Source organism: Euwallacea fornicatus, chromosome 8 (assembly GCF_040115645.1).
Source record: "Euwallacea fornicatus isolate EFF26 chromosome 8, ASM4011564v1, whole genome shotgun sequence".
Classification (NCBI taxonomy): Eukaryota; Metazoa; Arthropoda; class Insecta; order Coleoptera; family Curculionidae; genus Euwallacea; species Euwallacea fornicatus.
Genome location: NC_089548.1, coordinates 1,374,274 through 1,603,509, shown reverse-complemented (window position 1 = coordinate 1,603,509; position 229,236 = coordinate 1,374,274). Strand labels below are relative to the sequence as shown.

The following is a 229,236-nucleotide window of genomic DNA, read 5'->3' as shown; positions in this document are numbered from 1 at the left end:
ATATTACACATTTATTTGCTTATACCGTGTGTCTCACGATAGGTGAATTGTCTCTTGTAAAAGGTGAAAAATTTTCGAAATAAATTTGCATTTTTTGGAGTTTAGCACTGCTTGGTCAAAAACGACATTCTAACATAATTTCATTTTTAGAAAATCAAGTATGACTTGAAAATTTCCAAAAAATCTATTTTTCCCTAAAGTAAAGCGTCTTCTCAATGTCAAATACGACATAACGTTTTTAAGAAAAATTTGTTTAGAATTAGGACCTATGTCCATACAGAAAATTTGAAAGTTCACGATCAACTTTGATTTCTCAAACTTTGCTATATCTCCTAAATAAAAAAAAATGTTTAATTAAAATGATAAACCATTATCTTTAGATAAATTAAAAAATGTATAATGCCATGTTAAACATAACGCTCCACTAAATCTTCTCAATTTACACATTTTCCAATACGGTGTTGGAATTGTTTAAGAGCCACCTGTACGTGTTCTCTAGGAATGAATCCAATTGGTTGTGTTATCCTGTTGTCTAATATTTGTCTATCATTTGGAATGTGTTTTTCATAAATTATTTGTTTCATTCGTGCCCAAACAAAAAAACCATTATCGTAAAATTTCGAGGTCTGGACGGCCAAGGTTTCCGGCTCATTGTCCTAAACCGTCTTTCACCAAATTAATCGTTTAACCAAAAAAAAATAGACAATATATTTTTTAATTTATCTAATGATAATAATTTATCATTTTAATGATACATAAATTGGTAAAAATAAAATTTTTTGGTTTGAGAAATACAACAAAATGTTAGAAATCAAAATTGGGCGAAAACTTTCAAATTTGGCGTGTGGGCTTAGGTCCTAACTCTAAAAAACTTTTCTTAGCAACATTATGTCGTATTTCACTCGGAAGAAAATTTATTCTACAAGAACATAAGTTTTTTAAAAATTTCTAAGACATACTCGGTTTTATAAAAATGCAATTCTTTCAAAAATGAGTTTTTAACCAAGTAGGATTGAACCCCAAAAAATGATATTTAAATCGAAAATTTTTGACCTTTTACAAGAGTCGGTCCACCTATCCGGGGATACACGGTGTAAAGAATTGCAAAAATTTTATGAAAAATTAAACGATATTAACAAAAAAAATCCAACAATAATAAAACAACATTTTTGTATGATTGAATTTCTACAGAATTATAAATTTAATAATTCAGAATGGAAATAAAATGCCTTTCAAATAAGATATCATTCGATTCTCAATGGAAAGGATAAATTTCGAAGGGGTGGTCTCTAGGGTTGAAAGCATCAATATTAAAAAACAAGTTATCCTCTAAAAGACGTGTCCCTTTCAATGTTAGAGATGCGGTGTTTTGACGGTTTCTTAAAAATTTATAAATCGAAAAAATACTCGGGGTGGACTCTTTTCCCTGAAACACTAATGTGCTATATAAACTAGAGTTATTCACAATGGACCGAAAACTTCTAAATCTGAATATGGACCTCGGTCGTCCAGTTCCGAAAGGGACTGGACCCCAGTTGTCCAAGTCAGAAAACGACGCCCGGCAGTCCAGCATGCTGCACGTTAGACTTGCATCTTTGAGCGAATCTTTGGGTGAAAATCGAATTTTTTCTTCCCGAGACAATACTACAACAGAACAAGAAACAGTTTCAAAGTTACGGAATAGTATGATGAGAAATTCAAAAGGAAAGATGAGATTTTCAAAAAACCGTTGATTCACAATCAATTTCACTGTAAGTGCTGATGTATTTGCGCCTCAAGTGCTGATTGAACAATCCCCATTTTTGTTTGCCCGCAGCAATCGAATTACTTGTCCTGGTTTTAAGACAAAACTATGTAGCTTTGTATCAAGAAAGCCAGAAGCGTTTCAATTTTACGACACCCAATAATAAACCTGATTGGTCAATTCTCAGCGACATCCAGCTAAATAAGCTGCTGTTATCGCTGCCGTAGTGATGGTGCAATAGGAAATGAAATATTTATAACGGCACCAGCGATAGAATCGAGTCCACGTTCAATCGGAATTGATTCCCCATTATTGTGCTGCTTATAGCAATGTCGGTTCTGGATACTATCTTCTAATATGTAGGCGATTATATGCAGGAAATGGGATGCTGCTCGAATATGCCAAGAACTATAATTCAGATCGATGTAATAAAGGGCTGTTTGTAGATACTTATTCCAAACGAAAAAAAATAAATAAAAAAAACATTCGAGGACCTAAACACTAGTCATATCATCATAATTGATCAATGTAATGGAAATGATGGGGTGGCACCCCAGAGGATTATAGGGAGCATTTTGTATTGAATCATGCAATCTGATTCCCCCTAAGGGAGTAAACGGAGCGTTACGAGGGAGCGAGAAAAATGAAATGAATTGTTTGTGTCAAGAACCATACGCATTATCTCCCTAAAAAGGAAATAAGAAGTAACCGACATTTATATCACAGAAATCGATACAGAGTTTATTGTTCTTTGTGTGAAATAATCATGGTTTGAAGCTAGAATTTATCACAACAACAATGAGAATTGAACTTAAAAAAATGTATTTAATGACTTTTTCTGCTTCATAGAATTTGTGCCACTGTGACCAAGCAAATGGGCAAAATTAAGAGGGAAGAGGGGGATAATGGTAAAATTGAAAATAGATTAACTGATTGAGAGTAATGGAAGAGTCATGAAGAACAATTTTACGTGGATAGCGAGACAATTTGATCTCGAAATCATCAGTCTGGAACCAAAGTTATCCAAAAAAAATCGAAAAACTAATACGTGTGTATGATATGAAAAGTAAATTTACGTACGCCGATGGTGCGAAAATGTTCTTCGAAGGAGACAAAATAGCGCTGCTTTGTGGTGCCCACACAATTTATGATGGGTGGTAAAATGATCATTTTTCTTAATAAAAAACATCTTTAGCAACAGGAGATGTAACAGTTTTTTGTTTTTAGACTTTGCCTCAAAAAAGACACTTTAGAATAATTGTTTTCAAAAGAAATAATTTTTGCTAGCCAAGGAAAGTTTTTTCATCGGTTAAATCTACAAAGAATAAAAAACCAATTTGAAGTTCACCTCCAAAACTGAAAATGATTCCTTTTCCTTATTTTGTATACTTTTCTTTCAGATTTCTTTACAAATTTGAGACATTCTTTTCCAAGGGTTTAATTTTTCCTTTGCTATCTTTGCAGTAGTTCCGAAGTGAGGTATGTTTTAAGCACGCTCATAACCTAGATTTCCAGGTAGCCCACTTATACACAACATAAAAAATATAACATCTAAGTTTGCAAATAGTGGTTGTTTAAATCCGAACAAAGTCGGGCAATTTAAAGCTAGTTAAATAAACCCCCCGTGGCGGAACTCGTAAAACGGGCACCTTGTATATGTAAAATACATACATTAGGCAATAAGGAATTTCTAGTTTTACCTAGGGGTGTGCAAATATAAATAGGGCAAAACCATAAAATGTTTAGTGTTGCGAGGTATACACTTAATGAATGTATGCGAATGATTTATTTATATTTCCTACGCAATGTGCTATAAGTGTACGCAGTAATAGTGTACAGGAGCCCACATAAGATGACCTTATCCGATATGAAAGTATATCATTTTAATATAGATCGTGGAATAATAGTAATCTCTAGATTTAACCCTGATTTTAAGATCGAGCTAAAATTTGAAATAAATTCATCTTCACAGCCAGGGTGTGCAACGATGTGCCTAACCCATTTTCCACTCTTCCTTTTCTGATGATGATTCTTTGCTATAAACCCAAATTTCACCCAAAAGCGCTAGTTTGAGTATACATTAGGTATTTTGTGGTAATTTATTTTTACACCCTCGTACGAAGATTTTTTTGGGTTGCCCCACTAAAATTATCCTATTGGAAATAGCGGATCTTTGACGTTTAAACTTTAATTTTTTTAATGATTTTTGCGAAGACTTTGTAGTAATTTCAATCAAGTGTATATCTATAGAGAGTGTCCCTGAATATGTGGGCAATCTCTCGGATTCACAGGGTACACATCAAAATCACATGACAAAATCCTATCAAAGTTTTTTCTAGACGCTCTTCCTATGGAGATAGAAACTGTTAAAAGACGTCTCCGGAAATCAGTTTTTCATGAATAAGTTTTAAAGAACTTAGTGTAATTAAATAATTTTTAGTACGATGGATGTTAGATAGAGTTCCTTAAAATTCCATTTAAATACATTAAACTTGTTTAGTTTGTCAGGAGCGGACAAACTTTAACATAAAAATCGTTATTTTTGCAGATATTAAAGTAACTGTTTCAGATACTATCTACCTTAGATTAAAAAAAGTTATTCTTGCTCGTTATCGAAAAAGTATATTGTGTTCTAGAAAAAACATTTTTTATCAAATATGGTTTGTGTGCTAGCGTCGGTTAATATTTCCGGTGCGTTAAAATTTTCAATAATTTAATTCTTCTTGTATTGTTCGTTTACTATAATGGAATTTACGTTCAGCGAATATGCCGACATCCAATAATCTTCAATCCTTAGAGCCAGCGCATGCATAGGCCACATTGAACCAACATACAAAACCATTTAACGAAAACCATATACGGTGAAAATTGCCTCTTCTCGAAAACGGTTCAATTGTGCCATAATACTTTTAATGATGCGGGAAGTAAAAAAATGATGATTTTTGTGATAAAGCTGGCTGTTCGTGGCAAACTGAACAAGTCGAATGTGTTTAAATGGCATAATTTTAAAGAACCATATTTAGCACCCGTTACACTAAAAATTATTTAATTACACTAAGTAGTTTAAAACGCATTCAAGAAAAACTCATTTCCAGAGGTTTCCCTCAGGTGCTTGTATCTCCATGGGGAGGATCTGTAGAAAAAACTTTAATAGAAACTTGCCATATTATTTTGATGCATTCTCTATGAATTCTACAGATTGTTCACATATTCTGAGACGCCCTGTATATTTAAATTAAAAAAAAATCAAATTGAAATATACTGATTACACTTATTGCACGTTCATGCGCTTTAAATAGCCGTTGCCCACGGAATGATTTATAGACAAGAAGTTTTGCACCCTCATCACTTAAAGTGCCCCATATCTGGACACTCCTGATACTTCCGCAACTCTCTGAAGTCCCTAAAAAGTAAAACATTAAACATTAAGAACGAAAAATACTGGATTTCGTGCAATAGCATGGGAATCCCCTCAAAATAATTTATTATTTTTCCGTTTCACTGAGTAAGTACATTTTAGCGAGAACGGCAGACCCATGTGGCTGCTCTACAAGTTTCGATACTCGAGACTTTATAAAGGACAAATAAACCGACTGAGAATTATGATTGCGAATTGAAGAAAAATATAAAAATGTACGGTGCTGCCTCACCTTGAATATTCGATATAAAAGTACAGTAAACATGTCTAATTGTAGTCGACTGCATCCTTTTTACGACTGTTTCCTGCATTTTCGGCGAGTTCCCCATCTATACCATCAAAAGCAAGCTATTACCGCGTCAGTCGTAAAGTGAACATCTTACAACTTGCTTTGGAACTACTTTCCTAAGGACGTCAGAAATATACGGAGGAAACTGAATAAAAACTGTTCTGGATAGTATTATTTTTGAGGTAACATTCGAAAGTATGTCAGGGAAAAGATTACTATCTTTTAGCAGGAACAAGTGTGTACTTGAAGACTGAATCTAAAGTAACCCACGTAGAGGCATGATAAGATTACGAATCATCATCTAATATCACCGAGAGAGCCTGGGCGGACGATCCAATACGACCAGAGGAGACAAAGAATCAAAAATAAGTGTTTATCTGAGCAAATACAAAAGGAAGGCGCAATAAAGGCAGATCGGAACATAAAGTGAACTTTTTTCACTAAAAAAAAAAAAAAAAAAAAAAAAAAATCTTCTTGCTGTGATCCAGAATTAAACTATCTTTGTTGAGCCATCTGCATATCATTACGCTTCGGTACGATGTATCCTTCAAGGCTTCAATAAAAAAAAATCAGCAACGTGAAAGCGAGATAAAAGATTCGATAATCAACGAAAATAAGGAACCAACAAATATTAATTGCTGAATATACAGTATACAGTTAGAAGGATTTATCCGGTGATATTCTATGAATCACGTGTTGCTGATTAAGAATTGAACTCAGGCATCATTGATCTGAAAGATTTTTATTTTTATCCATTTTGAATCAATCAGTCCTAATTCGAAGAAATCTTTGGAAGGAGTCGAAGGTGTAGGTGTCAATAATTCAGTTAAGTGACACAAATACCAATCAGTGGAAATGCAGAAAGAAGGAACTTAGAGATTGTGTATGCACATGGTATATAGAAATTCAAAATACCAATGAGTCTTGTTCACTCATCATCATACCATGAGGATTCATCGTTAAACATCTTTGAGGTTTTTGGGTTAAAAAATTTGCCAGTCGATGGCATTATTTCTTTGTTTGGGGTCAATATTTTTTTCCTGAAATGCTTTTGCGGTGCGTCACTGTTGGCTCAGTTTCTGAACATCTAATTCCTTGTTTAATGTATTCTGCTTTGCCTTTTTTTAACTCTCTAGCTCTTTCTGACCTATTTGCGAATGAAACATGAAAAATATCCAAATTTTAACCGCATTTGCCTTGAATTTGTGAGTATCCAGAAAACTACCGGTAAAACGTGTGGGTTTCAGTCAAATCTATAGGAAGAAATCGTAAATGGATTGCTATTTTCGCTAGTGATTTGAAAACAGTTAGAGATGCGGAAAACAAAGCAGAAGGTAAAAAAAATTAAAATTGAACTAGGAATTTGAATTCCGGGAGCGGAGAAGCCAGTGATGAAGCACAAAAAAATTTGGAGTGGTAAAACAGATTTCATTCCTGTACGTTTGAACAATGATTTTTTTAAAGGTGAGCTCCTCTCGTTCTCCCTCTTTCTTTTTGTAGTTTAATTAAAACAATTCTGTAGTAAAATTTTCGAAAAAATTTAAACTTTAATACCCTGTATCCCAGAAACGAGGCGTTTGTGACTTTTTGCTTAAATGAACAACCGGCTTATGTAGGCCTAAGCACAAATAGAATTTTTATTAGACTTCAATGAAGACCCTAAAAATATTCAATTATTCAGGGCTTTGTTGAGGGCTGCCACGGCATTTTGGGATATCTGATGATTTGATTGGCGCTTCAGTTTTAAAGCTTATTGGAAAACTTTTTTATTTAATATTTTCGATCGTTTCCACATAGATTTTTTATAATAGAGGCCGTGTACGGCCACAGTTTTATCTGTAGCGATTAGCTATTTGCTTTGGATGAAAAACATCGCTCGCTGAATTAGCCCTAAGGGCTGAATGTAACCCGAACCATGAGTTTTCAGTCCCGATTTTTCCTTCTAGTTTCAGTTGCACTCCATTATTTACCACGATTTCAAAGTGCACACTCGCTCGAAATAGTTAACAGACATTATCTGGTGCTGTATTGTAATGGGACAACAAAAACATTCGCATTGCCAGCAATCCATAGCGACTAAAAGCTGAAGTCAGGAAAAGCAAACAGGAACATATTCATACCGTTGACTTCCATTCCCTTGACGTTTCCTCTATCGTGGCTTGTGAAAATAGCGCAGCTGAGAATACTGCAGCCGGTTAATAGACGTCTTACGGAAACCCTAAACTGCCCCTTGAGACAATCATTTAGTTCTTATAGGGCGTTTTATGTAGAACAACCAAATTGGAGAATAATTTCTTACCGCTCCGCTCCTCTGGCGTGTGAACTTGTTATTCTGATAAAGACGTAATCCGGCAAAATTTGCTCAAATGAAAATTTAATGCTTCTGAAGTCACCAGTTTTACCATTAAATTAAATCGTCCCATATGCATGACGTAACTCTCCTCGGCTAAAACTGGGGTTTTGTTATTTTTGCCCGCGTAGATAATTTTAATTCAATTTTAATGGAAAACCAACAGGTAACGGGTCAGACATTTTCAGAGTAAATATAAGTGTAAACGAATAATATATTTGCTAATTTTAATTTAGGATTAAATAAACAGCGTTTCGATTTACACGGTACACGTTTCATAATCTTGTTGCTCTTTAATTTATTGTGCGGATTTGCTGGCCCGTTATTGATCTCTCCCTTCGAGAAGCTCTGAAAACCATATTTCCGATGTGTGATTTAATACGTCAAAACGGGGGAGGAGGCCAGGAAGAAAAACTCGTATCTCCCCATTATATTTAAGCGAAAGAAGTAAAGGCCCATTACCTAAATCCACGAGCCGGTGACAGTCGATTTAAGGTAAATTTGCTTTATGGTATAAGCCTCAAGGTTTCCAGACCGGCCAAAGGGGAGCATTGTCTTTTTTCACATAACTTAATTTTGCGCATGCTTACTTATCGCCAAAAATAGAAAATATAATGTTTTCAATCGTGCTAAGGAAACCTTCCACTATTAAATTACAATAGTATTGAGTAAACCCCTGTTAACTTCACCATCAGATTCATAAATTCCTTGGAAACCGCGCGACGAACCAATCCAATTCCAAAGCTAATAACAACTATGGATGCAATTTCCCTTTGAATTCCCAAAGAATCGAGGCTTAAAATTTGAAACGTGTTTAAAATTGGGTATCTTTTTCCAGTTTGAAAATTTTCAGGAAAAATTCGAATTGTTTGAGCTGATGTTAGATGCATGACTCAACGTCTCAAGAGAGCCCATCATGGAGGTTCTGGAACCTTAAAAACGCAATCTAAATTCTCATAATTTCGAGGTGTTTTCAATAATGAGAAAATCAGAATCACAGTAAGTCAATATCAGGGGAACTAAAAGAGGAAGAGTAATCCGCGCACCGCGAGCTGAGAGAGCTCGACGCAGTTAATTAGATCTGTGTTTTTAATGGAATTGCCTAGCCTGGTTCCCAACTGAATGGACGAAACGGGCTACTTCTCGCCCCTTTGGAAATTTTCAGGAAGAATTGTAGATGAGATGATGTTTATTGCTCTGATCGATGAATACGGGCTCTATGTTCACCTTGAGTCCATCCGTTGAGGCTTTGGAATGTAAAAATGCAATTTGAAGAAACTTAATTTCGAGACACTTTTAAAAGCGACAAAATCAGAATTAAAGTTAGCCAATATCGCGGAAACCGAAAGAGACAGAGCAATTCGCGCAGTGTAAACTGATATAGCCAATCGAAGCAATTAATTGATTTGGGTTTTTAATGAAATTGCTAGTTGAGATCTCAATAGAACCCCGCTTTGGAAAATTTGAAAAGTCGGTAAAATTGGCTACTTTGCTCCCCTTTAGCAATTTTCAGGAAATATCGGACTTTTAAGGCAATATTTGTTGCTTTCATCGGCAGATGAGGATCTCACATTAACCCGTGATATTTGATTTTGAGCGAGTTTCAACATCCCGGCGCAACTAAATGGAACCTGGATAACGTGGTCTTAAGTTTTCATTAGGAAGAAAAGAAAACTCCAAATTAAAGCTGTTCTGAGCATTAACTATGTTGTACATATAAAACTCACTATGGCACAACAAAGAATCAGATACGTCTTCGTACTGAATATCTCCTCCCCCTCCCGCTCAGCAAATGAGTCCAAAATTCCACCGTACTCTCCTGTGTCCCCCATTCTTCTAATATAAACCAATAAAAGCCTGTTGAGGTACTGCCAGTGTTGCTAAAAAGTCGAAATGGCATCTCATCTCAAAAAATTTAATTGAGAACTCAATTAATAATCCGTGTATAGGACGCGGCCGTTAGGTGTGTAAATTTAACCCAGTTACTTTAGCACCTCCCTGTATTTGAACAAATTTTCCAGTAGCAATTTACTCGACTCGTTACTGGAATGCCGGTTAATATGCTGCCAGTTGTGAATTTCGAATTATTTTTTCTACCTCGAGGAAAATCTTCTAAAGGCCCCTGTTGGATGTTCTGGGAAGCGGATGGTGCGAGACTTGCCACGTCGCCCACACACCAAGAATCTCGAATTTTGTTTTTCTGCACCCTGCAACGACCCTGGACTGTTTCTGGCAGATAAAACATCAGTATTAAGGGGTTTGGGGATTCGGCTATGATAATGACTTTTAGACCCGGGGTTATGGTTTTTGTTATATTATTTGATATTCCAATATCCTATCGATGAGGGATGTGGGACTTAGGGTGCCCAGTCATTGTTTTAGTACGCATCAATGCTCTATGCATAACTGACATAGTAAAATGCGATATTTTGAATTATCAACAACTCCACAGTTCCCATAATCTGATCCTGTTTTTCTTATTCTGCGCGTGTATCTCTTGAAGCTGCCATATCCACTGAATTCCTGTGTTAAATGGAATTTTAGGCACCTACGTCCATAGGTCAAGGTTAGAGAGCAATTCTTTGGTTCACTGTTGCTGACCATCGTGTTTTTCACTTTTGGATGGTCGTTCGCCTGTCCTCCTGCCTACTTGCCTCCGTGATATGATGGAGAGCGCTAGGATCGGTGCGCTCCTCCAGGAGGAGATAGATAGGTGTAGTACCAACCAGGTCGAGGGAAAGGTGGAGGGGAGGGGAAGGTATGACTCGTATCAGGGCTTCCATTTAAATGCTCGAGACGAACTACGGGTATTTTTTTAATGTCATTGTGTCTCCCCAAAAGGGCGACCCAGAGAATTGTCGATTAGATTGCCCCCCAGAGCATTTGATGTTTCAAGGAAGTCTAGCCTCGGCGTTATTCTATGAAGCAGGCCTAGTTTTTTTAAGTTAATTAGGCAGCAGTCCATGAACTGTTGCGCAACGTACATGTTTTTTGCGATCTCAACTCCCAAGTATCGAATGGAATTTTCGGGTTTTATCAGGGAATTTCCCACTCAGAAGTACACTTTTCTCTATTTTTTTTTCAGCAGAGATGGCCTCTATATTCTATCTATATTTTCCGCGGCCACCTTCAGCCAGTGGTCTGAAAACTATCTCTAGCTCTTCCGGATGGCGGAGTCTGTTTCTTCCATCAATTCATCTCTGTCGTCGCCACAGCCGATAAAGAGTGACTTTTTTGAAACCTTCCTGCTTCCAGAATCGGGCGGCGCAGGGTGTTTCACAGGAGATCGGCTAGGAGCGATTCCTGCAGAATTCCCATCACCATTTCCGAACTCGGACGCTTTGTCCATTTTTACTGCCCGATTAAAGCAGTACTTTAACGTGAGATTTCTAAAGTGGTTAGATATCCGGCGATTGTCGAGCTCTGCGATCAGACGCCACCGTGGCGGTTGATCGCTCGTTTCTCGCCTTTACCGTGATTAACGCGCATCAACGTTTTTCTTGACGTCCGAGGTCGTCGGTTTTGACAGAAACTCTTCAGTTCATTTACCGGCGCAAATAGCTAATCTCATGCGCACGCGTTTTAGACAAGAGTGCTAAAGAAATCTCATAGGGAATAGTCACAGAGAAAGCTCGTAGGGGAAGCTGAAAGATATTTTTCAACGCCGGTTTTCTAGGCGATAGACAACATTGATTAAAAATTGAAATTAATCGTTCAATGTTCTAACGAGGGTAATTATCCAGTTTTCCGCAAACCAGTGAACGTGATGTTAACCAGCAATATTTGAAAACAATCAAACACAGATTGTTATAACCGAACGTATTTTTCAACATATTGAATGTTGGTCAAGGTACTACATGACGAAATGCAGCTGCGAGAAATTTGGAGGTCGTTTGACGATCCTGCTGATGGCGATTCTTTTGGTAGCAAGACGAAAGGAACGCGCCATATTAAGCTTAAATTGATTAGAAAATATATTATGTGTTTAATTTCTGGCTTTACCAAACCTCTAACTACGAATTATTGCCCTGGGTATTTCATTGGGTTTTAAGGCATAAACTTAAAATTTCCAGAGCCGTTTAGAGCAAAAACCGTGCCTGTAACTACAGCTAGCTACGTAATGAAGCTGTTTACATGCGAGCCGTCAGATTCCGGTGAACCCGATAATTAGACCTTCCACTAAATTGCGGTTCCAGGAAGAATTAGCGATTCTGCAGGCGTGCTGGACGACACTTTTATAGCCTGTACTTCAACTTTCTTATCGTTTACCCTGTTTACTTCAAACCGAGGAAAAGCGACTTTCCCAAAGAACATTGGCAACAAGATCCGTCTTTTAATATTCCATGAAGATCCCTATTTAATTCATCAGATTTTTAGTACACACTGGATTTAACGCGTATTTCCCTTTTGCAAAAATTAATTAATATAAGGGCAATAAAGAAATAAACACTCTTTACGAAACCCATTTGCCATCTTGGTAATTATTATTGTTGCGGCGTGTGCGGAAAGAGTAAAGCCGAACAAAGGAAATTTAATTCCTACTGTTAATTTCGGTTTATGAATACGAAATTGAGGGACCTAAGAAGGATTTTTTTCCAGTTTTCTTTCTCATTCAAAGCACTTTTCGAATTAACAGGCCTTGAAATGGAAACACCGCAAAGCTTTTAGTGATGTCGAGTTAAAACCGTGTAAAAAGACCGAAAAAATTCGTTCTCTCGATTGTCAATGGTAGAATTACCTTTTGCGGTAAAGGCAATTTGATTTACGGTTCTTAAACTCGACTCTTTGATTTCGAAAATTATTTTAGAATAAAAACTGAAGAGCCCGCCAAGGCTGAAAGCCAAAATATGACTTTAGCTTCTGATTCATGTCAAGTTACCATGTTATTTACAGTCAGCGGAAAGGTTTCTTTGTATGATGAAATGTAAATTTCAGACATAAAGCGAATGAGCTGAAATTTCATTGGATTTATTTCATCAACGGGAAAAAGAGAAAAAAAAACTTATTGCTTAGGCGGCTTCGATAAAAACGAATTAAATGTAAACTTCAGGAAATGTAGAAATGCCGATACAAAAAGTTCGGTCCTTTCATGCCGAGTAAACTCTGGGGTATTGGTGCCATGGTCCATATCAATTAGTTTTGGAAAATTTGTGAGTTTAGAGGAGAATTTTTATCGAAGCTTATGGAATTTCATTTATCAATTTTAAAAATGCTGCTAATATATTCATTTAGCTTTTTTATGCTACTAAAGAATTGCGAAAATGTATTACGCAATCTAAAATAGCAAATAAATATTTTTGCTAGTAAATAGCGAAGGGGTAAGCCAGCATATAGAAATACGTGCTGGCTTAAGCTTGAAGCCTTGCTTTATTTAACAATCCGCCATGTAGAAGAGCCACGCAGCTTGGAAATGAATAAAAACATATAAGTTGAATACCAGGGATTGCCAGTTATCAGCAATAGCACATCATGCGTGCATGCGCATACTTTGCGCACTCATACGCGACTGAAAAGTACACTTGCATCCACTTACCAAAGAATAATAAAATTGCCCCTTTTCCCATTAAAAGATCTTTTGAAAGAAATTCCAATATTCTTGCAGGCTTTGCTCAGCTGTTTAAGCTCTTTGCCCCGGTATAGTAAAAGATTTTCATATTTTTATCGGTATTGAATTTTACTCTTGTCAAGTTTTAAATTAAATTGAATTCAATACCAACATTAAAAAACTCAAATTTTCAGCAATATTTATAACCTCTCTATAAAATTTATACCTTCTCGCATTGTTCCTGATCCTCGCTGTTCCAACGATACTGTTTTTGCTACTGTTTCCGTATTTATGGTGTATAATAATGTTCGTTCGGTGTTCGTTATAAGCCTTTTTTAAGCGAAATTAACAGTCGATTGAAATTTTTTTATCTAATTTTTGTTTTTGAAAGAAAGTGAAAAAAACACATTTACGCCCGAAAACGCAAAGTTGCGAAGTAAACACCAGTAAAAAAATCGTTTGTAGTGAAAAAATGTGATTTGGTGCTTAATCATAAGTATGTTTGGATATCAGTAAATCCATAAGCATTCCAGTGGATAGAGTTTTATGAAAGAGCCAATTAACATCTAAACAGTTAGTAAACTTACAGGTAATCGTCCTGTCAGTTCCAATCTCCACTAAGCAACATATCAGCTGATCTATCGATCGATGTGTATGGGCTTGTCGATACGCCTTCTGAGCTGTTATATTCTCAGTTTTCACATTATTGCAGACGCAATTAATAGAAATTACTACCGATATTATACAGTTTTACCATTTGTTTTCGTCGTTAATATTGCATCTAATTACACGAATACATCAGACTACGTAAGAAGTACAACCTGCTCCGTTTATTATAAGAAAAGTATTTAGTATAAAATAAAAACACACATCCTTCCCCCTTTTTCTCCTTTCTCTCTATATGAGCTCATCATCAAGAACACATATTTTACAGTTTCCATAATCCCTACTTTATTTGAAACACTTTGAAACTCTGACGATACAAAACTCACTCAAAAGGTTCACTCCTTAATAACCGTCATCCAATCTATATTAGCACTATTCCCTCACATTTTCTCTACGTAGGGAACATCAGCCGGCACTTTCTGGCCCTCATATTGTCCATCCCGCTCACATTACTTCCGGGACGCTCAAAAATCCCCATATTTCTCATATCACCATATGCATAAAACTAACCACATAAAACCTAAAGTGCATTTCCGAAATTTTGTCGTAGCACTTGAACCGAAGATTGCATGACTCATTACCCTTTCCATAGTGAGGTCATCTTTAAAACGATGCATATTCCGTTCAAACTCACTTACACCAACGCGAATAATCAGTCTGCCTTTTCCCCTGCAGCATCCCAAATTTGCATTATAATCTTAAATTTTTTTTTTTTCGGCAACAAAAGACACCACTTTTCGGTGTATTGAATAACTGTACAGTACGGCGCATTGACATCAATGGCGCAACAGCTGTTTTGGACTTAGATTTATGTGATACATGCTTAATGAAAAGAATTCCGAATCCAGACGATTGCACGAGCAACTTGCTAGCAAATATATGGGTGAAGCAAATTGAGAATAAACCAAAAAAAGTCGTATAATCCGACGAATTTTAAATATCCCTTAGAGTTTATAAACATTTATTAATATTAGGAGATTAGTTTCTAAACACCACCTTTGCGTTCAATGCAGGCATATGGTAACTGCAGGGGCAGGTCGTCGTGAAGCGCTTAACGATAACTTCTTAATACGTTCGTCTAGCCAATGCTCGAAACCTCGGGTTTCTATCCGGTTTTGTAGAATATCGTGGCACTGTTGGAGCCAAATCCCCATTATCCCCTTAAATTCTGAAATATTTCCCGGAAGAGTCATTTCAAAGAGTGGACGCATACGCTGGCCGGCACGCTCACCAGATCTGTCCCCATTAGATTATTATTTACGTCCAGTTGATTCCCAAAGCTGCTTCTTATTCAGCCCTCATCGCTCTGTAAAGATATATGATCTTTCATTTGGAAATTCAAAAAAATCTCGGTGGCATTGTCTTATGATAGTTAACACTGATTCAGCTCTATATTGCTAAACATTTCTAAATTGTTAGGCCCATAATAGGTGTGAATTTAGATAAATGATACACGCCAGCTTATAAAGCGTTTCAAGCATATAATGACGCCTATTCCCTTCACGCCTCCATTGTTTTCTCTATTGTATTTCCCTACTACGTCCCGCTTTCAGTTCAGTCCGTGCCATATACTTCTTTGTTTACCCATGAAGTCAGTAATCAAGCATTTTTCGATTTTCCTTTTAGCGTCTAAGTGCTTCAGAAAGTAGACTGTTCCGTACTCAGTGCATTATTCGAGCAACATACAATGAATCTTTCATTTAATTACGCTCCGAGGTAAAAATTATAAACTTTCCTAATAAACACAGAGGAGTCTTCAAAACAAACTGCAGCGAAATGCGAACTCCCATCCAGGGAAAACTTCGCTGATATTAGTTTTGACTTAACTACCTTATCCAGTACGTGCATCTCTTATAAATGTTGGTTTAAATTTCTCCCAGCAACTTCACGTCAATATGGCATAGGCCTGAATTTATGTTCATTACATGGATCTCTTTCTGTCAAGTTCGTTAGCCAATATTCCGCTAAAATAATGGCGGTTTCCTTTATCCAATTTAAATCCTGCTCTGGGGCATGCAAATGCTCATAACTAGAAATTGCATTTGTGGCAATCGGATTTAAGTACAATTGTAGATGGGAATTCATTTGAGTCGCTCCCATAAGCTGCAACTACCAAAGATATGTGCTTTTGAGTAGAGTGTAGTTGGCATCAAAAATTCAAGGTAAATATTTTGTGACTCCCTACTTCACAGTCATGTCAGTCATTCAGAGTGGAGTATTGAATTTTGAAGCGTGACATGGGCTGGGAAAGGAAATGGGAAATGAGAGGGTGTTTATGCAATATCCGGGATTTTGACGGCACTCAAATCAGGCTGATGCTTGAACCATTATCGGCGACTCTGGATATTCCATATTATTTATATTTGATACATTCCTTGATTGAACAGTAAGCGGAAGCGCAACGCTTTAAATCCAAATAAAATTTAGCTGGGAAAGCGTATAAGCAGATCCTCTAGCATCATTAGCTACATAAGGGATGCTGATGATGTTGAGTTGATTGCAGTTTAATTCGAGCACCTCGCATTGCATTCAGCTCCCGTCCAATTTCCTTCTCTCGTTCCGATTTACTTCCTCCTCTGTGTCTCTCGATTCCAAAACACTTAGTGATCAACAGATCCCAAATTTCAGGCATTGGCCCCTTGATGAGGTGTTATTGATATTACGGCTGATTTCAGGGGTCTGTTTGAATTTCACGTCATTTCGCATCCTCTATCGAAGCACGTAGAGTGTAGGGGAGTACCTTGTCGCAGAGAAAAACATTTTTTATGACTTTCGGTCCGGTTCTTCTTGTTCGAGATTAATTATTCATCAGATGTAAATCTTTGCGGCTGTTTCTACTGAGAGAAAGAGAGAATTTGAGAAACTTTCGTGGGTAGGTGTCCGAGGCGAATCTTGCCTGCGAAAGTACTCGGAGTAACTTTTACATTGTCCGGTCGCTGGGAGATAAGACCGGATATCTGAGGAAGATTTCACCTCGTGAAAAACGAAAAAAGTTAGTTATGGTTACTTCACTGCTTTAGACGGAATTTTCGACGTTTATTTTTAAACCGTGGTAATAGATCTACTACTTAGAAATAAATATCCCACGTAGCTAAGGGCGGTAGCTGTTTGTTAACTTAAGTTATTTCAAGCGCCCCAGAACGGATTCAGCTCTGTTACCTCTCAATAACTGCTCACTCGGACACGGGGGAGGAGACATTCATTATGGCTTAACACGTTGCAGAGGGGTTTCTGACTCCATAACTGAACTAACCTGCAGCAGTTGAATTAGATCTGCATTGTGGTTTAAATTACGTTATCGCCCAGCGCAAATTTAGAAATTGATGGTCCTTTAGGCTGGAAATTATCTGGTGGCAAACCAAGGTCTCGCCGTCATTTCTGATTCATTTCGAAATCGAGGCTTAGGATCTAGAAAAGTACAGAGTGTCCCAAATTAGGTAGCGTAGCTCAGATACTATAGCAGCTACCGATTATGTGAACCGATTTATATCAAATGTTTTACGGTTGAAGTGTTCGGCAGTATCTTTGCACAACAAAATTGTCGACATAGCAAATGTTTCTTTTCCTCCAACGAAGAACTTTATTAAATACGTCCATAGTTTCTTATGAAGCTATTCAAGTCCCTTCTTCTTCGTCACCTTCAACGTCATATCCATCGCATTCTATATACTCGTCATCCTCAGCATCATACTTATCACTGCAGCTTCACTGCTAATCTATACCATCATCGATCTACTTGTTGAGTCTGGCAAGGCAGTTTTCGAGCACGGCTATTATATAAAATCTACTGAATATTCATGGACATTTATTTGATAGATTGCTGAAGCCAATTTTGACACTCATGCGAAGCACGAGAAATCTCCCTTTCAGTCGCAGTTACTACGGAGATGACTGCGGACTATGATTGAAGATGTCTTGTTACTCGGTCTTCTTCGCTATGAGACTGTTCTTTACTTGAAACCATTTGATGGTTAATCTTCGAGCGAGGACTTAAGTGGTTTAATTCTAATTAAAACTGTTATCGGCTGCAACGTTTAAGCCCTCAAAAAATGTTCACTTAACGTTGCTCTAACGTTACAATTGAAATTCCTTAAAACAACGAGACAGACAAGGCTTTAAAACAGATAAAGGCTTTATGGCTGGCTGCATGCAACTTTAGGTGGAAATAGTTACGTTAATTAACAAAGTTCGTGTAGATGCTGTGTTGGATGAAATCTGATAAACTTTCTCATTCCCTTGTTGATCCGAGACTCCTCTGTTTATTAGCATGTTTTATGCCAAATCATTCCGTGCTAGATTAAGTCATTAGGGTTCCCATCGGATTATTATTAGGCCTATGGCGAAGGGCTAATATGCGCAATTTTCGAGAGGACGTATGCAATACGAGTTGCATGTAGGGGGGAAAGATAATACCCATAAATTCCCGAATGCACGTCCGTTTATTTCATTCCATAAATTATAAACATCTTCCTGTTGTATACGTACCCTAACTAGAACGACATGGAAATGCAAAAAATTACGTGCAAAACCCTTTTATGCAGTTCCACTGATTTGCAAGGGCTGTTCAGGCGCGAATGGAAAAATCTGTTTTCGGATTGTGAACGATGATGCATAGGTCGACACGACTAATAATTAGGTTAAAATGTTGCCTTTTGATTACTTTTTCGTCGATTCTCGATTCAGAAATTGAAGTGTGTCAGCTGGAGCGGATGAGCCATTTCGCTTCGGCTTTAAAAAAAGATAAATTTTAATGCAGCGTGTCTACTTCTAAAAGATCTCTCGCAACACCTGAGGAATTTATTGCCTTAATTTTTCTGGAGATTGCATAATTTTAATCCTGTCTCCTTTTCGGTAACAAGTATCTTAGAGCAATCTTCTCTGCCCGAGTTAAACCAATTATTATTTTCTACAATGGAACTATCCTCTATTAAAATGGAAATGCGAGGGGGAAGTTTTGCTAAGCCACAGCAACTTCTCATCTCTTAAGCCTTTGATAATTTTATTTAATGGAATTAACAGGCGACGATAACTGCTGTGGAATATTAGGCATTATATTCTATAAATTACCCGAGGCTTGTACGTATCGGTAAGCTTAACGACTACCTCTACAATGGCGCATCCAAGAATGGATATTAATAGTTTAAACGAGGAGCAAATGAGGAGATTTAACTTAAACTTCTCTCTTATTATGTTCTGCAATTTCTAAGTAACAAGAGCATAAGTCTTGAACAATCTCTCGACGCAATACAGCACCTACAATGGCACTACAGCCATGTAAATTGCCTCTAAATGTGTTTTAAACGTCTGGAGTAAATTTTATGAAAGGGCATTTACAGATGCTCCAGTTTGATGACCGCATTAAGCCCTCTATACATGAAACACTATATTGCCGCAACATAGCTCATAAATACGTTATTTAATAGCTCGGTAGTGTTAATTAGTTTGTGCTGCTATATGGGTAAACTTGCATGAGTAATATGTCTGAACTTACCTTGGTTCAACTCTAATGGAGAATCAACTTAGTGGAATCGTGCTTTGAGTTGATTATTTTCATATTGCTGAACGCATCAGGGAAGCCCGAAGTTCGGTCCATTCTCCAGGTCTATTCTCTTTTCACAGGCTCAAGACAATAATTTTTATTACCTGACAAATTGCAGCAGATTAAGAAAAGAAAAAGCGACGAGTCCCGAAAATCAATTTGAGCAGCCTTGGTTTGCGTGACTGGAATCATTCATCGATTTTCTCGTTAACGTGTTAAATCACAAAAGATATCACCGCACGACACTGGCCTTAATGGTGGATATAACTTCGCTAGCGAATAAATAAATAGATTAATGAGGCCATTAAGGATCCTCTGGGTTATCATTTCCCAAGACGAGCCAGTTGACGTTTTAATATGAGGATAAACAAAGATTATTCTCTTTATTTTTTCGGGAATTATTTCAGACATTTGTCCAGCTCGATGGGCTTACCGTCTTCCGTTTACCTTGGACTTGCTACCTTAATTACATCATAAACTTATAGAAATAAATATAGCACGTAGAGAGATGAAAAAGAAAATCTGGAGATATTTCATAAACTGAGTGTACGAGGAGAGTCCCAGAAGTTCACGATCTGACAGATACATTGCAATTTCTTTGTCTAAATTTTCCAATATCACAAAGACCTAGCTTTAAAAAGGTTATTTCTAAAGTTTGAGGGTAATAAATTTGTTTATGTTTTGATATGAAACCGCTTTTAGTGAATGTATTTAGAGATTTTTTCGAACCTGGGAAAAATGGGTCGTCGATACGTGATTCAATGCTTTCATTTGAAAGGTCCTAATCGGCCATCATTGGAGGGAAGTTAAATTTTATTTTGGGGGAATCTGGTCATTCGTTAATAACTGTAACATAGAGGGTGGCAGAGTTTAAACGCGGTCGTACGAGCTGCCAAGACGATCCCCGGAATGGTCGGCCCGATGATACTCCAGATCTGACCACTCCAGAATTTATAGTGAAAATTCACAAAATTGTACTGGAAGCTCAAGTTCCAAAAAGTATTGTACATCGCATTTCGCCCGAACAATTAGATATGAGAAAGCTGTGTACAAGATGGGTGCCGCTATTACTCACAATTGAACAAAAACAGCGCTGTGAGGATGTTTCAAGGGAGTCTTTGGCAAAGTTTCGCAGCAATAAAGTCGAGTTTTTGCGACGATTTATAACCATCGATGAAACATGGGTCCATCATTTCACAACTGAGACGAAAGAACAGTCAAAACAATACGCTTAAAGGGGAGAATCGGCTCCAAAGGAGGCTAATATCGTTCCATCTGCAGGAATAGTGAGCGCATTCGTTTTTTGGGATGCACGTGGAATTATTTTTATTAGCCATTTGTCTAAAGGAAAAACAATAAACGGAGAATAATATAAAAATTTATTGCAGCGTTTGAGCGAGGAAATTAGGGAAACGCGACGGCATTTGACAACAAAGAAAGTCTCGATTCATCAAGACAACGCACCAGTCCACACTTCCGTCATCACGATGGCCGAAATCAATCAAGTTGCTTTTCAACTTTTTTCTCGCCCACCCTATTCGCCAGATTTAGCCCCCTCGGATTATTTTCTATTTCCAAACTAGAAAAAATGGTCCAGTGGAAAGATATCTGCGACTAAGGAAGAGGTGGGGTCCGAGGTCGATGCCTATTTTGAAACGTCACTAAGAAAAGTGGCCGATTTCAAAGCAGATTATGTTGAAAAATAATATATTGCAAAAATTCGGTTTTTATTCGTAATTTTTGACACCTTGTCAGGTTTAGTTACCTTGTAAAAATTAGTCTTACTATAGGTCATCACAATGCATTTTCATCCACGACAGCATGGCATCCCGTTAGGTATGAGTAACACATGAAAAGTATAATTCACAATTACTGTACTGCAAGGCAGAACGAAGTAAGGTGTACTCACCGGGGATTATGTAGCCCCCTACTCTAACCGTGGCTACCTTGTTTAGATGTATTAGATATTCTTGCCCTAACACCTCACAACAGTTCCAAGCGTTTACGGATCGAAATAAGAATGTTTTCGACAACTAGCTAGTGCCCCCCTAAAATATGTATGGGCTTGCTCGGACTCATACCTGTGGCTAACAGGTGGAATCCCAATGGAAATAATTGGGAATTACCTTTCTGGTCATCCCCAACCTATCCGTGTCACTCAGGCCGCATGTAACATCTCCAAGTTACAAGACGCGACACCCGAAGGAACGGCGTCCGTACCCTGATCAACAGGCAAGTGCAGAGGATTTCAATAATACCATATTATGGCCATCAACACACAGTTATACATCAAGTGTATATTATCAATAGTAAACAATGAGCCTAGGCGAACATCATATCTGCTCCTGTTCTCACACATAGGACTTCTTAGTAGAAGTCAATGAAGAACCCTTCAATAATTCAGGGTTTACACGGTTATCACAGAACAATACAATACTTTCATGTGCTACCACCCGTCTCGCGAGTGCTTTCTTTAGCTCGTGTCGGGAATCATTGCCCCTCATCCCGCACAGGGTTCGCCATCGTGGGTACCACAGTAAAAGAACTATTAGGGAAATTCAGCATATGTTTTGCCTTCCTAAAAGAAAGGTGGTTAAAGTTTAATTGTTTTACAATATTATTTTTCAATTTTTTTTTCTTAAGTGTTAAGTCGGGTCTGTCTGGAACTCTCCTCGTAAATTTTGCAACAATGTATCTAATTGGGAAATGCATGACTTTATGTGACGCGTGGGGTTCTCGGTACCAAGAGTTATGTAAAATAGAATTCCGTTGTATAGATTTCGTTATATAATTAGGTAAGAAATGCAATCTGCTTTCTCAAAAGTTTTCATCAGAAAACTGCGACTTTATTTATGAAAATTTGAAAACTCCAAATTAGTCTAGAAGCCTCTATAGGGTGTCTTGTGACAAAGTCCGAGAAAATGTGAAAACTCCGGGAAAAAACTCAGTTTTGGAACCTAGGTAGTGCTCAAACTTACGAAAAATACTATCACTTTATGAATGAGTAATTTTTGAAGATCGGGAACAGAGTTTTAAGTGCCATATTCCTGCCGTATTCCTTAAATTTATGAAAAATTTATAGGATTTTTAACAGATTTTGGAGTCTAGAAACACAGTTTTGGAAGATCAGTTTCCCAGAATTTATTAGAAACATCTGGAAGTTTCAATTTTCTATGGCCCTAATAACGTGAAATTTGGAACTCAACTATTTTTCAAATTTTTTAGACATTTATTGATTAATTTTCAATGCATCTTGTAGAATCACTGAAAGGCAGTCTGGGAAGCTCGGCTATTTCTTAAAATTTACAAGATAATTTATGAGCATTTCAACAGACTCTTTTGTCCAAAAATGCTTTTTTAAACTGGAATAATTCATTAAGTTGACAACAACTTTGCGGAAAATTTTCAACGGATTTTGCTACACAATTTCGCACATGCAAGGAAAAATGAATTTCTGGACGGGTAATTAACGTTTATTACGCCTAATATTGTTTCTATACATTTACGAGGAATTTTTGGGAATTCTGAATAGCAAATTCTGAAACTTGGACGTTTTCAGAACTAGTGACAAATTTTTCATCTTCTTCAACCGATTTTTAAAGTGCGGGAAAAAGCTTTAGCACTCAGCTAATATGACGTAATGTATTTTAGAAACGCGCAAACAAAGTTTTATGCAAAGAGACGGTTCGGTCAATATCTAGTAAAGGAAGGAATGTAAATTGCATTTTCTTGAGCGCTCGTTGCCAATACTCGTGTGAGGCGAGTCATTCAAGCCCATGCAAGCACGAGAAAATGCATCTGTAGCCGCGCAATGATCTTCCATTACACGCAACGTTTTGTTACTGCAATTTCAATGATTTTTTTGGAACTGGGAATTCAAAAACGGCTCGCATTTTACAATGCTTCCTTCCTTAATTTAGAGTAATTACATTAGCGAAATATGTCCCAACAATAATTTCAAAGGCAGCGTTGTCTCCATCTCCTCTACTTTGAAGTCACCTACTTTAAACTAGAATTGCATCTCATCAAAATCATATTTTACTTTGATGCAATGCAAAGTCTAAAGTTATGTTATTAAGAGGGCTTCTTTTGTTGCCGGCATGAGAGTACCCGACATAAAGTAGCTTCAACTTTGTAAACTGTGCACAATAATGCAGCTCGTATGGTAACATCAGAAGGCATTTCCATTGAAATGAAACTTGGCCGAAAAGAATGCTCATTAGTATTTTCGCAACACTAATTTTTCGTAAAAATAATGGAGCATCACGTTTGAGAGTGCAGGTCCAAAACCAGAAATCATTTATCACAAGTTTAACACTTTAAGCGTGCTCCATGCAAGCGGCAGGGCTGAAAGCAAAAAGTCTATAATACAAGTGAAATTAATAATGCCGACTATATAAAATCATTAATCACTTGTCTGATTACCTTGCGAAATATTGCCCGCGTCATTCCAGGTCCGGTAATTAATCGATTTTGGATATGGTTCCGAGTGCCACTCGAAAATTATCTGCCGGCTCTCCATTAACCTGACCAGTTAGATTTGAATGTATTTTGACGAGGATTGAGATAAATTGTTTTCGTATGTGTTAACTAATGTCAGTTAGGATTTATTTATTGGAAGCGACGGTCATGTTTTCCTAAGATCTACCTGAAATTGTCACTTTTTACAACTAGGCGACAGCGCAAAAGTTTCCTCTATGTTATGCCAGTTTCATCGGTTTTTCTCTTTGAAATCTATTATGGAAAAAAAGGATCAAATTTTAATCATTTTGACGTGGTCAGTCTAGATGGAGCTATACTGTTTCGCAAGAACCAGTAACTTCAATAACATCACAGGAATCATCGCGCTGCAACTCTCTTTAATGACGAGAAGAACCAGTCCAAATGGTCGAAAGCTCCAGATTTTGGAGCTATTTCTAGCTATCTGAATAATAATGTACATCTTCAGAACACGCAGATGTTCTCAAAGCATTCTGAAGTAGCGAAACAATCGGCTGGGTAGTGCGCACTCCAAGAGGTCTCTGAGAGGATTCTCCCAGAGGAGCTCAATCCTTGATGCTATTGAAGAAGCAGCAAATGAGAATGACCATGGTTTGATCTGCTCAAAAAATACAACGCCCCACAATACCCAAACTGATTCAGTGCATTGAATGCAACCCGCATCTTATCACGATGCTCAATTTGAAATGAAACTCTGGTTGAATATGGAACAAACTTCCTCAAGATATTGGCTTGAAAACAGTTTGGGTTCCCGCAGAGGTTGAGGTTCAGTTTGAGAAAAAATTTGCGTTGAAATCCGGGACAAGTTCCTTCGGTATGTTGTGGGACATTTTAGGTTCGACCTGGTGCAAGTTCTGCGCATGCAAATCTGATTTTACTTCCTCCGTTACGATGGTCTGCTTCATAGGAAGGTCGGGTTGACACTGAATACCTAAAACGTGTTTCTCTTCTGAGTTTCTCCAGGATGCTTATGTTAAAATAAAACTTAACTCGCCATGCTCAAGTCAACAGGGAGTTATGAACGAACCTGAGTCACGTTTCCCCAAAAGATTTAACGGCAAATGGGAGCTTGTGCCCAGATTACTCACCTCAAAGTGCTCAGTGTTGCAAAAATCTTGAGCCTGAAACGTGTCCTTCCACGAGGATCCGAGTGAAGTTTATTCGGAAATCATTTTTCTTCTAAGCACAGTTTAAAAGATTGAAAAATGAAGCTGGAACGTGTGTGGAATTAAGGCACGAATGAGAATAGAAACGATCTTTGGTTGAATCTGAAACGCGGTTTTCCACGATGTTCGAGTTGAAAAGAAATCCGAGTTGAAGGAACCTCAACCGAATTCGAAGTAATACATTTACTAAAAAATGAAAAATAGCGCACCTCCATACGTGTTCATTTTCACAATCGGCATTGCGGTTTACATTGTTTTGAGAAAGGTCCAGGTTGGAAGGTGTCGTTTTTACTAGATTTACTGTTATGGCATATTTAACCGCTCCAAATGGAAAACATTGACGGTTTTTTCATTCAACGGAATCGCATGCCGTATATTAAAGCTGTTTACGTTCGAATTCCATCGATTGGTTCGAGATAAATATAGAGACCCTTTCCACATTTTCAAATTTCCTGCTTGGATTTGTTGATTTAGTATCCAGCATTTCCACTCTAGTTTAGTATTTAGTGCTTCAAAGGGGTAATTTTCGATATGCCGCCAATTATCTATCGCCAACTGCAGAATATAAAATATCAGATTTTGGAGGGAAGAAAGGCATAATAAAAATTTGTAAACTTTCCAATCTAAAACTTTGTTAAACCGTTGGCTTATACCTCCATCGCTAACGAAGTGTGTTTTCCCGTCTTCAAAATTAACTATGAAATTGCAATAAGAGTTTACAAAGTACCGAAATCTCATTAAGCATGTGAGCGAGAATTTTAATTATGTGCTTAGTTACTTTAAGCCTCGGCATCGTCAATGTCTAATAAGTTTGCTTATGAAGTTATTACTGAATTATTAGCAGGAACTTCGGGCGAAACGTGCGGAACTGCTCAGAGATCAAACAATATGAAGAAATGGTTACTGAATAGTTAAAAAACCGCAATAAATGCAATTAAGCGTAATTGCATCAAAATTGCACCAGCAAGCCAAATCGGCTTTGTGGCGTCGGGACGCGTCTTTATTAGCGTCTCTTCTCCTAGATGTCAATTTCTCGTTCTCTAACAATAGCCAGATGTCCCATGGGATTGCATCGCTTCGCTGCCTCCTTTATGCCAGTTCTCTGGAGCAGTCGCTGACTTAGCACTTGGTCAGATTTATTGTTGCCAGAATAAATTAAGTATAAACGATTCTCAATCTATCTGGCACTCACCAGTCCTTTTAATCATCGATGTAAGGAATGCGGCAGTTAATTCCAAAGCCGAAACTTTGCCGAAACCCTTAGACTGTAATGAAAACAGTTCGGATATGCCTCGCATGTCAGTTCAATGGAGCTGAAGGCAATATCGCCATGTATATAGCTGAGTGGCTGATGCAAATGAGAAGTCTGTCCCTCTATTCTGTGTTAGAAAGTTTGGTCTTTGAGTGGCTCATGACGCAAAACAGATGAAGGTTTATTGGGTTCGAATTTCGTGGAACGAAGTTAGGAAAGTTTGTAAAACACTGATTGGGGAGTTGCCGTTAACGGAAAAACGGGATTTCTTAAGGTGGCGTTATTGTGAAGCTCAAGAAGGATAAATGGATGGACCCCGAACGCCGAACGCAAAGACCAAGTTGGAAAACTTTGGATGTAATTGTATAATATCGTTTTTGGGGCAAAACCCGAACAATAATTAAGTGGATGCTCCACCGGGGGTTGGGCATGATATATGGGTGTTCGCCATAAAGTTACCAGTGCAAAAAGCCTCTCGCAGGATCCGCCACAGACATCCTCTTACTTCACAAAAATAACTTTAACTGTTTTAGGGAGGTTAAACTAGATTTTCTTCTGGTTTTGGTTTTAAAAATCCTGATCGTTCATTTATAATTCCACTTTCTGAACTGAAACTGCGTCTACGATAATTAACTCTATCTAGGGAGAAACAAAGCCTACGATCCGGCCCTTGATGAGGTAAAACCGCTATTAGGCAAATATTTTAGGAAAATAGAAATTATGATTGATTACAACATAATGATTATTAATTAACTGGTAAACTGTAATGCATGAATTTATTTTGTATGTGTTTTCTACATTTACTGCTTCGGCAACTTGGATGGGTTGAAAATTCGGATCTCGATGTGAAACCAGTGAGTGCTAGGATTGAAAATTAGTTGGCACGATCACTTTATGTGACTACGAAAATGTGGCATTAAGCTGTTTTTTTTTTGCCTCATATGAGAATAGTTCCAGAAGTACCCAACCTAACACTTCGAGAAAAAAAAATGAAAAATATCGCAATATTTCGCAACATAGTCTCTTCTGCGATTGACACACTTTCCCCAGCTATGTTCTATATACCTCATTTCTTCTTATACCTTATTTATAGTAAGAACCTTCAATTGTTTCAAAATAGGCATCATCGAGTGATTTTTTAAGTTTGGAAATAAGAAATAATCTGAGAGGGTTAAATCTGGCCAATAGGGCGGATGAGGAAGAAATTCGAAATCAAGATGATTGATTTTGGCCATCGAGATGACGGAAGTGGGGATCTGTGCGTTGTCTTGATGGAACAGGACTTTCTCTGTCGCCACATGCAACCGCTTTTTCCTAGTCTCTTCGCTCAAACGTTGCAATAATTTTTTATAATATTTTCCGTTTATTGCTTTTCCTTTAAAGCCTAGTCACTAACAATTATTCCAAGAAACTGGCTTCATCACCGCTCCTGCAAACGGAACGGTTTTCGCCATTTTTTTCCAGCTGATTCTCCCCCTTTGAATACATTGTCTTCGCCGCTCTTTAGTCTCAGGTGTGAAATGATAGATCCATGTTTTAGCGATGATTATGAATCGATGCAAAACCCCAGCTTTATTGCTACGAAACTTTGCCAAACACTCCCTTGTAACATCCTCCGGCGCTGTTTTTGTTGATCTTGTGCACAACTTCTTATATCAAACTGTTTGGTTAAAATACGATGTAGTATGCTTAACTACTCTAAAACTAACTAATCACGTATCGATGACTAATTTTCTTAATAGTCCCAAATTCTCTAAAAGCGTTCATTTGAGTCAGCTCCAGAACAAACACAAAACAAAGTATCACCCTCAAACTTTAGATATAAGCCGTTCAGGGTTGGGTTCTTGAAATAGAAACAAATTTTTAGCGAATATAACCACTTCTATGTCAGGCCGAGTACTTCTGGAACTATCCTCGTATTAATAATCGCTAAAGGTCGTCTATAAAGAGAGGTCGGAATGACTTCAGCCAGCTGTGAGAGCCCTGTGTTCCTGAAGTGGCCACCTCGGCATAGGCGAGTCTCTAAAATCTCTCTTGCATATTACCCGCATTTAATCGAAAGTTTAACGAGAGCATTAGTACCAAATGTTCCTTAATTTTCGCAACTCACTTCTCAAATAACCTGCCATATTTTCCATTAGGGTCTCTCCATCTCCATGTATCTTTTATCGTAGACCCCACGAATGTGAAAACATCTCTTTAAATTATGCAAATGTTTCCAAGTTACAGTCAGACAACAATGTCTCTGCTATTTCCTCACGATTGAAATTTATGTTTGCTTTATAATATGAAATGTATCGTATGATTTAATTTGTCTATCCTGGCTGTTTCGGCGTCCCTCATGTTAACAATGCCAGTCTATTTGCATTTAATATGTTTAGCAGTCGGAAGAGGATTAAGGCAGGAAAGTGGAACGTATGAGTAAGATGATTAGAGGATTGGAAAATATCATTGTGGGCGCTTGACGCTTCATGGTTCTCATACTGTATGCGTAGAACTGCCGGTAATTGAATCACGTTATTTGGCGAAAAATAGTTAATCCGCTTTCAGTCAATTTAATTAATCACTTTAAGTACATTAATTTAATTACTCTAATTATTTTAATAAATTAAATTCAATAACTTCAATTAAGGACACGGGCAAAGTAATTATATCTGGTATTTGTTTATAGCTTTGTTCCGGTAATTGTACTGTTGGCACAGTTGTCGAACTTTCGCAGTGTAATTGTATTGCTCTCGCTTTAATTCAATCCGTTTTTAAATGTAATTGAGTTCCCATTGAGGAATTTAGACCACTTACTTTCAGTAGTTTCTTTTGGTCTGTCGTATCTGAACCAAATAACTCAATCTTATTCTTTCGCTGTAACATTAAACGAATTGCTAAGTCAATCCTTAGCCCATTGTTGGTACGCCCTTCATGACGTTTATCGTGCGTTCGCAAGTGTGTCCTTCTTTGCAGTCCCGCAATCCAGTCCATTCTCGTACAGGTTGTTTTCTTCCTTCGCCAAGAGATTGGAAAGAAGCGCAGCAGCCAGGATCAAAGCTAAATTGATTTCGATGGTTCCATATGGTGCTAATTTGCAGCCTTCGGCCTACCTTGCTTCTCACGCTCTTGCACAATATTTCCGGAATTGGAGTGCGTTTATTATCACCTTGCCTGCAGTGAATTCGCGTACATTTGACGATACTCTCGATAACCCGAAAAAAATCTTTTTTAAACTGAGGGGATGAAAACCTTCAAAATACACTCGGCAGTTTTGTGAACTCTGCAAATGGTACGGTCACAACAGCCGGGTAGTGTGAATTTTAAGATAATCCATCCACCCTCTAAAACCATCCCCTCTCTTCTTTCTGACCTTGTAACGGCCTCATGGGCATTACTTCGAGGCTCATTCTCTCATGTTTTTCTCCTATTTCCTTTTCACCTCCTTTCCTCTACAGCCTTCCATAATTTCCTCCACTCCGCTATTCTTTGTGGCTTCTCTCCTTATTAATTCATGTTCCAGTCCTATTGGAGTTGCTGGGGTCTATTACAGTCAATTAACCTGAATTGGCGTGTTCTCAATTCCTGAGACCGTGGTATAAGATGATATTAATAATGACCAGCAGACTCCGAGAGACCAAAATAACTGGGATGTAGGGCTGAGATAGGTGATAAATATGGATAGTTTACAAGTTTTCTGTCTTCACATGCCCGGATCAATCATCTGACGATTTCATCAAAGATACCGCAGTTCCTGGTCGAGATAATTACCGCATTTCAGGGACGGTGTGGAGGTACTTCCTTTTTATAGATTTCTAAAAAAAAATTAATTGGATTTTTTCTGAGGTTTTATCGGAGCTGAATTACTTTTATGAGAAAAATAATATTAGACATTTCACAAATTAATTTTTTTTTATGGTGTGAATCTTAAGTAGGAGTTTTCCTTTCAACTTGACATAGGGATGGAAAAACTGAGCATAACCTTTATGTAACATTTTTTCTAAATCTCAAAAATAATCGAATTAGGCGAGTATGAAGAATATTTTAAAAAATTACGAAATTTTTTCAATAATAAATTTTCTAGCAAGTTGAAAGCTCGCAATGGGCTAATAAGATGGTGAGATCATTAGACCTAAATCCATGTGATTTCTCTATTTGTGTTTATATGAAAAATTTGGTGTTCACAACTGAAACTTAGACAGTGGCAGAGTTGCGTGAACGAAGGAAAACCTTCCAGAAATAATTCGAGGAAAAAGATCTCTTCCAACAGCAGGTACAGAGTCGTGCATAAGGCGTACGATAATTTGTGTAAATTAAACCAATAGCGACAATTTTGAGTACCTCTCGTAGTCAGTCCTGAAGTGAATAATAATTAAAGATTTCGTTGTTTATTCAAACGTTTATACATGCACATTTCACTTGTTTTTGAGATTTCGAAAAAATGTTAAATAATGTTTTTGCTTAGTTTTTTCGAGGTCTATGTCGTGTTACAAGAAAAGCTCCTACGTAAGATTCATCCTGTGTTTCAATTATACATTTAGCTAGTTAAAAATTTATTAAATAACAACCAGTTAATTAACAACCATTTAATTAACAACCAATTAATCAATAGCTAATCAATTACTTATTCATATCTGATAAATTGAAAATTAATAACAAATATAAATTATAATTACTTCGTCTGAGTACTTATTTAATTGGCAATTTTAATTCACAACTTTTTTTCTGGTAGTTGTACCAGCTCGGGGCACTTATTTCTGTGAAAAATGAACTTAATTCGAATTGAATCGATGCACCAAACTGATGACATTTGCCAAAGCAAACTTCAATTCACCGCAGAAATCATTACTTGATTTCATTAAGCAGATTCGCATTTTCGAACGAATACGGGTGACATTTAATCTCAAAAAGGACCTTTAAAGCTTGAATAAGAGAGTCGCTTTTGGTACATTAAGCACGGCCGAAGTCAGCAATTTACTTTCAGCTTAAATGTCAGGCTTCAATTTTGTCACTGTCGATGTTCCTTGGGGAAAATATTGTTTTCCACTGTTGTTCGTAGCTTGGGGAGGTTTCAAAGAACACACGCCAGTTACCAGACCTTTTGCTTAATGACATATATAAATTGAGTGCCGTGTGTTTTTAGGCCCCCGTTTGTTTTTGAGTTACGCACAAGATTTAAATTGTATAAGGCAATCTTTAAGGAAATTTACTGAATAAATTTAGGAAGCAAAATATTTGACCTGCAGTTACGTGAACGTAATAATAGGAGTTGGAAAAACCGACCTCAGAAACTGATTACAAAAAACAGTTATGAATTTGGCTCTAACCCGCAGCAATCGATTATTCACTCACTTGTTGTTTTAACCAACAATCTATGATCTACGAGAGTAGTCGCAAAAGTACTCTACCTGACATATAGATGGCGATTTCGTATTAAAAATTTACCTATATCACAAAGACTTAACCTTAAAACGCGTAAGTCTAAAGTTTGAGAGTGCTACATTGATTTGTGCTTGTTTTTGAGCCAATTTTAGTGACTGCTTTCAGAGATTTTGTGAACATGGAAAAAATTGGTCATCGATACGTGATTGATTATTTCCATTAGAAAGGTCTTAGTCCATCCAACATCAAAGCCGTCTTAGATTCTACTCTGGTGGAATCTGGCTCTTCGTTAATAACTGTAAAATGGAAGGTGGCAAAGTTTAGACGCCCTCGTATTAGGTCCCAAGATGAATTGCGCAGTGGCCGATCCAGTGAAACTCCAGATCTGACTACTCCAGAAATTGTGATGAGAATCCAGAAAACTGTACCAGAAGATAATATTTAAAAAAGTACTGTAAATCGCATTTTGACCCAATAATAGGATATGAGAGTGCTGTGAGCAAAATGAACAAAAACAACATTGTGAGGATATTTTAAGAGAGAGAGTTTGGCAAAGTTTCGCAGCTATAATACTCAGTTTTTGCGTCGCTTCATTTACCATGGATGAAACATGGATCCATCATCTCACACCTGAGACGAAAGATCAGTCAAAATAATAGACTCGAAAGGAAGGATCGGCTGCAAAGAAGGCGAAAACCATTCTAGTTGCAGGAAAGGTGATGGCATCTGTTTTGTTGGAATACACTTGGAAAATTTTTATTGCTAAGTCATGAAGGGAAAAACAATAAACGGAGAATATATCAGAAATTTATTATAGCGTTTAAGCGAAGAAATTAATGAAAGGCGACCGCATTTGGCGAAAACAGAAACTTTTCTTTCATTAAGACAACGTCATCATCCATGCGTCAAGATATCATCCACACTTCCGTCATCCCGATGGCTAAAATTACTTAACTTGGTTTCGAACTTTTTTCTAACCCACCGAACTCGCCAGATTCAGCCCCTTCAGATTATTTTCTACTTCCGAACTTGAACAAATGGCTCAGTGCAAAGATATGTGCCAATAATGAACAAGTGGAGCCCGAGGGTGATGCCTATTTTGAAATATTCGAAGCTTCTTACTATAAATAGGGTATAGAAGCCACATATATGGATAGATGGAACATCGCAAGGGAAAGTGTATCAATCTCAAAGGAGACTATGTTGAGAAATAACGTGTTATTTTTCAAAACTATTTTTCTTTAAATGTTGGATCAGGTACTTCTGGGACAATCCTCGTACACACCTAACCAGTAAAAGATCAGAAAGTGTGTTTATGGACCTTAATAAGGAGTTTGACTGCGTTTGGTACAGCGGTCTATTTTACGAATTACGCAAACTTCCAACCCCTTCAAACAAACAACTAGAAGTATGAATTGAATCTTCCTTTCCCCCTTTCTCTTCCAGAATGGCTCTCTCGGGGATCGCCGTTTTCACCCTTCCTCCTTAATGTACACGTGATCCATGACATATACAACAATGGCTTTAAGGGTAAAACAGATGTCGACAAAACAGCATGCATGTGGGAACATGCTGACGTTCCTGCACTTAGTTTACGCGACAAAGGGCCTGAGAAAACGGTAGAAAGACTTTAGATAACTCCAATTAGAACCAAACATCGATTTCTTTTCTCAAATCGCTATATTGAATCAGAATCCGCAATTTTAATAGCAGAAACCGCTAAAGCAGAAAGGACGCAAAACACTTGGGACACAAAAACTCGGAAAAAACTGAAATTCGTTAATAATATTAGAAAAATGAGTGTAAAAATTACTAAAGGAGAAAAACACTTTAAGTCGTTGATGAATAGAGCCAAAGAGACCACTGCAAAAAATGAAAGAAAAATATACAGGTTCGTCTACAGACTATTCATTGTTAGACTATAGACGCTTGATGAAAGGAAATGCCACGGAAAAACGAACAAATACAGGCAAACTACCAAATAGACCGTCTTAAGACTGACAAGGCACCCAACTAGTTACTACGTGAACGCACACTCATGGTAGAAATGACAAATAAACAAATTGAGGCAAAAAGGAAAGATAATTATCACAACTTACCAGAGAAAGTAGACAATTCTACTACCTTTTTACTTCAAACACTTTATTGGAACGTTTCCAAATTTTCTTTTCATTTTATGAACGATTATTTATGTATAGATTTAAGTGTTTTTGTCGCAAAAGCAGAAAGACCAAATGGTCGGTATTCCCTTTCTCTGGAAATAATATAAATTATCTGGAAATATAAATTTAGGATGCCTCCTCAGGAGTCTGAGCTATAAGAAACGGGGAATTTTCTGGATGACTATTTTCCTACCGTAACACAGCATTGTTGTAAATATTGAACGAGTCAACACAATAATACTCAATGTGAAGCATACTTGTGCCTTGGATGTTTGTTTCAAAATTAATTCTCGGATCGAAGGATTAACGTGGACGGTACACAGCAATTTAGCCACTCCGATTTGTAGGACGGATTACGTTTTAATTATTTTAGTCTTGTTATCTGTTATATATGAATTCATTTTTTTCTGAGGCAACAAATTGAAACAAAAAAAAAGCTTTCGCATATTTGCTTCTTGGACAACTACAATAAAAAAAATTGACATTGGAAATTGCATCCTCTTCGAGAACAACGAGTATCAATTTTTCTAATGCTTTTCTTTAGGATAATGCAATACAAGAAAACAGACAGACAATAACACCTTATGCGACCTAATAACACACGATTAGGTCCCAAGTGACCTCTTCCCATTTTTTTTCTGTTTTTTGTGGATCGATTTGTGACCGAAAAATATAGATAGTAACAGCGCAATATGCAGTATAAAAACAGTCAAGTCCCCAGTGGCCTCTCAGCAATTTTGACTTTTTTTTTAGTTAATATTTTTTTTCGTTAGGCCTTTCCAGAAAGGTAAAAAACGGTATCCAGAAAATATTTTCACGCTGAATTCTATAGCGCCACCCATTTATTTTATTTTGTATTATATGGTTTAACCAGACAAAACACAGCAAACTATCAAAAAACAAATTACATATATTGTTAGGCTGGATTTTGCCAGTGGTAAGCTCTAAACGCTTCAGCAATGTTTAGTCCCAGCACTACAATGAAATTCAGTACAATAAAATTGTTTCAATTTATGGCTGCTGCCTTCAGTTCATAGTTGTCCCCTGCATATTCATAAAGATCCGGGTATTAAATTTTCTCTTAATTTTGACATTGGTTAGTTTTCAATATTTCCACGTTGTTTAGCCAGAAAATTTTCATTTTCCTGGATTCAATTCAACTAAAAATTTTGTTTAAGTTTACCGTTTTATTTTATAGTTTTTTGTGATTATTCGATTATGAGCACTAAATTTCTCAAGATTTTATCATTGATGAATTTCTAGTGCTGTGCCAGAATTTTTTTTGCATTCCAAAATTTAAAGTAACGCAATGGGCTTTTTCTATCCTCAGAATTTCCTGGTTTGTTAACAGCTTACGTGCGATTTTTTCAGAAATCTTCAGCACCTTTTTTGTAGAATTATATTTGATGTTCAGAAAATTACTTCCTGCTACATACAGGATGTTCGAGAGATAATGGTACAAGTGAGTATTAGGTGCTAAAAACTGAAAGGGTGACTGTTTTGAATTTACACAGTGTCAAATACTGGATGTAGCTGAGTTTTTTGGTACGATAAATTCGTATAAAGTATTTACTTCAAGCCCACTGATAAATGGCGTCGATTGCTGATTACAAAAATACAAATAATCTATTTCTATCACTGCCTACAGCATCAATATCTTTACGACTCTTGATACTCCGAACATCCAAATCGGCTTTCTGCAAAAAACTATTATCTCGAAATAATTTCGAGATATTTTCAAGTTTTTCAATGCATTACGAAAAATGTACGAACACCATCAGTTCATGAAGTGTGATATACAATTAGCCACTTGCAAAAATTAAATGCAGCATCCTGTATATTATTCGATTTTTAGAGTCGGCATTTCCTACTGATAATTTTTGCAAGAGACTCAAGAGGGTTTCTTATGGCTACATCTTGCAATAGTAAAGCCTGAGATATCATTTTTTTGTTTTACTTTTGAATTTTTATTCTCTGTGAGCGAATATTGTCTATGCGCCTGATAAATGTGGATTCAGACGAATGGCGGTCTTGGAAACCTGAATAGTTCGGCATCAAGCTAGCCCAAAATTGCTTGCTTTTCCTTTATAGAAATTTAGCGGAATTTGATGCCTTTTTTATTTTCTAAGACGTTAACTGGCTCGTTTGTGAAAGCTTTCTCCGTTGGAATATTATTTATAGAAAATTATAAAACCTAAATTATAAATCTGTACCCGTATAAGAATTATCACAAGTTAACGGACCAAAAAAGAAGAAGGAATGTTTTGGGATCAATGCAAAATTTAAGCAAAACGTGAAAATTTATGCTTGAAAGTAGAGGATGAATCGTTCGAGCAGTTCTTATAAGATTCTTTACTCACTATATTTTTTAAATTACAAAACAGGATTTTTGATATCTTCTCTAGAGTGTGCGACTGACCCGTAACATGTAATGCATCGTCTCAATCAGGAAAACTATGTCAAACTAGAAAATGTCAAAAATCGGATATGGGGCCTATAGGAAAAACATGGTTGATGATGTTTGGTGACAATCGAAATGTCGAATTTAAAAGACGATATCGTCACTTTGTATTAAATTGTTCAATTGGAACCCATCCTTGGTCAAATTAGCTTTTGAAAAAATGTCATCGCCCAGTTGAGGTTTTGTAACGTTAGGAACATTTATAACTCTCTCAGAAATCAGTCTGTTTTATTTATATTTCAGGTCATTTTAAATATTGCGATTTTGAAACGGAATTTGTTATAAAAAATCCGTCCAAGTTTGATCAACATGCGGGCATTTAGTTTTTGATAACAAAGGACCATTGCTGATAGAATTTGAAGTACATAGAGCGAATATTAACGCAAATCTATACAACGAAACTCTGAATAAGCTTCATCAAGCAATAAGACGAAAATGTTCAGGCAAACTCTCCAATTGTGTCATTTTGTCTCACGAGAACGCGCGGCCTCATGCCTTAAATGTAGTGAAGGAAAATTTGCAAAGAAAAAAATGGAGGATTTCAAAACGTCCATCCTACATCCCAGATTTATCGTTTTGCGACTTTCATACCTTTGGCCCACTCAAAAAGGCATTGAAAGGTAGATGCTTTGAATCGGACACTAAAGTACAAAACGCCGTCTAAGAATTCTTCAACCAGCAGCCACGAGAATTTTACGATCAAGATATAAATCGGTCGGCGAACCAGTGGGACGGGTGCCTTAGTTGAACAGGTGATTACTTGTAAACTTATTTGCGAATATATTTTTTATAGACCAAAAATGAGTGTCAATTGAACATACCATGTGGAAGGAGAAAAGTTAGAATGTCGAAGGATTTTGGGTTTGAGGAGGAATTAATGTCAACCAAAAAAGAAAACAACAAAAAATTTTACGAAATTTGCACATTTCTCCGAAGAAATAGCTGCGAGTCCGACCTCGTCGACATTTCGATTATCACTCTGATTCATTCTCACTCATTCATAATACATATCAACAAGGCTACAGTTATCAAGGCTAAAAATTCATGGCGAATGCAAATCTTACATGAATGTGCTTCACGGAAGCCGGAAACCATTTATAGCAGGCCATTAACTAATTAGTTTCGCAGGATCGCCGGATATACCTCTACTCTGCGAAATTGGGCTTTTTAATTTTCCTGCTAGGCCGCAATTCTCTAAAGAATTATCGCGTAAATGAAAAGGTGAATTTAGCGGAATGCATTTGAGTTCAAAATGGAACGTCGAGATGTGAAGGCCCTGATATTTTGCATTTTGCAGCTGAAACAGGAAATGAGTAATTGGAGTTTGTACAGGTGCCAGGTGCAATTGTTTTATCCTGTAGGTCACAGAAATTTAGATTTGTAGTAGCTTTAATTGAATTAACAACCTATTTGTCTTGCACAATTTTATTAGTCAGTGTGCCTTCAGGATTTCACTTTATTCCGCCTAAATTTCTATTAAGTTTAGAGAAATAACTAATCTCTTTGGCGAATCAAATCTAGTTAGCAGCAATTTTCTCAGTTTTTCCACCCTCGAAGAATTATCTAATATTTTTGTCCAGATTTTGTTCCTCTACGTTGTTAAGACTTAGTAACGACATTTTCATTGTTCGTTATTCAGTTTATAGGTTTAAGTCCAAACTCCATTACGTCCATGTGTTTCATCATCCCTTTGGTAATATTCCTCGCATGACTAGATTGCAGTACCATTATGCTTCGATTAAAGGTTTCTTGGGCACTGGAATATCCGGCACTTTTCTTTAGCGAAACTCGTAAGATGGGTGCGTGAACGGTTCGTAGGGTGGGTATGAGTGCAATAAACCACTAAAGGGCCAATCTAACTGGTGACTTAAATGTTATGGTTTAAAGAGGTAGGTGGCAAATTAGTCGACAATGGATTCGACGCAGGCGTACATTTCTGCCTGGAGGCTCTCAGGTTTGGTACTTAAACGTTTCGTTCAACGGGTGCCTTGTTAGATCAGGTTAGTTCGCATAGGTGGGATCTGTGAGGAAAAAAACTAATAAGGTTGCTGGTAACCCTTACTTTTTTTTCCGTTGGGATAATTCCGTACGAATACGTTTACTATGCGTTTTTCATGACATACCGTATGATATAAAATAGTTCATGAAATTATGTCTTTTTACGCCCATCAAAATTAGCAAAGCTCCAATTTTAACACGTTTTTTTTTTAGCTTAGTAGCACGTTTTAGCTCGGAACAAAAACCTTAATGAAGAAAAAACACAATTTTTTTGGAAGTACATATTTATTCGCTGGGATTCACAAAATTTGGATCTGCAATTAAATCATCGTCGGAATCATTAATTTATTTTATGAGTTAAGTGCTAAATTATATTAGACATTTTTGAAGGCTCTTTTATGAGATACCTGCATGTACAAATGAAAAATATTTCTCGCACCATTTGCGAGATATTTTGAAAAAAGCTTCATTAAAATCTGCACACTTCCAATGCTGCCCCGATATTTTTCTCAATAAAACCACCAGCAACCGTCAGCTTATTATCTACTGTTACCTTATGTAAATGAGTTTTGTCGAAACGATTCTATATTAAAGTTTCTTAAAAAATGTCCTCTGCGATCGCAGAGAAAGTAAACATGATTAAATGGTACTACACTGGAAACAGTTGGGATTATTTGAACATCTGCTAACTTAAGAACAAAATTAAAAATGTTTATTTATTGTTTATTGATATATACTATAAAATAATATATTATGCTGTTAAATATTAAACCGCCAGCTACATATATTAAATAATATATGTAGCTGGTGGTTTAATAGAGCCAAATATTAGGTCAGCATTATAAGTTTTCAGATTTTAGAAAAGTCTTTTTTGAAATTTCTTGCAAATGCTGCGAAGGACATTTTTCATATTGAACATGCGAGATTCTCACAAAAGGCCTTGAAAAAAATCCAATTTTGACCAGAAAACAGTATCTCTGAGGCTGCGAGTTCGGGGTGGTCCGAACGTGATTACTACGTCGACGATTATCTTGAGTTCAGGATTGGGTTCAACAAGTTAAATCAATCAAACCACATTTGAGCCTTCATTCTAGACCAAACACACCTACTGTTTTGAAAAGGGAGCTTTATTGCTGCTGATGCATAAATTAAGATTGCAAAAGCTCAACTCTGTTATTTCCTCAAACAACTTTTGAGAATAACGCCAACTGATATTTTTGTTCAGCACAACTTTGTTCTTTTACCCAGTGCTCTGAAAAAGTTTGCTTTTTTCTTCAAAATTGGTATTGCATACTTGAACCACTGTTTGCCTAAATTTTGAATTCAAAATATGGAACAGGACTTAAATTTACCTGTAGTAATGACGATTCCTACACAACACGCATAAGGAAAACATTAACCATAGTAAATATTAGCATATTTAAAAAACCATAATCATTTGACGAAGGACGCGATCGCCACGTGTCTTTTATAAGTCATTTTGTTTGCTCTGACCGGTTACCCTCAAAAGTTGATTAACATCGATAGGATATTCCCTATAGGGTGATTGAAAAAATCCTTCCGTTTTCGTACTGATTTTCGATTTAATGGAGTGATATGTGTTTTATATTAATTCTGGAAGCTTCAATTGAGGTTTCGGAGCCTCAAAATCTCTTTTCATTACTCTTAAACGGGGCTCTAAATAAGATTTTTTGCAATCCATATCTACCAACATGCTATCATATAATATTTAATATTTTAATCCGTGAAAGTGTCTTCATCGTCGATCGCGTACATCTGGGCACTATGCTTCATGCGATTTAAAACCCACTTGCAGTCTACAAGTTTCGCACTCTCTGGCATGATCGCCAATTTCCATATTAACACGATAAGATAATCGAGAAAATCTTGTGGTTTGTTATTTATACAGTCTGTAGACGTCTCATTAAAAGCAAAATTGTTTCCTGTTTGAGAACGCTCCTCCCAATGATCCCCCCCTGAAGCCGTGCTCGCCTAAGTATCTTGGTTCTTGGGGTTGATTACAACTGGGATGTAAGTTTTCATCAAAGAAGGCAATTCGATTGGTTATGGCGACGCCCTTTTTTGATTCAAGTGATTCATATCCCGTTGAACGAGTCACAATGGCCAAAGATGATCGATTACGTGGATTTTCCAGTTTCGTTGATCTTCTGTCCTTCAGAACGTGAAAAATTACCGTAATTCCTAAAATGTCTGATGTTACCGAAGAACTCCGTTGGATGCACATATGAAGGTTCCACACCTCGCAGGCAAAAACCAACCTTTAATTTCTTTATTATTACTTAATATACAGGGGCCTTAATAACATCACAGGAAGACGTGCCTAATGAAGGAAATTCAAGTGCTTAGGTTGGTCGCACTAGGGGCATTCCTTTCCTCCATTAATCCATGTAATATATGGAAAGACATATTTTATATTACTCTCCGCCTTTATTGCTGATCGCAGGTGGTCATTTCCGTAAACACATAATTTAGGGGTTCAATATATTAGAGCTCGGAAGCATTATAAGAGACTTACGAAACTCCGGGTGTAAGACCAGAGATTTAAGTAAAAGAAGTTCGCTACACATCTGTCTCATTCTCCATTCTCAGTCCACAAGACATTTTCAGTCTGTTCCCAGAAAATGATATAATAGAGGGTTTACATCACGTCTCTTATGGTTTTTGGTGTAGAATTTTTAAGTATTATTTTCCTCGGGGTTGTGCATATAAAAGTTTATTTTTAGCTCGTTATGCATAGGTACATATGGTCTCTATTAGATTCCGGCAAACAACAACGTATAGGGCACTCGAAAGGAAATCTTATCGAATCCATAAAATGCCATATGAACCCATATCGAAGTCTGAATGGAGCGTATATATTGTTTTAACTTCAGCTAGGGGCAGATGTATATATATTTTGCATAAGTCACTTTGTATTCTCTTTTGTTTCCAGTTGCCTGACAAATTGAGGAGTGTTTTGAGGTTTCCTATACTTTTATTCCCTGAAATGTACGAGAAACGAGAAAAATTGAGTAATGTTGCAGTTATTGGAAATTTAATGGAACATTTGCATTTAATAATTAGACTCAATTTAACATGTTTTATTTCACTTATGCGTTAATGATATTTACACGTATGGACCTATATTTACATTTAAGAGTTTAATTACAATTTCCGCGTTATAAAAATTAAACATCTATTAAATGAATGTAATTGAATTCTGAAATATTATGAATCATGCAATTAAGGGTAACATTTTAATTAACAAATATGCCTGCGAAGAGGAGCAATTTATGGATAATTTGGGAGTGATAAAAATTAAGCGCAGCTGCTGATGATATTGGGGAAAATGAATTGGATGGAGGAGGCCCGTCCAGTTTTTCCGTATTCGATCCTAAGGTTGACATAACTAAAGTGAAGCTAAACTCAAGCGAAAACTCACCATTTTTATTTTTGCCTGTATTGTCCTTCGTTTCATGACTGAAATCGTTCGGGCCGCCTGCCCCCTTGACCTCCTTTTGTACACCTGAAAGACCACTGCTGAACGTTTGGTATCGGATTAAAAGCTCTCTTACTTTTTGACGTCCCCGCAACGCTGTGTGAGGTCGAGACTCTCGTCGAAGGTTTGAGGGTCGAAGGCGAAGAAACTTCTTCAACAAACCCCTTTGGTTTTATCAGGAAGGGAAATTTTTGCCTCAAAACTTACCGTACAATTTGATGCTCCCATCAGTCTCCCCTAAAGAGTTCTTCGCCACGCATTTATAAATGCCAAAATCCGCTTTACCCACATTCCGAATGGTCAACTTCATGTGCACTCGGTACGTGTTGTCCACGAAGATTGGTTCGTATTTGGTCCCTGAATTAAACGAAATCCTGTCTATTATAACAACCTAACGACCCACGTCATCATGCCTCAGCGAAGGGATTTCAATTTTAAACTTTCCTAGCATGCAAGACATTAAAAAGCAAACTGTTATCGTAATCTCTAAGAAAGTCGATATTATATCGTTTAATGAGATTGCACTAAGCATCCGGAACACTCTGCGCCTGCATTATAGAATCCTAACCGAGGCTGTCGTTAGGTTTTATCTCTTCTATTACCCCTTGAGCATCACTATCGATAAACTGGCTTAAGAAAATACCTTGTGATATAATCCTGCCATCATCTCTAGTCCAGAAGTTAATGGATTTTGGAAACGCTTCAGAATGACATTCCAGGGTAACTTGCTGGTCCTCTTCCGCCCCAACTAGCTGATTTTGGACCCATATCATCGGTGGAACTAGAGAGAAACAGCTCTGATATATGCATGTAGCGAATTTTCATAATAAAGTCATTTGTTAAGGTTTTAATTTATTCCAGGGGAATGAAGCGGTATTACTGATAAAACTGTAGAGAAACCGTATTTGAATCGCAAATTAGAATCCACTTGATAAAATTGAGATTAGTGTTAATGTTCCAGGGAGCAGTGGCCCATTAACGGGACTGGAAAATTCAAATGAATACCATACAGTTCAGCTAATAATTTTTCATTCCAAGACGTGTGAAAATAATTTATTTACATAAGTCTTGCATTTATTTTGAGCGCATATACGCAGGAAAAGTTGTAGATTGCAGAAAATGTGAGGTGGGGAAATCAATAAGGAGGAAAAACAACACAAGTTAATTCAGAATCTTTCTATGAAGTCGCGAAATGCGTCAATAGGGACTGATTTAAAATAGTTGAAAGAAAAAATCCAGAGGAGCACAAAGAATGTCAATTAAAGCTACAAAAAATCATGTAACGACATCTCAAAAGGCTTGTGAGAACTTCAAAGAACTGAACGGACGAAGACGAATAGCTGGGGCGAGCTTTTGGAAGCTGAGTACCTGCCTATGTCCTAAGAGTGACGTCAAAGTGATGTGATTAATACAGGTCACATAGACGTCATTCATTGGCATATACTTGGCCGTGAGGCTCCTTTGTGAGCCTTTTTGTCGACTGCACGTGTAAGACACACTGCAAACATATTCCATAAAAAACGTCTCTATAAGTACGTCGATAGAACATGTAAAGAGCATGCATATGCATTTTTTATGTTATCTAGGATGAATCCTTTCTTATAAAAGAACTTTTTCTCTCTGGTGATAAATTTTTGCACTCCGGTCCGTATTATTTATTCTCCTGCTTATCCCCAAAAACTCCGGAATGATCTTTGGGTCACACTCAGCTGTTGAGTTAACATTGATGTATCGTCTCCGTATCACCATTTTTTAGTTAAACTGTGCAAAATAAAATTAGAGTTTTTCCTGGGCATGTGAATATGAAACAGGTGAACAAAACGTGATACCCGCTAGCCCATGATCCTTAAACAAACCAACAGGCCACTTTATTCGCCTGTAATTCGGACTGGAAACGCGAGCTACATTACGCTCTATATGCGCCGGTGCTACTTAGATCCCGCCATGATCATTAGATTCATCAGATCAACATTACCAAGAAGGAAGAAGTAACTGCACTCAAATCGGACCGGAAGCGTGCGTTGCGTTATGCTCTATTTGCGCCAACGCTGCTCCGATTTAACCTCATGCTCTCCCTAATGCGCAGTAAGAACTTTCTGACCCCCTAATGCACTGTAAAGTGGTGAACGGGGCCTGCTTTCAAGAATTGCTAAACAGAGCTTCGGTAGAAACAGAATTTATTGCGATATTATCCTCCTGTCATCAATACAATTACAAAGGAAGAAATCTAAGGGATTCAAGTCTGGCGACCTTGTCGGCCACTATTAAGAAAGTTTAGTTAAATAAAATTTGGAATAATAAAATAAAAAACGCAGTAAGCGAAAAATCCTTAATGAAAAGAAAAGGTGACTACTCAAAATATGAAATGCGACTCTTAAAGAAGCTATCAAAAGAGAGACCCAGTTAACTATTATTTATTCACTTTGTCTGATTCCTCACAGAGTGAAAGTTGCTAAAATCATAAAGGTAAGCAACATAGTCGCTATTGAGAACGTTAAAATTCATTATGGCTTCCATTTTTACAGCAAAGGAAATGTATTTTAATGCCCCCAAGGCTTCTTGTGGCTGGAGTGGAAAGGGCTCGTAAACTGACGTAAAAGAACGGCCTTAAAGGAGACCCTCCTTGTAATCTCTTTGATTTATTAAGTAGGTTAATAAACATAATGTGGCAACTTACAGTGAACGATCAGCATAATTCTTTTGCTGACTGAGGGCGGTACGCCGTTTGAAGCTATACACAAGTATGGGCCCATTTGAAGCCTGTTCACTTTGCTAATGTTGAATGCTGGCCCTTCGAGGAATGAGGCTGCAAACCGTAAAAGAATTTTCAACGATAACAAAAGTGTGTTAGAAATACTTACCATCAAAGTCTTGTCCAGTGCTCAAAAGCTCTCCACCCTCTCTTCTCCATGTGATGAGTGGCTGTGGAGACCCAGTGGCGGCACACTGTAAGCTCACATTCGAACCTTCACGCACCACCATGTCAGTACTCGTAGGATAATCCAGAATATCGGGAGGAACTGAAATTTCACATGTATTTACAAACTTAATTAAAACGGAAAACTAAAATTTAGCCCACCAACTACATTAAGATACCCCACTTGGCTCTTCATGGGGTCAGTGTTGATTTGACACATATACCAGCCCTTATCAGCACTCATGACATCACGTATATGCAGATACCAGTTACGATGCTCGGTATGAGTAACAGCAATGCGGTGATTCTTCGTGATAACGTGGCTTTGGATGGTCAGTATGGTTTGTGTGTCCACCCGAAGCCAGGCGACCTGAAATGCATAAGGTCCGTATATCGCCGAAATGGAAGGGCCAATTTAGAGGGCCGTTTACTCGCTTTAACGGGAAATATATTCGGTCTTAAATTCTTTTAATGAATGCCCTTGAGGACCGTTCTTAAAGCTGTTTTCTCGGAGTTTACGTACTCTCGCAGGTGAGATATTGCACTTTTATGCTTTAGTCTTATATTATGGAAAGAATGTAGGTCCCTATCGTAAAAACTATTATTGCCGGGTATAAGCACAGGTTATTACTTATGAAATTTGAGTGCGGAGAGCTTAATTTGACTGTAAAACTCTTAACTCGTCAAGGTTTGTATTATCTAGGGCGTTGGAGGTCAACGAAAAATTTTTGTATTTGAACCGGTTCAAAAAGGAGATACGATCAAAATATCCAAATTTATTCAAAAGAGCGTCCGAGGTAGAGAGATAAAAATTTATAAAAATGATTTTTCGACAAGCGACAAAACAGGAAACGAAAATGAAAAAATAAAGAGCAAAAAATTGCTAATCTCTGGAAACCTTCCATTACTGTATTTGGTAAAGCACAACTCTTTTCTCTTTGCTCAAGTAGAGCACTCTAACCGAATATTATATCAGAATATGCAAGATTTGCATGGATTGCTTTTGCAAGTTATAAGTTACCGTATGCAAGGATTTTAGATCCATTTTGCGATTGAAATGTATGCTACGCTACTACTTCCTTTTGTGGTAAATTTACGTTAACTTTGAATAATGTCATGAAAATTTAGGCATTTGATTCCTTTTAAACCCTAAATGTAACAGCAAAGTTTTGAGAAGCATTTAAGGTATTTTACAGAAATTAGTTTAGACAAAGCTCAACATTGCTTTTACAATTTAAAGTATGTTATGCCGCTGCTTTTCCATATGAGGAATAATACATTTAAGTCCCAGTTACATAAAGTAAATTTGGTAATTTGGATGCTGGAGAACCAAACGATGTAGGATAAAAGGTGATAGAATGAAAGGCTGTAAAACCGAAGGCTGTTGAATCGAAAGCTGTAGAGCTAAAGGCTGTGGAACCAAACCAATATATTCTAATCATTTAAGGTATTTTCGAGAAATTACCACACGTTATAGTTATATGTAACGTTTACGTTTAAAACTGAGTTACACTGCTGCATTTTTAAGTAAGTTAAATTACATTTATGTCTCAGCTATGCTATCAAAATTAAATAACCTGAAGGTGTTTAAATCAGGACCACACAAGCTAATCTTTTTCTAATAATTTTAGAAGTTCATCTACACCCATGATTTACATGCGTTTTTCAATCAAAAACCGAATTAAGCTATTGTATTTCTGCTTTGGAGGTCTCAAAGGTTGATGTCTAGTTAATCAAACAAATTTTATCATTTGGAGGGAGAGTGCCATCTGACATTTTTTTGCGGAACTTACGATCGAAAATTAGGAAAAAAAATTGAAAATAATGTAAATTTTCGGTTGAAAAGTATGTTACTCCGTTACTGTTATACTTAAAAGATAGTACGTTTAAGTTTCAGCTATATCAAGAAAATGTGGTAATTTGGAGATTTCAAACCCAGAGATACCAGGTCTGTAAATATGAAACCGGAATTTACCTCCAAATATCCCTAGTGGTGAATATAGGTACTACCTTATCATATTATTAGGATACTATATCTCTTATTTACATCTGAGAATGATTTTCAAATCATAACAATACAGGTTTAATACTGCAGTACAGTTTACAATAGCTTTGAGTATGTCGAATTTTGTGCCTACAAATTACGATTTACGGACAGCATTGATTTTCTGTTACCACTTGAAAAAAACGACTGCAGATTCACATCGCATGCTTGTTGAAGCTTACGGTGAACATGCCCTTGGAAAATCACAGTGCTATGAGCGGTTTAAAAAATTCAAAAGTGGCAATTTTGACGTCAATAACGAAGAGCGTGGAAAACCACCGAAAAAGTTTGAAGACGGCGAGTTGCAAGCTTTGTTAGATGAGAACGATACTCAAACGCAACAACAATTAGCGAACCAATTAAATGTGACACGAGAAGCCATTTCCATTCGTTTGAAAGCTATGGGAAAATTCAGAAGATAGGAAAATGGGTTCCACATGGACTCAATGAAAGACAGCAAGAAAATCGAAAAACCACTTGCCAATTGTTGCTTACCAGGTATAACAGAAAGTCATTTCTTCATCGAATTGTGACTGGTGACGAAAAATGGATCTATTTTGAGAATCTCAAACGTAAAAAATCATGGGTAACTCCAGGCGAACCATCAGCATCGTCAGCAAGACCAAATCGATATGGACGGAAAACAATGCTGTGTGTTTGGTGGGATCAAAAAAGCGTAATTTATTATGAGCTGCTAAAACCTGGAGAAACAGTTAATACTGAACGTTACCGACAACAAATGATGGACTTGCATCGAGCTTTGCGTGAAAGACGACCAGAATATCAAGAACGGCAACACAAGGTGATATTGCTTCACGATAATGCACCATCACACACTGCAAAACTGGTGAAGGAAACGATTGGGACGTTTCATTGGGAAGTACTATCGCATGCGGCTTATTCACCCGACTTAGCACCATCCGATTATCACTTATTTGCATCGATGGGACACGCTCTTGCAGAACAGCACTTCACCTCTTACGGAACAGTTCAAAAATGGCTCGATGAACGGTTTGCCTCAAAAGAGCAACAGTTCTTTTGGCGTGGCATCCACAAATTGCCAGAGAGATGGGAAAAATGTATATGGAACGATGGGAAATATTTCGAATAAAATCTTTTTTATAATTATTGCGTAGCTAAGATATACTTTTTATTAAAAGATTCCGGTTTCATATTTACAGACCTGGTATATCAGTGAAGCTTACCGGAACATTTAGAGAATTATCCGTAAATTATTGTATTCCAAAATTTTACAGGAGTAAAACGTGTAACACCACCGTTTTTTGCACATAGTAGTAATTCAGGTTTAAATTATTTCACGGTGGCAAAATTTTGCCATAAAATAGAGGTGTATCAATTAAGTTCTCTAAACGATGAAATAGATTTTGGTAAATTGCTGTAGCGGAATCTGTGGATAAATCTTAGGGTTTAAAATGTTTTATGCTGCTTTTTAAATGAAATATTCGCTTTATATCTCAGTTAAATCATGAATTTTTATGGATGATATGGATTCCTTGGATATTTTCAGATTGATCGTAGGGAATTTTATAACCGAAATTCTCACTCACCTTGAAAACGGAGAGATTGTCAACTTTGCATTCGAACACGGCCTCTCGCCCTACAGCCACGGTAACATTCGCTAGAGGGGCAGTAAAGTTGGGGTTTTCTGAAAAAAAAAACAAAGTGAGATGATTAAAATTTGCATGATTTAAATTTGAAAGAGACAATGAAGGTTAATAATGAAATTTATTCTCCAGATTGCCTCTGGTAGTTGTCTCATCAAGGCTTCATTCATTATAAATCAAATCTTCCCTTATTCAATAAAGCTGCATAGAATGGTTCTCATTCGTCATAAAAATATTCAATCACATATAATTCCTGATAAAAAAAAACCACATTTTCCGCACTACTTTTTTCACCCAAACAAAGGAATATATTTGATGTTTAATTTAATTTTGAATGCTGAAATCAATTAAATCCCAACTAAAAAGCATTACTCAAACAACCCTCCGCCAACGGCTGTTTTGCCATGTAATAAAAACCGAATGAATTGTAAATCCTCGTTGTTCCCTATATTCTTCCATACACAATTTTTCACATTGTCTGTATTGACAAAACGAACATTGTTTGAAATCGTACTTCTGGTGTACATAAAAACATTAATAAATATATTGTTTCCCACCAGAGATTTATAACTTTTCGTGTTCGTGTTTATCCAATAAATGAATAATAACAATGAAGACCTTAAAATATTAGGAGTCGGTAATATTCATAATTCACTTTATGGTAAAGAAATAAGTGGTTTTCCTGGGCTTGCCCACCTCAAAAGCTTTTTGCATCCGGCCCTTTGTCGAACCTTAATCTGGCCGATTCCCCGGGGATACCTAAAAGCCAGAAGAGAGATGTGACACCTCCCAACTTTAAATCTTTGCACTCTATTGATGTGGCGAGGAGGAAAATCTCGTCAAATTACCGGAGCTCTCGAACCGACCCGTCTAAAAGGAATTGCAAATATGTGGACCCAAGAAAACAAACCACATTTTTCTTTTGATTTAAGAGTGACGAGAATGCCATCACGTTCAAGGGGATTACATTGAGGACATTGGAGGTGCCACGATAAACCTGCATCGATTGTGTCGAATGACAGTGTCCAGGAATAACAATCGTCTTCATTTTTTCGCTTTTTTAAAAATTTTTCCGACCTTGAGAATCCACGAAAAAGAGCGAATGAAACGAAAATAAACGTTGAGCTAAAACGCATCAAAGCCGAATGTTTAAAGTGCCTGAAACAACAAATAATGAACAACCCACGTTAGAGTCATACAATATATTCGCAATCACCTCGGTCATGCACTGAAATAAAAAGCTATAAAATAATTGAAAAATAACCTGACCGAGGCCCACCACTATCTATGACAAAATCTTAATCACTTTCCGAACGGTTTACCAACTCGATGTGTCTCGATGGAAATCGTTTAATCTTCAGAGCTTCAATGGCCCCTAAACGTGCTAATTCTCGCCCTTATTGGCACATGTTGCCCTGCGATACGACAACCCTTTGATAGGCGTGTACTTAATTGATTTGCATAAAGGCATGTAATGAACAATGATAAACAGACAAAGAGAACTCGTCTTTGAAGGCTGATAATGGACTTTTTGGTGCTCCAAGGTAATTTAGAGTGAAGTGGCAATTGAGTTTCGATGAAACACCTGTGAGTGAGAGTTTGAGTGTCATTTATGGACGTGTATAATGTGGAGTGAAAAATCAAGAAGGGCGCTTTAAAGGGATCCTGAGTAATTTCTTAAAATGTGATTAAATTAAAAAATAAAATTATATAAATTGCAATAAAAAACAAAATAAATCATAGACGACATACAGTTTATTGACTAAATAAATCATTTTATTCATTTACAAGAGTGCACTTTTCCCCTGCTAACTGTAAAAAGCACCTTTATCGTGTTGAATGACTGTAAAGTAGTTTTCTCGCCTTTTTTCTAGCAGCCGTTGAACAACAGGTTAATACTGGCACGTATATGGCTCATTATTTACCTAGCGGGCTAATGGGCGGCAATGTCGTCATCATCCCTTGCTGTTTTATTTATGGTGGCCACAGAAATGAAAGTCAAGTGAAACATTACCGTTGATATCATGATCCAAGAATCGTCTTTTGGTGCTCGGATTTAATTTACCTTTAGTTTAGGTAAGTTTATTGCTATTTTTATTTGATTTTTCACTGTCGCTTATTTCGGATTTAAACGTGATAATAATATTCTTCACGACCATGGTACGTAATACGTTGATACGTTATATGGACAGCACCGGGTTATTATATAAGTTATTACTGACACGATGGCATTTAAAAAAATAAATTTGTTTGAAATCGGCACTAATACTATCGCGTGACAACAAAACGTGGTTTAAATATTTAATATAATTTAGATGGGGATTGTCCATTTTATTTACAGCTAATGGCTTGTTTGTTAATTATGCTGATGCACTTTTCATAGTAATAGGAATGTTTTAAAATAATTTCACTGTTTACTATTTTATGATGTAGATGTAATGATTATTGGAGTAAAAGATTCGCCAAAGGAAACTGAGAACTTATTTTAAAAGTTTCGACATAAGAAAGACCCTAAAAATTGTATACGCCATAATTTGCATCATCTCTTTATTACCCCCTGTGTGTCTAGCGTTTCGTGAATTGCAGTGCCGCAAGTATGAACATTAACACCTGCTCTTTTCTCCAGAAATTCCTTTATTGGCCGACAAAATCCTCTGACGACACAATTTATTACCGATCGACAATACTGTTAAAGTTGAAATCTTTTATTAATGAACTTGAGAGTAATAGAGAGAGAGAATAACAATTGTCTACAAATGCTCTCTTTTCACGAAGGTAAGGTTTACATCACTTTTCAAAGATTGCACAAAGGTCCTTTGAGATCCAAAATCGAAGAATCAACGTTAACTTGAAATTGGTACCGCTTTGGGCGGTACTAAGACTTTTTTATATTATTCACATTCTCGCGCCATGTAAAAGGTGCCATTAGTGGATTCGAGATCATTTTAGTTCAGCAACTTCTGATCATCATTTATTAGAAATTATTCGGAATTTTCAGCACTATGATATGAAGGATTCAAAATATTTTGTCTTCGATCCTAGAGATTCGTAAAGAACTGCGAATTTTCTGGGGCCAACATTGATTTTTTAAATTTAATTAATTGATTTATTTTATTAATTTAATTTTGATGTTTATTTTCTGCCACTATCAGTTTAGCAGCTTCTTATCCATGACCAGGAAGATTATTCCATTGCGAGATCACATATTTTTATCCGAATTAAATGAGAACTATTCATTATCGATTAGTACTTCTTTGAAACCTTCTGGCTTTTGACGTAACCCGTAAGCGTTGCCATTTATTATACCCTTGAGCTTTCTGTCTTGCAACGGTTTTTGCCCATTGTCCATCAACTTATGTAACCGTCAAGGAAGGTGTGAAACAGGACCAGAAAACCTGTGTGTATTACGAGAAAATGCAGGCATCGACTCATAAATATATGAATATTTAAAGGAATGTTTCGCTTCTATGAGGAATTTGCAAATCAGGGCTATCATCAAATGAAACAAAGCGAAATAAAAAAATTCGCCATAATTACAAATTCCATCTGCTCTGTTCTATGTTTTGACAGATTCCAGCAGGCGTATGTGGAATATATTTGGAATTTTTTTCAAATTTCTACTTCCACATGTTCGAGATGTGCAGAGTGAAATGTGGTGAAACGTCCACATTCGGGCCATGAAAAGGGAAACTTCAAAGTCATTCAAAAACTCTACCAGTATGGGGGCTACAGGGAGTCTGGCAATAGCTAATTTTCTGAACTATATGTCAGTACGTTGGAATGGAATTTTTTCGAGCCCCTCGTGACCCTCGGCGGGCGAAAACGGGCTTAAAATTGGGTCAATTTTCAAGTCGAAATTTTCAACCCCGATTTGCATTCCTTAAACGGCCACCCTCGGGTAATTGCTAAATACGACGAGCGAGAATCTGTCCGGCCGATGCCCTTTTTGATGCTACCAGACGGGCTTCCTGTATCTCTGAATAAGGGAAATATTTCACCCCGTCGTGAGCTTCGTACTCGTAAAAATCTAAACTTTGACACTATATAATTTTTTTTTTTTTTAACGGAAAAACTAAAAATTTACACTTTGGCACGGCACTGCTCCAGTCTTCTTTTCCCTACTTACCTTATACGAAGCGTACTAGAAAACCCAAACATTTCTTTTCTTCAAGCAATCTTCAGCTCCCAATTGTCTACGAACCCCTTACAACCGCAAAGCACAAAACTACCCAAAGTCACATCATAAAAAGCACATATCACATCATATTGCAGATAAACATTCCTGAAATCACGCAACAGGTATGAGGAATTCCGTGAACAAACATAAAATTAAATAAAAACAAAAATAAATGAAAACACAAACAAGAAGTCCAGTGTATAATAATATATATAAACTGATAAACTTGGAAATTTTCCTTAATATTCCACTACAAAAGAGCCTGGAACTGTGCAAAGAATCATTTGAATCTCATGTGTTCATATGAATCCAGAAATATAGAGGACTCTAGTAGTAGGAAAGGAATAATTGAAAAAAAAAGAAGGAAAGGCAGAGGAAAATAACAAAATCAAAGAAAGTCATAGACATTTATTGTAGTTTTTTTAATACTTACAATCTTTTTCAGCAGTAAGGAACTTAACCAACTTAAAATGCGAAAAGGATCCAATAAATTGTCATTTTCGAAGTTCAGGTAAACTTGTCCAGCAACTACTGGTGGGCTTTCTTCCTCATCACCTACATTGGAAGGGAGTAGAATCTTGAAAAAACTGGAAGGGCAAAAAAGGAAGCCACGAAACTACAACACCTTCCATGAAACGGTTAAATTGAAATTTGACTCTAAATGTGAAATTCCAGTGAAAGTTACATTCCGTGGTGATCTTGGTGAACTTACCAAAGCCTCAATCATAGAAGAGATAGTGCAAAGCCTGAGAATAAACTAATCGTCACTGGCTCATTTTCTTGACTGGGAAAATTTGCTAAAGGTGAACGATGATGATTATGGATGGCAAAGTGAGCAAAGCTCAAAACCATTTCGGGAATATTCAACCCCTTTAGGAACAATTCCTGACCTGAATTCAGTTGTGTCTGGCGAAATCTGCTATAGAAATGCATGTACATGCAAATTTTCGCGAACAAAATTATATTATCAACATAACTACTTCTTTGATCCCTCGTACTCATATTGTTCCATTATTGCGTCGGGGGAGACCTTCAAACTTTCCGCACCAATGAGTGATGCAAATTGTCTTATTTCATCATCGCTCAAGACTTCACCCATGCTAACGTTAACACTTATAACAAAAAGCACGATGTTTTAGCAAATTTACCATGTTACCGTTATTGCCTAGTAGCATAAACGGTAAATCACAGTTTGCCTTTATTGCGGAACTTTTATTCCCCACACACAATCTGCCCAGATCGCTATCGCTATTTACTGCTCTACGCTAAGTTTACGTTAATTACATATACGCCCATGAAGCAATAACAATATTTTCTTAATGTAGGAAAGGGAAATGTGCATTAGTGAATTCTTGCGTGTTTATTTTCTTGTGTAGGCACACGATCGATGAAGTCATTAGGCATGCATTGATAACACCCATTATCATGAAAGTTCGTGCTTATATCAGGGTGGATAATATGCTTGATGCAGAGAGTTTTTATTGTAAGCAAGGTATCGGAGGATTGTTTTAAAAGTTCTCTCCGTTCTTAGTTTAGACTTAGCACCCCTAATTCTATGAAAATTGATGCTATAATCCCAAGGCTTCCAAAGCCGGATATCCATATTGCCCTGATTTGCATATTAACTAACCCAATTTATAGCTCAGCATTTTGCATTTATTGCGGAAACAATACAATTAGCATTGTGAGATTGTTATTAAAATAAATTCGAATGTGCAAATGATGATGGATTGATGCATAATTTTATTATAATATTCTCTGGATATCGATATACCCGAAATCGTCACATTTCGGTCCCGAAACCGCATCCAACTATAGGTATATGCATTACCATACAAAAGGCCTTTACTTGTTTCGCCGCTACCTCAATAAACTTGAACAAAGAGAAATGGAAAATGCCATTCTTGTGTGTCTTATTACAGCTGAACAATCCTTTTTCGTGGAGAGTATGTCAGGCAAGAGTGGTTATATAAAGATATTGATGGGACACATAGCAGCACCTGCATCTGGAACTTATAGCATATATGCGGAGCCTTTCGGATCCAATAGGATCCAAAACTTCTTATTGACTATTGAGTTTTCAGTTTCTTCCACTCGATACCTTAAGTTAGAATACAACATGTCATAAATTCCACTTACTTTAAATTTATGATCTTCACTTGTTGGAATCCCTGGAAAGTTTATTTCCAGTGCTCGAAATTCGTTAATCAAAAGTCTAAAAGGCAGGAAACTCCCTGGCATACCTGAATACATCCATTTGTCAGAGATCATCTCTCGTCTGTTTATCTCCACGAGGAAAGTCGTGCCTATGATGCAAGAATCTTTCCGTAGGATTTTAAATGGATCATTTCTAGTGACTCAGCTGACGAGTAAAAGGATTCAAGGTGAATATAAAAGAGTTCTCTTAAAAGCGATATTTTCCTCCTAAGCAATATTCCAAATGGCTTTCGGACATAGCTATAATTCTTCGGTTTTTTTTTTAATGTTTGATAGGGCAGCTGAAGTACATGTAAATTATTTTGCGATGGGTTTGGGATCGGCTATGCGGGTTTCACAGTACACAGAGCTAATTTGTAATGGGTGAGTTATGGAGACTTCGGAAGTTCAGAAAGAGATAAATTGTGAAGAATTGTTGCAGTTTCGCTACAGACTTCTAGTTATTGTTGAGGAATAGTTAATCTCTGTCACAGATATCTACACCGCACGAATCGAGAAGTAGTTTAAACTGCACATTATTAAACCCTATAATGCATTTTCCATGGCTGACCGTCCCCGTTGACCTTACACCTTTAAGGGAGCACGGTAAATTTTCGCACTGTGGCCAACCCTTTGTAATTGCAGGTATTCGCTGAGATGTCGGTCGACAGCCGTCTGGCCACGTCGACTGTCATCATATACAGCTTAGCTTCTTATAATGACTATGTGGCTATGTTTTCAGATTTAGTTATATAAATGTGCAGTATCTGAAGTGTTGTGTCACACAATGTCAATAAACGTTTTTGCTCCTGGTTAAATGACCCTAGATGTCCAATGACTAAAAGCTTTCCCTGATAAAATAATTAACTAATAAATACATTATGAAGTTTCTCATGATTCGATCCTCATACAGTTAATTCTTAGGACAGTTTCGAGATGAAAATGTCTTACACATACATACATGCTTTTTGAAGAAAATTAAGCCTTTTAGACCTTATGAATTTGTTTGTCATAATGTGCGATAAAAAAATTTAAATGGACACTCGTATGCCACTGGACGCCGCGGAGGTTTGAAAAAAAATTTCGAATTTTTATTTGACGTTTATTTAACGCAAAATCACTTTTAAGTGCATTTTTATTGAAAACCACATCACGCAATTGAAAATTATAAGCCTTACAAAATTTACCTGTAAACTTCTAAATTAATCGCAAATCAATCCCAACGATGCTACGAGAGATTACAACCTGCAACATAGTTAATATACATCAACGGTGCATGATCGGTCTCGGCCCCACAATCAGACGCTCATAACCACCCCAGGGGCGTTTTGAATGGTGCATGTGTTAACATAAAACAGTCATCCGTGATATTAAACATATAACAGAATTGCATGATGTGCCATTAATTTTTTAGTAAATTGATTATAAAATAAAATGTGTTTAACACAAAATTAGTAACTTATCATTTAAAATGACCTCCGGCTACCAGAATTCATTTTCTAGCAATTCCCTCATCCACAATGTCGCTAAGTGAAGAGTTTCGTGGATGCCCTTTACAAGTGTAACAGAAGCAAAGAAATAAAAGATTTGACCATTTATTTATAAGCAATTTTCAACTTGAAATTGATTATGGAACTCACCCTTAGTTTATGTAGTAAATTGAAGTAACCGAGTATCCTGTATAAACAGAGTGTCCCAGATTTTATGATCAGGACTTCACGAATAGCTAGAAAATGGAATTTTAAAGCAGACTAGTCTTACAAACACAGATCCAATTCCTTTTGTTTTTAACTTACAGGATTAAAACAAGGGTCGATGGATTCCAGCAGGGTCTTTAGGAACAGAAAAGAAGAGAAAATAAAGCTGGAAAGGGGGTTTATTCTGACCAAGTCAAGGTGCAATTGAAGGTCTATTTTGACCTATGGGAAGATCTACAATCCAGCGATGCTCAATCAATGTTATATAAGACCTGGTTCGAACACTAAGGGCTAGTCGACCGCAACTACGTACAAACAATAGTAGTTGATGGAGGCAGTGGGGCTGGCAGTAAGAATACTTTCAAAATTACACTAATTTTTTTCTGAATTTTAAAAATCATTGTAAACAATACTTCCATGATAGCTGTGATCTGTATGATATCTGGATTAGTCATGTTTACAGATTAAATGCTATTGCATCATGGGAAAGTTGCATTTGAATATAAAAAACAAAAATCGAGCTTACGGCGAACCGGTGGCAGATGCGAAAAAATATCTAGGGACCCATTGATCTATAATTGAATGATCTGTCTTACGATAATGCTCATTTTATTTTTCATCAATATTATTTTTTAATGTATTAATAGTACTCAAACCTATCTCTCCACCACTGGGGAAACGTCCTTCAATATTTTTAGTTCTTGTGTCAATTTTTTTCATATGATGAGCCGACCCTAATACATGCTTTTTTAGCTATTTCCAATTTCCTGCTTGGAAAGCCTGAGTTACCGCGTGTATTATATTTATTGTTTAATGGAGCATTAATCAATTTTCTTAAATCATTAATCAATCGCAGTATAATCTCTAATTGATTAAAGGGTAGTCTGGAAATGTGCTGCTTTTCCCAATCTCACTTAAAAAAATAAAAAATAAAAAACTTCTCAAAAATCCAACCCGGAAGAATCTCCATTTCTCTGGTAATTCAACTATAATATAGTTTCCAGTCGATGACGACCCAGCATTGGATAAATTCGTTTGTTTATTGTGCATTAATAGCTATCAAAATGGTTCGTTGGAAATTGTTATTAAACAATGGATGGCGGATCTGTTTGTACAATAATTAAATATAATTTATCTCGTGTGCGTTATTAAAATAAATAGTTCATTAGGTTTTGTTCCACTGTCAGGAAAATTCATTTAGTCTTCAGAGGAATGCTACATTACTCAGCACGTGCTTCGTGTTATGCATCCCGGAGTTTTTAATAAACTTGTAATAATAATTATTTAAAATTTCTTCCATGAAATTGATTGCTGGAAAATGGCAAATAACAGGTAAAATTTGACTGGTGCCAGGATACGAAGGATTTATTGCAGGAAGATTTTTCCAACAAGTTCTTTTTAAGTCATCTCGCTTCTTCCATTTTTACCTGCGCCTATTAAGTCAACAGCAGCACGAGTCCTCAATGGCGAAATGTCCGAGAAGCATAGAACCAGATTCACGACAAACAGTCCGCGTGGTCTTAAGGCCATGGTGGTAAGAGACGCGTCGAGACGCCCGCTGCATGTCGACTGGATGCTTTTGGCAGTTTGGAAACTCTGGACCGCCGGCATGTTTGAATTTTGCGGCTGCGTCGTCGAACTGACCTACAGCAATGTGGGGGAGATTTTACAATGCCTGATTTCGAGGCCCGCGTTATACGTAAACGCTATATTTTTAATAAAGAGGATTGTGGAAGATGATTTCCATAAGATCGGCTATAAAATAAGGTGGACATATCTATAAGGGTAATGAATAAGGAAACCTAAAACAGTGTGATTATCCTTGAAGTAAAGACGATTTACAATAAATGTGCAGGTGAGTGGTTAGTGAAGAGATATTTTTGAATAACCCAAGAGAAACCAAATATTTTTTCTCAGTGAAAAAAAAAACAAAATAAATACCCAATTCTTTAGATCCTGACGTAGGAAAAGGGACAATAAAAATTTGGGTTTTGAAGATTTTCGGATAGGTCAGACTAAGGAGGTACGTAGATATACGACTCATCGGTATAACAGAGACGGAAAGGGTTCTGCAGTTATAAGTATATATATTCATCTTCACATTTTCTTGAATCAACCTCACCGGGCCCACCAAAAGTTGAATCAACTTTTACTATTGAATTTCGATTTAAACTGAAAAGTTGAATTAGAACAAATTTCTAATAACTCATGAAAAAATGACAGGAGAACGTGGATGTTCTTGACAGTTTTAAAAACAAATTTCTATAAATTTTCATGGAAAATGAAAGAAGTAAATCCGAAAGTAAAATAACTCAAACGAAGGCTTTTCGGTTATTTAACTGGGTTACTGACCTGAACTATAATTTATTATAAGTGTAGAGATTCGCAGACCCGTAGTCACAAATCCTATGAGTACAACGGTAATACAATTACGTTCTATTGACGCATTTTGACCAATCAAAGCTCTGCAGACTGGATCAAAGCTCTCTTACAGAATGAATTTTCTATGACAAATACATGCTCTGTTGTACTACCGTCTTCCCTCAACATAAAATCTGAAGCAGAAATAAAGAAAGTAAACCCAACATGAACCAGCCGAAATTTACCTAAAATCGGTGGTATTTGGACGACCTTCTTTGTATTTGGAACTTGTTCTGAAGCCTTATTAATTGAAGAAAAATTCAGGAACAGATTCGGTCCGAATAAACTCACGGGAAAAAGAAGTGTTTTCTTAATTTGATCACAAACAGTTCAAATCATCCATAAATATTATTAATGTTTTTTTTCTTTTTTCCTTTGTTTTCTAATAGTTTCAAACTCAACTAAATCATACGACAAACAGAAAACAGAAACAAAACTGTATTATGCCACCGGAGAACTAGGATTTTTTAGAGATTGCTAAAATAATATTTGAACCAATTTCAAAAGAATTAAAGACAGAAAAAGCGCAGACATTGCTTATTTGCCTTTGAAACATCGTCGGCTAGGTATGAAGAGAAAAAACAAAAAATAGCGTTAACTTGAATTTTACAATCAAAAAACGAGAAAATTCATCACGATTCTGGCATAAACACTTCACAAATTTTGAACAAAATGAATAATAAATAGAAAAGAAATATAACACAAATTAATTCTCTAAAAATTTATATTTTTCTCACTCCTGATAAGAAAATGTGACTCGTTTCGAATAGAAACAGTGAAAGTTGGCATCAAGTAGATTAAAAATTCATAAAACAAGGGCGAAGTTCTTCACTTTTTGGTCTCAAAACTTGCTGAAATCTGAAGAAAGTTGAAGGCTAATAACACCCCAATCTCAGGCAAGAAACGCTGCGTCAAAGACCCTGAATCAATTGAAATGAAGAGTAGTATTTTCTCGTCGTCTTACCCCTCGATCGCCACTACGTTTGAAAAGGAAAAATCCAAAGAGACAAATTTCAACTAATGCTCGTGGAAAATAGTGATCTCCACAGGCTTCTGAGATCGAATCTATCACTATCCAAGATAAATGACGCATGAATAGCTAAGTTCACTTAGCCTGAATTGGCCTGAAAGAAAAGCCATCTTTTCTAGACTGATTGAATTTTAAATTCGACTAAATCAGAGAACAAAGGAAATATAAGCTTGAGCTGGCTTTCTGTCCTCTATAATTCCTTGCAATTCTAAGCACTGATTAAATCGTATTTTCACATTAAGTAAAATACAATTTCAGTTGCGAACCTAACAATACCGTACCGTAAAATGTGCACCTCGCGAAAACTCCTGCAGAAACTGCTGATGGATCCTGATACAGCTACGAGTGAGTGAAAACAAGATAATAGCTCCAGTCTCAATGAAAAGAATTTATCATCCCTTTGAAGAGCCATTCAACTGGTATGAAAACAGATTTTTATTAATTTCCTCACAGGCCAAATACCTAATTAATTATTTACAGAAGAATGTCCTTCGACAGTGATTATCAGCTTTAAAATATTTTAATGGCTCCACTCAAGCTACCTTCTAATAGGTTCGGAAACTTAGACTCTCATGCAGAAAACTTCCATAACGAAGGGAAGATTTATTACGCTATTTCCACTAACTCCGCTCTTCGAGTTATTAAAAACCCACCTTGTCAGAAAGAATTTCGCTCTGTAATTGAATTCAGTTGCGGCCCTGCTCGTATTTTACTTAAACGGACTTAAAGCTGAGGCTGTTCGACTTTCATAAGTTTGATAAGGCCTTTTCGTACTTCGCTGCCAAGCAAAGCAAAAACACAAATTTGATTATGTTTTAGAGAATTCCTGTCCGGCATCGCTCTAAATGGAGCCTCGGAGATATCTCAAAATTCGTAATTTGCAGAGGGAAGTTCAATTATAAATTTCAAATTAGGATGCCGCCCTGAAGCACGGACCTGTGCATTAATGACGACCATAAATATTCCCTTATCGTTCGTAGTTACAACGGCAAAACCAATTAAAAACCCTCACTGCGTGCGGCGCAAAAATCAGCGACTAGTTGTAATGATTTTTCAGCGATCAGCTACCACTATTCTCAATTTTAGATTTAATCGCGAAATTAATTGGAACGTAATCAGAACTAACTTTGGCTGGAACTGGTGTGGCGAACAAGGAAAATTCGATATCGACGCTGATGGTTTTTAGGGGTGAGTTAGTGAATCCTGGCATGGTCGTCAAATTAATTTGGAACGTTCCTAAGTATAAATGACACAGAACCAACACGAGGGACCTACCATCCTAGAAGCATTCGATGGAATGACATGTAATTACAATACATTGTCAGGCTGGTACTTATCTCTGATGTAATCATTCATGAACGGGTTTTAAATAAGCATTTAGATGTTAATGTGGTAGATTTACCTCTCGAGGCTTGAATTTCATTCGGCTAAAGCGTGAAACCCGTGAATGTGGTTATAAGCTAAATAAGCCACGCCGTCGGAGTCAATATAAGCTTATAATAGAGGCCCGGAGGAATAGCGTAGACAAAGGGCCTTATCGTGTCGACTCGTAATATCCCTTGGAATGCTGCTCTGACAACCCTCAGCAAAGGAGACAATAGAATCAGCACGAGTGGAGAATCTCGATAACTGTGAAAATATTCTTATCTCCAGGTTATACCTATGGAGTTCAAATGCAAAGCGCCTTTGTAGATAACCAGGGCGGGCCCCGGGGATATTTTTGTTTCCAAATGACCCGAAAGGTGGGTAGGTAATTGAAGAGAGGGATGGGGAAAAATGCCCAACCCCACCCATCTAAATGAAATGAGTACCAGGAAGCTTAAAAAATACACATTTATACATAATATCAATACGTCTTTTTGAAAATTTCTTATCGAGGAATTTTCTCACACTAATCTTGACGTTGAACATAGTCTACCAATACGTGGAAGAGAAATTCTTTAATCACCCGATTTGCTATTTTAGCCATCAGGTATTTTACGGTTGTGGGGCTCACCCTGTGCCCCTTTTTTTTCTTTCTGAGAAGGAAATTTACCAATTAACTAAAGGAATAGATTATGGCTAACCTGAAGTAAACAGAAAAATGTCAAGATTTAAAAAAATTAAAATTCAAGTTTTTTAAGAGTTTTCAATTTTTTAAAGGTGAAACTTACTACAAAAATATCGGTTTTCCACAATTAGACTCTATTAGTGGACACGGCTAAAACATATAAAATTTTCGTAGAATCCTTAAAAGAATAGTGAGAAGAAAGAATACAAAGTGTCTCAGGGAAAAGTGGCCACCAGGAATATTTTTTCTCTGGTTTGTTAAAAAAAAAAAAAGTAAAACACGGCAAATTCGATCGAAAGGGATACATCATTTGGTAAAAAAAAATCGAAACGTCATCCCTCAACTCCTGAGAACAACCCCTTTGAAATTTTCAAATAGGAAGACAGTGTGTGTCAACATCGTTTAAAAGGTAATTTTATTCTCTACATGATCAGGCTTTTATTTCTCATTTTTGTACATCGATCTTGTAGAAGTTAACCAAAAACGAAATAACAGGATTTGCACCATGAATGACATTGTAATGAATGCTGACAGTGTACAGTTAGACTCAAATTATCTCCACGTCCTAAATGTATCAATAACAAAGACATTTTTAACATTCCATTCAAAATTGAGAAATTAAAATTTTTTGAGAGAAACAATTTATTGATGTTTTCCTCTGCATTTAGAGGTTTTAGTTCTTTGTGGCAAGACATCAATACGTCGGTATTATAGAAGTTAAACAAAGACCAAAAATTTTATTTTAACCATTTTTACTGATATTTTATTTATTTTATCGAAAGAAATATTGAAAGTGACCTCCATTGACTTCCAAGCACATGCACAGGTGATCCTCAAAAAGTTGTCGCACATTATCTAATATTTCTGGTGTTATTCACCTGCACTCATCGACAACTCGGGCACGTAACTCCTTGAGGGAATCAGATTGTGTCTTACAGATTTTGGTCTTCCAAGATCCCCATAGAAAAAAATTCAGAGGACAAAGGTCAGGGGAGTTCATGGACCGCTCTATTGGACCTCTTCTGCTCATCATTCTTTCAGGGGAATTTCACCTAGAAATTGTCGGATACTCGGAGTGTACTATGGAGGTGCATCATCTTATTGAAAAATTTATTGTCGTCTTAATAAGCAGGGTTGTTATAGTATTTCAGTCATCCTGGGAAATATAGTTGTAGAAGTTCCATATAAAGTTCTCCATTTAAGTTTCCTGAAATAGAAAGAGGTCCAAAACAATGTGATCATCCGAAATCCCTACCCAAATGTTTAATTTTTGAGGTTGTTGAGCATGGCTCTCTTAGAACACGGATTTTTATTTCCTTTAAAATCTTGCGAACAGACATTTTTTAAACGTCGGATTCCTCAACAATCTTTCGTACAAACATTCAGTTGTCTATTGGAACATACCCCAGAACCGCAATTTGAACTTCATCACTTCTCATTGGGCGGTCAACTTTGTGTTTTTATTTTGGAGAAAATCAGTCTCATTGAATTTTATTATGAATTTAAATACATAAAGCAAACATACCATTTCCTTAGATTAATTTAAGTTGACGACACAAGCTGCCGTTCGTCCAGAACTCAGAAATATTGTTTTTGTAATACAGACTCACAATCTCTATTCTCTCTTGTAACGTGTAAATCATTTTAATTAAATTGAAAATTGAACGAACTGCAGAAGTGATATCTTGTCACGAAGAACTAAAACCATTAAGTATAGAGGCAAATATCAATAAATTATTTTTCTTAGAAAATTAGGGTTTATCAATTTTAAATGAAATGGCAAAAATGTCTTTGTTATTGATACATTTAGGACTTTGAAATAATTTGAGTCTAACTGTACATTGTCGGAATTCATTACAATATCATTTATGGTCCAAATCCTGTTATTTGATTTTTGGTTAACTTCTACAAGATCGACGTACAAAAATTAAAAATAAAAGCTTCAGCATGTAGAGAATAAAATTACTTTTCAAATGAAGTATAACCCAACTCCTCTTCCAATTTAAAACTTTCACAGGGGTGGCTCCCCAGGGGTAACGGAAGTGCATTCTGAAAACAATTTTTTCACCAATTTATATTCCCCTTCTTATCCAAATTTCCATTTTTTAGCGGTTTTTTAACAAACCACAGAAAAGATACTGAGGGTGAGCACTTTTCCCTGGGACACCCTGTATATCGATGTGAATTGAAAAATATAATGAAAATACTTCTCAATGTACAAAAAATGCCACTGGTAATCCAATCAAAAATTAGACATTGGAATCTGATCCGAAAATATCGATAAAGCTTTGGAGAAGATTTTTTTGCCAAACGGAAGCTTTCTGAGGAAAACTACATTAATGTAGATTGAAAAATATGTCGTAAGATGTCCAAGCTGTCGTTCATATCTATTAAATCCAAGCTCGGCTGAATCGCGTCGGTGTCCAGGGGATTCCACTCGGTGAAATAACATAGAAAAAGAAATCTCTTCTGATATATATATGATTTCTCCACTTAAAACCACCGTTGACAGATATTTCTTGCCAAAAAGTGTGCAAAAGAAACCTGAAAAAATATCGAAGGGATACTTGCATCTTAGTGGTCACGGAAAGCGAACCACCCTATACAATGAAGATTTTTAATTGAATCAATTTTACTTGTTTTTGGTACATAATGTTGTAAAAAAGTACTGTAATAAATACGTCTATCTATCATTTAAATCCATTTAATTTTCAATAGGCCCACATCTGCTCAATTCCTACGAACATAGGTAAGAATTTAATTTTCTACAGTACGCTCCACATACGATATTCTATATCAAGAAATGTTTTGAAACTTTATTCCTTCACCTTTGACCCAAACTATGTAGGATTTTCTATCTAAATTAATAGTGTTTGATTATTTGCACGATTCTTAAGAAATCTGAATTTGATTAAAAATTTTCCTGAATCCTCAAGTGATCTATAAAATTCACTTTTAGGACCTTTCTGATTTTTTTTAGCTCTTCATCTTTTTATGAATTTTCTTGGACATAGGAATTCAATTTTTTTCGTTGGAATTTTGAATTGGACATAAACTCAATTGATTTGAATTTCCTCGAATATTTGCCAGAAAACCAAAGAGTAGAGGGAGCGGATAGTGAATATGTTAACAAATTGTGCTGGCACAAGCAGGGGTAGCCTAAAAGGGGGGAAAAACGAAAATAGATTTCATCGATAGCCATCAATTTCAATTCATTAGCAGAAAATACTTCGATTTGTTGGAAATTCTATCTAGGGTCTTTATGGTAGCATTGCCATGGATACCTATGAAAGGAAGTGTTTGAGCAAGTAATTAAGATTACCTGGACAAAATATTGAAAATTTGAATAGTTTATTTTCAAAACATCAATATATTCCTCAGAAATTAAACAACAGATCACCTTACCCTTACCAATTCAGTCACAAAAAATTAATAGAATGCTCAGCAATCCAGGGGTATCCTAAAAGCTTGAAAAGTCCAAAGTAAGATCAGCTCAGTCACAAATATCCAGAGCTACAAAAAAGACGGCATAATCATCCAGATCCACCCCAGAACAATGATTTAGCTGGCCTATAGTTTTGATAAGGATGGAAATCTGAATAAAGAAGGTCTTTGAACCGATTTTCTTTTTGTCCTCATTGATATCTGTTACTGGTGAAGGAATTGGGAGGAAAGATGATAATCTCTTAGGGACTCGTCAATTTCATGTATCATCTAGAGAATATAAGGTACTTATTGAGAAAAGAATAAGTGAGGAGAGCATTGAATTAGTTAAGTTGCTTGACATTATTAAGTAAATGAAGTTGTTCCAGATTACTTTCTTTTATCATCTAGAAAAAGCTATTAGAGTAATTTTAATTTTGCTCAGTTTCTCCAGTAACTCCCTATTCTGTATTTGTTCCAGCGTTTGATCTATTAAGTTCTTGGAAGTTTCCACTTTCTGACATCAAATTATCTTAATCACATTCATTTTACACCAATATTCTGATCTTCGTCGTTTATAATCAATTCTTCACTTTGACGGTCCAAAGATTAATTCATAAACTTGTAAATCGGTAAAGGTGAGTCACAGTAGTGATTAATAGTATCGCCTTGTTTGAGGAAGATTCTTTGCAGGCAAAGAGGCAGCCATCGTGCTAAAGAAGCAATGAATCTGCAGCTGCTATTACAAACTTCAGCCCTTCTTTAATAATAACTTTCCCTTGCTTACACTACCAATTAGGCTCGGACTTTATTTCATAAAAGTTTGGTAGAGACATATTTCTATACTGCTAAAACCTGCGGTTACATTTATCGATCTTCACTTACCTTAATGACAGTAAAAGTACTTTCGCCCAAGAAGGCGAAGTTTCACCCCCCAAATTAACCCCACTTTCGCGACAACACACTTTTATCATTCAACACTTGGCTTGATCGTCCGCAAGAAATCAGCGCATGTATTTCCTCAACGCTTTGAGGTTGCTGAGCGCTGCTTTTGGCATCCACTTCAGTCGACATGCGGCACGTTGCTGGACTGTTGCTGGTTTCATGGCGGTCGCACGCAACTTTCTCGCAGTTTTGTTTACTTTCTCCTCTGTGCTTATCGCTGCGGTCGATTGTGTTGGTAAGTGCTTACCACTTTCTATTTTCTATGCTAATATTTGCCTGGTTTAGTTATTTTGGGCTTGCTTCCATCGAAGTTCGAAGGCGAATCAAGTTTGAAGCTGCCTGGAGGTTTTTGAATTAAAAATAAAACCCCAGTACTATTAGCTTCCAGATTGTAATTTTATAATGAAAGTGGGAATTCAATCCTTGTCAAATTTCACATTTCTGTCCATTGTTGCGTTAAGCCAATTAACGGAGAATTGTAACTAATTTGCACGGATGCAATTATGCATATTTCGAATATTTTTGAGAGCTTTGCGTTCGTGCAAACTACCTAAAAGTTATATATTATTTTCGCTGCAATTATTATAGTCTCCCCGGTAATAAATATCTTCATCCCTAGACAAATGACACAAATGGCGGGCTTTCGCGATGATGCTCAGATTGAAATTCCACACTGAACCAAGAATTGCACATCTCCATAATGGATGTCTACATTGTATAAATTTACTCGGGACGTCACGGCTAATGCATATCATTATTTACCGACCAAATACCGTACATTTCGCCGGATGTATTGAATGTGTCAAGTGTTATGTATTTCCTGTCGGATAAACAGGGCTGGACATGTTAAATGTTGTGTAAACTTTCGATGACGATGCGTCCTGCACATTGAGTTCATTTGGGATTAATTTATTTATTAGCCTTTAGAAATCCAATCATTCTCATGCAGCAGATTTGGCCTGATGTTACATTTTCCGTTGGGGGAAATTAGAATTTCGAAAGCAAGTCAAATTTATACATGATTTTTATTACTAAAAAGGAAGAAAGGAGTTGTTGGGTTAATCAAGATCCAAATCAAATTGAAAACCAGCCCTTATATTTCTGAAGTTGTCATCAAGTATGTTAGCATTCTCATCATTTTGTGGAAATGGTGAAAGTTTTTGTTTAAATCTGCCTCCCGTTAATAGAGATTCAACGACCCAAGAAATTCGATATTTTTCTGACATATTTCATTTGATTTGAAAATTGAACCACTTGAGAGTTAGACACTTGATCTGGTTTTTCCAAAGTTGAATCTAATTTCATTAAATCTGATTTCAATAACATTACCTCGGGTTATTTTGGACTGTTTTGGATTAGCTACTTCTTGTTTCATGGCTAATTTAATTATTTCTCAAATTTTTAAAAATATTCCTTAAAATATTTTTTAACTGACCATAAGGCTACTGTTTATCGAATTTTTTATATGAAAGCTCCCATAAAAAGTTCATTGTGTTTCAATGTTCAAAGGAACTTCCTGAAACTAAAAAATCCATTGACGGTAAAATCTTGTTAAGTCTGGGAGTGTGGGACTGGGGCGCTAAGAGTTGAGTATTAAATAAAACCCACTCGTTTTGTCACCCTGAGATACCCTCCTCCCTCCTTTCTTCGCAAAATATTCTAAATATCGCATAATTTTATAGATTTAAAAAAAAAATCACGAACAATTTTTTTTTCGAATATATCGCGGGAGTGGACAAAGGTACGTGTTGGAAAAACTCCAACATTAAGATCGCTCTCATGCAATGCCCTAACATCTGGGCAATAAATATGGTAAAGAGAGAAAGCAGAACCCAAAACTCGACATACTATTAGGTGCTAAACCATGGGTACCGCGCTAATCATCTTTCATCTGATTTACTTCCACCCTGATTTATGAAGTGCAAATCGTAAAATAGATAAAGGGCCGCAGTAAATTAGAACAGAATGTCGCAACAAACTCGCAAGTAGCCCAAGAACCAGAAGGTGTTAGCGATAAGACAATGGTGTGAAAGCATCAAGGTGGTGATTTTCCCACGAAATCGTGAGAAAGAACCAGACTCCGGGACCTGCGTTTTTCGAAAAGGAGCACCACTCCTCTTGGAACAAAGAACAGAACTGTTTCTCACCCCGTAGCGTTAACAGCAACTTCTCTCCTCTCTCAATTTCATAAGTTAGACCACAGAACTTTACGAACTTCTCACGCTCTCGTCGCAATAGAAATCTATACACGGGCATTATTGTTAATAGTTTAATCACCACTCAGCCCTTTATTTCAACTTGTCTGTGATTACATTTAGTGTGATTCGTGTAACAGAGTTTCTATACCATCTCGAACCTTTGGAACCCCATTATTTCATGACGGAAGCCCGGCTGGTCCTTCGACTCAATTACGAAACCTCGTCAGCATATTTGGATTCCTCTGTGGGTGCCTAATGAGGCAGTCACTACCGTTAGGCAAGAACTCAGGAAGCCCCTGGCCTAAACAGTACCAGAACACTCTTGCATGTCAAGCAAATCTGAAATTGTTCGGGCCAGTTCGAATTCCAAGTTTTTTATAGAATGGAAACTCAGTTGACGAAAATCCTTCTCGGTAAGATGTAGACCAATTCAGGCAAACTAACTAGAATTTTTGAAAAACCTTCCAAAAATCATAAAAACCATCAGCAAAATTACAAATTTTTTGGAAACCTCTTATATCCAGAGATGAGGTGTCGCGTGTCCTTAAATATTTCTTCAGAAAATTTCGTTACTTTTTTTTGCAACAATTGCCGTAAGAAATATGGTAGTGTCAACTAACACTGCTGTGGGTAACTTTTGAAGATCTTACACAAATTTCCAGCATATGGACAGATCGTGAAAGAATCAACAAAATGCTGTAACTGATGGTTGAATTTCCTATTTTTGTGTGTCAGTGCGTATGTTTTTGGTAATATATCACACAATTAGTTGCTCGCCTCCATTAAATAAAAATTAATAAGCCCCTGCGATTTCTAAAGGCATTAATTTATATTTCATCAATCGCTGTTCGAGGTCTTATCATTCCAGGATTTGTTGGGCTTAATCCAACGCCCCTGCACAACTCGAACAATAGAACTCTCGGCATGTTTAATTTCAAACCAGCATTGTCTGTCCGAATTAAAACCTCTTTGAAGGTACTCCGACTCAAAACACCTTTTTATTCCTTTGAAGTTGCTGTCGACAAGTTGAAAATTAACTCTCGGAGTACTCTCTATTCCCACCACCATAACGATGTGACTTTCAGTCCAATGAATGTGTTATTTTAATTTAATTTTCTTCTAATTATTTATCTGCTCGCAGGTGATTTTTTTAATTAATAATAACCCATCATTGTTAATATGGGGCAATGTAGCAACGCGGAGTGCTTGTCAGCTCCTCATCATGTCTATTTAATGTAAATTGGATGTGCATGTTATAACATCCTTGTTCGAACGGGATATTGTGTTTGGTAACGGGATAACTATTTTGGATAGACAAGGTGCTTTGTACAGGAATATTCAGTAGTCCGCTGAGGCGAGATGTGTAACTTCTTGACATTTAATATCTCACAAAAGTGCTGGATATGAAATGACCACCTAATTGGATCGTGTAGTAAACCTTCTTGTTGCCTTAACAGTTAAGGATTCATAACGTTTCCTTCTAGTTTATTTACTATTAGAAAAAGCAAGAAAAAATAAACGATATTTAGCGTCGCACTCAATAGGGTGCTTGTTAAAAAATTCAATTTAAAATGTTCAGAAACGATCAATTTTATTAATATTTTCAACTTTTTGCTTGTTATTCATGTAGTCTAATATTTACTTATTTGCTTGTTAAAAATGTTGACAAAGCTGCCACGAAGAAATTGATTCGCCCAATTTAAGAAAATATTTTATCGCATAAACTTATTAACCTAAAAACTTAATTTAATACTAAAATTTAATTCAAGCATTTACTTTTTACTCTGTGTATTCCAGCCATCTAGTTCTCGAATTTAAATCGAAAAAAAATTAACCTTTTCTCTCTATTAGGCTTTGAAGTAGCAATTGCTGGCTGGAGAAAATTTGAGTCACCCCGTATAAATTTTAATAAACTTTCTGACGTATGGTGCTGAAATTGCTACGATCTAAATTGCGACAATAAGTTGTTCTCACCTATCTGATTTTCTCAAGTCAAATAAACTATAAAACCAGTCTAATAGGAACTTTTCTCTTGTATTACAATTTTAATTTAAATACCGCTGAAACTAGGACACTCTGCTTGATATAAGTTTAATGAATCAATACTTTTATTTAATTAGTAAATTAATGAATATTAATAAATCAAATTAGTATATTATTAAATTAAAAGTACGTATTGGAGACAAGCCAATACCTAGATTTAGGCCGTAAATGTAGCAATTAAAAAAACATGCAAAGTAAATAGCTGGACAATCGGAAAAATTGTATTAAAAAAAAAATGATTCTCAACTAAAGCTGCAATTAAAAATTCACTATAAAAGTATAAAGGTATATGGCAGAGTTTTACACTTCCTCCTCTATTTTCATTATCAAATACATTCGTACTTACCAACAAAACGCACCCTGTTCGAATTTTTTCATTGCCTTTTGTACTTTCTTGTCTATTCTTTACTATTGTGAAAAAGTCAAAACATCACGAAATAATCACTATTATCGATCTTAGGAAAGTCGGATATGATATGATCCAAAAATTATTAGAAAATTAATTAAATGGTTTCTGTGCTATTCACTTTAATGGAAAACGTAACGCCAATATTCGAACTTATTAATGAATAGTTAAACGACTGCAGAGCGTTTTTTTTTAAGAAATGAATAGAGAATCCATAAACACTTTTAATTCCGAAATAAACAATGGTGTATCAATTGTTTCTTAAAAAAACTTTCAATGGGCTCTTGCTGTACGCAAAAAAATTATAATTAAAAAAATATAACAAACTAGCGCTATTTTTCACAGAATAAGCAGTTAAAGTTTGTGTATGAACATTTTAAACAACCTGCATGTCACTCATAGGTCGACAAGATTAGTGGTGGCAAGTGAAAGTTTCAAAAGAAGAACTTGGAGTTTTTGTTTAATTTTTAGACTTTCACGTCAAACAAATTTATGCATATTATTTCTTGAACTGTTTGAATAAAGTTGATGTTTTATTTTTTTTTTTCATATTTACTCATTTTTTTTTGGTTATCATCAATTTAAAATTTGAATACGGGAAAATTCACGCAGAAAATATCTTTAAATACTGAAATTAGAGTTTGAATGAAAAGGTAATAAAATGATACATCCTATTGGAATGCAGAACTCGTAACATTATTCAATTTAACAATGGTATTAATACACTTAACATGTACATATAAATTTGGCGAAAATTCATGCATGAAGGTTTGTATAACGAAATTTATGTAGAATATTATAAATTACCACACATACATTTTTCTAATTTTGTCAAATGAAGCGATAATTTTGGTAATCGTAAAATTCTGCGGTTGTTAGTAAATATTGCTTAGTTCAACGAATAAACGGCACCAAAAACTTAACGGTTGCGATAATTTTACGGATCTAAGGATTTGTAAAAAAGCTCAGGCCAAGCTCAAATAAGTCTCTAATTTTTTCATATTTCTGAAAAATTAGCAAATATCGTCTGTGAAAGACTTAGAACTAATTGCAATATCGTACGACTTACGTTACACATGACCATGCGTTCAGTAATTAGTTACATAAATAGCTATTTCGGCAGTTCAAAAGAAGCTGACTGATGAAGTAGTCGCTAATGAAGCGACTGAGGAAATGAACGCATACGCTTGTTAACAGAATTTCGCGAAAGCTCCTAAATTACGGTAGTAGATAGAGTGATTCACTAGAGGCAATCCGGACCATTGTAAATGCCTCTATGTTACTTTATGCTGTATCTCGAAAAGCCCACCATCATGAAGCTTTACGAATGGCGGCACAAATACGCCCGGACAGATAGCGAAGCTCGTATTCCATGGTAAATGCGATGTTAAAAATTTAGATGCAATATTGCAGCAGCTTTTTATTACCAATTTCGGAAAGTGCAGTAATTTACTAGTTAGTATAGGTAGGCGTATCGATCCCGAGCCTGAATTTCTGGCAGGAAAATCTAGAGCTTCAGCGAGATTTTTGTTTCGCATTCGATAAGCACCATTTATTTTCAGTTCTACTTCGCAATTAATCAAAACTTGAGCAGATGCTAATTTGAACATTAACTCGGTTAGCAAACTTCTTAATTATTATTTCTTAACTGACGAAGCTTTGAATTGAAGCATTACAAATTTCCAACGCTTTTAACTCTTGCGAATTTGTTCAGAACTTTAAACTGATGCCTTTGATTAGGGAACAAAAAAGCCTGGAACTTGCCTCATCTATGAAAATCAATTAAACTTGTATTGCATATTCAGCACTCAGTAATTTCGTATTCAACGGCCGAAGCTGATTTGCCAATAGAACAGTATTAGATAACTTGCTTTTGAAGCTGGCGAGGGCTGATATATTAAATTCTCGCTCCGGGATCCCCTTCAAGTTAACTCAACCGGAGTTTCTATGTAAGTTAGTAATTAAGTAAGTGCGGCGATAAAACTTGGTCTGCGCCCTCGAATAAATTTGATTCGAGTAAACACCAAATACTGCGGTTATTAATTAATTTCTCTTTCCATATGTTAAAGCAATTTTATCGAGTGAATCTGGAACCTGACAAAAAAGCTCCCCACTCACTTGAAGTTAAGCTTTTATTAGCGAAACACAAAAGAAGTGTTTAATTTTTCATGACGACATACTAAGTTCGGGCTTCATTTGATCCCGCTGTTTTTCCTGGATAAAAACAGGCTTTGTTTGAAGACCGTGCAAACTGAGTAATTATTTTAGAAGCTGTCCTTTTATTTCCAGTTTTTAATACGCTACAGAGAAAGCTTTTTAGTTAATTACCAAGATGTTTTGCTGTTTTTTACTTAACAAAAAGTGAATATTTAATTAGAAATTCTGCAGAAGCTATTCAGAAAAAACATGTCAGCATCAATGAAGATTTCATGAAAATGTATATTTCATTATTTCTGGAGTCAGCTCCACTGTGGCTCTTCTTCCTGCCTTTATTCGGCCTTTAGAGGACTTAAATTTCCTCGGTTATTATCAAATTTTCAACTTGCCAATTTCGCAGGCTTTAAAGTCGAGTTAGAAGTGCCCCCTAAAATCGCATCAAATCTCCCCCTTAGATTCACTGAAAACTCTAACGTTTCTGAGAAGTCTCATTAATTTAAAGAAGTTATTAACTATTCTAATGATTCTCCTCAATTTTTTCCGGAATTGCCAAATTAATAACATAAACTCCTGACCAATAATAATATATTTAGGTTTACAGTCAGTTTCCTTATAGTCTCTACATGAAATCATCGCCAATTTCCAATTAATCAAAGCTCTCTACTATCTCAAAAATACCTTCCAAAAGTTCCTTCTTCTACGATTTAAGACGAAACTAATAAACTTTAACCTGAACTTTGATCATTGCTTTGAAATTACTTGATCTCAGAAAAATCCCTGATGACCATCAAGAAGAGGTCTCAATATGTCCTTACATTTTATCGGGAATGTTCAAATTCTTAAACAGGCGCTAGCTATTTCTAACACCAGCTCTAAGCTACTCAGATAGTGGAAACGCATATGCATAATCTAAAAAGTGTTTGGTAATGTCTCCATAACACCAATAAGAAGCTGGGATATTCTAAGGAATTATCAAATTGATGCACATAGAGGTCCAACAATTTTGCATAAATTCGTTGAAAATTGGAGAAAATATTTTTCATGAAAATATTGGAACGCGTCAAATATTGTTTTTAGTTGTGCCTTTTTTGACGCAACAGACATGTATATATACAGGTTTATCTATGTTCAATAGATAAAAGTATTTTTTAATTTTTTTCTTATAAAACCCGATGTATATTACTGAATTCTTTAAGGAATTCTTAACATATTTCATGTAATATGCTTATATAATAATAATAATAATACAATCGATGAATGGATCAAAGGAAAATTAAAGTGCCTGCTGGTTAGTCTTGCCTTATCCCTATAGATTTTTTATGGGGTTATCTAAAACACAGATGGTGTTTAAATAGGTCCAACAATATGGAAGAGATAAACAATAAAATTACTCATGAAGCTCAACAAGTACCCCTTCAAATGATAAGAAAAATTCCTGAAGAATTTGAATTATGGTTTTGTTACCACCACGAAGTCAACGGGGCATAGTTGGAGCTTTTAATACATTAGATTGTAGTAGTTTGTATTGTTATTTTTTAGGCATTTTATTGTTTTTCTAATTTTTTGTTTGTTTTTCGCAAATTGATGAATTTAGACAAGGATATATGGCATGGAATATGTTAAAAATTTCTCTAAGAACACGAAAATATCTTAATATATATAGGGTTCTATAAGAAAAAGATAAAAAAGTACATTTACCTACCTCACGGGCAACGCAGTAAGGACGTTTGTTACACCAAGAAATGCACAACTAATAACAATTTTTGAAGTGTTTTGGCATTTACATGAAGAACACTTCTCTCAATTTCAAGTCAATTTATGTCGGATTTTTGGTCTTCTATATACATACCAGGTTTACCGGTATGAAATAAGCACTATTTTGAGAAAATAAAATACCAATTTTAACAAGAAAAGAAAAAAAAATTCAAAATATTGACCATTCCTTTCTACACATTTTGACCACCTTTCTGGCAATTTATGGATACCACGCCAATAGAAATGTGCCTCTTTGGCATCAAACCAATTAGACACCCAATTTTCTACTTTTTCGTAGGAATCGCAGTGCTGCTCAGCCAATGCGTGTCCCATCGATGAAAACAAATGGTAGTCCGAAGGAGCCAAGTCTGGTGAATACGGCGGATGGGGTAGCAACTCCCAACCAAGTGTTTTGATGGTATCCTGAACCGGTGTTGCTTTGTGTGCAGGTGCGTTGTCATGGAGCAAAATTACCTTCCCGTGTCTTCTGGCCCATTCTGATCGTTTTTCGATCAATGCATTGTTTAAATTAATCAATTGTTGTCGGTAGCGAACAGTATTAACGGTTTCACCAGGTTTTAAAAGCTCGTAGTGCACCACACCTTTCTGATCCTACCAAACACACAACATTGCCTTCTTGCCGAATCGATCAGGTTTTGTAGTCGATGTTGATGGTTGTCCTGAATCAACCCATGATTTTTTCCGTTTAGGATTTTGAAAATAAATCCATTTTTCATCTTCAGTAACAATTCGACGCAAAATTGATTTTTTTTCGTGCCTTTGAAGCAAAATTTCACAGGTGTTTTTTCGGTTCTCCATCTGTCTTTCATTCAATTCATGCGGTACCCATTTTCCACACTTTTGGATTTTTCCCATAGCTTTTAAACGATCAAAAATTGTTTGTTGTGCAACATTTAACATTTCTGCCATTTGCTTTTGACTTAAAGTGTCCTCTTCATCCAATATTGATTGCAGTTCGGCGTCTTCAAACTTTTTTGGTGGTCTGCCACGTTTTTCATTTTGCACATCAAAATTGTTGTCTGAATCGTTGAAACCATCTTTTGCATGTTGCTTTTGATAAAGCATAATCACCATATGCCTCGACAAGCATTCGATGCGACTCTACAGCACTTTTCTTCAAATGAAAGCAAAAAAATTAATGCTTTCCGCAAATCATCATTTTGTGGTACAAAATTCGACATTTTTGGCACAATTAAATAATTTATTGTTATTTGTTCCAGGGCTTGATTTGTAATAAATATGTTTGTCAGTTTGCATACTAACCAAGCAAACAAAAAAAAAAATATTTCTTTACAACAAATGCCCTATATCGAGACATTTATATCCTGACGCTCACTTCATACCGGTATACCTGGTATGTACTATAACATACCAGCTGTCTAAAAAAAAACGATCCAAACCATAATTCAGTTTTAGATTAATGAATTTTGATGAAAAAAAAAACAAATAAAATGATATTGTTCAGACTACTAAATAACATCAAAATTGATTTTTTAACCAAACTTCTGCTTCAGGTATCATCTTCAGAATTTTAAATAAAAATGCGTATTGTTTTACCTTTTCTGTGAGAAAACGTTTTTCTTAATTTGATAACGTATGACAAGTTAATGTTAAAACAATTTTTAACTGAAAAAAAAATACAAAGTTTGAACGATATGAGCATATCATGTAGCCATCTGTGGCGTCATGAAACCATCTGTATTATCCTGTGGCCATCTTCATTTCATGCCATTTTATCCCTTTAAATTATTCTGTGCAAAGATGCCTGGCGCCATGGGCAAGTGGAACCCATTAAGACTTAGCCAGAAGGCAGGAGAGCAAAGACAAAGGACAAATGAGGAAGAAAAATAGAGTAAAAGGAATACGATAAAATGAAAAAATTAATCATTGGAACCACATCCCTCTTCGTTATAATTTTCTGTGAGCAGTTATGTTGCAAGTCTGATTATTGTAAATTAGTACTTTAGTGCAATTGAAATAGTTGTTAGTGTCATTATTAAAATCATTATGAAAATTATCAAGTGACAATTTCAGTTTAAAATGTTTAAAAGTAAACAGCGAATTTTCGGATATGGTTGAACCATATTTCCAAAACAATAAAAATTACGATGGAGCAGTGCCTTTTTATTCTACTTATTTTCCTGATAGAAAATTACCTCATCGTCATGAGTTTAAACGTTCAGAGGAGAATTTATGATGCTATGGAACATTTAAAAAGTTATTTGTAATGTTCAAGACAATCTATTAGTAGTCGAAGAAATTAATTTTTAAACTTCTTTTTAGTTAAAAATAGTTTGAACATTAATTTGTCATATATCAACAAACTCGGCAACTTATTTTGTTTCAAAAAAAGTAAAAACAAAATTCGAATTTCAATTTAAAATTCTCAAATTGACAAGTGAGCAGAAGTTGAGTTTAAAAAATCCATTTTGACATTATTTACTAGTCTGAAAAATACTATTTTATTTGCTTTTTAAATCATGAAAATCCGTTCACGAATACCTGAGTTATAGCTTGGCTCGATTTTTATGACTCAGCATGTATGTGCAGGATATTTGGTAGACCGATGAAACGTGTTCAATGAAAGATATGTAGATAGAGTCGTTTTAAATTTATATAATCATATAAATTCAAAACCATACCATTTTCTTATAAAAAGTCTCGTTATTTTTAAATAGCGCGATTCTTAGATTTTTTTTAGAAATAACTGATTTGATTCAATATTTTTTTGCAAAATATTCTTAATATGTACATCGAGAATGGAAATAATATTTAATTAAAAATTATTATTACAAACAATCCCGTAATCAAATTAATGTGTTAAAATACTTTAGTTCCAATTTATTCATTCGTCCCAAACAAAATTTCTTCCAATGCGGAGCTAGCTCAAAAGTTCAAATACTATTAAAAACTTTCTATTGCTCTACCAAACACCCTGTATACGTAGAAAATCTCACCTAAAAATTTTCAGGAAGCATTAAATTTAGAGAGCTTTGAGGTGAACCCTGATAATTTCTATTGATCTCAAAACGTCCTCCGGGTATTAGCTAAGAAGTCGCTTACTCCCACAAACAGGTGATTAGAAATGTGATTATAACCAACGAAACATCTCCAAAAGAGTTTAATTTCTTTGAAAATTATGAAGCTTTGGAGAGAAATAGAAAATTTTAAAGGCCGCAATGACCAGGTAAACACTAAAATATTTTGACGATTCTCAATGGAAGACATTTTCAAAGGTTTAAGTCGCAGTTCTCAACTAGTTGTCAAAGAATTTCCAAATGTCTTTAGAAAGTTCGTTACAGTCGCCAGGGCATCTTAAATTTATTGGAGAATTGTAACATTTGGAGGAGAAAGTCATACCTAAATTTTAGGGGGAGTGGGATGAAATAGAAGGTGTTTCTAGTTAGTTCAGGTTGGTTCCATGGCTCTGACTATACCACAAAATCCATAAAGAATTCATAAAATTCAAATCTCCGTAGGAAACTCTCTATATATTCACTATATTGGCACAATCCGTTCATTAAACATTTGATACGATCTAAAAATGCTACGAATTTGAAAACTTTAAATTAAGTTAACTTCTACACGAACTATTTTTTAAAAATATTTACAACTTCCTGTCACTTCCGGTTTAACCGGAAATAGCTGTTAATTCGTCTATTTTAAATGGGATCCCCAGCATACTATAATATTTTATTTGTAGATTCTGCGTAATATTTAAGACACATTTCCTGTATAATCTCATATATCCAACTTTTACCATTTTTAAGATATTTAACCTAAAACTAAAAACATGCCCCCGTAATGCCCAATTTAAAAATGACATATCTTCGCAGTTATTAAAGACATAATCTTCATATTTTGTAAAATGTTAATACAGAGTCTTAAGTTTACACGTTAACTATTTATTTGACTTAGTATTGCACAGGGTGTGCAAAATTCAACTCCTAACATTCATATTTTTGAAGTCGCCGTAGTCTACTTTTCAAATGGGACACCCAAAAGTTTCAACAGTGTCAATTAGAGAATATAATTCTTGATCGAACTGTATCAGGGTTACTATACTTAAGCTAAACTATTTTCGAAATAATTAAATATTATTCGAAATTAATATTGCATATTTATTCTCGCATATTTTTATCCTTTGCGTAGTTGATCATGGAAAAATAAATAATGCGTTGACCTAGCATAGATGAAAGTCATTAAAAAACTGAAAAAAATTATATAAACATTTAGCTGAATAAATCTGCACTGCTACACTACTACTAGTTTCACATAATAAAACAACAATTTCGAAAATGGCTTGAAATAGATATGAATAATCCTGATAAAGTTTGATAGAGAATTACATTCTCTTCTTGATGCAGCTTAAACTTTTAGAGCGTTTCATTAAAAAAAAAAAACTTTCGCAACTTCAAAAATATGAATTTTAAGACCTCAATTTTGAACGCCCTGTATAATATTGAAATTTATAAATAGCAAGAGCGTAAATTAACACTCTATATTGACATTCTGCGAAATATAAAAATTGCGTGTTTAATAATTGCGAAAATACGCAATTTTAAAACCGATCATTACGGAGGCACGTTTTTAAATCAAGATCAAATATCTCAAAAATGATAAGGGCTAAATATAGAGCGAAGAAAGTGCGTCTGAAATATTAGGTAGAAGCTAAAAATAGAATAATATACTAAAAGTTCCATTTTAAATAAGCAAGTCGACAGCTATTTGCGATTAAACCGGAAGTGACAAGAAGTTAAAAATATTAAGAAATATATTACATGTCGAAGTTAACTTAACTTTAAATTTTTAAATTGGTGTCACTTTTACATCATAGTAAACTTTTAATGAACGAGTTGCGTAAACAACTCTGTATACATAAATTTATCATAAAAAACCGCATTAAAATATAAATATCGACGGGTAGGAACGATTTTCCAAAAAACACACCGCTGAATTTTAAATTAATTTGGATATTACTTCTGGGACTCACTGTACATTGCAAACAATACTTAAACTCGAAACATTTAATGGAAATTAAATTTTATTACCGGTAGCAAACAAGACGAATGTTCTAAATAAAATAGAAATAAAATAGGTAGGTGGATTTAAAATAATTATCCACAGATTGATAGTCCTCTAGAGACTGTAAATCACTAGTCCCAGATCGAGAATAATTTACTTTTCCCATTGCCTTTTTACTTCATATAGTATTATTTTGGCTCATTTGTTAGGACATTGGAATTATTTTATTATTTTGAATACTGGCATCTGTTGCGCTCTGAGGTCAAGAAAACGGTCAAATTGGTCAAGAAAGCGAGGTCTTTAAGCCGACCACATATCCTTTCCTAACCGTTGTAACCAGGGATGTTAGATTCTAAAGTAATCTCTTTACCTGAACATGCCACTTCGATCCCCTTTCAATCTCCTCCCTTTAATTAAATCTCCCCTTTAAACATGTCGTTTTACCGAAGATCTTGGATGAAAGGGATTTTCGAAACCGAAGCCCCCAGATATGTAATAATTACATTTCATGAGAATCATTACATTTTTATCAGTAAATTCTCCGAAGCGATAACTATTCTGAAATGAGCGTCGAGCTTTGTGAAAACGTAAAGGTAAATTAAATCGAGAAACGATTCCATACCCTTAAAAGGCTTTTATCTAAATTAGTTTTCCGTTAAAAGCGAGCCCGAATAAAATTGATAAACTCGATGTTGAATTAAAAATTAAAGATGTGAAAACTAGTAACCAACAAGGTTAATTGTAGTCAAGCTCTGGATTACAGAGGTTTAATTAGAACAGAAAGCGCCTTTGATCACTCATTTATTGTTTAAGTGATCGATGTGGAACGAATTATCCCATTATTGGAAATTGCGATAGTAAATCTCCATACTTCGCCCTTTGAGGTTTCTTGAAACGAATGCCCTAGCAACTTTGAGGTTAACGGTACCTTACTATATTTCCATTTGGATAAATTGGACTCCGTTTACGGGAGGGTACATATATAAATATACAGCGAGACGGGGAAGATACAGGATGGCTCGTTAGTGTGAAGAAGTCCAATATTTCGGCAAATATGCCATTTAGAAGAAAAATTGTCCTAAAAAAGTTTTTAGTATGTAAAAGGGTCGTATATTAAAATAATTTTCAAATCTACAGGGTCCGCCGTAAAAGTCTGACAAAAAGCAATTCGATTTTTTTAAAGGAAATCTCTCCACTCTTTGCCATTTTAGGATTACTCGTTAAAATTTAAAGTCAGCTTATGTAAGGTACCCGATCTTTAAAATTTACTGTTTCCGAATTATTCGGAAAAATGTGAAAATTTTGACAGCTGCAAAATCTCATTAAAATCGATGCCGTGCCCTAACCGCTACGAATTTCGAAATTGGTCTTCCGGAGCTTCAAGAAGACTTAAAAACTATGTTTTGACGTATTTGAATTTGAGAAGAAAGCTTCCGCAAGCACCGAAATATGTTTCCGAAGTTACATGATTTCAAACGTCAATAACTTGTTTATTTCAAATGGAATACCCCAATCTTCTTAACAGCATCGTCTTCAGAATTCAAACTTTTGTTAACATCACCCTATCCCTAAACTGAGTCTTTTCTGAGTTCCCAAAAATTATTCACGTTTGGTTACTAAACGCTTTGAGAGTCGCATCGGGGACGTCAGCACCAATTAAGTAAATAGCAATTAAATTTCAACAAAGTTATCATCAATCATAATATTTGACAAAATTGACATTAGATTCACATTAATTTGTTTAATGTATAACATAAAAAGGGTTGAGTTTAGGGATAGGACAATGTTAACAAAAGTTGTACATTTTTAAATTTTGAGCACGATGTTGAAAAAATTTGGGGCATTTCATTTGATAGAAGCAATTTATTGACGTCTGTAATCATGCAACTTTGGATGCATATTTCAGTGATTGTGAAAAAGTTTTGCTCAAATTCAACTGAGTTAAAACATAGCTTATTAAGTCCTTTTGGTGCTTCAGAAGACCCATTTCGAAATTCGCAGAGGTTAGGGTACAGCGCCAATTTATGTACCACCTTGCAGCTGTTAAGATTTTCAAATTTTTTCGAATAATTCGAAAACGGTAAGTTTTAAAGATAGGGCATCTCACATAAACTAACATTAAAATTTAAAGAGAAGTTCTAAAATAACAAAAAATTGGAAGGGGGGACACATTTTTATAATGGACCCTGTAGGTTTGAAAATAATTTTAAAATACGTACCTTTTACATACTAAAAACTTTTATACGAAACTTTTTCTTCTAAATCCCATATTCACCGGGATATTGGACTATCTCACACTATGTAGCCATCCTACGTATCTTCAGAGATATCTACGGAGAAATCTGAAGAATACCTTGTTTTTCAGAAGGGCCAATGTTTGTCCAACCAATCGAAAACGTGACTGTCTCGATAGGACGAGATGCCATTTTGAAGTGCGTGGTACAGAACCTAAATACTTACAAGGTACGTACATTTTTTTATTCAAATTTAATTTTTACTTAAAGCTCCTTTCTGATTTGCGACTTAAAAAATTTACATTGCTTCTACTTAGCAGGAGCCCTAATGTATTTGTGTGGGCTTATCCTTGCCTCTAAGGATTTATTCTTCATTAGACCCAATTTTCATGGAGCAGAGGTTATTAAGATAAAGCTTTTTTCTTAATAAGTGCTTTCGTTCTATTTTTACTCAAAACGGTCGTCTTACTGGGCTGTGTTACCATGACACCATGAACGTGTGTTTATGGAAAATAAAAAGTATAAAATGGCAAGCTGTGGGTATGGAGATAACAGCTTCGTGGAAAACTCGTGCCCCAGATTATAGGGAAATGTTATTCTAAATTATTGGATTCACGTAGTTGGAACGAAATTTCCATTAGCACTTAACCCAGGGCGAGTTGCATTTTTATAAAATACGCCACCCTTTGCATACGTAAGTAGGAATATACCAAGTGATTTACTGTATAACTTGATTAATAATATTTATATGTTGGGAGTAACCACAAGGAAGGATGTTAAACTACGATTGTTGGGAAATTTCAAATCTGCAGATTTTCCCTTTAGCCTTGAAGTTGGTGCTGACGTTTCTTCCATTGAGAAAGAGCTCCCGGGCCGAAACCTCGATTTTTCCAAATTTAACCAACACATTTATAAATAATCAACGATCGAGAGGAGATTTTTCATATCAAACGAATCTTCAATATATTTTGAGACCTTCAAATGGTTTTTAATGATTTTAATCAATTTTTAAGGCGCCATGCTATTTATTGTCCCTGTAACGTCCCTTTAGGACAGAGGTTTAGAAAAGGCTTACCTAGAATTCACACTATATGAACGCAAAGCCCTATAAAACTTCCGTATAAAACTGTAATTTAGTTGATTGAATTTTGGGCTAGAACTGATTACTGAAAATATAGAGTAAAAATTAATTTTTAAGTGATTTGTGAACACTGCCTGATAGTCGGGTATCTGGTGAGTTAGGCCTATGCGTTGCAGCACAGCTCTTTAGTCAAAAGTTTTTTTAATCAATTCGATAGCTCTGAGCTTAATGTTTGTCCAATGAAAAGTGGACACTCTGAACAGCATCTAGTCTAACGAGTGAAGTCGCTAAAAGGACAAAATAGCCAAATTTTACCTTATTTCTCCTCATTACCTGCATATGCCAGTTTAAGAGTGGCAGCATTTTGAATTGTAACGTACCGAAAATATATTTTTTTTGCCTTTCGAAGATTAAACTTGCATCTTTACTCCTTTTGAGGAGGTACCAAAATGGATCGTTTACTCCCAAGAGTAGTAAAAAAATGTTTGCTTCTCCTGACGTAATCAATCATTTTTCTAACCAAATAAAGGGTCTATAAAACAAAAACGATTTTGTATATTTTTGAATCATATTTAAAACTATTGCAAAGTCATTTGGTCGAATCACAATCATAATCGCGCGCCACAGAATAAGCATAAAAGATAGAAATATTGAAAACCCAACAATTTTTCTGAAATTCAGCACTGAATCTCGGTCCAAATGGTTCATGCCTAAGCTGCTTCGATTAAAAACAAAAACAGATGCCAGGAACAGACATTTTGCATAATTTTTGTTTATTTTTTTCCTTTCGCAAAATTTCATGACGAAATAATTTTTATTTTTTTCCGTAAAAGTCATGTAGTGGCTCCCTCTGCAGCATCTTAAATAATAAAATTCATAAATTCGAGCTTAACACTACAACGATTTGATCGGTTCAATGATGTCTTTTTTATGTTTCTTATTGATATTCTCAGGAATTTTCTATTAGTTTTAAGGCAACCTACAACACACCTCACAAATATCTCAGAATATCAATACACAAGGCACCATTCAGCACTCAAAATCATTTTAGATGAAAATGCAAGTGCAAAAAAGCGACAATGCCTCTAGACTAAAGTGTCTTTTAATTCCTCAGCGATTTGCTGCCTGCCTGCAGACGGGCGGTAAACTTCACCGCGGGATTAAAAGACTTACTTTAGTCTCTTGATTTATAATGCGCTGTGTAGTAAATGCAGCGAAATCAAGTCTGAACGCGTATTGATGCAAATGGGGCTCACCCCGAGATAAATTTCTATAGCTGGTATATTCTTCATTCGCTAGCCCTCACAAATTAAGCTAAAAGTAGCGACAAACGATAAAAGTAAATAGCAAGATTGAAATCTATTCGAGAGCTATTTCACTGAAACATATTCCGGAATTTTAGTTTAATCCTAACAGACCCTGTCTAGTTCTAGGCGCTTGACATCAAACACAAAAGGATCTATTATACAATTTCATATGTTAACCCATCCAACTTTGCACTGTTTCCCGAATCTCTCACCATCTGTGCCTTTTCCTATCAAAATTGACCCATAATTAAATTCATCCAGAGGGAAGGCTTAATCATATTCGGTCAGTAAATTTCTATTGTACTCAGTTGTTAACGCTCTAATACTCCGTCATTGTTGCGTAGCTGAGTTTCACTATTCGGAAACTGTTATATAAAATAATAATCTGTGTACACCAGTAAAGTTGGGATAGGTATTCAATTAATTCATTGAAGCTCATCAAAGCGCCAATGGCTCGTCAAGGGTCCCTGCTTTAACTGGTTTCACACATATTTAGTAAATCAATATTTTCATCGCATTGTTTGCAAAATTATAATGAACCTCTATTTGATTTGCTGCTCTTTTTCTTCGGCAATTTCAGAGAAGCGAAACAATTTCCTTGCTAATAATGTGAATTTAGTATCTCGTTTTATAGAAAACTAGGTAGACTCTCCCTGAGGCATTTAATTTTCCTTCCGCAAACAGCAGAGAAAAATAAACAATTGCGTTTTCTATTTGAACCAGGTTGGTAAGGAAAGCTAAATGCTTCACCGAACTATTTATTATTAAATATTTCTATTTTATCGAAACTCTCTTTAACATAAACAAAATTGCAGAACTAATCAACTCGCTACTTTCGCCAACATTGTCTGTTCCCTTTAATTACTTTACACCGACATGTTGAGTTCGCCCTTTGCTTATTCGAGCACTTAATCAACGCTTTCACGACTACAAATTAGAATTCGTAAATGAAGACATGAAATCACAGTTGCACGGATAAAAGCGGAAGCTGAAATGAGCCAATTGCACGCCATAGGCTGGAAGGGCTTTCTCGTGGAGCTAATTAGCTTTCTAATTATTGGGAATTATGAAAGGTGCTTAAATAGATAAACGACTCTTGTTTTACATGGTTGATGGACTAGGTTTGCGTTCAAGAGGGTGATTATTCTGTAAATAAATAAATAAATACCACACGCACAACATATAATCAACCTTATTAATATTCACCACGCTAGTTTGATCTTGGGATCGTATCATATCACACTACGCGCGGTAATGAATCAAAGTGATGTTGCTATTTATCGCACGCTTCATAAACTTTGTAATTATTGCGAATTACGAAAGATGAATAGATAAACGACTCTTTTACATAGCTGATGATTAGCTTGATTGGGAACTAGATATCTATTGGGGCTGATAACGTTAAAGTTTTACTTACTTTATTTTGGAAAAACAAATTTATGTGCAATTGGCGGAGTTCTATGTCTTTCTGTCTTTCGCTCCTTCTCTCTATCTTTCTTTCTTTCTTTCTCTCTTTCTCTCTTTTTTCTCTCTCTTCCTCTCTATTCCTCCCCCCCTTCTCTCTTTCGATCATTCGATCTCACTTCACCCTCTCTTTGCACTTATTCTTTATTCTCCTTTTCTGTCTCTCTCACACGAAATAATCAGAAGATATAGGCGATGTGTTTCCATTTTTTTCCTTCGATTATTTCCTAGAGATCCTCTCGCTTGACACGAATAGAAGAGACGCCAACATTGTCAAAAAAACATTAAAATGAGTCGTAAAACGATAATATAAAATGACGTATACAGAGTGTTAAAAAAAGGGTGTAAAATATTTAAAAAGACAATAAAGAAAGAAAAAGTCTTAATAAACATGGATTACTCTGTTTTACCTCCTTTTCCTATTTTACAAAAACTTGCATTTTCTTATAATACTATGAACGTTAAATAATTGCATTGCCACCAAAGCGCAACATGTTTATGTTAAAGCTCATCAAAGTCTTCAATTGCTACACACCGTATGTTTAGAAGAATCCACCTAACGTTGCATGATACCAGTTCCAGGTCAGTCTCTACTCCTAAAGCAGAACAAACTCTAGAATGGATAGAGCATGATCTGGGGACGAGTTGTGTGCAGAGAATATCAGCCGCTGAAAGAATTAGAGCTTTCCCTCTTATCTTTTTGCAGATTACAGTGGGTGATCTTTTGGCCGATATTCCTTTAAACCAAAGGCAACATATGTGGTTCCAGTATTATAGTGTTCCAGCTCATTTTTCGATTGCTGTTAGAGAGCATTTACACCAAATTTTTTCATGTGACGAGCAGGAAGGGCCGGGCCTAAATTATATCCTGCAAGATAGCCCGACTTAAACACTCGAAATTTATTTCGCTGGGATATGTGAAAACATTAAACTACGGTGCCCATGTAAATAGCCTCGATGAACTGTAGCTACGAATTAATAAAAAATGTCGACAAATTCGAAGCAATGAGGAGGTTTTAGACACACTTCGAAAATTCTTCAGTGAAAAATGTTCTGCTTGCTTGGAAATGGAAAGAGGGCACCTTAAACACCTTATGTAACTTTATTTCATGTTTTTGTTAGAAGCTTCTTTTGTTTGTTTATACATAATAAATAAGCAATAAATAATTGCAAATAAATGTTGCCAAAAAAAAATCTTCCATATCTCCGAAAACCGTTATTTTGCGGACCCATGTCTGCTAAGACTTTTTGGTTTATTTTGTTCCATACGGTTATCTCTTTGAATATTTTGCAGAGTTTTTTTAATACCCTGTGTAGATAATAGGATTATGAAACCGCTTAATGTCACGATATTATTTATCGCTTATTATACAATAAATGTGGCAAAGAGGTTATTGCCGCATGCAAGTGAAATTTGCAAACCTAGGCAGGAAAGCGAAGAGAAAGAGGACGATAATGACGTAAATAAATAGCTGTCACACGTATTATAGCCATTACATTATCAGCAACCATATTCACTTCGTGGAAGTCCTGAATAATTCAAATTGATGCGGTCACCGTGCCAGACTCAAAAAGAAAATGTGCGGAAAAATAGCATTACCGCACGCCATGGCCCTTCAAACTTATTAACTTTATTAAGTTGTTAAAAAAAGATTTCGATTTTCCTGCGCAAATTATCATTTAAACCTAAATTTGCTACAAATGATCGACTACAATATGTAATGTGAAGAGCGATACAGTATGATCACAAGTGAATATTGCAGATTCTTTATCAGAAAAAGGTTTTACTGAATCATCCATAATTTCGGTCAGAGGTGCGCAACACAGCAAAAAAGGAATATTTTGGCTGTCTCGTGATGTCCATGTGAAGCCGATCCAATGAGAAGAGCCGGAGGAGTCTGGCGCAAGAAATTCCACACATTTAAACATGCAAAAGTGTCGTTTCAATGGACTATCTCTATAGATCGCATATATCGTTCCATTAATTCATTTCTGTATAGTCGGGCATTGGAATCGTTCGCACAGGGAATTCGTAAGAACCTCACAAAGCCTACGAACGGGTTTGTGAAATTTTTATCTCGCAGAGCGAACTCTCGGTCGCAACATAAAATCTGGATATCTGCAAGTTGGAAAAATCTCGGAAATTTTAGTTTCAGGTCACATCGTGACTTCCTGGTTAGAGCTACCATAATGCATCCAACTCCATGAAAATATTTCGAGTTTTCTCCATCGATTATTTATCTGTCACGTTTACTGTAGAATATCTAGAAATCGCTTTAAATTCAAGTCGGAGAAAAAACTCGTAAATTTTATCATTTATTCGACCCAAAGAAATTCGAGAGAAAATCGAGACATCGGGTGGATCATTTTTATACACCCAAGGGACTCTGCAACTATTCGGGAATTGCCTTAGCAATTGAGAGGGCTATTGTTTGCTTGTCATCAGGTGACAGTTCGATTTTATTCGTGTATTTACTCGACTTAACATGTTGTCAGAGGAAAATGCGATCCGGAAGTGGAAAAAACATGGTAGATGCGGTAAATCGAAAGTTGTACGAGTTCTCTACAGCAATCCGGGGCGTTTGTGTCGTCTTTTGACGAGATAATTCGCATAATAAGTGCCCGGAGTGTCGAAACGAAGCAGAACGTTCGGACTTGATTTTGCAGTGTTTCGCGTGTATTAAACTGACAGAGCTAACTTCCAAGAATGAAAATAAGAGAAACTAAGTCTGAGAAACTGAAACTTCGAGACTTTAAAATCACGGCATGTTTGAGTCTGATTTGAGGCAGAATTCATCTAATCAAAATTCAGAGTGTGCGATCTTTCTTTGTACAACCTTCAAAGCACGCAATTCTACACGTCGAAAAGAAAATATTTTAACGCCCTGTATTTCAAAAACAGCCAACTTTTGAACTAAAGCGAGTTTGATGGGAACTTGGTATACCGACCTGAGGAATCGGCGGAGGAGTTTTGTGCCTTTTAAGAGACACCCGATATACAGCGTCATTCTTAACCTATACTATACATAAACTTGGGAAAATATAGCTGAGGAAAAATAATGATTAGTAGCGGAAAAAAAATGTATTAAATCATTTTCAGTTTCGTTGATTCCAATTTATTTTCAATAAAAATCAATTAACTTGAATTTATTACAACTAAAAATGCATTTAATTTATCATAATAACCGTTCGAAGCTATTTCTGTGATTCCCAAAAGACACTTGAGCTCGGCCAACCCATGAGTTCCCGCACACGCGGCCCCGACCCGGTTGTCGACCAATTGCCGCAGCAGCAGCATGTATGCGACTTCTCAACTCTTGTTCCGTGGTAAATTCGATAACACACAACAAGTTTTTTATATGACCCCAAAAATGAAAATCAAGCGGATTGAGGTCTGGCGATCGAGGAGGCCATCTAAATCTATCGTCGTTCGAGAAAAACGTGATTCAAATGTTATCGAACTTGTCGCACAAAATGTGGAGCGGCACCGTGGCGAAGAAGGCACATGTGCCTTGTAACGTTGAGATCAACTCCTTCAGGGACTTCCGATAAATTATCACGCAAAAATTCTAAATAAGCAGCATCAGTTAAATAATTTTCCAGAATGAACGGTCCAAAAAGCACTCCATTCACAACCATACCAGCTCATACATTTACGGAAAATAGTCGTTGAAAGTGTATTCGCCGAGTAACCTGCGAATTTTCCAATGGCCAATTAAAAAAATTACGCATAGTATTAACATAACTAAAATGTTCGTGGTAAAATCTGGGTTTAAAGCTAATGCAACAACCACTGGCAAAAGTCCACTCGAAGGGGAAAATCCCTTGGAAGTGAAGTTTGTACTCGCCGCCCGTGAACTGGGTAAAATCGGTAGTACCTTAACGTACACCAAACTCTGGATTGTGATATCTCAAAAGGGCGCTGCAATTGCCGTAGTGCTGATGCCAGAATGCTCGTCTGCGACATTTAAAATCTTTTCCTCGAGACTTACACTTTGTTGAGTTCTAATGGTTCCCTCATGTGGCCCGGGCCCGGGCCTCAAAGTACCAGTTTCCCTATCATACTGAACTACACGTAAAAATAATTCACGTCTCGGATGGTATCTTTGGGAGAACCCTCGAACATAAAGATTTGCAGCAACCACTGAATTGGGATGTGATTCGCCGTATGCCAGTACGATGCCCATAAGCTCTTCTTTTGGGAAATTATGAAGAATATGACCATAATTGCAAACGGAGTTCTGCTAAAAATACCAAACATATCCACCAAACTTGTTTACTTCTTAGTTTTTATCAACAAAAAGATCTCACCTGATTAATTTTTTGCTTCAGATCATCTGTGTATCGAAAATCACTGAAATAACTTCGGAAAGTTCCCATGATTAATTAAATGCATTTTTAAGTTCATGAAATTCAGGTTGTTTTATTTTTGTTTGAAATAAATTGATGCTTCCGAAACTAAAACTGCTTTACCACATTTTTTTCCACTAAAAATCATTATTTATCCTCCGCTGTAATTTCCCAAGTCCGTGCATATAGTTTAAGAATGGCCCTGTGAAAACAGGATTACTCATTAATGATCGAGTATTTAATATTAATCTTCTTACATAGGTTTTTGCGTCACTGGCTATTTATTATTTAAATGAATGCACTCAGTTTTACAAGAGTTAATAAACCGAATTAAAAAGTTTTAATAAAGCTGAAAATTCGTATGAAAACGGCTTCTCCCAATGGAGCACTTAATTATGTCGGGGCAGGTATCAGCTAAATAGACTCCTTTCTACATCAATAGCTTTAGTGTAAGGCTAATTTCAATTAAAACTTTTGCCCAGCTGCAAAGTGCAGTTAGAGCAGAACAAAAATATGGAAATATTGACCTGAGCTTAAATTAGTTTCACTACAGTCGAACTTGCTTTGAAGCTCCCCATTTTACTGAAAACTTTATCCCACGTAGGCTGACAAATCGCACTTTCACACGAAGAGTCTCTGCATAAAGAGTGCACCCAAACATAATAAATTCGAATAAGGTTATTGATACAGAATTTTCGAGTGGCAGGCAGCATTATTTGCCCTTCTTGCAGACGCTCCTCCATTTTTCATACACGTCGACTCTCTTGGATATATTCTGGATATATTCAAAGGTTGACACACATGGCGAAGTTCGCAAATCAGCTTTTTCGATAGTAACTGGCAGGGCTCTATCGATCATCTTCCACTTTAGAGGGCTGTCTATTTGGGAGGTACGACGTATGATTTACCGTTTCACATCGGGAACAGGGTAATGGGATCTGATTCAACAGTTTCTCCGACCCAAAGAATATATATGTATCAAAGGAAAGTGTGAAATAAATTGGTACTAGGAAGAAGTATTGATCAGAGGTATTTTTGGTTCGCTGACGTAAACTTAAGAAAAACGTTATTTTTCTCAGTCGACCGGCGAAAAGAGTAATTATTCTCAGACACGAGGTGGAAAACTCAAAGATTAATTGCTTATTGGTGTGGGGTGACGTGGCAAATGGAAAGCACTCAGCCGCAAGATTAAATCTTATTTTAACTTTACACCTTGCCTATCAAAAGGATTACCAGGGAATCATTTATCGCCCTGTTATCAAGCGATTGAGGAACTAATTTACCGGATTGACGCTGAGGTAGCACAGATAAAGCTCATTAACATGGGCAAGGAGTCAATTACCTAGAAGTACCAATAGCGCAACTCGGTTTCGACAACTAATCATATACAAGGTGTTCCATATTCCATTGTCATCATGGGGATCTCGGAAAACGAAGGAGGTACAGAGCCGGTTAAATGGAAGAAAGGTCGCGTCTTTATGAAAGGAGTATTTCGCCTTTTTAATTATTTTTTTTTATTTTTATTACTTCCGGAACTATCCGCAAAACACTGATTATTGCCATTTTCTTAGTATTCAGAAAAATATCCAGAAATTCCAGAAAATGGAGAACGTTTTGTTACGAACCTCTCCCCCCCCCCCCTGCTGCAACATGAAAATAGTTTTTCGAAAATATGACGTTTCTGTTTTTAGTAACGTCATCAATTGTGTTTCAAATAGAGATCTGACGGTTTTTATAAGAATTCGACTAATGATTGATAATTGGAAAACGACCATGTGGTACACTTGCTAATTTGCTGCGCCAAGATCGAAAATAGAAAAATATGATTTGTATTTATTTTCGTTGTGTTGGTGCTCATTTCAGAAACGAATAAAAAATTTTGAAAAATATCTTATCAGTTCTTTTCGTATTTAATCAATAGTATCATTAGCGTTTATCGAATTAATTTGGAAATACTCTTTGAATGTATGAACAACCAGGATGTTTAAAATATATTTTCAAAATCCTGCCAAAGTATATTTTCGAACTAAATGTAGCGAATCGGCAAGTGTAACAGATAGTTGTCTTTCTATTATGAATGACGACCGAATTCGTAAAAAATGATCAGGTCCCTATTTGAAAAAAATTTATGAAGGCATTGAAACACCGAAACGTCGCGTCTCTGCAAAACTAGTTTCATGTTGCAGTGAGAGTAAAATTACTTTAAGGAAGTCGTATTTATTTTCATTTTTCTATGTAATTTATGGCAAAAAAAGGAAATAGAACTTATCGTTTTTTTCCGGATACCTCCGAAAGTAATAGAATTTTTTTTAATTAAAAACGCAAAGCACTGTTCACATAAAGACCCAACTTTGCCTCTATTTAACCGATACTGCATCTCCGACGGTTTCCAAGATCCCCATGTTGAGAGTTGAATATGGGATACGCTGTACTCATTGTTTATGATTAAAACTAGAATACAAAAGGTAAAAACAAGCTTAAAGCTTATGCAATATCATATAGATTTTCTAGACGTTCTGCTCGTTCCCAAATTACATTATTATTATACACGAAGTTTTATCTTCCCCTCGTTTCCTCTAAATTTAATTTTTGCTGTTTTCTAACGGGTGATTGCTAAATATCACCCTTTATATCTCGAATAAAATTTTTCTCTTATACAATAAATCATTCTCACGGAAATTATACAAGTATCATATGTAAATCTTACCTTTTTCTTAACGGGCTTAAATATAATTTGTATTTCAGTTTTGTTCTCTAATAGTTTTATCTCACTCTTACCTACTATATTATTTCTGTTATACTATCATAGGCTTTGGACTGTTCCAGAATCTATCCTGGTTTTCTAATAACTAAAATTGTATGTTATTTTCATAGATGTATTTCCATCACTAATATTCTTTAGGTTCATTCAGACTTCTTACTTAGGTATGAAAAATTACTATTCTAGATGTGCAATTTCGCTCTAAATGGTGCTAGTACCATGTGCCAGATTTTCACTCAGCAATAGTCCTTGAATTTCCTTATTAAATTTTTTGAACAAGATTTTAGTTAAGATCTCCGAAATTATACAAATATTACACTTGAATGTGTTTCCTCTTCCTTCCTTTCTATTTACTTAGACCCCCTGATCAAACACCATTTCTTTCTGTTGTTCAAGTACCCTTACATACTTTATCGAGTAGTATTCTTGTCTGAGCTCTATTAAAGTTTGCAATTGAGCCATCAAACTTATACTATAATATTATTCTATCAAAGACTCCTTATCTTCCCGTTTTTCCAATATATCTGGATAGCATTTCGAGTATCACTCCTGGAGGGGTAATTGCCTCCAAAATTACGTCAGCATCATCCGTTAATTGTTTAATTAAATTTAACATACTATTATCGTACAGACGGGTTTTTCACGTGCTTATATCCTATTTATATAGCTTATCAGGCGATTACAAGGTGTTGCTGCAATTTGCAATTATCTTCGAAACTATACAATGACCATGAATGAAATTTTCTTGTCACACGGCACATATTCTTCATTCAGGCTTCCGGTGCACTCTTTTAAACGCTAATTGTAGATGTGCAATTCGCTCTGCAGCTAGGCTATAATCATACACGATGAATGAATAGTTAATAGTGTATCACCAAGACTCCTAAATTCGAAAATGGGTACTCGATATTTCACCAAAATGTGAGAATAGCCGCAGAAATACTCGATTTTACACTTGAAGGAAAAAAATAATGGAATATATTACATTATTTTTCAACACAGTATCATTTCAAATTGACACACTTTTCTCAACAATGTTCCATGGCTTATAGGCCATGTTTTCATTAAAAAGCTTAGAATGTTTCAAAATAGGTATCGACTTCGGGTTCTACTTGTCCATTATTGACAAATACCTTTGCACTGAGCCAGTTTTTCAAGTTTGGAAGTAGAAAATAATCTGAGGGAACTAAATCTGGCGAATAGGGTGGGTGAGGAAAAGTTTAAAAGCTAGTTGATTGGTTTTGGCCATCGCGATGACGGAAGTGTGGACTGATGCGTTGTTTTGATGAATCAAGACTTTTTTTTCGTTAAATGAGGTGATTTTTTCCTAATTTCTACGCTCAAATGCTACAATTAATTTTTATAATATTTTCCATTTATTGATTTTTCTTCAGACATAGCCACTAGATATTATTTCGCGTTCATCCTAAAAAATTGAACCGTTCCAGCAGATGGAACAGTTTTCGCCTCTTTTTAGAGACGATTCTCCACTTTGAGCCCATTGTTTTGACTGCTCTTTCGTCTCAGGTGTGAAATGATGGATCCATGTTTCAGCCATGGTTATGAATCGACGCAAAAACTCGGCTTTATTGCTGCGAAACTTTGCCAAAGACTCCCTTGAAACATCGTCACAGCGCTGTTTTTGTCCAATTGTAAGTAATAGCGGCACCCATCTTGCGCACAGCTTTATAATATCTAATTGTCCTATCATAACGCGTTGTCCAGTTCTTTTTGAAATTCCTATCCTCCGCTACAGTTTTCTGGTAGTTTCTAGTTCAGTTTTCATCACAATTTGCGAAGTTGTCAGGTCTGGAGTGTCGTTGGTTCATCTTGGCAGCTGATGCGACCGGGTTGAAACTCTGTCACCCAATATTTTACAGTTATTATCGAAGGACCAAATTCCCCCTAAAGTAAAATCTAACATCACTTTGATGTTAGATTGACTAAGACATTTCAAATGAAAATATTGAATTATGAGTTGATGATCAGTTTTTTTAATGTTCACAGAATCTCTAAAAGCGTTTACTAAAAACGGCCCAAAACAAAAAAAAATCAACGTAGCACCCTCAAATATTAGACAAAAACTTTTTAAGATCAAGTCCTTGTAACATAACAAATTTGTAACAAAAAAATCGTCATCTATGTGTCTGGTTAGACAATTCTAGGACTATCTTCGTTTATTAAAAATTAGGATCTACTAGTAGAAGTTTAATGAAAATGAAAATTTTTTACACCTTGTGCCTCCTGAATGATGTGAAATTTCAAAGTTTTTTCTCTAGCAATCGATGTGCTTTAGTCCCCTACCTCAAATTCCCCTGGCTCTATTCTTCCTTGATTCGACTGCTGCGGAGTGAGGCAACTTTAAATTGGGATGTGGGCGTTTATTCGATTCGTGTACGAACTTGAAATTGAAAAAAAAAATTAAATCCATTAAATTTTTATTAATCTTCTGGATTCTAGGAATTTTCTTTGACAATTCATAACTAATATTGAACCGGACCACGAGAAATTTTTGTTTAAATCCTGATACTGCTTACGAGGGACTGTACATTCCTAGCGACGTGAATCAAATTGGAAATTAATTAACAAATATCCCTTTTCAGGTCGCCTGGCTCAGAGTGGATACGCAAACAATCCTGACGATCCACAGTCACGTAATCACGAAAAACCATCGAATCGCTGTCAACCACGTGGAACAAAAAACGTGGTATTTGCATATTCGGGATGTCCAGGAATCGGACAAGGGCTGGTACATGTGTCAAATTAACACCGATCCCATGAAAAGCCAAGTCGGATACATGAACGTTGTGGGTAAGTAGAATGGACACGGCAAACGTCCCAATTATGATTTTTATATTATTTTCAAAAGCCAAGACACTCCACTCAGTATCATCAACTAATCTGAAATTCTTGCCCCATTGAAATCGAAATCATGAAAAAGAAACACTTTAGTCGATTCGCCTTCAAGTTTCAACCTAATTTGAGGTGTGCCATCAAACAATGAAAGCGGGCTTCTGCATTTGCATATCGCATTTATGCTCCTTTGAAGTACGTTAAGCATGCAGTCAGAAACTCAAACTGACGAACAACCTCAAAGGAATTCAGTGTCGAGTTGACAACACCCTAATTCAGTGCATGTTCCCAATGCCAGGTCAAATTGGAAATTTATTAGTGGTTTTGCCAATTCAGGGGTTATCTTTATTGACTGAATTGCGTCTTTGGAGCCCTTCTGTGGAATGTCCTTCTGAATCTGCAATTTGATATTTACTTAAGATTGCTTGAAGAATGTGGAGCACTCTTATTTTGATTTTCTTTGACGTGGAAATATGTAAAGTTAACTAAAATTCAGAGCAACGCTAGTTAGGAATTTCAAAGTTTGCAATTCCAAACGTGCGATATTAAATATCGAATACTTGGTAATTAATACCGAAAGTTTTGATGGCAGGAGCAGCCTGTGTATCTCCTCATGTGGCCGTTCCCTTAAAGGGCTGATATATTTCAGTAATATGAAAAAGGAAAGATTTATGATGGAGGGCTGAAAATAATGGGGCGATGAATAGCGGAGATGACTTCATTTAATTCAAACAATATTTTCGATGATGTATCAGATTTAAGTGAAATGCCAGAAATGGAATAGAGGAGAAGAAAAAGCAAAGGAAACTTTATTCGGTAAAAGGGTAACCGAACGTCAACTGAAATATATCATACTATTGATTTTACCATTAGGTAAAGAAGTCTAATAGAAGAAGTCCCGAAAGGGGGTTTTAATGGAACTTTACAATCAACATCAAAAAATGTACTTCACATACGAATTTACAGAAAAAAGATACACATTCTACATAAATATGCATTTCCCTAATCTATTCTTTTTTATATCCTATATTATTTGAACAACCATAAAAAAAAAGTCCAAAGGTTTTAAGTCTGTAGATCTCGGTGGATACTAAATTTTTCCTCATCTCCGAATCCTCTGGCCCGGATAATAATTGTTCGGAAACTGCTTTACTAGAGCTAGATAGCACAGTGCATCTTGTTGGAAGCTAACACCGTTTGCGTGGTGGTTTTCTGTTATTTCCATAATAAATGGTTCTCTTGTATTTACCAACATGGTCAACTACAATTCGCCCGTTTAATTTCCAGGAATGAAATAAATTCTGCAATATTATCCCCTAATATGCCAGCCCATAGTTTCTAAGGATATTGCGAACGGACCACCTGCTTAAACAAACTTCTAATACCGTGATAATACCGTGTAAATATTCACAACACTGGACAACACCGTGTAAATAGAACGAATATTCATTTGGAAAATAAATATTATTATCTAGCTGATTTCGATTAGTAATTAAGCGTTGGCTAATTTATTCATCAAACTTGATCCTCCTATCAACAGTTTTATCTTAGAAGCATTCATTTTATGAGTTTTAAGAGTGCTTCGGAATTTTCTGAGCAGTTCTTATCATTTCTGAGATTATTCGAGTGCGGAGTTCTCATACGCGAACTTTAAGAATGAACTAATTGCTGTGTAGGCCTCATGCAAATTATTGAGCCAGAAAAGAGACTTCTGTGTTAGCACCTAACATGATAATTTACCTGTGGTGGCTATACGATCTCCAAAATCCGTACATTACCCATTCTCCCTGTGCTGTTTACTACAATTCGTACACACTTCTACGATCAAAAACCGACAATAGCTTCATTGATATTCAGCTGTTCCTGTTTCAGTACCTCCAGACATATTGGATTACCCTACCAGCGCGGACATGGTCATCGACGAGAACTCTGATGTGTCCATGCGTTGTGCTGCTACTGGTTCTCCAGAACCCACGGTGACTTGGAAAAGGGAAGATGGAGTGTTGATTAAATTAGCTAATGGATCAACAGGCAAGTGTATCCAGGTCAATGCATCCTAAAAATTATAAAACTCTCTGTTGTAAAAGTGAATAGAAATTCTTGCTTGCACTGTAAAACCTTCCAACCGTATAATTTATAGGGCCTATAAAATATTTGCGCACTTTAATGGACCATTTCAAAACCGTTTTCACAGCTTTACGAAGTACAAACGGATTCCAAAATTACGTCGAAAAGGTGCTGTTTTCTCATAACGACTGGACCTAGACACTGAGTGAAGCTGTAAAAAGTTGAATATAAATTTTAGTTCTATCGCCGGTACATACTCGAAATGTGTTCAATTTAATTTCTGACGTTATGCACCAACAAACACAACAGTTTATTATTGAAATGGGGCCAAAGTTGGTCCCACAATCGCGCATTTATTCTCTTTTCTTTTAATGGAATTGGACAGTTCATGGAAAGGGTCGCCGGATAAAAACATTTTGCTTTTCAGCTCTTTTTGTTGGTAATTTACTTTATGTTATAGCTCAACCATATTTTTGAGGAGGAAATATTACAATATTAAAAAAAATGGATTTATGTTTAGTGCCAAATATTACGGGGGAGACACTAAATCTCACTAAAGTTGACCGGGAGCACATGGCTATCTACCTCTGTATAGCATCAAACGGAATTCCTCCTTCAGTTAGTAAGAGGATATCACTTCTAGTTCAGTGTAAGTATCGGTAAAATGAGTTTGTGTTGTGCTATAGGTAAAAACAGGCAGAATGCAGAATGTCTAATGTGCTGTGAGCTAGTCACTATTTTTGGATAACTTCAATTGTACTCGACCTTTCAGGATTTGTGATTAAAACTTCTGTGTAAAAATTAGAAAAAAATGTCAAATTTTGCTTTTCATTCAACATTCAAAGTTTCAGCATAAGGTAAAAGGATCTCAACTGGAATAATATTCGGTTTTTAAAAATACAGCGGTAACGAGAGAAAAACCTTGGAATTGTTTGAATGTGTGAAATTGGAAAGCACTTTTTGTTCTGACATTGTCCATGATACTAAAATAATAACGATTTTCGACTAAAATTATTTTCTAGAAACTAAGAAAAAATGACAAGTTTTTAATTTCACAATCACTTAGTCTGTACGCAAAAGTACAAAGGAGAAAACAATATAAAAAAAAGTTATTTGTAAATTTCAAAGTTCTTCAACTACTTGTTAACAATCTCAATCACACTAAAATTTTTTAGATTTATGCCTCAGCGTATTCTCGAGATGTGGAGAAAAATTCGCAAGTTTTAATTTACAATATCACATAATACCTGGGCAATGGCAAGAAGAAGCAAATGTTAAAGATATGTGAATTTTAAGGCTCTCTAGCTACTTGTCAACAACCTCAATCACACTCAAATGTCCAAGCCCTGTCCGTCGGCACTTTCATTATTTAAGTTCCTGGCAAGAAAAACGTGGTTTCAAAGAAAGAAAATTTTATGAGAAATATTTTCATGTTACCATGACCCGTTATTAACTTTCGACAAACTCAAAGGCTCTCAGAAAAATTTTCCGCATTATGATCAACATTTTTATATTGGGCATTGAATGCAAAGAATTCTGCTCTATGGAAACTATCCCAATTAACTTTTTAACGAAGGCCTGTTTTGAACTACTGCTTAGCTTGGGGGTGGGGAGGGGGCGTGGAAAACTCGAGAAAAATTTAAATGAAAAGCCAATTAGTTTCTTTTATTACACTTGTATTATATTTTCCTCAGCGAGGAACCTATAATATTATTCAGTTTTGCTAGCACGAGCGAGGAAACCTTGAAATATATCTTTTCAGGTGAAAAAAACGTAAAAATAAATTAATTGGAATCCTACGTGAAATTGGTTGGAGTAATGAAATAAGGAACCAGTCGATTGCTTTTTTCATTCGATTATAGACTTGTCAGTTATCTCATTAGTTTCCCATTTTTCGTGAAGAACAAAATGCATTTCCAGCTTAAACAAGCTTTTGTATGTTTTAAATGTTTTTAAGAAACCCCCATAATTAACAGTATTTATGTAAATCTCATAGGACAATGAAACAAAATGAAATTTGCTGGAGGCCCAAGTGATACCTAATACTATACAAAACGAATTTTCCAGTTCCTCCTTCAGTTTGGATCCAGTTTCAGCTAATAGGGGCGTATCAAGGGCAAAAAGTAACGTTGGAGTGTCACTGTCAGGCTTTCCCTAAGTCGATTAACTACTGGGCACGAGACAATGGAGAAATTATTCCTCACAGTAAGTAATTGTCAAGAACTAGTTTTCCAGAAGACGAATTGAAAATTTAATTTTGGCTAATTTGTGTGTCATCGCAATAAGGCGACTTATAAATTATTTGATACATAAACCAAAGATCTGGTTTTTAAATTGAGACATTAAGAGCATGTTGTTAACATTTTTTCTCAGTCAGTGATTTCAGCTTATTGAAACCATCCATAATTCCAGGCACAAAATTCGTTCCCGAAATCATCGGAGACAACTACAAAGTCCACATGAAGTTAACTATTAACTACCTCGACGAGCACGACTTCGGAATTTACAAATGCATATCCAAGAACTCTTTAGGAGACATGGAGGGATCAATCAACGTCTACAGTATATTTTACAAGTTTCACAATAGTACGACTAATAATCGCTGTTCTCTTTCCAGAAATCCCCCATCCCAATTTGGCCGTACCAACAATCAAAGACAAGAGTAAGTAGGAAACTTTCTGTGCACTCTAAGCTTAATCTTTGTTAACAGAAATGAAATATGTGAAACCTTAATTTCTTTCAGGTGCTGCTCATGATAAAGTGGACGAGCTGAGTTATCGGTCCGAAAATAATGAAAAAGGTATAGCAGTAGCAAACTGTAATAGCCCAGGACTTCATATAGGGCGTTATTGTTACAGATAAAGTGGGGAAACTTTTAAAGGAGACTCCGTCGAGTAGCGCCAGCAATCACTTCCGAGAGATTGGCTCCTGGAAACTTATTGGCATGGTTTTGTGCCGAACATTCCTGGATCAGTCTAGAATTTTTGTTATTTGAAATTGGGATTTCTCCGTAGGTGGATAATTTCGTTATAACATTAAGGTCATATCAGGTTTGTGATTGTCAAGCTATGGACATTGATTTCGCCTAGCTCATAACTTTTGACAATATGACACGCACTTTTTTAATGATTGAGGAGCACGTTTAATTTTGTCATAGGAGAAGCACCCAGATTGCAATATATCAGAGAAATGAAGTAACATATCTAACTTAAAAGCGTGTTTCCTGTCTGCCAACTTACTTCGTTAATATTTATTTAATAAATGATTAAACACACTAAAGGAAACCAAGATTGTGTCTATGTGGAGACTTTAGCGGAAAAGTAGATGAAGGACGTTTATATTTGAAACCTAAATATAAGGACATTTTCTTGGCTCATTATAGATATTAATTGATTGTCATTTTTAAAAATGTGAAATATAATTTAATGGCAATAAGAACATGACACTTTAACCTAAGTTGGGTAATACTACCTATGAGCAAACGTATGCAATAAAGTGATTCAAAGATATATTATGATCGTTTTCATAATTTCCCCACCTAATGAATCAAACCTTTTTCGTATATTCTTTCTACAAAAATTTCACTGATTAAATATGTCCTACGTGAAGGTTTTTTTAGTAGCAGCAGCAGTACATGTGCAATTCCAATTCAAGAACCTAAGAAACGTAGAATCTAGAGTACTGAAGTAAGGAATGGAATAATATAAAAACATATTCAGATATCAATCTACTATCTCTAGATTATTTGCATAACTACTGAATGATGCATGAAACTGGCAATAACTTGCAATACTTCGCCTGGACAAAACATGTTTATCTGTAAATTGTCCGATTTGGTCGTAAACGGATACCACGTCTTTCCGAAAAGTCCGTGTCAGCGTATAATTTAGTACCTTTTTCATTCCGGATATCTTACTCATATCTCGGGTATCTCTGATAGGTGGTTCACTCTTTATAAACTTTTTGTCTTTCGATCAATTCAAACAACTTAAATCAGATATTTGGCATACAGCTGCATTAAATGAATAACCGAACGATTTTGTAATGTTTTTATTTAAGTGGACGTGACGATGCAAGGATTTAGATTATATGTTCTATATATGTTAAGCTTTCGACTTTACGCCCTTACGCACAAGTGCAATGAGTGAACAATAAAGTTACTAAATAAAAGTTTGCGAGCAAATGTGCATTGCGGCCATACGATTGGTGGCAGTTAATCATTACAGATAGATAAAAAAATAAAATTGAGCATAAATGGTCATAAAATAAATCAAATAATTTAAAAAATATAGTAACAAATGATTGTTAGCTTTTCAATATGAAATAAAGTCAAAGTATCGAATAAATAGATTAAAAACGTACTTATTTGTGCACAGAGTGGTTGTAAAAATACTTTCTACAGGTGTGTAAATACGCCTTCAACAAACCTACTCAAGTATACTTTTCCTTACAGGCAAGCAAACTTACATACTTGCAAAAGCAAATGATTTTACTGTCAATGTGTCTATCAACGAGTAATTTTTTTTATTTATAATTTTTTAATGTTCGTACTGAATATTAATTGGTCTAGTTACCTTTATGTGACGATCGAAGAGTTCTACAAATAATTATCAACCCATAATAGATCGCCTAGGAAGAGACATTGCTATCAATAAAAGAACTGCAAACAACTATAGTTGAGAAGATGATTTTCTCTCTGGTTGTGATGAAATTTTAGGCATATACTTAAGTCATACTATACAGAAAAAGGTCTCAAAACCTCTTCACATCAAGGATCAAGGATCAATGACACCTTAAAAACAAGATTTTCCAAACTATACATATATGTAGATAAACTGCTTGGAATGACTGGTTCGTGAGGATATGAAATCCAAAAAATAAATTCCAGAAGAAAATGAAATCTCACTAATCCTTGCTTGCTTAGCTACATAATGATACTTATATTTTAGCTAACATGTTCAGCCAATCCGACAATTTTTAGCGTAATACATAATAATGATGATAATGCTTGAATAATAGATATTTGTATATTTACAATCACTACTGTCCATATTCAGATTCTAGCCTGTCCTCATGTGTGTTTATGTTATTTCGCTTTATTTACTGGATAATAAATAGCTTTTTTCATGAACGTAATAAATTTATACAAAACTGCGGAAACATTTTCAAATTGACTACAGCCAGCATGAAAAATAAACAACGCTCTTATCAAAGCTTCTCGTCGCTGCATGTGCACTATACTTATTGTCAATGTAATCGTTCTGTAGAACCTTAGTATCCGTGCTTCGTAGCTTGTCGTTTTGAAATTTAATCTAAAATTAATAAAATTTGAAACTGTTCGAAATTCCAATTGTTATGTTCCACCTTTTACACTTATTTTATACGAAGTGGCGGGAATTAACAAAGAAAGGCAAAATTTAGACCAGCTACATTCCGCGTGGACATGCAACTGTGTCTAACTACGTGTTTGAAAGCAAAATACATAATTTGAATTCGCAACGTGACCGAAAGAAAGTCGTCGAACATACTTTGAGAGTTTAGTCGGTGTTCCGGAAACTAACACTAACTCGGTCAACTAAGACCCGAAGAGCGCCATGCGGAATATTTTAAGGGTAAATTGGCACAGTTGTCGATAAACCAGGAATATTATTGGCCAATAAAGGCAAATGTCGTAACGTGCCACAGGGAAAATTAACGTGGTATTGCACACGATGCAGGTGAGTCGAAAAATCAATGGAAAAGTGCATTACTCCAAGGTTCGAGGTAAATGGACTAATTTCATTACCAACAAAACGGTTTCTAGATCGAATGGCCCCCGATAATGTTTCAGGACAGAATGGTGACTGAAAATTTTCGCGTTATTGGGATACTCTTGACCTTCATCGCTCTAATACTTCTTTCTTGGAAAGTTTTTAAGAAAAAACACTAAGTTTTTCTTAATTCTTTATATTTACAAATAATAATAGGAATGTATGTAATCACAACACTGTGTCCAATTGGTCATGATTTTTACAATGAACATGGAAGGTCAGTCATAATGATCTATGTAGAAGGACTATTATGCTATTTCCTTAAAATTATATATATTTACAACAGAACTATCCCTCTACGGCGTAATTTCCTGATAAGCAAGGAATTCAAAATTTTAGTATAAAATATCAACACAACAAACATCTGAACTAATCTGATATTTTTAGTTATGAATCACATATCGCCATAAGGAATGTTAGCAATATTATCATGTAGGTAAATATTGCAAATTCCTGTTTTTAGCATTCGTTTTATTTACATTTTATAATTAATAGTTAAAATATACATCCCTACATTGGCGCCTGCTAACCACATAGCTATACAAATGGCAATTTTTCCTCTAATGAACCCTCGAATTGGTCGAGTTAGTAAATTGCCAATAACATACCACATTATATTTGATCAATATCTTCAATTATTTTACATACAGTTGTGTATACCAGTTTAAAGGATGGCGTCAAACGAGACTGAGAAGATTTGATAGGAATCAATGAAATTTAAGTTATAAATTTCTACGAGATATGGACTTCTAACAACGAGAAAAAATGGTATTTTTAACCAGTAAAGTGGAGAGATATAATCTAAATAATTTAACAATTTAGCTAAATAGCTAACAAGGGAGGGATGGTACTCTCAATCTCACAGCAAATTGAGTTTTTTTGGTAGTTTGCCAGACTCCAGAATACACCTCACATATACTGATACTCAGGAGGAAGAGAGAGGAAAATTCTTTTATTCCCAAGTGGAAAAATTGAGTAGAGTTTGTGCTGAACGAATTACTGAAATTATGATGCACTTACTCGCAAAATTCCAAGGGTATAATTTAAAACATTGGCGTCTCAACTGGGCACTTTATGTAGCAAACCTAGAATTTGGAAATTCATTACTTGGAAAGGTAATGTGCTACCATATTGCAACTTTGCTCATATCAGACTATAAATCAATAGTATATGTAGAAAAGTTCCTGAAGGTGTGCGATCTAAATCAGAGGCTTGCGATTTGGGGAATTTCGGTCGTGAATTGGAATTACGTATCGAAGTTATCTAAAATAATGTTTTGAAAGCAGATAAGGCAAAAAATGGGTGTGATAATAAGTTACGACATAACTCAGATTCGCCGTAAGTTAGGGATGCGTGTAGAAATTCACTGAAGGTGTTAGATTTAAATCAGAAGAAAAAAATTTGGGTATATTTATAGTGAACTGAAATTAAAAACCAAAATGCGACCAAGCAGTAAATTTGAAAATTCATAACTCGAAATTAAGTGAAGAACCATAATATGTTTTTGTTAGTTAAATGGCCGATGAAGAATTAGGTGTCCGCATTCAAGAACTGATTCTTCAGTCTCCATTTGGACACATTGGCGGATGTTGCTTTTAACTATAAGTTACTTCACATGCAGTTTTAGCAAGACATTGAAGAACCGACCCATGAACTAGTTGCGGAATTAGGATTATCAATATTTTTTAGCATATTTGAAAATTTCACCTTCCAGAAAAGAAATAATTCAGGTCAAATTAGGTTTTTTTGTATGATTCTATTTCACAAATAACTTTAGTTGAAATTCGACATTATCAATTGAATTCAGGTTCCTAAATTTTATTTTGGACCACATGTGTTCACTTCAGGTTTAAAGCAAGGAAGGAGAGTATGAACCAAACAGAAGAACTGCATCCATGTAAATCAAGAAATAATATTTCTTAAATAGCTGCGATCAAATACCCGACAACACCTTCCCAGTCCGATAGGTATTTTTTACGAAAGCATAAATTAAAGCTTGCATGAAAAATCTAAATATATGAAGTGACTCAAGATTGGAAAGTCATGGTATAGGTAGTAATAACACCTGTATAAACTACCGAGAGATGATATTAAAGGTTCTAAATCAGCTCCTAGAAGATCGAAGGTTTCCTGAGATCTAAAAAAAGCTCATCATCAAAAACTCCTTAGAAAATCAAAGATTCATTATGCCTAATTGACTGCATAACCAAAATATATGAATATCTGGATGTGACTTGGACACATATAGAAAATATTATATATTTTTTTAATATTCTGTGCACATATTTTTGGACTATCCAACGTCCCAAGAATAATTTTAAGGAATAATCTATAGAAATCTATTTGAAATATTTTTTATTGTACTTTGAATATTATTTAGAATATTCAGCAATATTCATGAATAACACGTATTTATTATTATATGTCAATGCTTTATTTAACTGAACTAGTGATTAAATCGACAGAAAAGAACATTAAACACAATACAGCCAATAGTGAAGAAAGTATAATTCCTGAATATCTAATATAATATTCCAAATATATATTATGAATCTCATAGTAAGCAACAGACAAATATGTTCCAGATGGGACATTCTCTCTCAGTAATTCCGAAATATTTAGCAGTATTTAGGACACAGTTTGGTTTTAAACGCGCGTAATGAAGAAGATATCATAGATAAAATTTCAGGATCAAGGGGAGAGGTGGTGCATATTCAAAACATTGAAAATGCCGCAGACAAGAACGTATACGAATATCTCCATCGTTTGATGCTGTCCCTGAATGGATAACTATTCAGAAAAGGCTGACGCTTTAGGAAGTGATTCAGTTATCTCTCCTGTGTTCGGCCCCAAAATGAAGCGGAACAAGAAAAATTAAATATACTACTTAACATAATGCTAAAAAATGTCTGAAGGAGAGAATTCCTCAGAATGATCTACGAATATAAGACAATGACCCGAGTGACGATACAGGTCATGGAGTGCAGGTCATTGTAGGCGTTTCGTCTATTGACCAGTTTCTGAAAGAAATAAGGTAATTGAGCGAACTTTAACGTGTGGCAGTTACTAAAAACCAACAAATCCGAAAATAAACAAATCAAAAATAAGATATAAAATATAACAGTCTCGAAGGCAAATCCCAACAGACAAAGCGGCTTATCCCACATTTACGTAAATTGATAGACTGCAGTCACAAAACTTCAAATTATTATGTGACCGAAGTTTTCAGCGGCCCTGGAAGTTTCCGAAGATAGACGAGCTATATAGAGGAGATCGGGAAGGCACTGTGGAGAACTGCGTCTTCAATTAACATCGAGGGACACAACCTAAGAACAATGGTCAATATTCCGTCACCACCGAATTTATTGGACCGAATCAGGAGATCTAGAGGACTAAAAGACAGTTCCGAAGGCGATAAAGAAAGGAAACCCCACTACTAACCCGATGTGTTTTAGTTCGTAAGCGCATCGGGAACATCTGGGGGCTCGTAAAAAATAAAATACGAGCACGTGATAAATAAACTGCGGGCGTATAGAAATGAACTACGAACACGTGAAATATAATTTGGCGGCTCGTGAAAAGCAAATTACGCGCACGTGGTAAATAAACTACGAGCACGTAGAAATACACTAAGAGTACGTGAAAAACAATCTACGGACACATGAAAAATAAACTAACAGCACGTGAAAATACGCCGAAGGCACGAAAAAAAAGCAGTACTAGCACGTGGAAATCAATAAATTCGTGGCACATGAAAAAAAAATCTGCATAAATTACGGGTCCGTGAAAAATATTCTGGATGCACATAAAAAATGAATAACCACTACGTAGAATTGAACGTACACGTGAACAAGTGATAGGTAAAACATAATTCAGGGGCACGTAAAAAATGAACAACGTGGTAAATAACTTACGGGGACGCCAAAATAAACCAGCGGCACGTGAAATTTCATGTAGTTTGGAACAAAAAAGGGTCCTGATTTAACGACAGTTCTGGTAAACCCAGCAGAGTGTGATTGCTCCAAAACATTCAAAATTAACTGGATGATTCAATTCAGTTCCGGAAACTTCTGCTGGGTTCGGGTTACTTCAAGTGCATTTGGGCTTCCTCAGAACCTCGTCCAGACTCAGTTTTTTAGAGATCATAAAAGCGATTATATCGAATATGCTTTGAGGTGTTCAACTTCAGGTTGAACTGTTGTAAAAATTAGTTTTACGGATTCACATCTGGGAATTCCGTAGAACTGATGGCGAGATGTTCTATAGGTTTGAGGCGGATTGTTCGATTTTCCTAGTCAATTGTTTGAGAATAATGCCTAAGATGAAGCCGTCCGAGTGGTAGAATTGCTGATCATTTTCAGTTCAAATTTACTTCGAATATTAATTTTTTACTAAGAATCCCTAAAATAAGATATTAGAAAAACTTGATCTAAAAGACTCATAGTTTATTTAATTAAATGGAATTTCTCTCTTCCACGAACACGATTAATTTCCGAACCTTCCCGCTATACGTTCCTCCTTGTAAGACTATCGCATCATCATGCCTCCTCTCCTACACCATCTTCCTCAATGTGGATAATCTCGGAATTTTTTTTTCAAAATCTCCAATATTGGCTTAATATTCATTGTGATGTATTAATGTATTTGAATACAAAAGGAGAGCAAGATGTAGAGCGATGGAAAACAACATACGTGGTATACCCTATCTGACAATTTCTGACACAATTGAAGGATAACTTACGGATTAACATAAACTTATCGTATTGCCATTATCACAAACAATACGACTAAATTTAAATCAAAATGGAAATAAAGCTCAAATTGGACTCAGGAGTTATTTCCCTCGAGTAGTAATGCCAATTAGGTTCACAGGCAGCTTCTGAGAAATTCGTATCTGAATCAGTACAATTCCTGACATTGGTACGGCTGCATGGGACATTTTAATATATATTAAAGTTCGGGCTGTACTGATGATTTGTGAATATCCACACAGCGAACATAATTTCGTCTCGTTTGACCCTCATCTCCTTTTTAACACAACCTGTAGCTACATGATTGTCACGTCTTTTTACAGCACTGCCATTATGGAACCAATATTACGACCTTATATAACTAAAATCCGCAACTACATTAAAGGGAACCGGAAGTCCCCAAAAGCGAGAAATATGGAACGAATCCTGTTTCGCCGCTACAAACGCATAAGCACAGCTGTAACACTGGCTCGCATCCTCTGCGCCAGTTGTTTTGAAATGTTCACAGAACTAAAACACATTCCCTAAATTAACCAGTCCACCATTCAGCAACACTTGTTACAGATCACTAAACCAAAGAGCGAATTTATCGCACCAGGAGGAGCAAACTAAGGCACAGCAAAAAAGAATCCGTCCAAATCGTATTTCTACCAGAATTCATATATTTCGCCTTGTCTTGGAAGAGGGAGCCCGTCTGGTCATGGACATCTGGAAGCAAAATTTTTATTTATGATATTGTTAATAAAAAGGACTGTGCCTGAAAGGTGTGCAATAAATTCTCTGATATTATGCGGGTTATTATTAGGGAACAATTGAGATACCGAGAAACGATTGTATAAATCGCTTGAGGGACCTTTTTTTATTAAGTTTGATTGATGATTTTTTTCCAACCGAATTAAGCTTAAAAAAGGTGATAAACGGTTTTGCATTGCACACTCGATCATAATAATATGATTACATAGAAAAATAATGGTTGACGAACAGAGGCCTGAAAGTATAAATCAAGCTATCTGGTTTACCAACAAAAAGGCTAAAAACGATGTGAAAAATATTTCTCTTTGTTTTAACGCGAAAATTAACTCACCATTGGACAATCCACTTCCAAGCAAAGCCGGCCTGGTTATCCCTGAATAAAAATCTAAGTTACATGCAACTAACTGCAACCAAAACTAACTCACTGTACAACTGAATAGTCCCATCAGTTTCCCCCAGAGCATTTTTGGCTACACATTTGTACTTTCCATAATCGGTTGTGGCGACTTTATTAATAGCCAGCCTCATATGAGTTTTGTAAGCGTGCGTTTTCTGTGAGGCATCATATTTATCACCTGAAATTGAAGCCCTTAAGAGTTTAAAGTACGAATCAATAGTAAGAAGGTTAATATTAATTGGCGTAATTTCAAAGTTAAATAAACTGGCCTTTTCAAATATTAATTAGTAAAAACCTTTCAAAATGAAAAGTAAAGTAAACACTTCTGAAAACTGCTGGCAATACCTGCAAGCTTTAAAAGAAAATTAAATTATCGAAATGGAAACATGTATTTGGGTCAATGCTTTCGTGTGTTGTATGGGAGTGTTTTGACAAAAAATCAAACTAACGAAGGAGTTCGAAAGAGATTGGATACTCACTATTGTGCGGAAGAATATCGCCCTCTTCATTCGTCCAGTAGTTTATGGGTTTCGGGAACGCCTCGGTGTGGCACTCTAGATGGACAGTTTGGCCATCGTAAGCTCCGACTAGTTGGTTTTTTATCCACACCATTGGAGGAACTAGAATTGCAAACAGAAATAACGAATGCTAATAAATCTGGGAAGAAAACAGCGGGGACCACACTGTTCCAGGAGGGGAATTTTTTTTTTTTTTTAAATAATTTTTTGCAATCGACTTGAGACATAGAGAACATATTTAAGACATAAATCGACACGAAATGACACGTTTGGACCATGGAAACCCGAAACAGTAGAAAAAAATGTTGAAAAAACATAGTGAAAGCGGGAACTGGGATGAAGTGATAAGACGTCAATCATTTAATCTAACTAGATGTTGAAGATCTAATTTCACATCTTAGGAGGAATATTATATCCAACGAACAACAGTAGACAAGAAGCAGCAAAAAAGAGGATAAGAAACTCAGATAGTTCTTGTCCTATATATTCCAGATGCCCCAGAAAAACTACCCCCTTGAATCAGCTGAAAATCGTATTTTGTGTCAATTAGGGTTACTTTCCAATTCCCCCCAAAAGTGTACGTGCAGAAGAAGGGGAGAAGTGACTTTAATGTTGCAGTGAAGAACAGTCATAGATCAAAAGACTCTCGAAAAAAGTGATTTTAGTAAACTACGTTTAACAGATCAGTAGCATAAATGAAGAAAGGTTCTTCAAAATTCGCAGACATTCAGTTTTATGGTAAACTGACGAGGACTTGAATCTGAAAAAAGTTGTGCAGATAAAGTTGTCTCGAGATGAACAAGATTGAAATTAAGATTTTCGAAGCCGAGAAACACTAAACATCTAGAACTTCTCTATCATATTCTCATTCAGATGTTAAGACGTTAACTGCAAATGAATTGGTCCCTGGAAAACTGAGGAGTCCTGGCCTGGCTGGGGCATATAGAGACAATAAACCATCTCTTTCCTCGAATAGTATTTGATGCTGAGTTAAAAATCCTAGAATTGCTTTCGCCAAAGCAAAACGGGCACTTACAGTTTGTGATGAGCATAATTCGCTTGCTAACCGAAGGTGGAACTCCGTTGGAGGCGATGCACAAATAGGGTCCCATGTGTTGTCTGCTCACCCGTGTCAAGTTCAGCAATGAGCCCTCAGCAACTGCAACTGAAACAGAAACGGGCAAAATTATAATGAGGTATTACGCACACTAAACTGGACCCAAAGAGATGTTTAGCAATTAAGCCCGTGCCGAACCGTTCCAGGCTTAATTCACAGGAAATGCCCTTTTAAGCTGTGAATTGGACCTTTTAATATTTATTTACCTCGATGGTGTCAGGAGTTTGCCTCAGCGATTTGAACGCTCTTGTATTTAAATTTGTGCATTTGCTTTTTAAACGCCCCGTAGAGCGGGAGGAAATTGCGTTAAAAATAACAGAGTCGTATAAGGAAGTTAAATGTTCTTGCGTAAAAATTGAGAACTCCCGGAGCGATTTGTTTGTTTCCTGCTATTCCCGTCAGTTTTCACGTTCAGCAAGAAATCTAAATTGGAGCCAAGTTATTTATTATTTACTGGAAAAGTGTTTTTCAACTTTTAAGATAAATTAATTATAACATCTGGCTCCCGCAATCCCTGCCAAGGGAGGCAATATAATTAAATCAAGTCGGAAGTGGCACGAACTCTTTTTCACGCGGCAGAAGTTGTCCGGACGGAAAACAGGATTAAACAATTAAAGTAGCCTTTCTGTAGGTAATTCGTAATTTCATTAACTTTATACAGTTTTCTATTGTACTCTTTCCTTGTCTGTTTTGTACCCGGATCTACAGCCAATTATTTGCGAACGAAATTGCGCGAGTTTTGAACTTGACAAGATGTTCAAGTTTCAATTTCGTCCTCTTTAAAATTACTTGTTTATTGCCTTTCTTGAACATACAAAAATTGATGAATGTTGAGAGAGGCTTCGAAGAAAAAAATTTAGTCCTTACCTTCCTTTCCATTGGCTAAAGTGATCAAATCCCCAGTTTCCCTCTTCCAGGCGATGGTAGGCCTGGGGAATCCCTCAGCTTCACATCGTAAATTCACACTGTCTCCCTCTCGTACTTCGATATCGCCACTAGTGGCTCGATCCACGATATCGGGAGGAACTGCAAATGCAACATCATCTTATTTGAATAAATCTCAAGTTAAGGGGTAATATCGGCTAATGCAAGATTCATGCCGGGCCACTTCTTAATTAGAGGTCTTGCAGTTTAGATATCCGCAACCTGCGCGGAAATCCCAATTACGATATTTCAGAATAACCTATTTCCTATTCATTATATTTAGTGCAACTGCGGAAACCCTCGACGGTCAGCAAAACCAATGCTTCTCAAGGGAGTTTCCGTACGTTCGCAAACTGCCATTTCTCTTCCTTAAAACCTCCAGCAATTTCGCTTTTAGCAACGCTTTAGTTCTCATGAAATGCTACTTTATTTAATTTCGCCTCTGACCAGTTTGTGTCACGTTTTGTCTTAATTTTCATAATAATGTGACTAGCATAAACAATAGTTCTTGAGGTAAAATCTGCGCTATTCAGGAACAAAATATGAGTGTGTTGGAAAAATTTCCCATTAATGTTGCACAGACCAACTGTGAGAGGGAGCCAGAGGACAGGGAGCCACTCTTATTAATAACCAATTACAAACACCATAACAAAGGTTTTTCTTATTAGTTCTTTTATCTGATCAATTATTTCTTCTGCAATATCATTTGTATAGGCTCTTGCGATGGCCTCCTCGGTCGCCCGATCTGCCGCCCCTCGATTTTTGATAGGGACTTTCCAAGAACGTGATATTCGCCAACGAAATATATGATGTCGAGCCAAACAATTCCAAGACAAGTCTAGGTATTGTTAGTTATACCGATTCCTACTGTCAACTAGATAATCATCATTTATTTAAAACAATATTGATGAAAATTGTTAATTGATCAATTGTTTAGAAAATGAAATCTGGGTTATTACGATTTTTTATTACGCTGTTTCTCGTTAATCGATACGTTTAATATAAACTGACAAGGTTTCAAATATCCTGTTGTGAAGAACCTATAGTCAGTTCGAGTTATTCAAATTATGGAAAAACCAAGCCTGTTCTTCAGGTTATGCGGCTCAATTGAAAGTGTTGGAAAAAGTCTGGAGAGGTTCCCTTAAAGCAAATTGAAAAAGAGGTAGGAGCTTCCAGAATGTCGACAAGAGGGATTTTACATCGAAATAAATTTAAACGTGCTGCTGTCGAAAACTTCAACATTTACGATTAATTGATTGCCCGAGAAGAATGATACTTTATCGATGTATTCTTGAATGAAGAAGGCAGAACTTTGATATTTACCAAAACGTTTTGTGAACTATAGCAGTAGATTATGCAATAATGGTTGGTTGAACAGGAGCATTCATTATCGCTGGACACAGGAAAATGAACACTTCAATTGCGAAACGGCTTTCCCAGTTCGGGATAAACGATTGCTTGAGCTATTGGATTAAAAAGAAATGGGTCTTTTTTGTCGAACGAATACTTGACGGGCACGTTGTATCTAAGTTTTTTAACAAACGCTTTGCAACATTTGTTAAATGATCTTGTTTTTAATGTGATAAGAAGTTTTACGTATTTTCAACAAGATTAGGTAGATTGCGACCACTCTCACGTGGAGAGCTTTTTATTGCATTTAGGAGAAATTACTGGATTGGCCATAATGGATCCACTAACTGGGCCACCCAGTCGCCTCATTTTAGTCTTATGGACTCCTCGACAAAATAGCGCCCATCGACTAGATTAGCTGATTTTAAAAATTGGAAGCGTATGTAATGATACTACTAAAAACAGTGTTTTTGACCATTTAAAAAACGTTGTAAAAAATTCGCATTTTCAACATTTGAACGAAATACATAATATAAGAAGTATTATTTTTAAAAATATATATACAGTGTGTACGTAAAGTTGGATAAATTCAATTAAAAATCAAGTGTCCGATTTTTGAAAAAACGCTTGGACACATCGATTCTTATTTTTTATTGTTTTTTTTTTATGGTAAACGCATGTATACAGAGTGACCCAAAAACAAATTACAACCATCCACTTCATTTTTTTTTCAAATAAAAATCCTTATTTTTTTATGTCCTTTTTGAATTCTGCATCGACTTCTAAGTATATTTTACGTAGCATACCCTGTAACTAAACTTAACAGTTATCGAGAAATTGACGTCTGAACATATTAGTAACCAAAACGATGATTAGAGCAACCATCGATAGATTTTCATGAAACATAATATATAATAAGTAAGAGCAATAAGTATTTACCAAATTAAATGTTCAAACTGAAATCCTTTTTGTGCCTGGCAGTATTCCAAACGTTGGATAAATTCATGCTGAGCCATATTTATTGTTTCTGGACTAATATTAGTGCATTCTCTTCTGATTTTAGTGTTTAAGTCGTCAATGGTTTCCGGTCTAGTTTTGTGCACAAATTTTTTAGACGGTCCCACAAAAAATAGTCTAAAGGATTTCGATCCGGAGACCTTGGCGGTCATTCAATAGATCCAAGCCTTTCAATCTACATGTTGGGAAATGCTATATCATCGAGATATTGTCTAAACTAAGCGGCATAATGCGGTGGTGCACCATCCTGCTGAAACCATAAATTTTCGTCATACGTTATGGGGTTATTAGGACTGGGAAATGAAGTTCTTAAACTAGGGACTAAATGTTGTTATAACAATACAAGGTATCTTTGATAGTTCAAAGTCTGTTCGAAAATTTGGGGCCCAATGATCTGATTTTTGATAATCCCTGCCCAAATATAAATTTTGTCGAGATATTAGTTATGGTTATTATATGGGTATAGTTTCGTCCATCTGGGATTTTCCTTTGTCCAATAGCGACAGCTGTGTATTAACTTCGCCGGTTAAGGTAAAAGTTGATTCATCTGAAAATATAATATTTCAGCTTGGCAGGGGAAATTATGGCACATATCCATAAGGATTTAGCATAATCGCATTCGCCGGTCTGGATCGTCTTCATTTAAATCGTGTACAAGAAATATTTTATACGGATGCCACTTTTCTGATTTTAAATCCTTATGTACAGATAAAGTAGGAATATCGTAATCGCGACTAACTTGCCGAATGCCACTATATGGATTTTCATGTACAGCTAGTAAAACATTTAGATTTTTATCATCGTTCATCGCAGAACGTGCAGCCTCCAGCTTATCTTCCACCGTACCAGTATCTCGCAACTTTCTTTCAATTTTGCTAACTGTCGATTGGTTTATTGGCCTATCCAGATATTTATTATCAATTAAAATACACACCTTTTGTTGTGTTCGCACTCTACCACCACATCCAATCATCATAAAGATTTCAATTCTTTGTGCTATGGATAAACGCAATGTAATATAATTTATAATTGAAATTAAACCTTGTTGAAGTCAAATCAAAACGGACAAACATGCAAATTTAAATGTTATTAGAATTTTGTGTATTAAATTAATAAAAATACCTCTTCTATAGACATAACTAAACTAACCTACCAAATAAATTACCATCTTTATTACTGGTATGTTGAGGCGTAAATTTCTCGATAACTGTTGAGTTTAAGTATAGAACATACATATTAAGTAAAATATACTTCGAATTTGATGCAGAAGTCAAAAATGAAACAAAAAATTAGTGTTCCTATTTGAAAAAATAAAGTTGATAACTTGTTTTTGGGTCACCCTGTACATATGATTTTTCCATAAAAAAAAGCCGCAACAAAAAATGAGAATCGACGCGTCCCAGGATTTTTCCAAAAAACAAACGCCTGATTTTTAATTGAATTTGTTCCATAACTTATGCACACGCTGTATATTGCGGATAAATTTTCCGCTCATGAAACATCGCGAAACATATACTTGTGCACAGGGTTGGATGGTAAATTAAACGGGCTTTGCTGTAAAGCCAAAAAATCCAGGTGGGGATTTAAAAGAAGTGTGATGGTACCGGTATTTCTGGGGTTAACTGTTATTTTGAAAAAGTGATATGTAGAACGAAAAGGACGTAAAATCTACAGTATCGGACATTCCTTGACTAGCCCTCTAATTTTGCTAACGAATAAAGTTTTATGTGGCATCACTGTGGATGGAAAATCAAGAGCTTCAAATAATGGCAGCTCCTCTCAATTCTCGTCTTTGTAGCTCATACTGTATCAAAGACAGCATAACATTCGAGACGCCCAGTATTCTACCTACTGACTTCATGGGCATTGTATCTCCTCCTGCGTAAACGCTAAAGAGAAATATTTCATATGTTAAATATTTGAGTATCTGGTAGCTTCAAAGAACGTCTAAACTATATTATCAAGTTTAATTTGGATTCCCCGTTAAAATATAACCTGCAGAATTCTACTCCGATGCAGAAGTAGGAATTTCATTTAAAAATTTTCAAAAGAAATTCGAACCTACTTGTGCTTATTCCTGCGAGTATCTACATCACGGCTTCGAAATCCTGATTGAAGACAATAATCCCCCTCAAATAAACAATCTCCTCCGTCTAAATTCTTGCACAACCCCACAACCCCGTTACAATCCAGGTATTAAAGTATTGATTTTCACGCATCATTGTTGTTAGAGATAATTAGTGTCGAACTTAGTATGGTGTTGATAATACAGCCGCCCGATTAGATTTAATTCAAACCGCTTCAAATTGCAACAAACAATCAACGACAATTATCGCACAATACGTTCATTATGCAAAGGAGAGCTTTTCGCATGCACTGACGTTCAATAACCGATTCGTTCAATAGCTTTCCAAACTCAATTGTTCAATTATTCACCCCTGTTTAAGTGCCTTACGTGGTCTTTCGGGTTCCAAGCCGAATCCAAGAAAAAACACAATTTGGTAATAAGCTGTATGAAGATTTAAATGATTCAACTGCGCAAATAAAACATGTTTTGATTGAAATGTCGCATAGTTGTCGAAGTTTATTGACGATCTGGAGCGTGAACATCAAACGTCCCTTAAAGTAGGATTAATCTTAATTACGATCCAGAAACTTAGGAAATATTCCTGATATCTAAACTAGATCTTTGAGATTTGGATAAGTGCCACTGTCAAGACCATCTCAAGATCTTGCGGTCCAAGGAAGTTGCACCTTTCCAACTCATTATTAACTCTACTTCCAACCTATTATTAACTTACTGACAACGTCCAGGAATCCCACTTGGCTCTTCATGGGGTCGGTGTTGATCTGACACATGTACCATCCCTTATCTGCGGCCTTGACTTCCCTTATGTGCAAGAACCACGTTTTATGTTCGCTGTGCGTTATGCCTATTCGGTGGTTTTTCGTAATGACGTGATTCTGTATGGTCAGTATCGTTTGCGTGTCCACTTGTAACCAGGCCACCTAAAAACACACTATTTAATGCATTTGCATTTTTATCAATTAAGCTTGGGCAGGCAGGGTTGGCATGTCGGCATTATAAGTTTCTTAAAAAAGCTTGTGACATTTTTAAAGGTTTTTATTATTATTTATAGTTGCCTATTAGTGGGCCCCTTTACACCCACGCATAAACCGATATTTCCTCATGAGGGCTGGTTTTTGTACTGTGAGGGGCAAAAGCTTGGTTACGGCCCTGCCAAGTTTAATGATACCAACGATTACTATCACCCGCTATTAAGGAAAGCAGCAAAGAATTATTGTAATTAAGGCTTATATATATTTCCTGAAGGTCCACTTGATGTTTGATGTGTTTACAAAATGTGCCGTTGATTTCTAGATATTTATTTTTATAGGGCAAGAGCATGACATGGGGCCTTGAATTACCCTATCAACCCCATTTAGTATTTTCTGATTACCTTAAAGGTCCCCAAATCGTTGACCAGGCAGGTTAGAATTGCTTCTCTACCCACTGCAGCAGTGACGTTTGTTATTGGAGCAGCAAAATTTGGGCTTTCTGGAAGAAAATATATCATTGTTAGGACAAAACTGTCAGCAAAGAAAGGGGAGCAAGTAATGAAATTGAATCATCAATTAAAAAATTGTTGAGTGAATTGAGAGTAGCGAGACTACTATTGAGGAACATAAGTGGGGCCGCCTTCATTAATATACAACAGACTACGCATGGCACACAAAGTACTTCTGAGGTGGTATGTTCTTTCCTATGAACTCTAAGGTGTCACCATTTAGAGGTAAAGTATTCTTAAATTTTGTTTGTTAGCACGGTTTATATCAAACGCAGTCGCTAATCGGCACCAGACACAGATGGCACCATTGGCACTGACTGTCTGATGGGGTAATACATTCGTGTATGACTAGCTTGTTTCGATCGAAACGGAAACTTAAAACGAAATTGTTAACGATGGTTTTCAGAAAATTTAAAGTCGACAAATTTTAATTATTAAGTCGGTTTTTCTATAAAATCTTAGAGATCACGAAAGCGCATTGTCCATTTTCTTAAAGCCTAGACGATTCCAAGGGCGTTTTTTAAAGATGAAAATAAGTTACTTTTTTCCTAGAGTTCCTGGAGGTAAAGACATCTCACAAGTTCATCTTCCCCTAAATTTAGGGAGGCATGGTCGTTCTAGGAGCTACATGGTTTGTTCGTTTGCACGTTCGGTCTTAAAAAATGCCTAAACAGCTGCAGGCGCAAAATAGCACTTTTGAGCCCTGTGACTTCAACGCCACAAAAGACCCTGGTAAATCTATTTTCGAATGATTCGCGGGCATAAAATGTCACTCTCACGCACTGAAGCGTAACGTTGCAAAAAAAGCGGAGAAATTTATTTATTTATTAGAATTTTGTGGCATTTTCACAAGAAATTTGTGGAAAAAATAGGTAGAAAATAATGCGATTTTCTGATACGTTGATAATCACCATTTGCGTTCAAATTTGGGTCACACCCCCTTAGAATATAGCCATTTAAAGACTGGCGAAAGGTATTCCCTCATTGGGCGAATTAATAAAAGGCACACAACAGAGCCAAATCCCACTTTAATGTTCCTGCATGCTCGTCCATAAACAGCCCATGTAAATTTATTTGAAGCTAAGAATTCTCCATATAAGTAAGCAATTCTCAGCTACAATACCAAAGCACATTTGAATATACATATCGTTATTTCTGACATCAAAGAGCATCTCAGAGGCAAAACGAGATTATTCAGATGTTATTCTGTAGCACTTATCAGTTATCCCTTTTTATTGTCGAGCATAAAATTGAAGCTCTTTTTATCGTTGTCGTGTTCCGCCTATTATCAGGCCGGCAACTTCACTCTCTTGATAAGGGGAATGAAAACGATCCTGTGCTATTGTAACTGGAATGATGGTCTAACAATGGAGAATATATTGGAGCATATACAAGAATGGCCACAGTGATAAAACCAGATGTGTTAAGTAATGCGATATGGCTACTGGGTGGTCTATAGAATTTCGTAGGCTCGCTAGCAAAGATTGGGTATATTTAAAAGTAATTTCCAACATCGGTACCACATCTTTATTGTTTAAATCAGGAACGAAACGTAATTATTTCCTTTCGAGGCAGATTTAAATAAATGTGGCTTTTTCAGCCGCAATAACATTTTTGTCAAATAGCCTAAAGGCACTGGAAATTATTAAATTCTGTTTGCTTCCGTACATGCATGATTACATTCGAATTCAAAAATAACAAACATATCACCAATAAGTCATGTTTAACTAAACAAATACCCATACTCTTTGTTATTTCCATTTTCCTATTGAATAGAAAAAGCTTTTATTGTTTCGTATGGCTCAGCCAGGTTCGTTAATTAACTTTTTTAATAAATATTACAATATTGGGATATTTCCTATTATCTGCCTCACAGGCAACTCTGGAAATGAATAAACATGTTCGTTTTAGAATCCCATCAAAACTATCGATGCCGATTTAAGTGTACGTGGAGCAAATGGTGTCGACAAGCACCATCAACTTCTTGCTGATGTTATTATTCACGCTAATGCCAATTATCATGCAAACCGAATTAGAAAAGCAATGGAGAAATTGGAATTTCTGAAACTACTTTGCGTTTCAATCAATATCGCTGATGTTGTCCCATTTTGCTATAATGGAGAACTTTAGCTAGTGATGAATCATGTAGCCTATGGAAATAACTCTTCCATTAATTCTTTCTCCGATGACTTGGATTGACCTAGAGGCTCCTGATTAGCCGACCGAACTGCTTGTCGGGAAATGCAAATTAGAGTTTTCTTAACAGAAACCAGTGCAGGAAGCTAATGGCCCATATTCCAAAGATTTACGCAACCTTGTTCAAGAGTTCTAACTACAACAAAGGCCAGGTGCGATCTGTAATTTTATAGCAGGTATGGCGAGATATAAAATTAGGGATAAAGCTGAGGGCCTTTGCGGTGTTTATTATTCAATTATGTATAAGTTCGGGGTTTAGGGTAACTTTGTTAGTGCCAATACGGACAAGTATGATTAATAAGCGTTGTTAGCTGCTATCCGATTTGCGAATGCAAATTAGACAGGAAACTGAGAAGCAGGCAGTAGTGAGGAAGCCGGTACTTCTAAACTCGATAGTTACACTGCACTAGTATTCGTGATTTTATTATATTTATTCGTGGGTTGGGGTTAGTCGGAGACTCTTTTGACAAAATCTCCCACCGACTTGACACTTTTTACGAAAAATTACGCATTTGCTACCTTTCTTTACTTTGCTACCTGCCTGAAGAACTTAAGATGTAACGGATACAAGATAAGCAGAGGCGATTTTGCGAATGACCAAACAGGTATTTTTCGAAATCGACAATTTTTTAACCGAATTTGATCGTGATACGTAACTAGGAAATCCACTATTTTTTGACCTACTTACCTATCTAAACAGCACACATAGTTATTTTTCAAAATATCAGATTTACAATCCCTATTTACCAAATTTGGAAGCGGTGTACCTCAAATGCGGTTAAACTCCCCACAGACTAGTGGCTTTTCGTCGGCCGACAATCGGTCGCTTAATAGACATTCTATGTCTATTAAGCACGACATGCGTGAGTGCGCTGTTTCGCGGATATTAAATCGGTCGACATACGCATGCGCGTGATGCTATTCCCTGATTCGTGCTGACCGATTGGTCGAGAAAACCAGATATGCTAGGATTTTATTTGACACGAATGATTGATACACATAAGTTCAAAAAATTCTCCGGAAAATATAATTATAGTGCACTGACGGTAAATTCAATACGGACGAATATTAATGTAGAAAGAGGCAAATTTGAAAAAGTAACGGAGCGTTAATGCACAAATGGAGAGTCAGTGGTGGGTAAACACGTGTTTCTACTTCTTGGCTTCATCAGGCATGTATACGTGCAATATAGGTATCATATTGCACATGTCCAAAAACATACAGACGTGCGGGTGTACACTTGAAAATATAAAGGAGAAAAAAGCGGAAATTACAAGAAAGCATTATTACAGCCTATTGTGAATACAGTTATAGTCTCCCTAATTTCAGGGATGAGTGCGGAACGTCCACAGAAGAAATTCTTAGCTATCATTCTAGGATGACCCCGCATTTAAGCAAATGTCGCCATACCACGTTGCTCTACCGATTCCCATCTGATCACCGAAATATGAACACGCACGTGAGTGGACTATCTTCAGATCTGCGCGGCACGAAAAACAAGTACTCAGTGCCACTCAACAAATGTGACCTTTACGGTTTAGCCACAGACTCGTTCAGTATATCATATTTCAAATTTGTGTTTCAACAATTTGTGGAAAATAACGGGAATTTAACGCCTTAAAATTTTCGATGTTTATTTATGTAACCTCGTTGCCATGGATGCCGATACGAAGTCGTGGGAAATAAGTTTATTTCCTTACCGTTATTCGGGTGCGGAATGAAAGTATACGGAAATCGTGGGTTATCCGATATCATTTTTCAGTCGGTAACTGTAGAATTTTAAGCTCAGGAAATTACAGGGGTTCGAAACAACAGTTAAATTTCTTTGAACTTTTCAGAATCCTGAATTCCTTAAATGGTCAGGAGAAATCCATAATTTCCCCCTGACCACAGACCATTATTAATTTCAGAACAAAAACACATAGATATTACTGTTCTTGCAATATATGCACATGTTTTGTTACCTAACAACTATTTTCCATCAGGTAGTAATAATTTTCAACAAAGCAACTGCTAGCCTAACGCATTAATAGTATACATTTTTAAAACCCATCGATTGAGGTCCCAACATTAATATTCTTTAAATAATTACAAAAGGTTAATTAGGCTAATTAAAACATAAAGCTTTAGCTCAAAGGCTGGAAAAGAATAATTTCAATGAGGTATTTTTCTGATTCGATTTTTCACTGCAGAATTACTAAAAATTCCTATCATTTGGAAAATGGACACTCCTTGGTATTTCTTCTCTGTTTGCCTGTGCTGTTATTTTCTATTATCCATTTTTATCAAGAATAAACCAACAAACTTGATCAATCTCTTTAAATTCCAGTATAATGTCTTCCTATGGATTTAATTGAATTACATTTCTTTTTTCCATAAAGCATAGGTAAACACTTTTCGGTTCTGTTTCCACGATTCATCTTCCAAATAATTGCAAAAATAAACTGTCTAAAAATAGAAATTAATTTATCTAAGCAGGTCGAAAGTGGAGGCATTAATTTCGCCTTGATTTGATGACAATAATGCCAAGATACTCTCGTGCAAGACCAGTTTTTTTTTGGAATTTGAGAAAAATAGAATTTACCAATCTTACTTTTACTGAGTATGTGACTGTGAGTAGATGTTCAAATTGGGAACTACTGGTGGTAATTTACCCCGTACAAGCTTCAACTGAATAATGCAGCCAACATTGTAGAAATTTATTACTTATTCACAATCCCTCACAATTCAATCTTGGCGCATTAGATTAAACTAAATGGAGCGATTATTATGGTCCCCAATAGTGCATTATTTATATGCGATTAAATTCCAAGTATATATACTTTTCTGCGGTTTATGAGGGATCTATCAGAACCGCATATTTTAGTCTATAACGCCAAAATATGTGTATAATTAAATTTTAATTAAATGCTCCAATGGAGTAACCAATACCAGTAAATTGGCTGTCAATGATTTATTATCCCTTTATTAACGCGTTTAATCACAGCAAAATTAAATACCTAATTATTGCGTCCGGAATGGGATAGAATTTATACATCTACATGAATCCTATGGTCAGAGTGTTATTTTACAATGTAAACGTATTTTAAAAAAATTATCCTTATACGAAATACGCGATTTATAAATAATTACCAGCTACCAGTATATTGTTTTGTGATCGTGCTTTACGTGTCACTTAATTCCCGTACTTAAGGAAATTTAATATAAACTGAAGAAGAATTTTTTCCTATTTAGTAACCGAATATTGAGAATTCTCGCGGCGCAAGCTCCATTGAAATTTCTTTACTTGCCGGAATTTCAATCAAAAGGTGAATCGGTTGTTGAATTTCCAATCAGTTTTCTTTCCTCTCTTTACCGAACTATGCTGAAAATTAGATCGGTTAAAAAGCAATCTTAATTAATATTGACATTTGAAATAAACATAATGGAAGGAATTTAAATGAATGTAATGAAGACGTCGATTGTGAGCTCAAGGGGGATGTCGAGAAGCAAATTGCTGGTGTTGCTGTGCCTAAAGGAAATGGAGGCAACTAAAAAAAGCAAAACTTAACATAGGGTTTAGGATCAAGGGCCAGAGTATCTAGCCTCCTCTTTCAGGATTACCGTAAAAAACAAAATCAGTGAAAAGCTCAAGGTTAATAAAGGTCTCAAAAGCGTCCTCTTCAAGATTTTTTAAGTTATATAAATTTTATGCTTCGACGAATTCTCTATCTTTTGTTGCTTTTATTTTCCATTAGATTATCTCATTACTTTATTGGCTAAATTTCAAAACACTTTCAAATAAAAAATAATTTAATAGTTTTATGGGATCGTGTGCCAATGGGCTTGACACAAGTTTCTTGTAAACTCGGCTAAATTATCAAATTTGCAATGCAATTTTTGAGAATAAACCGTTTTTGGCGGAAAACTCAGGTCAAGTTTTTGATTTACACAATCTAAATGACAATGTAAATTTTTCGTCAACTACGTTCGAAAATTTAGCTTTCCAGACTCTGGTTTCGCAACGTTTAACGAAAACGTAATTATTATAATAAAATTTCAACTTGTATGGCTCCGACCTCTTATTCTCTTTAACCTGGAATCCTCACTCATTGGTTTTACTGACACTTTGGCAAGTATTTGTGGTTTTCCGGTAAAGAGTTCAAGGAAGGCGTTTGCCAGATTTTGCCTTTTCGTGCATGTCAAGTTGAACTTTATTAAGTTATTTGTATTATTAACTTTCCAAATCTTCTATCCGTTAGCGGCACATCCCATTAACACAATAGTAGGATATTATGACATGGAAACTGAATATGGACGAGAGGCTTAACGTCACTGAAGTAATAACCTTATTAGGTTAGCAGAATGGTGGATTTGATATCGCTTCGATATACATAATAAGTCGAAGAATGTCTTTATAGTTGTACTACTGATTATGCCTGCTAAAGCTTTTTCATTAAGCAACGTATGAAAGCTATAAACGTCTGACGAAATTCAAGCAACCGTGCAATGTTTTATGTTGATTTCAAACTGAAGTTGTGAATTTTGGAATTGGAATTGGAAATTGAAATTTCCAATTCCAAACCAAACTTGCAGTCGGCCGATTGTATGGGTGTTTCTAAATGATCGTATGAAGCATGTTTTAGCTCTTAAAGTTTTTGTGTCATTGATGCCTAAACTTTTTCTGACTTTAACCCCTCAACGGTTTGGTACCGGTAAACACCAGGTAATACCAGTACCGACGAAAATGGAAACTTTGCCACCTTCTAAATGCAACTGTCCCATCCAATGTGGTAAAAGTTATTTACTTAACAAGTATGGAAAGTAATACATTATCACACGCTGATTGCAGCCGGTCGAACGAACACCAAGCTCAGTTGGATCAGTAGTCGAGTAACTTTCAAACTTGTTAAGCACAATATTCTTTCACATGGAAGTATATGTGGTAAGTTTATTATCTTCTCTAAGTGCAATTCAATTGTCAATAAAAAGTTTTACCGCACAAGAAGTTTCGAGGCTGACACATACCCCTTTGATTTAGGTGCGGTAAAACTCAAAGTAAAAGTGCTACTTTCAGCTCGCAAATGCTTGCGGTAAAGGCAATTTACCATGCGCTTGTAGGAAAAGACGCTTTCGCACTTACTTCTGCGTAAACGCTAGAAATTCCAAAATTAAGCTATTTCTCGCTGAAAATAAATCTATTCAACTACATTAATAACACTGCACTAGAACTTCAGCTGGATTATTCAACGAAATGCATCTAAATACAGATTTATCTCATTAATATATTAATGTCGGATTTGATTAAAAGGGTCGATACAGGGTGAAAATTGAGAATATTGAAACTCTAACAGGGATGGATTATGTGTAGAGAACGTTTGTGTGTTTGCGTCTTTGCGCCATAGACTTCATCCGAGCTGAGAGGAAATAAAAAATCATCCCTAGTAAGTAGGTGCAGGAGCAATCCAGAAGTACTTAGAGAATAAGAAACATCAGTATCCAGATCTTCAGACATCTTCAGATCTTTGCTGCTAGTATTTCGGTGTGTTAAGAGAGCATTTCCTTGTTTGATCTAATTTTAATTGTATGATACCGGCTCAACGCATGATCACATTGTTCCTGCAACATTTCTTGCACTTGCAGATTTGAACTTGCAATATATTACAACTACCGTCAAATTCAGTGAGTTTTTGGTGACATTAAGGGTTGTATCGCCCTGTTGCGATTGCTCCATAAACTTTAATATTGCAGTATTGCAATATAGCAATAATACATTGCAGTTGACACAATTGCAAATTATAAAGCGCCATCTAGAACGATGAATCTTAAATTTCGCAATTCTATTTGGAAAATTTGATCGTAGCATTTAATAGCGATGTTACATCGATGAATTCTCTAACAAATTTATAGGAAAAAAGTCATCCAGAACTACAAAGTCAAACCAACGCAATTAGTACAAAAACGAATGTACATTGCAAGTTCCGTGACGTGCCATGCAATTTGCAGTAGGAAGAGTTGAAGCAGCGAATTGCAGCTGAAAAAATTGCAAACTTTGAAGTTTAAAACTTTTCACGTGCAATTTATGGCAGCAACATTTCTTGCAACTGAAAGTTACAATGCTGATTTTACAGTAGGTGGTTATTCTGTCCTTTACTTCGGCAATAAAACATTGTAACCAACGTTTTAAGTAGATTTGAATTTGTAATTTTGGGAGGAAGAAAGAAGACTTTCTTTGAATGTCTGTTTTGAGAAACAATTTTTTGCAGTTAAAATCAGACGACCGATATCAACAAGAACTGACTTAGATAGGTGACAAAATAGAGTAATAGTTTTAGAGAAAATCATACCGGTGATGTCAAAAGTTGCCCGTGTTACAACGCATTGCAAGTCCGATGCTGCAACTTGCAAGTGCAAAATGTGATTATTTCGACTCATTTCTAACCGCATGCGCGCAATTAAAATTCTTGCAATGTCCAGGCAAAAATGGCGTACTGCAAAAGTCTCTAAACTGCAAAGAGACCATCCAGATCTATGAATATTCAAAAATTTCAACAGACTTTTTGCAACGCTAGTCACAGTGCTTTGCTATGCATATTACAGGAAGGAAAGAGAGATCGGTTGCAAATTATCCAAATCCCACGGTACGTTATGTTGATCCAGAAGACGTTACTGGCATCAAATTGGAAGTGAAAAAGCAATCCAAAAGTGCGAAATCGAAATTGCACCGGGCGATTTGCAAAGCGGGCAAATAAAAAGTAAAGAACACTTGCAAAGTATAAATGCAGTGGTGCATTTTCTTGCTGCAGGGTAAACTGTGGTATTGTGGCAATCAATTGTAGGTGGAAAAGTCATTCATTGGAAGAACAACGAAGTCAAAGTTTCACCAGTTTGTTTACTCGGTTGGTTGCGGCGTTTTACGATATTCCAAAAAAAGTATAAAACAACCTGCAGCTATCCGTACTTAGGAGTTCCATATTTCATAAAATTCTTTGCAGCGCTGGTTATCTTTTTCTCAAATATTGCAAAAAAATAAGGAAAAAACAATAATTGCGATTCGCAAAATTAGTTAGAAAATTCTTGCTGTGAGAGAAGTTCTAGCAAAAGAATTCGTGGTGACATAATTGGAAACTATGAGCCACATACACAATAAGGCAACCTGAAGAATGTGCGTATACCTCAAATTTGCATTTACTATCCCTAGAAGATTCTAAGTAACAATTAATTGTGGTTTCTTGACATATAGTGTCCCCTTAACAAATTCGTGCTCCTGTGCGTTTATTTGTAATAAAAAAAAAAATCAATTATGAGGTTGTGCTTGAAGGTATACGTTAAAATTAGTGACAACCCCACCGGGATTCCCAAAAACCCGGGACGTCATAAAGTATCATTTTTTTAAATTGCAGTATATGCATTTTTCTCAAATGGTAGAATCTTCTTTTGACTCCTTGTTAGTTTCTAGAATTTTACCCTGCAGCGCAGTGGCTAGAAGCCATGACGTTTCAGAACATATTTTAAATATCTACAATACCTAATTAAAAAAAATAATATCGCATTTAGCTTAAGTTAGATTTTGATCATTTTTGAATTAATTCTCATGTAAGATCCTCTGGGGAGGCACATATACTCATTTACCCAAAAATATATACAGACTGTTCGCAAAAACAACTTTAATTTTCATCTCTTCAACTTCAATTTTCTTGATTTATTCATATAGGATGGTGTATTTGTTTTTATTTAGAACGAAAGAATTTTTTTTTTAATTTTGGTATAAAATAATGGCATATTTATATTGAACATTAATGGAATTCTTAATTATATATGCAAAACCTGCGTTCATAGTTAAGTGCCTGAATGTTTGCGCATGCGTTGCCATGGTTTCCAAGTTTGTTTTCAGTCTTGACGCCTCGTTCAACTCTTGACGAATTTCTCTTCAGCTGATGCTTGGGTGTTCTACAACTGGTAAAATCATGTGCAGTTCATTTTCTTCTTCCAAAACCCTCTTCTTTTTTTCCTTTCAATTTCATAATTAACAATTTCTGTCCGTTCAAAACGCTGCTTTAAACATTCTATGTTTCTTACATTAGAATGTCCTCTAATAGGAGATCCTGGTCTTCTATTAAAAATCGTTGCGTCGAGATGCTAATGAACAATTTCCATCACATAAAGCAATTCACAAATGATACTAACAAGTTTTTGTTGAGCATACTTCATTTTAATGGCCAGTTTCAAAATAAATAGAGTTCAAAGCAGCAGTAAACCTTAAAGAAGCTGTCAAATCTTGAAAAAAAAAACATATGGAAACCATGGTAACGTATGGTAAACACTCATGCAATTACCCATAAATACACGTTTTTCCGAGATAATCAATAATTCCATTAACTCTACGATAAATATGATATTATTTTACACCAAAATGAAGAAAATTGAATTGTCCTTCATCCTGCGTCATAAGAAATTCACCATCCTATTTGAGAAAATCAAGAAAAATTAAGTTTAAAATGTGAAAATTAAAATTGTTATCGCGAATACTCGATGTATATATACTGCGTGACATAGAAAACTCTCCGTAAAAATAGTTTTATTTAAATAATTGTTGGTTCGCATGTTTTTTAGGCTAAAATAAATACTTAATTAATAAATTCAACAATGTTAATTCTTAAAAACGAAAAAAAAAATTGTCGGTCTTTCGCGGTGTCTTATACATTCCCGTACACGTCTAGGCATGGATCTAATGAGGTGATTGATAGTCTCTTGGGGAATTTCATTCCAAGCTAGCTGGACAGCATGACATAGCGCCGCTAGGGGTGCTGGGAGATGAGGTAAATTATACAACATTCTATCTACAATCTCCCACACATGTTCAATCGATGAGAGATCTGGAGATCGAAGTGGCCAAGGTAGCAAATTAATTGCATTTTGCTGAAAGAAGTCCATAGTCACTCCAGCGACATATGGCCGTGCATTCTCTTGCTGAAAAACGGGATTAACAAGAAGTGCCAGATAAGGCATGAGATGAGGTTCTAGGATTTTTTAGATGTATCGTTGTGCTGTCATAGTGCCTCTAAAGAAAAGTAAAGGTGACCTGCTACCATATGCAATAGTACCCTAAACTATTACCCCAACAGTCTGATGGACACGTCTCTGTATTGTAAAGTGAGGATCCCGTCTTTCACTCCGTTTTCTTCTTACTTTTGCCCGACCGTCTTCCATACCCAAACAGAATTTGGATTCGTCACCAAACGCCATATTATCCCATTTCAAATTCCAATGCATTGCAGCCGGTTTTGACGATGATTTAAGGTAAAGGGTAACACAAGATAGGGATGGTAGTAAATCAGTCCAAAACTTCTTATCCGACGATAAATGGTTTGAATCCCAATAGAATTTCCATACTCAGCAAACCATTGATTTGCTAGTGTCTTCAACGAGACGAACCTGACTCTTAGGGTCATAATTCGAAAGCGGCGAACTTGGCATTCTGTAGGTCTTCAGGATTGGCAGTAATCTCTCCTTCTACCTTTTTGCTTTTCTTGGAACCACGTTTAACAACATCTCACTATATAGGTTAAACTATGGTTTAATCTAGTGACGATTTCCCTAAATGACCGACCCACTTTCCATAGACCCACTATTCAACCTCTCTCAAACTCGTTCAATTGATGACAATTTCGCTGCATTCCGCATCTGGGCATGTTTGATCAATCTAAAAGCACTTTCTAAGCACACTATTTGCAAATAAATGATATTTTGCAGCCACATTGTTAATATTTTATTGCAATTTTTATAGTAAAAAAAAACCTAAAATTCCTGATAATTCATAAATACTTTGATACATCTGACTGAAAATTAATCGTTTTTTGTGTTTCCATATACAAACATACATACCAAAAATTATTTAAATAAAACCATTTGTACGAGGTGTTCTCTTTTCTATGTAAGGCAATATACATGAATATTTGTGACCGCTAAGGTGATCTCACACCATTACATGAGAATCCATAATAAATTATCAAAATCTAACTCGAACCAACTATGATATTAATTTTTGATGAGACACTGCAAATGTCTAAAATTTCTTTTTAAACATCATAGCTTTGAGTCACAGCCCCCCAGTGCAAAAAAAATGTAAGAACTAAGAGAGGCTCAAGAGAGAATTCGATCACGTGAAAAACTGCAGTTTATGACGCTCTGCGTTTTTGGGACGTCATGTAGGGTTGTCATTAATATAAAAAGTTGTCTTCTTTAGCTTCATATACATCATCATAATTGATTTTTTATGAAATCGTAAATGAACTCATAGAAGTGCGAGGGGCTATTAAATGGACACCCAGTATAATCGTCTAAGCCACAAGGCTTCAAGGCAATTAGAGAGTTCCTCGACTTCCTCTCAAAGAGTTTTCGCCTCTTATTGCTTTTATCTCGTTACGTAGTTTGTTGAATGTTCTTTGTGTGTTCTTCGTATATGATTGCTTTAGATTTAGAATAAGTACAATTAAATGTTTTCCCAGGTGTCCGTTTTTGGAGCAGTACCAAGCCATAACAAATACGAAGTCGGTTAAGTTACCGGTTAAGGGCACACATACTCAATGATGGATCGTCCAAAGATATAACCCTCACCTTGTTCAGGCACCTTTTTTATAGGGAATTTAAATGGATTGCAATATTGCACCTCTACTTGTGCGTGAGACCTTATTCCTAAATAGGAAAAATATAAAACAAAGCATATTGTTTCAGGACAATTTTGCACCATCAAAAAATGTTATTTGTTATCTACGCCACTGGCCTGATTCAAACCAGTGTAGTTTTCACGCTCAATTCGAAAATTTCGGCTCGCCGATCATTTTTAGCTCGGCTCAGAGATGTTTGATACGTCACATCCCCTTTGAAGTCGTATAAACATGCAATTGTTTTCAACCATCATGGCATCCCAAAGCCACCTTTGGCAAAAATGCCACAAATCACATAACTTTTTATGCACGTCACAGGCTTCATATTAGCAGCGATGCCACATCTTTTCAGAATTAATATGTTGAAGGAATTTTTCAAGTATTCTTGCAATACTCCCTAGCAGTATTTAACAGTAATGTTAGCTTCTGAGCAAATAATTATCATGTCAAAAACCAAAAAAGTGAAAATAACAAAAATTGATGATCAAAGTTGATGAACAAAGAACACAGTGTTTTAAAACGCCAAACTAACCAGAAACAACAACAATTTAAGCGGCAATCGCGCAAAAAATACGATTATATTTAGACATTCAAATATATCTTTATTTTTCTTTGGCATATTAAATTTATATGACTCTTTATTTTACTTAAAGCGACTTTCAATCTTTATATTTTGTGACGTGAATAAAAAGTTACGTCATTTGACCCAATTGTCGGTTAAGATATAGAAAGGTGATACATAGTTTTAAAGGAAGTTTAATTGCCCCTCAATTCACGTGTTAATTTACAGGGGTTCGAATTTAGATAACGCACTGTAAGTGGATTCAATGTATATCCAAAAAAAAATAAAACATTTTTGACCCCATGTTAGAGGGTGGATCCATTAATTGTTCATGGAATAAACTGGTGGATCTTCCTTAAATAATTTTCAAAACTTCCGTTTTCTATTTATTCAAATCCAGTTGCGTCAAAGGTTTTATCTAGACCTCAGCTCGTCAAAAAAAATTATTTTCTAAATATTTTGAAAACCGCTAAAAGTAGAAATTATTAAGTAAAAATGAGCAAAAAGAAATAGCGAACCTAAAAATTAAATAATGTAGTGTGTCCTATTCATTATATTTGAAATACTATTACATTTTTCTACAGGGTGTTTCCGAAACAATGGTATAAGTGATTATTGAGTGTTAGAAAATAAAAATTGAAGCGATTCAGCTAATCTTGCCTTATAGAGAAGTTATTTGTTCTTACTCTATAGGGTGAGATTCTACAAAGTTATAGAATTCTTTTTATTTTAATAGTGTATTCTTGAACTCCAAATTGCGGCGCAACTTTGTCCCAATTTAATCGAACTTGTATTTTCTATGGTTGCAGAGATCCAGAAACAGATAACCTATATAGGCATAGTTCTACTGTTATTAGTTTCTCCATTAATTTCCCCATTTGCCTCAAACTCTCCTTTAAAATCGACCTTTAGCTTGTCCATTTACAGTTGAGATTCTTCATATTATTTCATAATAACTTGAGTGGGATTGTTCAGATCATATCATTTTCTCATCTTTTGATCTGAATATGTCCATAACAATAGTCTTCATTTCATATTAAAAATGTTATAATTGTCTTTGATCTACCTATAGATTGTCTATGTCTACCACAATTTCCTGAACTTTAAATTATCCCAAAATTACCTCATTTATTCGAATTTCTCACTCAAAACCGAACTTTATTAATAGGAACATTTCATAATAATTTAACAAGGTTTGTTCAGGTTATATTTCTCACCTCTTCGACTTGAATATGTATATACGCATGATGCCTTCCTTGATACTTATGCATATGTACAAGGCAAAATGTTCACAGTTCTCAAATTTGCCCTTCAAAATCCACCTTTGCTTGACTGAAAATGTGAAGATTTCATGGTAATTTTGTTAAGTTTATTCAGGTTATATGACTTTATATAGTATATATCCGTTATACAAGGCGGTGCAAATTAGTAGGCCAATTCGCTAACCACAGATTACTTGAGCAAAAATAATTACACTTCCTTTATGCAACTTTTTCCTTTGACGCTTATACTCTCTATATTGACTGTTGAATTTATAAAAAAATGTGTTAATAACTTCGATGTTTTTTTACATGTTTTAATAAAATTCTACTCTGATGTACTTTTCCTATAATTTAGCTTTAAAAAAATTGAAATCAGAGTGGGGAAAAAGGGGGGTCAAGGATGCGTTTCACCCTGCCCAACTTTTCCTTGCGCACACCAGTGATGGACATATTTAATTTTGTTAACTGGATTTTTCTTTATTTTAAGCTTTTTATGCTTACTTTAGAAAATATTGTAGCATATTTCCTCTCAATACATTATACAAGGCCTCGGGCATGCATTCGAAAAGGGGCCAATTATATTGATCATTTAATTTAGATTTATTCAGTCCATTTAGTTGTAAGGTTATTATTTATCGTTAACTTTCCAAAATAGTTGTACGAATGCTGGATTGACTCAGTTTGCATAAAATTGAATAAAATCTAGAAAAAATATCTAGGAAAAAAATTGTTTTACTCGTAACATGATCTTTAAGCTAATCATGTGAACATACATCGTGTTTTTGAAGGTACGGTCCCAATATAAAAGAAAAATGGGTATCAAGCAAACGCTTAGTTTCAGAAATTAAACACGTCCACTCTTGGTCTGCACAAAAAAAAGTCACCATAGGGGGAGGGTGGTGCGACCATCATCCCACATTTTTCCCCGCTGGTTTCAAATTTCTTGACGCGAGTAAAAAAAAAATTGCGTCTCATCGGAATGTACTTCACTGCAAAATTTCCTTAAAATATGTCAACCGACCCTGAGGTTCGTAACAAAATATATTTTTTAACAATTTCAATACGCTGTATGCAGAGTATAAACCACCAAAGGACAAAGTTGCATAAGAAAAGTCGAATTATTTGTCACTCAAGGGATCTGTGGCTCACCTATTGGCCTACTAATTTGCATCACCCTGTGTATCCCTTGATTCGACTCCAGAGACAGAGGTTCTGTGTCGGTACAGGCTCTAATGTCATCAATCTCAGGTTAGTTCTGTGTTATGAAAGAAAATGACTTTATAAAAAATGAAAGATAAGCAGTAAACAGAACTTTTTTATCCTAGTCACATCCCATGGGGCTGCAGCCTAATTAAATACACGTAATGTCTGATATTATTCGATTTAAAATTATTACAGTAGGCACATGAAATAAATCATGTCCGGACCCTGTCCCTGCCATTTTTTCAGTGGCACAATTTTTCCAGGCATCCAGACGGGACTAAAATGAAATACGATAAATTATGAGACAGGTAACGCAAATGTTCGCGGATCGCATGCCACGGCGATTTTAATGTAGTTTCGATAAGGAAAAAATCAAATAAACCGACAGCCATTTTCGCTACTAAACGCTTGATTGACAAGACATTTTGCCGAATCAGCGAAGTTAATTCTGAACGGGTGAAAAGGGAATTTCCAAATAGGTGTTGAAGGATGAATGATGGCCGATTGATTTTTCTTTTTAAGTAAAATATGCCTTGATTCATAAGGGCTTTGTCCGTCAGATGACCAACAGCCGAAAATTCGCATCGCGCCCAAAACTTCAAAAACTAGTTTTAGTTTTTATTGGATAATGATTCCGAGCTTACCACGAGGATTAGTTCTTCTGCAACATAAAAGCAGGGTGTCTGCTAGCAAACATGTCAGGATCGGCTGTAAAACTTATCTTTACACCTTCCACGTATCAGTTTTATGACGTCTGTTTCCTGTTTTATTTCCTTTTACCTCATTTTGTTTCGCGAAATGCGCCATAAGACCTATTGGTTCGCTAGTGCTCAGCTACAGCAAGAAAATTTAATTAGGCATCATCGAATTTTCGTTTCAGTAGCTCTTGTCGTCGTTCCTTTCGATTGGGTCTCTTTTTCAACTCATAAATAATTCCCTTTTGGTGGCTGTTTTATTGTTCTAGACAATTTTGTTAAGATGTGTTTCGAAAATAGAAACTTAGTAGCTGCAACTTCCGCTTCTTACTTTCATACCTATATACAGAGCATTTATTCCTTACTTATGGCAAGTTTCATAACTGTAATTCTGATCAGACAAGACCTGAAATAAGTAACCCTTAGGGCTTTTCCCTGGAGCAGCACACCCGTGTCAGACATAGCCACCGTTAGATTCACGCTTTCCAAACGAATATGATAACAGTAATTGTGTCGTCGCACTTTTCCTGAAGATTCATCCTAGATTCAGGAGCTACTATGGTGGTCAGATCATCAGCATACGCAATCCGATTCACTCCTTCTTCTGTCTCTCGCTTTCTAACCTTAATGAGCCTATATGCCCCCCTTCTGAGACTCTCATAATGAACACCTTCATTTAATATTCAAAATTCTTCCATTTTCTTTTTCAAAATCTGTCTCCATTCGGTTGCAAATATTAAAATCTCTTACTAATTTAAGTGGATCTGTTTGTTTGTTGAGGGCAGGTATCTCCCCTCATTCGACCTAAATACGTCCATAACGTTTCATTTTAAATTACTATATAAAATTAAAAATTAAAATTTTCTTAATTTCTTGATTCAAAAACGACCATTCAACGACTGAAAATTTTATAATTTCTCCTGTGGGCTTTGGCAGGTAATACTTCATTTTCTCTCTCTTATCTTGAATACCTGCTCGTATACCTATGACTCGTTTCCCATATTCGATTTCTCCGATTTCCATTCGGATGAAAATTTGAGGGTAACTCGAGAGAGTTACGGTTGTGGTTTCTTCTCTTTTTGGTCATAATATACGGGATGTTATTTGCCCAATATTTTACAAAATGATTTTCAAGTAGTTTTAAAATGGGAAGTTTTTATAATCATGTGTTCTAGCTCATTTAGTTTTCGCGACAAGGGGTATCAAAGTAAAAAAAATAAACCACATATTCTTTGATAACTTTCGATCTCTTCCAGCCAATTTTACGAAATTGTGTACCCAAGGGTAATTTAATTTTTTCTTATTTTTTTATGACTTTAAACTTAAATTATGACAACGACGTTGCTCTTTAAGAAAATTATTCTTCTGATTTGTCTTCAAGAAATGGCAAATTTTAGTCATTCAGAATTCGCCCACATGCATTTTACGTATTGGCTTGATAATGGGAATACATGTGAAGCGAAACGATTAAGTGAAGAAGGATATCCAAATCGAACAAACCTCACCTCAAAAACATTTTCAAGGATCCACATTTATGTAAGTGAAACAGGGTGTTTTTGTAAATCCCTCCATTTTTCCAGAGAGCATCGAATAATACGAACATTGGAGATTGAGGAAGAAGTTCTAAATCAAGTTGAGGAACATCCGGAAACAAGCACCAGAAAAGTGGTGTCAACGCGGAATATTTCCCACTTTTTGGTATGGAAAATTCTCGCTGACAATATATTATACCCATTCCCTATTGAAAATGTGCAAACTCTTCTTCCTCACAACCAAATTTATTCAAAATGCTTTATTTGGCATTAAAATCTTATTTACCAATGAAGCACATTTTTCACGCACCGCGATACATACTTCCATAACAATTATTTATGGTCAGAAAAAAATCCAAATGCACTCGAAGAACCATGTTTTCAAAAACAATTCTCCATAAACGTGTGAACGAGAATCTTTGGAAATTGTTAGGTCCATTCTAACTTTCTACACGACTCAATGGTGAAAATTGTAGTCGGTTTCACTTGATCACGGATCACGTCATCACGGAGATCTGTCGGTTTCACTTGAAGATGTGCTGATTTTGGTTAGAAAGAAAATATGATTCTTACATGATGGTGCACCGGCACATTTTAGCGTTCATGCACTAAAATTTTTAAATCACAATATCAACAACCGATAAATCAACAGGAAGAACTCTAAGCACGGCCGCCTAAATCACCAGATCTTAACATTTCGGATTTGGTTGTTGAAGACATCTAAACACTTTAGTGTAGCAATTGCCTATTTAAAGGAACAAGATCTCTGAAATAGGATAATAGAATCATGTCAAATTACACGGAATACTCCTAGAATTTTTCAGAGAATTCGCAATTCTATGAGAAGGAAATTGAATGTATGTATAGCGCAGGGAGGAGGATATTTCCAACATGTATTGCAATTTTTATAATTTATCTAATCTTATTTCGTAATATTAAAAAAAAATAATTATTGTAATTGCAAAAAATTTCATATTATTTAGATTGAAAAATAATAATATTTAATTTCTGAACTATTTTTTCCTTGTTTCTTTCGATAAAATGTAAGATAGAAACTTATTTAAGCACTTTTAGATAATTAGCATGCATCATCAGCTTTAAATCCTTTTTCTATTAGAAAACGTTGCTTTTTTAAACATAAAAAAAATTAGAGAAAAAGATTCTTCTACTGGAATGTGACATACAGTGTAGCACAATAAGTTACAGCTGTTTAAAACTATCCTAATGGTCACTTATCGCACCCTCTAGAATATACAAATAAATCGTTGACTAATTTGAATTTCTTATCCTAAGAAACTCCCGAATACGATACTTCATAAAATTAACTGGACGAGGTCGAAAGATATCAAAGAATATGTGATTTATTTATTCAACTTTGATACGCCGTATATTGAAAACTAAATGAGCTAGAACACGTGTTTATAATAACTTTCCTTTTTAGAACTACATAAAAAATCACCCCCTGAAATATCGGACAATATTCAATAACACCCTGTATATGTGCAGTATTACCCATAATGTTCGCATCATATGGGAAATATTATTTATGAATTTTAGTAAATTTTGGCTTTATTTTCGGATTGTACTACCCAAATGATAAGAAATGACATGCAAATCGAAAAACGAAAGACTGTCTATAACTGTCAAATTACATATTTTTACATTCAAAATCTACCAATATTGTCGAAATTTTGAAAAATCACAAAGGAAAAAGTTTCATAGTTTTTTATTTTCTATCCATATGCCAATTTTCAACTTTCTCAGACCATTTTAATTTAATTTTTTTTATTTATGCTTTTGCGAGGTATTCGAATCGGCCAGCAACCTTTTAAGAATAATTATTGATTTATATATATAGTTCTGTATAAATCACTTTCATAAAAATATCCCATGAAGGCAATCTGAATATGTTTTTATAAACTAAATCTACTTTGCATCAAAGCCTACATAGCGTCTTTAATGAATTTTACTCTTTATTTAAAAAGCTGTAATGATTACAACTTTAACTAATGAACACTCATTCAGACAATTACTTTGATACACCATAATTGTTCTGAAAAGATTGTTGACGCATTTGAATAGCTCGGAAATGCACAAATACAGAAGATATTTACAAAAAAAAAGGAAATTTATTTCAGAAAGTTGAAAATTAGTATATGGGTAGAGAATAAAAAAGTGAGAAACTTCTTCCTTTGCGATTTTTTTTAATTTAGAAAAATAATGGTAGATTTTGAAAAAAAAATGCAATTTAACAGTTGTTGAGACTCGTTTGTTTTTCGATTTGTATGGGAATTTTTAATCATTTGTAATGTATGACCCGAAGGCAAAGTCAAAATTTACTCGATGTCATAAATAAAAACATTTCCCATATATAGACTTCATGGTTGACACTTAACATATCATGACTCCCTTTATACATTCAATATATAACGTTCACAGTTTCTTTAATCTTTAATCCATAATCCGTCTTGGTTTGGGTGAAAATGTAGAGATTTCATATTCATTTTCGTAGTTTTGTTCGGATTATATTACCCTTCCCATTTCCATTGTGAACATCAGGAATGTTCACGATTAATACTCAATTTACGATTAATATTAAATATTCAAAACTTTTTTCTCCATTGCCTCAATCTCTTGTTCAAAATCGCCCTTTATTCTATTTATTTACAATTGATTTTTTTATTTCCATGGTAATTTGAGGGTTTGTTCAGGTCATTGAATGCTAAAAAATTTTATTATTTGCTTTAATTTAATTGACGACTGATTATATTCCTGATAATGTCCTTAATGTAATATTCAAAATTGCCCCAGTTTCTCAAATCTCCTATTCAGAAGCGACCTTCTTTTGGCTGAAACTACATGGTTCTTTCAGTGGATTTGTGCATCTTATGCTTCCCCCTCTCTTTCAATTCGATATGCTCGTAATTAAATTCCTTCGAAGCTCAACTAACTTGTATGATTTAAAATCTTCTACTTTTTGAAATCTGCGTGAACTCAGCGCAAACATGCCTCTGAAAGTATCTGCTGGGGCAAACTAGAGAGCTACATTACTGATAAGTATCTCTTAACAATAATTGGCAATTAACTAACTTCGTTACAGGCGACCTGAACACTAGGGCTGAAAGTTCTTTCAGGCAATATCAACGCAACTATTTATTTGATAAAGAACAATTTATGCGCGATTGTAATGGAAATTCGATGCAGTCGCCACTTGAAAAACAAATTACCTACTATTTTAACCTTTAAGGGGATAGACCAATCTAACGTCTAAGTTATAAGAATCTTTTTAACCGTACTAAGCCTGCAAACTGTGGATATTTATAGACATAATTATTGTCCTAAAAGGTACACTATAAATTGAATTATAATATTCTAGAGGATAAACTAGGGAAATAAAAAATTCCCAACGATTTTTCCCTCGGGAAGATATCCCTTTAAAATATACATCCGAGTGGTAACAATGAAGTCGGTTACACACGCGATATTATAATATTGCTGTATGGGAAATGGTCAGGTTAGTTGAATTTAATCGGGCTTATGTTTCTAAGAGTAGCAGTGGATTATTAATACGAAATAAATAACATGGGAACCGATAAACTGGGCTAATTGACATGAAAAATGGGAAAGTACTCGTATCTGCATTCCAGTAAAGGTAATTTTCCTTCCTTTCAATAGGGATTAATTCCACAGGTCCCAAATTTATATCTGTACGATTGTCGGCTTTTTTTGTAATATTATTTTGTAGGAAGCAATATATTGTTCACAATTTATTATTATTGGTGCAGCTCTAGCGCATTATTTTCACGTAGTGCGAAAATGGTTAGATGACCGGTTTCCCGAAAAATACAGCGGTAGAACGAAACCGATAGAATGGCCTGCTAGTTAATCAGACTTAATGGCGGTAGATTATTATCTAAGAGGGCATATAAAATCAAAGCAACATATTATATATTAGCTGTATATTATAAATATTTTAGAAGTGGAAAATGGTATACCTACTTAGTATTTCCTCTAGACGAGTTTGTCGCACAGACATTACTGCAATCAACAGGATTTGATCAGATGTCACAAAACAGGAATTTCTCTCCGAAATACGCAAAGAAACCTGAAGGCAAAACCTCTTTTCTTCAACAAAGTTTGTAATTTTTATCCAGAGATTTCTAATAAGAAATTTCTTTCACCTAAACTAGAATTAATTTGGAAAATGATCGATCCGCAATGGTTTTCTACAAAAATTCTTCGATTCAGAAGATTTCTAATCATATTAAGTACGTTTCTTCAGTCTGTATCTAAAATGTACGCGCGACTCACATTGCAATTAGAAATTGTAACATTAAAAATTCTTGCGCATCTTCCCAACTCTCCGTAAATAAAAATAATTTCAGTAATTTGCTGAATTGTGCATACAATTTTTAAAATTACCCACAATAACGTATGAACTTTCATAATCAATTTTAATTGATTTGAATACCTAGTAGCATCGACAAATACCACAGATAAATAAATAACATTTTCCATGCAAGATAATATCAAAATTTATCGAAACGGCATTCCAGTGCAAACTACAATAAGCAATAAAAAATTCATATTTTACATAGATTTTTTATTTCGAAGACAAAGGAAATTTATTAGATTGACAAACAGTTACTTCAGTGATTAATACATGTTTTTTGCGGTCGTCTCTACAAACAATAAGTGAATAGGTCAGTAAATAGATTGATTACAACAATTTCCTAACCGTAAGGCATATTTGAATAAGAAGTTTTACTTTCAACGCTATCAAAACACGAATAGGAAAAGTGAATTTGGAATAATTATGGCCTAATCTGATGACGTAACAAAGAAATGTAATAAATGAGGTACCAAAATGTAGAGAATGAAAAGCCCTTTAAATTGATGTATCACTTATCCCCCTTCCCCATTTAAAGTATTTAAGAGAGTAGCTCTAAAGAGTAGAAGGTTGGAAGAGGCGCAGTGAATTCTACAAAGACATTGTTCCCTCTCAATAAAAAAAATCGACGTGTTTCAACGATTCATTAAAAAGCTACTTCGTTTTGAGATAGTAGGGGTGGAAATTTCAAATTTTCAAATTGACGCCATGTATATCTACAACGTTCTAAATATCATAAAACTCCCTCGAAAGCGTTTCTGAAGGCCTTTCAAGCAGTTTTTTTTAATGAAAGGAATTGCGTTGTCCGAGTTTTAATAAGACACCCTGTATTGAGCACCAAATTCAAATTACTTTCTAGCACTTGGCCCTCTCTGACACCATCTGCGTTTCTCTATTTTGACTAAAAGTAAATTTACATGCACCTACAACTACTCTCCCTGGTGACCTACTTTACAAGGTTTTTCAGATATTTTAACTTTTCATAAATTTATAGTGCAGGCGATAAATTCGCAGCGTTACTATAAGGGATAAATCAACATCGTTGTATATTTCACTTATGGATAAAACCATCGGGGGATACTGGAATTTTGTAAACAATGGATGAATGTTGATTAGACCCGCGATAAGAGGAAGGGAAAAATGTGTGTCATGATGCACGAGATTATGGCTTTAACAGCGGTATTAGTCAGATTATAAAGGCTCTTAGTAGGGAGTAAATGTATCGGCTATAAGAAAAGGCGGAGTTGTTAGTAAATTGTTTCTATCCCCTAGAGAAATATAGTATAAAGGAGCGTAACGGTGATAAGGCGGCATAAAAATGGAAACTGATACCTTAATTTATCAGATTGAACAGGGAGCTATGTTACTTTTGAAGACGTGATAAATATGTAACATTTTAATACTGCTTAAGGAATAAATTACCAGTTAAAAAAGTAGGAAATCTCCACTGACTGAGGCGTTACCTCTAAGCACCTAAATTATACACTAGACATCGTTAGAGGTTTCCTCGAAGAAACGAACAAGATAAAAAGATAATTTGTTTTATGAGGATCGTGGCGAGCTTAATCAATTATTTTTATTCTCCAGGGATATATTTGGAGAAATCGTGATGTTGATAAAACGCTATAATAACGCGAACCGCTACTTTTATTAAGCAGATAGTCCATGCGGGAAATTTATGTGGATCATGAAGCGCCGTTATTTTCCTCAATGGCATTACTATATTTACGTCATAAGGGTTTAGAAGGTCCGTATTAATCATAAGGAAATCTGAAGACGTTCAGCTAACATTAATTGAATCCAAAATGAAAGAGCTTTCCCCGCTAATACCCGGTAGGATTGCCTAAAACGAAGTTATTGCAGCCGAATGTATTAATTTGGCCAGCTAATTAAGATGAATGCTGAGCAAGCTTTAATAACTCCACTAGCTGGATAAAGCGTTCTCGTTTCAACTAATATTGAAGTTAGTGAAGATTGAAATGCCAGCTAGTTTTCTGCCTACCCTTTTGGTTGCAAAAGAGTCTTATAAGTACTGTAATGTTTCGCTTAAGTTAGGAAAATTCTCACGTTTGCAAAATACTCTTACCTGAGACAAAAACTAATATTAAGACACCTTTATGGCCGTACGTGGAAGAGAGTAAATCCCACGCTTTATAGATCCGTTCCCTACCACTTATCCATACGGGATAACCTTCCATACTGTCTCCCTCTGATGCGATAGTTCTTGTGATGTACTAAAGCAACCTAGTTCAGTAGAAACACAGTTTAACGAGTATATCCGCAAAGAAACCGAGCTTTATTAATGCCTGAAGAATTTTAATGAACATCCTCCATTGGCAGAAAATGTGCCAGGAACGCCGAATTTCTGGATATACAGTTTTAATATTTTAATAGTTGTATAATTTAATCTTAATGAAGTGTAAAATCTGAATCCATAAAATTTAAAAATGTATGTTGACTTATTATTCAGGTGGATTATCAAATAAGCGGTCGGTAGAGTTTTCTCTTAGAACGTAATTTGGAAGTCCCTCCTTAGTACAGTGCTTCCTAACGTCGAGAATTTGGCTCCAAGAAGGTAATCAAAATTCTGTTCTTTCACGAATTTTTCTTCTAGAGATTCTCACTCCATCTTGAGCGAGGACACACATTAAATTTTGTCTTGTGCTGATTACTTGAACTTGGGCAAGTCTTCATTTAGTGACATGGATTGCGATTGTCAATGGTGGTAATATTTTGCCCTATTGATGGACGCCGTTATCATAGAACTACATAATTCGTTTCGGTGTTCAAAATATATAAAATAGACACTAGACTCACTTGACCACAATGTACCTACAACATTCACTTGAAATTAATTAAATCTCTCCGTCCAACACATCCATTTTGGGAATATTTAGTTCCCTTCAGTTCCAAAATTTCACCTTTGGGAATTTAAACCAGCATGAGTTTTTAAAGACCAGTTCTTCATTCACTTGAGGTTTGACGTTAGGCAGCTTAAGTGGTAACTCTCCTAAAATTCATAACTAAAAAAAAATCCTGATTAAAGCGCTTTTCATGCATATCCCGCTTTCTCATTACAACGGCCTTTTCATTTAACAGCCACGAAGACATTATTTGGGAAAAATAGCTGAACAAGGCTATAGAATATTGACCTACCATCGCAAATAATGAAACGTAAGAGGCTGATCTCATCCCTATTCAATGTAAATTCGTCCTTAATTTTAAGAATGTCTTTTTTATTCCCGGGTATCCTGGGAAAAAACGGCCAATCATCTGAAGCATCTACGACCGGAAAAGAACACGCCGATGTGACCCTGTTCCTATTCCCTAATAAATTCAAAAGGTCCCTGAGGGTCTAGTTAAATTTTATCACTTTATGGCTCTTTTAGAGGCTTTACATACGATCCCAAATTACTGGAATATTGTCTGCAGATGCCTCACATCAATTCTACTTATCCTTATTTGGGTGTTGTTAAAATAGTCATTTCGGAAAAGAAATATATTTTTTAGAGTCAGACATAAAGGTCGTAAACTACGTCGGGGTTTCAGACCTTTTATGGAGTTTAAAGGGTGCATTAGGTGAATGGGAAAGAGGTTTCCATATATTTATTCTCTATAAATTTCTATTTCATAGGAATGGCTCTCCCGGCCTCATGCAGGAACCTGTCCTTTTATAGATTTGTGTTATTGGCCCGGAATAACTGATGAACCGTGCTAAAATGTCGGAAAACAATTTTTGAACTGAATACAGTCAAACAGGACATAAACGATGCTGACATCGTTCCGGTTGATGCATAAAATATACACTGATATTTTGACACCGATAAAAATCCAGATTGAAGGTTTCCAGAGAACTGAGACTTGGATGTGACAGAGTGAAAATAATCACGTGAAAATTCCGCCAAGGAATCAAGTTACGAAAGATGCAGAATAAGGTAAAATCCGGAAAACCGCAGCTAAATTATGCGACGGACCATTAAGGCTAAAAGACACGCGATTAAGATTTACACGGCTCGTTAGTAGTTTGCGAGTCTGCCAAGGCGTTAACCTAATTCCTTTTTCTCATTATTAACATTTTTTACGACAGGACGAGGAGATAATTAACTGAGAATTGTTTTTCTATTAGGGTGTTTATTGTTTATATCCTCTTTGTCTCCACAATACACCGTTTATCCCCGCCGGCTTCATGCTGAGTTAGAAACGCTGCCCATACAGACGATGAAATTATTGAAAATTTGCATAGGTTATACCGGGAAATCGAGTGTTTTTTAGATAATCATAGAATCGTTAGTTTTTTATGTAAAATTTGTTTTTATTACAATAACATGATCAAAGATATAGCGTTTTATAATCAAGAACCGAAAATTACATCTGACATGTACTGACCATTCTCGTTTACGTACTGTTGAAGATGGTTCAGCAGCTCTCCGTTGATTTCGGTGATTTGATGCCGGATTGCTTTTTTTCATTTTTCTAATGTACGAGGTTAAGCGTCGTGGACACATGCTTTTAGAAAACCCCATAAAAAGAAATCACATAAGGAGAAATCATGCGACCGAAGGGGCCATAAAATGTCACCAAATCTGAACTGCAGCCACGGACTCACCACTCCTAACAAAACAATCATAAACGAACATTCGACGTTCGAACGTCCACGACGGCTCCATGGGGACAACTCCAAGATAATAATAAAATGCTGTGAACAAAAAAACGAAATTCCTGTTAAAGCACGGCCTTTCAATTGTAAACAGTCGAGTACTACTCGTTTAGAAACACGCTTGGTTCTCACGCCGTACCCTGTACCGACAGCCCATATTACGAAATACTGAGGAATTAGAAATCAATATGCAACAGCCAGCAAACGCTCATTTGTGGCATTCTTATCTACCAATCTCAGATCAGGACTTAATAAAATTAGAAAAAAAAAAAAACATCGATGAACCAATCCTTTTTTGATGTCGCCCTGTTCGTGGTAGAATGGGTTCTTCGCAGATTTAGTCCGCAATTCAGTTCCGAGCTGGACCTAACCGATCAATAACAGAATTCCAGAGTATGGGAATCCCACAATCCGGGATGAGCCAAATTGCGAAGAAAACGTCTGAAGTGTCTGAAACGTCTGGAAATATGTGCAAGAGCGAGAAATAAGCTGAGCTTTGAGCTAGTGCGTGTAAAAGTCACAGCGTTGCACCATGCAACGAATAGATCTATGGAATACTGCTTATATCGAATATTTCACGCCCTGAAGATTTATGGCATAAACGGTTCACTTCCGCAAACATTCATTAGACCACATCTTTACCAAACGAGGCTTTGATGCGACAACAGTTTCTACCAGAGGTGCCTTGCTGTTGGTCCCAGGACTTGGAAGAAAAACGGCATTATAAAAAAGTTACATATTCCTCGATAGGTACCAAATTAATAAGAAAAAGCGATTTTCCTGCCATAACAAGACAAAACGTAGTGGGGCCTCCCGATCTCGCCTGGATGGGGGAGTTTGCCGGTCACGCCTGACCGGCGGGGGGTTCTCCATTTCTGGTTTAATTCTCTTATTTTCTGTCTTCGTTTGCGTAATATTAGTTGGAGTAGCAGTTCCAATAACTTATTTGATGTTTTGTGCTCGCGCAATGTAGCACTCCTTGGGAACATCCGCTATGTTCTTGCAATCATGAAACTAAATCTGAACGATTCATAACTCTTAAGCCCTATAAGGCGTACAGTGGCCGGTATTTGCTAAGGAAAAATAACAAAATGCTACAGTTTTCCTATTGCGACACCGTATTGTATATGATTTTCGACAACATTTTTTATGTCGCGATAATCAATTCCATGTATTCTTCTCTCATAATTTTCATTTATTCACGATACAGGGCCACTGTTCAAACTTAAGTAGCTCATGTTGTACGCAACTGAATCTTTTTTAGCGGCCGCTCCACTTTGTGTCTTTATACACATATTATGGAAGCATTCGAAACGCCAAAGAACGCAACTTGTGCAGTCTATTAAATGCAGTCTCCGGAACTTGAAATTCGCTTTGTTTCACTAATGCTGAAATATGCATCCACTTGCTTTATAATTTGCATAATTTATCAGTCCAAATGGGATTTCAGTCAACTGCAATTACACGGCGAATGCCTAAATTCAAAAAACGAATAAGCAGGTAATAAGATTTCAAATCTAACTGAATAAAGAGCCAGTAATTTTTGATGAGGAAGATTCAAGGGATTGTGTGAAAAGTGTCAGGTAAATGCATTTTTCTGCAACCGGGATTAAAACAGACTTGGGAACTTCTATAGAAGAGCTCAAAATAATTATTTTACGAAGCAGTATGCGTATTAGCTCTTAGATAAGATTTTTTCGCTTTTTTATAATTTATTGCTCCTTCAGGATACCGTGATCCACATTTAAGATTTTCCTTTGTTTGCTTCAAATTCAGTCAATCCCATATTATTCCGAAACTGACAATGATACCTACATAAATTAAGTAGATCCGGACCTGTCAATGGTCTCAGCGCCCTCCAAACTTCTTATTACTTGTTCGGTACCAAATGGTTGAACATCAACGTAACACACCGGAGGCGAAGAAAAAACTATGCAAACGGACGAAAAACACGATGAACGATGAGCGACGCAAGAATTAAAAAATAAAGCGACATAGAAACGAAGCTAAGGATCAGGTATCCAAGATGCAACAAGAGAACAAGTCATATTTCAACAAGAAGAGGTGAGTGGCAGCTAATTAAGTTGGAGTAGAGTTGGTCGTAATAAAGCGGACACAATTAAGAGCGAGCCTGAAATTAAAAGACAAATACTGGAGACCATACAAAATTACACATGACAAAGATGCAAACGTTGGACATCCCATTGTCCATTGAAGTAATAGGAAGACCTGTGCCACAGGCGGTAAGTGCCCGAAATCCGGGCAAAGTGGTTCGGACAACAATTTAATAATTTGAATCACTCTGTACACTGCACAGGGGCACATACTAAATGTATGGATAAATATAATGCTAAAAAAGATGATAGCGACGAATTGGAAGTCAATCAAATTAAAGGTAAGCGAGTGATGGGTTGTGCGCCGGTCCAGCAATGATTGCCTGACCAACCATGGGAGCCTGATCAGCCCCGAACATGACGATTGACAAACAAAGTAAAAAATCTAAAATAATAAGCGAAATATATTTGTTGCTTTAAAAGTTATTTAACGCGGACTTATGTACGAGGAAACGACATAAATCTGCATCCTCCATTTGTAAATTCTTTTATTTTAGTTACGGAATATGGAATCCTACATTAATTGTACGATTCGTTTTCGGTATTTTTCGAGAAAAAAAAAACGATTTTTCCAATGAAGATAAAGCCAAGAAGGCACAGAGATTGGGATTGTGGGTAGAAAAGTCTAAATTGTGTATGTAAAAGTCGGTCGTTGGACGATTCATGGGAGCTTATATAAAAATGGATATTTCTAGTTCAGGTAAAGCCAAGAAGGCACTGAGACCGGGATTTTACCCACAAAAGTTCAGATAGTGCATGCAAGAACTTTTCGTTGAATGGTTCATAGGACCGGCGGCTAACATGCGGGCAACGAGTTAGCCATGTTCCCTAAGGTAATGAGAGCTTCTAATACAATAAGTTTTTTGTATAGTTACCTAAATTAACGATTCTTCGTCTAACATAACATTTACTTGTATGATTCTAGGAAAAATAATGTGTAAAATTCAAGAACATATACGTAGAGGACCAAAAGTCCCCTATAAATTCTTTGAAAAATGAAGGAAATATTTTTTATGAACATACTGGAACACGTCACACATTGTTTTTAGCTGTGCATTTTTTAATGTAACAGACATGTATACAGTGTTATCCATGTGATAGATAAATGTACATTTTCATTTCTTTTAATGAAATCCCATTGATATTATGACGCTTTTTGAGTTTTTGAGAAATTTTCAACATACTTCTTGTAACATACCCATGTCTAAACTCAACGGTCATTGAAACATTTTGCAATTAGCCTGTCCTGCTAGATCGCCTGACCTCGCCCCTATGGACTTTTCTGTATATGGTTACCTGAAACATAGGGAATTTAAATAAGCCCAACAATATAGGTGAGTTAAAAAATAAAATTACTCAAGGAGCTCAACAAATACTTCTAAAATTGATAAGAAAAGTTCCTAAGGAATTTCAATTGCGACAAATTCTTTTCGAAAACTGTTGAATTTAGTTGTGGGTATGTTGCATGAAATATGTTCAGAATGTCTCGAAGAACTCAAAAACGTCATAACATGCACTCATAGACATGAAGGGAATTAAAAAAAGGAAAGGTGAGAACATAAAGGGAAACATAAAGTTTTACAATTACATACCAAGATATCGTATAATCTCTTTAGGTTCTTCCACAGAGTGTTTAGAAATATAGATTAAAAAGCACCTCTTGGTTTCACCCTATATAATGACAAAAAATTACAACTTTTAGTGAAATTAATATCCATTAATGATGCAAATGAACACAATTAGAGTTCGTCAAAAAGATCGAAATCGATGTAAAACTAAAAACAGCTATGTAAGAATAATACCTATGTTGTCTGGTTTTCTTGTCCATGGATCTAGATGGAGTCGCATAAGAAAAAAATGGGAAAGTGCACTTAGCTACTACATGGGTACCCCTATATACATATCTGTTAGATCAAAAAATGCACAATTAAAAACAATATTTGACGTGTTCCAGCATTTTCATGAAAAATATTTCCTTCAATTTTTAATGAATTTATGCGGGACATTTGGTCCTCTATGTATATACATAATTCATGTGACCAGTCTACCGTACACCTTTTCGCATATAATGCACAGGTAGCTATTCTATCGCATTCGAAATAACAATTAATACGGCTAATGGTCAATTTGAGAAGAAAGTCTGCGAGGTTCATTAGAGAGAAAGATTAGAGAGATAGATGAGAGAGAGAAAAAAGCAAAATCCTTCATTTTTTCCTAACATGCTCAGTATTTACCTTACCAAACAGAGCATTAAGACTTGGTCCAGTTTGAAAGACTAAATATTGAAGACAAGGCATGTTTAATTAGATCTTGAGGGACCCTAAAACAGCACGCAAACAAGTTTATATTTAAATACAATTTAACTTTCATAATTGGCGAATAAACAAACACGACTTTTGGTTGTTCTCAGAACTGACGGAAAACTTTTCCTAACCATGTTTACATGGAAAAGTCTCATTAGTAATTTGTCTAGGGAATTAGGTGCAAGTCACCAAATTTTATTGGTGGCGGGCTTACAAAGAGACTTGAGTTAACATAGTAATATAGTCCTCAGCATCAAACATTTGAGATCCTTTGCCGCAACTGTCCGGATTTGCATTGATTTAAGTCCAGGTTGCGGTAAATCAGATTACGAAGCAATGGAGGTTTACAAGCAAAAGTTTTCCTGTTTCACCGAAACTTTAAGCCGAAAAATATGATATTATTGTATCCGAATCAGAGACGTGGAGCAGCGGTAATTGGATATTCTCTATGTTTGCGAATTATACTTTTTTGCCACTCAACGTCCATGTTACTTATAATAGCACTAATTACGAGGTACGAGTCCGGTGAAATTCAGCCGCCAATTTGGGAATAAAAAAGCTAAAAAATCATGCTGAAAAGAACACTCCCTCTCGGAAATGGTAATGCAGATCTTTCGTTCTCCACTACTACATTGTAATTCGGGGCAAATATTATTATTTCGAAACAAAAGCAAGATTTGGATGCCATAAAGTCCCTAATTGGCTGAATATTATTGTGTATACTTTCATACTCAAATTACTGCTTGTTTAACGAGAAAAGTAAATACTCACTTAATTCATTATTCCTCTAATTAGGACTTAAATACTTCTGCGGCTTATTATTTGATCAAACCAACTTCAACGTAAAATAAATGTTTCGCTAGAAAACTTTTCAAAGAGTTACTTAGAACTTGCAGTCGGAGATTATACAGCGGGTTGGTTTGATTTGGCAATAATCGTCCCTGATTGTCATGCTAATTACCTCCAGAATTTTCTACTTATGTTACAGTCAACTTCCTCCTCTATATGCCTAAAACTTTTTCCCATGGAAAACCTGTTTATTTTCGCCCATAATTCTAAAGCACAACTTTTAACAAATCTCCTATATGTAGAGTTGAAATGTTCCGATAGCTGAAAGCCATTTTAGGAAGTTTGCTAGTTTGTGTTTAGCGTATATGTGACGTATATAATTAAGCTTTAGTCATTCTTCACTTTTCCTGAAAGTTTTAATTGTTGCGTGTAAACTGTTTTATAATCTGAGCTGCATTACAACCTGTTAGGCTATTTGTTTATTACCAGCAGGTTAATGGCTGTAATTAAAAGTCGTGTGTGTTTAATACCACTCAAGGTATGTGTTTTCTGCTTAATGTACTTAAATATTCAGCAGCTCCATATGCATGTCTGCCACTGTAAGTTATACCATCAAGTGGATGATTAATTTGTAAGGTGAAAGCTACGTCGGTCTGGATATTGTAAGAAGTTGAAAATGTAAGAAAAATCAAGATAAAATATATGCAAAATACTTCCTTTCGTAGTTCCTTAACCGCTTAAGGCATATAAGGGAAATTTTGCGAGCGCTGATAGACGCAGGAGACGCACACTTTTCAAGAAAAAATTAATTCAGATCGATCAGTGACGCGAGCCTCAGCACTTCATTAATAACAATAAATAAATAATAATACGAAGTCATACAGAGTGAAGATGCTATCTTCGACCTTAACCTCCCTATACTTCATCATATGTCCGAGCCCCATTATTTCAATGACATAGTTTATTAATACAATTCACAGACCTACATCTACAGTGGCGGACAAAAGTTTAGGAACTTTTTCATTTTTAATTTTTTCTCGAAATATGCTTTTTAAGAAATCCCTCGTATGCATAAAATTCTTATTCACTAATCGTAACTGTTGGGAAAAAACCCAACATAAATCAGCGTTATCGCTGGGCACCAATTAGGCCCTAAAGATGTTGGAACAATCCCTAATACATCTGCTGCATTGCACCCCGCGATGCAGCACTTACCCTCACGTGTTTAAACCCGGCCACCGTGATGGCACTGGTTCCTTGAATTATCGCTGTCCCGATTTATGGGGGGCACCAGATAAATCTGTCAAGGGAACCTGAGAGCCACATATGGGCTTTGACCGTTGAGATTCTTAGGAAAAAACTTTCCACAGAACTAGGGGGCGGTGTCAGTTGGGATTGGTCAAGATCTTTTCGTGGTAATCTCCCTCCAGCCCCACCACCCCTGGGACGCAAATAATCTAGCACTCCCAAAAAAGATTCTCTCAAAGACAGTACTCGCGAAAGCTCTTCTTCCCGTTTCTTGGACACATCTCGATCCCTGAAGCGGAACACCATCAAACCTCTCTCAAAACGCTACCTCAATCTCTACTCTGTAACTCTTTTACAAGTCACCCTTCAACCTTTATACGTATCATTCTCAAATCTCGGGCAACCCAATACCGACTCTGTAAAATATATGTATAAAAAGTGTATATAAAGTTGTATATCGTAGTGTAACTTAGAGTGATATCTGTAGTGTAAAGTAAATTACTTAATTCGTGCTACGGAGTTTGTCTTCCCCGAACCCTTGACCGACCCCCGTTTACAATCAATTGACGCATCAGCGTCTGGTCCTTCGAATCAATAACTCACACCAGCAAAATAGGAGATACCTCTTCGGGTGCCTTGTGAGGCAGTGACTAAAAGCCCCTGGCCTAAACAGTAACTTTCTTGAATAAATTTGTCCATTATATCGCATTTGCACATGCTTAACATCGAAGCAACGCATAAAAACTTTGCCAGCATTAATGTTATAAGTCGTAAGAAAAGTTAAGAATATTTCAAAATATTTAAAACAAAAGATCATCGAATGGCACGAAAGTGGTCGAAAACAAATTTTTATTACTAAAAATCTGAAAATTAATAGAAGTTAATAAAAGAAATTAATAGAAGTGCCATATTGACAATTATAGTTGCTTCTCTTAGTGGTGGCAGAGGTCTTATACGGTCCAAAAGTACAGGGCGTCCACAGAAAACTACCTCCGCGATTAATAAAAAGAATTTCACAAAAAGGTCCTCGCAAGACAGCTCGGGAAATTCATCAAGAAATTTCTATTATCAAAAAAGGGCAATTTGCAGCAATTTGTTCAGGACCGCTTGGACTGGACCTCAGAAAAATTGCTTACAGCTCTTTAGAGTAACGAAAGTCAATTCAAAATATTGAGATCGAATGGTAGATACTATGTAAAACAACCAACAGGTGAAAGATATAACGTCAACTACCAAGAACCAACGGTTAAACATGGAAATGACAGTATTACGATCTGGGTCTGCTTCAGTCGGTCAAGTACTGGCGCCATTCTCGAAGTACAAAGAAGAATCGACAAATTTTAATACCGGAATATATTAGAAAATAATATGTCGTCATATGCGGAGTACGAAATGCCTTTTCGTTAAAAATTCTAACAAAACAATAATCCAAAACATACTTCCAAGTTAATAATAAAATTGGTTTTCTTCTAAAAGGGTGGATGTAATATGGCCGTTACAATCCCCCGATTTGAACCCAATTGAATATTTATGTACGGATATCCTTTTGGGCATCCGTTTGAGAAACATTCATAACAAGACTGAACTTTTAGAAATAATATTTGACGAGTGGCAGACAATTCCCGAGGGAATGTATGTGAATCTGGTTGATTCAATACCTAGAAGATGTCGGAAAGTGATTAACCTGAAATGATATGGTACCAAATATTAAGTTGTTTTTTTATTGCAATATTAATTCTTTTGTAAATAAAAGTTTCTAAACTTTCGTCCGACTCAAAAATATATTTTATTTGTAACTAATTTTTTTCAATAATAATTTAGTTAACTATACGTTTTAATAATGAATCTGATGAAAGACTACAATTACATAACAACAGTACCTAGAGCATTTGTATTTAATTTTAACTGCCTTAAAAATAAAAAAGTTTCTAAGCTTTTGTCCGCCACTGTATCTCTACCATATTACTCTAGAATATTTACTTGTATTCGGGCCAAATTATTGATGTGCTATCAACTTTAACTGCAGGCTAATTTCCATAGAGACGAGGAAATGGATCCTATACATAATTAAGTATGTAGACAAACTTCAAGGGGTGAATCTTTGGCGAATTTTAAGATAAAAACTCATATTAGTATGCGTCTGAAACGGCTAAATTCTCGAAATTCAGGGTATTCAAATTAAAGTCGAAGGCGTCTGATACTGAGATTACCTTTAAGATACCCGAACTTAGTACGTACAACTTTTCTGCAGCTCACTGTATCTTATTTTGAATAACAAACTCGTTCCCCCCTCATATTTCACCCTGCAGTATTTCTCCTGCAAAGCAGCCGTTTTGGAAAAAATACGGGTTCGAGGTATGAACTTTTAGCAAAAAAATAATTAAACACAATTAATTTATCGATAAAACGCTAAAGCACGGGAATGCACACGCTCCCATGGCAGCAAAATTAGAAAATTTATTGATGGTGAATTTGAAAAACCCAGGAATGACTATCAAAAACTGAATTTTACGCGTTTTCTTTTGAATTTTTTCCACGGAAGTTTTTGAGTAATAAATCGTGAATTGTGTTTAAAATGGCCCAATTTGCCAGCGCAGAAATGACAGATATGAATTTTGTCTACAGACATCGAATGCCTCCAAACGTACAAACTTTTATTAATATTAACGCAAAACTTCCTGAACCTGGCAGTTTCAAAAGTTTGAGATTGGAGAAGCTGTGATAAATAAAATCGAGGGAGACTCTCAAATCAAAACATTGCCAGTGAATTGAATATTATACATACAACGATGTAACAAAAACTTTAAAAGCTCAAAAACTTTGTAGTCATCATATGACAAGTATGCTGCTCTATTACCCAAAAACTTTCTTCTCAAGATAGATTTCTGCGCTTCAACAATTCTATATTTTTAAGTAATATTGTTTTTAACACGTGATGCTTTGATTCCTTGTAACGCACAATTTTCGCTCAACAATCACATTTCTGCTCCAAAAAACCGGCACGTTTTAGTTGTTGTTGAATTTGATGGTTACTGGCTGATAAAGTGGATCATCCACGATCGTGCACCACTACGCTTTAGTTTGGTTACACGCTAATTTCTGGGCGACACGTACCCTAACTATGTGATAGGAAGAGCATGGCCTCCCGGATCACCCGAAATTAATCCGATGGATTAATTTTAAGTGGTCACATCAAGTCGTTGAAAATGGAGATTGGAATCAAAGTCGTTTCAATAACGGAAAAATTACTTTAAAGGATACTGTTGTTTTGGTATTATGTACTTTTAGCTGGTAGTGACGTTCAGTGTTGAGTTCCTCAAGAAAGCATCTCCTCCTTCGTGTCTAAACTCAAGCAGAATATGTTCACATAGTCCAATTTGGCGACAGCCTTCGTGGTTTTTTTTTTTATCTCATTCGTACCTTATTATGATCAACGATTGTCTTATTGTACTTTATATTAAGTGGAAACTGATCTTGATGGAATAGATTAAACGGATTCTGCTTCACTATACTGCTCTTTGTTTACATTAGCCAACAAATTGTTGCTGTTTGACTTGGTGTGAAGGAGAGTTGAATTTTTTTACTATCTATATTGAACATTGCATTGTTCACCCCCCCCCCCTTATCCACCGTTGCAACGCTCTGCAATCATATATACCTCCCCCAGAACTTTCAACTCAAAAAAAATGTTGAAAAGTGATTTTTTAGTGCATCATCGATCTTCCCTAAGTCACAAAAACTATTCAAAGCTTTACGCCGAAATTGTCACCAGAGGAGCATGCTTTTCTTATAATGTATTCTCGTCACTTGCTGCACTTGTTGCAGCATGTTAATCTTGACTTTTACAATATCCGGATAGATTTTCTGCCTTGCGATTTCAAATTAATCCACTCTCACGTTATCTGAGAATTTCCTCCAAGTTAAGTCTGAATTTAATATGGCGCTTTTGTGATTTTTCTGCCTCGCAATTTCCTAACAATCTTTGGAAGTAGAGTCGATTCTCGAACAGAATTTTCGTGGATTCTCGAGTTAGAAAGTTTGTTGCAGACTTGTATCACCTTGTGCGAGAACTTCCGCTGATATAAGTGAAGGCAGATAAATTAAAAAAGGTTAGTTCAGGTTAGAAAATTACTTTTGTGGGTTTCTTTGAGGTTTGAAACCACGTCGAAAAGAAAATTGTGAGAGGTGTCGACTACAGTGCAGTGCGAGGTAATTCATATATCACCAACCCCATCAAGTTAAAATTCAAGGGCCTTTAGAAAAATCGATGGGAGAAAATTGGCAATTGTTCAGGTTAGTTAAGCATTCGAGTACTGCTGATTCTGGGGTAGTTCAGGCTAGTACACTTTACGTTAAGTCGAAATGTAGTGATTAGCCTACGTTAATCAAGTTTGTAACTTGCATAGAAATTGACCTCCAGATTAATAATTTGATCCTAAACGCCCACAAGCGGCGCACATATGCTATTTCTCTCATAGAATCAAACAGAAGTATAAGATTTCTTCAACATTGTATACGTCAGCCAAAGAGAAAACTAATAATGGAAAACTATAAGAAAGTACCGGAACGCTCAGTTAAGATTTTTCTTTGCAGAGCTCAAAAATTGAGGTATTCTTAGAATTTTAATCCCTTTTATTAATGGATAAAAATTAATTTAATGAACCTGGCAATTTTCTGAGCATAAAAAGATAATTTTTAATGGAGAGCTAACCATGTTCTTAATTGGTTCCAGAGAGATTTCCACTGCGATCTCAAAGAGTGCGTTCGCAGGAAACGGTACCTACGCGTTTTTTTCCCGTCGGAAAAGCCCTACAAAGCTGCTTGTTTACGAATGTAAAAATACGAATGTTGTTATAGAAACCCAAAGACATCAATTATTTTTAAATCAAATATGTATCGGGGAAAGCTTACTAATTTTAACGCCGTGACCACGAAGTTTCCGATTTCTCAAATATCAGGTTTCCGCATTGTTCCCTCGATTTCAAAGCGTTTTATACCACCCGTGTTTACCCTGTTTATAATAATAATAACCTTTTCTAGTAATTACTAAATAATATTTGTTTTGAACTTTGTCCAGTTTTCGTTTAATTGGAAAAGTTTGCACATTAGAAATTTGTGGCGACTCAGAGGCACAAACTTTCCCTTTCTAATGATTCCTATTTTAGGGGGACCACATTGTTCGTATCGATTGAAATAGGTGAATTCACCCTTAAAGACGTTATTTATTGGAGCATTCGTTACTAATTTTTCCAAACTCGCAAATGGTAGGTTTCGTGCGACTAGAACATGATTGTTGTTCTCCGTGGACATTTCCACTTCAGTTTTTCGACCCATCGGAGTTGTAAAAAGCGCAATATTACTACCTCCACGTTCTAGATCCAACACGGATGAACAACTGGACGTTCTAAACGGCGAATGAAGTTGCTGCGGCGCGCCCTCATTTGTCCTGATGACGACTTAAAACGTCGAAACCGAAACGTCGGCGGAAAAAACCGACGTAGTGCCCGTTGATACGTCCGATGTCAGTCTCGCAGGACGTTGACGTACCCATTATTTATTACATTTTAAATGTTTTTCGTAGGGTAGCTTAATCTAATTTGTCACTGTAGCTGATCTCGGCTAATTAGCCGCTTGTGCGTAGGACGTCTTCGTAATTAAAGTAAATTCCTTAGAAGCCCTTGCGCTGCAGAGTAGACGAAACGTTTCGACTTCTGCTTTGATATCTGATAACACTATTTTCCTAATTAGGGACGCTTAAGATCCTTTAAACGATGTAATTCACCTGTTTATACTTCATTTCAAGTCTGAACGGAAATGTCGGAGGTGAATTTTCAAGCAGTCATCGGCTGCGAATATGTCGAGAAGAATGCCGTATACGTTTTACTTTATTGAAAGTTTTCCTATTTCCCCATATTTCACAATTTATTTCCCCACATATCATGACTACATGCAGGTAACACAGAGAAAACCACATAGCGAATTATGTTTTATGGCACTCCGCAAACTTGGTATTAGGTTCCTAAATTAGAAAGAAAATGCCCGGTTTTATTTAGGTTCTTATTTCAGTCGGTCACGCCAAATTTTAATTTCAAGAGTATTACTTTAGCTGTTCGTGGTTTTACCTCGGTCGGAAACTTTTCCGATTACTTTTGAGTGATTTTTATGAAAGGAAGCGTTATACTGAGCGATCAAACCAGGCACTATAAACGTAGATATTATTAGTGTCATGAATAATTCAAATGCAGTGTATATCTAGACATTATTACTAAGAAAACGAATTGTCTAGAGTCCCAAAAGTGACAATCGAGACTGAGAAACCGGTACGAGAACATCATTAACTAAATTGTTTCCCCACTCAAACGAACCGGTCTCGGGTAAAATGAATCAACTTATTATGCCATGCACGTCGATATTCGGTTTGGAGGTAAAAAATAATGAATTAATTGACGCCAAGTTAAAAAATTAGATTCCTGCAAAAGGTTCATTTGAATGATTGGTTTTGAGTTGATGGTGCTTGCGTCTATTGGGTCTATTAAACTCCGGTAAGTTATTGTAGTGGTTTCATCGCAGGCGTAAATGGTTCTCCGGAGGATCAAGTTATCATAATCATAACTCTTTAATGACACAAAAACTCGATCGTCCTTATTTACCCATTGACCAGCTGCAGAAAATTTCAATTCCGAATGCAGAGCGGATGTAACGACAACTAAACGAGACCTCGTAAAAAATAATCTGAAAGATTCGCATCGGGTCATCTGGGAGGCCATGCGAGTAATTCTGTTCCTACAAACCAGAATCCCAGACGTACCTTTGATATTCAATTTGTTTCGAATGGACATGCTTTGTTAAGCAACATCATTAGACTTTGTTGCTTCAGGTTGGGTATAATCCGTCGCCATCGGTACGCTTTATCAGCCGAACATCCCCCATTGCCGTTTGGCTATGGATCTAAACTGCGCTGATGATATGTATTCCGGAAGTACTATACCCCTGAAAATTATCCCGAAATGTTCGTAACACTGGTTTGTATCAGCGTGTAAAATTTGTAATTTTTATAGCAAAAGAGCAGCAATGCGTACCGCTCTTTCTGTCGCCACTCGGCATACAGATTTCTTGAGAAACTTGGAGAAAGTTGAATCTTCTTTATCTTCGTAATAGGCCGTAACTTGTAATCATCAGCCAGAACGAGCAAGATTCTTCAACCAAAACTTACTTTGAAATAGGCCTTAATTCAGGTTAACTCAGTGGGATATAGAATGATGGATCCACAACTTTTCTTATAAATGCATGCAAATTTACGGCTGAGAGAAGCCTTAAAGACTTAATTACTTTCTTCACAAGAAGATGTAACTTGTAATCAAAAATAATTTTTATTTCTCCGCAAAATGTCTTTTCCTTCACGAAAAGCGACTGATCTTAACTCAACAATGAAGAGTAATTAAGTTTGTTCAACATTACTTTAAGTTAAGCTAAATGGATATTTGGTCGAACAAATATAAATGAAGAATATAATAATTTTTCTGTAACCCGGAAAGCAAATGTTCACAACCATTTTTAAAATTTAAGCTAACCTGAATTAAAAGATGTCTCTTAAATCCAAAGAAATCTTTGGATAAAGAAACCTACAGGCACCGAACCTATGTAATCATAGAAAGCTTGCTCAGCTGCGGTACTTTCACTTAGTCAAGCAATGCGCAAGGGTGACAACCTAAACAATCAGATATGTGTGTAAGGGAGGCGGGTAAATTTTTATATTTATTGAAGCAATTTTTGGTTATTAAAAATTAACAGAGCGCTATCGATTTCTTTTTAACGGCACAAGTCCAGTGGAGCAATCCGTAATTTCCTGCCATTTTTCACACACACTCATCATTTCAACAACTAAATAGTTGTTGAATTAGTTACATAAATACAATTCTTATATTATTAAGACCCTTTTTTCAGTAAATTGGGGCGATGAGAAAATTTTCATAATTCACCCTAAAATTTTATTTTTTCAAACATAATTTCTGATTGATTTAGGAATCACCGGAAAGAGGATATTTTTTCCTTTAAAATGAAGGGTGACAAGATGGAATTAACATGAATCGAAAATACTCTCGTTCTCACTCCTTCTCTTGTTTAAGATTACAGCTTGTTTTATGCGAATAGTTAAAAATAAGATAATGAACGGGATATAGGCTTTCGCGGACACGTAAAAAAGCTTTTTATATAAATTTTATGACTACATAACGGATGGATTTTATTATTATGCTCACTTTTACACTCAACTTCGAGTTTTAGCTCGGTTTTATTACCTCATTATACTCCAGTTCAGCAAATCTTTACGCTCATCAGATTAAATTTTTACTGCAATCGCCGTTAAAATTTGAAAGTATTATCATTATTTTAAAAGCTTGCTCGTCCTTCGATATGCATCATTTGAAATAATAACGGTAGCAGAGCAAAAGCAATTTCATTTCTATAGCTATCATCTACGTCAAGAATTAGATAGACATCGATTCCATTTATATGTGAAATGTATATATGTGGCGTATACTTCCATGGCTTTTTTGTATAAGTAGAAAAAGCTGATTTGTTTGGTTTACAAATGTAGAAAATATAATCAATATTCCATATTCAAAATTATATTTACCCCCCATTTTGTTGCGCTGATGTGGACAAACATAAAAAAAGTGTATCAGTTGAGATGCGTAACTTGGCAGGCGGAAAATTCAATAAAGCATACGAGCTAAAGGCAAGTCAACGCAAAAGTTATAAATTTCATCCCCCCTCAAACTTTATGAATTTTTTTAAAACTAATCTTAAAAACCAATTACGGACTCAACGAGAATGTAATTTAAAAATAATGTCATAAAATATTGGAAGATTCCATGTAATGGGCAACAATAAATCCGTTTTGTCCACCCGGAATTCGAGTTTTATTATTTTCAATTTCATACGGCAGATGCTTGGAAGTTTATAGTAGTTAGTTATAACCTCGTAATGTATGATACATACGATATTGTAAATTTCATTATCACGTAAATACAATTTTTCGTTTCCCCCATTTTATCCATGAGCCCCAACTTAGTAACATTCACGTCTGATATCTCTATTTAAATGAAGCGTTAGGTGTGAAAAGTTCTTGCACACTGGAGAACTTGTCTACCTATTTCATAAGAATTTGAATAGGTTGACGCCATTGAATTGGAATTAAGCACATGTTAAAAAGTTTGAGAGTTCGAAAGGTGTTCGGTACGTGTTTGAAAATTAAAGCTTCAAACCCAATTTAAGTTTAATTAAACGTTTTCGTAGTGTACGATTTTAAAGTTAAAAGGGAAGGCAAATAATAGTTTAAACGTAACGACGAAGTTTTGGTAGTTTAAAAATTTGTAGCTTTTCTCAGGGTAAAAGGAATTTGCCAAGGGATCTAGAAAAGTGGTTCATGATGAGATGATAACACAGCTTTCGGTGGTCTAAGGCGAAAACAAATAATAATGTTTTGTGTGAGCTTTACGGAAAATGAAATTTTCGTGAGGTTTAATTTTCAGGAATAATGGATATTTTGGCTAAACGACTTCCACGAGTTTCCTTCGACTTCAGCACAACTGGACGTCAAACTAATTCAGAATTCACGACTTAAGTTTTCAAACTTTTCGAATTGATTTTATATCAAGATTCTCTAAAAATCGGACTTTAAATAAAAAAGTAGTGGAACTCATTTCCCAAATTTATCAATAGTTTTCGAAATATTGTGAACATTTGAGTACCAACTATCTTCCCTTAATATCTCTTTTTTAATATCTAGTGCGGTCTAAAATATTGAACCTATTTTCGAAGTAATAGTATATTTCATTACGAGCCTGGAACATATTATATGACCGTGCACGCCTAATAATAATTCCCGGTATGAGGTGAAGCCGACCATTGGAAATCATGTAAGCACGTGAAAGGGTATTTTAGACCTGAAATGAACGAAAGTTTTCTTTATCAGACTGAAAACGATAACCAACATCTCCAATTGAATTGCGTGCTTCTGAAGTTGATTTTTTTATTTGTGAACTACTTTCTAAGACAATCCTGCTGCCTTATTTTATGTTTCTGTTTATGCCTATTTATCGTAGATATTAGCAAATTTAAAACGTATTTTCGGTACAATTACGACTGGGAAATGCTCGTTTTCGATCTCATGTAATGAAAATGTAATCATAGTGGTTGGAATAATATTTTGGCAAATATTGCTTTATTGCTGATTTATTGCACATGGCCCCAACAAACTATTTTAAAGCCGCAAAAAGCTAAATTTAGACTTCTTTACTTGAGCTACACGATTGAGAACGTACACACATTTACGATTAAATTATTTACCTCACAAGTATTTAAGGTGATTACTTTACGAAAGGCTAATTTTAGTTAACTTAACGAGGCAAGTTCGATTAGCAGTAGAGTACGCTAAAGCTCTTTTGGCCAGTTCTAAGCACCTACGGTAGTTTTTTTCGCAAGCGGACTTAAAGCGTAACATCATTTACCGTTACCGTACCGTACCGTACCGCACATATGTGGAACACGCACATAATTTCTGCTTTTACCCCTAGGAGGGAAAGCAGTTTCATGAATTTCTAGATACGCTAATACGATTATTTTCAATTTATAGCAATATGTAAACGTTTGTTTCTCGATGTCAAACCCGAATTTCCAAGGATTCAAAAATTGTCCCTAATTTCTATTTTTAAATCCAGATAATTTCGAACATCCTGCCAGTTTTTTATTTAACATGACACTGTTGCATTTTTCATTAATTTGAGAGTATAAATTGGTTCAAAGTTACTTTTGTGAATTTCGAAATTCAAAAACGAACACTTGGAGCTATGATCTTAGTTGAGGTTCTCGTCATTTCTGTTTTGAGAGGGGGGGGGGGGTAAAATAACGTTTTTCTCTCACTTTATAATAAATTATGATGCTACATACTATATGTATAGCGTTACTCCCGCTCCACTCAAGCAAAGTTGACAATTTAATACTTCAAAGATAATCGTGATGATCACATAAAGAGAATGTCATGCGAGCGCTGCCCCTACAAGAGGCCTGCGTTCAGCGACTATGAACCTCGTTTGACCCATAGTATGGAACGGGCTCCATGATATTTAATTTGAAGATATGCGAGGATGAGTAGCTACCATTTACCATTTTGCCACTACCAAGAGAGATTCAAGTTGAGTCTAGCATGGCTGTTATGTAGGGCCTAATTCGATGTATGTGGGAAGCAGGTTGGACTTTTGCGTATATTGCCAATAATGAAAGAAGGGATATTTAATGAATCGGAAGGAGAAGTTAATGAGAATCGAGTGGAATTACATGTAAGCCCTTTTTACTATTAACTGTGATTTCTCCCGCGTACATACCTCAAACCGCACTGATTAAATAATACTTTATGCATTAAGCAAACACTGTAAATTATTTACAACCCGACGGTGCTATGAACTGGTACTGAGACATACAAGAAACAGTGAAGAGGTAATGCAGTATCATCAATCAAGCAAAGAAATCAGCCAGACTAGATACAAATATTCGACGAGCCCTTCTGAATGTTACTCGAGTTACTTATCCGAGTTAACTGTAAGAGTGTTAGTAACTTCCGTTCTGCTGTATACATTTGAAAGTTAGAGCAAATGAACGTTCCAGAGTGCCCATGATGATTGGGTTACAGAGATTGTAATTTATCTGAGAACACCCTGTGGAAGTTTGAAAATGTAATGATATTTTCTTACTCAGAGTAAATAGGCTTTGCTGCGCTTCACCCTGTTGCATGCCTTAGCTTCGCTTCGCCCTTCAATCACTGGACTTAACTCGAGACACTCACTTTTACTCCTAGTGACATAATCTACTGTTCTCTGCTAGAGCGTGTGTGAAATAATAACGTTTTTGTCTTCTGCAAATGTAATTGATAATTAGCGTGCGCTGAAACCTTTACACGCACACGTGCGGTAAATAGTTTTAGAGCGCCCTCGTGAATAGCCACGACTTCACATTACTCGCAGACTCGGCACCTGCCAGTTTGGTTCGCTTACCGCACACGTGCGGTACAGCGTGACTTTCACCTCGCAAAGACATGCAGGGGGGCCACTTTATGGAACTCTCTCGGGAAAACGATGGGACAGAGTTTGAGAAAAAAATTGCGAGAATAATTGAGTATGATGAATCGATAAATTTGCTATAAAAACTTGACAAAAACGGAATATCATGCAATGAAATCAAGGTCGGCGTGTTTGGAGTTTCATAAAAAGTTTAATGGAAAACCGGTTGGGATTTTGTTTATCTCGTTACACCACTCGAAAAAAAAATACAAGATAAATTCCGTCTTTTTTCAACATATCTCAAAAATCTTAAAAAGCGTCTGTTGGAATGTTCGAACCATGAAACTACACCCACGAAAGCGCAACTTTTCTTAGATCTAATGTCTGTGTCGACTGCTACTAACGAGACCCCTATACTGGCCCTCATTATATTTGACACAGTGTACACCTTAAATGGTATTTAAAGAGCGTTGGAGCCCTGCTAACTAATGGATCATTTTTTCTTATGCACGGGAGCGAGTGAAACTCGCTAAAATAAATTCTTTTAATTATCAACCGTTAATTAGTTAATGGGAAGAATCATGCCAGAAAATCAAATTGAACTTTACAATGGAAAAGTTTTTCCGCTAGCGCTGAAAAGCATCACAATCGTCCGGAAAACTACCAAGACTTTAAAACTTTATTGTCTTATCAGCTAAAGAAGCAGAGAGTTTTCAAAATGGCAAAAAATCGCTTAACAACATTTTGTTTTTGTTTAATTTGATTTGAATTTTGGGAATTAGTTGTCAGTAATAACTGCGAAAAGCTTACCTAGAATGAGGGTGGACCCTTGCTGGAAAATCAAGAATAGGAAAACGAAAATGCCGACCACAAATTGACGTAAAAATCGCGCTTTTCGCGCCATGGGCTTCGCGGACTTCCACCCTTAGGATAGACGGCTTACTAACTGGAACAATTTCGCGCCAGAACCGTGTTCTTTCCAGCGCTTGCGTTCCAAATGGGCCCAATTATATTACGAAATCTGGAGAGATTTTTTCTTTTACTTAAAATTGTCGTTAATTTCTTCTGCCGAGGGCGTTTGGCACGTATCGAAATAGTATTCTTTAGAATTGGGTTGGGGGTATTATTGGTCCTGTTAAGGAGTGATTGAAACTTGAAACTCTCCCTCTTCGTTTTCCTTTCTCGCAAGCACGGAATAAAGATGACAGTTATAAAGGAGAAGAATGGTCGGAACCGTAATTGGGCCGCTTTTTATGTGTCTTATATTAAAATTTTTAATTGATTTTTTCTATCAAAATCCCCGTGCTTCAGCAAAAAAAACCCATAATACTTATTAATGCTCTTGTCAAATTACTTATAATTAGCATAAATTCCAATCCCCAAATCAAACATTGTCTTCCCCATGTAATGATGATTGGAAATACCTACATATGCCCTTCCATTAACTAGCACTCAAAGTAAATTTATTCCTCGTAATCCACTCTCCGGTCCTTAATGTTATATTAATGACGTATTATGATTGGTTCGCTTGTGTTATTGGACGGAATTAAATCGCAACTTGTTGGCTTCGAACAAACCCCCTTATGAGCTTGTAAGGGACGACTGAATTGCCTTAGCCCAAATAAGAATTACGATAAATTGGCTTCAAACGGGATGAGTAACTTAGCCGGGTAAAGCCCGATTTAACTAAATTAGGAAAATGTGGTAGTCTCATGACGGAAGGTGTGAGAAGGGACCAGAACGAAGACAATTGTGCAGTGAGATAGAGAATACGTAGGTGTGATCTATCACTCATAGAGCAGGACTGCATGCACGGCCTTCCAGGCCACCCGATTTGAATACTCTAGATTTTTTTATGATATAACTTGTAGTCAAAAATGGAGGAAATCTAAAAAACGGGATGTTTGAGTCGTGTGCCATTATTCAACATACGTTAGGTTTATTTCAGGCGAAGTGACGGTGCTCAAATTTACTAGTTACTGTGAATGTTTGCAGTTCATTTTTGACAATTATATTGTGTTTTGCTATTTTAAAATAGAAAAAGGCTAAAAAATTCCACATTTCCAATCTTCGGGCAGTAAAAATTACACGCCGACAAAATAAATCTCTCTAGCAACTGTTACCCCGTATTTATGGAAACATAATTTTTTCCTCGTGTAAGTGTAACATAAAAATTTGAAGGGCCCAGACGCAGCGGCCTGTCCTGCGGCTATATAAATGAGGTAATAAAAAATACCTTCTGGACATATGTGACCAATTTTATTCGAATAAATCGCTTGGGCCAGGATTTGGGACCCACCAATTTATGGAAAGCTCGCCGACTAATCATTTATTAAGTATACACCTCATTGCGACATGTCATATGTATTGACAATTCAACTTTGAGCCTCCGTAAATAAGAAAAATTCCAGGTTTCCTAATTTAGAGCGTTGTGCGGTATTGGGCTAGAGGCCCGTGTAGTCACGGCATGTTTCATCCACGAATTTCGCCGTCATATCAATTAAATGGTTATTTCTAAGCTTTTTTTAATGGGAGTTTACGCTCCTAACTTTCGGGGCGAAACGCTAAAGAAAACTTGGGAATATACATGTTCAGGGGACATTAACGTCGACATTCTCCGTAAAGGCATCATTAAGACGAATGGCGTGTAACCAGAAATCACGAACGTAAGGTATTTGGCTCGAGTTTCCTAAAATACCGCATTCTTGGAGTGTTTCCTGCAGTCTTTGAGTTCAAAATTGTCAATAATGATCAAGAGCACGTCGCGATTTAACAGATAATTCTCCAAAAGGAATTCACAATTTTATTTCCTACAAAGGAAAGTTTTCCAATAGCAGAAATTAGACTTGAGGTAAATCACAGAAAAAATTCCAGTGCACAGCTCAGTTATGTGAAAATATGGCCTGCATAGAAATTCCCATGACCTATAACGAACTCCTTTCTACTATAACGTTCTCTTGTATAAGTTTTTATATTTGGTCTTTATACGTTTCCGTACAGCCCCATCACTAGCGAACCCTTTCATATACAATCAGAAGATGATTCTGTTGGGGAATATAAGCATCATCGTTAAGGTTGTATAGCACCACATACGAAATGGCAAATATGTTATCTATTGCATATTATTCTCATAATACGCAACGTTAAGGGCGGCATTCTCTGAATATATGAATATGCTCCAAGAGGATTTGAGCATAAGACAAAATTGAATTCAATTCTGAAAAGGATGGTTACCTTCAAATACTCATTGGGTTAAAAATCAATGGTTGCAAGCTAAATCGCGTAACTTTAACTAATGAGTAGAATATTGCATATTACTTATAGTACTTAATACAATAATTTAATGGCCTAAATACCATTCGAGAATCTAATACCACCAACTATATAGAAATCAATCTTTTTCTAAATCATGATTGCCCAAGCACTCGATTCTGCATGTTTAGAAAAACTTCTTTTGGTACTTTATCCAAACAATATACCCTCAAATTTCATCCTGATGATGGGATGAGGACACATCCTACAATCTTACGTAAAACCGACTTCTATCTTGTAAAATTCAGAGAAGGTTCAAACTGCGAATTAAGATTATATGAAGAGTAAATTGACATTTTTAGCGCTAACAGGCGCACATTGTAAAACTTTTTAGAACTACATATAGGGTGGCCAAAATTAATTAAGACCACAAGGATAATTTTTTCAAATAGAATTCCTTTATTCTCGCATTCGTTTTAATTGCTGCTAACGATTGAAGTAATTCTTATGTAGCATAATCTAAACTTATTTTCAATTATTTTCTAAAAATGTTCGAAAAAAGGACGCCTAAATGTGTATATTATTTATATTTTAACGATCCGCACTTTTTAAATAATTTTCGAGAGAGCAACATGGTTTGCGCTGTTTGTACTTTGATTTTGACAGACCTATCAAATGACACTAATTTTTCAATTTTCAAAAACTATGAAAATTTCATAAACATTGGAAATTCCAAATTAATGTCGTTTGATAGATTTAAATCGTCTGACTCTATCTCAAACAGTTCAAACTTATGGCGTCAAAACATAAATAATTTTAAAATTTAGAAGCTATTTTCTCGAAAGTAACTAACGTTAACTCTAAGATGTGCCACTTACGAAATTCTTAAAATATTAAGCGACATTTAAAACTGCTGGGAAAATAAAGGGTTTCCATTTGAAAATATTGACCTAGTGATCTTTCTTTGCCTACCCTGTAAAATTTCAAAAGTGCCCCCGTTAGTCTTAATATGTGTGTTAAATTTTATCAACCAGCTATAAATTACTTAAGAGTAATTGCCTTGTAACACACACAGCTAAAAGAGTCACCCTTTATAATATGTATTTCGTGTTTCAAATTTGACCCCCGTTATTAAGATCTCGGAAACAACAAAAGGTACAGGGCCAAATGAAGAGTAAATTTCAAATGTACTGCGTATTTTTTAGAAAATATTGAAGATATGTTAAAATTTAGGAAAACTGTTTACATTTTTAAGAGTTTATTTGGAAAGATACGCATTCACACATGGATTTCATTTCGCTTCAATCCTCTAAAAATCTCGCTTATTAATGATTATCATTAAGTGACAAGAGAAATACTCAGCATAGGCAGGCTAGAAGTAAAATGGTCAAGAATCATGAAACAATATCTATGACTAAATGTAGCAATCAGTAAAAAGAGCAGATAATACAAATATGTATAAAAAAAAACACTAATTGAAAAAATTCGGCAATAAGCGTTGTCTGGCACCAGATAATAACTTAATTCTCACTGAAGTCGATACCTGCATCTCGATCACAATTCACAAAGACGCATGGTGGGTGTGTGACTAATGTCACAGTGTCATTATCAAATTAAACGCCAAATAAAGTTAACTACCAAAAAATTATACCAGGTGTCTCAAAATAAATCTGTCAATATGCTTACTGTGGGTTCCTATGATCGAAATAAGAAAAAAAGTTCGTACAAACATGGGCCCTTTTTCGCTTCTTTTCTAAAAAAGAGTGATAAAAAATTATTGTTTTTTAGCTTTTTCTTAACAGGTCCGTTGCGGCATTAAATATTTTTATGAACTTCAGGAGCGTCAGTTGGATGCAGACCATATCTTTTAAAGAAAATAAAATGTTTTTAATGTTGCGTCCCCATTAATGTGACCCTGAACATTTTAAATGAAAAATATTATATGGCAATGGTTTAAAAAAGTAAAAATAATTTTCTGAATGCATCATATTTCTGCAAAAAAGAAGTTTTTTGAATATTTTTCAGAACATTAACCGTTTTCACGGAAACAAAAAATATTATTTGTTAACTAATGTTAAAACTACAAGACAAGAATACATGACGTTATTTATAAATTAACAATTAAACAAGATATTAAAAATGCCACCCACCGGCACGAATGCACGCCTGAGTGTTTCTTCACATATTATCGCGCACTATTTGAAAAATTGCTAGTGTATTTTTTATTGGACTAAACGAATGAATTACGCGACTTCTCAATTGCAAATTATTGCGTTTTATTTTCTTCCATAAAAACAGTTAATGTTATAAAAAATATTCAAAAGATCTTTCCTTTATAGAAACATGAAGAATGCAGAAATTTATTTTTACTTTTTTTAATCAGTGGCGTATCATATTTCTCATTTAAAACTTTCAGGGTCACATCGATAGGAATGAATAGAAATGCCACTGGTGAAATTAAAAACACCGTTTTCTCTGAAAAGATGCGTCTCTACACCTACTTTACGCTTCCCAATTTTTATAAAAATATTTAATGCCGAAACGGACTTATTAAGAAAAAACTTGTTTTCAATATTTGTTATCATCCTGTAGTTCAGACAGGAATCGAAAACGGATCCACATTTATATACACTTATTTTTAATTTCGGTCAAGAGAATCTACAGCAAGCAGTTGACAGATTTATTCTGAAATACCCTGTATAATTTTGACTGTCAATAAATTCAATATTTTTGGTTTGATAGGTTTTGTCAAGACGCCGGGTTTTTTTGTTGCAAATCCTTCTCATTATACTGGGTGTTTCATCGTACAGGGTGTCTTGTTATACAGGAATCACAAAATATTTTGAACTACTCAGCAATAATTCAAGAAAACAAAGAATCTAAAAATCCTCTTAATTGTTGGCGAAACTGGCGGGCCTCCACCACGGAACATCTCTGAGATGTTTCTGACACGGAAATGTCATTTTATGATTTTCGCCTTAACTATCTTAAATTTGATCTTTTTTACTAAAACAGTAGAAAAACAGCATCCAAAAGGCAACAAAATATAATTTCCCTATATGTTCATACGAAGTTTTTATCTCATTAAAACCAAAAGGAATGACCCCTAAGTTGGTGCTGTGTGTTTAGAAAGCACCTTGATTTAATAAAGAAAATGAGTACCACTGCTTTGTAAAACAAAAAGGCAAAGGTACAAGATGACATAAAACTATATTTCTGTTTATTCATACGAGAAAATATTTCATGAAATTCACTGCTTTATGTGAGCAGTCAATGTTTGCTAAAAGTAAAACCAACAGTATAAATCAACGAAGCAAGACTTTCTGGTAAAATTGTTTATTAAAATTAAAAAAAAAACTAATTTCTTTGAACCAAATACCTCACTTTGAGATATTGATTATCTAATAATGAAAGGTATAGTTCATTATACATCTAAAATGCATTTTCCCGTGTTTAGATTGCTTTCAAGAAATTGTCACGAACGACAAAATACTATTTTCTGGAAACATCTCAAAAATGATATTTCAAGATCACATTCCCAAAATGTTGGTCAAAAATTTTAAACGTATCACTAGGCGAAATTCTCATTCTGTATAATATGAATAAATTTCAAAAAATATTTGATACATGGAAGAATGGTTATGTTCTTTAGATGGAAAGCCAAACTGAGTTATAGATACTCGTGATCAAATTTAAAAAATACGAACTTGGATTTTTTCGTGGTAATCTATATTCCATATAAAAATCCAAGAAAAGCGATAGTTAATGTAAAAGAAACTAAATAATGGGGAAAACTTTAATACAACTTTTTTCGAAAGTGCCCCAACGAAAATAGGACCCTTCCCTTTAATATTAGTATCCTCAATATTATTTTTTTCTTATTTCTCGTTCTTACACTATAAATTTATAAAATTGTGCAACTATTTACCTGCAATAAGGTAAAGCACACATTCAGCAATTAAAATTTAAAAAATTAGATTCACTCATAGCGTGCCTATCGACAGGTTAAACATTTTTTAATATAATCAAAAATTATTTTCTTATTTTTGCTAATCTCTCAAAAATGTTATTTGGGCTTAATGGATTTGTCCCAGAAAGGTTGCACATAAAACAGCGTCTACGTTCTCGGCGAATCTTTTATTTGAGATAATAAATAAAATCGTGCATTAAATGCTAACAAAAATGTTGTAATACGTTTTGGAAATATTTAAGGATTAATTCAACAAAATCAATATTTTTTTTTGTAAATTATCGAATTTTGCAAATAACTTTTAATCCAAATAAACCATTAAACTTGCCGCAGCAAATATTATACTTATCTAAATTCCACAATCGTTTCGTGGGGTACAGTTAACTGAATTAGAAGATTCCGTAAATAATAAGATCGGTGTTCAATTTTTGTCATTGGTTCTGCCCTATGATGCTGTACCCATCAAACTCAAATCTACTTAAAAACTATCTCCGAGATGGACTCCGTAACCAAATGTGTGTTTCAAGGCCTCCCAATAGTAACGCTCCCAATTGGTCTTGGTCACTTCAATTTCACTACTGGGAACTGCGGACTGGGTTAATAATACGTCGGTATGGTCACTCTGAAAAAGAAGAAAAATCTTATGGGTCCATAGAGATCTTGAAGACTGTAAGAGGTATAGTTTTCTTCTTTTGCCTCCTTTTATCATCTATTGAAAGACATGTTAGACATGTCACAGGGAAAATCCTACAAGTAACAAGACGTACTTAATAGATACATAGCAAAAAATTTTAATTAATTATTTATAAAATATGCAAAACAATATTAATGTTCTTGTAATTTTTGGCATAAATGGTGAATCAGACCTGAATTTATGTAAACTTACTTTTTGATCTATATCAATGGTGACTAAAGAATAATGGCCCTCAGGCCACTGTTTGTACCTCCAATGCTGCACGATCTTCTTATTAGGCACCAACTCCTCGAAGCTTCCAGTAATATTACCCCCAAACAACTCAAATTTACCCCCTTTAACAGCATCCAACTTCACATGTCCTCTCGTAAAAGCAGTCACCATTTCTATTCGAGTCAATGCACTATAAAATTCCTCAGCAGTGCACTGGAACTTGTTGTTTTGTTTAATAGTGGAAGTATCCACTTTGATGCCTGCAGTTTGAATTTGGGACATCACTGGGGTCATAGTAACCTTTTTGCCAAAACTAGTTGTCAGTGATTTCACATGGTCAGACTTAACTTCATCCTTTTTTGGAAGAATCATGCCCTTTGAGAATTCTTCTTTTAAGCTGGTGACATATTTGCCTAACAACTCTCGCACTACATTCCTGCCTTCTTGGAACATAATTTCTTTAAGCTTTTCAGCCTCTTTGTTAAAGTCCTTTACGCTAATTTGAATCTAGAAACGTCTACTTGCTACAAAGTATTTTTTAATACCAAATAATATGTACTTACATCTAGATCTGACATATCATTTTCCTCAGATAAATTTGGTACTTTAATGCTACCACTATATGTGCTACCAGTGCCACCATTTAATGTTCCTTCCCAATTTAAAGTAATGTCCCACTCATAGAAAAAAATCAACTTTCCTTTCCTGTTGTTCGCGCATGCTTCACCCTCACATTTCTCAACTCCCTTAATTTTTACATCAGCCAGGTCAGATTTTACTGGAAACATTAAAAATTAGAATTCTCTGATTACCCTCGAATACAGGATGACAATGAAAAAGAGTACACATTATAACTGTTATACCTGCAACTTTGTACTTAGTGGGTGCAGTTGTGCACAACTTAACCATTTTCTATTATCATCCCGTATAAAGTTAGTGATTGAATTATTCAACTACAGTTTATTTCTTCTGATATCAACACACTCTATTTTCTAGTTTCTCTTATGGCTACCTGTGATGTTGTTAAATAGTTCCTTTATTCGCTCCTGAGACCATGGACTTGCATTTTTTTCTGTCCAGTGCCAGTTGTTAACGTTTGTTGCATCTGGTCGCTCCTCTACAATCCATCTTGGGTCCCCTTCACCCCACTTTGCCATAGTGATAACTTATGTAATAGATGTATTTGAGAAAGGTATGTACGATATGCTAAAATTGTTATCATAATAGGTACACAAAGTAATATTTTCCACATGAGGAAATACAATGCAATTGCCTAAATGATATGAAATGGAGCTAGGGAAAGCAATCAAGTGTAGGTAGGCTACTTTTGCATGAGTTACGAACAATAAATTTTTCCTATTATTGTGAATTATTTCCTTATTTTTTATAAAAACTTTAAACTAAATAAAAAAAATTGCTTTTCTTTCCAAGTAAAAATTGACATTGCAAATGCTCTGAGTAGTTTACTCATCTAAGCTCAAATAAGGAAGACAATAAAGTTTTATTATTGTAAGAAATAAAAATAAAAGGAAAACTCACAAAAGATTCAGTACAAGTTTTAAAAAAATGTATGGAGGAAAAAGGAAATTACTTCCTGCACTTAGAGTAGGATAATACCAGTTAATATATAATAATGAAACAAAAAAGGTCCAAAAGAAGAGCAGAGATCAACACCTATTTCTTCTACTGAAAGAATTGCCACAGAACTCATAACATTCAAAATTGTTTGCCTTTCACAGTTACTTAGTCAAAGTAGTGAAGATATCAGAAAAATTCTCCACAAATTAGTAATACCATGTAATTGTACCATGTATATTATGTACCAGTATGTTACTCTTTGCACTTTGATAGTCAGATCAAATCAGTCATAATTTCTATTTTACTAGAACTTATGATGACAATACCAGATGTGGGGTGACTGTATTTAAAAAATTTCATTTTTGCATCACAAAAATGATATTGTTACCTTGTAGGAATATAGCTCAAGGTTTTGAACCATTGTAGAACCATGCGAGTAGCTTGTCAAAGGTAGGAGTGGTAATAATGATATATTTCAAATATATCTCAACATAAAGCTCTAATTTTGGACCCAAAATTATTTTTATCAAACACTAAAAGTAGCCATAACAATGAAGTAAAAGACATATTTAGCCAAACAGGAGATATGTAACAACTGCTAAATATTCTAGTACTGTGGAAATTTCACAACAAGGAATGAAAATAAGGTTTTTGTCATAACTTGGAGAAATAAATGTTTATAATAGATATGGTGACCTAAAAAAGAACCACTAATTCTATTTTGCTGTTATGCAAAAAAGTTTTATCCATTAGCAAGTATTAGTGTTTTCAAAAAAGAACAAATATGTGCCAGGGCCTATTTGATATTTTCCAGCCAAATAGCATAAACAAACCTATTGATTTCATAACTATGCTGATGTGGAAAACTGTGAGGTAGAAATTGTACGGTATTTTTAATGCTATATCAAATGAATAAGAAATATCCAATTTTAATATAGCTTGTATTATCATTAGATTTTAGGTTAGACAGTGTGGTAGAAAAAAAAAATTATGCCACTGACATAGGTGTAAAACACAAATGTAACCTATATAAGTCAAAACGTTAGATATTACTTAATGACCGCTTTGGACTGAGATACACCATAACTTCTGTAAAAAAGTCAGAACCCTATACATATAAAGGATTCATATTGTATATGGACCTCACCTGAAACAAATTGTGCACTTTTCAAGCACTCAGTGAAAAACTAATGAGCGTTTACGGTTTCAAAAGCAAATTCAGTCCGCGCTATCGGTTATGAACGAACACAAATTTCAGTATTATTCTAGAACCTCTAAAGGGAAAAATCTAGAATAATGACCATCCTCAGAAACTCCGATAAAATAATATGGAAAACCAGTCGGCATTTTTGTCAGTTTAGTGTCAAATCTGACATTTATCAGCTGTTCACTATAATATCATCTCACTTCATTACTATGCAGCAAATAAAGATCAATATATAATCTCGGTCGAGCTTTTGATTGGTCTGCGAGGGAGACACGGATGTCAATTCCGCGGCAGTGCGAATTTAGTCGGTTTTTTCTGATAACAAACTTGTCCCCTTTTTGTTCTTTATTTTCTATTTCTTATATTCTTTTCATCATAAATATCCTTTTATGCAATTAAATGCTGTTGTACTTTGATTTAGCTCACTGCCATTGTATATCGAATACTTTCTCAACCAACCTTAACTCACCTGAAGAAGTTACGAATTAAAAAGTCTGAACTTTTAGCAATAACAAATAAAATGTTCAACGAACTTTGAACTTAAAAAAAGAAATTGAGGTACGTGATGTAGGTGCAATGATCCGGAACTATACTATATACAAAAGTCTTAAATATTAGAAAAACAGAGGTAACAAATAAATATAAAATTCTGGACTTTATGGTGATCGCATATGGCTCACGCACAAATAAATGTGAGATTTGGTCAATGGTCCGCAAAAATGACCAAAGTATATTTAGATATAAAACATGCTTCATGTTCTAAGGAAGTATAGCTAGATAAATAGACACTAAACAATAACAATTAAATATTACGTATAGTATATACATAGTATAAAAATAATTACAAAACGGAGCTCACATGAAATACAACACACAAGTTATGTCAGAACCACCGCGGCATGTAAAGATTTTTTGTCTCTTCAGTGGAAAATCCTGAAGGACGTAATCGTGAGGGAAAAGCGCAATCCGGAATGCTGTGAAATTTTTCAAGTTAGCGAACGAACTGTGAAGTTCCTAAAGAGATCCCAAAGGAAAGATATTCCATCCCTTTTATCAAAGAATATGATTCAAAGTCCTTGGGCAATTTAACTAATTTATCGTTTCCTTTCGAAGTGCGAAGATATATATATATTTTTTTATTTAATACCGAACCGTCTGGAGCCCATAAATAACTACACTAGAAATCTATACATATGTTCTAATAGCTCGGAATAAATCAATAGCGAACCCCTTTAAAAAACAAACATTATTTACTCTTTGGTGACCGCAATTTTGACAAGTACAAGTAAGACAAAGTTAGTTCAGTAGTCCTAAAAACTTCCCAAAATATGGTTAGTTAAACATATCCCAGATGACAGTAAAATACACCATATGGGTGTTAAACAAAATAGAAGTCATTAAGATACTGGGAAAACGATTTTTTCAGACGCATGGTAAATTAATCAGCATTTCAAAATGGAAAAAAGACAACGAATAGTCTCTCAAGATAGATTAATGAAAAAATTGACGACGAGCTTTTAGTATTCGAATTCAGACTTCCCAAAAATATTCTGTCTTTCAAAAAGTCAAAACCAGAGGTTTTTTCGTAAGTGGGCAGTGGTTATTGGTTTCCATCTAACAAATCGAGAGGAATCTTTAAAAAAATCGATATTATTATCTCCAGGTGTAGCATTCGTACATGTTCAACCGATAGGTCATTTCAATAGGTTTTTTTGAAAAGCGCATCAAAGACTAGACATTTCTATACATACATACATGTATTCTAAAAATTCATAGCAAATCAATTTATACCAATTGAAAACAAACGTGAAATTCTGCACTTTATGGCGATCGCGAATAATTACGTAGAGGTAAATGCAAAATTAGATAATAATCCCCTAAAAAATCCAAAGCGCATCAAATGCGCACCGCGTTGCCACATAAATATTGATCACGTGACTTCGCGTTTGCCATATTGTGTAGTGTGTACGACAATTTTGACACAGACAGAATTTAGTTCATTTTAATGTCATTTTGTAGTTATAATACAATGAAATGTAATAAATGTCAAAGCTTCCGCAGAACAGAGTCTGGAAAGTCCATAAAAGTATCTAGTTTTTTTGAAATATGAATTAAAATGATAAATAAAAATCTAAGTAAGAAGAACTAAAGTACATTTTAAACTGTAATTCGCATCTAATAGATCTTTTCGTGTGTGAAAACGCATCTAAACATGACTGCTGCAGATGAAAGAGGCATCTTTGCCAAGCTGGAGGCCATTAAAGAAATCAGGTACCCAGATATCCCACACCACCTTCCCTTATGATTTAATAAATAATAATGTTCACTATCTAATAATCGCTAAGTTTTCTATTTCATTTAGAGCAAAAACAATCCAACTTGAAAAGCTCAAAGCTCGGCTTATATGTGAAGTTGAATCTCAAGACCAGGAGGAAAAATCACTCTCAGAATTCAAGCAGGAAATGGATCTCTTATTGCAAGAAAAAATGTCTCATGTTGAGGAATTAAGGCAGATTCATGCTGATATTAATGCGGTAAACAAGCATTTTTAAATAAACATATAGATGAATAAGTAACACTTTAACTTTGCACTTTGCAAACATTGCATGATGATTGCCATTGATTGGGTTTATACAGTGTGTAAGACATAATATAATGCATTAGAATTATAAAAAAAAATTACAAAGATGCAAACTCTTTGGCATGTATATCTTATATGTAATATAAGTAACAACAGGTATAAATGTAAAGCCAATATTCTATCTTCGGCATTATGTGCTTTATAAACTCAGTTTTAGTTAATGTATTCTTCCTACAAGCATATAAGTTACCTTTACTATCTTTTATAAGTTAAGTTAAATGTTAGAATGTAGTAAAAGCATATAAGCCTTTATCTCATTACTTATGCAACATGCTATTTGTGGTACAAAACCATGCATTTCTTAATTTTATGTTTTTGAATTTAAGGCTAAGTTCAATTAATGTGTACATCCCTTAGTCCTTTTGAATTATGTACAACAATGGTAGTATTTAAACATTTGAATATAAGGCACCAAAGAGTCGTGATATTGGGAAATAATTAGGTGATGCAGTAGTACAATTTTTCTCTAATTTAATCATATTTTATGTTTTTACCTGTCCAAAATATATATAGTGGCTATCATCATTTTCACCATCCTGTATAATCTTTGTTAGATGGAAGGTGTCATAAAACAAGCTGAAGAGAATCGACAGAGGGCAATGAATGCAACTTTGCGTCTACATGAGGATTACATCCCATTGAAAAGTGAGATAGATCGTTTGAGGAGGGATCATTTGGGACTGGAGAGGCTACCAGAGCTGCATGAAGAAGAAGGCTCAACAATAACTCCAGAGTAAGTATTTTACTTTGCTTTGTGCTAAAGTTCCAAAGAATATCTTGTCACATTATTTGCAAGAGTTTTATGAAAAAAATTATTTAATGCAATAAAAAACCGTTCTCACTATTTTACATCTTTACAGGAAGTTTTCTCAGTTGTACACTTCAGTCAAAAGTCAAACACCTTCATACACCAAAACGGCTGATTGGACACGACCCATTGCTCCCACTGAAAGTTCTTTGGGCTCTTTAGGCCCTCCACTGCCACCTACTTTTCTGCCTCCGCCTAATCCTCTAAGATTAGTCACTAGCAAGCCGGACCCAGGAAGATCAGCTGGATTAGGACACTCTCCGCATCCTCCTACTCCTACTTTTAGGTTTGTTTTGATGTTTCCTTGCTTTACGGTGTGAGATTGATTGTTAGTTGCAGACAACAACCTCCGCCCATGAAGTCATGCTTAAGTTGTCACCAACAAATACATCGGAATGCTCCGATTTGTCCTCTTTGCAAGGCCAAGTCGAGATCGCGCAACCCTAAGAAGCCGAAGAAAAAGGATCATTAACTACGATCAGAGAACTTCTTCTCGTGTTTAGTTTGACATTTAAAGGTGAATGTTTTTAAAATTCATAATTTTTCCTACGGAAAATGTTTATTATAGAAAAGCTTTTATGTGTTGCGGGCTATTGTGCTTTAATTTTTAAACTGCTGAATGTTTTAAGTATATGAAAGTAAATTTTACCTTCATGTGCTTCAAAGTTATGATTTGCCTCATATAGATTAGAATGTTTGATATTTTTGAGCTACTATGCTTTGACTTCTCAACTGCTGGAATTTTGCAATGTATGAAGACAAATTTTATCTTCATGCCCTTCAAGGCTTCTAATTTCTTTAATATAGTTTGGGCGCTTTTTATGTTTGTAGGCTACTGTTCTTTGACGTCTGAACTGCTGGGACTTTGAAACGTATAAAAGCAAACTTTGCCTTCACATACTTCAAAGTTTAAATTTCGCTAAATATCATTTGGGTGCCTTTATGTGTTTATGGTAAATTTTATATTACTTTATTTTCCAGCAGGGATTTTAAAATTAGAATTTTTACAAACTAAAACCTTTACCTACTTGATTGCATTATACACTTTAATGTCCAGGGTTGGTCCGTATATTTAGACAGAGCATACTATTATTATGAGAAAATAGAAAAACTTTAAATAGAAAAGTTGTAGAGTTTATCCTATATCGCCAGAAAATGTAACGTAAAACAACAGATGTATATTGCAAAGTTGAAAAAGGATACAAAGCCGGTAAATTTATAATGCAACACCCTGTATATTTTATGAAAATTGAATAGACCTTTATTTAATAAAATATATATTATGTTGGCATTTGGATTAAGCGTTTTCGCAGTGTTTGCACTTAAAAACCTATATTACATTTTTTCCTAATCGCCAACCCTATACATTAAATCACTTTTCCGAAATACAAATATAAAGCTAAATAGCTTTGTATTATGAAAATAAGTGCTAAAATTTCAGCACTGTATTTTGGTTAATTGGTTTAGATGATTAATAATACCTAAAAGTATATAAGTAGATATAAATTTTTCCTTATTATTTATGAAATTATGTTATAAAGTATTTTGACTTTGTTTTATAGCATTGATGGTTTTCTAATGTCTTAATTGTGTGTGACTGTACTGACTGTTTTAATTATTAATACGTAGTTCCAAGGTGTCCCAATAAGAGAATGTCCAGCGTGGGGATCTTTGAAATTGCGAGAAATAGAAAGTGGTTTAAATGGAAAAAAGTTGCGTATTTGAGAGCTGAAAAATGCTGTTTTAAAATTTGGAAACTTCATTCAAATTTTGGTAAATCCTTTATTTCTTCCTGACTATAATGTGGTTCCCTGTGCCACCATAATTAATGTAATTTTTTAAATATAGTTCCAGTTTTTTTTTCATAGATTTTTTTCCCATTTTGCCACCATGTTTAAGATCTCTATGCTGTTTACTCTTATACAAGATACTATGTGTACATTAAATACTTTGTGAAATCTGATTTAATTGTTTTTGTCAATAATCTGTGGTAGTTTGATTAATGTCTACACGTTATTGATTATTGGACTACCTTCATTTAAATGGAAAGTTGCCAATTTTTTCCATTAATCATATGTATAAATTAGACAGGCCTAATTTTATATTTAATGATGATGGAGAATTTCAGCTTCGCAATAAACATAAAAATGCGTTAATTTTCTAACTGACCTGGTATATCTTAAGAAGGTTGGAAGAGTCTCCTTGAACGATAACACAGGACATTCAATTTATTTTTAATTTTAAAGCGTTTTGAGCCCAGACGGCCCTAATTATAAGATTGAGAAAACTGCGGATTGATGGACGATTTTGTGTAGTATAACCTTCATGTAAAAGTTTTTCAATTGGATAATCCATGTAGGCGTAAAACTATAAGAACCGATTTCCCATGTTGATCTCCTATATCCAGGGTTCCCCTGGACACCCGGTATCAAAATGTTTTGACAAATTTCTTACACTAAGTATCTCTGTGTTGTATATTTTCATTATTTCAATTTTCTCTTTAAGAGTTAACTTGTGACATTTTTGAACCTTTTTTCTGATACGTCTTTCACACAACCACCAATTTTAAATACTGAATAAATATTTAAAGAGGCCAAGGCGCAAAAAATGTACAGCAAGGAACGTACTTGCAGTTGGGTAACTCCTTGACAACCTACCTCGCTAATTCGACGTTGCCCCGATGTAAGAGATTTGAATTAATTTTGTAATGTCCGTGCAAGAGAAAGTTTGAATGCATTTTATTCACGAGTTTGTAGATTTATCGTACATGCGTTTGCCTAAGGAACTGTCCGTTCAAGGGAAGACCATTTATATGAGATTCTATACAACCAAATTCCGAATTGCGAAAAAGTGTTCGCATAACAGAAGTGTCTGTTAAGAGAGATTTCACTATACAGTGAAATGGGCATGTCTGCGTGGCCTTTAACTTCACGCGTTAATTTTCGAATAAAATTTACACTCAACTTAAATGAAATATCCAATAGTCTGCATCTGCAAGAAAGTGTACTAATGCCCTTTAAGTTCATGTTTCCCAACCAAAATGCAGAATTATGTGCTAATGTGCTTCACTTTCAGCTTATTTCAAATAAATGGATTTTCTCCGACTTAATACAAGAATTATTCTATGACCTTAATATTAGAACTTAAACCTTGTGTGATTCTAGTTTATTTTTTACGTGAAATGTTTATTAAAAATTAGTATAAAAACTTATACTGTTTATTTAGCGTGAAACATAGAGGGTTTTAATACAATATATTTCGCTGTTTTATTTCCAAATAATCCGTAGCCGGAATTATCTAACAGGCCCTTATATATGAAGGATGTGCAGCTGCTACTGTGGAAAAATAATGTTATAGATGTATATCACAGATGGGTAAAATACCTGTAATTTTCCAATATCGGAAATATATTTTAAAATGTCCACTAAAATCATATTTAAAATAATAATTATATTTTTTGTAAAAAAAACAACCTCATTTTAGAACCAGTTAATTATTTTAATAAAGAAACTGGGGCAGGATGACCTCTTTTATCTGTAGCTGCTGCGCAGGAAGTAACTACTCTCCTACCTATTATCTCACTCATTTAAATATTTATGTTTTGGATAATTATATTTAATTTTTGTGAAGAATGCTGAGGGCTGGGACATTCCACGCTCTAGGGTATACATATAGTTACTTTTTATGTGGAATATAATATGTATGTACATGCATATATAGAAATTAGTATATATACTAAAATTGGTTTTATTTTATAAATCAATAGGGTACAAAAAACCTATTTAATTTGGGGAAGGTTTTCGATGCTATTGCAGGACATTCAGTATTTTCTTTTTTTTATTTGTAATGTTTTATTTTTGGAGAGTCACTGATGCATTAGGGGTCTCCATATTTAACTACTAAGCAGAATGTTAAATATTTGCGCAAAAAAACAAATGGGGAAGGGCTTTGATACATTATTTTACACATTCACTCTGAACATAGCTTTATTTTAAATGTCAGTGTGATCTTGCAATCAGGGTCGAAAAGTGTGGATTACGACGATCCATCAATTTGGAATTATTTAAAAGAGATAATAGCTCTTTCAAAATTTGAGAGAGCCATTCAACACAATTATGAATAATGCATCTTACTATGGTTCTTACCATTGAGAGTTGGTCAAAGGTCCAATTGATAACACAATCAAATTCTTTTTGAAGGTTCTTGAATGAAACACGAAATATGAAAAATTGTGATGCAAAGCTTACCTGTGAGAGGCTAGAAGTTTATATTCTAGGGGTTTTCGGTAAAATTCTATCCGACACCTACTTAATCAACTTATTTTTAGTATAAATACAAATACAGGGTATCTTTGGTAGGAAGTGTTGTGAAGTTTTTGAAATTATTTGAGGGAGTGAAAACGGTATTTTCCTCCCTTACCTTGTATAAATAACTGTTTTATGTAACTTTTTTCTTTCCTCCAAATAAATTCACTTTGAATAATTGTTTTCTATTTTAAGAAAAAGTTTTTATTTATTATGCAATGATGTAATATGTAGGGTATTTCAGCTTATATGGTCCGCACATCTGAGAACCAACAGCATAACCACTGCAACTTTTGCTTTCACTACAAAAGAAGAAAAAGGTTTTTGGCGGCTCCTATTTTTAATCACTAAACATCAGCTACGCTAAAGACTTATCACAGAGTCTTTGAGATAATAGAACACCTAATTATCCTTATTCTTACTACAGTTGGTATGAACACTTTTCGATCGAACCATTAGTCGAGTGAACCATCTAACAAGGAATTTCGATCGGAAATATTCAAAACATTTTGAATTTCGGCTGTTATAAACGTACAGCTCATCAATGCAAAAATCGATATGTGATAAAATATTTCTCAAATCAAGCGATTACGGAGATTTATGTTTACAGGATTTTTTTTCTAACTGTGGCCCAACATATGCAATGTGGCGCAATATATTAAGCAAACGTCCTGTATATGCTTTTGGTGCTTGTTAAATTCACTGCTTTAGATCTCTGGATCCATTTTAAATCTGAAAAATCTCGATTTAAAGCTGTTATCTAAGTATATTTTTTCTTGAATTAGCACATTTAATTTCATAGCAAACTTTAATCTTATTCCTCATTGCATGTATCCTGACCTTTCCATGAAAATAAGCCCCTGGGATTTCCTGGCGATTACGATATTATTTTAGGTATGTGCAATGGATCTCATCAGTTGCTTAAGCTTAAGCGAATGTTTGAATTCATCTTTGTTCTTCAAAAAATCACTTAATAGTGTATTTTTCATGTAACAAAGTAACATGATTTCGCTTTATATACAATGAGCATTATTTAAAACAAAGAATTATAATTAATTTGCCTTAGACTCTGCTATTGGACTCTAATGGCAGAAGTCCCAGAAGACCCATTATAGTGTGGACTAATTGAACTAAGAACTGTTAGTTAAATTTCCCATGACGGGTATCGCTCAAATTACCTCAAGTAAGAAGATAATGTTTGCTGTAATACCAAAAGCTGTCTTTCCCGTGTTTTTATCCTGCTATTGTGTATTTTTGTAGTGATAATGTCTAAACCAAACAGCATCTGTAAATCGCACCCCTGGTTTAGCAGAGCTTTTGTTCAAATATGGGTACGCCTGGCAAACAGAAACGTAAAGTTTATTTGGGCAATACAAATCTTCTTTTCACTTCTGCATCTTGTGGTGTTGATATATGACATAATTGGAAAAACTAGTTATCTTTATCCAATGTCTGGAATAACGGACAACATTGTTAAAATCGTGGACGTCCTGCGAGATGTCATTATGACACTAACCAACATAGTGGGACTGATTTGCTTAGGAAATTTTATATTTTACCTAACGAAAGGTTTCCCGATCCAGGCAAAAACAAATTACTTTGCCAAAAGCAAAATGGATTTTCTGATGGTGATCTTCGTTCTACTAACTTTTGTCATATCTATATTGCACATAGTTTATTTCGCCTCTAATTTTGGATGTTGGATAGCATTTCGGTACGTCCTTCCAAGAAAAATTGAGTACATTTACTCAAATTTCGCAATTTTCTTCATTCTCCATTTCGCTCATATTGCCAAGGATTTCACAGAAGACACCAACGAATATCTCAGAACCTCAGTATGCCCATATTTTGAAGGCAACTCGGTGCATTTTGTGAGAATAAACAACGTAAAGCACATACAGAAGAACATTGCGGAGTGTTGTGTGATTTTGCAGGAAATTACCAGGCACCATGAGAAAGTTTGCGATTTACTGGATAAGATTAATGAAACTTTTAAGTCTGTTTTGGTTCTAATTATAGTGAGCGTTACATTCAACATTTTATGGAACATAACTATGATCTTTCAGTTTGCAATGAAGAGTATGAATATAGTGCAGAATAATTATATTTTTGTGGTGTTTCCGCTGATGTTGATTGTTGAAGGGGTAAGAATGAACTATGCGAAGGGACCTGAATTAACCAAATTTAATGTTAGGGCCAAGGAGCTTTAGTTGCCTCCATAGGAGAGCAAATTGAGAAGCAGGCCCACCAGACCACGAAGATTTGCTATTCGTTGTTGAATAAGATTCCAAATTCCATACCCAGGGATTACCAAAATTCGATAGAAAAGCATCTAAAAATTTTCATGGGCCAAACACAAGCCAGAAAAGTTTACCTCCACGCAGGAGGCTTCTGCAAGTTAAACTGGGGCATTCTGGGCTCAATTGCCTCAACTGTCGTCACATATGCAATCATACTCATACAATTTTTGTTCAAAGGGACATTTTAATACTCAATAAGTCCTGTGCACCTTTGTTTGCCGTAGCTATTAATAAGTTATTCTAGGTAGCTCTCGACGGACCACAATATTGCTGACAAAGACAAGGAATCGAACAAAGATTGAACGGCGCAACTATGCCAAGAAGAAAGGACCATTGAAATCGGTGCAAAGCCCAACCATTGTGTCAACTTACATTAATAGCCACAATACGAGAAGATAAGATTGTCTTTATTTAACGAGCAACAGCGGCGGCGTAAGCGACAATAGGCTTAGGCGGAATATGCCTAGCGAAAGATAGCTACTCACCTATTATTAATACCAACCTGAAACTGGAGAATAAAAGCACCCCATATAAAGAGATCTGGCAATAGAAGACAATACAAATATGCAGTAGGCTATTGAGAAATGCATAGTTCTTGAATTAGGTTTATTTTAATAGGCAAACTGAAGAACTGTATATCAAATGCATGTAGATTATGAACAATCAATAGAAGTACCATATGCTCGCAAATGATGGTGCAATAATTTTTAGGGCTTGTCTCGAGACTTAAAAATTTTGTTTATTTCTTCACTTCTGCTTTTTTCACCCTTGGGGCGAAATCACAGTAAGGCAGAGACGAGAATTGATTCAAATCAAAAGGAGTTGCATGGCGAAACGAGAGAGGGCGTTAAGTTATATGTTGCCTTTCTATACCGAGATAACTTTCCAGTTTCATCGTGCACATCAAGGCGATATAATCTTTTTCTCTTCTGGCTGGAGTACAACTATTCCCTTAAGATTTTAAATTAATCATATTAATAAAGCACCTTATGTATTGTCGCATTTGCAAGGTAATTTCTGATTAGTAAAAAAATAACTATATAATTTCCATCAGGTCTTAAAACTTTATTGCTCGCTAATTAGTTTGTAATTCTACCCTCGTATACTTTACGTTCTTAGCTAGAAAAGATCAGAGAGACAATAAAACGTAAAGCTTAAACAAATTGTTTTTCAGTACTCCAGTGCAATCCTATTTCCCAAACAATTGCATTGTCAGGTCTATATGGAACGCCCTCTAGCTGGAAAATCGTCACCGGCAGCAAACGTTTAGGGCCGAATCAATGCACTCAGTGCACTGGAATTTCACGTGTGGGTGAAGGTCGAGCATAGTTAATGGGCCCCTTTTCCAGTTTTTAGGGCTAGATTGGGTTAATTCCATTAACGAGCTTGATACCGAAGAAACATGTTTGATATACTATTACTTTATGAATCGCACAAACAGGTGTGTATCATACCTTTTCAAAGTATGGTGGGTAAAGGAGTGAAGATCGAGCATACTTGATGGGCCCCTTTTCCAGTTTTCAGGGTTAAATTTGGTTAACGCTAGTACTGTGCTTGATACTGAAGAGAGATGTTTCACAATCTACCAATTTATGAATTCCACAACAAATTTTTAACATATTTCTTCAAATTATGATACCAACTTTTTTACGCTTGTGAACTACTTAAAAAAAATCAAATGCTGTTAATATGTCGCATAATGTTTATTATATGGGTAGTTCAATCAATTTGGGCAAATAAATTTCTGTGTTATTGTGTTTAAATTGGCAATAGATCCTCTGCAAATGAGTGCGTATTTAGTCATTATGGAGTTTATTAAATTTTATAGAATGTGTTATTAATTAATGTATGAACGCTTTCAGCAGGTAGTATAAATTCGTGGGATAAATCCATTTAGAAATTTTTAATTAATATTTTTCATTTATCCCTAAACATTAAAAAATCTCGAGTTGAATTCGACAGTTATAGGCAGTACAGCAAGTAAAACCTGTTGCGTTCTTTCAGAAGTGCTCTCCTTGTGGAGAGTTCGCAGTAGACGAAAAGGTCGAGAGATCTTGTAGAAGGGCTTTTCAGTTTTCGACGGGACAATATGGGATAAGGTTTCGGTGCTCTTTTAAGTGTTTTGAAAGTTTCAGCGCAAAAAATGATGCAAGCTGCATTATAATAATGCACCCACTCTGAGTATTGCCTTCTAAATGGGGTTAGGCACCATTGCAGTGCAATTACAAATATATTACTGAAGAAAAACGATCTGGTCAAGATAAATTTTCAGTAACTCAAAATAACCTGCTTAGAACGGAAGTTTTTAAGAAACCATTAATCTGAACCGGTTTGACTGTGAATTCTCCGAAATTACTGTCTGTTTTTGTGATTAGTATTTCTGTAAGACGTGTTTCACCTTATTCTCTCTGACGCATTTTAATTTTACTTGTGTCACTTCCTGTGCATCTAGGTTCGATATGCAAACCATCATCTACTAATCGGATCAATTTGATATCCAAACCCAACAGGCTCTAAGTTATCCCAATCGACCTGAATAAGCTTGTTCCTGAATTTTTGTGGTAAGCCGAATCCATTTGCTCACAACTCATTAATTTCGAGATTACCCGGTCCAGTCTCACATAATCGTCCCAATTAGAAATTTTCAAAATATTCAAATTAAATTCCGAATTGCAATAATCATGACGATCTGGATATATCTGGAAAAAAAGGAACGGATTATCATATGCCTATAGTTGATGTTATTTATTTTGGTGATTTCTACCCTGAATGAGGGAAAAAGGCATAATGATGCATTGAATTCATAAAAAAAACATGTCTTTAGGCGTGTTCTTAAAGATATCCTATCTTCTTCATTTCAGAAATTTTTTTTAGTCCTTCCTCATGGAAACATCCTATTTTCATATAAATTTATTTTATCCAGATTTTGCAGAAACGCATGAATCATTTGAAGCGTCCTTACTTTCAGGAAGATGCACTTTCTAAAAGAGTTCCTAACTATTCGCTACCCACGCAAATTTTGTATTCCCGAAAATCTCGACGGGGCAGTTTGGTGTAGTTATTGCACCAGGAGTAGATATAATATGTCTATAAGTTCCGGTTTTTTCCCTGCAATTTTTCCTCAGTAGGAGTAAAAACGTGTCACAGTGAAGTATTTAATTTATACTAACATCTTTTCTAGCATATCTTTGTTCGCACTCCGCCTTTCTGTCACCTTTTCTTTATAAAAAGCCGCTAAATTCCCATACAAATTTATTTCAAACATATTTTACGGAAACACATGAATCACTTGAAGCATCCATATGTCCAAAAAGGTGCACTTTCTGAAAGAGTTCCTAACCACCCGCTACGCAAAGTTTGTATTCCCGAAAATCTCGATAGGGCCGTTTCAACCCCAATGCGCCCGTTCGGCGCAGCCTCCCAGGGAAGCGAGAACGCCCGATCTGCCAGTTCCCACTCTGGATGTGTATCCAGATTCCGGGAGGACGAAAGGGGGTGGGGGGCGACGACGAGCGACCCGCATCATAGTAGGCGCCCAGCCAGTCCACGCCTATGGACCGAGCTGCATCCTGGCAGCAACGTTGCACAGCAATTCAGCTACAGACACTCAGTGATGTGATGTGTGTTCGTTTTTGATCATGTCGGAACTATGTCCCGGACACAAAATGTGAGCCAGCAGGTAAGTTTCGAGCCTCGTTTTGCACCGTTTTTGGGGGTTGCGCCTCGTGCAAGCAGATTAGGCAGCGCCTGGTCCAGGGAGGGTTGCTGCCCGGGAACATTTCGCGATTCACATGTTATTGTTTAACTTCGTTAACCCACACCGCATAATTGTTCAGCAATCCGATTAGCGCTTTTGCTGCCCGATTGGTAAACCCTCGGTCCAAAGAGGAACGTCGGATTACATCACCGGATTCCTTAAAGGGATTGGAAATGACCGCCGTTTGGCGTCTTAATCAATATAAGTTTTTAATGCAATAATTTAATTCGTGGCTTAGTTTTCCGGGATTTGAATGGATGACGATCCGGGACAAAAGTATGAAAAGGGGAAATTGCATGCATTAACCTTTTGGGTACATAATAACGATCTAGTGTAAAGTTCAAAAAGCCCACTCACGTATTTTTTGCAGGGACCATTTCTCATTCATTAATGTGCCGCACAATTATTAAAATGTGTGTAATGCGTTAATAAGTTATGGAAAAATTCAATGGTAAAACATCAACATCCTCACTAAGGTTTTGATGAGTAAAACTTGAGGCCTCTAGAAATTCAAATATTTTTGCAAGGTTCATTTCTCATCCATCATTTTACCGCACAATTATTGAAATACGTATTACACTTTAATAAATTATTAAAAATGTTGAAATGAAACATGCTAAACTTTCAAAATTCTTTTTGTTTCTCGTTTATAACTACTGCAGTTTTTGAGATATTTAAGTCAACTTTTGAGTGTTGCAGAGACCTGCATAATTAAACTGTCCAAATCAGAATCTAAGAGGTAATCATTTTCCTTCGATCTGCTCCTCTTTTACAATCTTCAATCTTTTTTGTGGTACACACTGCCAATTCATTTCTGAAATTTAAAACTTTTATTCTGAATATTTAAATATCTGCCTGGCTATTGCATTTCTTTCTAGTAAAACGCGGCAACGCTTGAAATTATTCTATTAATTCTATTCGACGAATTTTGGCTAATTAGGTTAAAAATTGTATTTTAGTCTTATTTGTAGAAACAGTCCAAAAATGATCTTCTATACGAAAAAAAACTCAAGAAACCAGAAGTTTCCTCCAAGTCACGATCAATAATGTACCACAAAAAGTTTGGTATGGTAAAACGCTGTATTACTCTACAATGTGATCACTCTGCGGATTTTTTGAATGATTTGAATAGCCTGATGATGTAAATTTCTGAAAGCTTATTAATTTTTCCTTGTTAAACTAAAGATAAAAAAAACGATAGTGACAATGTTTTTTTTTGCGCTTCAATTTTCATGAGCAAATTTGCAAGTATCCATAGTGAATTGCAGTTTTCTCGCTTTTTCGTCATAGTTTCGAAACCAGCAATTACAAAAGTACAATAATGCTGTAAGTTTGGTGAGCTCACAATTCACAGCATCTTTGTCATACCTCAGAACATCGCTATCACGGATGATATGAAATACGCAATTACTAGGTAACTGATTAAATTACCTAAAAGAAGTTAACTTTTTCTGTAAAATTAGCTTTACAATTTTGCATTTAGTTCATGTTTTTGTTCACGTTTTTTAAGGATAGTTAATTATTTATTTTTCTGCGAATGGACAACAATAATATGTGTCAAATTTGTTGTGGTAACTGAAAATATTCGTAGATTAAAAAAGTATTTAAAAATTCTTAAAGTCTTCTATAAGAAAATATATGCGCATTGCATGGACAAGTATAATGTCCTCCAGTGAAAAATTTATTAGCGCAACTTAAGGGATTTAGAATCGAAAATCAGTAGACATAAATATTTCTAACACAGATTCTTTTAGAAAACGAGGCCCTGGACCAGATTGATTCTTTTCAGCAAATTTTCAACCAATCAAATGGAACCCCGATGATTGCCCGCCAATTCTGTTCGTCCTAAATCGTATGGTAGCGGTGAATCGGATCCAGATTATCCTTTCCGAAAAATAAGTACGATGCCAAAATCACAACGTCACATTCTGTTGGTGAATTTGAATTTGAATTTTTCTGTAACAACCAACAATCCCCATTTTTATGAGAAATTCTTTTTTACCTTACATTCTCTTTCCATTCTAAAATCTGGGTGATCCTTAAAAATATCAGTTTTTCGAAAATCAAACCATCACCAACGACTATTTGTCATGAAAAAAGAGTAAAATCTCATGGGTGCAAAAGAGAATGTTCAAAAGTTAGACATTTCTAAACTTTTACGATTTTATCATACGAACAAATCATTTTTTTCTCTGATGAAGATAATAACCATAATTAACGCATAAAACCGCCGCATTATCGCAGGCTAGAATAAATTAGTTTTACTCTATTATTGTTACGTTATCACACCCACATTATCACTGCGAGCATTATTAAATGCTCGCACTATCGTTGTCTATCATAATTAGTATGATTGGTGAAAAAAACATGCTGGCGATCTGACTGCATGTAAATATGCCACAAAACATCTTAAAACCTGGAAAACAGGGGTAAGTGTGGCAGTTCTTATGAATGGTGACGACATGGTATCAAGTCTAAGGTTAATTTAGGTGAATTAGAAGTCAACAACGAACTAGAGCGCTTAAAAAGTTCATCAGAAAGCAAGAGCGTTCTATCCATAACTAGCAGGGCCTTGTAGAGACATTAAAAACGACAAACCCTTTAAATTCTATTCAAATGGTATAAATCACCCACGGAGCGAAGGCAAACGTGGAAATGGCAATTTATTTGTACCGTCGACAAAGCAGGGCACCAATTCGGAGCAAAATGATACCTATGTTGACCTCGGCACTGAAGGTAATTGGCCAGCTCACAAGGACCTAGGATGTGTTTCTACTGATACTGAAATAATCTCCTGCTCACAAGAATCTAGCCGGTGTTCCTGCTGATGGTGGAATAATCATCGACTCACAAGAATTTAGACGGCGTTCCCGGCAATAGCGAGTGGATTCGGATCTGAATATGTTTTTTCAGCCGCTAAAATGAATTCACGTGAAAAAAATTACTTTGACCTCTCTAACCTAGACTAGCCTGAACCGAGCCAAAAGAAATTGAAAATTTTCTCATCGACAAATTTCCAACCCATAAGTTTGTCATAGAGCAATTTTATGAACTGCCTCTTCATTAAAATACTTCGAGTGGATCCTTCAAGGTGGGTACGGACATAAACCTAATGAATAATCTTTATGACGAAGCAACCTTCCCGGAGGGGGCTGCTGTGAAGAAACTTAAGTTTTTTCATCCAGGAAGAGAAGGTCCTCGAGGCAGTCATGAAACTCGTTCATACCGTACTTCAATTGTCTTAGTTAATATACAAAGTTTCCCTCATAAAGTAACTTGAAAGGGACTTTTTCTAGCGCAAGAAAACCCAGATGTAGGTTGTTTGACAGATCATTGATGCCCAAAAGCTGGTTACAAACTTTGGTTGGAGGAAACGTAAGCATGGGTGATCATCAATATATCACAAGAAAAATTTTGCAAGTTTGTTGCAGTTAGTGCTTTAAACGGCGTTCTACATCAATGGGGGGCATTTTTTTGGATATCTTAATGTGGACATGATATTGGATGAACACATGGAAATTTTCTGCTGGACCTATGGTGAGGATTTTGGCTAGAAAAGAAAAGTTTGGACCTGACGAGAGTGCAACTGCCGCTGGCAGGGTGACCGCCACTAAAATAGATTATTTCGTTACAAGTTTTCAACATAACAGCAATAGTTCTATAATTGCTAAACAGCCCAATCTTGGCTATCATATGGTTATTATTCATATTTTTGGGAGAGAGTGCAGTGAGGGGTGCACGATTAGCTGCCGTAAACTATAACGTAACATATCCAAGTTTAATTTAGATATATTGAAATTGAAGAATGATCGTTTGAAGAAGTGTCCAGCGTTTGAGGGGATGTAAGCCATACGGGACGTGCATACAACGCATTTGTTTCCGACATATATCATACAATCAGGGGTAATTGTCCATTAAAATGATATGATTGGCGTTCAAAAATAAACAATAATTGGATTAGCAGTCACATAATCCAAAAACGCGGAGAAGTGAAAAATATATTCTGGTTATGCAGGAGATCAATGAGAGTTTTATACAATTGAAAACAAGAGAATGCAGAAGTTTTGGGGCACCCACAGAGCTTTGGCCAGAATTGGAAAACAAAATATCGAAAGCACGAAAGAAATGAATATCACAGAGACCAAAGGAGAAATTTGAAAAAATGTTATTTTTTTGTAACATGAATGAATGCTGCCATGAGTGAAAAAGGAACTTCGATTTAAAGCGTCTTGAGAATTTCATTTATCTTTCTTCTGGATCTTTGTAGCCTTAATAAGCTCACAATGCCAGACTTCACATTTTCTATTTTCTTTATATTTAGTTCACAATTCAGTTGTTGCAGTTCCCCAAAATCCCTAATATCCCCAAATAAGTGATATGTAGAGGTTCAAATCGGTACTGGATAAGATGTAAACTGAGCAAAGTTCCAGATAACAATTTATCAAGAGACTTAAATATTTCTTGACCGCTATTGAACAAAAGGCATTAAAGGAAACTTTACCTATTTCTACGAGATACGTAATAGGAGTCAAAGATTTGAGTCTGAATATTTCTTCTGCTGCTCAGTTATCCCGAAGGGATTATTGGCGCTATTATCCCTTTGGGATAATAGCTCTCTACATCTTCAGCTGACGTTTCCAGGTTTGAATTGCCGCTATACGAAGGGCTTATTTGCAAGATTGTGCAATAGAGAATGAATGTAAAAACAATTTTCCATGTAAACCATCAGTATGTAGCATGCACCACAATTTATGTTCGATAATTAGAATGCATGCATTTTAATTGGTAAAGTTATGTTCGTGAATTAGCCCGACTATATAAGTTATAAATTAGTTTCAGGAGACGCCATTTTCGATTGGGGGTAGCTCGTGGCGTATAGATTTTAATATGATTATTCGGCCAATCCATCAAACGATTCCCCAATTGAAAGCCTCGACTTGTTAGTGTGGAATTCCTCTAAACAAAGTTAACTTTATTCTTAATTTTCTCCGCTGACGGAGATACCTTTCAAAGCGGAACAATTTCGGAGTTCCGTGTTCCATAACAAAGTAACTCAAAAGTTCGTACATGGAAACATAAAAGTTTCTTGGCCATTGATAACAAAGTCTTGTTTCGCAGATTGAAGTGATTCGGACGAGAAGGTAATCGATAGTGCCGGGCAAATAAATAAGCTTAACCTAGAATGAGATGCAGCATTGATATACAGGGTCTTCGTTCTAGGAGCCAGCCATGGGGATCTCGGTAAATATGAAAGTTACGAGGACGACTGAGTAGAGGCAAAGTTACACAATTTCGAATTCAATAATACGCCGAATGATTTCGAAGATATGCTCGAAATTAGGTCTGAGCTGTCGACTGGAAATCTAGTAACTTACACAGTTATTAGTTGCATTGAAATAGATTGGTTCACATCTCAGGAAGGGTTCAGTATATCAATTAGCGCCTTCGGGATAAGCAGCGAAGCTCCTTTTTATAAAAATATAAAAAAAAAACGAATGTTTCGACCATATGGTATTTGGTCTTTCTCGGGGCTAAAAGACGTACATACAACGGAGCGTTTAATACTAGAATGACAAGACCACTAGACGTAGAGTAGAAAAAAAAATTAAATAATTTCATTTTTTAATTAATTTAATAAATACAAAAGCTATACATAAATCTACAAAAAATATATATATAATAAAAAATAATAAAACTAAATATTCATCACAAAGCGGTTTATTGTGACTGGCTCACGGGGTGAATTTATCCGTTAGGCATTTAGCAATCAGGGTTCCAATTTTGTATTTTGGGAAGTGGATTAATGGCAGAACGGTCTATGAAGGTAGCATCGGCGCATCGCAAGCTAAAAAACACCCAACGTAATTTTCTAAGAACATTTTAAATATAATATTTCCAAGAACCCACTATTCCGCCAATGAAATCTTTACCGGAGGAAGAATTTGACATTTTACATTACTCAATAAACTAGAATCACCACGTGAACTTTCGTTTAATGGCAGGAAATTTAAACACGAGTGAATATATACAGGGTGTCCGTTTCTGGAGATGGACCGCATCGGCAAGCAGTTCGGTAACTAGCAAAGATGCGAGGTGGGTTAAATTGCAGTAAAGTTGATGATGGTTTCTGAAAATCTAAACGTAGGATTTCAGATATGACGTCGCGTCGCTGTAGAAGAGAAGAAATTGTGATCATGAGGTCGATAATTTTTAGTCACCTCGTAAAAATGACTCGAAGAAAAATTAAATACTTTTTTCCAAAAATTCAGTTTTTCCCGACCAACCCTGAGCCATCGGAATTTTCCAAATTTTGAAACGACATATTCTCGAACTCCGATTTGTGCAATTTTGCGCCATTCCAACTGACCTCGCGTCATTTAAAGACACCCTGTATAAGGACACACAAATATGTGAAATAAGCCAAAAATGGTTCCTTTAAGAGAATTATCAGAATTTTATTTTTACCATGCTCACTCGAGTGGATGAAATCGTTAATGTCAATTTGCTGTCGTCTTAATATCGGATGACTACCTAAATCTTAGTAAAAGCCCAGACATAATGCATGCGACTTTGGTTTTCATCAATCATAAGAACGACAGCGAATTTGTCCTATGTGATATTGGTCAGGGTTAATGGCGTCATTAACGTGAACTCAAGTGAAGTGTTATCTAACATAAAAATGTTTTAGTGAACATTTGATGAAAACGTTTTCAAAGGCAATTAAATAAAATTCAAATTGAAAACTGTAAAGGCCACACTTCTGCTCGCATACTCACCTCGTGTAATTGTCCAATTGTTGGACATGCGTGCGCAAATATATGCAGGAATAGAATCAAGGACGGATCCTACCAAGATATTTGAAACGACTAATAATCTTATTAGGAAATACTGAAATGAAGAAAAGAGATTATTCGAAAATTAAGGAAACGAGAATAAATGGAATTTTCTCCTCTTTCTGTTTCCATTTCGGCTTAAGCGGCAGGGAAAAATAAACCGGCCTTTAATTGAATCAGGAAATCACCTATTTCCACTGACTCATATTCGTGAAATAATAAGACGTCTCCAAATGTAGTTCAGAGGCAAATTTACGATTTATGGGGTGGGTTGGTGACCTCAATATGCATTGGCTTCAATGACTATCCATTGATCCGTTTAAGCCCGCTCAAGTTGAACATTACTCGTTCAAGCTGAATGGTGCGAGTCTCTCTGCCTTTTTAGCTCTTTTATACAGCATGTAAACTGTGATTAAACCACGAAAATATACAGGGCATCCGTTTCCGCTGCTGAATTGTGGGGATTTCGGTATTCGCAAAAAGATGCGAAGTCGGTTACATTGGAGTATAGCTGCGCTATTTGAGGACTAAATCTTAACTTGTTTGGAAATAACAGAATTAACTGCGACTTCAAAAATGCGAAAATTAAAGATGGCGCTCATAGTTAAAAGTAAAGTTGATGTTGGCTGCTAAAAATTGAAACGTTGGGTTTCAAATATCGCACTTCCCCGTTGTGAAAGAGGAAAAGTTTCTATGATAAAATGTGAATAATTTTGAATTAAATCGCCAAATAAGTTGAGGAAAAAATAAAAAGGTTTTTTCTACAAATTTTTTTTTTCAAATACCTCCGAGAGTCATCGGAATTTTAAAACGACAGATTTTTGAATTTCAAATTGTGCTATTTTGCCCTAATTTAACCGATGGTATCTTCTATAGTTATCGAAATTGTTGAGCTCCAGATAGCCTGTACATGCCGTAAAGTGAGAGTTTGTCTCAAATACCTCAGTCCTGTAAATATAAACTGGCTCACTCTGTATGCTAATACCTATTTTTACTAATAGATAAAGCTCAAATTGGGTGTATAACATTCTCAAAATTAATCATAATCAATTAAACTTGGAATTAATAATACTTATTAGATTTTGATGACAGTGTGGCACATTTTACCAGATGAAGAGCATTTTCCATTTACGGGTGGCAGAGATGAACGTTAGTGTTATCGATTAGACCTAAAATTTCATTGCTGCCGGAACTAATCAACTTTGAAGGTCGTTTAATGTGAAATCAGGTGAATTTTAAATTACGAGAGGGCAAAACTGTTGATTTTGCCCAAGGATATGCCGGTTGAAAGAAGTCATAACTAATTTGAGATAAGCGGTCCTTGCAGCTTTAAATGCACATGTGCATTCATACTTTTTTCTGAGGCTCCAGGCGATTCGCAGGAGCCTCTTCATGTTCCCTGCCATTTGGGTCGTTTGCGTACCGGTGATTTTGAATTGGAAAGCATTTTTGTTTTAACACCTTTTATGCTATCATAAAAGCTTAAAAAAGGCTGATAAAACTTAATGGACGTTGCAGTTAATATTTGCTCTGCAAATTTCCTGATGAAAAAGCCCGGCTGCACAACTCGTCAGCTCGTACCGTCATTAATAACAAATCAACTGTAAATCATTTCATTACATACGGGATTGGTATCGTTTGTGTGTACTCATTAGAGCTTTAGCCAACTATTCTGTACATAAATCCACAAGTTTTTAATGGTTTTCCAGCTTCAGCGAGGGCGAGCAGGCGACATGCGGCGACATCCAGCCATAGGGTCCTCGTGACAACATGAACACCTCGTCACCGACGAACTTTTCTGTCGACACCTTTGTTACCCACGAGGCAAAGTATACTATCACTCAAGTCGTCTTCTTAGGCACCATAGGTAAGATATCGAACAAATTATCTTTAAGTCAACTTCCTCCCCAATAACTCCTCCCTATGTCACCAAGACAAGCCAGGATTCGTGCTGAAAATAAGACACCATAATATGAATATTCTGAAGAACATTTTTATTCGAGCTTCTTGGATTTAATACTACTCAAATTTCCACTCAAAGCAAGAGTAGGTATGGCCTTCTCTAAGAAGCTGATTTATGCGTTTCGACATGCCGATATTCTTAAGTCCGTCCCTCTCCTCCACATGCTGATAGTCTTAGGTCCTTTTTCCCTTACAAAGCCTCTTTGTCTACTTCTTATGTCAGCTATGAGCGCTAGGATTTAGCAACATTTTACATCACTTAGTTAATTACAACCATCGATTTTCCACTCGTTCTTCCATTTTCGTTTAATTACACGAAAAGTTCGATCAGGAGTGAATATACAGGGTGTTTGTTTCTAGAGCTCAGCCACTTAGATCTTCCTAACTGTAAGTTAACTAAAGACACGAGATCGGTTAAATTGGAGCAAAATTACGCAGTTTAGAATTTTCCAAAATTTCAATTACTTTCGAATGCCTTTGGAAGTAATTGAATCGGATCCTTAATCGAAATTTTTTAAACGTTTTTTTGTAACACAGCGTACTCCTCAGCGTCAAATTGCGCAATTCTGTCAGAATTTACCCGAACTCGTCTCTGTTATGGTTTTCGAGATTCTTATGATTGAGCTTCCAAAACGAATATCTCCACTCCTTATTAATCTTTTTTCGACTAAACGAAAGAGCATGCTTTCTATCATGAGTTACATATTACAATTTGCATTATAATAAAAGCATTGAAAATTAGTATCTTTCACAAATCTATTGACATAATTGTGATATCGGTCAATGCATAGTGAATCTTACTCTGTAAATAAAAATGCTTGGTTCGCCAACTCCCCACCCTCATCGGTCTGAAAGGTCTAACCTATTAGTTGTTAAATAAATTTCATACACATTAAATAAATTTTGTCTCTATTTAGCTGCAATTTTGTCACTGGTAACAGTGGTGGGAAATATTATGGTAATGATTTCGTTCAAAATCGACAAGCAACTTCAAACAATAAGCAACTACTTCCTGTTCTCCCTCGCCGTCGCTGATTTCGCAGTCGGACTCATTTCAATGCCCCTCTTCACCATTTATACTTTACTAGGTAAGTTCCCTCCACCACTTACAACTTTTGGAAAAAAAAAATTGATGTGTTACTATTAACGAGGAATTAATTGATTCTTTCTGCGGTAGACAGCGTATGGGCGTATGGCCTACATTAGCAGATTTAATTTTGTTTTCCCCCATCTAATTATGCACTGTCCTGAATACATAATATGACCTAAATATCTACTGAGTCGCATTAACAGCTCAACAATACATTTTTATTGACAAAAAAAATTTGTGCATGACATAAAATTATTGCTTTAGGAATACTATCTTGATTTTCATGGTTTTTTACTTTTTTATTCTTTTCTTTCACAATTTTCACTTTCTAGGTTATTGGCCCTTAGGCCCTTTAGTCTGTGACACGTGGCTGGCTCTGGACTACCTCGCTAGCAATGCTTCGGTGTTAAATCTCCTGATAATTAGTTTCGATCGTTATTTCTCTGTGACACGGCCACTTACTTATCGTGCCAAAAGGACCAATAAAAAGGCTGCATTTATGATAGGGTAAGATATACGACCTCCTTCTTAAGTCCATGCCCCGGATAACTTTCTGATTTCCAGGAGTGCGTGGGGTATAAGTTTGCTTTTATGGCCTCCGTGGATTTACAGCTGGCCTTATATCGAAGGACAGCGCACGGTGCCCGACAACGAGTGTTATATTCAGTTCATTGAAACTAACCATTATATCACATTTGGTGAGAAACTAAAATAAAAATTAATTGGTAGTGATGCTACGGTCATGTTTCAGGTACGGCGATTGCGGCCTTTTACGTTCCAGTTTCAGTGATGATTTTTTTATATTGGCGAATCTGGAGAGAAACAGAAAAAAGACAGAAAGACTTGCCTAACCTGCAGGCGGGTAAAAAGGATAATAGTAAAAGAAGCAATTCTAGGTAAGGCTTGACATTAGAAAGGTCTGAGGTTCAAACAGACTATTGTATATGTTAAATGTCAGATATCGACAAGTTGGTTCATGTCTCGTAGAGTGTAGGCGATAGAAGAATGGTGTAGTTGCCCGTTTTTCATGTGTTACACTGACATTTAGAAACTGCACTTACACCTATTTGTTATTAACACGCTGAAGAGAAAACATTAAGGACACAATGGTGTCGCCTCTAATAATCGACATATCATTGAAAAAAAATTTTAATTAATCCTTGCTGACGCTTTATGAAAAACATCGTGGTTCTTGGTAAATTTAATCGCACCGAATGATCCAACAATTTCCAAATTTAGTTTCCCAGACGCTCTTTATGTTATATTTGAGTTCCTGGAGCAGAAAGATCCAGACAGTTAAAGTTTCAGGCAAATTGGGAATGCAGCAACTACCCAATCTGCTTTTATTGAAGTGTGGAGATCAAAATGTTTTATGCCTAAGGTAAGGAACAATCACTGACCTACTTTAACTCTGGATAATTGCTGATATTCAGAAGTTCATAAACCTTAAGAACAATAGAAAAATATTGAATATGAAGGGCCAAAGTTCATGAAAAGCAACAAATTTATGCCAAAAGCATTTGCACCATATTTATTCGCACAGTTCCAAAAACTTTAATGAATGAGCTATAAAGGTTCGTCACATCCACCAAATTTCTTTGATCGTCTAGTAAGTACTCTTTTCGGTTTCTTGAAGTGAATCGAAATGGAAAAAGCATTAAACCAATCAATTAGAAATAGAAAATGTCAGGAAACAAAAGTCTCTCCGCATATATTGGTTACCTGGTAATAGACAGAGCCAGGGGAATCACATAGCGAATGGTCTGCAGTTTTTGGGTTATATAGGATGTTTTTAAATTTTGATCAGTATAATGAGAAATATTCAATTGAATAAATTCAAAGATGTAAAAATTAAGAATCAAGGGACTAGAGTGACGATAATTCACACTCTGTATTGGTTGTTTGGTTATAGAGAAAGCCAGGCAGCTCATTGATAGATAATCGTCTGCAATTATATGAGATGTTTCTAAACACTTCTCAGTACTTTGAGGGAGTTCAATTATACTGAGTCAGGTCAAAAATGAAGCAAGGCACCTACATTCATATACAAGTCATAATGATGCTACACCAATAATATAAAAATCAAGTAGCGATTTGAAACGCGCAAAAGACTCAAGAGATGGAAAACTAAAACCATTCCTGGAAAGGGATCGCCATAGGGGTAATTTCATCGTCCTTAATAAAGGTTTATGGTTGAGAAGCTCGCAGAGTAGCTTAAGTTCTTCACACAGTTGTTTGCACAACCTCACCGAGAGGTCTTGGATTTAGAAGAAGCGTTCTGATTCTTGGGAAAGTGAACAGAGATTGATTAACTGGAAGAGACAAAACTTCATGTGGACCAGATTCAACTCCTTGATAACAACCTCTGTTCTGTTTCAAAGATATTTGTACAGAGTTATCCAAGCAGAGATTATTTTTTGAATTTTCACTCGTCACTCTGCATCATAATAAGCAGATTTACTACATCCCATTGGAGATCAAAATTAGCAACAGGAGTTGTGGTATATTCAAATTTAATCTACTGATTTGTTAAGGCATTGATTTATTACATTTCCTAGATGCATTGAATCTCTGGAGAAATCCTGCTTCTTTAATATAAATACCGACTTCTTTCTCTAGTGGTACGAACTAGTTGATCTCCCACTCAGCGATTTCTTCTCCGATATAACCAGCAGATTTGCTACATCACGTTGGGGATGAAAATTCAAAAAAAGGGTATTCAAATTGAATCTACCGATTTGAAGGCAGAAATTTCGTGTGTCTATTGAATTTTCGGGCAAATCATGGTCCTCTAATACAAATACTGATTTCTTCCCTTAAGGTGACAATTGTATTAATGGGGCACTTTCCAACTTCTTGTACGGTAGCTTGCACATTTAGAAGCTTTCTAGGTAGCACTTTTAGACGTTCGATGTTCTAAATGTGAAAACTAACCCTTTTATTAGCTAATCACATGTATACAGTGTATTCGTGTGCAGCGACGAAGCGACCAACGTCTGTTCCACGGTTGACGTGGACGACTGGAGGAGACCAAGGTCGGAGTCTTCAGCTGCAGAGACAGACTCTGCTTACATGCAGGGTTCGGTCAGTGCAGGCCCCTTTCGCAGGAAGCGAGGGGTGAGGAACCACCAACAAATTGAGTATTAATTAATTTAATTGTTGAGCTGCAGAAGACTCCTGCAGAGAGGGGTTTCACTGGAAGCGCAAGACGTTTGCGTGCCTGGTGCATCGCGTGGTGGCATTCCGGGAAAGACGATAGTGACACTGAGGATGAAAGTCCTAGTGAGCAGGGTCAAGGCTACATCACTCCCATGTCTTTGGATACACCTCTGCCTAGTTCGGTTTCGAGGTGTACATCGCTCAATGTTATTAGGTCAGTAGAGTCCCAAACTCCCTCCTCGCCTCACTGTGATATGTGCTAGATCTCCCTACAGGGACCCGTACGCGACCCGTGATGGCGGTTGGTCAACCAGCAATCAGGCGAACATAACTCCTACCCGTTATACTCCCCGTGAATCGCGAACTCTTCCTATGGCCAATCGGATGGCGGGCAGATCAGGGTCTTCAGACAGTGTATATACTATCGTAATTAAGTTACCTGGGGACACGAAAGACAGCCACCATTCCGAGCAACCATCGATCAAAATGATTCCGGAGGATGGGACAGAGCAGACCTACAACAGTGCCAATAAGCTAAATTCAAATTCGACTGTCTTCTCCAATCATGTAAATAGGAGACCGTCTGCCATGCCGGATGTGAGGATACCGCTAAATGCAAAAGGTATGCTTTTTTATATTAAAGTCACAGTGCATATTTAAACCTGAAAATGAATTATTTTGACGTGCATACATACAGGGACCAGCAAAAAGTACGCCCCAGATAGGATTTTTTTTATTTGAATTTATCTGAAAATTTTATCCTTGGTACAAGCTTTCACATAACAGCAAACCTAAAAAGCAGTTTGCAAAATTTATATATCTGATTTCATACGGGGGAGATTCGAAAATTATGAAAAGGGCTCATGAATAAAGTATCTTTATTTTGAGTTTTAGAGAAAACATGTATTGTGAAAAGTTGGTTAGAATTAAAAAAGGAGCTCAACAACGGAGTTTTAAGTTACTATTCCATAAAACACGTTTTCGGATATTTTTATGATTCACTCTGTATAGAAAATAAAAAAATATGCCAGTTTTGTTTCATAATAGATTAAAAAATACAAATAATAATATGGATAATTTTCAGTCCCCTAAATAAATCATAAAAAAATCCGCAAATTTGTTTTATGGAGTAGAAATTTGAAACTTTATTGTTGGACTTACCGATTAATTCTAAACAACTGTTCTTCATGCATGCTTTCTCTAAAATTAAAAATAAAAGTACTTTACTCGTAACCCATTTTCATAATTTTCGAATCTTCCTCATATGAAATGAGATATACAAATTTTGTAAACTGCATTTTGGGTTTTCAGAAATGCACAAACTTTTATCAATAATAAAATTTTCTGACAAATTCAAATTTAAAAAAATCCATATTACGCTCATTTTCTGCTGGTCATTGTATAAGAATGGTTATTTGACCAAAGTTTTAAAATTTCTACTACATTGGAGGGTCACATCTTAAAATTCTTCATTATTAGGCACTAGTAGTACCGAGGACCTAATGACATAACTTAACCTAGGACATAATACAATACAATAACTTCTTTCTTTATACTTTGAACCATTTAGATATTTCCGAGCCTTAAAAAAAGAGTACTCCATGGGAAAATTAAAAGAAAATTAAGAAATATTATAGAAAGGTGCAGACGCAAACGGAAGTGACTTTCCTATATTTTCCAGCCTTTTAAAAAGTCATTCATATTAATTTCCATGAGCCCCAACGATGCATCTAGGGTATCCAATTGATCAACTTCATGGCTTAAGGTTTAATAGTGAGGAAAAAATCTGGATATTTCACAAAATGGTTTAAAAAAAAAAACAACATCGTTGGTGCAAAACAAGTTCACCATTAATAACGCAAAGCTCCAACATAATGACAACTAAAGAAAACCACATGGAGGGTTTCGAATTTTGCATGGAAGAGTCTTGCAGCTGGGCCAAGACCACATCTTGACTTAATCAAATACAAGGGTGTCTGCTTCTATAGCTTGACCATCTGGATCTCGGTAATTATAAAAGATGCGAGGTCAATTAAATTAGGGGAAAGCTGCGCAATATGGAGTTCAAGAATGTGTTGTCTTAAAATTAAAAAAATTCTGATGTCTCAGAGTACTCGAAAAAAACTGACATTTTGGGAAGAAGTTTTCATTTTATAGGTAATTAAAAATTATTGCTACTCCGTCAATGCAACTTTCTGCTTCTGTAACCCGGCGATGTCATGTTGAAATCCGACGTTTCGATTCTCGGCAACCATCATCAACTTTGCTGTTTCTTATGGACACAATCTTAAATTTTCACATTTTTTAATTTAACTTTTTTCTGATGCAGAATGAATGCAGAAATGAAGAACACGCATAGAACTTGAAAGCGGACATGAAAGTTATCAGAATTGGTCAAATTTTTTAACGGGATGTTATTGAATACCATATTGTGCAATTTTTCTTCAATTTAACCAACTTGTGCCCTTTATGGTTACCAAAATCGTCATAGCAGGGTTCCAAAATGGGATATCTTGCATGGATTATCGGGATTAAGATCAAGAATTGAGTAGGATCTAAAGGGAAAATTTAATAAATAAATATTAATACTAAGATTTTATTGTATATTTTTTAATTTGATTCAGTGAAGTTTCGCCGAAAAATCTACGGTTAAAAAAGAGGTAAATTGAGAAAGAAAAGGGTCCTTAAGAGACTAGTCGAAAAGCTCCCCAGTAAATGTTTCTGCTACTACTACTAGTAGTGCTTCCATGGGACCAAACCTATTTTCATCTTCCCCAATTTTTTTGTCGATTATTTTTGGCTAATTGTTCCCAAAATTGCAAGTTCCATTCCAATTTATGACTTTTAATTCAAGACTTAAAAAATATCAGTAGAGGAATGAAAGAGGCATTTCTCCTTAAGGTTCCAGGATTAACTGCAGCTTGATTATTGGGTTCTGTGTAAAGTGGACATTGAATTTTTCCAGGTATTCCGAAACATTTGGCCGGAAAAGCATTGCTGGCAAATGCGACGAAAAATCACGGCAAGAAAAAGAAGAAAACTCAAGAGAAGAAGGCTGACAAAAAGGCGGCCAAAACGTTGTCCGCCATCTTGCTGACGTTCATCATCACGTGGACGCCGTACAACATATTGGTGCTGCTCAAGCCGGTCACTTTTACCAGTGACCGGATCTCTCCTAAAGTGTGGGACTTTTTCTACTACTTATGCTACATAAACTCTACAATAAATCCCATGTGCTACGCCTTGTGCAATGCGAGCTTTCGCAGGACCTATCTGAGAATTTTGCAGTGCAAATGGCACAGTCGAAACCGGACGGGAGTAAATCGTGGGTTTTATAATAATTGAATTTCTTTTAGGTGACTTTTTAGAGAATATTTTTCCTTTTCGTTATTCTTGTAAAAGTAATAATCGATTTGTGGCTATATTAGCTAGAAAAGTGAGATTCTGTGACGAGGTTCTATGATAAAAAAAAGTTCGAGGCAAATGTTGATTTTTTTCTTCAAAATTTGCCTTGAATCCACCAAAAATAATCCCCACGTAAGTGTCGTGAAACCACTCGTGTACCTACCACGTGATCAGTGTCACCCCCATAACCCAACCCATGAAAACCGCAAAAGTACCTAAAACCAATAGTAATTTTCCAAACCCTACCGAATAATTGGCTCTTTCTAGATGTTTTTTATATTTGTAATCGTATCTGACGCTCAATAAGTGTTCTAAATTGTGCGTAAAGGACTGAGAAATATTTTAATATAGCCCTTATTACGGTGCCCTCTTCAGGCTGTAAGGATTTTGCAAGGTTTACAGTGATTTAATTTAAGGAGCTTTTGGAGAATGAATGGTGGTTAGCTCAAGTTTAATGTGCCAAAAAATTGTCTTTCCTAGCAATATTGTACAGTAAGCAGTAAATGAGATGGTTCCTGAGGATCTTATTGGAAATGTGCAAAACCCTTAGGTCCTTTAGAGGTCGCAGTACTATTGATTAAGCTTAGAAGTAAATAATGAACAGAACAAAGATATTTATACTTATAGAGGCTGTGTGTTAGATTTAGTTTTGTTTGACAGTTTACGACCAAAAGAACAAGGATTGAAATGGTTAGTTCTTCCGCGTCCATTGTCCCAGACTGGCTCAACTAGGACAATGGCCAGCGATCTTTATTTTCCAGGAATTTAGACCCACTGAAGCAGTTCTCTGACTAATAATAATAATTGAGGAGCTTTGGAGAAAAACGGCGATAAAGACAATTTTTCTAAATCGCAAAAGTACCATATTTTTTTTGTTGGTTCTACTTGCAGAGGTTCGTTGATTCGAGCCTTCCGAACAAACTTTCTCCTGTTACATACAAAATTTACCAATATAGCACGTAATGTGTCGCTGTCTTTTTTCACCATTATAGTTAAAACAAAAAGTTAAATTCTAGAATTGTAGGAAAAGAGGCACGTTTCAGACCTATAAGACGACATGCAAATCGTTGCAAGAAAACATGGAGTTCGAAAATTACAATCTTTTTAACTGAAAAAACGAAACAATTTTTTACTAAATCACTTCCAAAATGGCTGAGGATAGATATAGAACATGCTCCATTAGAATTAAGCAGAATGAAAAATAGAACACGCACAGAAAATACAGAGCGAACCATTGCGATCTGAGACCTATTGTAATTTAGTCAATCTAAGGCATCCATTGTGCCTTGCCGGTCGTCCCCGAACAGGTTCCTCGCGAACCGTACCACGTTTCTGAAACACGTCCTGTTTATGTGTTCTGGCCCGATTACTGCGGTTCTGAAGGATCACACCTTTTTTTGATAAAATAAAAAAAAATTGTTATAGCAGTATTGAAAGTTCGCGTCAGTTGCCACAAAAAACAAGTTTCACTTTGACTATCAGTGTTTTTCGTCCTGGGACAAATATGGAGTTTTTAGCCTTTGCAACATAAATTTAGACAAAAAAGAATAGGTGGCGTCTTGACGTCCTACGGCGCATGCGATTATACATATACAGGGTGTTTCACAACTTATCGAGCAAACTTCATCCACATATGCAATGCTAGATACGAAGTCCATTTGTCAAAAAAAATTCGAATGAAAGTAGATAACGAGATGAAAAATAGTATAAATTGATTTATTATATTAGACTTATTCATCCATTTGACTGTATTGTAGTTATTACTTCACATAAAAATGAACAAAAAGGTGCAAAAATTGTTTATGTTTTTTCCATACTGATAAGGAAGCGAAGGTGCCTAACATTGTATCATTATTGTTTATCACCTGTTTGAAAAACAGTCAACTTGTGGGAATTTAAATAAGAAAGTGTACTTTGTATTGTTGATAAACGTTTAATTAGACCGTTTATTTAACCATATGTGATGAATGGTTCTCAATCTCTGCAATTCTTTCGTAACGATTTGCTTATTCGTGTTGAAGATGCTCCCTTAGCGATCCGAGTACGTATGTGGTTCATACACAATGGGGCACTTCCACATTTTTGTTTAGACGTCTGAAATTTTTTAGCTCACGTGTACGGGATACGTTGGATCGACCGGGATGGACCAGTAGCTTGGCCTCCGCGGTCTCCAGATTTAAATCCCTTAGATTGATTTTTATTGGGACATTAAAAAATTAGGTCTATCGTAACGAAGTTCGTAATATTGAAGAATTGCGAGATTTGTTTACCACGGTGGCTGATAATTTGCGTCTTCGAGAACACTAGGCAGCAGAAACATTCGAACTAGTCCGCCATAATTGGATTCGATGGCCTCAAGCTTGCGATTAAACCAATGGAAACAATTTTAAACAACTTTTGTAGCAGAAAGTAAATAAAATTCATCATTGTTTATCTCATTACCTGTAAGACTGCCATTATTTTTTTTGTCAATTGGACTTCCCATGTGACAGTACATACGTAGCTGAAGTTTGTCCGCTAAGTTGTGAAACACCCTGTACAGTATAGGCAATTTGCCGTAAACCGAGTAAAATATGAATTTTCTAGGTAATGGAAAGAAATGTAAATCGGTAGAAACCACATTACTTTTGTAATCGTTGACTTGCCACGATAATAAAGCTCATTTTAATTATGAGTTCTTTTCCCTCTCGAATAAATATGAGATTTTCAGCACCTATCACAAACTTTTGTTTATTTCATGCTCAGTTTGATTCAGGTTAATCGACAAAAAATAGGAGTTTTGCTGCAAATCTCCTCAATTAGCCCCAAAGCTGTTCAGATATTTTTACTATGCTCTTCAAGCTACGCAGGAACTTAACTTTGTTTTTTGGCTTTCACTCTGCCTCAATCCAACAAACCCATGCAAATTTCTATCATGCTTTTTCAAGAAATTGTCTTCCAGCGTTTACAAAAAATCTTTCAATTCTGTTCAAAACAAGAAAAACGATTAATTTCACTTTCACGAAAGTAGTTTTCAGGTTTTAAGCCAAAGTAGAATTTAACTGTGTTTACTAAAAATTATCGTGCCCAGTGCCATATTTCCCCTACTTATATTTTCATTTGTATAATTTGTATGTTGTATTGTAACTAGCTCTTCTCGTGTATCGTAATTTCTTACGTAATTTTAGAGGCTTCTCGAATTGATTTTGTACTTTTCTTACACTGTGAGTAACCAGATCTTTCTCGGAGAAAATATCATGTAAATGAGATCATTGAAATTTGACCTAAAACGGACTTTTGATGATTTATTGGTAGATAATTAGTAAGTGAGATGCGGTGTACTTGCTCACTATATACATTATGATACATGGTACTTAATTTTAAGGAGCAATATATTTTTCAGCTGAATTAATATCAAGTATTATTAAACTATAAAAGAAATATCCCAAGGTTTTGATTTCACTATAGGGAAGGCCGTTCGGCCCGGTATAATGTACTATAAAGGTAAATATAAAGAAAAATCATTCCTAAAATAATAAATATTTATTATCTTGTATAGCGATCAGGTAAGCCTACCATACTTACAAAGCCATTTAACGCACATTAGCTACACCAAAACCATTCAGAATGTAAACCCTTAACAAATATACTTTTACCAAAGTATAACGGTAAACTAGTGGTTTGTAAAAATGATGTTAATAAATAAAATGTTGTTTTATATATTAATTTTAAAAAGGAAATTTTATTAAGACTCCCACAGAATCACTGAAACTTATTACGGGTATTATTAAATAAACTAATATGTAAATGATTATTGAATTATTGTATAAAACTGAAGTAATAAAGGTGAAAAGACATCTGCAACACATTTTATTCATAATAGAATAAGGAAGGTTTGAACGATAAGTATAGGACTTGATACTTTGCATGTAAGGGCTGGCGACAGTGATGATCTTTCATTATAGCCCACATGTTTCATTACGCCACGAGCTTTTGTGTGCAACACACTCATCGTCTGTAAAATGGTGCCTAAAAGAAAAAATCATATAGCAAGATTCCCCATTCTCGTACTGAAATGTTTGCTAATCAGGCCCATGGACGCTTTAAGTCCCAAGCAAAACTTGTATCTTAAAACTTCTATTATTTGCTTCGCTATTATAAGCAGTTCCCCTGTATTTTCAGGAGTGATATACCAGGTAGTTTGCACTTTCCAACTAACACCCATTGCCCGACTTAAATTGCAGTTTTCCATGGATATTGATAGTCTCAATGTATTGTTGGAACTACTGGTTGGCTTAGGAGATTTAATGGGCTACGCAATGGCTTACTACTGCTTCCTGAGACACCACCAACAAATTCAGAAGCTCATCGAGAATTTTCAGAAATTTGCCCAATACAGTACCATCAAAGTTATCGAGGCTACCGAGGAGAAGTCTACACGTTATACTAAATGTTAATAAACACAAGTGAAATTTTTAAATAACTAATTAATAAAAGTGTTTATTTCAGATATACTCTATTGCGTTACAGGGTTCCTGACTTTGACTTATATCTGGGAGCTGCTTTCAATTAAAAGCTGCATTGTTCAGAGAGGTAAATTTCTTGATATGTAAGAACTTAAAGGATTTTAAGTGTTTCTTAAGGTTCCGATTATTACATGAAGCACGACCCTTGCGAGATGCCCGTGAGGAATTGGTATCCCTTCGGTACCAGCCATCCAACAGTTTTCTGGAGTATTTATGTTGTTGAAATCATAATGGGCTACCACGTCTCCGTGTTTTTCTCTTTAGCCACAGTTGTTATTATTGGTGAGTTCCACAGGTTTTAATTAAGAATAATATACACCAAGATTGTGATGTAAATTATTATGACCTGAACGTGCAGTTCTGAAGGTTTCAACACGTGAGAGTGAGAGGCATTTCAAAAGCACGGAACATAATCGATTATTTTAACTTCTAGATTTAACTAAAGTTTTATATAATTGCAATAAACTTTCCTAAATTAAATACGAAAAATGGAAAGTCAACACGTCTTGAGCCGTGACGTCGACGGTAACGTTTCCTACGAAGTTCATTTCCATGGCAACTACAATTAAAACAACAATGCAGTGATTACCTCCCTAGATCAATAATTAACCATATGTACCTGTTATTTAACAGTTCTCAAAAACATGGAGGAAACATGTTTCCCAACCATTAATGGTTTTCCATGCTATTAATGGAAGACTTGTATTTTTAAATTTTAAAAATCGGTACTATGAAAATATAACAGATGTTCCTCTAAGTAGTCCTTGGGATAAATAACTCACTTTCTTTGCATATTTTCAAGACTTCTTTGTGCATATAACCTCTCAACTGCAATATTGTGCCCGCAAGTTTGAGTACATTTTTGACTCCAATCCACAACCTCTTGAATTGGTAAAAAAGGAATTTACTCACCTCAACGAATACCATTCAAAAATCTTAAAGTAAGTTTCCTAAAGACTGCATTAAAAAATTGCTAATGCGTTAATTCTTAGGTATGTTGAAAGGGTTTTTAAAGTGTTTGACGTCCTAATCACCGTCTACATAAGTCTGACCTCATCCCTTATGGCGGTGATATGCTACCAGATAATCAACCCTGATATAGACACCCAAGACAGGATTAAATATGCCGAATTGTTGTCTGTTTGGTGCGTGTTGGTCTATTCGATTAGTTACAATGGACAAATTGTTCAGGAGGAGGTTGGTCCTTGCTTTGTGTATTTTAGGGTTGACTTCCATGGTTTATTTCAGTCCATGAAGGTGAGCCGATCCATTTACAATAGCGGGAGATATAAACATGATGATGTTGCAATTAAACTAAAGTCGATTATAGTTTTCACGTTAGGCCGCAGCCAAAAGCCCTTGGAGTTCAGAACTAAGTTGTTTGGGAGTATTTCCTTTTTCCGATTTATGAGAGTAAGTAGGTAAGTGATACATTTAATTTAACTAGAAAAGAGGAAATTTTCAATTTTAGGTCTTAAAATGGGCCTACACAAGCTTTACACTCCTACTCGTGATTATCGGCGATAAATGCGATTCATAAAAAAAAAATATGCCCTAAAGCATATTTAGCAGATGCAGAAAACTTACAATGTTTAAGAAATGTTCAGCAGCAGTTGTACAACTGTAGAGCAAATGATACTTTTACTGAATGCGGCCAATTTTTTCCTTTATTTTTTCTTTAATCTCTAATTTTTTTCAGTACATTGTTCTAATAAATCTCCATATTTTCTCTTTAAATCGATTTTCTGCTCATCCTTTAATATGTTATGTTTAATATCAGTATTGATAAGCTTGAAGATATTGCTGCATTGACATTATGAAATTTCCATATAACAGTCAATTTTAGATTCGGACAACACACTGCCACTAGAAACGTCTTTGGGGTCTCCAGAAATGAAGACAGAAACTCTTCATGGAGCTGCATTCCCTGAGTGTGAACGAATTGAGGGTTAGTCTCGCTATAGTATAAACGGGTCATAAGTGTTTTGAAGTCGTGTATAACGGCTTCCGCCCACACAGAGGGCCTAGATTAGAAACACTCTAAAACCCTTTATTTTCAGCTTTTTCAAATATGCCGGATATCTGAAATAATTGCAGCTCACGAAGCTGAAAAATTTACGTTAAACAATTTTCAAAACCACAGGAAGAATCGTGATTAGCACGAATAATATCTTGTGGAGCTGCTAATTGTAATTGTAGCTGGGGCTAAACAGATTGTATTTGAAATCGATAAATGAACGTTTTGACTTCAAATCGGAAAAATGGCGCGTTCGTAGAGTTCTCAATGCACATAAGCACCCAATGAGAAAAAAAAAACATGAAAGTATAGTGCAACAAACCAGTTTAGGCAGGGTTAAAGCTGATCGTTAATTTAGTGTATTATACAGGATATTTCATAAATGATGGTTCGAGTCGATTCTCCTTCATATTTCATATATTTTTAAATAATTTGATTATAAGAGATAGATAGAAATTAAAATTTAATATTAATAGAAATAACAAAATCTTTTTTATGATAAAATACAGCAAACAATTGAACTTGAGTTAAATAAAAATTAAATTTGGTTCTGAGTTAGGAATCAAAGTAGTCAACTGCAATAAACTGATAAAAACTTATACATTTTTAAAAAGAGCAAGTGTAAAATAGTTTTCTGTAAGTGCATAAGCGCACGTGCTTCAGCAGAGCCCTTTCTTTAACTAAATTTGAGCAATGAAGTTGTAAATTGTATTTGACTTTGATGCCCTTTTTGCGAATATCAAAGATGCCACGGAAAAATCCCAAATGGAGATTTGCGAGGAAATAATCAAATTATTGGTTGGTAATTATATTTTTTGTAGCTTTGCAGAATGTTTCATATCGAAATAGTCAGGTTTATCCAGAATATCTCCGAATGCACTTTGTATTTTTCTATTTGTTAGAAATGTTCTAATTTAACATTCAAACACAAGTAACTTTCTCCCTTTAATCTTTTTTTTTAGTCACTATCACAATTCAGAAGATTCCAATACGTGTCATCAAAATGTCCACCCTGCATAGGACACATGGTATCTCATAATAATAAAAGGAGCAGAAAATTCATGAATATGAATATTACACTCACGCACGAGCTACATGCGAGTCATATAAGTAGGAAATGTAAAAAGTGTGATACTTTGGTCATTACAAAATTGTGTCCTTAAAAATAGATTAACTATCGACATGAAGTAGGGCCAAAAACAAAAACGTAGTAAGATTGCACTGTAATTGTTGATTATGACAAAGGAAATAGGCAAAGGCGAAGAGGACTGAGCCTTGAGGTCTATTTTCACTCATTAAGGGACGAAAGTCGATTATTCCGATTTACTACCTGAAATAATAATATGAATTATGTTTAATTATTTCAATCTGATACATATTCTTTCAAATTGCAGTGGCTACATTTCATTAATCATATCCGACTGCAAAGTGCTAAACACGTAAAATAATGTCAACAATGCGTGTCTTCAAATATTACCTGACACTGAACTTCAGTTATTTAGTCCATCATTTTCAATATACTCCAGATACATTTTGTCTGTAATTTTTCCTGCCATGAAATTTTAAGTGAATCACGTCATCCCATCGATCACCACAATCCTTGGCAACGGTTCAAACTTCAATCAGCTTCTTATCCCTACTTCAACTTTCACTATTATACCTTCCCTAAACTACCTATGTAAGTTTAATTTGAATTTTGGTATCATGAAAAAGATAGCGTTCAAATGCCTGTTTTAACGACCGATAGAGAATTTCAATCAAAGTCTGAACTCTATTCCCATCTACGCCTTGTTCTGTATCAGCATGTTTCCTTCGATTCCCGTAAAGTCCGTTGTAGGATGCCAGACGACCAAAAAATCATCAAAAACATCCAGAATCTCAATGTTCCATGTTCCAGTTATACTAGCATGTCGAAAGTGATGATGTTGGGATTCTGGAAAATACTGTAGCTTACATTTGCTTTTTGTCTAAGTAGAGGGACATTCAGAAAATTGTTGAAAGGATGAATTTGTTGGCCTAGTATTGGGGTACAGAAAATATGCAAGAAATTGGCCATTAAATTAGTAAATGTACCAAATATGTTTCGAATTACTTCGGACTACATAGTTTCCTACGAGTTTTTGCAGACGTTTGATATTATGCTACATTTGGAGTTATTAGCAACTTGTTTTGGTCGATGCTGAACAGGAAATATTGTATGGAATTCAAATGCAAGAAGCCAGGATTTTTCTCTCAAAGAAATAAATACTTTTGCGTAGACTCAGAATTTTACAATTACGGTCATTGCGGAATACCCACCCAGAACATGTGTATCCATTCGAAATAAATCTGCTGAAATACTTCTTTGCTTATCTTCCTAATTGGCATCAGTTACTGCTACTGCATCTGCTGATTATTTTATTTAGCTACATTAACTATTATCTGCAGAAAATACATTTTCGAGGAAACCCTAAAAAAATCACAGAATTCTTGAAGCCCATCACTCACCAAGTCAAGTGCTGCAGTTTTAAGTTTGGTTACGATTTTGACCATGAAGACCAATCTTCGAGCAAAGGACAGTTTATCTACATCATCAGATACCACCAGAATACATCAAGGTGAATGTACTTCATTTGACGTTAACGTAATAATAAATGCACTTTTCAGTTATACCCCAAAGGTTTTCAATATCTTCGATATGCTAACAATGGTCTATGTTGGAGTGACCTCCTTAGGACTGGCCAGTATAGCCCATGAAATCGCTAGCCTAAAAACAAACCAAGAGGATGAACTAAGGTACACAATGCTTTGAAAGGTATTGGTGTTTCGTTATGGATTTATTTGCTTTTGTGGTCGAGAAAGTTGGTGATGCGGCGAGTATGAATAATCTGCCTCCAATAGACGAATGAATTGAATCAATAGCAAGATTGGACATTCAATTTATAAGAGTGATCAGTATAAAAATGCTCGTTCAAGAGCTTAACGAGGTGATACCATTATGGTAACATTGAAGGACCATATGGCTTTGAATTTTAAGGTGAGATTTTTAAGGAAACTTTCTCTTATAATCTTTCCGGTGGTGACATGAAAATTTAGTCAAAACCTCAATTTTGACATAAATTTTTGCTAAAGATGATAAAACATATCTATGAGATATTTATCTTGTTGCTGACGGTCATCACAAACCATTGAGAATTTTGTTTTTTTTTATCATTTTAATGATGTTTTCAGATATTTTTGTAGGATTGACGAATTAATATTTCGGCTATTCAATTTAAATCAGGTTAGTTCATAGTATATTTGGCTAACGGTAAAATTTTCGAAATTTTAAAGCAAATTTACCTGCATTCTTAATGCTTGATACTTGATAGATGATTACGCCTCTTACAAATTTCCTACAATAAGTAAAACGAAGGAGACTTGCATATTACTGTAAAGTAAAATATGGGGCACCCTGTATACACAACGTGATAACAAGAACACAGATGGCTCATAATTCTTTAAATTTTTGAATAATGTTTGTGAGGTGAGCCCTGCTTGTTACACTACAATGGTATACCAACAAGTTGATTGCATGTTATACAGAATGTTTGATATACAAATTTGTAAAGATCATCACCAATAAATTGTCTTTATTTTTCAATATTCGAAAAAATCCGACTGAAAAAAGTTGTTTATAATGCAATCTTACATCTTCGTACCAAATTTATGAAATAGAGGTATTTTTCGGAAAAAAATTAACTATGCAGAAAGCTGGATGGCTCGCAATGGGTCAATCAAGTGACCGCCGAGAACCCCAAACCTGTCACTACTGGACTTCTTTTTATGAGATCGAGTCAAACAACTGATTTATGCTGAACCACTTCTTAATTATGCAGCAATATTGCAGCACAGGGTGACAAATGCTGTGAAATCTTTAACGTTGGAACATATTCAAAAGAATTTTAATGAATTCACATGGAGGATCGAAAGATAGACGGATATAGATGGCAGTTACATAAAATAAATCATTGTTTCAAAATCGTAAACCTATTGCTAAGTTATCATTTATAAATATGATGCGTGAAATTTTATATTTATTATTTGTTATAATATTTACGTGGTGTTTGCTGTATGATTCACAAAATATATATATATATATATATATATATATATATGTAGCATCGGGTGTTTTTGATACTACTTTAGATATATGATGTTGGTTATATCTTTGTAATGAAATCACAGGTCAGAGAGAAGGTATACAAGCTTTCGTTTATTAATACGGAATATACAGACTAATGAATGTAATGAGCGCAGACACGACGACTGCGTTACAATGACCGACCGTATCCCAAAAACAAGGGCAAGAAAAAGAGAACCCTCCATGCCTTGTTCATCCTTAAGTACCAACACCCATGGTGACAAATCATGGGCGTACCTTGACCAGGGTGCCATCTGCACCATTTGCCACATCAAACCGTGGCGTCTTAACCGGGAATTGGAATTGCAGCTGTGAGACCGCCAAGGTCTATTGCGGGCAATTCCAGCACCGACAAAGCTCACTATATGCAGCTCCAATGCCAACCAGGTTTATTGCGGGGATTTCCAACATAGACAAGGCATGGCATGGGAAATTCTCATGCTCTAGCCAATGCCTACCAGTGCCATGCCTCATGGGGTATTTCTAACTTAAAAGTAATTCCTACTGCCTAACCCTTATCGAACTTACACTTAACGCATATTTACAAAATGACTAGACACGAAACTAAAGCGCAGGGTTAGTTACGTAACCCTACATATATATATATTTTTTTTATTAATACTTTTATATTCCTGAAATTTGATATGTAGATATAAGACTGCATTTTAAAGATTATAACAAACACACCTTATTGGTAATGATTTTTACAAATTAGTTTATTAAACACCCTATATAAAACGAAAACAATTCATTATTTGCATACCATAGTTTCGTAACAAGACAATCAAAAATTGAAAAATTTTTGGTCCATTTGTCCTTTTCTTATATCTTCCCTGGGACACTCTACGTTTTATAGAGAAATTAATATCAAGCGGAATTAAACTACATATAAAGAAATATTTCAAAGTTTTGATTTCACTATAGAGGACGCCGTCATACGCCATAAAAATAAAGACAATGAACAATTATTCCTGAAATAATACGTATTATTTCGTTTGGCGACCACGCATTTAATTATTTATTTTATTTCTTCCTACCCGAGCGACTTTGTTTACTCGGCGCTGCAATGTGCTCGTTTATGGCCACTAAATTGATCATTACGGCACCTCATATTGTAATACCATTGCTAAGAAACTTTTCCAGACTCTAGGGGTGTATCGCTAACGAAATGGCAAGCTTTTCCACAACTATTGTATTATTTCAACTAAATGTTATTATTTTTACCCCTAAAGGGGATTAATCTTATCAATATGTTTTCCACATTTATTCAAAACATTTATAAAGTAAATAACACATGTATCTGATACTGAAGCAGGTTTCGATAAACACATAATCGGCGTTCGGCTGCCTCAAAGGGATAAATTTCAACAAATAATTTCATTCGCCATGTTGTCAAGAAATATGTACTGCGTATTTGGTCCTAGAAGATCATTTTTTTGTAAATGAACCTACAGCATGAATTGACAGAAATATATAATATTCTACGTATGTTCGTTAGCTGTTGTTGCAGAGTCGGCTACTAATGTCACCTCATCCGGAAAAAACTCGTACCGGACATGGGAGCTAAATAACTAATGCTCTCATGTATGTAATGATGTTATTTTTTATGTCTCGCTTAGATGAGATAATGTAAGTTCTATTCTGGACGATTTCGAATTATCACTTTCCCTCTGAGAGGATATCAAATATGTAACAAATTCTCAAAAGAGGACGTGGCTTTTACACCTTTATGCATATCTTACGGAATGCTTTTAGAAAAAAGCTGTATAACATACTCTATCTTCGACGTGCTTTATGAAAAGTCGTTTCTATAGACTTTTGACTAAACGATTTATTTATATATTTATTACGTTTATATTATTTATTTGTTCCGCAATTCCTAACAATACAAGTGCCAGTTCAACTTTGGTTATATACAGGGTGTTTTTTAACTACGTGTAAAAAATTTAGAGGCGTAATTCTTGATGCGTTTCAAGCGTAAAATGTTTAATAAATAATTGTTTGCAAATGCTTTGTTTTTAAAATACAGTGTGTTAAAACATACAAAAAAAAATTTTCGTTGAATATTTCCTACATGGCTACAAATGGATTGTTGAATTTTAGCATGCTACTATGTAGTGAAAAGTCCCATATTTACATACACTCACACTTTTCTATGCAACAGTGATGTACGGATGAGATATCTTTATTATTCTATTTACACGCGTAATGTACGATGTCGTGTTTTCCATTAGTTAAACTAAATTTTTGTATTCTTTATTCCAAATAGAACCGAAAAAAGTTGCGAGAACGCTTTGTTAATAATTAATCAGTGCAAGATTTATCTATTTCAAAATCAAAAAAGAATATTGTAAGAACTGTTAAAAATAAACTTGAATTGAAAAAATAAATCTTGTACTGATTGTAAACTAGCTGCTACTGTGAACATCAGCAAAATATTATATTAATATGATCTTTTATATCAATAAACAATCCAATTTGATCCATGTTGGAAATTTTCAAGGAAAGTGTTTCTTTTTAATATATTTTAACACCCTGGATTTTTAAAATGAAGTATTTGCGAACATTTGTTTATTAAACATTTTTCACCTGAACTGCGACCAGTATTACGTCGTTAAACTTCCAACACATAGATGGGAAACACCCTGTATATACTACGGCTTTTAAAAATATTTTCCTCAATTTTGTTCATATATATATTTTCTTTATTTTCATTAAAATGCCGAAGCGTTATATATCAATTAAAAAAAAAAAGAAATTTTATTAGAGCTTTCACAGAATCACTGGAACCTATTGCGGATATCGCCAGATAAAATTAAAAATTTAAAAATATTATTGAAATATTGTATCAAACTGAAGTAATAAAGGTGAAAAGACATGTGAAATCCTTGTAATATACCGTTATGTTAGATCCATGATTATCACTACTTTTTTAAGTAATATTACCGGCTTAACGACATATTAATCCCAGTTATTCCTAAATAAGGGTGGCTCAGTATGATAAAACTTTCATTCCGCTTTTTCGTAAATACTAGAGTTTAAGCATATTCACGTTTCGTTAAATCAATATAACTACAACGTCCGAATAAAAGATCAATCTTAACTGTAATACGCTTATGTGTGTTAGCCCTCGGATTTAGTACTTCAGAACTTTATAAATTTAAAAATCTCTCTTTCCTGGCCCAATTATCGCGTTGCTATGTACTTTATTAATAGTTTTCTTCATTTTGTGAACTTTATTGAGGTGCATTATTTAACAGTGAAATAAATTACTCCATAAGTTGTTCTTGAGTTTGTTGTTCGAAAATTTAATACATACTTTATTCATAATATAGAATTCCCCATATTAGAATATGCACTTTGAACATTAAGTAAAAACTTTCTAATCAAACTAAAAAAATATTTTATTGGACTAATAATTTACAGCTAATTCTATAGGATTATTAATTTAGATAACTATTCAGTTTTAAAAAATCGCATCTCTTAAATGCCTTCCATCAACTTAAAGGCAATTTCAAATTTTAAGTTGAAAATTTTGCGTCGTCCGATGAAGCAAATTTCAATCCATTCTTGCAGTTGTCTTTCGAATCCGCTTTTTAGCTCCAGAATTGTTGCTTCAGTACACCAAATTTTTTTCCTATCGAATTGTTTGGTAAAACGTTCGCCAGATATTTGACGCCAATGACGAACAAGCAGGGACAAAAATGAAAAAAATAATCGCTACAGAACTAGTCATTTGGATAACTGATTTAAATCTTAACAAAATTGATAAATGTTTCATCAATTTTATTCAAGGGAATAATTTCTTTAGTAGTGTTACAATTTTTATTTAAAATCACCTTAGCAATTTAGATGAGAAAATGAAGGTTTGTGCAAAATTTGTAAGTCCTCATTGAGCAGGCATAGATAATTTGCTAACGAGGGACAAAGCAAATTTTCACTTGCATGACGTTGATAACAAGCAAAATTTTAGATACTAGTGAGCAGAAAATCCTCCCGAATTGTTTACTACAAAATTGCACGGTTCAAAAGTCGTTATTTGGTGTAGTACATCATTTGGTATTATCGGTTCTTTTTTGACGATGAACCCAACCATTCCGCAATAATTAATTCTTAGCGTTAGATAAACATGTTGCAAACACTTCTCATCCCACAACTGACTAAAGGGAGTAATTGTGTCGTGTTATTTTAGTAAGGTGGAGCAACAGCTCACACAGGCAGAAACACGATGAGGATTTTACAAAATTTTTTGGACGGCCGTATAATTTCTTAATTTGCAAATTTTAATTGGCCCCCGACATTTCCCGATCTAACAACGCTCGATTTTTTTCTGTAGAGATATTTAAGGCAACAAATTTTTAAGTCCTGCAGTAATAATTTCGAAGCCAAAAAAGCGGATTGGAAATAAAATTGCAAGAACAGATGGACATATGCTTCGCCGGGTAATGCAAAATTTTGAACTTAGAATTCAAGCTTGCATTAGAGTTGATGCAGGACATTTAGAAGACGTGATTTCTAAAAACTGAATAGTTATCTAAATTAAGATTGAAGCCCACGGAATTAGCTATACCGGGTGTTAACTAAGTACATGAATTTATTTCAAGAGATGAATCTTTAATGGATTTTATTACAAAAAGTTCCCATGAATGTAAGTCCGCAATGTCTTCGCTTAAAAACTAGAGGATTTTGAAGTTTCATTTAAATCTAAAAAAATATATTTTCGGACAGAAATGTAATAATCGGGCACAATTTGGTATACAGTGGTTTTTTATGATTCAAAATCCAAATATTAACTTAATTTTTTGATTGCTGATAGAGGGCGCCACATACAGGGCTTTATCACATTATTTTTGGCCCTAACTGTTATACGCTACGCTGTATGCCACTTTCGTATTTTAATAGACTTATTGTACATTTACTTCCATTAGAAAATGTATTCTTGGAAAATGTCTCTAGAAGTAACCGTTTTCGAGATAAACGTGTTTGCAATTAACATGACTTGGGGGTAAAACGCATTTATTAGCAACTACTAAAATTATCAAAATTAATTTAATATTATAATGGTTGTTGAAAATGTCCACCTCCGACTTCTTATACAAAACTATGGTGGGAAATTAATAAGACCTGAGAAATAGAGTAATCGACTCTTGTACGTAAATCAAAAATACACCGGGTGTATTCGAGAAAGTTCGCCAATCAACGGTGAGAAGAATATATGCATACATAGAAGTCGGAGGTGGACATTTTCAATAACTATTATAATGTAAAATTTATTCTGATTATTTCAATAACCGTCATTAACCCAATTTTAAAAACCAAATTGAAAATGAAATTTCAACCCCCTTTAGTTCTTAAGCGGAGGCGTTGGGGACCTACATTCATTGTAATTTTTTTGATAAAATCAGTTAAAGATTCGTCTCTTGAAATATATAGATGTACGTAATTTACGCCCTGCATGTTAATACGATAAAAGATTTTTTTACTTTGATTAAAAAGATTTTATTTGCCCTTTAAAGTACATAGGTTAATATGTAGAATAAGGAAAGTTAATCGATAAGTGTGAGACTTGACACAGAGTACGTAAGGACAGGTAATATTAATGAACCTTCATTACAGTTAGCATCTTTCATTCAGCCAACAACTTTTGTGCCATACAGTTCTTGCGTATAAAATGGCTCAAAAAAGTAAAAATCACATTGCAAAACTTCACGTTCTCGCACTGAAATGTTTGCTAATGTGGCCCATAGACTCTTTAAATCATATGCAAAACACATATCTAAAAACTGGTTTTATTTGTTACGCTATTATAACTAGTTCCCCTATATTTGCAGGAATGGTTTACCAGGTGCTTTTTACCAATCCTTTCCAAACAATTTTTATTATATGATTTAGATTACAGTTTTACATAGGTATTGACAATCTCAACATACTGCTGGAAGTGCTGGTGGGCTGTGGAGATTTATTGGGCTACGGAGTGGCTTACTACTGCTTCCTGAGCCACCAGCGACAAATCCAGAATCTCATTGATGACTTCGACGAGTTTGTCCAATACAGTACCATCAAGGTTATCCAGGATACCGAGGAGAAGTCCACACGTTACACTAAATGTTATTAAAATAGAGAACACATTTTCAAAGGACTAATTAAGAAAATTTTTTGTTTCAGATATGCTCTATTGCGTTACCGGTTGCCTGACTTCGACTTATATCTGGGAAATGCTCTCACTCGATAGCTGTATTGCTCAGAGAGGTAAATTTCTTGATATGAAGGTACTTAAGGTATTTTAAGTGTTTCTTAAGGGTCCGATTATTACGTGAAACACGATCCTTGCGGGATGCCTGTCAGGAATTGGTATCCCTTCGATACCAGCCAACCAAAAACATTTTGGTTCATTTATGTTTTTGAAGTTATATTAGGCTACCATGTCTGTATATTTTTCTCCTTAGCCACTATTATCATCATTGGTAAGTAATCGAATATTCAATTAAGAAAATGTATTATTGAGTTTTTAGTATACTTTTTTAAACGTCGGGATAATTTGAAAAAACCCATATTTTCAAGGTTTCTTAATGCACATAGCTTCTCAGCTCAAATGTTGCGCCAGTAAATTTGAATACATGTTTGACACCGAACCAAAGCCCTTTCCATCAGTAGAAAGGGACTTTAACCATCTCAGCCAATACCATTCAAATATCCTAGAGTGAGTTTCTTTAGTAGGTGGATTTTAGCCTTGAAAGGTACTACATCAAATAATTTAATACTAATGCGTTGATCGTAGGTACGCTGAAAGAGTTTTTAAAGTGTTTGACGTCCTAATCATCGTCTACATAAGTCTGACCTCATCCCTTATGGCGGTGATATGCTACCAGATAATCAACCCTGACGTGAGCTCCCAAGACAGGATTAAATATGCCATATTATTGTTGTTTTGGTGCGTGATGGTCTATTTGATCTGTAACAATGGGCAAATTATTCAAGAAGAGGTTGGTCGTTGCTTTGTCTATTATAGAGTTGATTTTCATGGTTTGTCTCAGTCTATTAAGGTGGGACACTCAATCTACAATAGCAATTGGTATAAACATGAAGGTGTTTCAGTTAAGCTAAAAGCGAATATTGCGTTCACGTTAGCTCGCAGTCAAAAACCCTTGGAATTCAGGAGTCCCCTTTTTGGGAGTATTTCTTTATTCCAGTTTATGAGGGTAAGTGGTACTAGTGCAGCAGTATAAGTACCGAGTAGTGTTTTTATTGAATTTGGGAAGAGTAACTTTTCTTTGTAGGTGATGAAGTTGGCTTACACATATCTTACAGTCCTACTTGCGTTTACTGGTGAAAAGTAAAATACATTCGTGCGCGTTAGATGTTGAAATCGTGTTGGTAAAACGTAAAAAATTATGATGTGTAAGAAATGTTTAATAAAATTTTAAAGAAAAAATTGTTTCTCTACAAGTTCCGAGTAACCCCACATTCTGCCCAGTTAAAAATCTGAAATTAATCACGTGACTCATCAGATTCAGTTCACATAAAATATCGTTTGTAAAAATTACTGAATAACGCCACATGCAGGGGCCTCATTTCGGTGTTGTAATCTCCGAAATTGCGGGACTTGCGAAATCGGCCAAATGGCAAAAAAGTTTCTAATTTTTTTGGGGTTTTTTCATGGGGAACATTTCAGAGCTCATACTGAGGCACCTGTATCTTTACAAATAGGCTTTATGAAGTATATGGAGTGTTCGAATGTCACTTAATAAAAAAGGAAACGTGGGTTCTTCCATGAAAATATTCGAGATACCGATTCAGCTCATTACAAAAATTTTTTCCAAACAAAGAGGCAAAAAATCGCGTCAAGTAAGGTCTGAATTGGGGAAAAAGGGAAAATATTATTAATTACGAACAAAGTTGCACTGCCATATATTATTCATGCCAACAGAGGCCAATGATTAGGTCTAAAAGTTCATTTTCATTCATTCAGGGGCAGATTACGAGTATTATGAAATATACCCCGAAACAAAAAATGTATGATATTTAATTTTTCAACATAATTGCCCGTAATTGTATGTATGTATTTCATCAATTATATCCAACTTCAAAGACCCAAATACGTAATGATGTCAATCATACTTCCCTTTAAATACTACCTAAAACTGACTTCCAATTATATAATCCATCATTTTCATTTTCCTCCACATTCGTTTTGTCTGTAATTTTTCTTACAATGAAATTTTAAGTGAACCATATCATCACATCAATCATCACAATCGCCTGCATCACTTCAATCTTCAATCAGCTTCTCATTCCTATTTCAACTTTCGCTACCTAGTTCCAATGACTTCCATAAGTTTAATTGGAGTTTTGTTGTAATGGAAGGGAAAGTGTACAAAGTTGTACAACTCTAAATAAAATCATTCAAATGCCTGTTTTTATGGTCAATTGACGGTTTTCGTCAAAACTGACCTCCATCCTCATCAACTTTTGGTTCTGCATCAGCTGTGAGGTGCGATTGGAAGGACCAAATGTGAACTGAGGTGGAGAAACTAAGTTTGTGTGGTGCGGCTCGAATACCACTTTGTTCGATTCTTTTTGTGGTCGAAATATGAGGTCTTCACTAAATGGCGGCCTGGATGTCGTTGGATTGGATATCACTTTCGGACCACTCTGAGTTTGCATTTTCAGGAACACTGTTTCGTGCAAAAATTCGTCAGCAAAAAATTTATTGATTTCGTGATATAATAATTCCTAAAGATTATTTAAACGTGAGCGCGTCTATATTCGAAATTAAACCCGTATCTAAACGTGTCTAAGGCGGAAATGTTACTGGCTCCCTTAAAAAAATCTGTTTGATTATTTAAACTTAAACTAATCACAAAAAAAAATAACTAGACATTTTTCCCTGCGATTCAAGCCTTAAAATCAGTATATTGTGTTTAATTCCCCATGTCGGCTGCAGGATACCAGGTAATCAACAAATCATCAGAAACATCCTAAATCATATTTTTCGATAGTCCAGTTCTACATTGGCCGGCAAAAAGTACGCACCATGTAGGTTTTTTTTTTAATTTGACTTTGCCATAAAATTTCATTTATACTAAAAGTTTGTGCAATCGCGCAAACTCAAAACGCAGTTTACAAAACTTGTATATCTCGTTTCATTTGGGGAGAATCGAGAATTATGAAAGTGGCTCATGAGTAAAGAACTTTTATTTTTAATTTTAGAGGAAACATATATTTTGAAACGTTGTTTACAATTACAAGACACGCCTAACAATGAAGTTTCAAGCTTCTATTCCATAAAATACTTTTTTGGTTTTTTTTTTATGATTTACCTCGTACAGAAAATAAAACAAATTTATTTCATATGCCAGTTCCAACTTTTCAAACAAATTAATTTGTATTGTAGGATTAAAAAATACAAATGATATTATTTGTATTCTTTCTCTCTCTCTGACACGAAACTGGTGTATTTAATAAATCTGTTTCACTTTCTATACGAGGCAAACCATGAAAAATTTAAAAACGGTTATAGAGAACAGACACTTGAAATTTCCTTGTCCGGCTTACCTTTTGATTCTAAATAATTTTCATGATACATGTTTCATCTAAAACTAAAAATAAAAATAATAAAATTAAAATTAAAAAAACTATTCATGGGCCATTTTCACATTTTTTGAATCTCCCCCATATGAAATGAGATATAGAAAATTTGTACATTTTGTTTTCGGTTTGCAGGAATGCGCAAGCTTTTATCAAGAATAAAATAGTCTGCTAAATTCGAATTAAAAAAAGATCCCATATGGTACATACTTTCTGCCGGTCACTGTAGGAGTCGATAATGCTGATATTCCAGCACAGGATTTAATAGATGCGTACGACCTCGCTGGAAGCATGGCAGTTCAGACTTAATGTATGCTTAATGTAAATATTTTTATGGTAGTTTCATCAGATTTGGTTAAATCTAGTGGGGAAAAAATCGCATATACACTGCCATTGTGAAATACTTATGACCCTCACGTTTTAGATCTCTGAGCGCTGCGCGCTTCGAGATTTAAGCTTGACGTCCGGGCCATAATAATGTATTTCACAACCTTAGTGTATAATATACTATAGTGCCAGTCCTGTCGCAAGAAACGGGGCCAAATTTATCGTTACATACATGTACTCGAGTTAATGGGATTTTTTTATTTTTTGGATGTGCCAGGCAGCGCTATGATATTTATTGCAGTGAATATGAAAATTCCGTCAAAAATTCAATTTTACCGGAAACATTTTCGACTAATGATAAAGCATGAATATCAGGTATTTGCCCCATTGCTGGCGGTGACATAACAAATTGAGTAGCTCAGAAACAGGTCAATCATTTTATTTATTTATTTTCAACGATTTTAGTGGTAGGTTCTAGATATCTTTATATGATTAGTGAATCTACATACTGACCATTTGCCTGATTTGTGTAGGGAAGAAAAATGAAGCCAACACCCTGTAAATCAAAATGGAAGCAATTTAGGACATGTCTTTACAAAAAATTTTTGTCTTAAAATAAGCTCATCATTCACTCATTTCACTTCTTACCGTCCATCATTAAGCTCTTCGAAAATTTAAGAAACATCAAAACTGCCTAGACTGCAATGATTTATTCATATTTCATCACCTACATGCGAAGTGCTAATGGTTAAAATCGTCTTTAAAATAAATTTTCTTATCATACATTGTCTGACGATCATCTATTCATCGTCAGTAACTGCGAGAAGTAAAGTAAGACCAGAATACGCCCATTTCACAACCTAAAAATAAACTAAACAATATCTCCAACGCAAGCAGAGTCAACAGTTGGGCAACTGTTGGGATTCCTGCTCAGTGAAATGCTACCCTTCACAATAGATTTAAGAGGGGGCCAATGTGATTTTTTCCTGCAAATTTCATAGAGTTGCACAACACTGTTGCCTCTGTGGAACTCGGCCAACGATTCAGCTTACCGCCATGAACTGGAACAAAGATATAGAGCCGAATAAATCAGTTTTGAATATCACCTTCTTCTGCGTTCTGGCCAAAGTAAAAATAATGTACTTCTTCAGCTTGACGTCAATTCCATTCCTGTACCACTTGCTTTTGAAAATTGCATCTCCAACTTTGACAGCCTAACAAACCATATATAAAATTGCAAAAAAAATTCAGCTTAGCCCACCTCATCTTGAACGTCTTGCCCATTATAGCATATCAAATATACTAGCAGGCACCAAGCAAACAGTAATATTGCGTATTTGATCCTATCTTGCGTGCTTGTGTTAGGATTGACTATCTGGTAGCAGATCACGGCCATTAAGAAAGAGGTCAAACTGATGTACACCATTATGAGGATGTTGAAAACTTTAAACACTCGTTTGGCATATCTGGAAATGTGCTAATAAAGTGGTGGTAATGGAGTATTGTGGGGGAGTACTCCAGAATGTGAGTGTAGTATTTAATAAGGGAAATGTATTTTTGCTTGAGGTCTGTGCAGGTTTCGACATGGGCCTTGTCGAATATGTGTTCGAACTTCTGTCCGCAGCATTTTAGTTGGGAGCTGATTTGCATTAAAAGGCCTGCAATGGAAAATTAGCGAATCAGTAATTAACCCCAGTACTACCTACCAATTATGGTGGCAGTTGCCAAGCAGAAGAACATGCAAATGTGGTATCCCAGCAAAACTTCAACTGGAAAAATGATCCAGAACGTCTTTGATTTGCTCGCGTCAAAGGGGTACCAATTTCGGACTGGTAACCAACAAGGGTCGTGTCTGACATAGTACTGAGTACCTTCAATGGATTAATATGAGTGAGGAGGTTTTCAGTTGTTAACTTAGATACCTCTTTGAGTGAGGCATGTTTCAGACGAAGACATTTGCCATATGTATGTTATAATCTGTCCAACTGTAGCATAAGAGAGGAGGTCTAGAATAGCGATAACAGTGAAGGTGTTTTTTCATTCAAAGCTGGGTACCTACATTTAGCATGTCTTGTGGCCTTTTTTTCAGTTTTTTGTATCAACTCCAATCCGCTGTACTGAATGAATCCTTGGAAATCTTCAATAAGCCCTCGTATTTTGTCCTGGTTCTTTAGAAAACAGATGTAGGCAATAGTATAGCCCGTAATGTTCCCTACTCCTATAAGGGCTTCTAGGAGAATAGTCACATTGTCGATCCCCACATAAAACTGCTTAGTATTTTTTCGTGGAAAATACAATTCGGTTTAAATTTTACCTGATACAACGCCCCGGAGAAAACCGGGATGCTGCAGAACAGCGCATAGCAAAAGCACCCATGAGTGAGATAAAAATTCTGCTTCTCATTGAAAAAGTCCAAAGGCCAAATTAACAGGTATTTCAACACTCTTGTGTGATAACTTAGGATTTGGGTTTGACCGCTCAAAGACATTTCGAGGATGACTCAACACGCAGTTTCAACTAATATTGTTGCCCAGTGCATTAGGTAAGGATATCTCATTGTGCAAAGATCATAAATAACATGCATATTGTAATAAAAATTCTATAGGCATAAGCCATGTAGTCCTTTCAACTCTTTTATATCTGCAATAAATCACGCAATACTTTGTAAAAGGCTGTAATTCATGGATTTTTTTTTTATATTGAGTTAATGATATGATTTGTTATTCTTATGGCGCTTTGTGATCATAGTGTCACCCTAATTCTAACATAATAAGCTTCTTTTAGGGTTTAATTTCGCAGTAGGGGAACTTTTACAGGACTGCGCTGTTAAACATAAAAATTACACTGGTCAAAATACATTGAGTCATTAACGTCTCGAAATATTTTTAAAACCGGAAAATTTTAGAAATTGTTTTTTTCCATTTCTAATTGTTTACTCAGCTTTTAAAAAAGCGTCCAGCACGCCTCTGTTTTTACTCTACAACATTTTTTAAACTTCACAAAACCTTTACAGCATTCAGTGTACGTTAATTCATTAGTTCATAGTGTCATTCATACTGTTAATACACAATAATTTTACAAATTTACATTTCATTTTTTGCTGTTGAGGTTTCTTGAAACGAAATGAAATGTTGCCCTGCTATGCGATATTTCATGCGACATTCGTATGAGTGTTCCCCGTGCTGGTGGATCGATTTTTACACTGAAGCATCGATGAGGTCTGCCAAGTCCAATTTAGTTGATGCGATAATTTGTTCATATGTTTGATATTTAGATTAAAAAAAAAGAGAACCAAATAACGATATTTCTATTGCTCCTTAAGTCCTCTCAACGGTAAATTCTTGCCATTATCTTTTTAACCGTCAGCACTATAGCAAAAACGCATTGCCATACAATAACTGGACG

General features: G+C 35.5%; 10 protein-coding genes across 21 annotated transcripts; 6 read left to right on the top strand and 4 right to left on the bottom strand.

Moving 5' to 3' along the window:
- Nucleotides 1-41,558: 41,558 nt before the first annotated feature.
- On the bottom strand, nt 41,559-66,544 carry LOC136340500 (neurotrimin-like). 2 transcript variants are annotated; one of them, XM_066284647.1, is made up of 11 exons: nt 66,419-66,544; nt 58,037-58,253; nt 48,483-48,580; nt 45,033-45,240; nt 44,815-44,973; nt 44,631-44,759; nt 42,597-42,734; nt 42,161-42,310; nt 42,030-42,104; nt 41,897-41,980; nt 41,559-41,848 (listed from the first exon to the last, which is right to left on the bottom strand). In XM_066284647.1, the coding sequence occupies exons 2-11, from the start codon at nt 58,218-58,220 to the stop codon at nt 41,712-41,714; spliced, it is 1,362 nt and encodes a 453-aa protein (XP_066140744.1). In that variant the 5' UTR covers nt 58,221-58,253; nt 66,419-66,544; the 3' UTR covers nt 41,559-41,711. The 2 variants fall into 2 exon arrangements, with proteins under 2 accessions (XP_066140744.1, XP_066140745.1); XM_066284648.1 differs by having other exon boundaries at nt 42,030-42,101.
- LOC136340502 (neurotrimin-like) lies at nt 66,441-101,702 on the top strand. 2 transcript variants are annotated; one of them, XM_066284652.1, is made up of 10 exons: nt 66,441-66,713; nt 82,449-82,546; nt 95,884-96,091; nt 98,006-98,164; nt 98,721-98,849; nt 100,268-100,405; nt 100,613-100,762; nt 100,818-100,862; nt 100,944-101,000; nt 101,059-101,702. In XM_066284652.1, exons 1-10 carry the CDS (start codon nt 66,545-66,547, stop codon nt 101,193-101,195), a joined length of 1,290 nt encoding a protein of 429 aa, XP_066140749.1. In that variant the 5' UTR covers nt 66,441-66,544; the 3' UTR covers nt 101,196-101,702. The 2 variants fall into 2 exon arrangements, with proteins under 2 accessions (XP_066140749.1, XP_066140748.1); XM_066284651.1 differs by having other exon boundaries at nt 66,442-66,713; nt 97,991-98,164.
- Nucleotides 101,703-104,149: 2,447 nt separating this feature from the next.
- On the bottom strand, nt 104,150-164,983 carry LOC136340547 (lachesin-like). 2 transcript variants are annotated; one of them, XM_066284717.1, is made up of 10 exons: nt 164,870-164,983; nt 118,299-118,396; nt 117,639-117,846; nt 112,414-112,572; nt 111,466-111,594; nt 110,391-110,531; nt 109,940-110,089; nt 109,846-109,887; nt 109,324-109,469; nt 104,150-109,271 (listed from the first exon to the last, which is right to left on the bottom strand). In XM_066284717.1, exons 1-9 carry the CDS (start codon nt 164,961-164,963, stop codon nt 109,348-109,350), a joined length of 1,143 nt encoding a protein of 380 aa, XP_066140814.1. In that variant the 5' UTR covers nt 164,964-164,983; the 3' UTR covers nt 104,150-109,271; nt 109,324-109,347. The 2 variants fall into 2 exon arrangements, with proteins under 2 accessions (XP_066140814.1, XP_066140813.1); XM_066284716.1 differs by having other exon boundaries at nt 104,150-109,469.
- Nucleotides 164,984-171,429: 6,446 nt separating this feature from the next.
- On the bottom strand, nt 171,430-175,109 carry LOC136340556 (activator of 90 kDa heat shock protein ATPase homolog 1). 3 transcript variants are annotated; one of them, XM_066284727.1, is made up of 5 exons: nt 174,914-175,107; nt 173,201-173,394; nt 172,752-172,966; nt 172,168-172,695; nt 171,430-171,903 (listed from the first exon to the last, which is right to left on the bottom strand). In XM_066284727.1, the coding sequence occupies exons 2-5, from the start codon at nt 173,343-173,345 to the stop codon at nt 171,760-171,762; spliced, it is 1,032 nt and encodes a 343-aa protein (XP_066140824.1). In that variant the 5' UTR covers nt 173,346-173,394; nt 174,914-175,107; the 3' UTR covers nt 171,430-171,759. The 3 variants fall into 3 exon arrangements, with proteins under 3 accessions (XP_066140824.1, XP_066140825.1, XP_066140826.1); XM_066284728.1 differs by having other exon boundaries at nt 173,201-173,353; XM_066284729.1 differs by having other exon boundaries at nt 171,888-172,028; nt 174,914-175,109.
- Nucleotides 175,110-176,997: 1,888 nt separating this feature from the next.
- On the top strand, nt 176,998-181,676 carry LOC136340512 (zinc finger C4H2 domain-containing protein). Of its 3 annotated transcripts, none has more exons than XM_066284663.1 (6): nt 176,998-177,244; nt 177,336-177,507; nt 178,169-178,347; nt 178,475-178,708; nt 178,756-181,031; nt 181,112-181,676. In XM_066284663.1, the coding sequence occupies exons 1-5, from the start codon at nt 177,186-177,188 to the stop codon at nt 178,892-178,894; spliced, it is 783 nt and encodes a 260-aa protein (XP_066140760.1). In that variant the 5' UTR covers nt 176,998-177,185; the 3' UTR covers nt 178,895-181,031; nt 181,112-181,676. The 3 variants fall into 3 exon arrangements, with proteins under 3 accessions (XP_066140760.1, XP_066140761.1, XP_066140762.1); XM_066284665.1 differs by having other exon boundaries at nt 176,999-177,244; nt 178,762-181,031; XM_066284664.1 differs by having other exon boundaries at nt 178,756-181,676.
- A 6,654-nt stretch (nt 181,677-188,330) lies between these two features.
- Nucleotides 188,331-209,075, top strand: mAChR-A (muscarinic Acetylcholine Receptor, A-type). 4 transcript variants are annotated; one of them, XM_066284702.1, is made up of 10 exons: nt 188,331-188,705; nt 197,326-197,483; nt 198,496-198,666; nt 199,001-199,175; nt 199,233-199,366; nt 199,420-199,564; nt 201,647-201,785; nt 201,839-202,041; nt 202,103-202,449; nt 204,793-209,075. In XM_066284702.1, exons 2-10 carry the CDS (start codon nt 197,387-197,389, stop codon nt 205,170-205,172), a joined length of 1,791 nt encoding a protein of 596 aa, XP_066140799.1. In that variant the 5' UTR covers nt 188,331-188,705; nt 197,326-197,386; the 3' UTR covers nt 205,173-209,075. The 4 variants fall into 4 exon arrangements, with proteins under 4 accessions (XP_066140799.1, XP_066140798.1, XP_066140797.1 ...); XM_066284701.1 differs by having other exon boundaries at nt 202,091-202,449; XM_066284700.1 differs by having other exon boundaries at nt 201,632-201,785.
- A 158-nt stretch (nt 209,076-209,233) lies between these two features.
- LOC136340772 (putative odorant receptor 92a) lies at nt 209,234-211,347 on the top strand. Its single transcript, XM_066285100.1, has 8 exons — nt 209,234-209,407; nt 209,456-209,651; nt 209,721-209,804; nt 209,855-210,019; nt 210,540-210,678; nt 210,730-210,934; nt 210,986-211,150; nt 211,209-211,347. Exons 1-8 carry the CDS (start codon nt 209,234-209,236, stop codon nt 211,275-211,277), a joined length of 1,197 nt encoding a protein of 398 aa, XP_066141197.1. The 3' UTR covers nt 211,278-211,347.
- Nucleotides 211,348-211,592: 245 nt separating this feature from the next.
- On the top strand, nt 211,593-221,884 carry LOC136340629 (uncharacterized). 2 transcript variants are annotated; one of them, XM_066284852.1, is made up of 5 exons: nt 211,593-211,685; nt 214,182-214,351; nt 214,401-214,529; nt 214,596-214,770; nt 221,826-221,884. In XM_066284852.1, exons 1-4 carry the CDS (start codon nt 211,650-211,652, stop codon nt 214,600-214,602), a joined length of 342 nt encoding a protein of 113 aa, XP_066140949.1. In that variant the 5' UTR covers nt 211,593-211,649; the 3' UTR covers nt 214,603-214,770; nt 221,826-221,884. The 2 variants fall into 2 exon arrangements, with proteins under 2 accessions (XP_066140949.1, XP_066140948.1); XM_066284851.1 differs by having other exon boundaries at nt 214,401-214,770.
- On the top strand, nt 216,052-223,342 carry LOC136340771 (putative odorant receptor 92a). Its single transcript, XM_066285098.1, has 8 exons — nt 216,052-216,227; nt 221,809-222,023; nt 222,082-222,165; nt 222,216-222,380; nt 222,478-222,616; nt 222,695-222,899; nt 222,951-223,115; nt 223,194-223,342. Exons 1-8 carry the CDS (start codon nt 216,052-216,054, stop codon nt 223,251-223,253), a joined length of 1,209 nt encoding a protein of 402 aa, XP_066141195.1. The 3' UTR covers nt 223,254-223,342.
- On the bottom strand, nt 223,100-228,342 carry LOC136340630 (odorant receptor 67c-like). The gene is made up of 9 exons (XM_066284853.1): nt 228,146-228,342; nt 227,891-228,098; nt 227,754-227,837; nt 227,538-227,702; nt 227,348-227,489; nt 227,093-227,297; nt 226,884-227,045; nt 226,480-226,691; nt 223,100-226,387 (listed from the first exon to the last, which is right to left on the bottom strand). The coding sequence occupies exons 1-8, from the start codon at nt 228,317-228,319 to the stop codon at nt 226,632-226,634; spliced, it is 1,200 nt and encodes a 399-aa protein (XP_066140950.1). The 5' UTR covers nt 228,320-228,342; the 3' UTR covers nt 223,100-226,387; nt 226,480-226,631.
- Between the last annotated feature and the right edge of the window lie 894 nt (nt 228,343-229,236).

Bases quoted from the DNA above. Each gene is read 5' to 3' on its own strand.
- LOC136340500 (XM_066284647.1), bottom strand. From the start codon at position 58,220: ATGCCGGCGGTCCAGAGTTTCCAAACTGCCAAAAGCATCCAGTCGACA. The intron at 42,311-42,596 runs GTATTTTCTTAA...CGTTTAATTCAG, and splicing joins TGGCAGGATTATATCACAAG to GGACCAAATACGAACCAATC. The intron at 41,849-41,896 runs GTGAGTTTTCGC...TGTCAACCTTAG, and splicing joins TACAGGCAAAAATAAAAATG to GATCGAATACGGAAAAACTG.
- LOC136340502 (XM_066284651.1), top strand. From the start codon at position 66,545: ATGTATTTCCTCAACGCTTTGAGGTTGCTGAGCGCTGCTTTTGGCATC. The intron at 82,547-95,883 runs GTACGTACATTT...ATCCCTTTTCAG, and splicing joins AGAACCTAAATACTTACAAG to GTCGCCTGGCTCAGAGTGGA. The intron at 101,001-101,058 runs GTATAGCAGTAG...TTATTGTTACAG, and splicing joins GTCCGAAAATAATGAAAAAG to ATAAAGTGGGGAAACTTTTA.
- LOC136340547 (XM_066284716.1), bottom strand. From the start codon at position 164,963: ATGGCGCGAAAAGCGCGATTTTTACGTCAATTTGTGGTCGGCATTTTC. The intron at 112,573-117,638 runs GTAAGTTAATAA...TTGCATTTGCAG, and splicing joins GGGATTCCTGGACGTTGTCA to TTCCTCCCGATATCGTGGAT. The intron at 109,888-109,939 runs GTGAGTTAGTTT...ATTTTTATTCAG, and splicing joins TGGGACTATTCAGTTGTACA to GGATAACCAGGCCGGCTTTG.
- LOC136340556 (XM_066284727.1), bottom strand. From the start codon at position 173,345: ATGGCAAAGTGGGGTGAAGGGGACCCAAGATGGATTGTAGAGGAGCGA. The intron at 172,967-173,200 runs GTAGCCATAAGA...TAATGTTTCCAG, and splicing joins ACTATTTAACAACATCACAG to TAAAATCTGACCTGGCTGAT. The intron at 171,904-172,167 runs GTAAGTTTACAT...CTTCTTTTTCAG, and splicing joins CCATTGATATAGATCAAAAA to AGTGACCATACCGACGTATT.
- LOC136340512 (XM_066284663.1), top strand. From the start codon at position 177,186: ATGACTGCTGCAGATGAAAGAGGCATCTTTGCCAAGCTGGAGGCCATT. The intron at 177,245-177,335 runs GTACCCAGATAT...TATTTCATTTAG, and splicing joins GAGGCCATTAAAGAAATCAG to AGCAAAAACAATCCAACTTG. The intron at 177,508-178,168 runs GTAAACAAGCAT...AATCTTTGTTAG, and splicing joins TTCATGCTGATATTAATGCG to ATGGAAGGTGTCATAAAACA.
- mAChR-A (XM_066284699.1), top strand. From the start codon at position 197,387: ATGAACACCTCGTCACCGACGAACTTTTCTGTCGACACCTTTGTTACC. The intron at 197,484-198,495 runs GTAAGATATCGA...GTCTCTATTTAG, and splicing joins CGTCTTCTTAGGCACCATAG to CTGCAATTTTGTCACTGGTA. The intron at 199,367-199,419 runs GTGAGAAACTAA...GTCATGTTTCAG, and splicing joins TAACCATTATATCACATTTG to GTACGGCGATTGCGGCCTTT.
- LOC136340772 (XM_066285100.1), top strand. From the start codon at position 209,234: ATGGTGCCTAAAAGAAAAAATCATATAGCAAGATTCCCCATTCTCGTA. The intron at 209,408-209,455 runs GTAGTTTGCACT...CTTAAATTGCAG, and splicing joins TTTCAGGAGTGATATACCAG to TTTTCCATGGATATTGATAG. The intron at 211,151-211,208 runs GTAAGTAGGTAA...TTTCAATTTTAG, and splicing joins CCTTTTTCCGATTTATGAGA to GTCTTAAAATGGGCCTACAC.
- LOC136340629 (XM_066284851.1), top strand. From the start codon at position 211,650: ATGGAGCTGCATTCCCTGAGTGTGAACGAATTGAGG. The intron at 211,686-214,181 runs GTTAGTCTCGCT...TATTATCTGCAG, and splicing joins TGAGTGTGAACGAATTGAGG to AAAATACATTTTCGAGGAAA. The intron at 214,352-214,400 runs GTGAATGTACTT...TGCACTTTTCAG, and splicing joins TACCACCAGAATACATCAAG to TTATACCCCAAAGGTTTTCA.
- LOC136340771 (XM_066285098.1), top strand. From the start codon at position 216,052: ATGACCGACCGTATCCCAAAAACAAGGGCAAGAAAAAGAGAACCCTCC. The intron at 222,166-222,215 runs GTAAATTTCTTG...GTGTTTCTTAAG, and splicing joins TAGCTGTATTGCTCAGAGAG to GGTCCGATTATTACGTGAAA. The intron at 222,617-222,694 runs GTGAGTTTCTTT...CGTTGATCGTAG, and splicing joins TACCATTCAAATATCCTAGA to GTACGCTGAAAGAGTTTTTA.
- LOC136340630 (XM_066284853.1), bottom strand. From the start codon at position 228,319: ATGTCTTTGAGCGGTCAAACCCAAATCCTAAGTTATCACACAAGAGTG. The intron at 227,703-227,753 runs GTATCTAAGTTA...AATCCATTGAAG, and splicing joins AACATGCCTCACTCAAAGAG to GTACTCAGTACTATGTCAGA. The intron at 227,298-227,347 runs GTACTCCCCCAC...GCACATTTCCAG, and splicing joins TACTACACTCACATTCTGGA to ATATGCCAAACGAGTGTTTA.